Genomic DNA, 273,219 nt, shown 5'->3' on the forward strand with positions numbered 1-273,219 from the left:
ATAAATGTCCTCTTCCTACAGCCCTGTTCCTCATCACTGCTCTGCAGAGAGAGTAAGTAACTAAATTAGGCAGAAGAACCTTTAGGAGGAATATGACGGGAAGCGAAATCCTGACAGCAAGGTCTGTTAGGCTCCCAAATGTCCCTCAAGGGAAGCAGAGGATGCTTGAGTCATTTGAACAATAGACTGGACCAAGTGCTGGAAAATGGGCAGGAGGGAATAAATCTGCATTAGCAGAGGGACGTCTCAGATGACCTCATAAGTTGTTTCCACCCATAAATCTGGGATTCTGTGACAAGACCTGAGCCAGAAGAGGGCTGAGGCAACATCACAAATGGAAACACGCTTATCCATGTACGTGGGAGCTTTGGGTGACCACACTGACCTACGTGTTACATGAATGACAGTTCGTATTCTAGTGTGGAAACTGCTTTCCATCACCCATGGATTTGGGATCTGACTTGTGGATGCACCTCACCACCCAGCCCACGTCCTATTTACAGGGTGAGGAAGAAACCTGAGACATCTGTGTGTGCCATTTAGTTGTTCTTCATAGCTAAAATGCTTTGTCTAAACTAGGCTCAGTGGCTTCTGGGGCCTTCCAGATTCCCTTTTTTCTGCTTCTAGTGTTTGAGTTTTGGGGACCTCCATCTGGGAATTTTTGTGGGAAGGAAGGGCCCACAAGTCTATTGATTTTAATCCAAGATCAACAAAATGTAGGCCTTTCTCCCAGCACCACAAATTAAAAAAAAATCACAGTACAGAAGAGGTGAAATAAACAACAAAGATTAAATGATTACAAAAACTGGGATAATTTTGATTTATAATAATGCACACAATCCACCTGCTAGATTTTAATACTCTTAGTGTCAACTTTACCCCTTCAAGGACTTCAATTCTCAAAGAAACCTTCCTCTTCTCACATGAGTAAAATATCAGCATGAGAAAGCAGGGACCTGTTTCCCAGGATGTGGGAGAGCAAGCATGAGACATTCTCCTCCTTATTGCCTGAAAAATGAAGTTCTCATTCATACCCATGCATGCACATCACTTCTGGTGGGTCAGCCAAAAGCTGGGGTTCAAAACCACCACCAACTTTTCTAAGCTCCCATTCCCACCCTTCTTCAACTCTCCAAGGAAGAGGGATGGAATGCCCCACTTCAAGCCTTTCTGTGCTCTGTGTCACCACAATTCAGCACCACTCCTACCCTTCACCCATCTGAGAGCATCAGGAACCCCTGGGTGCCAACAGCTGCCCATCACACTCCAGCAAAGGGCATCCATCCATCCATCCATCCATCCATCCATCCATCCATCCATCCATCCATCCATCCATCCATCCATCCATCCATCCATCCATCCAGCCTCTGGTTCCCCCTCCCATCACTCACCCAGGAAAAGTTTCCCTCATTGTTAGTGAGTCTTGCAAAGCCTTTTTAGCCCCTCATTACCTGGCAGGACTGACAATAATCAATAATCAATAAGTACTTCAGGCAAAGAAAGAGCTCCCGAGAGTGCCATTATTAATTCTGGGAATATAATTTTGTGTGGTACTGAGAAATAGCACTGATTCAGGCTCTGAACACAACCCAGGGAGTTCAAAGCACTCCATGGATCTGTGTGTTTGGGCACACAGGCGTGGATGGACATGTGCATTCCCACTCCTGGCGATGCCTATCAGCCAGGGGAGAGGAGGTGAGTTATTCTGTACTGCTCTGGCTGGACTGGGCACATCTGCAGCCAGAGTCACACCTGATCCCTCACCTTGCCCTGCCTGACACCAGCTCTGAGCAGCATCCTGCAGTGACAGCTCTCTTATTCCCCTGCCACAGCCCCCTCCTGCCACCAGGACACAAACACCCCTTTGCTCAGGCATCAAAAACTCAGCCTTTCCCTTCTCTGCACTCGAGGGAGCAGCAAAGCTTCCTGCAAGTATTTAAAAAACAGTTCAGGAGCCCCTTGGAATTGCACCCCTAACCTGCCTGGGTTAGCTCACTCCAAAATTCCCATCTGTCTGCAATTTTAAGAGCTCAAATTCTTTCAGAAGGCAGTTCCTTGTAGACCAGGCATGTACTTGGCCCTAGGGGTGAGATGTGGGAAGATGAGTTTGGGGAGCCCTCCCTGGCTCCTGCTCCAGCACAGCCCCTGCTGCTGGCACATGAGGAGAAACACAACTTATCTCTGCAAAGAGAAGGAAGGCTCCTCTCTGACAATGGAGCCAAGTCCTATTTTGATGATGCAACTGGGCTTGAGCAGGCAAGGGAGTGACTGGGATGGTCTGGACACGCAAGGTCTTCTGCAGAGAGCAATTAGGAACTGCTGTGATTTCCTCATCAGCTCTGGTAAGGGCTGGCCTGACAGGGGAAAAAACTGGTAACACTGGAAGCTTTTATCCTTTTAGCTCCTCCAGCAAACAACATGCACCTGAAAGTATGATCTCAGAGATCACAAACTCAGGTGAAAGCAAGCCCAGTACACAGGCAAAGCTTGGTGGTGGCATTAGAAACCATGTGCTGCCTCATCAGTTTCCCTGCAATCAGCTCCAAAGCAGCCTAAGCCCTGGACAAATATGCTGGACACCAGGAAAAACCCAAATACTAACATACAGCAGGCAAATAAAACCCCCAGCTTGTGGTCTGCCCATGTGACTGTGACATGCAGTGCAGGCATCCACGGCAGCTGGAATCCAGCAGCCAGCTAAACCAGTGGGAGAGGTGCTGCTGGGATGCCTGGCTCTTGCTCTGCTGAGTGAAGAATTGAGGTGTAAGGGCACATCCTGCCCTGAGGAACTGGTTAATCCTGCTGGCTCGAGGGCTGAGTGCAGCCAGCGACTTGATTGCATTTACAGTGTTAAGCCAGTTATTGAATCCAATTAGTAGGGTCCTGCATGCACAGAAGTGGATCCACCTGGAGACCAGGAGGGTGGTTATGGGCTTGTGAAACAGAATCTGTGCTGAAGAACAACCAGGCATTGCTGCACCCGTGTCTGCTACCTAGAGCTGGGAGAAAGTGGATTTCACAGTGTATGACTGACCCCAAAATGTGCTAAGGTGGGCCTCTGTGCAGCAACCTGATTCACTTCCTTTTGAGGACAATGTCCCCCCCCCATTCCCACAGGTCCAGCAGCATGAACAAACTTGTACCCTGGTTGCACCAACACCTCTATCACAGGACCCCCCTCCTGCTGCCTGGGGCATCCCAGATCTCCCACCTCTTGTGCCACTGATGGCAAGTGGCCAGGGATAGAAGGGACACCAGTACTGAATGCACCAAAGCTGCCCAGAGAGCCTCCTTCCACAAACAAGAGGCACGAGGGGGTAACCAGGATTCCTGTTTCCCTCCTGCCACTCTGATGTTCATCTTCCCAGGCTGAAACATGGCATCTCCCTGCTTTTCTCTGGAGAGCACAGCTCCCACCACACATTGGACTGCTGAATGGGATCTCCTTCCCAACAGCAGACAGTGAACAAGGTGGGCTGAGTGGCCTGAAGCCATTTGTCCTGTCAGATCTCCTGTGGGAACACAACCCACAGGGCCACATCCTCTGGATGCCTGCGACTCATCGTGTCTGACTTTGGAGATTTGCAACAGAGATCTGAGTAATTAAGAACCAAAGCTACATTTCTGTGTCAAAGTTGTTATGAAGACATTGCTGTAGCCTTTTAAAACCCTCTTACCTCAACTAATCCATAGGGAAGATTTTCCTCCCTCTAGGACAGAGAGACACCCTTTCACTCCCAAAATTCACAGTGCACAGAGAGTTTTTAACCTCCCTAGCCCAAAATTAAGACAAATACCCCAGTTTTTCTCAGGCATACCAGTAAAGGGAAAGCAGCAATGTTCATGTAAATAACTGATCTGTCCAGTATTGCAGTCAGTTTGGTGGCTCTGTGTCCTCATCCTTGTTGTGCCCACTTTTCATGAGCAGAAAGCAGAAATGTTCATGGAAAATGGATTTCAGAGGCGAGCACATAACTGTTCCTGGAAATCTAATTTTACATGTTCAATAAAATCATCTGCTACCAAACAAGAGTTGAACAGGAAAAACCCATGAAGACACTTAGCTGACCACTGCACAATTACCTTCACTGGGTCCAAAGAGCAGAAAGTGTGAATGTATCCCAGCAAATGTACGAGTAATATTGTTAGGCAACCAGGAAAAAGCAGCTAAAATCAAATGATTAATGACTCCTCTTTTTTTCTTTTTTTGTTTTTTCTTTTTTAATGTGGTATGAACAGGAAGGTTTAAAGCTCAGTTTTTGCAAGATGTTTCTTGCAGGAGCAGATCTATTTGGAAATCCAGCAGATGCCTGGAGATAATGGCTGTGAGAAGCCTGAAATACCCATCTACCTATCAAGTGTGTAGATTGTGTAGACAAGCTCACAAAATGATAACATCTTGTTACCTTACCAGGAAATGGGGAAGAAATGATCAGCAAGATCAGGGGAAAAAAAAGGTACTTAGCTAGTATTTCTGAAATCCCTTCTAGCTCTTGACTAAGATATTTTTCTTGTCGCAGAATAAACCAAGGGCTGTTAAAAAAACACAGTTGCCCAGGGTAGCGGAAAGGGATGTAAGACAGAAGAACTAAAAAAGCACCCCGGCATGGTACAGGAAAAGCTCCATCAAAAATAATGAATCTAAATTCACTGCCTCAGTGGCTGAAGAAACAAAGGATGAGAGTGTCTGGCTCTGGACATTGGAGCCTTAATGTGCTGCTAATAATGTTTATATCATAAAGCAGCGTCGCTGCATTAGCTTTGATTTAGCAACACCAGTTTACATCAGCTGAGGAAGCCATCTGTAAATTCAGCTCCACAAATGTAAATACAGTGAAGGAAGAAAGGCTTGGTCATCCCTGGAAGACATAAGAAGGGGACTGCTGGACTGACCTGGGCACTCCCCAGTGCCCACCCTGCTGTCACAGCTTTGTTACCTGTCTGAGGTGCAAAAGGGACATGTGGCCTGTGTAGCTCAGCCTCTGGCTGTGCAGACTATCCATCCAGTCCTGGCAGTTCTGCTTGACTTCACTCCAGCTGTGCCCCACTCCAGCTGCACAGGGGACAAGCCTCAGAAACTCTCCAAAACTCCAAGTAGAAGAGCTGTTCGGATAAAACTATAAAAGTGATATTAACAGATTGCTGGGACCAGACGGTTTCACTCAAGAGCTCTGAGGGAACTCAGACTTGAAATTGCTGACCTATTCAGTACAATACCACAGCAGCTGTTGAAATGGCGAGGCACCACAGGAATGGAAGGTGGCAAATGTTACATTCATTCTTAAAAAGGGCCTTTAGAGGTCATCCAGAAACCTGTGGGCTGGGAAGCTGGGCAAGGCGAATTGACAGAAAGCATAACAAAAAGCAGGATAGCTAAAAGTGTGATGGAATGGGAAAGAGCAAAGTTTGTTGAGTGAGAGCTCAGGCATTGCAAATCCATTCGTGTCAAGACCTGGGCAATTTGATGTATTTGTAAAAGATCCAGCTGCAACCAGGTGGAGAGTAGTCTCAGAAAACTGAATGGCAGGTTGATGAAATAACCTATGAAACTTACCAACAGCAAATAAAAAGTGAGGACTGTGAGAAACACCAACACAAGACATACTCAGACCATCAGGGGCACTAAATTAACATCAGGCAGGAAGGAAACCTCAGTCAGTGTTTGCTGAAAATTCCAGCTTACTCCTCAACAGGTGCTAACAATACAAAAAAAAGAGCCTTAGGAATGACTACAGAATTAAAAGAGAATGAGAATGTCTCCTTCTAGGACTCCTGCCTCAAACACAGAGTGTCCACCAAGGAGGATATAGAACAATCCAGGGAGACACAAAAGAGATGAGAACTACAGCAGAGTCCTTCTTCTTGGCCACCTCAGCTGAGAAGGGATATGAGAAAGAACCTGACAAGTCAACATGGAAATGTGACCAAGAGACCATTATTTGTGCCCATTGTCACAAGGGAAAGGCAGCAAAACCCAATCTATTGGGCTGGAGGTCAAACATGAAGAAAAGGAAGTACTTCTTTCACACAATGCAAAATTGAATTATGACACTTGTCACAGGATGCTGTGAAGACCAGAATTATAAAAGAATTCCAAAGAGGGTTAGCCAAATTCTTGGAGGCTTGACCCATCTGCAGCTGTTAAACACAATGACTCAAATGCCAGTCAAAAATTCCCTTAACCACAGTCTGCTCTCTACTGAGCTGGTAATATCACAAAGGAATTGTGCTATGCTTGCCCTGTCCTTACACCCTTTGCCTCACAGTCTGCTGCTGGAATGAGCTGCCCAATTAGTTGGACCTTTGCTCAGAGTCACTATCACTGCATAAGACATATTACACATGACATAAGATGTTTATTAAGAAATTAGTATTTATTGCAGGTGATGGTCAAGTTTGTTCACTTCACATGAAAATTTTATTTTTGGCAGGTGCTAATATCTGATATTTCTGTCCTAAAAATCTATCATGCCCCTGGCAGTCTGTACCAGAGACCAGCTCCTTCCTGATCTCCCACAGATGCTCTGCTAAATCCATAAACCATGACAGTGGATTACCTTTATCATTGATTTAACTGTCACCACTAAAAGTAGTTAGCAGTCATGAAATAAGCCAGCAAGCACATTTGAAGCAATGTCCTCCCAAGGCACATATTTCCTTTTATCAGTCTTAAATTAATTCTCCTTCATTGTGTGACGTGTGGCTTATTCTCACTTTGCAGGATGAGTAAAAAGGAAGCACAGATCACTTTCCATCTCCTGCACCATAATTCCGTTCGTTCAACTGCTCTCCCTTCTGCTGCTTCCCCCTTCCAGCTGACACAGGCCAGGATTACACAACCATGGCTTTTGCCATGAGGGATTCCTTTCCTCACCGAGGTGTGGCTGCTGTGCTGGGCACAGTGAAGGAGAAGGTCGTGGGGATGAGTTATGGACCACCTGCAGGAGGAGTGGGGCAGGGGAGAATCCCTCGCTGCCATGGCTGGACCACACTGGCACCAGGGTGCTCGGCTGGGTGTCTGTGCTCAGCCTGCTCAGAGCAAAAACAGCCTGTGTTTTTCACTGCTACCACTTTGGCATCTCCTGCCAGCTCTAGGCATTTCCTTTCTGAAGAAAAAAACAGCCAAGGTTTGATCATTCACTTCTGGGGTTGTGCTAAACTTGCCAGCATCTGTTCCATCTGAACGGCGGGGGAAAAACACCAGTCCTGGGCTGGGAGAGAAAGGGAAGGTATCAGCTGTAATGTGAGAAATGAAAGCAAGAAAAACAGCATCTTGAGAGATGTTAAAGACAAAAACAAATGCTGTGAACAGGAGCAGAGACAGATTTCAGAGGAAAGGAAGGAAGACAGTGACTAAAGCACCAAGAGTGAAAACAGTGTACACATGGAAACTGAGTCCAGACTCCCAGGGCTTCTTTGTACTTGTTTTTCCTACCATTTCACAGAAATCATAATGCTGGCGGGATCCCTCTATACCCAAGGGTCAGTGATGTCAATGAAAGTTGGTGGAGCTGCAGTGATTTTTATCCATCAAGAAGCAACTTTCTCAAATTTCCCAGAATTACTGGAGTTTAAAATAATGCCCTGAGAACCCAGCTGAAAACAACAGTTAGGATTATCCTTAAGTCAGGTCATACTAAAGCCTAATTAAAGATTATTTACAATGCATCCATTATTTTTTAAGAGTCTCAAAATTCCTAACTTTGGATGGTCACATTGAAAACACAACCCTGGAAAAACATGTACGTGACACTTTTCTACCAGTACAGGAGTCAGAGCACAAAGAGCTCTACAAATTCCAGCTCGGCAAACAACTACTTTAGAAAGCAAAATAAGTAAATATTATCTCTGTTTCCCCCCAGGCTTCTGTCTAACTTCTTGGATTTACCTTTCCATCACTCCCCCTTTCTTTCAAAATGTGATAAGGAGGATTTTAAAATAAAAACTTCAGGATAGAAAAAAAAAAAGGAGAAAAAAAATTATCCCTAATTTCTTTTTAAAAACCACCATTGTTTGTTGTTTGGTTTGGGGTTTGCTTCGTTTGAGGGTTTTTTTTGTGTGTTTGTTTCTTGTTTTTTTGGTTTTTTTTTTTTCTGAGTGTTTGTCAGGTCAAACTAAAGCTCATCAATATTTAGGGGTCCCGTTGCAGACAAAACCCCTCCTTGCTCTCACTGTGACTGCACGAGCTGAACACAAAGCCTTTTCAGTATTGTTTTAACTCTCAGGTTATATTTTACAAGCCACAATCCACTCCCCCCTGTGAATCCCTCCCTCCCCCTCCTTCCCTTTGCTCTCTTTCAGTAACTGCCCTAATCTGGCTGGGGCTGTCTCTGCTGAAGGTGACACGGAGGGAGGGAGGGAGGGAGTGCCCATCTGGTGACACTCCACCACTGCAGGGCTGTCCTCACTGCCCAGACCTCTGGTCCTGCTGCATTTTGTAACCCGATTACCACAGACTTGGGTTAAATTCAGACAGATTGCCTACCAGCAAAAGGCTCAATATCCCATTATCAGATTTGTGAGCCCGCCATCCCTCTTCATTTAGGATGTAATAGAAAGTGTCAGTAATGTCCTATGGACTTGGGCTTGAAAATGTGTCTTGACTATGCAAGTCATAAGTGCACTGGGTGAAGATACTCCACAGAATCACATGCAGGACAACAATTTTAAAACATTTTTTATTTAAATATTAAATAAAACACATCAACTAATCATTTTGGTGTACACCTCTCATTTTAACATAAGAAATAAAATGATTGTTCAGTCATGATAAAAAATAAACTATACATCTCAATTAAACCAGTCACGTAGTGTCTTTAAATACCCTATTGCATTGCAGTCTGCAGAACAGCACTGTCAAGATATCTACAAAAAAAAACCCCAGACTTTTAAAATGACCTCTTCTGCTCCAGCAATAATTCCAAAGAGGTTCTACAGCAATTGGAAAAGAAAAAAAAACAATACTATGAAAGTAAAGTGCTTGTCATTGCTCAGGACAGGAAACAAAAGAATCTGTGGCCTTTAGATCCATGGCATTAAACAAAACTCAAATTGAGGAGGAAGTTCTGTGGTTTAAGTACGTGTGCTACCCCTTACAAAACTGAAGGCCAAGTTGCTGCTTTGTGACAGGCTGGCTTCTTCTTGCCCTCCTCTCCAGCCATCGCCATGCAATCTCTTTTTTGGCTTGGGTTTTTTGGGGGGTTGTTTGTTTGTTTTCTTTTAAACCCACACTACAAATGAGCATGAGACTTTGGTGTTTTCTCTGCTGCAAGGCACCACTCATTAACAGGAGTTCAACTCGAGCAATTTTCTGTCACTTTGAAGCTTCCAGACCATGGAGCAGCAGTGGCAAAGCTGGAGATGCACCGATACAGACACACAGATACAACACACAGATAAAGAGGTTGTTTATGGAGAGCCACAGACAGCCATGTGACATCTTCAACTCTTCCTACTCCCACCAATTAACCTGATCAATCTTTGGCTTTTTTCTTTTTTTTTTTTTTCTTTAAAAAAAACCCCAAAAAACCAAACAAAAAACAACTAAAGAAACCAAACAGAAAAAAAAGAAAACTCAAAATAACCCAAAACAGGTCTCTATATTATTTGCAAATGTGTAATACTGCAGGTTGCATGAAGCCAAGGTAACTTGAAGGCACCCTGTGTCACACTAGGGAGATGGATCCTTTAAGCATTTAGACAGAATGCAGCTACTCTCTGACACTCAGATGGCAGCTCCCAGCCAAGCTGCCTCACTGTCTGCTCACCTGCTTCCAAAGTTTGCATGCACTCCCCAACTCATGTCTGTGGGAGCACAGCCTGTCCTCCCCTTTATACCTCAGCATAACCTCTATTGACACCAACAGAAGTCATGGTCTGCCTCGGGAAGGGAGTTGGGGTTTATACCAGAAACACAACAGAAGCATATTACAAAATATAAAAAATAACTAGTGTTATATAGTTTTCTGCTTCCTATTTATATACATATACAGCATTAAAAACCATACGAAAAAACACCTATCTAATGCAAAACCTCGTTTTGCTAATATGCCAAAAAACAAACCAACCGAAAACAAACACCCAAAGATTGTGCTGTTTTACTCACTTTTAATACAGTTTTGTTCAGAAAAAGCTGTACTCCATTAGAGTAGAATTCTGTTCTAGCCTATTCCTTTTGTCTTTGTCAGTATATAATTATAACCTCAATATTGCACATTTCCCCAAGAGTCAGTTCTGTTTGGACCCTGATAATGAAATGCATAAAAACATAATTAGCAGCGGAAATAATGTGCAGCACTAAGAAATACCCCTCAGGCAACTTTGTAGGCAACCTCCAGGAGGGCTTTTTAAAAAGAAAACCCTTCCCATTACCCCACAGGTGCTGCTGCTTCCCTCCTCAGTGCCTCCGCAAGAATATGAACAAACTTAAGAGTTTATAAAAAGATTCCTAAAGATTACCCAGACCTACAAAATACAGGCACGTGTGCACCTGTGTGTATGTACACACACACCACTCCCAAACAAACATCCCTGCAAAAGACCAGGCATTATGCAATTTGGATCCTGATTATCAAGGGATACATTTCCAAGAGTTACTGCTTCTGTACTAATTAGAAGGGCATGCTGAGCTTTTCCAGCTGATGTATCAAGCAAGAAGTTCACAGTTTTCATTTAAAGTATGTCTATCTGGGAGGTGTGGAATGGGGATGTTGGTTCCTTTAAATAAAATGAGCGTTAACAGGAGGGAAAAGGAAAAACAACAAATGGCAATGCTTCCATTTTTGTCTCCTATGAATGCATAATGCTGCATGCCACTGGTTTTCTGTTTATTTTTTTTTTTTAAAGAGGTAATCATCTTCACAAACCCATAAATGAATATTGTGAAAAAAGGGAGGCTCTGGTCCCTTCTTTGAAAAGCCTCTCCCTGCTGTGTCACCACTACTGACAGCTGCTAATCTTGCATAACAGCAGAGCTGTATTGGTCTGACTTGAGTACAGTACCGAAGAGTTCTTCCCCAACCACATCCCTCCCTGCCCCCACAAATGCCCCACCCATCTGCCCCATCATTATTTTTTCCTTTAGAAAAAAAAAATCAGTTTCTATTCATATTTGTTCAGTGCAAGAATAGTAGAAGCAAAAAGACATACATATTGCTTGTTTCAGTCCTATAAAGTTGCCAGCTTTCTGAGCCAGACAGCCTCTTCACATACTTCAAAATTTATTGCTTCTGAGAGTCACTCGTCCCAACGCCGCCAGCCAGCCACGGAACAGTGGTGAAAGTCCCCCGCAACGAGACCGGCCTGGAGCTCTCATTTGACCAGCACAAACTTCCCCAGCTGGCTGGAAGTCAGGTCCTCCATCTCGCAGTCCCCATGCTGCAGGGTGACAGTGTCATAGCCTGGGGATGGGGTGGGGAAGCTCTGCTGCTGCTGCTGCTGCTGCTGCTGGGAGAAGGCGGCGGCCAGCGGGGGCACGCGGCTGCTGCTGCTGCTGATGTACAGGTGAGTGTCCAGCAGGTGAGCAGCCGACGACACCGGGGACACGCTCACGCCGAAGAAATGAGGTTGGAGCAGTTGGCTGCTGCCAGCAAAGGCCAGCTCGAAGGAGTTCTCTCTTTGCAGCTCTGACAGCAGAATGGAGTTGGTGGAGGCTTTGCGGGTGCTCGGCCCATCAGAGGAGGGGATGCCGCTCGCCGTGGGTGTCTGGGGAGTCTGGGGACAAGCTGTTTGGAGTAGTTGGTGATGCTGGAACTGGAGCATTCTGAACAAAATCCGAGGAGGAAGAGGTTAATTGGCATTGCTAGGAAAATTTCATGTTCTATTCCTTCCTTTCTTGCCCCTAACCTTGACCATAACTTTCCCCTTTGCTTCCTTCTCTCCATCAAACCTCTCCTAATCAAACCCAGTACAATCCAAGCAATCCAAGCTCATGCCAGGCTTTGCCTCATTCTGTGGAGGGCAACTATCACAAGCAAGTTTATCTGGTCAGGATTTGGCCACCTAATAATAGATGTACTAGAGGCAATGTGTGCAGATAAACCGGAAGCTCAATTTTCCATCTTGCTTCTATGGGAATGAAGAGGTGCCACCACACATGACATTTGAGGCCACTGGAACTGTGCCTCCTTTGTGGGCTGTAACTTATCCAAATTACAAGGTCTCACTTCCTTGCCATGGGAAAATTACAGGAGGAGGCAGAGGAGGAAAGAAATCATTCCCAAAACTAACAAAGAAAAACACAGCTTGCACTAGGGAGAAGCAATGTTTTCCCCCACACTACCAAACTGCTTCTCAATTCAGCAACCTCCAAATATTTGAACATCGAGATTTTTGAGTGGAATTGCACGTCCTGTGTTACATGTGCCAGGGCAGGAAGCCACAAAGGAAGCCAAGCAGTTTACCCACTGCCACACAGCAAAGATGGAGGACAGGAACCCCCAGTGACCAAACCCCCAACCTCTTCTGCTGTGTTTACCCCTCCCTGCTTACCCTCAACCTAAAGCAAACCAAATGAAAAGACACCAAAGCTCCTCCCTCACCTCTGCTGCTGCAGCACCTCCTCCAGGAGGCTTCTCCCTTCTCTGCTGCTCCCGCTGTTGCTGTACATGCAGGTGTTGGGCTGTGTGTGCTGGAAAGGGCTCATGGCACTCCTTGCTGCCCGAGAGGAGGAGGACTGACACACCTGCCGAGCAAAGCCTTTGATTTTATTCAAGCCGAGAAACCCCTTGGCTCGAGCGTTCTTCCGCAGCTGCTGCCTAAAAGCCTTCAAGCCTGTGGGACACGAGGAAAAGAAATGCACTTTAATCCCTCCTCAGCCTGTTTGCCTACAGTACAGATCAGCCTTTCTGGGCACTGTCTTCCTGGGTGTGAGAACTGGGCTAGAAGAGACTCCAGTTCATGTTCACCCTCTGCCTAGTGGTCAGAGCAGGATTCAGGTAATGAAACAGAGACTGGGACAGCTGCACCCTTGTGCAGATGGACATGCATGGCAAAGGAAAAGCCAGAGAGGAACCATGACGTTGTGCACTCTGTATTTTAGGAGGAAGGTGGAGCCTGCCATCCCACTCATGGCAGCAGAAATATCTCCATGGGCAGGCTGAATCAGTGTCTGAGAACCTTTCCTCCAGGCACCTTCCCCAGGGCATCCCACCCTCTCTCAGGGCCCTCCCCAGAACACAAGAGGCAGAACATCCAGGTGTCCAGCCTCAGTGTAACATTAATGGGCAGCAAGTCTCCCTGCACAATTCCCTTTCCCAGTGGCTGTTGGAAGGGTGCAATTCCTCAACAACAAAGCCAGGAAGACATTACCTTGAGTTAATGAGGTATCAGATGCTCGCCTTCCTTCTTGGAAGCTGACAGGCAGGAGAGAAGCACCTCCCATGCAGCCCTGGGCTTGTAACACGGGAGCGTCAGACTGGGAAGCAAGGAAAGGCGACGTCATCCTCGCTGTGGCCGGGCTCCCCGTCATTACTTGACCTGCCAAACAGCTGCTCAGGGCCACTGAGCTGTCATTTGAAGATGAAGTAAGGCAGCTGTCTGAGCTAGTTCCCTCTGTGGGGCTGGCAGAGGAGGAAATGACTATACCTATGGAGGGGAAGGAAGGAGAGAGAGAACATTCCCAAGATGAGTACAGGAAGGAACAAACATGACATCAGAGCCTTCTGCCCACCTACAGTGGCACAAATAAACAGCCTCAAGCTGGAGAGGTGTCCAGCAATTCCTGTTGTCCCAGGGCTTGACTCCAGCAAGTGGTCATCAACAAATAACCTCAGTTTGGGCTCCTGTCCAGCTGACAGGACTCAGCCAGCAACGCCAGCATCACCAGGCTGTGCTGGATCAGGCATAAAGCATTTCTTTTAGCACAACCAGGCTGATTGTTTTGTGAACAGTTGTGCTTATTTGGTTGGTTCACAGGGTCTGGGTAAGTACCAAACACAATCAGTGAGGTGTTTTTTGTTAAATTCAGGCACTTTCTCCTCCCCCAGTATAACAGCAGAAGCAAGCAGACCACGTTTGTGTCCTGCTTGTGAGCATGGTCCCCTCCGAAGAGATTTAGGTGAAATACAACAGCACAACTTCTCTTCCCTAAGGGCCCTGCTTATCTGTAGGAAAACAGAACTGGGGAGGGCAGAGTACAAACCTCTTTTCTAGGCTTTCCTACCCCCGTCAAGGTAAAATCAGCACACTCTCCCTCAGCATTTGGACTCTATAGTACTCCTTCTCTGCTCTTTTCCTCTATCTACAGACACCCTTTATCCCAGACTTACTTACATGGAGGGACATGCTGATAGAAATGGGTAGTCACTTCAGCCAGGGTGTGCCTCCTGCTGGTGTTGCTAGGGATGCAGATGGGGTGGTCATATGCCTTGATTTCATCTTCCAGCTCCTTCTCTTGCCTCACTTCCTCACTGATGGTGGTCTCCAGCAGGCTGTTCGGGGAGATGGAGCGGTTCCTGAAGAGCCCATTGAAGTTGGTATCCACAGAGAAGAACACAGGCTGGAAAACATGCCAGATCACAGACTTCAGGGTCTTTTCCTTATTTCTGCGCTACCTTTTAATACCCTCCACAATTCTGTGGCATGTGTTCAGTAGGAATATTGTTTGAGAGGCTGTGTGACACCATGCCCATTGCCAAACAAAACACAGGAGGGAGAGAACAAAAGTCACAACCTCCATTGTTGTGGATTTGCAGAACAATGAAAAAAAAAGAATCAACACAGAGTTTAGCTGGGAACACCAACCTGTAGTGGATTGCTTATGTCAGAGTCCATTTCTGCCTGCAAGGATGGCTGAATCAGGCTCTGAGGTTGCTGGTAAAGCAGAGATGATCGCAGGGTTTCACTAGTGAGAGTGTCCTGAGGCATCTGGAGAGAGAGCGATGCACAGAAGCCATCACACACACTGCAGTTCCACGTGACTTTTCAGATACTGGAGAGTCACAGAATTTCAGAGCCACCTTCCCTGCAAGCTGTCTCCTCATGCTTTCTATGAAAATGAACAAAGCTAATCCATCAATGCCAACACAAACACAGAACTCCTCCTCCTAAGTTAGGCAATTTAACTGGAAGTGCAATTTGCAAAGGCACCCAAACCACACTTTAAAGGGGGGTGGGGGCGAAGAAAATAAAGAGATTGTCAGAAAAACACATTAAGTGACTCATGGAGTACTTCTGAGGAACCTACAGGATATGCAGCAAAGAAGCATAACCAAGCCATCCCTAAGAGGGCAGATTTCCACGAGAAGTCTAATCCTGTGGCTCATTATTGACCTGCACTGAAGGCAGACTATTCTTTGGACCATGACCCGCGGTCACTTCCTAGGAAACAGGACATTAATATTCACTCAGCCTCCTGCTGAAGAACAGCAGGCTGCGTCCTGTCAGAGGGCACCACTATCAGAACTGGTTTTCAGAAGCCTGGCAGTCACATGGAAAGGAGATTCAAAGGAGTCTCTCCTCACCTCAGTGTTGGTGATCTCGGAGCTCCTGGGCCGTGGCTGCCGGCCGGTTGCCGGCCGCGTGGACACCTGGCTGCTCCGGTACTCCTTGAGGCGCTCCAGGAGCAGGTAATAAATGGCAGCAAAATGGTTGTAGCTGCTGTTCTGCAGAGACTGGAAGACATTGGAAAGGCTTTTTGAGTTGCAGGTAACTTGGGAGGTAAGCAGCCAAAACTCATCACTAAGGGCTCAGGGTAGTACACTCAAAACAACCAAGCAAAATCCAGAAGGGCAGTGAAGATTTTATGCTGCGACACCAGATCAAGGCCAGTCACTGAATGACCCATGACTGCACCACTGACATTCTGGTGGTCACTGAAGATGCATCTAAAAGATAAGAACTCACCTCTACAGTCCTCTGCCTGTCGATGCCAAGGGTTTGCATGATCCCAAGGACCTGCTCGTTGTAGTCACCCAGGTTGGAGTTGTAGTTTTGCATGGAGAAGGACAAGGACTGCTGCTGCTGAAGGGAGGGGTCAGCCTGCATCCACTTGTGCTGCTTTATCTGGGAGATGGTTATCCGCTTGGTTGGGTCCACAACCAGCATCCGTCGGATTAGTGTTTCACAGTCTGGGTGACAAACACAAACTCATGAGCAAGGGGCAAAAAAATAACAGCCCAGCCCCAGGTCACTGCTAAGAGCACTTCCCAGCAACAGTGTAAGATGCCTATGAAAGCAGGAATTAAAAGGTTTGGGAGCAGCTGATGCCTGATCTGACTATCAGATATTCCAGAACGCACAAGAGATGTCCACATAGGTATCACAAAAACAACATCTCACTACAGGAAATGAAGCTGCACTGGATTCCAGGTGGCCTTGCACCTTGTACTAGAGCTGGTTTTGAGAGGATGCAGGTTTAATGGCATTACATCTATATAAAATAGGTCAGAACTTAGTACAGAACCCCATCACATACAACTTCCTGGTCCTGGTCCTATACTGCTTATTTACTTATAACCAGGAAATAAAACTGTTCATGGCTATAACTGATAAACTTCAGACCTCAGCAGATAATCTCCACGTGACAACAGAGGCACGTGCACTTGGTTTTCAAAATCATAGAGAGGTGATAACACTCTTCAGCTTCATGTTTCTCATTAGACTGTTGGAGTTTCCAGGAAACACTGCTAAGTCCCAATATTCCTGCTCTCCTTGGCAGCACAGCCACACGGGAATACACCCCTTCTGCATAGCTAAAATATCTCAGGAGAACTACACCTATGTCAGCATTGCAGGCAAGTCTCATTAAAAATCCTGTTTTCTCTCTTTTCTGAGCCATTATTTTTCCAGCAAGGGAGTCAAGTATTTTTGTAATCCATAGGGATATTCTAAGAAAGGAAACTACAGCCTTTCAGGTGCACCACAAAGCAGAGATCCCAGAAAAGAAAACATGTTCTGCCCTACAGAAACTACTGGATACATAAAAACAAAATAATTGCCAGCTGCAAACTGGACAGCTACTCCTTTATAGCACCTGTTCTAACATCAGGGATGTGAAAAAAAAAAGCACCTTCGGACATGAAGTATGGGATGCGGAACCGCCCCTCCAGCACTCTTTGCCTCAGAGTTGGTAAATTGGGTCCATCAAAAGGCAGAGAACCGCAGACAAGGACGTACAGAACCACCCCAAGGCTCTGCCAACAGAAAACAGCACAGCACATGAGTGGCTCCAGGAAAACCAAGGATTTTGAAGGCCTACAGACCTTCACAAAGTGTGAAATGCAGTTTCTGAGGAATTGTGAGCTCACCCATATATCAAGGTGAGGTCCTTCATATTCCTTGCCTTCAAAAACTTCTGGAGCTGCATAGGGTGGGCTTCCACACCAAGTGGAGAGGGGCTCTCCTGACTTGTAGAAGTTTCCAAAGCCAAAGTCTGAAATAAAGGTGAAAATCTGGGGTAAGACAACAACACCCAACCACATACTAATATTTCAGAAGTAGCAGAAAACAGAGAGAAAGGAACAGATGTGTTGCTTTGTTTTCTGCATATTCATTTAAGCTATTCCCTTCTGTTCACAAAATCTGTTCTGAGAAATATCTGTGACTATTATTTTATTTTCACTTACACAAACACAAAACCCATTTATAGGCTCATCCTAGGGAAGCCCAATGTCTAAACAATATGCTTGCTGTTCTTTATAAAGTGACCTCCTATTTCCTCTTACCTGCTAATTTGATGTTCATGTTGGCATCCAGCAGGAGGTTCTCTGTTTTGAGATCCCTGTGCACGATGTGGTGGCTGTGACAATATTCCACTGCTGAGAGAATCTGCCAGAACTTCTTCCGTGCTTCGCTCTCGCTCAAGTGCCCATTGGAGGTCAGGTGATCTGCCAGACAAAACCAGAGAGGATTTAGAAACACCCCGAGGAAATTTTTCATAATCCTGCAGGTGCTGCACTTGCTGTTTGACAGCTGACAACACAGGCTCTAGGTCTTTAATCAGAATATATCTGTTACTCAGGAATTACAAAACAAAGCCATGGTTTCTACATCTAAGGAACTGAGAGCTCTGTCAGTGAGGACTTACCAAACATCTCTCCATTCTTTGCAAACTCAGTAACAATGTACAGCATATCCTTTGTCTCCATAACCTGTGAAGACACAAGAGGACATGATTTAAAAAGAAAAAAAAAGGAAAAGCAGAGCTCTATAGTTTCATTTATTTTTCTATGTGAATTCTCAAACATATCCATTCAAATTTATATTTGCTGCAGCAGCTGGCAGTAAAAGCATCTAATTTTGCACCACAGAGTTCTTTCCAAGCAAACTGGTAATGAAAAAGATAACAAATCAAGGCTTATGTGCCTACATTATACAATGGCTTCCCAGGCCATTGTTCTTCTCACCATTACCAAGCTACCTAATCTCTGTAAGAGTGCAGATGAGTGTTTAGATTATTTCATACACTCCCCTTTTGTTAAAATACGCACGTATATATTTATGATTAATGTGACACATTTTGGACATGCAAAGAAACTTAAAAGTTTATCTAAAGTGGTCTTTGTTTCAAGGCCAGTGGGGGCTCAGAGCAGCAGAGGTGAGCTGCAAGGTGGACAAAGCAAGAAGTGCTATCAGATCCCCTGCTCCTGTCTGCAGTTGGCTGGGACATGGGGATCCTCCTGTGCAAGTGATAACAGGCTGCTGTTTGTGTAACAGCAGTGCTTGATGCACATCAACACCTGTCAATATATTGCCTATCAATCGAGTATCAACTTGCTTTGATATTTCACAATATTTTCCTTTAGAGGAGCATAAAAAAGAATAACTAAAATCCAAATGATGAATGAGAGATGCTGAGCAGTTTCCAAGTTCATCTTCAGTTGCCACTGCACACCTTTGAAATGTTGCATTTCAGATTTCAGAATGCAACATTTCCCTGGAAACATTTCCCTCTCAAGGAGCAGATACTTTGTTTTGGAAGCAGGAGGGTCAGAATAGGTTAACAATCCAAAAAAGCCTCAATTCAACTTCAAAGGCTGCAACTTCCAGGCTCCCAACATGTAACCTTTTTCAAAGGCTCTTGTCCTCCCCTCGCTACAAGTACACACAGACATGAAATGAAAATAAACAAACAAGGAGCAAAGGAAGAGAGGTTCCCAGTTTAAAAAACTGAAGGAAAGTGTTCTGGGAAAATTGCCAGCTGGATGAAATTAAGACGCGGTGCTGAAACTAAAACAATGATGAAATAATACATGGACACACACCCTACATTGGCATGTCATCTAATTCCATCCCTGCTTCTCAGCCTCCACCACACAGGTAAAGCATCAGTTACAACAACAAAGAAAAGAAAACTTCACTGAAAAGAAATGATGGTCCACTACCGACGTCATTTGCTGCATCAAGTGAAGTGGTTCAACCAGATGGAATTTAACCTGCTTTTCTAAATGCTCCGAAAGAGTATTTTCACCCACATCATTCCACTGAAATGAACTCAACCGGACTGTTAGAATGTTTCTGTATGTCCTATAGTGCCCCATGGGCAACCCTGACGTCAGCCCTTAACACAGAATCATTCTTGTTATGACGGGTAACACGATAAATACAAACACTTCATGTGTGTCAAGGTCTTTTAAAATAATGCCTTGCCTAAGCACCTGCCTTACTGGCTCTTCAGCCTCACGTGTTAATTAAACTTTTTTTTTTTTTTTTTTTTTTTTTTTAATTATTAAGCTAATAAACCCAGCAATAAGATCACAGCTGATAATAGTGTTTACTACTGCACATGGACTTTCAGACCTGCTGCTTCATCCATCTCCACCTTTCTCCTCTCTGCCCTTTTAGACAGGTCCAGAGAGACTGATACCTCTGCTCTGCTCATGGCATGGGCTTGCACCAGATGACCTTTAAAGGTCCCTTTCCAGCCCAAACTGTTCTGTCATTTTCTTCCTAAATCCACACAGCATTATTTAAAATTATTAAGAACAACTTACACCAAAGGCTACTTAGATCCAACATTTAGAATCTGCAAAGCAGTCCTTGCTCACAAGACAAATGTGTTCCTGCTTTCTGCATAACACATTAATTTGTTCCTACGGTTAAAAACATCCATCAGTGCAGAACCTGAACAAATCTAAACCAAAATTCACGTTGTGAAACTCTGCAGGGGAAAGATACTTAAAATTCACTTTCAAAACTACACAAACTGCAACAGAACAACCAAACAGGTAATTTTTTGACATATTCTAAGATACCAGCATTTACCACCTTTTTCCTTTTTCACTAATCCAATTCTTCCACTAAATTCTTCCATTAAATTTCCACTTAGGCTTTCTACTTAGATTAATTTGGTTTAATTGTTGGTGCCTTTAAATCCCTTCCGCGTAAGGCAAACTCAACTTCAGAGCTTCCTCCTCTACCACCCAACGTGAGTTTAAGTCTTCCTCTTATCTAAAGCACGTAAGAAGTTCCAGCCCTCTAAACTGGGAAAAGCAGAGGAGATAGGAAAGGCAAGTTAATCATAGAAGTTCAGATAACCCGTTCCTCAATCTGAAACAAACGTCAGCCTGGTTTCAACTGTGAATTTTACGGTGCATTTTGTCAGAAAGCTGTCTAATGTACCAGAATCTCGTTCAAAGAATGAAGAATGACTTTGAAGACACCCAGTTTATTTCAAACGTTTTTCAAAAAGTATTTCAGCATTTCAAAATGCATTCTGTCTGCAAATATCAGGTGCAAAAATTACGTGCAAGAGAAGACCACAAGCATGTTTTATCTACGTGCTGTGCCTCAAAGCTGGACTCTTACCTGATATAGCTTGATAATGTGAGGATGATTCAAAAGCTTCATTATCTGAACTTCTCTATAAATCTTCTCCAGATTGCTTGGATCTAACCTTGTTTTGTCTATTATTTTTATTGCAACCTGCAAATTTAAATAATAACAAAACCCCAGGTATTACAAAACACATACTCTCACTGTTAAGATATCTTAAAAAAAAAAAAAAAAAAAAAGACACACCCCCCTACAAACAGACCACTCACAAAATCCAAGTAAAGTAGCTTTTAAAGTAGCTTTCAAAGTAGCTTTTAAAGCACAGACTCGACAAAGCTGATTCTGTTTTTTCTGAACCGCACAGAATTCGCTGCACAGAAACGTTTTCGTTTTTCTTTTCTACGTCAAAGGATTACACAGAAGGTAGCGAACAGAACTGCAGAAATTAGCACTGGACAGGATTCCGTAAATCTTTTAATCCGTCCCATGCCAGTGAAAAACAGATTCTTGTAACAGACTATCTCCTGCTGCACTGACCGAGACGGTTTTGACATGCACCAGAAATATAAATACGGCTGCACGCCCAGGGGGGAAAAAAAAAATAAAATTCTGCAAATAAGACCTCGGGTTCTTTGTTCTTGAAGAACACTAAATAAAATAAAATTTAAAAAAAAAAAAAAAAAAAAAAAAAAAAAAAAAAAAAAAAAAAAAAGTCTGAAGTCTTCAAGACATCCTCAATTTGCCGGGCGTTTTGAGCAAACTGAGAGTAACTCAACGAAGCTACAGCAACACTCAGACCCGCGGGAGCCGCGGTGGGAATTTCTGCACGTATCCCTGCCGAGTTTTAATTCTGCACAGCGGGAAAACTCTCGGCGCCCGCGGAGCTCGGGCATCACCGCGGGTGAGCAAAGGCAGCAGCGCCCTCGGGGCTCCGCGGGGCCGCCCGCGCTCCTCTCCCCGCGCCCCGACGGCTCCGGCCCCTCGCACCCACCTGCGTCTTGGTCACCCTGTGCCGGGCCAGCTTCACCACGGCGAAGTTGCCTTTGCCCAGGGTCCTCTCGATGTCGTAGAAGCCGACTCGCAGGGGCCGCTGCTGGCCGTGCGGGGCCGCGGGCGCCGGGGCGAACTCGGACATGATCACCATGGCTCAGGCGTGGGGCGGGCAGCGCCTCGGGACGGGACCATCCGCGCCGCACCTGCACGGACACGGCGCTCCGTCAGCTCTCTCCGCTCCTCTCCGCTCCGCTCCGCTCCGCTCCGCCGGCCCTGCCCGCCCCGTCCCCGCTCCCTCCCGCGCTGAGCCCGGCGCGGAGCGGCCCGAGGGAGCCGCTGGTACCTGGCGGGAGGAGCGCGGTGTGCGCGCAGGGCCGTGCGGGCGGGCGGGCGGCCGCGCCTGTGAGTGCGGCGGGGGGCAGGCGGCACCACGCGGGATGTCCCGGCCCCCGGCCCTGCCCGCCCCTCGCCTCCATCCGCGCACCGCCCGCCCTTCCCCGCCCGCCTCTTCCCCCCGCCCACCGCCGAAAGCCGAGACGGGCCCATTGACGTCACTTTGACGCCAGCGAGACGCGCGCCCGGGCGCGGGGCTGAAGGGGAGCGGAGACACCGGGACGTTGCCAGGGAACGGGCGGCGCTGACGCGGGCGCTGATGGAGCCGTCGCCCGGGAGACCCGGGGGGGCGGTGACGTCAGGGCGGAGGGAGGCAGGGATGGAGGGGGGGGTCGGGGGGTCTCCTGCCCACCCCCCGACCCGGCCCGGCCCGCCCTCCCGGCGGGGTCGCTCCCCGGAGTGACGGGCGGGCGAGTGAGCGGCGGCGGCTCCCGACGGGGCGTCCCCGCGGAGCGAGGGGATGTCGCGACTGCGGCACCGCCCCGGCGACAGCACCTGGCGCTGGTGACCCCCCGGTGACCGCCGCTGCTGCCGGCGGGGGGTGCCGAGCCCCCGGTGTCCCCATCCGCCGAGTGATGGGGGAAGTCCCGCTGGCAGGAGGAAAAGTGCGGCTGCAGCCCTGCAGGGGAGCGTTTCTCCCTGATCCCGAGGCACGGGGGGCAGTGGATGCGCTGCAGCCTTTGCACTGGTGCCTGCAGCAGGAGACGGACCCTGAGCAAGGCTGGTTTCCCTGTCCCTGCTTTCCTGGGTGTGATGGAGGGGATGGTGCAGGGTATCCCCTCAAGGCTGGGGATACCCCGATCTGAGGACAGCAGCCCTCTGGGTCCACCAGCTGGGCAGCGACAGAAACAAATGTAATAATAAAGAGTGTCTATATATAAAATCACAGAATGGCTTGGGTTGGAAGGGACCTTAAAGACCATCCAGTTCTAACCCCTTGCCATGGGCAGGGACACTTTCCACTAGACCTGGTTGCTCAGAGCCTCATCCAGCCTCACCTTGAACAAGGGACAAGGCAGCCACAGCTTTCCTGGGCAGCCTGTGCCAGTGCCTCACTACCCTCACAGGAAAGAATTTCTTCCTAATATCTAAGCTCAGCATGCTCTCCATCAATTTTAAGCCATTGCCCCTTGACCTGTCACTCCAGGTCCTTGTAAATAGCGTTTCTCCATCTTTTTTTTTTTTTTTTTCCTCATCTTCTTCAGGTACTGGAAGGCTGCAATTAGGTCACCCAGAAGCTTCTCCTTTCCAGGCTGAACAATCCCAATTCTCTCAGCCTTTGCTCGTAGGAGAGGTGTTCCACCCCTCTGATCATCTTGGTGGCCTCCTCTGGACTCTCCAATAGGTCCATATCCCATATGTGTGAGCAGCCCTGGGATATCATTGCAGCTCTAACTCAGAATACACCTGCAGTGCCATTATCTCTGGTCAGTCTGGAAGTGAGGCTTGGGAAGGTTCCCTTTGGCACAGCAAGGTTTAAGGAGGTTGTTTAGGATTGAACCTCAGCCAAGAGACTCCTCTCAAGGTCAGATGTGAAACAGCAGATGCACAGGGTTCAAACAGGCAGATCTTCAGCCTCCCCACAGCAGGTGACCAGAATGTTTGTACATTTGGAGTCAAATTCCAACCTAGTCTCAAAAAACAAGTCTTGAATGATGCCTGCCACATCTGTTTTTCAGCTTTGTCTTCTCTATTGCAGTCAGTCTAAGCTCTTTTCAGACAGGTAGTTCTTCAGTCAGGAGATGGTTTTCTGACTGGAAAACTCTCCCTCTCAGTCTGAGCCTCTCCCCTGACTGTCACAGCCCATGGCACACTGGGAGGTGACCCTCCTCTTCCCTCCAGGGGCACCATGCAAATTGGATTTGCCAGACTGCTGGAAATAAGGTGGAAAAGTTACAGCTCTGCTTCACGCTGAAAATTTCAAAGCACTCAGTAAAAATCTCTTCAAAGAGAAGATGGAGAGGGGATCTAATCAATACATACAAATATCTCCAAGAGGAAGGTCCCAGACTCTTCAGTGGTGCCCAGCATCAGGATGAGGAGGAACAGGCATAAAATAAAACACAAGGAGTTCCACCTCAACAGGGGGAAGAATTTCTTTACATGGAGGTGGGAGAGCTCTGGAACAGCTGCCCAGGGAGGACACAGAATTCCCTCTCTGGAGACATTCCAGACCCACCTGGATGTGTTCTGTGTATTGCTTTGGGTGACCTTTCCTGGGCAGGGGGTTGGACTGGGGGATCTCCAGAGGTCCCTCCAACCCTGACAGTTCTGTGATTCTAAGATTGTTTTCACTCATTGTGGATGTTCTTCTTAAGGTCCTGAATAACATCTAGAGAGTCCAAGACGGACCTGCTAGGGGAGGAAAGCAAGATTTTTTTGTCAGCTTTTGTAAATTTAAAGGTGGGATGAGGTAGATGCAGTGCTCTGCAGAAATCAAATTACATGATCCATGAGCTGTGTATCACCAACGTGCTTGAGAGATCTGTCAGGATTTTTAGTGAAGTTTTAGTGTTTACACTGCAGGCTCTTTCTCTTAGAAAAATGGAGAAACAACACCTTAAATGCACTCCCGGACTTTGTTAATACAAACCCCACACTGTCCCAATGCTTGCTCTCAGTGAGCAGCCAGGCTGGCATTCTTCAGGGCTTGAATGGAGCTGGGAGAGGACAGAGCTGGTGGTCAGGAGCTGAAGGACAGGAGCTGCTTCCATGGTGTGACCCAAGTCATGGGACTGCTGTGGCATGTGCTGTAGAGAGGGGAACAGCACAGAGCCAGCCAGGGCTATCGTAGCATTCAATTAGTGCTTACACAGTGCCTTGAATAACTCACATGAAAAGCTGACTTGTTATTATTGTTATTATTAAGCTAACAGTATATTCTCTGTAGAGCTCATGGAGAGGAGGTGACGCACAAACAGCACATACAGTAGCAGCTGCATGTGAACAGTGCCCCAGGAGTTATAAAGAAAAAAATTACCTTCATAATGGTTCCTCTGCTGTGGTGGGATTTTCCTCCCTTTAATTATAGTTGCTGTTTTCATTTGAAATTGATTAAGTGTTTTAGGATGGCAAACTGAGCTGGTCTTTTTAGAAGGAGCACTCAAAGACATCCAGCCCCAGCTAGAGGTGGAACATTTTTATTTCTTTTTAAAGGACTCAGAATTTCTTTATCCCAAAATGGGAAGAAGATTTGGATTTGGTGTTCTCCAGAGATCTCAGGATTTTCCCATACCAAGGAGGGGTGGACATCTGTGCCATAGGACTTACTGGATAGAGAGTGTCAGATCTCATCAGAGGAGAATCCACCATCCTGATTTTGATTACCTGCTTTGGATGGAAGAGGCAAGAAGGACTGGCAAATGCTGCTCCCTGTGGAAGGTACTTATCCTGATCTCTGTTCCAGGGTATCCGCAATGAAGGAGGGAGCACCTCATTTCTAAAGCTAAAACGCTGTTGTATCATTTGTTGGGAATCAAAGACCCCCTTCCTCTATTATTCTCAGCAACCTTTTGGTGTTTCTCTTCCATTTTCATTCATCCAGGTAGAAACAGCTTCCAGCAGCCCTGCTCAGAATTAACCATTGCACAATTTTTGTTAGTGTCATAATGACATCGTTTTTCTGCCACTTTCACTCTGAATGCTGTGAAGGCATCACAGACCTCTTATGCAATCGGGTTTTATCAGCTCAGAGAGGTGCTGCTGCTGGGAAGGTTTGAGGCTTTTGCAGTTTCTGCTTTAACACTTCTGCTGCCCTCTGGTGTTTTAGATTTCCGGGACGAGGAGTCACCTTGGATGATTCCGTGATATCCGTGGTCGGGAGAGGTGTAATTACAGAGCTGCCTTGTTCATAATCGGGGAAGAAAAGCGAGGAAAGTGGAGAGGCACTTTTCAGAGCATATCCACGAGGATGTTCCTTTGACTCCTCTAGGAAGAGGGAGAAACTGGGAGGACACAACTGCTAAGTTTTTCCATTGCAGCAGCTCTGTGCTCCCTCCCCGAGGGCAGCCTGATCTGTGTATGGGAATACACAGGGAGACCGATGCCTTCCAGAACTCATCTCGCAGATATTTCCAGCAATTCAGCCCTTAGTCATTTCACTCAGCATTTTCTATCGGTTTCAAAACAAACTAACAACAATAGCAACTTTCTTCACTTGGCAAAAAAGAAAACAAACCAAGAAGTGGAGACATTCCTTTCTACCCATTTCACCTTTCATAGCTAAAGTTAGCCTGGCTTTCTGTGGCAGATTTGCTGGGGCACTACTTGCAGTACAGCTGTAGTTATTTGGTTTTGTTTCTTTTCTCTTTTTTTAAAAAAATTATTATTTTATTTTATTTTTTTGTTTGGTTTGGTTTGTTGCTTTTTGTTTGTTGGGGTTGTTTGTTTGGTTGGTTTTTCTTTTTCTAGAATGTACCAGGGAGATTATTCTAAAAATTAGATTTGTTTGACTATTTTACACAATTTAATTGAGTAAAACCTTGCTGAAGTCAATAGAGTTGTTTCTGGTCGCACCAAGTCAGACTCTGGCCCAAAAAGAAGTGAAATGGAAGGTGTCATATTACAAAAAGTATAGTGACATTCAAAGTAAAGAAGATGAGATAATAAACTAAAACATTTGTAAGCTTATTTCAAAGACAAAAGCATTATCCTGAAAAAAAAAAGGTGCATGACTGTTTCTAATATGACTTCAAAGTGTCTTTGAATTTGAAAAAATCCAGACTGCCACTGCAATTTTGGCAAAAAGTACTTTAAAGCTAGCATGCCCTTACTGAGGCACCACAATGGTATCCACAAATGCATTTCAGACCACTGGAATGTCTTTGGTCACAACGTTGCATCACGGTTACATAACTGCCATCACAACAATCATCTTTTGTCATTAAGGTTTATGACATTTCATAATTAATGAGGCGATGACATCTCACTGACATAATACATTGAGCTTGTCTTGCAGGATAAAGGGACACAGATCTTCTCCTCCTCATCATTCCTCCTTATCTAGGGATAGGAAATAGCTTCTGGAGGGGTCACCACCAGGTATGTTTGGGTTTCTTTACTCTCCTAAATATAATGGGGTACAAAACCTGCCTTCGTGCTGAGGCTCTGAGTGGTTTTGTTTGTATGAAGGGAAGTATAAACACAGAACAAATGAGGTGGTCTGTGCCCTTGGGAGAGTCTCTGTTTCATTGTAATCATTTCCCTTCCGTGTTTGTCACTCTTACAGTGCTCCACTCGTGAGCCTGACTGACAACTGGCAACAAATACATGAAAAAATATGCAGAAAAGGAGAAATGGGACAGGTTATTTCCATTGCTCAGGATAAAAAAAATGCAGAAGCTAAACAGCAAACATAGAACAATGGCTTTTGAATTAGGGTTTTTTCCAATTAAGCTTAATGACCAAAGGTGGTTGTAGTGGTAGTTAAGGTGAATACACATCCGTAATCTAACTGTGCCTGTTTAAATTTAGATGAAAGTCACTTTGTTTACAACTCTTAAAACATCCATCTTCAAGGTATCCTGCAAGGTAAAGCACTTGTTCTACCAAAATTTGACTGAAGAGGACCAAAATTGTCTGGGTCTGAGCACATCTGTGTTTAGCAACTGTTACTGCTGGCATCAGGATCAGCAGATCCTGAAGAAGGCAGGGACCTTCCTGGGGCAGAACCACCTGGACTTTAGATACCTACAGACCAACATTTGGAAATGCCACTTTCCCACCAAGACCATACAATCTTCACAGACAAAAGGCACAAAAGGTGTAACTTCCCTCACTTTACCTGCTTTACAGCTGGAAGGGCAAAAAGACAACAAGGAATGAAGTGTCTTGCCCATGGTGGTGATGAGGCAAGTCTGTGACACAGCTGGGAAATACCTTTGTGTGTCCTGAGCTCAGGCAAATTGCTTTAAGTCCATCCTTCAACACTGAAATTGGGTGATTAATGTTAATCTTACAGCTGGTATAAATACAGTTATGTACATACTGGGTTTAATACACTTTATGTGATTTTTCTATCAGGCTGGACTTACTGTAAGAGTAGCACTTGTAGTTCAATGTTATGCTCCCACTCCCAGGTAAAACGTGGACAGGGAGCAGGTCAAACAGAGGCAGCTGCTTTCTGGGACTCCCAAGCTTTGCCACTCTCTGCCAGCAGTTTCTGTTGAAAGTGTGTATTGCTTCTCACTGCTCCCTGAAACATCCCACACACTGTAGTAGCTCATGTGTTGCTTTGTTGTTTGGGGTTTTTTTTAGGCCACACTTTATCAGGGAAGTTTAGCAGTGTAAGATCAGTCGGAAGCTGCCAGCTTCCAAAGCAAAAAATAAATGCTTAGTAGACTTCAGATATGAGAGCAGAGGTGGGAGGGAGGCATGTCCATGATCCATCTTACAGGGGGTTTCATTCCTGTGAAATAATCCTTCCCCTTCTCCTTGTGTGGGATCTTTTCTCTTTGGGATCTGTACAAAAGAGTTGGGGAAATTCTGCCATCCTGATGCGAGTGGTGGGAAACCAGCCCCTGTCCAATGAGTTTGGGAACCTTCCCGTGAGCAGGCCAGGAAACTGAAGGCTGTTACCCTCATTCTTACAGCTGCTGGAGTCACCATGAGGTGTTCCCACCTAGGAAAGACCTGCCAGTTATCCTTTAGCCAGTGCAGAGACTGGATGTCTGCTCCCGTGCTGGGCTGGGGGAACAATCTGTGCGGGTAGGAAGGGAATTCAGCCTCTTTCCTTCTGGACTGGCTGTCCCAAGTGTCCTATTGCATTTTACAGGGGTGCCATAGGATGCAGGGTGGCCCCAGCCCTGCAGCTGGGCGCCATGGACACGTGCCCAACAGGAAGCATCCTGAGACAATGGAATTCACTGCACACGTATGTTCCCTGTTGGTGGCCGTGCTGGAAATGCTGACCTGAGCCAGGCAGTTTTGATGTCCCCTCACTGCAGCCTCCACTCCCCTCCCCTCACTCGGTGAGTGATTCATGCGGGAAGCTCCAAATCATTCCCCAGGGACAAAATTAATAAGGGCCCCCTCACCTTTCCTCTATATTCATGCATTAGAGTCTGAGATCCACCGTGCTCTTGCTGCAGTTTGAAATGGAAAGGCAATCTCATCCCCGGAGTCCCAGGTAATTGCTTCATCTGCTTGTGCCTGCCTGTACCTCTGCCAGGCAAGGGGATGTGCACAGGCTCCTTTGAAGAGGGTTTTAATGGCATTTGCCTACTGCATACCAGAAAATCAGGAGCTTCTCCCCTCCCCCTCCCCCTTCCCCTTCTCTACTTTGCTCACTCTGAAAGAAACCAGAAACAAAATTAAAAGTTGCATTTACAGCACGGTTGCTGGTGGTACAGTGATTCCACAGGGAAAACCTGATATATCCACCTATTGTCTGAGGCACCACCAAGAGCCCTTCGTCAGTGGGCGAGTTACGAAAACAGGTATCCTTCCTCGGAGATTGATGCGATATTTGCGTCGGATACTTCCTGCCATGCAGCACAGATTGTTTGTGCCGGTGCACCAGGGAGAAATGCGGCTTTTCCAGTGGGGGGAAGGACTCTTGCAACACACCTTTATTGTCGTCCTCTGGAACAGCATATTCCATTCGTTTTCCACCCATCCATGCCTGCAAGTGCGTTCCCTATAATTGCTGCTCTGTCAGATGCGCCGTAATCCGTCCCCTCCTACGTCAGCTGCATTGTTGTCACCCCCCTCCAGTGTCAGGAAAACTGTAATCCTGCTCCTACGTTATACTTGGGAGCTGCTCTCTGGCATTTCCAATTGCATTCACCCAGAGCCAGGCAGAGCCAGGACACAGAACAAAACCATCACTTTATGGACCACAAACGTAACGAGTCCTCTGGCATTTTGGGTGTGCACGTGGGTTGTTTGGAACCAAGTGCATTTTGCACACTGGGAGGGAGGTTGGCATTCTGCAGCCACACACCAGACAAAGGTTCCCATTGGAGCCGGGTGTGAGGAGCTCAGCAGAGTTTTTGGTGTGGCATTGAATCATGCATGATGCATTCTTGCACACTGGGTCTGCACGTGGGCTGTGATGGAGGGGAGGACAATCAATAACGTTTCAGAGGGCAAAAGGTTAGCAAAATTCCTGCTTTGTGTGTCCCAGCTGATGAAATGACTCCAGTGAAGCACAAGTGGGGGAGGTGGGTGGGCTCACAGTTTGTGAGTGGAACACCAAGACAATCTATTTTCAAATGTGCACACGTGTGTTACGCTCCAGTCCTGGGGCTGAGCAAGAACCTATGAACAATAACACATGGGAAATGTCTTATGTGCAATTCTTGGCACAAGCCAGCCCTGAGTTTCCAGGGAAGAAAAGTACAGGGCATATGGCATCTAAATATATGCCATCATGGATGACAAGAAACATGGAAGAACTTTTTGGATAGCGTTGTTTGTTGACATCCTGAAAATATCTTTCACAAGACAGATACTGACAAGACAACTCAAAACCAGATGGTTCTCCAGTGATGGTTTCACAAGAGCTTTTAAGTTTGGGGTGAAGTAAGCAGTTTGTGCTACTGGAGCAGATTGATTGTGACTCCTCAAATAGGGAACCAGATGTTCCTGCTTCAGCTAGAGCTGTGTCCCTTGTTATGCAGCTGATACAACCAGAGAGCACACGGCTTTGTCCTCACACTCAGCAGGACATGATGTCTTCAGGAAGTCTTCCTGTTGAACACTCTTGATAATTTTTCCAGTTGGCTCAAACTGCTTCCTCTCTGTCGATACCCGTCACCTCTCACAAGATCAGTGACACAGATTTCCCTTTCCCTGCTTAATTTATGCTTTTCAGTTGGGCAGATGGCTCCCCAGTCTTGTTGGATGTACCAGGAGCAAACCCTCACAATGAAATCTGCCATTGCTCATCTTGGTGGTGAATATAGGCAGGTGTCTTGGTCTAAAGAGATGCCTTTTTAGAAGGGCATCTAATTATGTGAGGGTGGCAAGATCATATTCTGTGGGTACTTATTTCAAAGAATAACACTTCTAAATGCATAAGAGGTAGAGAGTCAGATTAGGAAGAGACCTAGTTATGCAGAAATTCTCACTGCAAGCAAGGGTGAGAAAGTCAGGAACTGAACTCATCTGAAAATTTTGGTTAAATGCTTCCATAGGAGCTGAGATCTGCAACGTGAATTCCTCCAGTCAGCATGTTCCTACTTTGGTAAGTCATGTCACTCATGTCAGCAGCAGGGCGTTTTGGGCTGAAAACCTCTAAATTCTGTCATTTGTAATGGAAGGAAGAAGACTGTGAAGAAGAACAAAATGGGCATAGATTTACTGTGGGTTCCACTGCAAAACCTCTTTTGGTGGGTCTGTGTTTGGACACCCCATCCCGTAGCTGCAGACAGCACATCCCATGAAGGGGAATGATCTGGAGTTGAGGGAAGTGGTGGTAAAAAGGTGTATAGTCTGCAAGGCATCCAGATACATCTTTTTGCTTCACTGTGTGCCAATAAAAACTAACATGATGGCCAAACCTTTCCATAGACTCATTTGTTAATAACAGATACTAGATAAGAAAGTCAATATATTTTCATGTTCCTTCCTTTGACAGCATGAAATTATTCTGCTAGTTCGTAATATCAAAGGCAGTCTAACCTGGGATTTGAGGCTTTAGCCTGCTGGCAGTATTGATAAATATTTCTTCAGACAAAGAAGTTTTTCACCTTTGAAATCAAAGGGATAAGCCACAAAGAGATACGTACTTTCTCTGTTAGCAGAAGTACTTTTGGGAAAAGTGGAATGCTTGTGGGGAAGCAGAATAATCTGCCATACAAAACATGCATTGAATTGGATAAATACAAACTTGCAGTATAGGTGGGACAAAGTGAAGGAAGGAGCAATGCTCATCACCACAAGCAGGATGGGGCTGTGGTGAAAACATCTCTTACTGCATCTTCGCAAGACAGAAAGGTATTCAAAAACTCCTTTTTCTTCTCTTTTTTCTTTTCCTGTTTTTCGTGAGCAGGAGTCTTGTTAAATAACACTGCAGCCTCATGAGCATTCAGAGAGAATGTACTCATGCAGCAGCATTTATGGAAAGGAAATACTGGTTTGGGAATCAGAAAAAAATGCCAAGGCCAAACCTCATAGGAAATGAATAGCAAAGGCATTTTCAGAGTGGAGTTCACTGGGTGATCCAGTGCCAGCCACTGAAGCCATTCACCGAGAAATTTCCAGTGATGACAAGCTCTCTCTGCATCCAGCTTCATCAGTAGATAGAAAGACAACTTCTCTTGGTCACACTGTTAATGGTAAACTGTTTTCATGGCATTAAAAGAGAGCAGAGTGGAGTTTATGTGCACTGCTGTATCATCATGTCCTGACACAGAGGGAGCAATGTTCCTGCACTGCCCCAGCAAATATCACCAGGGAAACTTTGCAGAAGCATCACCAGCACAGGCTGCTGGACTTTACAGCCTCATCAGTGAATTGTTTTGCATAAAATCCATTAGTGAACACAATAAAAACACAGCGAGCCATAAACCTGTCATCCTAATAAACTAAGATGAAAAAGGCTGGATCCTGTCCTGGAGGAATGGCAGCAACTTTTCCTCACTGGGGTAGCATGAGAGAGCTGGAGACTTGTGCTGGATGCACAGTGTGTCTTGTTTGACAGGACCTGCACAGCCAGAGCTGGTGCACTGGCCATGAGTTTAACTCCAGACCCTGTCCCAGTGCAGTCCTGGTGTGAGGAAGATGCTGCACTGGTCAGCTCCTGCATCTGTCCCACTGCTGCAATTCTGCTCAAGGTGTCCTTGAGAGGACATTTCACCACTTTCCTATCTGGCTCCAGCAGGGAATTCCTACCCACGACATGGATGCTTTCTTGGAATGGCAGACCTGCCCCAAAAACATAGAAAGAAGAGGGGGAAAAAAAGCTTTGAAAGCAGGAAAATCATCAGTGACCCCTGCTGGACGCAGAGACAGGTATTCCTCTTGGGCTTCCTGCTCGCTCTATGCCAGTGGAATGCGTGCCTGGCTGAAGCCCTTGGGGGAGGAATAGCAACTGTCAGACTAGTAGCAGAAAAAAAAGAAAAGAAAAAAAAAGGAAAAAAAAAAAAAAAAAAGAAAAAAAAGAAATAAAGAAAAAAAAAAAGGCGGAAGAAAGTTAAAATTTAAAAGTTAAAATTGTAGCGTTTACCCTGTTTCTGTGTGTTTCAGAGCTCTATGGAATCTCACATTTTCCCCTCCACTCCAGTCGTTGCTGCCATTTGCCAGCAAGCCCAGTGTTCCCAGCATCAGGGACCTACTCCAGAGGATCCTTTTCCTGGCAGCCTGGACCCTTCCCTCACTGCCTGCTGCCTCTGTGGGCTCCACTGACTCCTGCCAAGGCCCAGCATGGGAAGCCCTGTGTACCTTGCCAGCTGCTTCTCCAAGAAAAAGTCCTTGCCCTTGTCTCCAGTATCTCCTCACAGCAGGGCTCTTTGCTTAGGCAGGCAGGTTGCTGGAAGGGATCCTGAGCTTTCCTTCACATTTTTTAAAGCCAGCTCTGGATGTCCAGGCAGAAGCAAACCAGCTGGCCATTGTCCCTTCCTCCATCCTTCCTGACCCTGGGGGCAGTCTGAGGGGAAGTGTTTCCCCCAGAGTTCCCAAATGGCTCCTTCCAAAATTCCCAAATGGCTCATCTATGTCTCCCAGTGTTCCCTGGCCGGTGCAGTTGATTATCCTTGAAAGCCCTCACAGCTGTCAAGTTTTTCATTTGCTCTGGAGCCAGGAGAGTTGGTGTGCTCCAGGTCCAAAATAGTTTGGGACAACTGCATCCTGTTCACCTAAAATTGCCCAGCAGGTTCTCATGGATGGCCCCCAGCAGCTGCTGAGTGTTTCCATGTGCTGTGCAACAGCTGGATTTCCAAAGGGGAAAAGGGACTCTGGTAACGTGCACAGTTGTTTCAACTGCCTTGGAAAGGAACAACACACTCTCTGTCCTGGCTTGACTCAAAATGCCCTCAGCCAGTGCTAACCGTGCCAAAACCATAATTACCTCATCATCCTTCTTCTCCTGCAATCACTGAGAGCTGGTTTTTATAGGTGATAATAGCAGTGCAGCTGCTTCTGATGTCTCCATTCCTCGAACCCAAGGAAATCCCCTTACCTGCTCTGGAATGCTAACTGCTGGGCACACAGACAGTGTATTCTGCCTGATCTGAGGCCACTGGGCTTCTGGCTCCAGCATCACCCTGTGCTCAGAGGTAATGGAAGAAGGTGGACATCACCACCAGAGAACAGATTGTGGTGGTGTGATCTTCAGTTTCCAGAACTGCAACGCCTTTCTGCGTAAGCAGCCCCACGCAGGCAGCTGAGCGGTGTATCCTCATTATTCACCCTGCTGAAAAGATGGAATGCCTGCAAAATCTGGCAAAGTGTGTGCACAGGTTTTGGACTGTTAGGTTCTGCTAGGGCTCTGGGGACCCTCACAGAGTGGGCGTGGTGAACCTGGAGAGGGTTGCCTGCCCACCCACTGGGTCAGATGTTCCGCTCAGTGGCCAGCGTTAGGTTTTGACTTCAATTAATCTATGCACAAAAAGAAAACAAACAAACCAACAATGACTTTGCATCATGGGCACTTTTTGCCTCTCTGACCACTGTGATCCAGCATTCTCCTCCCTTCTCTCCCAGCTCCTGAGGAAAGAGGCTTTATATCAAGCAGTCATGTCATCACAAAAAGGTGTTTGCCCGGTCAGTAAACAGTAATGATGTAGGAATCTGCAAACAGGCTGAATTTCTGCTTTAATGACTAGAGAGTTTGAACAAATACAGGTGAGGAGCAGTATGAGCCCTCTGCTTCCACCTCAACCCCAACATTGAAGGCTCTGCTGGCTCAAGGGACTGACAGAGATGTCTTGGGGAGGAACATCCTTTTTTTGCCTCTACTCCACAAAAGAGTAAGTCATGAAGAAGACTGATTCATGAATCAGGCTTTCCTGACACACAGTCTATGCAGAAGGAATGAGTGTCTCAGTCCTAGGTTGTGTGGAGGAGCCCAGTGCAGTAAATGAGCCCCAGATGGGCACTCACAGGTCACCTGCATTAATAGGTGAAGAAGGGCAGACAGACCTGCCAATCCATGCTGCAGGCTCTCACTGTGGGTCTGTTCTGGACTGCTCCAGCTGGGTGTCTCCAACCCAGGTCTGCTTGAAAGGGACCTAATTCTGCACAGTGGAAAAACAAGTGAGCAAGTCCTCCATAAAATCAGTTTGTGGCTTTTTATTGGGTTTATGGTGGTTTTTTCAGTGTTTCTTTGTTGTTGTTGGGGTTTTTTTCATCTTTTTGGGGTGGGGTTTTTTTTTTTTTGTGTATTGTTTTGTTTGTTTGTTTTGTGTTGTTTGTTTGGGGTTTTTTTGTCTGTCAGGATGAATGCCACAGGGGCTCAGGTGCTTTCACTAGCTGAAAGCAGTGAGCAACTACCCAGTTTATTCAGGGTCTGGCCCCTGGGGTGTGATGCACATCCCAGAGAACGTCCTTACTGACTCAGCAGACCCAGCACTGAGTGCCGATTTCTCCTCCCCTGCACACGAGGCGTGTTTAATGTCTGTTTTGTGTTAAACAGAGAAAATGAACATTTCCCTGATAATTGCTCTCGGGAAGGAGTAACATTATAGTCAAGGCATCCTGCAGGAGCACCATGAGTCAAAGGAGAGGTAATTCCAAGACAATCTTGCTGTTAGCTGGGGTCCAAGCTGTGAAGATCTTGCACGGCTCTGAGCAGACAGAACCCAGTAGGGCTGTAATTTTGAGTCTGTCATCCTTTATTTTCCCTTTTTTGTACAAAGTTGTGCCTGGTCTGAACCCCTGGCCAGGCTTATTGCTTTGCCTGTGTTTTCAAGGGTAGAAGTACCCTTTGGATACACAGCTTGAATCATTAGTCACAGACTTTGATCCTTCTGCTCCCATTTCCTCCATGGCAAGAGCCCAACCTCTTTCTTTGTAACACCACTCTACAGGGCTCAGTCCTTTCACCACCACACTGAAGAGCATTGCAATGTTTTCAATAGCTCCTCAGGAACCCAGTGAACCCAGTGCAGATGGAGATGCCCAAAATATTCCTGTATGGGTGTGTTAATAACATCCAAACTTGGTTGGGCAATAAAATGCACCATGGCTGGCGCAATACTCCTGGAGGACTGGCCCATGAAATGGGCAGACCTCTGCACCATCATGCAAGCTTCCCTAATGGGTTAGACATGTCAGGTAGGTGGGCTGGGCACAAAGCCTCATGAATTTAATCTTTCTTCCAAATCAGAAACTTCCTGTGCCAAGGGTTGTGTCTCATAGGCAAAAAGTGAAGCTTGTCTTGGTTCTTTGCAAATACCACATTGACAGCTGGCATTTTCAGTGGCCAGAATTTCAAAAGCACAAGCCAAGGAGTTGTAGTCCTTTGGCAAGGGGACAGAGGGTTCATAGAGGAGGTGCACAGGGACAGGAAGAGAGGCAACACAAATGGGTTGCAAGAGGGAAATTCTGATTAGGTCCTAGAAAAAGTTCTCTCCCTGTGAGGATGGTCACACACTGCACCAGCCTGACCGGAGATGCTGAGTAATCTGCAGCCTTAGAGATACTCAGGGCTCAGCTGGACAAGTCCATGAGATGTTTGAACTATGCTGGCCATGCTTTGAGCAGGGACTGGGACCAGATGTCATCCAAAGATGCCAGACACACTCAAGTCAATGGTTTTATGATGCTGTGGCCAACGCCAGCCAAGTCACAGTGACTCAAGAAGGCACCCTGAGGATTGAGGTTGAGCTAAACTCTCCTCTGCTTTATAAGTCTTAAATGAGACAGGGCAGAAATCCTCTCACTCACCTTGGTGACTGCAGGGAGCTTCTCTGCATCAGGGATTCTCAAGGCTGTATCTGCTCTTGCTTGTCTCTAAGCTACAACTTCATTAAAACTGGGTTTCTGTTAGAATTCTGGAAACTGAGAATTTGGGGTTTTAGTATATAGTAATACATGTAAGTTAAGATGGAAGATTTTGAGCACTGTCTAAGTCCTTCTTCTTCCTTCTTCTTCACCTTCTTCTTCCTTCTTCTTCACCTTCTTCTTCCTTCTTCTTCACCTTCTTCTTCCTTCTTCTTCATGGGTTTGGGTGGTTTTCTGTAATTGGGTGAAAAAGGTCCACATGGCGGGCCTTGGGTGGTCATTATTGGGTCAGAAATATAAACAATATAGGTGTCACCTGGTTATTGGGTAATTGGTGCTTAAATAACCTTGGAAAGGGTTAGAGGTACTCCATTTTATCTCATTTCTCTAACTTGCTGATAGAGCTTGTGAGTCTGTGAATAGATAAGAAATAAAAAACATCAGAGTAAGAACTCAAAATCTGCATCTCCTGTATTTCAATCTCAGCTTTAGCAGTGGCTGAAAAGAAACCAAAAACCATCACAGGTTTGTCTTCTGGCTGAGAGCTCATCCACAAGAAACACAGTTCCAGTCAGCCATGGAACATGCAGGTCCTGTTGAGACATTTCTGACATTTCAGGGGGAAGTCACCAAGCCACTGGGACCCAGCAGCACTTTGTGGCCAGGGCACAGAGCTGTGGGAAACCTGCCTGCCTCTCTCAGACTAAGAGGTGGAAACAACACGTCCCACCACTCAAGGAAGCCTCTCAACCCTCAGGTCATCCCCTCTGCCTGGGGAGGTGGTGGATTCACCAACTCTGGATGTGTTTAAGAAAAGACTGGATGTGGCACTTGGTGCCATGGTTTAGTTGAGGTTAGGGTTGGGCTTGATGATATCAGAGGTCTCTTCCAACCTAATGATTCTGATTCTCTTGCTCCTGGCTATTTAAAGAGCCTGTGGAAAGTGGAACTCCTCCAGCACAAGGGACTGGGAGTAAGCCTAAGACACAGACACACAGTCAGGACACTGCAGAGGAGGCTGGAGATGTGAGTTTCCCTGGAGAGGTGAAACCGTGGGATCTGCATCTCCCACATCCTGTGCCAAGCCCTCACCTCCTGCCCCATGTCCTGCCACATCTGCAACAGGAGGGGGACAGACACCTGGGAGTTTGCTGAGGAGCTCACAAGGGGCTCCATCCCATGCCAAACCTACTGGTCTCTTTTACTGCCAGGAGAACAAACCAGTGGGTACCTCCAGAGGGAAGGAAATGGGGGCACAGTAGTGCCTGGCACACCTTAAGCAGAGAGCAAACAAGAGAGAGGGAGGAGAGCAGGATTTATGGCCATGACCTTGAGGCTTTCAGCACGTCTTGCTTTATATAGGGGGCAGTTTTCTTTGACAGAGTTGCAACACTGCAATAACCTCCTGCACTCAGTAACAGAGGGAGGGGCATGCCTGTGTGCTTCGAAATAAAAATCAAGCATTAAACTAGTGAGAATGATCTATTAAAAACAAAACAAAACAAGAAAAAAACAAACTAAAACCCCAAACAACTAAACAAAAGAGGTAGTTGGAAAGCAGTAACATAAGAACACATTTTCACAGGAATTGCCTGTTCTTAGGTCAGTATATTTACGCAGCACAGAAACAACATTGCTCACACAACTCACGAGGAAATCTGACCAGCAGCACAGGCTGCCTGGCTGGGGAGATATTTTTGTCCAAAGGCCCAAAAGAGGAACAAACAATACTGTGCAGGGAGCATGGGTGAAAGGCAAGCTGAAGAAAGACAGCTTTGGGGCAGTGTGGGGAAGATGGGCCAGCTGCTTGATAGGTGAAAACAAGACCAGAGGGAGCAGCCTGGAGAGATGGGGAGTGGGAGGCAGGAGCAGGATCCAGGGATGAAGAAAATGGCAGAAGAGATGAGGCTGTGGTGCTACCATGAGGAGAGGAAGAGCAGGAGGAAATAGATAAGCTGAGCAGACACATGAGTAGAGGCTGCTCAGCCCAGAGTTTTAAATGTCAGGATGAAGAGCTTGACCAAACGTGGAAGGGAAATGAGTGGGATGGCAATGGAGGGAAGGGCAGCCCTGCAGGCAGGGAGGGCACTGGCACTGCTGGCTGTTCCAGGGGACCTGCTGTGCCCAGAACAGGGTGAGGACAGATGGGGAAGGGAGGTGCCAATGCAGGGCCTCCAGGATGATGGGAGACATCCTGACATCCCTGAGAGGAGCTGGGCCCTGTGATGGTGGGAACAAACAGCCCTCTCAGGGACCTTGCAGTAAACAGGAAGGAGAAGATAAAGCTGCAGCCAGAGAGGCCACTTATTTTCAAGGGAGATTTCCTCTGTCTTTGAGACACCAGGGCATGCTTGCAGCTAAGCAGCCAGTCCTGAGGGAAGCATAGCCCATGGATGGAGGGAAGATCCTACTGGGATCCTGTGCCAGGTAGCACCATGTAGAGTGATGTGGAGGAGCCTGGGTGCAGCTCCCCACTCTGTCTGTCACACTGGCACTTCATGCTCAGGTCCTATGGCCACAAGCCTCCCTCATCTCAAACCTCCAGGAGGACAACCCCCCTCAGCATTTTGAGATCAGCTTCACACACACCCCAGACACTCAAGGAGATTTTCCTGTGATTTTCCAGGGAGCTACCATCCCACTGCGGTGGCAGTGCCACTCATGTCTTGGGATGGTTTCCTCTGCTTGCACCATTCTCATCCCATCCCTCCCATCCCATCCCACTTTATCTGATCCCACTCTCGGGATGGGGACAGCAGCCATGGAAAGAGTTATTTGTATACAAGCATCAGCAATACAGAGTGTCAGAGTCCAGGGCATCCCTCTGGGTACCCTGGAGGGTCAGAGACCTTGGCAGAGATGCCTGGGACCTAAGCAGGAGGGTTTGAGATCTGTACAGGGGGATCTGGGGTCTGTGCAGGGGGGTTGTAGTAGACCCTGGCACAGAGCCCAGGAAGACACAGTTTGACTTCAGTCCATGGGAGAGGCTTCCAACATTGAGAGAAGAATTACAAGCCACAGAGGTATGAGAAACAGTAGTGTAGCTTAGCACAGGGTGGAAAATTTTGTGGTTTTGAGGTTCTTAGAATGGAGGTGAATGGGGGACAATATGGAGGATTTAGGGCAGTACCCTGGGTTCTTCTTGTTCTCCCTTGGCCTCCATCTTCTGCAGTGATGGTGGCACAAAGTAGTTCAAGGAGATTGGGTCAGAGTAGAGATGACCCTTTTAGTATAGGTGATAGGCATTGGCATGGAATTGTAAATAACAGACACATAGCTATCTGTATAAAAGTAAAACAACACCCCATCAGTGGACAGTCACCTCGTGTCCCAGCCACTGTTCAGATCTCAGCTGGGCATGGAGAAAATTGTGAGATATGAAGTAATAAACAACACGAGAAACCTTGAGAAACAAGACCTTGAAGACTCCACTTCTTTCTTGTGACGTGGCTCAGGGCGTTCAGAGGCAAAAGACTCCTCTTAACCACCTGAATCTTGGGTGAAGAACCAAGCCCGAGAACAGAGGAGATAACAGAAGACACAAATTGAAGGTGCACCATGAAAGTCTGAACAGATTGGGGTGAAGCTGCCTGACCCCAGGAGGAACATCTCCCTTGGGTCCCCCTCTGCACCCCATGTCCCAGTGCATGAGGTGTGGTAAACGATGCCCAGGGGAAATCACACTTGAAATGCTTTTGAAGAGCAGTCACACAGGGCCTTTCTTTGAGATCCCCCCCAGGTTTGCTCTCTGATGCTGACAATGAGGGCTGCTGTCAGCACCCTGTCCTGGGCTGCACTGGCAGGGAGGGAGGGCTGCGGGTGCCTCCCTTACCCCGCAGGGTAACCCGAGCCGGTGTGGGCAGGAGAAGTCCTTGTCTGGCTGTGCTGCTCTCACCCCCGCTGGCAGCAGGCACAGATAGCAGAGGGGAAGTGTTGGTTTTCCAGCACGGATTATTTTTGTAAGGATTCCTATCCCTTGTGAGTCACTGGAGGTTTTTCCGCTGACTGCGAGGGATGAAATCCGTATCACTGAGATATTCAAAAAATGTGTGTGCAGTGGTCAGGAATGCCGCTTTATCAGCTTTTAGGACATCATTTGACATATGAGATAACTTTGATTGGAGTGAAGATGCTAATTGCAATTTAAAGGCCACCTCTTCAAGTAAAACACAACAGCTTTCTCTGTCTGAAAAATCAATAATATCCCAAAACAAACTGCTAATTTGGTATATGTTCATCCTTCTGGGGCTTAATTAGATCCTTTTGTCCAGGAGAAGAATTTGAATCTTGGGTTTCAGTGCTGGATGGCCAGGATCCCAGTCTGGGTTCTGGACAGGGGAGCTTTGCCCTTTCCCAGAGCTCACAGTGGGATAACATCAGCCACAGCACCATGGGCAGCACAGTTTGAGGGGACAGAGTCCCTTCTTCCCAGCTTCCCAGATGTCAGCAGTGGAGCACTTCCATCCCACACTGCCAGAATGGCAGGTCAAGATATTCTCAAACAAATAGACACCAAGTCAAAGCAAAGTTAAGGGTTTTACAGACCAGCAGTGTGTGTGCAGCTGAAGGAATTCTCTGGGTGGTTATTGCACAGCTTTAAAATAGGCAGTCTTGGGGAAAGGATTGCATTTACCTACAAATACCCATTTTCCTGCAAAGAGAGTGCTTTTTTGGGGCTTTCCTGGAAAGAGCCCTCCAGCTGGCTCATCCCAACCATCACATGGGAAGGATTTTCAAAACACACTAATGGTGCAGCAAGATGGAGACAATAAGTGCTGGTTTAGACATTCTGGAGAAGGTCAAAACCCTGTTAAACTTCCATTAATGTCACTCCAGTCCCTTTTTGATAGTACTGAATAGCAAAGAGAAACAGAGAAGGATGAAAACAATCTTAAAAGCTTTTCAAAAATACCACATTCCTAAAGAAGATGACATTTGCTTTAGACTGGCTTTAACGGGAAAGAAAGCATGAAAGAACAAAGATTTCTTCTCTGATTCCCAAATAACAGGGTGAACCTGGGGATGACTGGGATGTGATTCAGTGCTTGTTGGACACTGATACCAAGTGCCCTCAGCACTGCTGATGTGGGGAGAAGAGATGGTCAGGGGTGGGTGGGAGATGTCCCTTGTTCCTTCTGCACTCCAGCACAGGGGAAGCAGACAGAAAACCATGATATTGCACAGCAAATCAAAATCTTGGAGACAAAGGCCATGAGATTCTGTCCAGAAGGAAGAGAAGCAGCAGCCACAAGCTCAGGGAGACCACAAGTGCTTTCTGCAATGCTTAAATGTCACACGGCGCTTAAAATACTTGATCAGCCTTGTCCAGCCAGCCCGGCTCTGGCAGTAAACACACTGTTCTGCTTTTTAATGTGTTTCCCTCAAACGATGCTCTAGCAACCAACTGTGTTCAAAAAAGCCCAGCAGTTGCAGTTCGAGATTTATTTTAACTTTGCAGAAAAACAAAACCTTGGAATCAAAACAAAAAAGAGCCAGAAGGGACTGTGGGAAACTTTTTTTCCTAGATAAACGTGATGTTAGATTATTTTGTTCTTTCCATCCTGCCTGGGCTTTCGAGATGCCACCAGGAGAGGATGAAGGATGTGTGGTCTAATGACTAACAGGGCCAGAGGAGTCTGAGCCCAGACATTACCAACAAGCAGAAGCACCTCAGGCAAATTGCTAATTGCCTGTGACTTATTCCCATTTATCCGGGGGGCAGCAGCTCACTCCCGGGAATGCGGTGAACATTTAATCAATTAGGGCTTGATTGCTGCTTTGAAATCCTGCCTTCCAAAACACGCGGGGTAATTGCAGAAAGTCCTTTATTACTCCCAGCAGCAGGGACCACGCCGTGTTTGCACACATGGATCAGACCTTCCCCGAGCCTGGCTGGTCCCCTCTGCCCATCTGGGTTAACCTGCTGAGGTGGTGGATCATGGCTGGGACAGATGGCTGTGCTGCCCATCACTGTCTGGAGCTGGCTTTGGACCCCCCCCCCCCCCAGATGGAGCTGTGAGAGGTGGATCACAGGCAAACTGAGCACAGGCAGCCAGAGAACTGTGGCAGTCATTACCCTGACAGGAGAGGATAGGCAGTTTGTAGCTCCATCCCTGAAGAGTGGCACTGGGAGGAAGCTGGGGACATGGCTGTGCTGCTGGGAGGAAGGAAGGGGCTTGCCTTGGAAATGGAGAGAGATGGAGATGATAGAGATTGAGATGGAGATGATGGAGATGGAGATGATAGAGATGGAGATGGAGATGAAATGATGAGGATGAGATGATGAGGATGAGATGAGATGAGATGAGATGAGATGAGATGAGATGAGATGAGATGAGATGTGATGATGAAATGAGATGAAGCAGGCTGCCTATGACCAATGGAAATGTCAGTGCCCTTTAACTAAAGCCTGTCTCCACTCTGCAGACAGTTACTGCCAGAACTCCTCCAGATGAAGAGCCAGAGGCAGACAGGGATCTGCCCTGTGCCCCTGGCAGCACCCATGCCCTCAGCTCCCTGCTGGGGGAAGCAGGACCACCCTCAGGGGCCCTGGCTGCTATCCCAGGCCCCAGAGGAGTGACACCATGCCCCCTGCACGGCGCCTGTGACGGACACAGTGCAGCCAGCACTGGGCTGGAATGGGGTCGTCCCTCAGCTGTGTGGAAGGAAGCCAAGGGAAATTTTTTTAGGCCTCCCAGACAAGAAGGAGGTTAACTTTCTTTACTAGATAAGGCATTTTTCATCTAAATAGGACATTTCAAAATGTCCCATCCCCAAACAGGCCTTTCTAGGAGGCCTGAGCAAAACATGTCAGAAGTCATTGGTTTGAGCCCCTCTTGCCTCTGTTTTGACCCCTCCTGGCCCTACTTCTCTGTCTGCCTTTTTTTTCAAGGAAGAAAGAAAAAATGTTGAAATTGGAAGGCTGCCAGCAGGACTGAAATGTCATTTTCCAGCAGCCTTGATGGCCACACCAAACCCTGCAAGGCCCTAGTGCAGGAGAGGGTGTGATCCATGGGGACAGTCCTGTGGCACCAGAGAGGTTGGTGGGGACTGAGGGGCTCTTGGAGGGACACCAAGTGGAGTGACTTTTCTAACTCACAGAGCCAGGGGTGTTGGAGAGACTGGGAGTTCAATGGGGCCACCCTCCTCTTCCATTAGAGGCTGATCATTCTTGAGGTGCTGGAAGGGTCTCCAGATCCTGTTTCCCCTCTAGTTTTGTGCCATTTGCTGTTGAAATCCATGACCTTGCCCTATGGTTCCCCTTCTTCTGTGTGACTGTCACCCACCTCCAGAGCTGGCACCCAAGTGCCTGATCTGGCCAGGGCAGTGTCATTTTGGGAAGTGCCCAAGGAGGAGGACCTCTCTATGTACTACGTGATGTCCTACGTGACATTTTGCCATGGCCCACAGTGTCCAGATGACACAGCCAGGTTCAGAGTCTATGCTGGTGACTCAGACACACAATCACTGTGGCTGAAGCTATCACTGTGCTCTGCACTGAAGTGAGGAGCTGGTGACAGAAGGTGACAGAAGGTGACAGAAGGTGACAGAAGTCTCCAGGCCTGACAGCATCCACGTTTCACCACACATGGCTGGAGTTGGTGTAAATCCACATTCTCCAGGAAGCTGTTGAGCCAGGAGAAGTTGTGCCTCCTGAGAGCAGGGATAAAGCCTGGCTCCTTGCAGAGGAGGGGTGGTAGAGCTCTGGTGAAGCTAACACCTTGAGTAGCTGGAGGTTTTGTGGCAATGACAGCTCTTAGGCTGACAGGAGGTGCCAAAACTCTGTGTCCCTTTGAAATGCCATAAATGCCATTCTCCACCTTTGCTGGGCAAGATGCATGAGCACAACTTCCTCTGCTGCAGTGCTGTGTTTGTGTTAGCCCTTGCTCCTGCTGACATTTGCCAAAAGCCCTGTGAGACAACCTTGGGGCTCAGCCATGGCAGGGCCAGTCCTTGGTGGCTCCATCACCTCAGCCCTCAGCCTGTGCCAGTGCAGGAGCAGGGAGAAGATGTTCCAGGTCTTGTGAAGAGCTGCAGCAGCTCTCTGGGAAGCACAGAGCATGGAAACACCACTGATTCATGTTTCCTAATGAATGGCATTGCCACATGACTGAAAAAAGGGGAAGTGGAACCATGTAGAGGCTGTCTCAATACCTTCTCCCCACCTTTCCTCTTCCCCCACTTGCTCGAGCTCATCCTGGGATCTGTCTGTGAGGATTCACTTATTTCTCCCTCCTGCCAGCCTGTTTGTCATGGTGGGTGTTTTAGGATGGGTTTCACTCCCTGTTAGCTTTAGCAGTGATTCCCCAAGGCTCAGAGGTGCTTTCTCCAGCATCACTCTTTACTCTGAACCTCTCAATCCAGGACCCCTTCACAGTCAGGATCAGCACCAGGACCTGTCAGAGAGAATCCCTGCTGGGACCATTTGGTGCCATTCCCTCTCCTTCAAGAGACCCTTGTCTTGCCCAGTATCCTGCCCTTGGGGTGCCTGGGGGATACCTGTGCTGCGCTGTCCAGGGGAGAGGCACAGCTCTTGAGTGTGAGGAGGATCTGGATTGCCTGGAAAACAGCTGAGGGTTGGAATGAAGCCATAGGAGTTCCCTCATCCCTCTCCCCTCAGAGGTCTGCACAGGCCACCCTGTGCAGGGTCCCACAGCTTTGTGTCCATGCTTGTGCACTTTGGGATGTTCACAAGGCTACAGTGAGACTGAACTGAAACAACTTTAAAAGCCTCTGAGGGGTGTCACCCCACAGCATAATCACAGTCTGTGGGGTGAGGGAGCCCAAGGCCAGTCCTTTTCATCCTCCTGTGTACAGAGCAGGCAGCAGAGATTTGAAGAAGTGGTGATGACAAACTGCAAGGCAGTGAACAATGTTAATTTTTCCATCAGGAAAGGTGCTGCCAGCCTGCTAACCAGGGGAAGAACATTTGTCACCCACAGTACCACCCATGGGGCTGCCACCCCATACTGCAGGTGTCCTCTCCCAGCTGGCACTGAAAACCATGTCCTGACCCCTTGGATAACCCTCCAGGGATGGGCCAAGCTCCAGTGTGATCCCACCTGGAGATACTGAGAGGAGGAGCCCACTGCCTCCCTGGGAAGAGATTGTGTTCCCACAGTGCCAGAGGCAGCAGTATAAAGCCACTCCTCAGGGAACATTAATAATTTAGGAATAAACTGGAGACTCTATTGTGTTCTGAGCAGGCTGTTGTGTTCCCTTATCATGACAATGTCTGAGCCCCTTCCGGCAATGCACTCTCCTGCCTGATGGATGTTTGGCACGTTCCCTTGCCCTGTCCCCAAAAAGAGGAGAGACAGCCTGCAAAACTGCTTGGGCAGCAGGAGACACTCACTTGGGAGCTGGATACCCATCTCAGATAATGAGATAGTCATTAAACAGGCCTTCAGATTAAGGTCAAAACCCAAAGTGGTCATGAACAGCAGACACTCATGGTCCACTGAAGGCTTAGAAACATAAACCTGTGAACAAAGAAGGATTGTCAATTAATTTGGAATCTCTGCAATCTGAGATTTGTTGAATCCGCTGGGACCAATTTGTCCTCTTCATTTTTCCTCAGTGATTCCTGGAACTGGTCTGGGATAGCTTTTCCTGGACAGGCCTGTGTGCCAGCACCCCTGTCCCAGAGTGTGACTCAATTCTTCAGTTTTGGTTGGGGTACCCAGGAGCAGACACTGTGCTCCAAGTTCACTGCTGTCACTAACACCAGACAGATTTTTTGTGAAAACCAAGATTGTGATGAAAATGCTGATAGCCATCTCAGGTAATAACACACAGCACAGTTCAGGAGCAAGACCCAAGCTGTGAACACATGAACACACAGGGATTAAAAAGGAGATATCCTTACCTCACTGTCAGCTAAATTTGAGGGGCTGCAACTCCTACAGGAAGTGTTTAAGAAGGAAGGAAAGAGTGACTGAAATCCAATTCAGCCTTCATTCAGCACCTTCCATGAAACCAGCACATTGAGAGATCCCTTCTGAGAAGGCTTGAGATGGGATGACCCGAAGCTGGCTGGTTTACAGGAATACACAGCATGTGGCACAGTCTCTCCATTAGCTGGATGAGGGGAACAGCTTAGTCACTGTGAGGGGAACCATTCACAGGGGAGATGAAACCTTTACCTCCTGTTGCAACAGAGGAGTTGTTGTTTCTAACTTGCCCACCACTTATGTCACCGCTTGTGCGTGGCAGGCAGCTCTCCCCCACTTCCCAGCAAACTCTCAGTGTCACTGAGTCACTCCGTGGATGTCCCTGCGGGGAGGTGCCCAAAAATGAGTATCTCACAGGGAATGTGGCAAATACCTTGGCTGAGCAGCCTCTGCAGGGCAAGGGGGAACACATTCGTGGGGGATGATAGATGGGGAGTGCTGCAGCCTCTTACTGAAACTGCAGCTTCAGAAAAAGTCCTCCAGAGGCTTGGCTCAGTGGCTGTGAGGCAAATGCCTTTCATCAGAAGGCATCTGAAAATGTTCCCAAGATCAAAGAAGAATCACTCTGATCCCAGTGGGGTTTTATTATTCAGGGATTAGGGGTCTGGGGTTAGGTTTGCAGAGGGGTTAAGATGTTCCTTCCGTGCAGGAGCTAAGAGTGGTGCACCCTGTCAGAGTCTTGCTGGCAGCAGCACCCTCACATTAATTTCATAATTTTGAGAATAATTCTTTTTCCGTATAATTTTGAGAATTAAATCCTGAGAATGAAGGGATTTAAACCATCATTTGCCACCCCGTGTGACTAGGCCACGGCACATGGCATGTCTAGAGAGATGATCTCACTCCCTCCTGCTGGAGCTGTTCCACTTGACACAGATAAATTAAGTATTGATGCAAGTATTGATTACTCTTGTGCCACGTATTGGAAAACTTAACCTCATCCTTTCGTGGGCGTTTTTCCATCTCACTATAATTAGGTGCCCGGGAGGATACTCTTCCCATTGAGGAGGTGAGGGTGGGTTTTCACTGTGCCCTGTGGGTCTGGCCCAGAGCTGGTGGGCAAGGCAGGAGGAGAAGGTCCCACTGCCTCAGTGAGCAGAGGGACAGCACTGCAGGACAAGCTGTGGCTGGCAGTGACAGCAGTGCCACCAGCAGAGCCCACACCTGAGGGCTGCAGCTGCTGACTTGGGTTTAGGGGCTCTGTTTGAAGAAAGCAGTGAGTGGCTGGGACTGGGAAAGCCTCAAGGAGGATGTTTCCAAGGAGAAGATGTGGTCTGCAAGCACCTTTTGAAAACACCTTAATGCTTTTACATTTTTGGAAACTGTTCATGGGCAGGATGCAAACAAAGTAGGGCCAAAGAGTCCTACAGATACTAATATTCCAAAACCAGAGGGCAAAATCATTCTGTGTTCCCATTCTGTGGTTTGATCTATGCAATTTTCAGATTTTGCACCAAATCACAAGGGTAATACAGATCTTACAGCAGAGAGACATTTTCAGTAGAAAAGTAGCAGTCTCAGTTAAAGTAATGTACAAATATGATGGTTTCATGTCTATGAGGCAAAGTTAAAAGCAAAAGTATTTTCAGTAGAAATAGCTGATGGCTCATGTAAGCAGAAGTAGATTTTCCAATGAGATTTCTGTCAAGGTACCCCTGTGTTGGAGGTGAATCTGCCTGGGCAGACAAAGCATAACAACAACCTGCCCTGTGCTTCTGACCTGGGGCCACTGATAATCTCTGTGCTTTTTGAGATAAGTCATGGGGCTGTGTCCCAGTGCTATTCACTGGCTTAGGGTGCATTGCTTCAGAAATAGGAAGGGAAGAGTACGTCAGACAAGAATCATCACATGGTATTCACAAACAGAGAAAACAAAACTTAAATAGGACAGGTTTTTGTAACATCAAGTAAGCTAAAGCTCATCTGTCTGTCAATAAAGTCATCCCAGAGTAATTGCTGGCACCAAGGGAGCCAGACCAAACATTTTATGGTTTATCAGCCTCTCTATTGGGTGAATATTTGCACATGGTAGAGCTTTTTTCTTCCTTTTTTTTTAACCTTTCCCGAAATCAACTGAGAAGTGCATGATTTCTCACTGAAAACGTCACTGGTTTCTGCAACTGTGCCAGAATCAATAGATTCCAGCAAGGCCTTTGATGTGGAGATGTATTAGTGAAGCAAACTCACCGCAGTCTGGTTTTAATGCTTTCGGTGTGTGCGCTCTCACAGGAGAAGAGCGGAGAGAGGGAGATGAAACAGGAACACAAAATGCATTTTACATGACACCTTATCCCACCCAGAAGCAGAGAAGCACTTAAAGCTCACAGCTCCTCTCTGGATGGTGCTCCTGTCAACAGCTTAAAGCAACATTGCCTAAAGTGGTATTTATCTTTGGGGCTCTCTATCAGATTCCTTCCTGATTTTGCTACAAGCATGTTCCTTCCTGTTTATGCCATACATGGTTAAAGAGAATCTTTGGTGCTTCTCCACAGGCTACAGCAAGGTCAGCACTGAGCTCTGTACATCCTTTTGTGTCCTAAATATTGGGCACTTAATCCCAAAGACTCTGTCCCAGAGGTGGAAATGCACCTACAAGGATAACTTCTCTCCAGTCTGCCTGTCAGGTTACCTCCGGGCACAAAACCCAGCAGCCACATGGCATGTGAGAGTTTCTTCCTGCTTCAGGTTTAGGTTCAAAGCTTGGTGAGAAGGGATTTATCCTTGTGCTGACTTATCCCAGGGAGTTCTGAGACACACTAAACAATCAGACTCTAGGGTGACCAGGGTGGTGGTCCCAGCGGCCACACAAGGTGCCATTGTCAACTCACAGCCAATGCAGCTCGAATTCCCTGAGCTGTACAGGTTTGTCTTCTTTTGCTGGACATTTTGAGAGCAATCCCACAGTCCTTACACAAGATTAATATGCAGTGCATTAAAATCAGAAGGCAAATCTCTGCTGCCTTTAGGCTCATCACTTGGTGAGTGTTGGCTTACCTTAGGTGGCAGAGGGAGGTGTTGTGATTTAGGTGTTCAGTAATTTCTTTGCTCCTGCACATCAGACAAAAATTAGGGCCTTGGTGAGCACTATCAACCATTTCATTACAGGTTTCCTTCAGGTTGCTCCAAGCCCCTTCCAACCTGACCTTAAACACTTCCAGGGATGGGGCACCCTCAAATTCTCTGAGCAACCTGTTCCTCACCATCCTCACAGTAAGAATTTCTTCCCAATATCTCATCTAACACTACTCTCTTTTAGTTTAAAGTCATTGTTTCTTGGTCCTATCACTACAAGCCCTTTGGAGTTCCTCTCCAACTCCCTTGTAGCTCCTTTAAGGACTGCAAGGCTGCAACTAGGGCACTCCAAAGTCTTTCATTTTCCTGGCTTAACTACCCCAGCTCTCTCAGCCTTTCCTCACAGGAGAGCTCCTCCATCCCTCTGATCATCATCATGTTCCTATTCTGGGCTTGCTCCAACAGGTCACTGTCCTTCTTGTGCTCAGGACTCCAGAGCTGCATGCAGGTGGGGACTCATGAAAGTAGAAATGCAGAAATTGGAGTTATGATCCTCCAGTGGAGGAGACAGAGGAATAACCTGTGTGGAAAATGACCTGAAGAATGACCTGAAGAAAGAAAATAAGAGAAAAGCATGATCAAAAGCCTGCTTGTTCCTCAGCTCTCAGCTTCTCCATCTCCTTGAGGGACCATGAGAGCTTGATTGATTCCTCCAACTGCAGGTGAGGAGGTAACCAAGGAAAATTGTAAATACCCCTGACTCCAGCTGGTGAGCAGTCGTGGTTTGTACCTCATGAAGTTCAGGAGTCTGACAAACAGAGGCTCCTTTGCTGTTTATGGCACACAAACAGCTGTTTGAGAAAAGAAACGTGTCTGCAGGAGTCTGTCATAAAAGTCATACCTAAATTTTCTGGAATTTCTGTTGGTAGAATCCCTTCTGTTCCACAGCTGTCTGAGCCAGGCTGAGTGCAAACTTACACCCCTCTGTTCCATAGAGATGCCCATAAATCTGATAGAGAAAGCAAAATTAACGCCAGGATAACTGAATTAACTTCAATCAAGCCACTTCTTATTTTCACCTGTGCACCCAGGAGAAAAATCAAGACCTGTACTATCTATTTTATCATGTCATGGTTTTGTAACACTGGAGAAGATGAATGTGCAGTAAAGCAGGGACAAATCCTGTGAACAACCTTGTGGATAAATGGTTACATTGTGGGCTGATTATAGTGGTGTAAGTCAGGAGAGGCAGCATTACCATTGGTGGCACATCTCCAGTGCTGATCTGACACACATTTTGTGTTCACTCCAAGGCAAGAATGAGCAAAAAGTGGCTGGAACCATTGGCCAAGCAGCAAATGAGGTCAGACATCCCTGCTCCAAGCCCAGTTGCAGAGATAACATTTCCAAAAATCCCAGTTATTCACCCCTGTGCAGTAGGCTCCAAAATAGAACAGAATCATTAAGGTTGGAAAAGACCTCTGAGATCATTGAGCCCAACCTTTGATCAATCAGCAACTTGTCAACTCAGCCATAGCACTGAGTGCCACATCAGTCGTTTCTTGAACACTTCCAGGGATAAATCTTGTAAGAGCTATCGAAACCTGCCAGTGGGTAGTTAACAGGTACTAACAAAATGGGATTATTTATTTTGCATTTAACAATTAGCTATTAATCCACACATGTCTTGGGGAGGAATAGCAGCCTTTCTGCTATGTGAGCCACCTCACAGGGGTTTTCTCAGCCCTTTGTATCTCTGTGCACGTTGGTGGGTGTTTAATTTTGCAGAGTGGGACACACAGTGAGACACGTCTCCACTGAACACAGGGTCACTTCTGAAGGGGCTGCCTTTTTTTTAATAATTCCCTGACCACAGAAGACATTTAAGGGCTGTGAGAACTTCCTCTGCTACTCGTGTGCCTAGTAAGGACACCCTTCTGAAATAACAACTGCAGGGGAGAATTGTGCCCACCAACAGCCTTATGCCACCAACACTCCTTCTTCCTGCCCCACTGGGGCTTTTTTTGGTTACTGATTTTGCTACTTCAACCTCCAGCAAAGCCAAGGCAGTGTTTTAATGCAAAACCCTGTGGGTGCACAAGCTAAAGTTCTTTTGTGGTGGGTTTTTTTTTTGTTTTGTTTTGTTTTGTTTTGTTTTTTTGTTTTTTTTTTTTCTGGTGGGAACTCAGACTAGGATGGATGCAAACGCTGCTCATCCACAAGCCTCAGCTCGGGGCTTGTAAGGAAGAAGAGCGATGGGAATGAGCAAAGAGAACAGAGGGATGAAGGCACTGTCCACTCTCCCTGGAAATCTCCTGGCTGACAGGACAGTCTGCCTAGGGAAGAGTTAAAAGCAGAGCTCTGGAAAGTTTGGCCAGATGACTTCCTGATGGAGTTTATACAAGTATAGTGTGCACAAGGACGTGTGTGCCTACGTGCCACTTCTCCCGGAGCAGCCTGAGCTGAGCAGAGGGAGGAAAAAAATAATAAAAACATCACAGATGGGTCCAGGCTGAAAACAACCATCTGATGAATGTGCAGGGTCATCACACTCCTCTCATTACAAACCTGCCAGACAAATCTGTATGATGCCTTCTGTGCTGTGTATCCCCCTTGCCACAGAACAAGAGGGCAGGGGCAGGGGTGAGGCAGGGCAGGGAGGAGACAAAAGAGGACATGAGCAGGAGGAATTCACAGTACCCCCAAGCAGCTGCCACTCGTTCAGCTCTCAGGACATTCCCAGCAGCCAGGGAAATAATGCAGTCCTGTGCAGTCACTGGAATGGCAGGGTGATGCAGGGGTGAGGCAGAGCTGACGCCAGGGAGATTCCAGGGAGGCAGTGGCACCATGCCAGGGTGATGTTTGCAGGCAGGAGGTGTGATGGAATGCAGCTCCAGACCTACTCATACGCTGCTCTCATAAGACCTATCCTGGATGGAGACATCAGTGAAATAAATACTAACACAAGCCTGTTGGCATGGATTGTACAAACCTGGGGAGGACTTTGGTACTCAAACCATCCCCTGTCCCTGTGCTGTCCACGTGGAAAACCCTCAGGGTTACCTCAATACACTCACATGAATGTCCTGCTGTGGAGCTGTGACAGCCAGAGCTGCTAATCCTGAGGGGAATGGGCTTGCTTAGGTGCAGGAGCAGCTTCATTCCCACAGCTCCCAAAAGAGAGGAGTGGGGAGAAATTAAGGATTGTACAGAGCGGCCTGCTTGATCTTCTGCAGGCAGATCAGTGAGAAGGCAAACTCCACATTGCTCTCATTTAGCAGTAAATCAAACTTCCTCTCAATTACAGGGCACATTTGCCTCCTCCTGCTCCCTCAGAGCAGGGTGACAGGGCACCATGTACGAAAGGATTAAGCAGCAGTCCTTTTAGGGATGCTTAGTCAGTGAACCCGTGCTTCTCATTACATACCTCCAACCTGCTGTCATTTGATAATCTTGTGGAAGGGTTTGCAAGTTTGTGCTGCCTCAGAAATTCCCTGCTTGTTCACTGCAGCTGCACTCAGAGGGGATTCTCTGAGCACAGCAAGACCACAGCTAATTGCATGGGGAGGTCAGGAGGAAGGTCTGCTAAGCTGCTCCTGGTGCAAACCCCACCTGCATTCTCAGAGCCCAGGCAGGTTGCTTACCGAGCCATCATTGGGGCTGAAAATTAAAAAGCTGCAGAGAGAATTTGCACAAGGGAGAGCAGCAATATATTAAAAAAATAAATAAATAAATAAATAAATAAATAAAAAAAAATAAAAAAAAGCTTTCTTCCCAATACCTGAGCTGACTTTGGAAAGCAAGACTTATAAATATTAGAAATTTTCCATATATATATATATAATAAGTATTTTATTCATTGATTTCTTTTAGGTCAAAATACTAACACTGAATACTATCATTTGATCTCACAGATTCCAAAAGTCATGTTATTTTATTTAGCTGGTTCCTTTTTGTTTTATTTTTATTAAGTCCAAAATCTTACCTTTGACTTGAGCAGCAACAGGTCCTAAACTCTTGAGTGCAGTTCTCTGGAAGGTAATTTTAAATTTTGACTTACTCTGTTGGTTTTGTGGGTATTCTCATCTTTACATTTCTATCAAAGATCTCTGTCATTTCCATCTTATTTCTCTAATGCCCAAAGCAAAAGAAACCTGTTGTGTGACAATGCACAAGTCAGGTAGGGGAATAAGGAGGAATATATCTTACATTTTGCAGCCTTCCAGTACCCAAAGGGAGCCTTCAGATAAAGGGATAGTTTTGACAAGGACAGGGGTGAATGGCTTCAATCTGAGACTATGTTTAGATTCAATATTAGGGAGAAATTCTTTGCTGTGAGGGTGGTGAGGCACTGGGAAAAGTTGCCCTGGAGGTTGTGGGTGCCCCATCCCTGGAAGACTAGGCTGGACAGGGCTTGGAGCAGCCTGGGATAGTGGGAGGTGTCCCTGTTCTGTGATTTTGTGATACTTCTCTGCTTCTTTGCACTGGTAGCAAGAAACCTGCAAAAGATGAGATCAGGGAGGGCAGTGGCAGATTCAGAACTTTATTTTCTACCTCTTTGCATTTCACCCCCTCTACAGATTAGCACGGGCTCAAACTTGGCTGAGTAGCATCAGGATGAAGCCAGATAGTGGAAAAGAAGTGATTTCATCTCAGTGCAAGCATTTCACACTGGATTGTCTCTCACCTGAGCTGACGTGCTAAACAGAGCTGTTTACCAGCCTGTGGTAAATTCCATTTACCCTGGGTACACAGCCTGCATTGCTCTGCAGCCAGGAGTGTCCCTGCTCCTGGGTGGCTGCCTGAACCCAACCTGAGAGCACAGAGCAGGGTTCACACTCCCTACCTGAACATCTGATGCCAGCCACTACAGAAGTGCCCCTGTTTGGGTGAGAAGGACAGGCAGCATGAAACCATATGGGGATTCATTCCAGGTTTATTCCAAAACCAAAGAATCAAACCTGTCTTTCGTGAGAAACAAGCTCCCTTCTCAAAAAACCAAAAGAGTAATTTAAGGTCAAATACTTTCACCCTAAGCAACATTAAGTGAAGAATGGCAAAATGTGGTTGGCATCCTGTGTGGTTTACCAGCAGTGCCTGGATTTGGATTTGGGGGAGGACTGCAACGTCACAAGGCTGCCTGGCAGCTGAGTGACATCAGGTCACACTACGTGGGAGAATGCCACTCAGAAAAGGTCATTCCTTGGCCTCCAACCCAGCCTGTCCTACTTGGAAAGAGGGTTCTGTCCTGGGCACTGGTTTGTTCTGGAAAATGCCTTCTCAGGCTCAGCTTCTGTCACCCGAGTCCCCAGCAGTGGCTGCTGCCAGGCAGGGAAGCTCTGGGCATGCACAGGTGGTAGGGAAAAACAGAGATGTCTAAAGGAAGGGGTCATTTCTTAGAAAGAGAAGAGGAACAGGTCATTCTGGGGCTGGCCAGCCAGTACAGGGTGTTTCACAAACACATGAACTGAAGTGGCTGCTGAGAGTAGCCCAGAAATGAGCTCAGTCCTCTTAGCACAGCCACAGCCTCTCTTTGCAGGACAACTTCTCCCTCTCCTTCTTCTTTTTGGAGTGTTTCCTGAGCTGCTTCAAACTAAACACAGATCCTCAGGGGCTGGCAGATTCCATCAGTGTCTAGCATTGCCCCCATGGATGTGACCTGTCATATTTGTGTCCTCCCACCAGTATAAACTGCTGTGGTTGCCATGTAATAAAACAGCTGCCAGCTCTCCATGAGACAGCTCTGTGTCCCTTGCCCATCCCTGATCCCCTTGGTATCAACAGCAGTGAAGCTGCTTTCTGCCCAGCCCCACAAAGCCCTGGGGAATGGTGCCAGTGTGGTCCCCAGTGTGTGGCAGTGGGGCATGTGCCAGCATTGTCAACCCAGAGCAGTCTCACCCAGCCTTGAAGTGAAAACCAACCTCCTCAGCAGGGACTCTACTTGATTTTCCAGGAGATATCCAGGAGCCCTCTGACAGCACAGTCACCGGGAGCAGAGCTGGTGCTCCTTGGTGGTGCTGCACTGTGCCTTGCTCTCCCTTCCATCCAACCATTGGTACCCAGAAGAGTGTGTTTCCAGTCTCAGAGGAATTCTACTCTGCCTAATTTGTTATTTTTGTGCAACCAGAGTCTTACTAAGGGATTGCATCCAAGCTGGGCCCTGGCTTATCTCCACTCAGTGAAATGCCTACCAGTTTGGAAGCTTGTAGACCTGATGGTCTCACTGTTGTGGCAGGTTGAAAAGGAAAGCACATCCTAAATTCCCCTAGTTCTGAGGCATAACTGGGTTTGTGTGGCCAGCAGTGAGGTCTGGTACATGCAGGAGTGGTGTGGTTCAGCCCTCAAGCTGTAACATTCAAAGCCTGGCTTAGGGCAGGTTAAGGAAATGCAGCCACCAAACCTCTGGCACTGCCCATCTTTGAAAATGCCCCAGGACTTGCTCCCCACACAAGGTGCAGGACAGGCACCTGTTAGTGAGGCAGAGAGGGAGGGCACTTGGGCTTCTCACAAGGATGCATTTCTCACCCCTTTGGCGCCCATGAAAAGGGTGATGTCCTCTCAGGGTGCCAGGCTCAGTGACCAGGCCATCAGGAAAACACACTGTCAAGTGCTGGGACCCTAAAATGAGGCATCAGCTCTATATGGGCCATGCAGCCTTTCACCTGCTTTCCCACATAGACACCTTCCATGTCCCCTTCCATCCCTGCTCATGCAGCCACTGTGGCCAGCACAGCACCTTCATCCCAGCATCCCAAATATGCCTTCCTTCCCCACACATTCCTTTTGGGATACCTGGCTCAAAGTTTAGGCTGCTCAAGCTGGGCTGCAGGCAAAGTCCCACCTCCACTGAATTCCAAAAGTGGCAGCTTTACCTTTGATTTCACTGGGGATGTAATTTTGCCCTGCATGGTGGTAATTTGTTGCTTGGCTGTGACCTTGCAGAACACCAGGCAGAGCCCACCTCCATTCTCATCCCCATCCTGCTCTGACAGGCAGTTGTTCTCATGCCTCAGTTTCCCCTCTCTGTATCTAAAAGGAAACCCAAGTTGAAAATGCACCTTCCCCTTCCTTATTAAGTTCTTTGATACAGAGATCTAAAATACAACACAAGAGCCAACACTGACCTTCACTTTCCTTTACTGTGTCAGACCCATTTAGTGGCTATTTATGGCAATCTGGTCATTAGCACTACAAGAACAAATTTGGCACAAAGAAAGCTTTAAACCACAGATTTGGGGTGTGCCAGGCTGTCAGAACACCATTGTACACTACTTTCCTCCTTGTCCTATCAAAAGACAAAAGCTGCATTTGATGATTGAAGACACAGAAACCAGAATAGCGACAGGAGCTCCTCCTGCAAAAAAAGGAATTCCGCATTTCCTAAACCCCACATCCCTCCTTTCCTCCACACTACTTGGTCTCCTTAGAGCTCTTCACAAAGAGATCAGAGCATGACTTCTGCCCCAGCTTTCTGTTCACCTCTTGCAGCCCCTCAAGCCAGATCTGGGCTAAGCTACTCCAGCAGTGTCAGAAGAGCTTCTGATGTGCACTTTTTTTTTTTTTCTGCTTTGTTTTCAGATAAACAAGGGAGCAGGCAGATGATATGAGATGTGGACAGCCTCTTTGTCAGGCAGGGAGCTGCTGCCACTTGCTGGCATCCCACTAAGTACAAGTGAAAAGGTTTCTCCTTCTCTGTTTCTTCCCATGGAAGATTTCAAGGGTGAAAACTCATTGGAAGAAGGTGATGCATCTCCTCCTGAATCATGAGAGATTTTTCATTTATGATTTCAGGTTCCCTCACAACTCTCTTAACACCCATGGGCCTTAGTATTGCACATTTCCCTTTCTCTCTCCCTGCAGCAGAGCTGCTCAGTTCTGACTCCAGAGCCAGGGGAGAGCAGATGCCTTTGCCTCACTGGAACTCACAGACAGAGAGAACATGTGGGGGTGCTGGAATAGTATCATAAGTTTCTTAGTTGTAGGTTTGATGTGAATTGGACTTTAACCCTAGCCAGGTAAAGTTACTGTCTTGGAATGTGCTTATCAGAGGTTGATAAGAGTTGCCAAGACAACTCTAATCCTCTGCCCTGGGTTTCGATCGTCCTATTGTGTTTTCCCCCATCCCATTGTACTTCTCCCCCACATGTCCACCATCCCCCAGACCCCAGACCTTCAGGAGAGGTGTCTGACAGGGATTGGTGAGTCTCCCAGGGCCACATCCCAAATCCACCTGATTTGTTAATGTTGTGTATTGCATTTTGACCTTACCCACCTGGCTTTGTGTGATTGGTCTCTGTAACTTGTGTCCACCCCTGAGATTTTGGGGGAACAAAAACCCCCTGTAACCGAGGCCCGGGGTCACTCCCCAGAGGCACAGGCCTGGAACCAGGGGCTGCCCCCTGAGTTACCCGAATAAAACCTTTTCTCCCTGAGCCTCCGGAGTGTCCCCTCTTTCTAACCACGGCCGAGACAGCTAAGGCAAAGGGGCTGCGGAGCCAAAAACCCACGCGAGGGTACTGTTGGGCGTATCACAGCTAGCAGGTGGCTCAGCTGACGCTGAGCTGACCTGAGAGACAGATATGCGAAGCAACAAGAACACCTGAGCTAACCATATTATTCTTGACTTTCCTTCTGAACTAAAATCAGGCTGGAATAGGATATTTATGTTCAGATGTGGACAACAGTGAGATTGTCTCAGAGACAAAAAGAACCTAAGAATCCTGTTGAAAAACCCGCTCAGGCATCCACTAACATATATATAATTATATAATATATAATTAATATAATATATAATTAATAGTCACTGCCTCATTTCTTGTCTTTCATTCCATTTTAGTTCAAAATGCCCATCTGGCCTATGTTGCCAACCAACAGCAAACCAACTTCAGTCTTGATCAGTCCTGGGGATGTACTCACAACTCTAAGACATGGGTTTAGTAATATTTTCCAGCTTGGATATGATGAAAGTGGGCATCCATACCTTCCTCAAAGAGGCAGCATGTTGAGCAAGTAGATGCAGCAACAAGGGAAATATCAAACTGCAGAATAAGACCAGATCTTACACACTGAGCACTTTATGGGGTGTCACACCCTGTGATGCTTGGAGGATGAGGTGCAGTCCAAAAGGAACTCATTTGCCCCGCATATTTCCTGGAACAAGAGGCTTAGAGATATTTTATGGTTGACTTAGATAAGCTGTAAGGAGGGGATTCATTCCTCCCAGAAAGTGCACCACACAATGACTGGGGAAGTGTTCTGCCCAAGAGGTGGAAATGTGCTGTGCATCACGTAAATGCAAGGCAATGCCATCCTGAGAAAGCTCTGTTTGTTTGTTGACTGTCAGTTTAGCTGGAGATTAGATAAAGCTTAATTAATGCAGTGTAGTTATGCTTTCGAGGTTAAATTCTGAACACACAGATAAAAGTTTTTACTGAAAGTCACAGGCTGACTCCAGCAGAAGCCAAGGGAAGAGGGAGCATTTTAACCACTGACTCAAAGGAGCCTTTTTTTACAAAACAAACCACATTAGTGAGTTGCTATCAGCTCCATGCTCACAGCCTCCATTGCTTGGCAGACCAGTATCACCCTGGGAAAAGCCCCAGAAGCAATCTCTCAGACATGCTCTTTTATGACCCCAGATATCTATTTTCTACATTCATTTGCAAGTACCCTGCAACATGTAGTCAGAAAGAGATCAGATGCATGGACTCAATGATCTTAAAGGTCTTTTCCAACCCAAATGATTCTATAATTCTATGATTCTATATTGGAGCTGGCCTTTTATCATTGGGAAAATGCCAACTCATTTACATGAATGTTCACGGGGTAACAGTGGCTTTGCAAACATCTCACCAGAAACCTTCAGGGTTACAGTCATCTATAAATAGGTATCAACAGTAGCCTCAATTTTACCAAAAAATTTACTAAAACCTGTATATCTTCCAAGCAGATTCTGGTCAAACAAGTTAATGCATCACAATTAGTGCTTTTGGCCTTTCACACTATTTACAATCATAATGCCATCCTCTGGGTGACAGCAAATATTCTATTCTTATTATTCCACTGATCAACTGAATTCCCAATAAACCCAATTCTTTCCAAATCCTTTTTAGGAGTCAAATTCATGCCTGGTTATACCACTACACCTGCCAAAACCTTTGGATGGTTAAGTGGCAGCCAAATGAAAAAGAAATGGACTGAAACAGGGATAGTGGCTGAGGGTGAGAATAATTCTCAGCAGGAGGGGTGACTACCTCAAGCTCCTCAAAATACCTCTAGAAACACGACTAAATAAAAAAAGGGTACCCTGAAGTCTGAAAGCAAGTATATGAACCAAAGTAACAACATGAGGGAGAAGAAGGGAGGTGGAGTAACTGCAGGCAGTAACTCCAGTTTTTGGAGCCCTTTCCCAAATGAAAGCAAAGCCCAGGGCTGAGGACAGAATGGAGGTGAGCAGGAGGAGAGGCTGTGGCCAGCTGATGTCCAGACCTACAGCCACAACGTCAGCAGGAGTGAGGCCAAAAAGACACTGAATCTGCAGAGGCATCATCAAAATAGCATCCCACGACAGCAATGCCGCGAGCCTGAGGGTCAGCTCTGGGTCAGCTCCTGCAGCCCCGTCAGGCGCTTCCCAGGGGACGTGATCCAGCTCATCCAGCTGACCCAGCCTTGGCTCTGGCCCTGGATATCACACCAGTGTCCAACCCTCCAGCAGCACCTTTTAGAGGGACTGGGACATCACTGGAAGGGCAGAACTGGAGCACTGTGAGCCAGGACCCATGAGGTGGTACCGGACAAGATGCCCTGTTGGCAGCACACATTTTAAACCCCCAGCCAGTGTTTTTGTGTAAGGAAAGGGGTTTAAATTTATTTCTAGACATTTTAGGAAGTTTACTTAGAACTTTTCATACTTTTCTGACAGTGGTTGGCTCAGTGCTAAGAGAGAAGTATTTGTTGGACTTTGTTACAGTCCCTCAAAGCTTGTACCTCTTTCTATTAGCAAATTGCCAATGGAACTGTCCTCAATTGTTAAGTAGAAAAGAGAGAGAACAAAGAAGCTCCACGGTTTTCGAGGTGTTGTAGCAAGTATGAGACCTGTCTCTATACTGCGTTTGGCTTTGCCTTTGTATTTATATTGGGTTTTTTTCTTATTAAAACCTTTTTGCTTTTTCAAGATACCCTCAATCATGCCATCTCACTAATTGATTTTAGCCTCTTCTCTGCAAGGACTGGACCCTCAGAGGTATTCAGAATACCAATACTGCCCCTCTTCTAACCTGGCTGCATTTGTAGATGAGGAGCTGAGTGTGTGTCCCACCGGGCAGTGAGGATGGGTTTCCCAAGGAGAAGAAGGGTCTGGGAAGAGGAAGGTATTCCAAACAACCCAAGGAGCCTGTCCATGCTGACTGTGGAGCTGGCCAAGGGAGCGGAAATGGTGGATGGGAAGAGAAAATGATCAGTTAAAACATTTGTATTACATGTTAATACGAATAACAGATAGGAGATAAGTTACAGCGTGCTAAGTAAGATTGCAAATAGTCATTTCCATTTTCCTCTGTGACACACACATTATCCCCTTCTGCATGTTTTCCTGTGGAAACAGAGAACTTTTCACCCTTCCCCCTGACTTTAATAATTTTTGAATTTATTGGTCAATTTTGACTGAATTTATTAAGAGGCAATGATATCAAAGATATCATCCCTGTAAGAGTTTGTCAGGCCAGGCAAAGAAGAGAATTTTTCCTATTTGAGACACCAGTACAATAGAGAATCCGTGGGTGCACAAACCTCTGAAGGGGTGAGGAAGAAAAAGGGCAAGAGAGGTATCCAAACACCAGAAACAGCTCTGGCCAAACTCTCTTGATTGAGGCCAGTCAAGCACCAGACACAGTATGGAGCTGGTAAATTCTTTGGAAGACATTCTACTTGAAATGGCAAAAACCAAGTTCCCTTTTCCTTGCATGTGCACCACAGATTTCAATGCCAGGGCAAATATGGCAATGAAATTGTCTGATATCTTTCCTTCTCCCTTTTTCTCCTGCCTCCAAAGCACAAGTGATTGGGAGGCCATTTGGCATGGCTGCTCTCCTGCTTTTTGGCTGTACATAGGCACTGCTAAAAACCAACCTGCACAAACCACCAGGATAGGAATGCAAAGCTAACAGAATGATCATACTCCTTGGTAGGAGGCCAAATGCTTACAGTGCAGAAGCCTGTATGGGTTTGTTAACCTACTAAAATAACATAACTCTTGCCCCACCAGCACATTCATTTGTGGCTTCTGCCACAACAGGTCAGAAAAGATTTATTTAGCAGGCCTGCAGCCCAAAATGTTGGCTGGGCCCTGCTGTGAGTCTGCAGATAAATGCAGTAAACAGCAGCAAACTCTTTGGTGCTTCTCCTTTTGCTGAAAGCAAAGCCTCCAATGGTAGCTATAAATCTTTTGCTGCCACTTGCAGAAGGTATTTACTAATTACAGCACCAGCACATCTTGTGCCAGTTGTAGGTCACCGGGATAGCCTAGAAAAGGAGCAGAAATAGTTTTGCAATGAAGGCAGGCTCAAAGAACCAATGTCTCAGCAATGATCTCTCCACTGCTCTGGCAGCAGCAGTAGGAAACTAAGGATCACAATGCAGAGAACAAGGATGTTAATTCTGCCTAAATAACAGACCGCGTTTCCTCTACCCGGCTGTTCTGAGGACCTAATTACACAGATTCCTGAATCAAAGAAATATAAAACAGTCTGCAAATGATTGCAATGTTGATGTGTTGGCAGTCCAAACCATGACATATGGTCCTTCAGTTTGCCATCCTAGAGAACAGGCTCACGAGCAACCCTCGTTACGCAAAATTATGTCGTAAATAACAGAAAGAGGCTGACTCTGGAAATGAGCTTGAGGTGACCTCCCTCCTCAGCCCCACGAGAGACAGTCAGTGTTCCACAGAGCTGCTGCCAACCTGGTCACAGGTCCCCAAATGTACCTCCCTTGAAGGGGAAGGAAGGTGAATCATATCCAGGCACAATCCCGGCTCAGTCAATACCCACATACAAACTTTGCAAAGCCAAGATTTCGGCACCAACACCGGCCAGACACGCCTGTGCCACCAGCCCTGCTGCAGGAGCCTCCCTGAGCCACTCAGCAGCAGGATCCAGAGCTTCAGGTTCATTACTGGAGCCCCATTGTGGAGCTGGTGGAGTGAGGGATCCCTGCACACGCCAGGAGAGGAGAGGGATGAGACAGGAGCTCACCAAGGAATTCCACACACCTTCACCCATGGCAGCCGGAGCCTGTTCATCACTCCGGCCCCAGCCAAGGAGGTGAGCATTGCTCCCTGTGCCTCAGGGCTTGGGCATTCCCAAAAGGGAGACCCTTCCCTCTCCCCTCTCCTTCTCTTTCTTGCTGCCCTTGTGTCAGAGGCTGGAGAGATTGATGCCTCGAGATGTTTTGGGATGCAGGAGTGTGGGGCAGGGGCAGGTGGGGCTGTGCCCTGCTTGTCACACCCCACCCCACTGGAGCCTGTATCCCAGCCCTGCAGCGGTGCCAGTCATGGGCACAGCAGAGGCAACACTCCACACCTGCCCCTGGAGCCCCTGACACAGCTCCTGAGTGGCAAAGTGACCAGAAGTCCCACCTGGGAGAAGGCCAAGGGGCATTTAAGGCTGAACACGAGGCCATCATGGTTGTCAAGACCCTGCCTCTCCTCTATCAGCGCTGGAACCCAGGAATTGGTAGCTATATGTGTGCTTTTCCATACCTTTTCTGTCTCTCTCTTTCTCCATCTTTTTCTAATTCCTTCTTCTTGGAATATTTTGAGTAACTTAACATCAAATGGGCTTAAAGTTTGCTAAGTTGAATGGGCCAAGTTAATGCTGTGAGAAGTGTTTTATGTTGATTGAATGCTGTACCAAACCTTTTGTTTTGACCCCCTGAGAATATCTCATTGGTATTTCTCCTGTGCATCCAACTCAGAGTACATGAACCACTGTTAAGCCCTTTTAAAAGGCTTATCAAGGTGGTTGATTGGGGCCTTTCACCTTGCCTGAGCATTTCCTCTTCCTCCACTCCAGCAGTGCCTCACTTCCCACATCTGCAACCTGACCCAATGTCACCATCCCCACCTCAGGCCCTGCTCAACTGCCCAGGTCACTCTCTATCCCCCATGGACACCCAGTCCAGCAGAACCCCTGAGACCACTGCTCCTCCCTGGCAAGCAGAGAAGTGATTTTCCCTGTGCAAAGATTAAGGACAGAGCTGATTTATTTTCTCTTTGCCCTCGGAGATACAAAGTTCAGTTGCACAGAACAGCATCCCTGCATTGAGCAGCTCAGAGCACTGAGATCAATATTTTGGCCCAGAAGACAGGTAACCCTGGCTCCCCTGCCTGCATCTTCAATCCACCCTCTTCCTGCCCCATCAGGACTGCAGGGCAAGAGGAAGAGGCAAGGAAAAGCGTGATCTCCACTGCTCCTCTCTTAAGGTCATCGTTTTGAGCTTGTTGTAGCTCAGAATTGATAGTTTTTATGTGCTCAGCATCTGCTCTGGACCCTGTGGACTTCATTAATCCAGAAAGGGCTAAATGGGCACAGTACCTTTGCACTTGCCTGCCTGACTGCACACTGAAATCCCAAATTCTGGTGTGCTGAGGGGCTGTGGGTTGCCTTGCTCTCATACTGCCTGTGCTTGGCCTTCAAATGGGCAAATGTAACTCTGTAAATGGAGCAGAGGAAAGCTCAGAGAGGCCACAGGAGCATTGTGCCTCTGTGGAAGGAGACAGCAGATAAACAGGATTAAGGAATTTTGCAGAGTTCAACCTGCCAGTTTCTGTGAAGTAGGAAATGCAGGCAGTGCCTGCAGCCCTGATTCAGAGGAGAAGCCTTTGAAATGCCTGCCAGGCAAAACGTGTTAAGATACAAGCTGCTTTTCCTCTGTAGCAGGGTGCAGTACAGGGAACAGCCCTCCCCACACCAGGCACAGTCTGTGGTGCTGTGACAGATTTCAAGAGCCCTGGGAGCCAAGCAAAGCAGTCCTGATTCTGAATCACAGGCTGGTGCTGGTGCTGGAATTCATACAGGGAGATCCCCTGCAAGATGTTCTGTTCTGGACCAGACTGAAAAATTTCACCAAGGATTGGTTTTTCAGGAAGACATTAATTTTTTTCACCTTTTTTGTTTTGTTTTGTTTTGGTTTTTTTGTTGTTTTTGACAAGTGCCAAAACCAAAAATATTTAGAATGGGGCTGGTTGTATTTGAGGTGTTCTTTAGGGGAAGGGGCTGGATTCGGAGTTATATCTAGAGGAAGTGTTTGGATTTTCAGGTGAAACTGGCTTGTTCTGACTCCTGGTCTCACAGCAGCAGGTGCATCCTGCAGTGGTTTGGGCTGTGGGAATGCAGTATTAGACTCTGCCCCTCTGCCCTCAGCAGTCTTTCCCCTCAGGAGGAGAGGATATGCCTGTAACTCCCCATTGCTCTGGGACAAGAGAAGCTGCCTGTGTCCCTCCCCAAAACCAGAGCCCTTCATATCCTCTCCTCACTGCTGGTTATGGCACCAAAGGGTGAACACTGATTTTTGTGAGTTCTCTGTAAGCCAGCATACAGTGAAGCCTGTGAGGGCTCTGCTTATTAAACCCAAGGGAAAAGAAAGGACAGGAGCACTGCAAAAAGAAGTTACTGCTGTGTGATCAGTTCCATGGAGTGCCATCCCAGCCTGCACAGTGTCACTGGCCTCCCATGTCCTTTCCCATTGGTGGCTCTGCCTTTTTGCCCCTCAGGTTTGGATGGAGATGCAGCACAGAGCCAGGTGTGCCCACTTCAGTGGAGCTGGGGAAAGAGGGAAGAAGAAAATCAAGGCAGAAACCAGCACACCTTACGCATTCCCTGTGGCACAGCAACACCCATCATCACACACTGGGGTGGGACTGAAGCAACCAATGCAAGGGCAGGGTAGTGTAAGGTTTTGGAGATTTCCTGAGTGCCCAAGGTGCACATAGAGAATCTGGCTGTCTCTACAAGCAAAGGGAGAGGGGCAGCCCTTGAGCAGTTGCCAGAGATGGAAAGTGAGGCTTCTGAACCTCAATGTGAACTCCAGGTTTGGTAACCCACTCCGATCTTTGCAAGAAGTCTGTACCTCTGGAGTATTAAATTTCTAACCAACTCCATCTAAAATGAAGGAAAAAAATCTAAGAATTTAATATTTCTTTTTTTGAAATTTATTTTTAGGGTTTGTTTAATTATTTATTTGCAGGTAGTAATTCAGAAAAGTTTCTTCAAAGTTTGTCTGGACAATGTTCTGTTAAAGCTCCCACACAAAGGGCATCCACCACTAGTGAATTATAAAGAACTGAGTGAGGAGTCATGTCTGGTTTTTCTGCATCTAATTGGAATTTTCTCTCTTTCACATCATATCATACTTGTTCTACCCCTCAGGGTACTCCTGTCCTTGGATGAGGCTTTAGTGTGGCTGTTAAATCCTGTTTGGATGGACTTCCAGCCAGCCTAGACAGCTGAAAGCTTGGCTGCATAGAATGCAGGATAGGACTGTTGGGATGTGGAGCAGGCCTGGGGAGAAGCTGCTTCTCCAGATGAGGTCTCAGCTGTGCTGTGCAGGTTTCCAGAGCAGCCCACCCGTTCCCTGCCCTGCTGGGCTTGGGGGGCTCTGGGAGATCTGCTTTGCTGCCCCATTCCACAGAGAGCCCTGTGTCCAACTTCACGAGCTGCTGGCTCTGAGGAGCTGCAAGAGCAATGCCAAATTGGCCAGAGAAGATGTAAGCGTGGAAGATTTGTCAAAGAAAACATTTTAAAAATATCATATATCCCACAGCAGTCCAAAGTAATAGCTCAGCTGCTAAAAAGGTGGAATTAAATAGGTCAGGCTGTAGAGCTGTGCCACTCTCTGCCAGCTAAAGGAACTAACTTCTCATCTGTTAGACTGTTTCATCTTTTGCTGTTCCAAGAATCCATCTCTCTGCTAGTAATGATGTCAAATAAATCTTCACTAAAATGTAAAAATGTTTATGATTATACTTACTGACCCGTTCCTTTATTAAATGAGGACAATAGGATGATGCCTTGATATTTACTAATGGGTTACTCCCATCTAACCTTTTCTTGTTCATCCAGATCATCTGTTTTCATTTCACCATTCAATGGCTGCCAATAAAATTAAGTCAATTAAATTAAAGGTCTATTATGTTCTTTCAAATCAGGCTGAGGCCCTTTTTCTTTCCTCAGTCAATGCCCTGAGAAGATTTTTGATAGGGCAGCTGGGAAATCTGGAGCAGATTCTCCTCTGCTGGAAATTGGTTTAGCTTTTCAGAAATCAATAGAGAGGCATCAGCTTACCCTCAGGCATCAGCTGAGGGCCTGAACCCTGCTGTGTAGGAATAAGCCTCAAGCCTGTCTTTGGGCCAAGATTTAGCTCTGGAATCACTCCCTCATGCAAGCTCAAAGACCTTGTCTACTTATCAAAGTGTTAGAAGTAACTTATAATATATATGGTGCATTAACACCATCATCTCTTCCCTATGGAAATACCCCTAGCCCAGTATAAAAATGACCTTTTATATTTAAGTTTAAATGTGAGCTATTGCCAAGAGGCATAAGTGAAATTGATAAAAGACTCCAATGTGGTATTGTAGAGTCTGCATGAAGCTGTTTGATTTGGTTCTCTGATATTAAAACAGTTTATTGTTGTTTTTTTTTTTCCAGTGTAGATAAAACCTTAACATCTCATTCCATGATTATTAAATAAAAAAACAAACCAAGGAGTAATGTTCCACATCCTAACAAAATCCTAAAGATTGCAGATCCTTTCTGCAAAATTCTTCCAGGGCTAGTGAAAATGGCAAGAATAAATCTAACCAAGGCACCACCAGCTTGCTCAGGTGACAATCCGGAATGCTTTTTTCAACTTCTAAGTGGTGAGCCTCCCTTAATGCTCTGAATGCTTTGTCAGAAGTCATCTGTAAACTCTTAACTCATCATCTCAGTGCTGCCATTGTGTTTGAAGCCCCAGCCCTCTGTCAGCAATCATCTCAAGGGGCTGGTGCACAAGAAGAAAGTGTTTTGTATTCCTGCAGACTTGGTGGCAAAGTTAGCACAATCCCCACCAAGCCTAGACAAACTCTGCTGTGAAAGGAAGGCAAATAAAGACCTGCAAGAGCTCCTTCACAGGGGCTGAGAGACAATTGTTTACCCAAAAACCGTAAAGCAAACTCGGGAATCAAGGCTGAACAGCTTTGTGTGTGTTTCCAAGTGAGAGACTTTGTAAGCAAAGCTTTATTTAACTCTCTGCTGTCACGAATTCAAACAGTGAAATGGCTCCTAACCCTAATTAACTCAAAATGTTTGACATCTTAGGAAAGCTTTGAAGCACAGAAGGGCTTCCTATCAGCCAAACCTACAGTGCAGACCAAAAGTTTCCCTATTCAAACGTCAAAGTTTTTCAATTTGCACCAGGCATCATATAAACTACAAGCAACCTCACACAAGAGCCAGCAACCTTGTTGGCTCCTAGAGTGCATTTTTCCAGGGTAAAAGCTTCAAAGTGATCTACAGACTTCTAACTGCAAGCAGAAAATCACAAGGAACATCTTCTCAGACCCAAGGGCTGTGAAAATGGGTTCTAGTGATATGGTCACACTGTGAAAAGGCAAAGCACAGATGTCCTTTGCATGGTGTTGCAAGAGGGGTTGGATAAGAAACAAGGTCAGACCTTCCTCTGAGCTGATCTCTCTGCCACTGGGCACAGGATGGGTCAGAGAGAACCCAAAATTTTTACTACGACTCAGGCTACTGACTGCCTAAGGATAGGAAGTTTAACCCACTCTTTCCTCTAAGGATCTTGTCATTCATTTGTGCAGTTCCAGCTCTAAATGGTCTCTGAAACGATACAAACAAGATCTGGTTGCTCATTGCCTGTGAATGGCCCTGCTGCTGTGCAGCTCCATCAGCTCTGTCTAGAGCTCATTTTTGCTGAACAATCACAGCTCAGCGGCTGGAAACCCAGGGATCATCAATTTCAAGGACAGCAAAAGGTGAGTTTCCTTCCTCCCGGGAGAGCCACATCCCTCCTGCAAATGTCAAATTAGTGGAGCCGTTTTGGGGTAAAAGTGGTGGAAATGAGGAGAACACTTATTTGGCAATTCCTGTGCTGTATCAGGAAAATGTTATCACCTCTGAAATATCAGGCAGATTCTGTGTTTACTGACACCTTTGCAACACAGCAATGATTTTGGTGAAATCTTTGGGTAATGATTACATCAGGAGAGTTACACCACTGAGAAAAAAATTAGAGCATTTTCCATGTGTGCTGCACAGTAGATACCAGTGCTGATGACTTCCATGGGGTTATCCTGGTGTAGAAGAGAAGCAGGAAAGCTCAGATTTCTGTGTTTCATCAGGTGAAGATGGGAGCCACAGCCAGGAGAGCTTGGTGTTAGTGAGAGAAAGGGAAAGGGATGCTTATACCTGATATGCTCTCAGAAGGAGCAGGGTTTGACCAACAGAAGCAGCAGGAAAATGACTTCTCCACCTCCAGACATGCATCATGTCTATAACTCACTGACAATGGTGGGTTTTAACAGGAAGGAGTAGAATAAAAGCAAGAATAAACACTCTCAACAAGATAATCTTGAGTTTGTATACAGCAACCTTTGCAATAGAACTACTTTTTCCTTAAAGAAAGATCTTTCTTTAGATCAAGGTGGCCCCCATGAGAGCTAATGCTCCCTTTGACCAAATCTGAAGCGTTGCTGTGATAAGGATTAGCCTTATCAGCCTGGGGACTGTGGGAGAAAGTGCACCAGGCTCAGGGTAGTGGAGGGTGCTGGAAGGGTTTGCAAACATCTGGGACATCCGGGCTGCTGAGTCACATGTGCAGAGAGCCTGTGCTGCAGGCAATGGCCAGATGGCAAAGGAACACAAGAAAAGCTGTGTCCCATGTGTGTCCCATCTCATACAGGCCATGGGATTGGAGAGTGTAGTACAGGAAATGTGTTGAAAGGGGTGGCTTAGCCCTGGCTGATGGGGAAGGGATGTCCATGGCTAGAAACAGCAGAGGAGTGTGGTTCCCATGCAGGATGAGGCAGAAGCAGTGGATCCCACCCACATCACTGGGGCATCCCTGAGAGGACCTGTCCACCCCCCAGGCAGCACCCCACATTTGCTGAGGAGGGATCCTGCATGGATCTGTTCTCTCCACTGTTCTCTCTTCAGGCCATTGCTGCCAAGGAATCAGAGCTGTGCCTTGGCTGCTCTCCTCGGGCTCAGCCAGGGCCCTGCTGCATCTGGCTCCAGCAGCTCAGTGTAGGGAAGGCATCACTCTCCCTTCAAGCTTTCCCCTGGAAGGGCTGAAAACCACAAGCAGCTCTCAGCAGGACAGAAAATTGTAAGAAAAGAGAGTGATGAGATGATGTGGCTGGTGATGTGCAGCAATGAGAGAGAGGAGCAGTCATTTGTTAGTCTGATTTATTGAGCAGGGATTATTTGCACTATCCATGGTGCAGTGATGGAGCTCTCATGGGGCTGAGGTGTCTGAGCCCAGTTCTGACAGCCTGGGAGTTCCTGTGTCATGAGTCCTGCCTTTCCTTCCCTGCCAGGTAGACTGCACACCTGGAGTGCTTTTCTTTCCCCTCCTCTTGTTTGCCAGTGGAAAGTGGAATTTCACTGCGTGAATCCAGGAGCAAAAGCCACGAGAACAAAAAGCAAATATTGCAAGGCTGACAAAATGACAAGAGCTGGCAGCACTGCCTGGATTTGTCTGTTCAATACTCATTCTAAAATAATTAGAGGAGACTTAACTGGCCCGCTGGCATAGACAGGGACACACAGTGCCTTGTAAAACTCAAGGCAGAGAACAAAATGAAAAAGTAGTGCAGCCCAGCTTGTGCAGACACAGAATTTCAGTGTGAGAGTCTTGTGGATGTAGTCTCTCTCTGGTCACAGCCCATATTCCCTGCTGTGTTCCCACATCCCTGCAGATTTCAGCACAAACAGGTACTCCTTGAGCCTTCTACCAAACTGTAGGGTGAACAGAGGGCATATGACAAGAGCCTGAATTAAGGAAAAGAGCTGATTAACTCCAGGCATTAGCCAAGTCAATGTGTCTAGACTGCATCCAGTCAATGCTGCAGACCAGCTTTGATTCCCACTGCTTCTGGCATTCCAGTGGTGAGAAGCATTTTGTGGTGTAAACTTGTCCTTACTTCACTCACAGTCCTCTGTAGTTCTCCTGGGAGTTGTTTAATATAACATGATCATCCCAGTGTCACCACAGTAAGGACCTGTGAGCCACATCCTGTGCTCCTCAGACACTTGCTACTTTCAGGGCTACAGGAACAACCACTCCAAGGCTGACAAACAAAATGTTAAAGATGCCCTTTCAGACAAATAGCATGGTTAGACTTTGAATCTTCTCTCAGGTCCAAACTTCAAAGCCAGTCCCCCTATGGCTTCAAGGAGAGCATCATTTTGCATTTTCCCTCTAGGCAGCAATATATTAAAAATGCCAAGACAATCAGCTTTCCAGAGAATCCCATTTCTGCCTGGTGGAGGACAGCTCTATTAACCAGCCACCATTCAGACCAAGCCCAACATCCTGCAGCTTCTGCCTGGGTCTCCTCTTTCACTCCAGTCTGGGTTAGAAAGCATGAGAAATGGCTTTACTGATGGAAAACTGTAGGAAACAAGGTATTCTCAAGCACAGTGGTTATGGTAATATGTACCCTTGCAGGACAGAAACAAGGCAATTTCTTATTACAAGAACCAGTAACAACAGCACCACCAGCCCTGGGAAAGGGGAGTGAGACCCATCTGACAGAGTTGGGTGAACACTCCATCAGCCAAGACAACCTCAAGAAGGTGATGGATAAACAGGACAGCTTTTTATCTGTCTGTACATACACACAGACATCTGTATGTGCAGATGCACATGTGCCATTATGTGTACTCAGGTGTAGAAGCATTATTCAGAGGGAGGTCAATTCCAAGTTGATGATGCCCATTAGTGCAAGGCATAACCAGCAATTTGGAAGCATTCAAAAGTGTTTTTTTCTGTGGGTATAGAGCACCTGGATTGGATTGTAGAGGCAGCAATGGCTCTCCCTCAGGGATCCTCATAAGGCAGGCTGGTGCCTCTACTTCTCCACATACCTTTCATCACAAGTCAGAGTTAGGCTGTAAGGAGGATTTGCTGCCTTATCACCTCCTCCTGCCCCTTGCACTGGCATTTACATCAGCCTGAATCTGGCCTGGCTCATTTTTAAAAAGCCATTAAAAAAATCCCTATCTTTTCCTAATCTCAAACGGATTTATAGAGCCCAGTGCAGCAAAAGACAAAGTAAAACTCACTTGCCTGACAGGCACAATCTCCCTGATGGAAACCAAAAGACCCGTGCCAAAGGAAACCTTAACAGTCACCTGGAAAAAACATTAACTTGAGTTACATCTATTTTCTAATGGCATATTGTGTACGTAACAAACCACCCACAAATAATTTTGGGACCAGGGATGTTCCCCCTTCCAATTGTTTTCATCATGGGGGCCGACGGGGCTCTTACGTGCGCTTTCGACTGCCGTGGTGAAAAATGTGTTCCCTGTTTGTTCTTGTTCTGCCTCTGCAGGAAATCAGAGACTCTGGCTTCCTGTAGGCCACAGATGCTTTATTCTTTGTATTCCCCAAATAGGAAGTCCTGGGGTCACTGGCCAAATATATGGAAACTTAATTTCATTTCAACACAGGATTAATCACTAGGAAGTGTCAGGACATTGATGGGCTGATAACAAGACAGTTGCAGCAGAAACCTTTTATGGGCACCAGGGTCACAGCACTTGGCAGCAGACAAGGAGCTCTGAGTCTCCCCTCGAGTGGGGAAGGAAGGCTACCTGATGAGAATTAACACCGGCAATTGTAATAGCAGTGTTTGTTTAATGCCCTGTAAACCTCACCAAACTTTTAAGCCTTTTCATATTTCGAGAGGAAGGTAAACTGTTTTTGATGACTAACCCCTGTTTTTGATGACTAAGCTCTGTGTTTTTACTCTACAAATCAAAACAGTCTGCAGTAAACATCCTCTCCTTACCACAGCCTGGCAATGGCACAACTCCACTCAGTTCAAGGAGAGGCTTCTGATTTGCACGCTTGGAATCAGAGGATCATTAAGGTTGAAAAACACCTTTAAAATCATCAAGTCCAACCATCAACCCGGTGCTGCCAAGTCCACTACTAAATCCCTAAGCACCACATGTTTTAACACTTCCAGGATTAGTGATTCCATCACTTCCCTGGACAGTCTGTTCCAATGTCTGGCCACCCTTCCACTGTAAAGGATTTTTTCCTCATATCCAATCTACATTCCTCTGGTGCAACTTCAGGCCATTCCCTTTGACCCTGTCCCTTGCTACCTGGAAGTCACAGATCAGTCCCCTGCTGCCACTGCATGTCAGAGGGTATCCAGGCTAATGGATAGAAAGGGAACACTGGAAAACCCAAATTCCAATCCAGGAGCAATTAAATGGAGTTCCACCAAGTGTGCTCAGACTTTCTGTTTAAACACAGCCAATACCACACTTCTGTGAGGTCAACAACTATTATTATTCCCATTATAAAGGTGGGAAAAGTGAGGTACAAAGACTGGGAGCTTGATCTGTGCCCACAGAGTTGTGGTCTTTGTCAGCACTCAGGGACTGACAGCACCAGCTGTAGACTTAAAGAATCATAGAATTGGTTTGGGTTGGAAAGAACCTTAAAATCATATAGTTCCAGGCCCCCTGCCATGGGCAGGGACATCTTCCACTATCCCAGGTTGCTCAGAGCCTCATTCAAATTGGTCTTGAACACTTCCAGGGATGGGGCATCCACAACATCTGGACAACAAGTGCCAGGGTTTTCATAAACATTATGTCATCTCCTGCAACAGAGGAAGGGATATGTCTAAATTATAGGAGTTTGTGAAGAAAACATGCTTCTAAAATCATCTTTAATTCAGCATTTTCTACAACAGTGAGGGAGGAATCTCCTTTACAGAAATGAAGATCCCCTTCACAGAGAGCAGCAGGCACATGGTGCCCTTCCCAATCTGCTCTTGTGCGGTGTACAAAGGGAGCTGTCACCTCCGCCCCTCTGAAAACACACTGCAGCAAGAGAGCATTTCAACTTCTGCCCTTATTGAGCTCGTGTGACACCTGCTATGGGAAAGCTGCCATGTCAGCCCATTGTGCTTTGTGTGCATCCTCCACTTCTACTGTCTGAAGCTGAAGATGAGAAGACCCAGGTGTGCAGAGGGATGGCCTCTGAATGCCACGTGAGACCACCCAGCTGCCATCTCCCTTCCCACACCAGCAGAGCTCAGAGGCTCACCAAGGTCCTCAGCCACATCACAGGCTCTTTCACCAGGCAGATCCAACACCATAAAAATATCTCTTGATGAGCAAGATTAAAGTATCAACACTGTACCCTGGGAATGAACTGTTGGATGCACAGCTGGTGGGGAGAGAAGCCTTGGGGTGGGAGTGCACCAGTTTTCTGTCTGAACCCAGCTCTGCAGAGCTCCTCTCTCTTCATTAATCCCTGCCTCATTCAGTGATGCAGAGTGGACATTCACCTAAACCCATTAATAAGCCAAGGGATTTGAGCATGAGTTTAATATCAAACTCACAGTTAAGTGTTCTGCTGAATGGAAATGGAGCCAGAAATTGGCTTATGTGCTTTGCTGAGTAGGAACAGCTTGCAGCAGTTCAGCATCAGTGGCAGAGGGAGATTACTCTGTGAGGATGATTCACTCCACTCAAGCCCAGACAACCCCAAGCTCCACCAGCCGCATCCCACCCTGCCTGCAAAGAGACTTGAGAACATGAGAGCCTTGAATTGAGCAATGATGCATATGATGAGTGCTGCCAGAAGACACCCAGGATGTGAGAACAACAAATTCAGAAATGTTCACTGCAGAGCATCTCTCCCTTGGGGATCTGCAAGAACCTGCAGAAAAGCTGCACGAGGGGGGCAGTGACCTTATCAGGGACCTGATGTGCAGCAACTGAGTCAAACCACCAGCACTGCAGCCAGCTCCACTTGGGAGCACTTGCCTACACTACAAAACCTTTACCAGCAGCTAAATTGGCTGATTTATGTCAGAAGACTCGGCTTACATTTAGAGGGGGGTGATTTGGAAGATTTATCTTAATGTTCTCCCTGAATAAAATAAAGCTGTGTTCTTCTGCTGGTCTAAATTCTGCTTACTCTGCTTACTTTCCTGATCTACCTAACCTGGTTTGGGAAATGATTGCTTTTGCCCAGAAAAATGTCAGCTTGGCTGAGGAGACTGATGCAGTGACAAACACACAAAGAGGTAAGTCTAGGAGAAATGAAAAAAAAAAAAAAAAAAAGAAAAAAAGATGACAAGAGGCAGAAAATTAGAGATAAAAAACAGGCAAGGAAAGGCTTCCCAATGGTAAATCATTTTTGTTACGGGCAAAACCCAAAGGAAAAAGAAGTAAACAACTTGTCACAGGAACAGTCATGCTAAAAGCCTGTCACAGACAGAGTTTACATTAATGGATAAATAAAAGACATCAAGAAAGGCATAAAATATTGCCTGAAGGATATGTCCTTTACAGAAACGGCCAGGCTCTGGAGGACAGAGACTGGGGATGAGAAGGAAATAGTGAGACCTAAATCATGGAATCATAGAAGAGTGTAGCCTGGAAAAGACCTCCAAGATCATCAAATCCAACCATTAACCCAGCAGTGCCAAGGCCATCAGTACCCATGTTCCCAAGCACCACATCTACATGTCCTTTAAAAACCTCCAGGGATGGTGACTCCATCACTTCCCTGGGAAGCCTGTTTCAATGCCTGACCACCAAGAAAATTTTCCTAATATCCAATCTAAACTTCCCCTGGCATAACGTGAGATCATTTCCTCTCCTCCTGTCACTTGTTACCTGGGAGAAGAGAGTGACCCCACCTGGCCACAACCTCCTGTCAGGGAGATGTGGAGAGTGAGAAGGTCCCACCTGAGCCTCCTTTTCTCCAGACTAAATACCCCCAGCTCCTTCAGCACTTCCTGATCAGATTTGTGCTCCAGACCCTTCCCCAGCTCCACTGCCCTTCTCTGGACATGCTCCAGCCCCTCAATGTCCTTCCTGCACTGCAGAGCACTCCTGCCCAGTTTAGAGTCATCTTCAGACTGACTGAGGGTGCCTCAAGTGCCTCATCCAGATAATTAATAAAGATATGGAACAGAACGGGCCCCAGTACTGACTCCTGAGGAAGTCCTGGTCACCAGCTGGATGTAATTCCATTCTCCACCACCCCTGGACCTGGCCATCCAGCCAGTTTTTAGCCCAGCAAAGAGGACACCTTCCCAAGCCATAAGCAGCCAGTTTCTCCTGGAGAATGCTGTGGGAAATGACATCAAAGTCTTCACTGAAGTCCAGTAAAGACAGCATCCACAGCCTTTCCCTCACCTGCTGAGCAGGTCACCTGGTCACAGAAGATCAGGTTTGTCCAGCAGGACCTGCCCTTCCCAAAGCCATGCCAGCTGGACCTGATCCCCTGGTTGTCCTGCATGTGCCACAGGATGGTACTTGGAGTGATTTGACTCTTGACCTTCACAGCACCCAGGCCAGGCTGGCAGACCTGTGGTTCCCAGGGTCCTCCTTCTGGTCGTCCTTTTAAGCTGGGCAGAACATTTACTGACTTCCAGTCAATGGTAACTTCCTCAGTCAACCAGGACTGCTGACAAATTATGGGAAATGACTTGGAAAGCTCCCTCAGCACCCTTGGATGAATCCTGTACAGACTTGTGTATGTCTGTATATCTCGTGGTAGGTTGTTGGTGATTTCCCCTTGGATTCGGGGTCTTCATGCTGCTCCCTGTCCCTGTACTCCAAATCAGGGTACCCAAAGAGCAACTGGTCTTAGTACTAAAGTCTGAACCAAAGAAGCCATTAAGTATTTCAGCCTTTGTCACTGTATTTCCCCCTCAAATCCAAGAAGGGATGGACAGTCTCCTTTAGCCCTCCTCTGACTGATCATGTATTTGTAGAAAAAACTGTTGTCCTTTCCAGCAGTAGACAGATTAACTTCTATTTGGGCTTTGGCTTTTCTGATTTTCTCCTTGCATGACCTCACAACATCCTTGTAGCCCTCCTGAGTTGCCTGCACCTTCTTCCAAAAGTCATAAATGCTCCTTTATTCACTGAGTTCCAGCCAAAGCTCTCTGCTCAGCCAGGCCAGCCCTTCTCCCCCTCTGGCTCATCATTTGGCACAGGGGGTGGATGCCCTGCTCCTGCTGTGCCTTTAGGATTTCCTGCTTAAGGATCTCTGTGTCTTCTTAGAACTCTTTGACCTTCAGGGCTGCCTCTCAAAGGACTCTGTCAACCAGACTCCTAAACAGACCAGAGCCTGTCCTCTGGAAATCCAAGGTGGCAGTTCTGCTGATCCCATTCCCTACTTCTCCAAGAACTGAAAACTTCACTATTTCATGGTTGTGATTAAAGGATCCTGCTGAAATTTGTTGAGCACCTTTTGCAGTATCTAAAGTCCTAACTGAAACAGCCCCCAGAAAGTGTGAGTGGGCTCCAGCCAACCTCTGAACCAGCCAGCTGGAGCCGTGGTGAGCAGGAATCTCCTGAGCACAGGAACTGGCACCAGTGAGTGGCCTTCAGGGCCAGACCAAGCCTTGGGGGAAAAGCTGTTCTTGCAACTTCACTGACCTCTTTGTGCAGCTGTGCAGGGCTGGGATCAGGGAAAGGGGCAAGGGGTCCATCCAGAAGGGGATATTCTGAGAATAAGATGACCAGGGAGCATAATTGCATTTCACAGAAAAAAGGAAAAAAATAAAGAATTTCAACACTTGTTCCCTACTCCAGCAGGAATTCAATTTTGGATAGCCCCAACATGAGGAGAGGAGGGAAGAGAAGGGAGTGGGGGAAAGGATGAGGGGGAAATATGGAGAAAGCTGGAAAGGAGTGCCTGAGGCAGCTTGGGCTGGGGCAAAGCCAGCATGCCTGAGGTCAGACATGGGGAGCACTTAATCCTCAGCAGGGCTGCTCACTTCCTCACTGTTTTAAAAAAATATATCTATTTACAGGACCTCTCAGGGAAGGGAAGTTCTGTGAATCAGTGTCTGACTATTAGTTGCTGACCCAGATGAAGGCATTAGCAACTTGGAGTGCCCCTTTCACGTCGGCTCCCCAGGCATCCTGTGAGCTGTGTGCCATTAGAGCCAACCTCACCTGACCTTGCATCACTGCCACGTTGACACAGCACTAGAAATGTCTCTTACAGACCTCAGGTGACCTCAGGGGCCTTCACTTCCTGCCTTGAAATTCTTCTTTCAAGGTCCTCACCTTTTTGTAGGGCAAAACCTTTCAGCTTCACCTTAGAAAACTCCTCAGAAGGAGGTATTTTCTATCTATGCCTCACTGTCCTTGGAGCTTCTCACAGCAATCGAGTTAGAATCATAAAATCATAGAATGGTTTGGGTTGGAAGGGACCACAAAGATCATCCAGTTCCAACCCTGCCGTGGGCAGGGACACTTTCTACTTGACCAGGTTGCTCCAAGCTCCATCCAGCCTGGCCTTGGATTCCAGGGATTGAGCAGCCACAGCTTCTCTGGACAACCTGTCCAGGGCCTCACCACCCTCACAGGGAAGAATTTCTTTCTAACATCTCATCTCTTTCAGTTTAGAGTTCCTACTCTCCTTCAGTTTGAAGTTCCTACCCCAAGGTCCCTTTCATCACATAATTGCTCTGTAGAACATCCCAAAATTCATCCTACCAGCTTCCAAGATCTAGAGATTGCTGAAAGAAACCTTGAGGATGCCCACCTCCTTATAGGTATAAAAGGGGCTCCTCCTTTTCCTCTTTGAGTTTCCCTGAGGCTCCAGAGTGCCTGTCCCAGGCTGAAGGGTCACATTTGGATCCAGGCTCTGCCAGTGGTGCCTTCCCTGTGCTCCACAGCCCTGACCCTGAGCCAGGGAAGAGTGAGGCTCAGTCAGGTGCAGCTTCCCGAGTTCCTCATCCCTTCCACCTGGAAAATCCTTGGAACTTGTGAATTGGAAGCCCTTGTGAATTTGAATTTGGCAATTCCTAAGTTTTCTTCATGGCATCTTCCAAAGTGCCAGCCAAAGGCATCCCTGAGGGATGGTTGGCCCAGCCCAAGGGAACATGGACCACAGGGGAAGGTGATGTCCAAGTCTGCGGAAACGATGGAGAACTTTAATAATTTGTGCAGTTTCTGGTGAGAATTCAGCACCAGGAGGCACATTTGTGAGGGCACCCAGAGGCGTTTTCAAAAGATCCCACTTTCCCAATGCATTTATTTCAGTGGAGGCTGGGGACCAAGGAGCTTCCCAAACCCCCATTGCCCTCCCCTGGCAGGACAGAGCTGTCACCCTCACACTGTTGCCTCTCCATTGCATAAGCCACAACCCATGGCCTAGTGTCTCTGCAGCTCTGCCCTGTCACCCTGGCCTTGTGCCACCTTCAGGAGGACACAGAGCCCCTGGTTTGCTTGAAAGCTGCTTTAATAACATTAACCCATCCAAAGCTGAGTTGTCTGGTGAATGAGATGCGGCAAAGGGATTCAAGCAGCAGCTCAGTGTCTTGTGCTCTGTGGTTGTAATGGATTTGGGTCAGTGCTAAGTGCCCTGAAAGTTGATTTATGATCTCATTGAGCCATGGCCTCAGCTACTTGGCAAATCTGAATAACGTTTTCAAACGTACCTAAGTGCTCCTGATATATTCTGCTGCCAAAATTCCATTTGTTTCATTTCCTCTTTTTCCTCCCACTTTCCCCCTTTATTCCCATTATTGTTTCAGGAGTAAAGAAATGTTGTCAGTGTCACAAATAGCTATGAAGTCATTTGTATACAGCTTTTTATGTTTTTTTTGGGGGGTTTTGTTTTGTTTTGTTTTTTACCTCAGTCCTCCCAAGGCCTTCACACAAAAATCACTTATCTCTACAGTCACTATGGATGCATCAGGAATGGGTTTGGAAAACTTATTTTGATAATTCTCCATGGGAAATAGATTTCCCTATTTTGTTTCTGCTTTTGATTTTCTGCTCTGGCCACTAGACACCTCCTCCTCTTTCTCCTTCTTCTTCTTCTCAGGGTTTTAATGGGAAAAGAGACCTAAATTTAAGGATGCTTAGGCAAACTAGAGGATATAATCCACATGACAGGGAAGCTGCTGACATGCTTCCATGGCACAGGCAATTGTCTTTCATGGGAAAAAACGAGATCTGAACTAAAGGGAGAACTTTGGGTTTTGCACCTTCATTTTCTGATTATAGAGTTTAGGAGTGCTTGGGGATTTACATTAATAATAAATATAGAGGGCCAAAATTCATGTCTGTGCATCTGAGAGAGACAGGGAATTTGGACACCCAGAAGTTATTCTGCTGTTGTGCCACATCTTGATTTGGTTGAAGTGAATTAAAATTTCCACAGGCTTCAGCCAGATGGTAATTTAGTTTTTTTTCTGAAAGAGGTTGTCCCTGTGGAAGGAGAACTATTGCACACTCAGGACTGACTGAGTCCTTTTTATAGCTGCTTCTTGTTTATAAGCAGAAGTACTTACATTAATGTTGCAAAAACAAATAGTCTAATGTTATTGCATTTTAAGGTCACCTTAACTTGACAGAGCAGCCAAGTTTGTTGACTAAAATGATTTACACAACTCTAAGGCCACTAAACAAGTATTTCTCAATGTCTCAGCAGCAGCTCAGGGGAGCAGAAGCTAAAAATGCCACAGCTCAACAAACAGTTCTGTGTTCTGCTGTTGATAAATACATCGTGCTTCTTTACAATTAAGACTTTCAGAGCTGTTTTAAAGAAAAAAAATCTAAACAACAAAACTCAACAAACGAGCTGCAATCAAATAAATAACATGAATGATTTCTAAGTGCACACTGTCCTCTTTCCCACCTCCCATTTCCCTCATATTACTCCATCACAACTGCCCAGAAAATCATCTGCAGCTTGCCCAGGATTCCCTGATTACCTTCAGACTGGTTCCTGGCTGTCCAGGAGGCAACCCCTGGGGTGGCCTGTTCAACACAGCAGCCCTTTGCCTGGTAGGGGCAGGTCACTGCAGCTGTGCCAGGAAACTCCTTTTGCACAAGCTGGCCACCCAAGGCTGCCTGAGGGACACAGAATGTCCTCCACCAGCAGGTATTTTGATGGGAGGTGAGTGTGTCCACACCACACAGACAAGGTAAGCCTCTCCCAGGGCCAGTCCTAAGAACACAGCCCTGCTCATGGCCATGGAGCCTTCTCTGGAGTTGTAGTCACAGAGACTCCCCCTGATCTGTCAAGTTGTGGTGAGAATAGGTCCCTGTCAAAGGTTGTCACCCATTAGAGCTCAGCCAGGATCTCTACCAGCTCCCCAGAGGGAAGTGTCCAGGTGTTGCATATTATCTTCTTTTCTGCCAGGGTCGGGATTAAATGCTCGAGATGGAATTTCGTGTTCAGACTCAAATGTTTATTAATTCTTATCTATGTTACAGTCTCACAGATCATGAGTTCTACAGCACTTTTAGCTAACTAAGTAAGAATGGCTTTCTACCTCTTTACAAGGCCTTTTAAGGTACATTGTCCAATTGTAAATTATTTTTACTTTTAACCTAATAACCAGCCACTCATGGTCTGCAATGTGGAATTTTCTATCCAGTTACAAAATACCACCCAGACCTATGAAGAAGAAGATGAAAAAGAAGGCTATCCTATGCCCTAAAACCTCCGTATTGCCATATGTATATACCACTTTATTATAAACACTTAAACTTTAAGTTTTCCACTCTGTGATATTACACACTTCTATTCAAACTACACACCCATAACCCCAGTGCTATCATTCCATTTTGGAAGCCTTTTCCACAACCTGAGGTCAAATGCAGTGTTTTCTTGGGGGTCAGTGCCTGTCAGCACAGAGAGTATAAAATTCTCAGTGCCCAGGGGTCCAACATCCGGGTGACTTGACAAGGGAGCCATACAAAGTGGAGATAGTTCCTTATCAAAGCAGGCAAAGGACTGCTAAAGGGAACAGTGATACTGAATTGAGGAAAACAGTGTTCTGGCAGACATCCAACACTGAGCACAGTCAGTCAAGGGACTCATTAACAAGGCCATTACTCGATTCCTTTACATCTGGCAAAACTTCCACAAAAGACACTGTTCAACCAAAAGCTCACTTGGCTTTTGGAACTGGAGCTTAAAATTCAAAGTCATACATACCATCGTACAAAGGTCAAGGAAGGTGATCTTACAATCATAGAATCATCACAGAATCATAGAATGGTTTGGGTTGGAAGAGACCTTAGAGATCATCCAGTTCCGACCCCCTGCCATGGGCAGGGACATCTTCCACTAGACCAAGTTGGTCAGAGCCCTGTCCAGCCTGGCCTTGGACACTTCCAAGGATGGAGCATCCACAACTTCTCTGGGCAACGTGTTCCAGTTGTGAAGGATTTAAATGCATTGAAGACTGTGAAAGCAATAATTTAAAATATTTGAAAAGCTTTTGTCTCTTCCAGAAGTGTTGGAGAGGGAGAATGGGAAAGTGTGCTCTGCAGCTGGACTGCAGGCAGGGAAAATATCAAGCAGCATTACACTGTGCTGTCTGTTTTGGTAATTTCTATGGCCATGGTTGCCAAACAACAGAGATCCTCACTGATGTGCTGACTTCCAGCAGGCCTGGTGCAGTGTGAACACAGCCAGATTTCACAGCTCCAGAAAGAGATGAGAACTAGTGGTTTATGTCATCCAGTCACATAAAACATAAATATGTCCTAATGGAGGCATGCAAAGTACTTGCCTTACTTCCTCTCCTAAGCCAGCTGAGAACGTGTTTTGCTGCTGCAGTGAAAACAGCCAAACCACTGCATGTCACATTTCAGGCACACATCCTCCATCATGCACAGCCTGTCTGCTCCCTTGGATTTCCTTATTTTGTCTGTAAAGTAGTAAGAAAGCCTCTCTGTAAGGAGATAGACATCTTGCAGACTTGATTCTCACTCGGGCCCTTCCCATGCATATTCATCACACACATCTCTCCTGCCATAAGAAGATGGCTGGTCTTTTGCCTGCGATGGGATCATTTGCCAGAAATCATTTTAAATAGAGCTGACAATGAGCCTGTTACTTAGAAATGTTTTCTGATAATTATGTCCTGTCATCCTGAGCCAAAGTGGTGTAACATCTGTGCTCAAACAGGTCCTACACTGCCTGAGCCCCATTTTCCCTGCAAACATTTGGTGAACAGTGAAAGACAGAGAAGGAAAACACCACTTGGAGTCACGTTGGCAGTATTTCCATGATGCAGGAAGAGGACCATGAGCTGAACTCTCTTTACATAAACACCAATAGGGGATAAGTCAGTACTCTTGAAATCGGGGTGTCACCTTATTTCAACATCAAACTAAAGCTTTATGTGAAAGTTCAGTCAGAGCTGAGTCCGGCTCCACAATTTATAGTATTTATCTAACTTAGGAGCCAGCATGATAGTAAAACGTCTCAGTTGTCTCTTTAATCTGGATAGTTTATATCTAAAATTGTGTTTAACAGTTGAAGAATGGGAAGGAGGGCAAGTCACAGTTTGAACCAGGTTTTATTGGTTGCAGAGGGAAGTGCCTCTGGGGAACTTCTTGGGGAACAACACCCAGAGAGAGGCTCCAGAGCAGGGATGAACTCTGGCCTTGCAGACCAGGGGAGAGGCAGGAGAGGAGTGGGAGGGAAAAAACATCTCCATACAGAAGGGCAAAGGCAGCTGGAATTTCCCAAAAAAATATATGCTACAGGGCAGGAGGCTCCAATGGGAAAGGCACAGGCCCAGATTGGCACAGATCAACCCACTGTGCTGCCCTGGGAGGAGACAGGAATTCATCCACAGGCAGCACACACTGCCTGCGCTGCCCAGCTTCCCCTGTGCTCCCCCTCTGTGATGAGGACACTGCATCCTCTGCAGGGGTACACTCCAAACCCCAGGGGCCAGGCTTCAAACTGTGGGAACACATTCCCTGCTGGAGGCTGTGAAATGGGATCCTGCCACTGCAGCTGGAAGGCTGATCCCTGCTTCCAGCGAGGCTGCTGAAGGGCCAGATGGGCATGGGGGAACTCCCCCAGGTGTTCAGCAACTGGCTACTGAGCCACACAGACCTCCCTCATGTAAAGGTTGCTGTTATTTGAGGTTCATTGATAACATTATCTCAGACTGGGCCACTTCACTATGGAATTATATCTGAGCCCTCTTCAGTTTGAGGATGCAGGGGCAGCAAGCAAAATCTCAACAAATTGCAAAATTCTTCACTGTGACACATAGCTATGCATTTGGATTTTTAAATCTCGTTTTGCATGCTATCTGGAATGGAAACATACATTTACACACATATGTGCATAAAACTCAAGAGACTTTTTGTAAAGACCTTGAAGTGCAACAGAAAGTTGTCCCATGTCCCTTCAGGCAGGGCTCTGAAATGCCTCTCTTGGCCAGATGGTATTCCCTGCCTTTCTCTGCTGATTTATGAGAAAGTGATGGAAATTTGTGCTTGCCCAAGAGCTGGACCCCTCAGGAATTACCAAGGAATTTGGGCTGCCCTTCTCACACTTGGCAGGGGATGGGCCTGCCATAGGCAAAACTGGGCGAGGCAAGGCCAGGTGACCCCAAAGCAGGATCACTGCTGTATTAGGTACAAAAATAGCCAGGCTGTTATCCCACAGGGTGCTGCAGGTGAAGCTTTTGGGTGCAGTATCAGGCCTGGCACATCCCAAACCAGCTACATGTCCCAACACAGTCGTGCTGTGGGTGGCACAGGCACAGTGGATGTGCTTGGACCAAAACCACGTCCACCTACAGCTGCTGTGGTGAACACTCTGCCTCCTTGGGATGCTGACAGGAGCTAATGAGGCTCTGCTTTATCCCTTTGCTTGGTTTTGGTTATCCAATGCCAAGATCTTCTCCAGGACACCGTGACAAATACCTTGTCTAATGGCTCCCCCTGAAAAGCCAGGATTTTCTGCGTCATCGCCAGACGGTCTCGGAGGCAGACCCGAGTGATTCAAGCAGCGAGCAAATGCCAGAAAGGGGATGATTTCACTGCATTATTGAACACATATTGGGCAGATAAGCCTAGCAACAGGGCCCCTGTCTGCAGGCTAACTCCCAACAATCAGCCACTGCTGTGGCTCCCTGTCATTCAACCGCATGAATAAATAAATGAACACCTATAGCTTTTTCTGCAATGAGCAGAATGTTGGCAGTGGCTCCCAAGATGGCCTTTCTCAAAGGAAGCAGCATTTATGCTGGAGAAATCGATCTAAAAATAAATGATTATCACTCATGTATACATAGAAATACCAAGGGCAAGATATGACTTTCTATAATGTGGAATGACTCATTTTCCCCCTGAAGTTTCGGTGAGTGTTGAAGATACTGCTAAGAGTGAATCACTCCAAATGGCCACTGGGTGATTGGCTGAGTTTGAACTAATCCCGGGGAGGAGAGCTGACGCAAGGGCCAGGGGCCTGGGACTTGGAATGCCTCGGCTATTTGCAGGGCAAGGATGGCAGACATTAGCACTCAGTTGTCACCAGCAAATCTCAGATTGCTCTGACAGGTGGCAGATTTTGAGAGGTGAATGGCTACAGCTTCCAGGGCTACACTTCTGCTCATGGAAAGTGGGATGAGGCCAAGGGAACGGGCCTTATTTCTTCTTTGTGTGTATATACATGTGTCCATACTCTTGCATAAATAGCTGTAAAAAACCAGAGCACCTCTCCAGTGGATCAGCCAACTAACTTGAACTCTTCTTCATACTTGCTAGCTCATCCCCTAGGTAAGAGTTCAAGCTGGGAGTGAAGAATTTCTGGGAGTGTAGAATCTGGGAGCTGAATTTCCAGCCTCCAGAATGAGCCCAAAAACATTCTGGTGAGTTACCTTCAAACTGTGGCAGGATGAGGGAATTCAGCAATTCTGCAGGTATTCATGGGGGCGTGTGGAACCCCCATTCACAGTGCTCAAACCACTCCTGGTACAAACCAGTGACCACAGTATGATGCTTAAAGGATTTTTCCTTTTCAGTTACCTCAGTAAGGTTTGTTCTCTGTGTCATTCCCGGGTATCCAGGTCAGCGTGGATGCTGATCAGCTCCCCAGGGAATGGCTCAAGCCCTGGGAAGGGGAGGCATTCCCCCTCTTCCTGCATGCAGCCAGCCTGGACAGCACATTACTTGTGACAGCACCAGGGGAAGAGCTTTCCTCTCTCTTCCCAGAGGCAGAAATGGAAATTGAGGACGGCAGGACTGAGCAGGCACACGGCAAATTCCTGACTCACTCAAGGGGTGTCTCCCCCAGGGCACAAGCAGTACAGGCACAAATATCAGCTTCACACTGGAGACGTGTCCCGAGGAGGGAGGTGAAAGAGAAGCAAACCACGACTTTACAGATTAGTTCACAGCTTTTTGCAGTCTCCCTTTAAACTGTGATCAGATCAGCGTGATTTTTGGGAAGGGAACGATCCCCAGAAAACTCTGGCTTCCAGAGGCACCCAGCAGCCTCCAAAAGAAATGTAATAGCACATCCCAACCCAATGCAACATCACACATGTTGGAATGGGCTGAAACAGCAATGTATGGCTGCCTTGGAATTTGCTGCAGATGGAAATTCATGCTCTGCTAGATGGAAGTTCTGTCCCTCTGCTATGGACAATTCCCATCTCACAAGCCAGTGCCTGCACTCCACAAACTCAGTTGCTGAATCTGAGTCCCACACAGGCTTTACACCTTGCTGAGGGACTGGCTGTCTTTCATTTCCCATTCCCACAGCATGCAGTCAACATAGCTTGCCCTGTATTTCGTAGGGAACTTCGTGAAAAGTGGTTACTCTGGGGTAAAAGTTTTGTTGTGGGTTATAAGATGAAATAAAAATCAAACCAAACCAATTCAAGGAGAATTTGTTATGGACAAGCATTTCCTCAGATGACAGAGCAGTCAAACAAAAGGTCTTTCAGAGAACAGAGAAAAAACCCTTTTGACTAACACAGTCTGCCAGAAAGAATAAAATCCTGGAAGGATTTTGAAAATGAGTGGGAAATGTGGATATTTCCACTACAGACACAGAGATTTTTTGTGACTTTAGTATAACTAAAGTGATTTAACTCCCTCTTTGAACTCTCACTTCTCCCTCTCTGCAAAGTCGGAGAGATGACAGGAACACCTGCAGTTCCTCCCATTCCTAAGGGGCATCAGCAAGTCAAACACACAGGACAAGCAGGGATTTTAAGCACATGAATTATTTGCTAGAAACATTCATTTCCACTTGGCTAATTATCCTCAGACCTACTTGGATGACTATAAATTCGTTCATGATTATGAAACAAGAGAGGGATGCAGCTGTAGTTCATCCTGTATGCAAACCCTTTGCACAACCAGGATGGAGCCAGCCCTTGTCCCCACTGCAAGAGCTGTGCAGCTGCACAGCACAGCCAGCTGCTGCTAGGGCAGGGAAAAGGGTAGGGATTTCTTACCCAGCTTCACACAGGAGTTAAACAGGGCTGCAAGACACTCATTTTTTTGCTGCCGTGAAGTTATTCAGTTGCACTTCCCAGTCCAATGGCACCTGATGGTACAAAGCTACAAAGAACTGTCAAACTAATCATAGAAACTCTCCCAAATATTGATATATTTGCATTTTACCTGCTGAAGGACAGCCTGAAAAACCCCATACAAACTCCTCAAGTAGGCGGAGTCCTCAGTAGCTGGTAACTTACGTGTTTCCAATGAAATTAAGGTTTCTGGGTCCTTCTGGGACAAATTTAAACCATTCTGCTCTTAACGATGCAGCTTGTCTAGAGGGAAAGATAAAGTATAAAAAACCAGACGAGCTAACTGCAAATCCCACTGCACACCAGCTCTCTGTAATTTCAGAAAAACTGGGTTGAGTGTTAACTACAGTTCACATTTTCCACTAGAGGACATTTAAAGGACAATTTTATCAATGACTGAGAAGAGCTCATAAACCACACAGGTGAGATCTATAACCATTTGTAGGTGAGGCAGGAGACCATGAAATAAAATTCATATTTCACACAGTCACGTTTCCCTTTGTATAACAGGTCATAGTTGAATCCTGAAGAATAGATTCTTGCCTGAAGAATTTTGTTAAGTACATCCCATTTTCAATGGCTGAGATTCTCCTTTGGAGAATAATTAAGTATGCAATATATGGTCTAAAACAGCCAGGAAAGAGATTGAAAATACAGAAAATTGAAAGGAAATTATTTCAAACTGGAGTGCTCTGGAAACTAAGTTATAAATGCTTTTGAGAACCTGCATTTATTACTTGCAATAAATAACTTTTCTTCCAAACACGCCTTTGTGTGAGAGATTAGCAGTGCAAGTGGAGCATATTTCTGCTGTGCAGAAGTTACTTATTTTAGAATAATGGACGTCACAAATTGGCCCTGCATAGCAACACTCATTGGAAAAAGATCACAGCTCCACTTAACACAAAAGTGCAATCTTGAAGCCCATTGAAACTGAAGTCTCTTCACAGGGCAGACACTGAAGTAGCTCCTCATTTGCGTAAAGCCGGACAATTGTTCCACTTCCATACACAAAAAATTGCTTAGATATCTGCTATGCATGGGCAAAGGCTCATTAATCACATTACAGCAAGTGAACATCCCAAGGTTAAATCCCACTGCTGTGGAGCACTCCAGTGGTTTATAAAAGTCATCTAAATGGGATTTATATCTGCAAATCTTCACGGTGTGGTGAAGATTTGGAGCTTACCTTTAAACTCGAGGCGCTTTTTTCTTTTTCCCTGTAAGAAAAGCACAGCTCTGAAAAACAAATCTAGATACATAAGGTTTAATTCTTCACTACATTAAGCCTGTTTCACAGCTGTGTCATGGCAGTGAAAATCAGTGGAGTAGCACTGGTGAAAAAAACCCCAACATAATGAGGATGAGAACTAGCCCAGGCTCTTTCAAAGGCTGTTCATGCAGCCATTCCCTCTGGTTTTCTTCAAGTCCCTTTGGATAGCTGCTGTGTGGCAGGAGGATGTAGGAAAAAAAACAACAACAACAAATAACTGTGAGATGGCAAATCTTTTTCCACCCTTATTTGCTTGTTTTATTGCATTCCTCTCTTGCTGCCTCTGCATCACCACTCTGCTTTCCTTCAAGGAAAAGAAAACAGTGAGACCTAGATTTATCCTCACTAAGCAAGCTGCCTTTCCTAACAGTTTTGGAGGTTTTTTTGTGTGAGAAGCAATTACACCTGAATTTGTTCCAGTGCTGCTCACTGCCTGGGATGATGGCTGGGAGCATGGGCTGGGAGCCAGAGTAGCTCTGATGGGACCAAGGGGAAGGTGCTGATTTACATCCACAGGGGATCTGACTTGGGAGCTCTGCTTTCGGGCATGTCATTTCACTTCTGGAGTCTCCACTGGCAGACACTTTAAGTTTCTTCTCAGAAATCAGACAAAGCTGCTCAAAATCCCACAGACCACTTCAAAGTCACCTTGAAATCGCCTGTGAACAAAAAGGAGCAGCTCCTCTGCCTGTGGCCAGTCACATGTATCCCTGCCAGTGCCCAGTGCCTCCCACATCAGCTCCCACCCACACTGCCCCAGGACATCCTGTGTGGGGCCGGATTCACTCTGTCCCCGACAGAGACAGCTGATAAAGCACATGTGCTGTGCTTTCTCCCCATTCATCACACCAAAAGCTGTTCTTTTGTGGTCGGGACCCAGACATGAGAAGCCTGAGTTGCTCTTTCAATTTGCCACGGGCTCCCTGCATGAGATTAGGAAATACAGTTGAGCCCTCTGGCTCTCAGTTGCCTGTTCCCAGTGCTGACACCACAGCTTGTCCTCTCATCCATCCTCTCTCCAGTGCATCCCCTTCTGGGAACACAAGGGTTTTTGCATGGCCTCCCTGGTGACCTACCCCATCCCAATTCATTGTGTGAAGCTCCATTTGGAGCTTTGACAGCAAAGGTGGTTTGCACCCCTGTGCCTACATTTGGGTAGAGACACCAGAATGTGTCCCAGAGTTTGGATATAATGAGACCAAGTGGCAGCAGAGCCAAGTTTTGGGCTGCAGAGGAAGCTGGCACAAAACAGTTGGAAGCAAGGAATTACCTGAGTCAGAGGAGCACCAGAGTGGAAGAAGATGTGTATGAGCACAAACCTGCTTAAAGAATGTGGGCCACACCTGCAGCCATGGCTCTGGAGAGCTGAGAAGGAAAAGGAGACCGGATGACTGGGCAAAATCCTGGGGAAGAGTCAAGAGCCCTGAAGGGACAGAGCAGTGCAAACACCAGCTTGAATTTTTCACACCTCTCTGAGTGAGCCAAGAAATGTTATTTCTGTGAAGCGCTCTGTGTCACAGGGCTGCAGTGCTCTTTCACCCAGGACAGAGAGCTCTAAACCCAGATTTGCCACCCCCCCAACCCATGGCCCCTCAGCTGAGGCTGTGCCCATGTTGGACACAGCCCTGGGAAGGGGTCCCTGCACTGAAGGAGGGTCTCTGATGACACCTCCAGCAGGCACTGCTGCAGTTGTGATGTGTGTGTGTGGCTGGCACAGCTCAATCACCCTCTCTTAGATTAACAACCTCTGCAAAGGCCACTCTGCAGCTGTCACATCACCCGGCCCAGTCCTGGGTCAGACTCTTAATTTTAGCAGCCCCACATACCTTTGGGGCTACTTACAAGGTTAGAAACAGGGGATTTCCAAGTGAAAACTGTGGGTAGCCAGACCCACCCTGAGTTTCTTCATTCCAGAGGTGACATGGCTATAACTGGACCCTGGCAATGGGAAGACAGAGAGAGCTCCAGGAGGCATCTAGGAGGCCATGGGCTTGGGGTTTCTGATTTGGTCTCCCTTCATCTGGAGGTAAAAATGAAGTGCCAGGACTCCCAGAAAATGACAAAGCAGGAAGATGAACTGCAGGGATTCAGCCAGTGACAAGGTAATGAATGAGGTAGGGAGGATACTCTCCCTGGAGGACTCTTCTGTTCATCTGCAGCTGGATGAATTATGACTCCCAATAACCCACTGGCAACAGGGTGGGCTCGAGATTTTCTGCAGTGTCCAACAAAGTACAATATTCAGCACTCATCTGTGGGGTCATGAGGCCAGGTAGAAAGGAATGAGGTGAATAAATTACATATCAGGAATAAAACAAGCTAAAAAGTTAGCTTTGTCAGTGGTCAGAAGGCCAGAAGGAAACACAGGTAAGCACTGTTTAGCCATTTCCAATGCAGATAATTCCTTCCCTGGTGCATGAGGGAGCAGACAGACAAGTGAGTTTACCCAGCTCCTTCCATATCAGCTCCCACCAAGCTACACTGTATTACCCTGAGTTGAACAGCCAGCTCCAGCACTGACCTTTAAAGCACCATAAAATCTTTTCCAACCACTCTGTAAACAAAAAAGCCTTCTATCCTAAGGACAAGCAGCTGGAGACACCCAGACCATGTCCAGAACTGTGTCTCAGACATGCCCAGGTCTGTCCTCTGGCACCAAGGCCAGCCAGCATGAGATGCTTCCAGTCTACTGAACTTCCTTATCATCCAGAATAAGGCAGTTTCATCTCAAATGTCTACCAAGAATGGTCTGCAGGCTCTTCTGGCTTCCAAGCCTTGCCTGGGAAACATCTGAAGGACCACAGATGTGCTTTGGACAGTATAGATGACTTAGTCTTAATGTCTGGGAATGTGCCCTGGCATAATTTAATTAAGTAGCACAGAAGTAGCTTGAGGTGCTGAGGTGCTGAAGTGCTGCAGCTCCAGCCAAAGCCAGGGACAGTTTCAGGCAGCCCCTGGCAGCCAGCCCTTCAGTGGCTGGAGCATCCCAGAGAACAAAGCAGCTTTCTAAAACTGTGTCAACATTACTGCCCCACAGCATGTCTTGGAGGTCTCTTATCTCCTACTAGAGAATGATGTGGGAGTGAAACATCCTTTCTCACATCCCCATTGCACCCTGGTTCCCACACAGAGGAAATCTGAGTGCACAGGCTGAGCTAGACCCATGTCACAGCCTGTAGAAAATGCAGCTGCAGCTGCAGTGATCCAGATGAACTGGGAAATACCCTCCTAGGAACCCTACCTCTCCACACACTCTCACAAGAGCTCTATCTCACCCTGCCTTTTGCCCCAACTTTCTGGCCAGTCACCTTCTGTGGCTGGGTCATGGAATTAACCCTGATCTTAATTGCACAGATGACAGCATGTCACTAATAAATGACAGCCATGTCAGCCTCCCAGCAGGGAGCTGCACACATGCCGTGCATTTTTAACGTCACTCAGTAAACAGTGGTGATGAAACATGATAAAAAATGCCAAATGTTTAGCACTGATATGATGCCCAGACAGGTCTGAGTGCCTTTTGCAGACAAGGGAGAGGGTGAGCTCCTTTTCTTTGCCATCACAATAACCCAGCAGCCTCACTAGAATAGTATCTGCAAGATCTCAGAACTAAGCAGGATGTCCTGTTCATAAATCAAATCCCAGCAGACCTCTCCCTCGACAGGCTTTTCCCTTCCTGGACTGGACTTTCTGGAAACTTAACATTTAAGATTCTAATCCTGCAAACATTTGTACGTGTGTTTTCCTACCTAGAGGCCCCATCACTGAAGGCAGATCAATGCACAAATGTTGACCAGGAGCAGATTCTGTAATGTTTCTTTTCAGTGCAATACCTATTTCTAAACAAGTTATCTGTATTTTTCCACATGACCTCATAACTCTGGGGCAAAAAGAGAACTGCATACGCCCACTGAGTGACTTTACAATCACTTGTCTGGGCTGCCTTGCCCTGTACCAGATTTGGGATGTGCCCTGTGGAGTACCTCAGATATAGCTCAAGCCGGCTGCACTTCCCTCCCTATTATTTAAGCAATAATAGCTGATGGGGAGGGTATTTCCTGAGAGTCATCTGGAGAAAATGAGGTCTCTGCCTCAGGCCCATAATTCAGTGAGGAATGTACTGCCAGGATGTCAGTCCCACCCTGTCCCCCTACGCTGGGCCCACCACTGTTACAGCCAGTGGCTGCTTGGTTTGAGGTTTTCAGGTGCAACAAACACCTCAGACCTACATCTGTGTTGTCCTCAGCGAAACCTGTCCTCTCAGGTTTCCAGAGTGAGAGGTCATTTTGGAAGCACAGAAAGCTGCCCCACTTCCAGAGGGAAGTTTTGCCCTAAAGGGTCAATGCATCACAGGGTGTCAGGCAGCAGAAGAGGAGATGCAGGCAGGGTACAACAGACAAGAGACACAACCCATGCAGGATTGCTCCCACACATCGATTGCTGTGGTCTCCACAGGACACACAGGAAGATCTGTGAGCAGCAGGGGCTGCACTCAGCACTTGAAAAACCTCTGCATTTTATGGGAATGAATTTGCCAATCCAGCTACACATTCAGAGTGACTGTTCTGAGCCATAAACTGCCATCCATAGGCTGAGTTTCTGGCTATATTGAATTCCCAGAAAGCTGCACAGCAATCAGAGCTCATAGAAGAATCTCTGCAACTGTTTTATACCAGCATTTCTTTCTGCTGGATCCATTTCCAACAACACTGATGTGTTGTTCTTTGCTTTTCACAGAACCAATTTCTTGTTAAAATTGTTACAATGGCAGCACTTATTCTTCTCAGCAGTTATATATAAACATATTTTCACATGCTTATACATATGTAGAAATATATTTTCTACTTTCTTTTTTTTCCTAACAGAGAAATTAAATTTTTAAAAACCCTCAGGCATTCTAAAATCCTTGGATTCAAATATGGAAAAATGGCAGTTTTTAAGCTTTATTCATGAGAATAATAAGAGAGAAAGAATGAAAAAAAAGAAAATATTTTTTTCAGATCTGTACCTGTAGGACTACAAATGATGCAGCACAGCTCTGGCAGCCTGCAGAGCTCATTGCCACAGGACAGTAACCTGTTCTCAGGTTAGGTGGGATTGATGTGGAGTTTTTGGCGCTATGGGATATTCTCTAAAATCACTGCTTGCTGCTGCAAAGTATAACTCTTCTAACTTTATCAGACAGCTGTTACCACCAGTAGAGGTTTCATCTGCAAAGGTTCCTGTGGACAGAGGGGGCACCACGATTTACAGGCTGTGGTTCCACAACACCAGGCCATCAGCATCAATTCTAGCTCAGACAACTGACACTGCCCTCCCTTCTTGTCCCCTGTGTCACCCCCTCACACCACCAAGCACTGCTGTCTGTTTGGGACTGGTTTAGGAAATGGATCCAGCAGAAAAGCCAGTAGGGAAATTGTGCAGAATATCCACAGCAAAGGATCCTTGGGATCTGACCCAGCTCAGGCATCTTGGCAGCACAGGACAAAAGAAAATGGGCAGCACAGGAGGAGGCAGAGGTGAGAGCTGAGGGCATCCACCACTGGCTGTGCTGCCAAAGATGCCACAGTGCAAAAGCACAGCCTGGCTGAGCTCCCCTGGCCCACCAAGAACAGGGCAGGTGTACTTGGTGCCTTTCCTGAATGCCCTTTTGGCCCAAAAACACACCTGTGTCCCAGCTTTCCTGAGCCACCTGCAACGTCCATAACCCTTCTGGCAATGCTCAGTGGATTTTCCTCCACAAACTTGTTTAAGCTCCTCCTGGATCCACACAAACTTCCTCAGCACCTACAACACCTCCCTAAGGGAGAGAGCTGCTCCATGGCAGAGTCATGGGATGGGTGGTGCCTTGGGAAAGCTGACCTGGAACAGAGATTGGACAGAACTGGAGAATAAAGTAGATATTTATTTAAAGGCCTTTAAGGGTACACCTTGGGCAGGACAAGAGCCTGACCAGAGCTACACCCAAGGTGGACCCAAAATGGTCACAAAATGGACGACGAGGTCTCACACTTTTATAAGTTTTGATCTATTTGCATATTGGGGTTTAATCGTCCAATTACAGCTTCAGGTTGTGAATTCCCATCCTTCTTGTTTTCTCTCTTCAGTCCACCGGTGCTTGTGCTTTTGGGCCTGAAACTTGTAACTGTTGTCCTTGGTCTTCAGCAGGAAAAGGATTTGTTTTGTCTCCCTACTCTGTGAAGAGAGCTTACTAACACCTTAATATGAGGCTCAGAACTAGGCAGCACAGAATCTGAAATACATGAAAGCTAAAACTTAAGGCATCATGGGAACAGCCAGAGTGGGTCCAGGCAGGGAGCAGAGACTCCTGTTCCTCCTGGCAGGGCTCCAAAAAGCCCTGCTGAGGGTTGTATGGCACAGGCCAGGGGCAGGCTGGCCCCTCGTGATGCCTTACGACTTTAGCTTTTATATTTTTCATATGTTTGTAATCCTGCAATTCTTCAGTGTATAACTCTAAACTCTAAACAGAGTGTGAGCTACTGCTTTCCCATTTTGGTCAGAGAACACAATTCCTCTCCAGGCCTGGGAATCAAGGACACCTCACTGTCTCACGCCCTGAGAAATGTAAACAAAACTAAGTTGGGGAGGAGCAAACTTGGGGTAAATGACTTCATTACCTGAAGCTGTAATGGGAAGATTAACCCCAAATGTGCAAATGGAACAAACTTACAAAAGTATGAAAATCCATGACCCGTCATCTATTTTGGGTGTAGCCCCTGGGGGTGCTTTGTCTGCCATAAATGTAACTGAAGACCCTTCAATAAATATAACTTACTGGAACCCTGGAAGGTGAGAATTTTAGGCTTTCTGTCCTAAAAGGCACTGACTCTCAAGCAAGCACTACATTTGACCTGAGGCCTTGGAACAGGCTTCCAAAATGGAATGACAGCACTGGGATTGTGGGTGTGTAGTTTGAATAGAAGTGTGTAATATCATAGGGTGGAAAACTTAGATTTTAAAGGCTTAGTATATAGTAATATATATAAAGCAAGATGGAGGATTTAGGGCATAGGCTAGTCCTTTTTCACCTTCTTTTTTATGGGTTTGGGTGGTATTTTGTAATTGGATGAAAAAATCCACATTGCAGGCCATGGGTGTTTGGTTATTGGGTTAAAAGTAAAAATAATATAGCTGTCATCTCATAATTCAACAATTAGTGCTTAAAAGACCTTGGAAAGAGTTAGAGACAGAGTGATTTTTCACCTTGTTAGCTAGTGTGATAAATGTGGCATTGGAGTAAAAATTCATGATAAAAGAATATAGAAATATATGTTAGATTGGTGTTAATATAAAAAATGTGAAAAGGTACAGTCTGTAGAAAATTCCCTCCAAGCCAGGCTGCTGCTGTCCCCCAGCCCCGGGACAAAGAACAGGATAGGAGCCATCAGGATGAACAAAGACACTGGCCAACCCAGATAAGAACCAGCATCATACCCAGACAGAGAAATTCCTCCCTGAATGAAAGAGAATTCTCCGCCAAGGAATACACATTGAAATAACCATGGACCAGCAAGCCCCATCCACATGTGAAAGGAACCTTCCCGGAATACTATTTGCAAAGTTCGACAAATCCGACAAATCCGGGAAACCCATCCGAAAATTATTTGGACTATTTGCCGGACTATTCCATGCACCTGTTTCACCTCGGGACATGAAAAGCCCTATAAAACCCCGGGCTGCGATCCGCTCTGTGTGGATTTGGGAAATCTGTACCTTAGAGTATGGACCCCTTGTCCACCCAGCGCTGCGCTGCACGTCCTATTTGTGGTTTCTCTCTTTGTCGGTGATTGGGATTGTTTTATTAATAAATTGTTTCTTTATTAATCTGATTTTTGCCGTTGCATTTATAACACTAGGGCTCACAACTTGTGAGACTGTAACATAGATAAGAATTAATTAAACATTGAGTTGGAACACGAACAGTGTGTCTCCCGAGTATTAACCCTGGCTTTAACAACAGAAAAAAAAAGAAAAGAAACCCACATATAACCACTTTTTACTCCTTTTTGTCTGGCCTCTATTTTTAGGTAGCCCAAAAAGGCATCACTCTCACTGGGGTGATGGTGGGGGTTGTTTTGACAGGAATCTGGCTTATGGGTTGTGATTCCACCTGGTACAGCTGTGCCTGTCTGCACAATCCCACCACATGGAAACAACCTGCCCGTGGAAGAGAATGCTCTTGCTGTTGTCCCAGTGCAGATGGACTGCACATTTTGGGTGGGAATGTCTGTGTTGCTGCTGAGGTGATTTATGGCAGAGTGGTCAGGTCGTTCAGCATCCAGAAGGTTTTGACTTCTTGCACCTGATGCTGGAACAGCCAGTCCTGGCATTTCACACTTCCACCGGACAGAACTTCAAGCCTTTTGCAGGAGCTAAATTTTCAAAGAGGCCTAATCCCCTGCCATGAGGAAACCAACAGCATTCCTACATTCACTTCAGTTTGTGTCTCTTTATATGAAATTGCATCTACACCCTGGAGTGGCTGAAACTCTGGATGTACAAATCAATTGAAACTGAGTCACTGGGCTTGATAAAAGCAAACAGATGTCATCATAACGGGAGTGAAGCCCTGCTTCAAGCCTCAACCACCCTGCTGAGTTACAAGATTAATTAAAGGAATGTATGAAACTGAAATGAATAAAGCAACCATTAAATATGTTGCTAATATTTAAAGAAACTTGGCCAAGAAAAGAATAACTAGCTAGTGGACTAATGTTTACATTGTAAAATGTAAATTTACAGTGTTAACTTACTCCAGAATGAACAAACAAATATTTTAAGCAGGCAAGAAAAATGCACATACTTTCAGCAAACACTGACACCTTCTTACACTGGGGAAATTCTTGTCATGCTTAACCCAAGTGTGACACAATGCCTTGTAATAATTATTCATTACTGAAGCTTATCTGGCCTTGCTGATAGCCTAGTGTTCCTGTAGGACATAAAGCAGTGCATATTTCACCCCATTTATCTTGGACACCACTGTATTTAATAAATAACTAATAATTTATTTACGAGGCCCAAGTGTATAAACCAAGAAACACTTGGGTGCTTCGAATTACTCACTTGGGACTAAAGTCAGCCTTTGTAGAGCTGAAAAGTACATCAAGTCAGATGGCTAAAGCAAGGCAGGGTGAGTATTTACTAAATATTCATCTAAGGAGCTGAGGGTTTGATCACTTTCTTCCAGTCTCACCAATGGGAAAGTCAGTGTAAGTGACTTCCCACAGATACTCCAAAAATTACCCAGATAAAAAGTCAGGGTTTCTTTTAAATCAGTATATTTGTGGTGTCTCCCAGGCAGATGCTCCAGTACTGCTGGGAAGTGAATTCTGTGCTGAGAAGGGGAGAGAGGAAGGATAGATGGTGACAGAGAGAACAAAGCCTCTCATCCAGGGAATCATAACACAATATAGAAAGTAGAGTTATTGATGGCACAGGCTTGATTCAGTTGATAAAAGTCTCACCTGTTTCTGCCTTTTTTTTTTTTTTTTTTTTTTTTCTTATTTTCCCAGAGAGCATTTACATCAGGTTAGATCAGTGAACCTCTCTTTTATACTGATGTGGAGAAGGGGAAACACTTTGCACTCACTACATTTCTTTTTATTGGGAATAGCAGTAAGAAAGTAGTATTCATCCTCCAAGCAGGAAAAAACCCCGAAAAAACAAACCCCAAAAAAACCCAAAAAGCCCCCCACCCAAACCTGTTATAAAATCTCAGCAGCAGAACCTGAAGGTCTTTATTTATCCCTTGAGCCCTGATCTACAGTCCAAGAATCTAAGAATATTGTTGAACAAGTCAAACAACAGATGCATGGGGAACAATGAGGAGATAGGGAAGAGAGTAGTGAAGACAAACAGCCATGTAATATATACTCCTCCCTCTTTCAACAGATCCGCATTTTCAAGCCACAGAATGCAATTTTCATGCTGTCTCTAGACATAAGGATAACTGCTCTTCAGGAGCTACTTTGTGTGTTAAACAAATATGACATTTACAGATTGTTTTCTCTCAGTACTTATTTGTTATGTCCTGAGCTAATGACCTTAAAAATTGCTCTCTCTGATGGCGTTAGTGTGAGACGATTTCCAAAAAGCATGAAATTGCAATAAACTGTCAAGTTTGCACAGGTGCTCTGGAGATTAAGAGATCAGCCACGGAGCCATTAAGATCTATGGCAAAACGCCCAATGGGACCAAGATCAAACCCTCAGAGTGTTTTTTAAAAATGTCATCATTAGGAGAGAGATGCCTTCCCAGGAGCTTCACATAATGCTGGATTTTAACCATACCCTTCTGCAGTGCTCCTCTGAGATGGCAGCTGCTGGAATTTCCAATTCATCTCTAAATAGATGAAGCAAATATTAATTCTGCTGGAGCAAGGATCAGTGGCACATCCTCACTGAGATACACTACAAAAGACTTCAAATTTTTCCTCACTTGCAGGGAGAGGCACCTTAGAGGTGCAAGAAGCCCATTTGCAATCATTGCACAGGGATATAATTTTACCTACTATGAAAAACGCTAAGGAGCCAGGTTTTGGGGGGAAATTGCCCATCAAAATGTGGATTTCTTACCAGTAACTGTCTTCTATGAAGACACACAAGTTTTATTCTTACCTCACTACCTTCCCCCCTACAAGGACTCTGGCTCAGGGAAATTCCACTAGCTGGTTTGGTCAAGGGCAACAGTGATGCCCTGAGCTGCTGGTCTGCACAAAGAAGGTGTAGAAAGAAATCAGTTTCCAAAACCTCCCACTGTTTTCCTTGATACTTTTCCTGGACAGGCAAGTTTCCTTTTAACTGCCTGGGAGTGAACTCCAGAGCATCCCAGCCCCAAGAGCCAAGAGATGCACTCCAGGGTGCACAGGCAAATGCAGAACCCTTGGTACAGCAGGAGCACTGGCAGAGATTTGCTTTGCAGTGCTCACACACGGGCTTGGCTTTGCCTAAGTGATAGGTGAGGAGCAGAGTGTTTGTAATGGCTTGTGTTTGGAGTGCCTTTCAGTGCTTCTCATCTGGAAAATGACATCATCAATGCTGAGGTTACATTTTGCTTCATTTCACTGTTGGCAAAGCCCCACTTCTGTCCTTCTGTGCTGTTGGCTTTGCTCTGTATCATGTCTTACACCGCAAATGAGAAAAAAGAGGAAGAGCAAAAACCTAATCCAACTTCTTTTTCCCAAGACATTCCACTCTGGTTTTCTAATGAGAAAACCTGGGTTGTTCACAGAAACCCATGCCCTGTGTCATGCTGTTGAGCACATACTTTGAGTTGGTTCTTCAAATATTTTTGTAAGATAAAGAAGTCAAGCAGGAGGTGGGAAATGACCAGATCTGAGGGTACACATGCTCAGCAAGCTGAGTCACCCCTGAACCCAGCCAGCTGCCTGCACACAGCTCCCCTGCTGCTCAGCTGCAGATTAATTCTGGTTTTGGGCAGAAATTCTTTTAAACAGGACATAATAGGTGCTACTTCTGCAGCATTTCATGGTTGATGTTGTCCTGGCCCCCTGTGGCACAGGCTCCTGAAGCTCTTGGTAACTGGCAGGGCATGATGCTGAAGGTGCTTTCTGCAAGCTCATCACACAACTCCAAATCAGACCAGTGTCAGGGGCTGCTGACAAGAGCCAACACAGCACTTCTCAGCCTTTTCCAATACAAAGGCTCATATACATCTTCTAGTGCTTAATGGCTATGGGAGAAAAGAGAGCAGAACAAAGGAAGATGCTTGTCTTTATGGAAAGGAGTAAAAAAGGACAAGAAATGCAAAAATATTCTCATCACCAGACAACTTTAAGATCTTCTTCCCTGTCCCTGTTGTTGTAACCTTGGCCTTGGCTACTATTCTGAATTCAAGGACAGGGAGATTTTCAAGGTAAAAAAAACAAAGCATCCCCTGCAGGGCAGAGGAAGGAAGGGAACCACAGTGAGCCTTGGGAGAGGATCTGGATAAACAGAAGCTCACAGCATTCACCTGTCTCCCCCTTCCTCTCCTCAGTCTGTGGCCATGGGGCAGGCAGAAGGCACCCTGCCACAGCAGGGTGAGCCCTACTGCTCAAGACAGGCCAGATAACTTTAGGCAGCACTCAGAGTGTGCTTCCCTTCTTCCCCTGTGGCAATCCATGCTCATGGCTGATGCAGAGAAGCTGAAGTATCAGCCTGGTTGGTTAAGACAGACTTTGCAGCCCCTCAGGGGTGGCATCACTGCAGCTTCCCTGCTGCCAGTTGATCAGACACAGCCCAAAGGAACCAGCGGTTCAGAAGGATGGGGAGGTTACTCCTGGTGAAAGGAAGGAAGGAATGTTTTGAGACCTGACAGGGGGATGATGTGTAGGAGCAGCACTAACACAGGCTGTGCCTGCCTGAAGGCCTGGGAGGTGCTGATCAACAGGAAGAACAATCCTGTGAGCTCAAGCAGCCTCTCCAGGCTCCCATTAGAATCAGAAACAAAACACACAGGACATTTTCCAGTTTCTGAGACACACTCCAAATCTTAGGTTGGTTGCCTGCTCCTTGACTATACTTTTTGTTTTCCAGGGAAGCTGAGCTCTTCAAGAATGAACAGATTCAGTATTCCATAAGCATCCCCCCAGGGGAGGGAAGGGAAGGGAGCCAGCTCTGCCTGTGCTGCAGCAGGAATGAGAGCACAGCACTCAGAGGTCTCCTCAAAGCCTGGCCCACAGGCAGTGCAGCCACGGACAGAGCTTTCTGCTCCTGGGAGAACTCCCCAGGGAACAGGCCACCTCTCTGCCCTGTCCCCAAGGACAATCTTTCCTTGGCTAACTGCTTATCCCTCCCCCACCCTCATTTCCTTTCTCACTTCCTCAGTAAACAGAATCTCCTTCTTTCTACGTCACTGTGCTTAAGGGCTGAGTCCTTGGAAGCAAGCTTCTTTTTTCTCTTCCTCTCAGTTCCAGAATGCCCTTTGTCCTTTTCCCTCCAGTTCTCCAGGAGGAATTGTTTCATTCTCATTTAGGATTTTAGCATATAATTTAGAGTCTCATTTAGGATCTTAGCAGTCTCCCATCTGGAGAGGCAGAGGAACACAGGCCTGGAGAAATTCTCCTCCCATAATTTATGGTGGTGAGAGCAGGAGCACTCTGGGCAATAGGGGAGCTGCTGCTTTTGGCTTCTTCCATGTTAAGCTTTCATAGCATGAGCTAAAGAGAATTCACACAAATTGAGACTGCTGAGAGCAAGCTGGGCTGCAGATAGGCAGGAGCTGAAAGCCCAGGGCCTCTTTCTCCACAGGGTTCTTGGTAATCTGCCAGGAGCAACATCTCCTAGACTGGAAAGGACATGTAGGACTTAAGATGGGTCCATTTAGCAGCTTGCAGGGGTCTCACTCATTGCCACAGGAAGACTATCAGGACAGCAGAGGCCATGTCACAGCTACACAACTGGCTGGGAGCAGGACTGGGTATCCTCAACACCTCAGGCTCCTTCTTCTCCTTCCCTCAGCCACTCATTACTTGGACTGCAGTATCATCCTCCTCGTGCCTGCCAGACACTTTACTTACTTACCCCAAAGACTTGCAATCCAAGTAAAAGTGATCAGGCCAAGGCAGAAAGGAGGGGAGTTACATGAAAAGAGAACCAAAGCAGAAAACTGATCTGGAGGACTGAACACTCCAGCATACTCCCTCTGAAATCAGGAATGCTCAAACAGAAGCTCAGCCCCTCAGCAAATTTGCTCCACGTGGTTTACCTGTGTACACAGGAGGTCTGTGACTGCACAGGGAACTGAATTCACATCCCCAGAATCCAAGATAAGTCCAGCAGCTTATCTCAGGCCCCAGGGCTGCATCTCCTGCTCCAACAGGGGGCCATGGAGACAACATCTCCTGGCTACCAGTGGAGCACAAGCTGTACAATCTTCTTGTGCCCACAGCAACTGGAATGCAGGTCTAAATAACTGAAATTTAATAGCAGCGGGGCACTTCAGAGGAAATGCTTAGTTTGTGTAGTAATGTTTCTTTTTTTTTTTTTTTTTTTTTTTTTTTTTTTTTTTTTTTTTTTTTTTTGTGGTGTTATAGCAGTGCCTTAGTAGCACTTTCCTGCCCTTCCCTCTGTTCTCCTCTTGTGACAGCTCTCTCAGGGAGAAGGTTGCCCGTGGGTCAACCCCTGATGCAGACAGCCTGTGCAGTAGAAGCTCCCTATCACTACAGAACACTCCATTATAATTAAAAATTAATGGCAAATGCACTCTCTCCCTCTCTCAATCCTGACAAATGTGTTTCATTCCGGGGACAAAAGCTTGTGGGATACCAAACGCCCTCCACTGAGGCTCCGTGCACAGCTCTGTGGCAGTTCCCTCATCAGTGTCACTGTGCTCTTATGCCTGTAATCTGCCCTTGAAACCTCGCCTCTCCCTCTGCCACTGACAGCAGCACTATTGTTTTTAGCAGCTCAGCTTTTCAGCTGACTTCAGGATCCCCAGAGGCCATCCTTTTTTTTTTCTGACTGTGCTCCAGATTGCCATCAGTGCTCATGAAACGACTCCAGCACCGTTTGGTCCCTTGCCATTTACAGCCAAGAGGGCACCTCCTTTCTTTCCCTTGGCTTCCTTACCCAGGATCTGTCTGCTGCTGGCTGAGCTGCCTGGGCACTGGAGACTCTGGCTGTGCCTGACAAGCAGTCTGGGAAGGTTTCCGGGGCAGTGTTACAATCTATCAGCATTGTTAGAGCCGAGCAGGGCTGCACAGGATCATTGCTAGAGAGGCTTCCTGAAGGGGCTTCCTTACTGGAATGTGGGTGACTCACCACACTCAGCCTCTCCTGTCTCCAAGAGATCACGCTCCTGCTGCACCAGGGCAGGGATGATGCTTGTGAAAATCCCTAGGAAGAAACAGTTGCTGCAACATTAAGAGGAGAGAGGATGTTTGGGAAGAGCAGGCGTTGTCGGTAGCTTCTTGCTGCTCGACCATTTCCGAGTGCATGGAGAGCTCTGCATCCCTTTGCTCTGTGTCAGCCACGGGATGATGCACCCACTGCATTTTCCAAACTGCAGCTGCACCCAGCCAGGCCGTGGAGTGCAGAACACAGTGATGAGAGCATGTGTGTTTCTGTGTGTGCCTGCTGGGGAGCTTGCAAGCCCTCTGTAGAGTCTGCACGTGTGAAGCAGAGGTAACCACCTGCCCACCCAGGCTATGGGTCCATTATGTGTTACAGATCCCGAGGAATCCCATTTTCCCTGGAAGCAGCTCTGCCCACACACCTCCAGAATCAGCAAGGTCTGCCAGGGGACCCATGGGGAGGCCAGCAGGAGAGCCTGTGCTTGAGTTTTCAGTGGCTGGCTGCTCTTCAGGTTGGCCACCCTGTCCTTTGGTCCAGGTTTGTTCTTTGGAAAAGACATCACACAAAATGCCAGCACCATTTTGTGGCATAAGCAAGGCCCTGGTGCTTTTGGTCACCTCTCTGGAGTCAGGCTGTCACTCAGGACTGAGTATCCCAGTGCCCCCCAGCCTGAGCACAAACATGCTGCCCCATTGCTGGGGGAAGAGCCTGGAGCATTGCTGAAACCCTGGGCATGTCTGCCCCAGTCTCTCAGCCCTGCCTCCAGCAGCCTCAGAGACCTCACTCCCCCTAAGGGATGACTCCCAGGCCAGTCTCAGGCAGCAGGCCCCAGTCTGACAAGGGAGAAGCTGGAAAAGGACTCTTTGTCAGAAACTGTAGTGACAGGACAAGAGGGGATCGGTACAAATTGAAAGAGTGGAAATTTAGGTTAGATATTAGGAATAAATTCTTTATTGTGAGGGTGGGGAAGCCCCATCCCTGGTAGTGCTCAAGGCCAGGTTGAAAAAGACCTTGAGCAACCTGGTCGAGTGGAAGGTGTCCACTAGAATGGTTGGAATGAGACGATCTTTACGGCCCCTTCCTACCCAAGCTATTTGGGATTCTATAAAATTGATTCTGGACACCACAGATCCTGCTCAGGAAGGAGGAAAGTGTGCAGATCCAAGAACTGGGCTTTTTCTTCCTACATTCTCCATTTTCTGTTTTGTGCTGGTACAGGGTGACTGCTGCACTTTATTTGACCCTGATGGCAATACAGCTACAGAAGCAAGAAAGGATTTATCTCTGCAGAGAGCTTCAAGCAGCTCACCTGCTCTTCTAACACCCAACCCAATCCCCTGCCTTAAAGCAAGACTCAAAAGTTCAAACCTTTCATACAACTTCAAAGCAAGACTCAGGTGGCACAAAAGCCACTTAAGGCAGCTCAGTCAGGGCTGACCTTCTCCATCCAGCCCAGGTCACACAACCCCTGCCCATGCCAGCCTTGCCCTTGGTGGTTTCTTGCCTCTCTCACCTGCAGACCAACAGCACAGACAGACAAACACGTGCATTGGGAAGGACCTGGCATTTGAGGTGCTTTCACTGCAGTCACACCCACAGTAAAAATTACAGTTCTCATAAATGACATGTGCAACTATAATTTGGTCAAAGTCTTTCCAAGGTTTCCGACTGAGCAAGTTACAGGTTGTAAAGGTCATCATAAAGCATTGGAGAAGTTTAAATCTCTATGACCTCAAGAGCCCTCTAATGACTTTTTATCAGCTGTGACTTGGAACTCACATATTCAGGCAGCAACCAGCAGCAGTTGCAAAAGTTCCTGCATAGAAACCAGGAAAATTCCAAACAACACAGACAGGGCCAGATGCAGCTGCAAATGAAATGCTATGAAGAGAAATGAAGGGGCACTCGTGCTTTGCATAACTCATAATTTGTAGTACAAGCACTGGACAGGGACAATGGAGCAAAGAAGAGGTTCCTTATTCCCCAGGAAAACTCCTTTCTCCTCACCTCCAGCATCCTTGCAGGACTGGAGGCGTCAGAGGAGATGAATCATACAATATTTGCAAGACTGGTAAAATCTTATCAATTGTGAAAGCCAATTTGTGCTAATCAGCACGTATCGTGAGTGCAAATGATAACTCAAAGGAGCAGCTAAATGACTGGTGCAACCAGCTGAAATTGAATCATCTCAAAGTTCACTTGTGGCCACGAGACCAAATTGTCACATCTTCCATTCTTCCTCCAATTCTTCCTTAAAAGGGACTTATTTCCCTCTCTTAAGTAACCATAACAGGATGATGTTCCTTGAACTCCAGTTCACTGCCTTCCTCATGAGTGCTGGGAATGGGCCAGTGTCCTCATGTAACCAAACACCTCCTCCCCTCAGGACAGCTGGTTGCTGTTCCCACTCAAGCTCTCACAGTGCCCTTCAGAGATGCCAGGCCCCTCTTGCTGCCATGCCCTGTTCCTCAGCAACAGGGTACAGAGCCACCAGGTTGCTTTCTTCTGCTGAGGTTTGCCAGTTTCTTTCCAGCCAGATCATGGTCCAGCCTGAACACCAGCCTGAGATACCACACAAAAAACTGGTGGGGCAGTACATTCCACAGCTAAACTTCTTCAGCTGTAGGAAGTTTAGGGGGGGCTCATTAATTTTTCCTTTGCATCTAATTTACCACCAGCTCTCCACTATGAAGAGCCAGTACTCCTCTGGAGCACCAGCAAACAGGCATCATTCCAGGGCTCTGTATGGTGTCAACAGACTGAGAGGAGCCAAGTTCACTTTTCATTGTGCAGCTGATATTGTGAACTTTCTTCTACAAGTTGTTAAAACAAATTTTTTAATCTTTTGAGAGAGCTTAGCCTAAAAATCAGATTTTACTTTCAGTTACATGGGTTTAAGTCTGGAGTAACTGATTATCTCAAAGCAACACCAAAGTAATGTCTTCTCCACTGAAACGCTGAGATTGTGCAACAGAGGAAATGGCAAAGCTGGAGTAACTCTGGACTTTGAACACAGCTACTGAAACTCATGCTTTGATTGTGTGAACCCCCTATACTCCTGTAAGCTAGCAATCCAGTTAATCAAGTAATGCAGTTAATCAATTAAGTACTTCAGTTAATCAATTACTACACAGAAGAATCCAAATTTTTCAAAAGGATCCAAAAAAAGCAATACTACAAAGCTGGTGTTTTTTACAGTCCAGGCTGAACTCTTGATTTTAAACCAATAAAGCTTCCTAATGGTCCTGAGTTTCAGAATTAAGCAAATCTGAAGCAAAATAAAAGCTGACATTTACAATGCATCAGTCTTTAATTGCAGCAGCCCCTTGTGTCATACTGTGTCCTGTGTGCCACCCATTGCTCAACTTCATACAAAAAGCTTTGGCACACTCGAGTTTTCAGAGCCTCTGCTATTCAGAGACTTTCTTTTATTCATAACCTGTCAAAAAAAGATGTCTTTCATGAGAAAGGGAGACTCAAAGGAGATCCACAGTCACTTAATAGCCTAATTTCTTTCACTAACCACATGAAGACAAATTAGGCCTTCAGACACTCTTCCAACAGGGATCTCTCAAGCTTATCAACACACAAGATTATAAAATGCTGTTTGCAAACAGTAGGGCAATCTGAAAACTTGCTCTTATCTGTAATTGCAAAATATACCTACAAAAGGGTAGAGTGCACCTCACCTAATTTTAGCCATCTAAATAGGTGACATCTCAACAAGTCCCTGCAGCTTCCTCTACAGCCAATGGCAGCAGATTTCCTCCTATTGTAGGATGGAAAAAGGAATAACAAAGAAGGCATTGATGCTGCTGGTGGGGGAGAACAGATCAATAGTTTATGACAGATGCCAAGGGGAGAGTCTGGGAGAATCCCAGCATGACTTGTCCAAGAGTATGCACAGGGTGTAACAAACTCCTGTGGGGAAAGCTGCAGGCTTCACTCCACAGTGAAAAGGTTCAACTAATTGTTCACAGCCCTGGATCTGTGGAGGAGCAGGAGGAGCTCCAACAAATGGGGTTTAGGGAAGGAAGGAACCTGAAAAACAGCAGAATGATCTAACAGCTCGTCATGCAATCTGCAACTACTAATGTCCATTTCATTTCACTAAAGCATTTAAGTATGAGACACTTTGAGCACTTCAAATACTCTGGAATGTTAAAGGGTCAGGCTTATCCCTGGCTTTTATCCACTCACCTTGTTTCAGCATCATTTGACTCCAGTGACACTTTCTCTTCCAACCAAAAAAGTATTATGAATTTGCTTCCCTGTGATAAGTTTCCCTCAAATGCTGTCTTTTTATTTTCCATAAACTCATTTAATTGTGAACATCTAGAAAAAGCAAGCTTAGGGAAAACACACAGACCTTCCTAGAGAACTGTTTGACACAGGTTCTTCTCTGATGTTTCTGATATTTTTCCTCTCTAGTATTTTTAAATATACACTGCATTTCACAGATGAGGTAACTCTTTCATATTTTTCAGTCTTGCATAATGAAACACTTTGTACAGAAAAAAAGACTTTCTCGAGGTTGGGGGGTCATTGATGATTTGGCTCTGAAGAAACATCCTGGCAAACTACACCTGAAAATAAAGTCAATTGGGAGACACTGAAAGAACTTACCATCAGATCTGAGCAGCTTGCTGGGGAAAACTGAATCTCAAATCACCACTTTCAGCATGGCTGACCATGCCAGTGGACACACAATTAAGATGAACAGTCCTGGTTGCTTTGTTTCCTGATTTCACATGGAAATGAGGTGCAGATGCACTGCCAGTCCCTCTCATAAGGGAATTTGGCCTTTCACCACAGTTTACTGACCTGGCTGTGAGCACCTGTATCACCTCCAGCTTGTGCACACCACAGACCCTTGGAAGGTCTTGATTTCAGGTTGGGAAGGGCAGGGAAATTTTCAAGAAATATCTCAAATCCACAGGACATGAGGCTCTATCAGCTTTTCTGCTTGCAGAACTACTGTTTTCTTTTTTTATTTACTGGCTTCCAAAGTTTGATGAAAGGTCTTCCTGAGCAGATAATTCAATGCAAAGTGGATGATGCCCTTCAGTGTTTCTTAAACACTTTCATGAGTTGATATTCCAGGAAACTACCAATTATCATTTTGATCCCTTTAGGATTAAACTCGAGGAGGATTAACTAGGATAGCAAGATAAGAAAACAAATCCAAAGAAAGCACACTTTACAGAAGATTTAAAGCCTTCCACAAATCTGCACTTGGCAAATTCAATGTAAAGCTGAACCAGACATGGCAGAACCCTGTGCAACCCACCTGTATATGTGAGATCTCCATCTTAATCTTCATTTTAAGCCCCAAGCCAGACTGTTACCATCTGCAGCATCTGAGCCAAGTAATTTCAAGCTGAATTATTACATTTCTAACTCTGAACATCCATCATTCTGCAAGCAGCCTAAAGGGAGATACCCTGTACCTTAACTTACACATTTTACAGTGGTCTCCCTCTAAAGCTGTCTGCCAATCATAATATTTAAATTCTATGAAGTTTTCTTCATGTTTTCTGTAATTTGAAGTCTGCATTGTGTTTTGTTAACACACTGGGTTCCCAGATGAGCTGCAATAACTTTAGTATGGAAAAAGGTGCTGCCACAGCACTGCACTTCTCATTTGCTGTTCCCTTGAGTAACCTCACATAACTGGCTCTGTTTCTGACATCACAGAAATGAATGCTATTATTTTCTAAAACCATTACAAATTCTACCAATATCCAGCACCAAGTGTTTGTATTCACCCCTGAGGTAAGCAAGCTGTACTCTGAAACTCCAACAAACTCCAGGGTTGTGAGGGGATGTGATGCTGCTCACAACAGAGAGGCAGCTCATTTTAGCCTATTCAGCACACAACTGGGTACCACAGACAACAGCAATTTATTTCCCTTCTCAGGGCTTTTCTAAAAACAACAGCTCAGTTTCTAGCATGCCTGGCAGCCACAGACCAGCTTGACTTGCAGTTAAGAGTGAATCTGAATACAAATTTTGAAAGCAGAATCCGTTACATGCTACAGAATTTCAGTTTTCTTTTATTACAATAGAGAGATGAGAAATAACAACAATAAAACTGAAACTTGGGGTGCATTCTGACACAGAAGAGTTATGAATGGCATAAAAGTTTTCCTCACAGTACAGTCATTCTTAAGGATGGACCAAAAGGATTATTTACTGAATAATGAATTGTTATCAAGGAATCAGAGTACTTTACCCCATCTAGACAGCAAATAGACAACATACCCACAGACCATTTTGGAACCCGTTATCATTCTGCTCAAAGAAATTAAGGCTGTCATCTCTGCCAGATCACCCAAGGTGTTATTTGGGCATCTAAAACCCAACAGGTTTTCCCAAGTATGGGTTAATTGTTTACCACTCAAGGTGTTATTTGGGCATCTAAAACCCAACAGGTTTTCCCAAGCACAGGTTAATTCAAATCCCCAAAAAGGATTTTATCAGAGGAACTTCAGCAGCGCGTTTTCTTTTTTTCAGTCAAGCCTGTCTCCCAACAACTCCTGCAGCACAAAAACCCAGTGAAGACGTACGCACGTGGTGTCGCAGAACTCTCCTACGCCTCGTACTCAAACATTTTGAGGTCCTCGAGGAGCTCTTTGGCCAGGGCCTGGAGCTCTGCGTGGCGGCTCTGGGACAGGGCCACGATGCGCTGGAAGGGCAGAGTGTCGCGCACCTCGGCGCCTGCCCGCGCCAGCACCTCGGGCTCCAGCAGCACCGACTGCAGCAGCCGCAGCGCGTGCAGGCAAACCTCCGTGTCCGGGTCTGAAAGCAAGGGGGAAAGAAAAGCATCTGGGTGTTTGTTAGGAGAGAGGCTGAAAGGGATGCACTGGGCAGGCAGGGAATAATGGAAATAATGGTCAGATGTGGTAATGCAATCCCTGCACCTCTATCAGGTGCCTTCCGAATAGGGAAAGAGTCTCTCACTTTACCTTTTGGCATGTTAAGAAGTTAGCTGGAAAGTTCTGTGGATACAGTCCTGTAACTGGCTTGGAGCCAGTCCAGAAGTGTGGATGGGACTCTGAGAACTCAAAGGCTGTTGTTACACTCATTGGGCCAAGGGCCAAAAAGCCCACCTAAGCTAGTAAGTACTAAAGAGAGAGAACAAAGCAACTCCACGCTTTTCGAGGTGCTGTAGCAAGCAAGGAGTTTGTCTCTGTGCTGTGCTCGGCTTTGTTGTTTTGTTTTTTGTATTATTTTCCTTCGTTATTAAAAAAAAAACTTTTGATTTTTCAAGGCACTCTCAATCAGCTATCTCACTCATTAGTATAGTCACATTTCTGCCAGGCTGGACCCTCAGAAGTGTGGGTAAAACCTATAGCCAGAGCCACTTGCTGCTGGCTGGGTGGCTCTAGGAGGTGCCTGATGTCATGGGTTCAGTGTAATGTATTGAAACTGGTTGGGGAGGTGTTTTCTCTCATGGCTCTGGCATGAGGAAGAGGCAGGTGTCTTCTGTTAATTAGTCAGGTGGGGCAGTGTTCTTTATCTCTTCCACCACCCACCCTCCCTCAGGGGATCTCTGCTGTCCATGGGCCATTCAGGCTCACTGCAGGGCTGATACAATCCCATCATCCCATGGGGAGATGCTCCACCCAGGGGGAGGAGCCCAGCATTGCTACCTGGATAAAACCTGAGATTCAGAACACCAGCACAGCCTGTTTGTACTGGATTCCCAGAGGAAGACTGGACCCATCTCACCACTGGACCCTTCTATAGGATCATCTCTGCTCCAACAGAGCCACATCTGTCCCTCCAGGAGGACTTAACTGGACTGCTACCAACACCCTGACCAACAGGGTGTCAGGTCATGTTCTGACTCTGTGGTTTTTTGTCTTTTTTTGCTCATTTGCTTTTTTCTACTACTACATTTTTAATATTCCTAGTAAAGAACTGTTATTCCTATTCCCATATCTTTGCCTGAGAGCCCCTTGATTTCAAAATTATATTAATTCAGAAGGAGAGAGTTTACATTCTCCATTCCAAGGGAAGCTCCAGCTCTTCCCTGGCAGACACCTGTCTTTCTAAACCAAGACCTGAAAACCATATTTTTATCCTCCCTCAGCAGCTTCTGCCCAGCAGTGTTTGCAAGGGAGAGAGAGCCAGGAATCTTTCTCTTGCTTTCCAGATGTTGAAACCACTGTAAAGCAGGGAATTTATCAACCTGAATTTATCCAGTCAGTCAGTACCCAGGATGTACTGTTGGATGCAATCCAATTTAAGAGCAGTCCAAACTGTATCCCATGATTATTCAGACTTAAAAACCAAACAGACTAACAAATCAAATCTGCAGTAAATCATCAGGCCCTTCTTTAATTTCTTTTTATTTGAGGCTTTGCACTTCCTCAAAGCTCAGTAAAATACTAATTTTTATAAAACTTTCTAGCAACCACCTATCAACCTTCCAAGTGTTTAATTCATTCTGCACAAAATTGAAATGGGCATTGAAGCACTGCTGCTCAGGAATGTGCCAGGGAAATGCAGCAAAGACCTTTGACTGACTTAAGCCAGGAAGACATGTAATAACTCCAGTGCTAAGAACACAGGATGCATTTTTAATTACTGAAACATTAGGAGTGTTACATTTTAATCATTTGCAATGGCCCATTTGCATTTAGTGGTTTACAGCTTTATCAAAAGCATGTGGTAGAAAGACTTCCCCATTCTGCATATTCCAAATGAAAACATCTAATATATTTTTACAGCTGAAGCAGTTATTTGTCCCACGTGCCATGCATTTTTAATGTGTGTTTTCATTAGCATACCTAGTCTTCAGCAAGCTTTTGATAAAGGGTTGTGCAGAAAGGTTGAGAAAATTAATTCAGATCACTTTGAGCACAAAATCACCAGAGAGACCAAAATCTCACTGAAGGAGCATAAAACCAGTGCAGTGATGAGCCAGAGTGCACTGAGTTTGGAGGAGGTATTTGGTGGGGCTGAGGCAAGTTCTTTCCTTTTCCTGGCTTATTTCACACATAACATGGTGACCTGAAAAAGGACTGAGGAGAATTATTCATTAAAGCATAAGGGTTGAAAGCACCCAGGGGGGCAGAGAACAGGATGTGATGGACACTGAAGAAGTCTACAGATTTCAGCATGAAACTCACTGCTGAGATAGGGATTTTTAAGTAATTCCCAACTACACAAGGCTGAAGAACAATATTAAAGATTGTGACATCTGAACTACACCCAAAAGCCAAGCACGCTCTCTCTCTCCTCCTATTTTCCATCATAAATGGAAATAATCAAGTGTTAACCTCTTAAGAAAGGAGTTCTACTTTCTCCTGGAAAACCAGCAGAGTGGAGTATAATCTGAGGACACAAGTACTGCCCAAACCCAATAAACAAAGTGCATTTTCTCCTTTTCTGTGCAATAAAAATCCCAGCTCATTGGGCCTGCTGGACAATTTTAAACATGTCAAATCAATAAAAGCCCTGTGATTAGTGCTGCACATCCATGGCACAGCCACTCTTATTGCTGACACCCAGGCTGAAGGCTCTGAGGAGTCTCTTTCCATCATTTCCAGCAGTACCTGCAGGTGCAACTTTCTGAGTGATGAGCAGTCAGAACTCTTGGGGAAATGCTGCAGCTCAGCCTCACAGACAGCAAGACCTTATGTCCAATTTCCTGGCCAGCAACACTTCAGAATCCTTTTGAAAAAACACCTGGGTACAAGTTTTGGTTTTCAGACTTATTTTGACCTAACCAAAATATAACTAAAAGCCTTGAATTTGTCCTTCCTTGCATTCCTTTTTTGCCTCCATGCCTTCCACATTGTGTATTTTTTAACGTTTTTGGTTTTTTTTTTTTGCCTGATATTATGTTCAAACTCTGCACACATCACTTCCCCCTTTTCCTGTTCTTAGGATTATTCTACATTTATTCACAGGAAATAGCAGCCACAAACTACAGCTCAAATAGGTAAGAAGAAAGAAGCTATGGGGAGTGAAATCTATGTAGTTCATTTACAATTTCCTCTGTGTGACATTATTCCTCTACGAAATAAAGCCACTAATACTTTTAATGGCTTGCAGTACTGCTGGGAAGCTTCATATATGTAAAGATGAAAAGAGCTTTGTTACTAATACTGTTACAGGAATCAATATTAGTATTATTTGCAAGTGTTTAAAGGCTGCAGAAATTAAAGAATCGATCAGGGGAGAAGCCTCAGCAGGGGAGCCAAGAAAATGAGGATCTGTGGGAGATCAGGAAATTATTTCCAGCTTGATGAACAAGAATGTTTTCCAGTAAGAGCAGAGAGGTTCTAGGAAGAATCTCCAGCAGCAGCCAGGGAAGCTCAACAGCTTGAGTCACTCAAATGAAGAACAGATTAGGCACGTGGGCATCCAGCAAAGGAAGGAAATGATCCTGCACCAGAAGATGACTTAATACACATTTAACCTCAGATTGCCATTGTTTTGAATGTATTCTGAGATGTTCTGAGTTAAATAAATATATATGCCTTAAAATATACTCCCTGAGGATTACATGTGGTTTTGAGAATACTACTTATTGAAGATAATCATGTTTCCTAAGAGGATTTAAAAAAAAATACCAGAGAAATCTTTCTCTTGTCTCCAATATCATTAGGGACGTTTTCTAAAAGCCCTGTCTGCAAAGCACTCAGAGAAATGTAAGGAATCTTCATTATTCAGCATTATATTTATGTCAACAGCTTCCAGATTTAGTCATTTCTACACTAGCTGAGTAACATTTTGTTTGTACAAGATCAAAAAAAAAATCCTTTAGCTGTAATCAAATCAGTGCATCACATCCTCCCAACCACCAGCACACACATCTCCAGCTACAATTTCAAAACTATCACCATTATTTCTGGAGAAGAGGGGGAGAAATCAAGCTGCTTGCCTCAGCCAGGATCACAGGCGTAGCACAAACCTCGCACCATCATAAGGTGCTGATGTAATTTCAGCAAGGTGTTGAAACTGCTGGAGTTTGCTGACGTCCTGCAAGCTGCCAGCTCAGTTTGATGTCACTGGCTTTCAGTCACTGACAAAAGGCAGCTGATAACGTGGAAGGATTTTAGTCACATCTGTCATTAGCACCAGGCTCTCAGATGAACTGTCCCCTACAGCAGCGTTTAAGTAATTGAATTACATCAGGGCTGAACAGCTTATCCACAATTGGCTCGGAGTTGTGTGAACTCAATTTACACGTGGCCACACCATCCCCTGGCCACCTGAATGCAAGATTTATTGCCAGCACACTGTTTACAGCTGTGCCTGTGTACAAGAGCACAGAAGTTCACAAGGCCAAGTGCAAGGTCCTGCACATGGGTCGGGGCAATTCCAACAAGTACAGACTGGGGGATTGAGAGCAGCCCTGAGGAGAAGGACTCAGGGCTGTTGGTGGATGAGAGGCTGGATATCAGCTGGCCATGTGCATTGATAGCACAGAAAGCCAAAAGTGTCCTGGGCTGCATCCAAAGCACTGTGGGCAGCAGGGGAGGGGGGATTCTGCCTCTCTGCCCTGCCCAGTTGAGACCCCACCTGCAGAGCTGCCTCCAGCCCAAGCTCACAATATAAGGATCATGGATCTGTTGGAGTGAGTCCAGAGAGGGACATAAGGATGGTCAGAGGGCTGGGACACCTCTGCTATGGAGACAGGCTGGGAGAGTTGGGGTTGTTCAGCCTGAAGAAGAGAAGGCTTTGGAAAGACTTTAGAGCCTCCTCCAGTGCCTAAAGGAGCTCCAAGAGAGCTGGAGAGTGACTTTGTACAAGGGAATGTAGTGACAGGACAAGGGGCAATGGCTTTAAGCGGGAAGAGAGGAGGGTTAGATTAAATATTAGGAAGAAATTCCTCACTATATGTGTAATAAGGCACTGGCACAGGTTGGCCAGAGCAGCTGTGGATACCTCATCCCTGGAAGTGCTTAAATTCAGGTTGGATGGAGTCCGACTATCTTCTGAGCAACTTGGTCTAGTGGAAGGATGTCCCTGCCCACAGCAGTGGGGCTGGAACAAGATGCTCTTTAAGGTCCCTTCCAATTTAAACCATTCTATGACTTTCAAAAAGCTTCCCACCACTGCTGTAGATATTATTCTATTAAATTCCTGTCTGATTCCAGCAGGAAGGAGAGATCTGCCTCTCAGCCTTTCCTTGTAATGAGCCTGTCAGACTATCTGTGTTCACAGCATATCCAACAGAGACAGCCACAGCCACGGCTTCCCCAGTGTAAGATCCTTTTGCATTGCAAGTGCTGGCAGCAACTGCAGCAGCAGAGTTTTCCAGACATTTCTATACTGTTGATAGGTCTGAGGAGACAAGAAATGTTCTGGTAAAGATGCTCTGAGGGGAAGGAGCAGGGAGAACACGAGGCTTTGCTGCTGCAATTCTTACAGACACAAATGCACTTTCTGTCTGCAAAATTTTTGCCCCAGCTCCTGTGTTACAGCTGGGTTTCTATCAGTCTCCTCCCTGGCTGCACTCACATGGAGTTCAGCTAAGGAGAATTCCCCACTCTCCTACAGACACATGTTTGTCATGCTTTTATCAGGGAAATCCTTGAGAGAGACTCCCAGGATCCAAACTGAAGCAGCAATTGAGTCTCTATGTGCCTGGCCTCCACTCAGTGAACACGGGGATGAGAGAGGAGTTTCCACAGAGCTCTGTAGCTGGTGGGTAACACTGCTCCTCACAGAACATCCATTTGCATGAGTTGTTAGGCAGGGCAAGGACCTTGTCAAGAAGCTCCTGCTCAGATGGCAAGGACAGCCCAGAGTTCCATCCAGGCAAGCAGCTGAGTATGGAAAAGTATGAGCATGGAAAAGGGCAAACATTCCATGAGACTTGCCCTGGCCTCTCTTCCAGCCTCCCAGATAACTGAGGCTCAGGGAACTCTGCGTCAGAGCTGACATCCCTGCAATTACCCTCATGGATGTGCTCTTAAAGGGCAATCCTCTCCTTAAGATTAATTTAATCAGCTGAAGAACAGCATGGAGATGAGTCAGGAGAGGTTTAGGCTGGATATCAGAAGGTTTTGCAGCCAGAGGGTGGCTGGGCACTAGATTAAGCTCCACAGGGAAGTTGTCACAGCCCCAAGCCTGCCAGAGTTCAAGGAGCATTTGGACAACATTCTCAGGCACATGGTGGGATTCTTGAGATGTTCTGTGCGGTCAGGAGTTGGGACTCAGTGATCCTGATGAGTCCCTTCCAACTCAACAAATTCTATGGTTCTGTGAGAAGAGGATGAAATTTTTGAAAGACTGGTTTTGATTTAGGAACCAAAATTTGTTTTAATACAGACATCAGTTTATAAATATGACGCTTCTGTTTGTCCAGATGTTTTTTAAATAACATGCTGCCATGCAAATAACCTGAAATTTCAAAACCTCTCACAGCCATAACGAATTCAGACAGAAGAGCAAAGCATTAGAGACCTTCAGAGTTAGTCATGAAAAGCAAATATTGAGGGTGCAGGCAGCAAAGTGAGAATGTGCTTCATACAAGCATTTCTAATAGAGACCAGCATTCGCAAAGAATTTGGATAAACAAGGTTGGATTTCCACATGGAACTGTGGTGGAGGAAACTGAAGGGCAAGATCTAAAATTAGTCCAATGTCTCTTTTTGTGTTTTGTTTAATGAAGCACCTGGAGCAATTTCCCAGCTATGGACAAGAAATGTCACTGACAAAATGTCTTTGAATTCCATGCTTTCTCAAGTATCCAAAGAGACAAAATTTTTAAACTGCATTTAAAGAAAAGGAAAGTGGGAAAAAACCAAAATAAAGACACATGATGTTAAAAACCCCCAACCAACCAAAAAACCTCAACCAAACAGACAAAGTAGAGAAGACCCTACAGTCCTTTTCTCCAGCACTCGTCTGTTGGCAGATTCTGCATGATCAAAAATTAAAAACATTAAATTTAGTCTTTATTATTAATACCTAAGGTGATTGTTACTTTTTATTCTTCAAGAGATCCTTGGCAGAATAATGTTCCACTTCTTTGGGAGTTACAGAATGGAGGCCTTATTGCATCTTTAGATGAAAAACACCAGAAAAAAAGTATTGACAAATCTCAAGTGGACTTCTACCCAATATGATATAAGCTTCTTTTTTTGTGGCTGAGGACAGAGCTTCTTTAAATCTGAAAGTTATGTGAAACCCTCAGCCAGGACACCAACACAGGGACAGCAGCTGATGGAGGAAACTAAAGCTGCCTATTTTGTCCAAGATGGGAACAGCTGCTCTGCTAACAAATGGTGCTCCACAAGAGGAGAACTCTATTGATCCCACAAGCTGCTCCACAGACAGAAATCTGAGTCATCATTCATGTGCTTTATGCTGGCACCAGGCTGGGAAGGTGTAGGCAGGCACAGCTGATACCTACACAGAGGATTCAGTGATCAGTGTTGGTTATTAAAGGGTGTCCATCTTCTAGAAAGTTTTAAAAAGGCAGAAAAAAAAAAAAAAGAAAGAAAAAGACAGCCACCTCATGAAATGTTAAAACTACAGAGACCTGCATTATCTTCAAAAATTATGTCAAACATTTAGTTTTCTCCTATCATCAGTACAGCCTTCAGCAGAAAGAGCTATTAAGAATTCTTGTTAGTGAACATGAAATCACACCAGCTCATCCAATTTCTCAAAGACAGTAGGAGAGTTTGCTGTTAACATTCTTACTCCTTACTCAGGCACTCGGGAACCTTTATTAGATTTTTTTCCCTTCTTTCTTTGAATCAGGGTATTCAACGTCAAGGCACATTTCTGTCTCTTCAAAAATGCTGTGAGACAACTTGAATCAAATCCCTCTTTGCTTCAGATACAACAAAGGGAAATAAAGACAGTTGAGTCAATTATTTTCTCTCTTCATTTAATGGAAAGGACATTCTTCTTCAGGGAACAAGGATGGGCAGAGACTGAGAACTCAGAGAAGGAATTTGAGGGATTTATCAGGGGCATACAAGGCAGTGGGAAAAAGATGAACCTGATGTACAGGCTGAGGTGGTGGACACTTGTCGAATGACAATGGAAAAGCAAACAGGATGATTCTCTGAAAATAAAAAAAAATTCAAAAAAATAATCAGAGGATGATTTCTGAGGCCTCTCTTAGTGGGAATAGTGATAAAAGCATACAGAACTGGAAAGCTGAGTCATGTCATAAGCCTTCATTAAAACAGGCTTTGAAGAAGCTTCCTGCAGACAGGCAGGCAGCAGGTCCAGGATACTCTGCCAGCACAGGGTAGTGCTCTACTCTCCTGTATAGAAAAAACAAGACCTTGTACTGTAGCAGTTCCAGGTGTTTAGGAGCTGAATCCTGGCTAGCAGAACCTGAAGATGCTGGTCAGGGAAATAGGAGAGGAGCAGGAGTGGGAGGAAGCTGCTGAAATTTCCAAGTAGAGACATTTAGGAATAGATTAAATATTGGAAAACTACAGAGATCTCACACAAAATGATGGGAACAAGATCAGGTATTGGATCTGACCCCTGACCTGATATCCAAACCAGTCAGCTCCCTCTTGACAGTAAGCAGACTTCCTCCAAAGTCAGGAATCTGAACCTGCAGAACTGCTTTATCTGAGAATCTTCCTCCTTTGCTGTAACTGGACAAGTTTATTATCAAAAAGTCAAGGAATTAGCCATGATCATCCTTCTTTCTACAACCCAGCCATAAACAATTAGCACTTCCAAACTGCAGAGTAGCCTACTTCTTATTTCCATTAGTAGCTGCAAATTAATTGTAAATGCTTCCCATTTCATCTTCTTACTTGACCTAGGAGCCTTTTTCAGACAACAGACTGCATCAAATTATTATATTTTGTTTTATCACAACAATTGTGATAAAACAACTGGAAGGGCATATTTGGGAACTCACAGGATTCTTTGAGGGTGTTTGGGGTTGGTATTTTTTGCTAGAACAGCTTATGTATGTATTAGCCAACATAAATTAAAAGGAAAGCCCAGACTAAGACATGTAAAATTTCAAAAGCACAGCTGAACAAAAGACCATGTATTTGATGTTCTCTGAGGAACTATTTTTATCAAAATATATTAAAAAACCCTATAGAAATGGTGTTTTCCCCTACAAGGATTACTTAATTTCCTGAGACCTTGGAAGAGAGAGCCTGTGGCATTCCACAGCAGGAAATTATTTGATGAAAAGCTTGAGCAGCTACATTTTCTGTAAAATAATTAAGGGAGCCATGAGCTACACAAATAGCTTTCAGTTTACCAACCCCAACCAAAAAAACTCAGCATCAAAATAACGTCTGTAAAAAGCAGATGGAATCTCTCTCATTTCAGCTGCTCCAGGTATTTACCAGTCGTGCTTTAGCAAGGTTTTAGCAGCACAGAAGGGATAATTAACCTCCCCAGCCCTATCTGCACACCAAATCTCCTCATAAATCTTGAGACAGGCCAGGCAGGGCAGTGTCAAAGCTCTGTCCCCCTGCAGCTGCCAGCCCAGTCCAACGCACACTGCCAACGTCAATCCCTCCTGGCTCCTGCACAGGGATTTGAAGCCTCCCAAAGAGCAGAGCCTTGATGTCACTCATGTACCTGACAGTGACAACACAAGTCCTTGATGTCCTTGGAGTCCTGCACTGGCCAAAGGCATAGCTGGGAATAGCTCTCCAGCCCTGGAGCCCCAAATCCTATTAGAGCACAAGAATCCTCTTCAGCAAGAGACACTTTTGCAATGGGTCAGTAAAGTTACACAGTAGGCTTCTTCCCCCAAAATGTACACATTTTCCTTTGTTAATGGTAGTGAACTGATATGCATACTCCCCTTAAAGTTTATTTTAAAGTTGGCATGTGAAGACATAAGTGGCTTTTTATTAAACCACTTAATCAAATTTCTCCATTCCTTATTCTTAAATCCACCTTTAAATTTCACATTAATGGAATATTGCACACAGTGCCAAAAATTTTGTGGGAAATACACATCTTCTCCCTCCAGCTATTTGTCCTTTCTGTTTACTTTTATTCTGTCAAAAGCTAATCAGGTTACAGATATAAATTTCTGGCTTGTTATTTGCAACACCTATTGCAAATCTACAAAATCCTGCAAGTCACAGTTTACAAGGTTCTTAGAGCAACTTACCATTCAACAGCCACCACAGCAGGGGAATAAAACCTGGACTTTCACTGATGTACTTCAAGCCTTTCAAGTTGATACTCACATTGTAAAGTGACATTAGCATTAGCCTAGAATTGAAAGAAAGAAGATGTGAGGGCCTCTGATTTCTTTATATGCTTCAGCATCTTTTGCCATTTTTTGCCAAGTATGTACCAATGCAGAAGCCTGTGCTAATACTTTGTATTTTGGTAACAGAGATAATGCTCAAATTATGTACAAGCAATGTTGTGTGAACCTCTGTTTCTACTGTTAAATCACATATTCCAAACACATGGAAAAGAGTAAGAAGGTCTCAGGGAGGGGCTGGAATGTTCTCTGTTCTGGAGCCAGTTTGGCTACTGCTCCTTCTCATGCCTGAGATAAACCTGTGTCACTGCACTGCCACCACATCCAAACAAAAGGGAAATGATAATTCCAAATGGACTTCACACCTCACATCCAATTCTCAAACACGGACTCATGGCTTAAGCTCCTATGCCACCAGCAGATTTTTGGACACTGGACACCCTCAGAAAGCAGAAAAGGCAGTGACCCATTTCAGGCTAAACTGAGTTTTAAGAGCTGTCATTTATGTGCTCTGAGTTTGATCACCTCGGTTATTAAGGAGAAGAAAGAAGGAAGAGCAGATTTATTAAATCTACTGCACCAGTGGCCACTGCCAAGCAGGGAGAGGTGCTCTGGGTCTGAAATTGCAGCTGGTAAAGCCCATACATTGCTTTTCACCCAGTCCCTGCAGCTCTGGGCTTCCAGAACAAGCCCTGACAAAAGAGCACAGCACTCCCTATAATCAGCCAGAATGGAAATGATCAATAAACCATCATCTTATAATGGCAATGTTAACATTTCTTGAGAACGTCTTTCACCCTTAATCTGTTTGACATTTGCAGTTAGAAATAAAATGACGTAAAAAGGCACTGCTGTGTTTGTGTTTTTATTTCACTTGTTTGCTTTGTGCAGACAAAAGGGACTGGTGGTGGTGATCCAGGGAAGTGCTGAGGTTTTTGGAGTGCTGGAACATCCCACAAGCCAATGCAGGGGCATATTAATATGTTACAGCATATTTAATTAAACACACTCACCTAGGCACAACAGAGGAGCATTTTTAGGTCCTTTATAATCACCTTCACCTCCAGTATCAGCACATTTTAGGAAGTATTTTTTGCAGTAATAATTGCAAAAGTGCTTACTGAAGCAAACCTGACACAAATGATTGCTGGATAAACAATACTTTCTGGTGTTTTCTTCTGAAATGTGGAGTCTTAATTATTCATTTCATAATCTTCCTACTTAGACAAGCCAAATTTAATTAACATCTTGTACTACTGTATCTGTCAATACTTTCTTTAAAATCTAGAAGTAAAGGAACAGCTAAAGCCCCGTCTTGCTTTGTTAATACATGGGATTAGTATATAAAATGTATTATTATGTTTAAATATGTCTCTTTACTGACTGCTTTCAACTGCCACAGAAGCAAAGTTGAATATTCTTAACCATTTAATTATAGCTACAAACAATTATGTAAATGTTTATTGACTGTGTAACAATTACAAACACTGAGCAAACCCTACACCAATGAGAAGAAAACCTGAAATCTTTCACATCTGCTATTTCAGACAGGCAAGGACACCCCTGAGACTCAGGTTGATGCCTGGCATATATTTATTCCATACTCAGACTACAGTGGATATTACTTTTGGAGTAAGTGACAGGTTCTCCCTGTAATTTTTTTTTTGTTTATATATTAACCCAAATAGAACACAGGATTGCTAGAACTAGAAAAGAGATCTCCTCTTTTAATCAGCTTACTTCGATACTGCTGTGTGTAGAATTGGACTCACAGTTTCCCCTGATCCGTCACACATCAATGAAAAATATTTTTGAAAATAAAAGCTAGAAAAATAATTGTAAAACCTCAGAACTAAGCAAAAGACAACCACAGCATTTAAATTAAAAGCCAATTTTTTTCTTCAACTGATCGGATTATAAATTGATTTCTCCCATGTAACACCATGGTGATGCTTTAAGAAAAATACATTGCATTTCCAGCATAATGGAGAGACATTTTCATCTGTGAGGAGTAGTTTTAAAAATGTATTTATATAAATATATATATATATATATATATATATATATATATAAAATGTATGTATAAATATTATTTACGATGACTCCAGAGCCCATCTTCAACTAAGTTTAAAATTACACTAGAATTCATGGCAAACTTGTCTTACAGTTGTCTTTCATTTTGTTCTGGCTTATGTTCCCTCTGGGAGGAGAAAAGGGAGTTCTTCTGACACATCTGCTTGTGAAAATGCTGATTAAGGTTAACCAGCAGCTAAATAACCTTACATGCAAAGAACAATTTAAAAACAAATCAACCAACCCCCAAAACCCTTCTTTTCTGGGCTGGGAAACTGTAAAACTCCCCAAAATGATAAGAAAAAGATGTAGTGTTAGTAGTAACACGTTTTTTGAACTGAACAGTGACATGATACACACAGATCTAATTTAAAAAAAAAAAAAAAAAGAACTTTTTTTTTATTATGGACATAAAAGACAAACACAGGGAAACATTTTGCACTAAAACATTTGAGCAAATCAGGCTCCCTCATTCTCTGACAAGGCCACAAAGAAATGTCCTTTCTGACATTTGCTCTAATGTCAGAATACAACATTTTTTTTAATCCAACAGCAAGTTCAGAGTAAAGAAAAAAAAAAAGTTGGTTCTGTGGGGTATCAGAAAATATCATCACTGCACTGCATTCAAGCTATGGTAACATAGGCTTAATATTTCCCACTTATCAACCACCTTGAGCAACCTCTTATCCAAGTTTCCCTCCATTTGTTAGCCTACAAAGCTGGCCTCTGTTGAATTCCTTGCCACCTCACAGGGTTGTTCTATGTATATTTTACCAGCAGGGCTGTATTGGCAGCCAAGTTTACAACATCATGGGTAATTCTGCAAAGCAGGTAGATTTTGAAGTATAATAATAAGGAACCCAAGATACAAACTCAAAAGAAAGGTCCTCAAATCCAACTACATTAATACAATATGAAATGATGAAAAATAGTTTATCTGGACCCATAGACACATATCCACCTGAAATTCAGAGTGTGTGTGTAGGAACACTTTTGCTCCTCCTCTCAAAGTACTCTTTTATTTTTATCCCATTTACAGATTCTGAAACAGTTATGGATCCTCTTCAGGGTTGTTTTTTGGTTTTGTTTGTTTGGTTTGTTTTATACACATGAAGGCATAAATTACCTTTTCTTTCATAAATTAAGATTCTCATACAATTCTTTCCATTGGGATGTTATCAAAAAAAACCCTACCACTCACCTTCAAGCCCAGTGCTTGGGTAACAGAGTAAATAACTGATCTCAAATCATCAAGCCACCATCTACTGCACAGACTGTTCAGCTTTCCCCTCACCACCCAGCAGGGAAAGGCAAACACCTTCAGAGGGCAACTCACTCCCCCTCACATGAGCAACCACCTGACAGCACCATCTCCTCCCAGGGACTGTGGGAAGGAGCCCAGTTCAGTCAGCAAATGCTTGACATCCCCCTCTCTGACAGCTGAGGTTGGGCAAGATAAGACCTCTCCGAAGTGAGACTGAGCCTGATTTTATGACTATCACATCCAACCTGCCTAAATGTGTGCCTGGATGTGGTCAAGTTACTGTAGCTGACAGGGCTGCTGTTTGTCAGCTGAGCTGGAACAGCTGCCTGAGCTATGAATTGTTTGTGTATTTATGAAAAAAACCACCACAGTGGCTCAAATCACCTTCATGAACAAATGAATCAGGTGTGCAGGACCAGTGCCCACAGTTCAGCAGAGAAGCCACTTGTTAAGCCACAGTAATTTGTTCAGTCAAGTCCATATATCCTCAGCTTGTAAGGTCTTGGGGAAAAAGACAAAGACAATTGTTTATTTCATCTCTCCATCAGCTGAAAAGCACTTTTGCAGTAGCTGAACTGTGAAACAGGGCCTTGCCTTTAAAGCTGTATTGCAAGGTCACTTTACAGGCATTGCCTCTTACAAACTGGAGTGTGTGGTGAATCTGGCTGCTAAAGAGCCTAAAATGATTTAATTTTTGCTCTTAGCAGATCCATAACTCACATTCTTCACTAAGGACATGTGACATTTTATACTTCATATTACAAAGGAACAAAAATGAGTTCACCTTTCCCACATCTTCTCTGTTGCAGAACTTGACCTCACACCTTCCTGCTTTCACACCAAACTCATGACCCCTCCCAAGCTAGAAAAGGGCACCCCCGCTCACTTTACAATATTATGGTGCTTAAGAGACTTCCCAAGAGACACAAAACCTGGATAAAGCTTTGTAGTCAACCCCAGTACATCTGCAAGGAATGCTACTGGGAAAAGAGCTTCCAAAAATTATGTTTCCTCTCCAGGAAAGGAATAATGGGAGAGTGTGAAAACTGCTGTCATCACTTGAGCTGCACTGCAAGATAATGCATTTCATTTGAAATGGGCAAAAAAAAGTCAACATACACTTTAAATTTGTTACAGAGTCCTGGCTTCATGTCTCCCAGCAGATGCATCATCGTGTCCAGTAATTCCCGGCTGGAACTGACCAGGAACTCACGGCCACACGCCAGTGCGGCCACGTCTGTGGGAAAGCACAAAACATCAACAAAAATCATTTTTCAAAGAAAAGTTTATACTAATTATCACTGAAAAGACAGGCCAGCTGTGAAGAATGAACTACGGTTGTGGTTTAAACTTTGGAGTACATTCACCTATATAGCAAATACTGAAAAACAAACACTGGTCAAGCTCCTTCAAAATTCCACATTTGTAACCAAAACATTTGTTCAGAATGCCCCAGTGTCCCAACAGTAATGCAGCAAATTGTGAAACAAAAGGCTGTACAGGTTCATGCACAGGTAATGTGTGACTGAAACAAAGCTGATCATTACAGGTTCTACTTTAAAGGAACAGGACTGCAGAGTTTTACAACCACTCAATTCAATATACCTGGCACATCACACAACCAAAACTCTTATGAGCATATTTTACTCTAAAGTTTATTTCCTACCTCTCTGCAAGTGTGGCATTATTCAAGCACAGACCAAAAGACGAAATTATTTCCAAAAGCTACTGTTCCAAAGCAGACTTTCCTACATTATTTTCCCTTATACCTGCCTCCTATTCAGTATAGTGGCATAATGCATCACATAATAATTTTATTATTTTATCTCTATTGACATCCCAATAGCTAAAAATCTCACATTCAGAAAAGCTGTTCAGTCAAGATTCACTTATATACACCAATGTGCATGGTTTTGTCTCTCTTGCATCATGTCTTTAGTGTAATTTTGACAGTTAGAGTTTCACAGAAATTCAGATGATGTATCAACCTTATGCCCCACAGCCTCCTAAACCAAGCAGTCATTCCACAACAGACATGTGGCTTTTTACTTATTTTCTGGCCCTAAAAAAACCCCAAACCTTAGTATGGAAGTCAGGTTTACAACCTTCTACTTCTCTTACACAGTGAAAGTGCAGCATATCTGACAGCAACAAAATTTTTAAGCACTTTCAAAATCCTTAGTCCATGCCTTAAGCTGGGGCTGATCTACTTGCAGCATTGGCAATTTGTCATCTTGTAGATGTTGGCATCACTGGTGATTCACAAGGTGAATTGCTCAACGTGTACAAGACTGGTACAATAGTCCTTGTTTCATTCCACACTGAGGGATGCAATAGGGAATTTCAGAACTCAATGGCTCTTACCTGTCTAATCCTTAACGATGGCAGCACAGAAGTGCCTGTAACAGAAGTGTCAGTAACATAATCTGCTAGAACTTCAGAAAACCAGAACATCACCCAAGATGTCACCATTGACAACTTAAGGTTGAAAAGCTGTATTTTCTGCAGCTTCTGTGAGGAAATACACATTCCCAGTAGGTGTGGAACTCTATTCTGAGACACAACACTAACTTACTTGTTACAATCCCTGCCAAAGCCAATACAAACTGATTTTCCTCAGAATCCAAATCCTGCTGTTTCATGTCTTCACTTAATGACTTCACAAAGCTCTCCATGGTCTGGGCAGTGATTGTGAAAAACTTTACTGCTTTACTCTGCAAATAAGGAAGAGGAGAAAGATTACACACACTACAGCAACTGTAATTATTAGAATTATTAGATGCCACAGTAGAACTGGTCAATCTTCCAAATTATTAAAACATCCAGTTACTTCAAATAAACAACAGAAAATACCAGGTATTCACTGAGTGATGTTTGACCCCCTAATATTTGAAACCACTATCTTAGAAGAAAACAGGAAACTACTCAATGCTACATTTATTCATAAAACTGAACTACTTCGTATCTACCTCTTAAGCACACAAGAATATATAATCAACCATCAGAATTAAGGCTTATTAGGTGTTTCACATTTACCTGGCCTACTACAGTAGCTTTTGTCAAAATCAGCTGAAGACTGGAGACTTAACACGAAATTCCTAAGAAAACAGTGAAGTCCGCAGAAAAAAAGGGCAGAATCTAAATGGATCCTAATAGGACTCATTAATTGCTCGTTACAGCATGGAGAATAACAGGCTATGCAGAAGTTTTCTAGAAAAGGAAATGGAGGTCTCAGGTTGAACTGAAGTCAACATGAGAAAAAATAATCCCCACAGCAGAGCACAGGCTGTAATTATGGGACAGCCTTTTCCCCTCAGCTGCAAGCCTGCTCCATTTGGAGGAATCTCAGCTGAGGGAGCACCACCTGGTAAAAAGCTCGCGGCAGGACAAAGAGCCTGGCCTGAGGTACAGAGTCCACAAAGAAGGACAGAGACCTGTTTCTGTTTATTGGTAATTCTGACTAGTAAAACATTGCTGGAACTCTGTTTCACACAGAGGATGAAGGCTTTCATAACCAAAATACTGTGGCAGAGAGCCCATAATGCTGGGTTTCTCAGTGTTTTTAATAATTTTTCCAATTGTTTCATGAAGAAGCTGAAACTTTTAGTCATCACCAGCAGTGACCCAGTGGGAGAGTTCAAGAAATGCCTAAACTTTTATTCATTTTGTAAAGTGACTGAAAAACCTTAATGCTTTTTCAAAATTACTGCTTTCACAGTATGTGCAAAGCTAGTGGTAACATTTATTTATTCCTCCATTGTTGCACATTCACCAGATTAAAGATGCACTGTTCCTGCAGGGTGACTTCAGCAAGAGAGGACAAAAAGGAGGCTCAGTCAACACAGTATCTTCACAAATGATGCTGTGGTCCCAGAACAACAGGAATGAAGGGATAATGGAGAAAGAGGAGGAAGATAAGTGCAATTCTGCATGTGCTGGATGTAGTTTTTACATGGACACCACTCCTCAAAGATAGCAATTTTAACACAAGCACTGACTATAGCTCAAGAAGCAAGAGGGCTTGAGAGAAAATGAAGAGCCCAACAAGGGCTTATGAAAATACATATTCACATGGGAACATGAGTGCACTAAGCACCCTGAGCAGTTGGTATGTTGCACAGAAAACAACAGAAATCTTCCACACTCTCGAGGTTTCACTGGTGTCCTCTCTGCTGATCCTCCCTTCCAGACAGCCACTGCTTAACTAGTGCTGAGCTGCAGCAGACACCCATCAGGTTTATAAATAGTAAATACTGCACACTCTGCACAGTCTCTTATTAACTTGACGGCATTTTCATGGGGCTGAAGAATGTCTCACCACTACACGCTGAGATAAGGACAGCTCTGAAAGCAGCCACTGAGGTGCTTGAGCTCAGATGGTGCAATGAACCCTCTGCTGCCTGTGGAACTCCTGTGTGAAAGCTCCAGGTAACATGAAAAATCACTGCCACAAAATATAAAGTCGTTTGTCACCATATAAGACAACTGAAGCAGCAAAACACCTTGTAGGATCCAAAACTTCTCATGTTGAAGCAAGCCTTGATGCTGTTCTGAAATCAAACCTCCAGGTTGTATTTCCATGTGAGAAGCCTGTCATATCTGGCTGAAGCTTTTTGAAAGACATCCAAAACAATCTCATGGGAATTAATTTTACTTCTTTTTTTTTTTTTTTTTTTTTTTTGATACATGCAGGTAGGAAACCTTGAAAACTCTCTCATGGTGCTTCTCTGGATGTATCTTCAAATTCTCTTTAGGAATATGAGTAAAACAGCAGGCATCTCTCCCCCACTGCCTTGAGACTACTTGTGTCACATTTCAAATCTGCTGCTCAAGTTCTGATTTTCACAATCCTTACGGACACAAAACATATATTGGTCACTAACACCATTTTCACTCCATTTGCATTACAGTACTGGAAGAAAGACCTGTAATGCTTCAAAGACTGCAAAAAGCTTGGGCATTGTTCTATAAAGCGTGACATGATTCTGAATTGATGCCACCTCCCCCATGTGCTTAAATATCAGCAACAGTTTCAAAGCACCCTTGATGTTCTCCCACATTTCCGTGGTTCATAGCACCTTCTCAGGGGAGGAGGGAAGAAGCTACAAGCTGTACAACTTGTCCCAAAATAACCCAAACCAATTATGTTGTATGACAAATCTCCATCATCTTTTAATGACCTGACTCACTGCCAGTTGCAATCTGTGGTTGACACAATGCCACACAATCCATTTATGCTTTTCCTAGGAGTCTTGTTGCAAGCCCAGGCACGTTTCTTACAGTGTTATTTGCTCCCCAAGAAAACGATGCCCCCAAATGTTGCTCTGATCTTCACCAGAAGTACAGCAGTTCAACAGGCTTTAATGATTGCTGGAAATCAACTAGGAGAAGTATTTTGCATTTCAAACCAACCTAACCCCCAAAGTATTGCATCTTCATGGTTGGGGTTTTTTTACCTTCAAACAAATCTTCAGGCAACAGTTATGTTTTTAACTAATTCAACTGAATATTAATACTCAAGACTGCTTTCAACAACCAGCCCTGTTCTAAAAATTTTCACTGTTTTATACAGTGTTTTACAGTGTTTTTCCTAGTAACTGCTGGTGCTTGCATTTGGAATCATCAGAAGTTATCATTAATAAGGCATCACTGTACAGCTTTCTAATATCCAATATCAAGTTGTAATTGTATTTTGGAACACCCAACCAGAACAACTGTTACAAACACATTGGTTTCTCACTTACAATAATGAGCTAATCCTATTCACTCAGCTGTTCATCATGCTGCTGAAAAATCAAGCCAAAAGAAACTGTGGCATCAGTTCACTCAGATTAAAAACAGCAATTCCTTCTCATGATGGCTGTGTCAAGAAGGAAAATCATATTTTTTATCAGGCCTGTTGCCCTAGTCCCTCCTAATTCCATCAGCTGCACTTGGCAGTGAAATTGTGATAGTTGCAATATTACCATTGTCATTAACTGTTGTTGTTTTGGTTTTGTGGTTTGTTAGTTTTTTTCAAATAGTCTACTTGCCCATGTTTAACATTGATGATTTAACATGATCCACAAGCAGTGAGGGTCTCTAAATTTCCAAAAGTGATTCACATATTAAGGCTGCAGAAAGATTTAAAGAAGTTGAGAATCAATGGATCTGTCTTTTCTCCATGGAAATATCTCCTCCAAGCTCTCCACAGGCATGGAAACTCCTGCATGTGCCCAGGAACTATTCTCTCCTTCTGTTACCTTGTGAAGATATTTACTTTGTGCTAACTGTAGCCTTGCTTCCAGTTCAGCTCTGTGTGGTGGAAAACAGATAACCCTCATTTGGTAACAAAAGAAATAATTACTGCATTTATTCATAACACTTCACAGCTCCAACCCTTCTTAAACGAGAATGGATGGTTCCCAAAGAACATGCTAACCAGAAAACACTTGCTGTCCAGACAATTTCTCAAGTACATCCTTGAAGTGTGTTCCACAGCAAAGTCTTTATTTTAGAGGTCTGAGAACATTCCCAGGTATTCACCTGCCATACTTACTCCTCCTAGGATGGATTTGACAGCCTCCTCATTGCTGGATACCCCCCAGAGCAGGGTGCACACTGCTGCTCCCATCTCTGTGCAATACTCTGCCTGCTGCAGGAGCTGCTGCTTGGCCTCGTTCAGCTGCTGCCGCAGGTCCAGCTTCTCCTGGAACAGCGTAAGGAAATTTTGGTTGCACTTCACGTCTCCCACACCAAGTTTCTAGGCTAAGGGACAGAACAAGAAACACAGTCATGGCCATCTCTGAAAGGGAGGGTGACCCAGAGCAGCTGCAGACACGTTCCTTCTCTCCTGAGCTGCCTCTAAGTAGTGCAGGCTGACAGGAACCAGAAACTGCACACGAGGTCAAGCCAAGTGACCCACCGAGACTGAGTGGCACCTAAAAAAACCTGACAGGAGACATCTCCCCCTGAGCAAACAGCTCCATGTCTCCTCAAGAGAGAGGGGATTTCAGCATCAGGGGCCAGCCTTCCCTGACACCTTCCAAAAGATACAAGAAACATCTTACAGGAGGGGAAGATTGTTTCCTTTTCCAAAACAGGCTCCTGCTCTAGCCATGAAACAGTTGCTGGATATCTAGGATAAATACTGTTGTCTCTTGAAACTCTCTTCTGTTGACATAATCCTGAGCAGCAGTGGCAAAACAAGACAGAGTCCCCAAAAAACACACCTAAGGTTTGAAGTTTGGAGGACCTTCCATTGCAAGAAAGCCAAGGCACTGCTGTGCATCCATGAGGTTCTGAGCAACCTGACCTAGTGAAAGTTGTCCACAGCAATGGGGTTGGAATGAGGTAACACAACTCCAAAATCCCTTCCAACCAAACTATTCTGTGACACAATGATTCTATGACGACTTAAGCGAGCTGCTAAGTGGTTCTTGCCACAAAGCATAAAGAGGGAACAGATCAACCCTACAGAACCAGAGCACAACTTCCATTTGGGAGTACTTTTTTTCCAATCCCATGGCAAGCTGGCTGGGAGAATATCATGGAATTGGGCAGGATTCTAGGTTTCACTGGCTTCCTATCAGCTCCTTCCACAGGAGTAGCAAAGCTGCTGCACTTCTCAGTTTAGAGGCAGCACAGACAGTGAGATCAAGGCAGGGATTCTGTAGTCTGTGTCCCAGGGTGGGTGGGAGATCCCAGCTAACTCCAGGTAGGGTGGTATTAGACAGTGCTACAGAGAAAAGACCAAGGCCAGTCCAGAAAAATTATGCTAATTCAAGTATTAAAAGAGAATCACAGATTGCACAATGTCAAAAAACAGAAGGATCTTACTCTGCCCATTTTACAGACACTATATTTTCATATTCACTGCAGAAAACTCCTCAGCTCAGCCTTCCCAGTGTGTTTGGCTGTCAGGATGAAGCAGGGGAAATCAGAAGGAATCTTTTCTATGTCAATTTTGAAAGCAACTAAACAGAAGACTTTCAACCATGTATTGTCATCAAGACTTTAAGTATCTTGTTGCTTTTGGGGTTCACCTCAATGCTTCATGTTGAGGGTTCGTAAAGAATAGAAATGTAAACTCATCTGAAAATTTACATAATATGGTATCAACCAGTACAGAGCTGTGTGTGCTCTGTCACCAACTGCCTACTGAGCCTCCTGATCACACCCACCAGCCTGATTTCCACTGCTGCTGATGGAACATGCAGGTGAGGATTTGTAAAGTTCGAGTTTAATTTCTCAAGTAGTCTCCTGTGTACATTTACTCTCTGGAGTCTCTCTCGCCTATATATGCAAAAGACTGACACTTGCTGCTGATTCCACAGGCAGAATATCCCAGGAAAAGTCTCTTATTTCTTAATACTTTGATCGTTTTTAAGCAAATTAGCCAAATTCCATCTTTTACATGACTCACTGTCAGGTCTATCAGCTTTTCTGCCACCGTGTGCATCCACAAAATGCCCTCAGGCATCTCCCTGCCTAATCCCTATATCCTCCCTGCCTTTTCCACACTGTCCTGATCTTAGGGAAATGTATCTTTAATTCATTTTATTTGCATTTGGATGCTAACACTGAGTAAGACATAAAACCCAGTAACACCAAATCTAGATCCCCCCAACAAGCATGCAAAGCCAGCAGAAAAAAAAAAAGCCAGGATTTTTAATAGATCAAAAGCAACATCAGAACAAAGACGTGAGGCAAGGAAAACAAAATAGTACATGCAAGAGCCAGGAAAATAAACGGAGCTTGCAAAAGCAAATAACCTGGCTGGAAGCAATACTCCTAAGAGCTCACATCACCCAGCAATCCCTGTGCTATGCAACACCACCATCTTCAGGAAAAGGTCAAGGCACAAGAGCACAGCAGTGCCCAAGTATGGAACTGCAAACAGACAGACAAAGGAGACATCAGCCAAGAATAACATGTGCACTTCAAGTTTTGCTCAGGTTCAGAGAGCACAGGAATTCCCTCATCAGGGACACAGCTCTGCAGAGAGAATCTGGAATGCAAAATGTTGATTTATGACGGCCTCAGAAAAGGACACTGCTCAACCAGAAATTCATTTATTCCATGTTGGTTTCAGTGAATAATTGTATTCTCCTTCAGAAGATAAATATGTAGAAAATAATTCAGAAACTCTACACAAGGATGCCTAGAGCAGAACAACAACCAAATGAAAAACACCTGGAAAGTGATTAACAGGAACAAAATTCACTCATATACACAAACCATCTTGTTGTATCCTGAAGAGCTAAAGGACTTCACAACATCACAAGCACAAACCACTGAAATACACCTTCCTGGCATTTAACAGAACCCAGTCAGACAACTGCCACACACTGCACAACAGCAAAGACATGAAGAGAAGAGCTTTGAGCAGAAACACCAAAACAACTGCTCCTAGTAAACTATCCATGATTCAAGTAAAACTCATCCAAAAGAAATCATAAACCCAAACCACCTGCCCTTTCTTTTGTAGTATTAACAAGAATCATGGGTGAAACTCACTTTATTAATATCTAAACCAACAGCATTAAATTTTACAGGGATTTTATCCTGGAAGTGAAGACCTCAGTGCAAAGCAAAATGAACTCTGTACCTACTGCTGAACTGCAATATCTATCCCAGAAGATATTTATTTGAAATAAGGAATATCCAGATTGACAACCACTCCATCATACCAAACTTCATTCGAGAGTGTCTCATCTAGGCGGATGTGCACTGAAAGTGCATTTCTGAGCTCTTTATTATTCCTTTTTCAAAAATGAAGTAAGTTTTGTGGTTCATCTGTCTTTGTGCAATCCCAAGGCTGGCAAATGCCAGCTGTACAACCCCAGCTGCTGATGGCTCCAAGGAAATGAACTTTTGCAGCAAACAATCACCACTGATTCTCACAGAGACTCATTTGAACCCAAATGGCTTCACAGTCTGAGAAGTCAGTGTCTTTGCTATCCCTTAATTGTTAAGAATCTCCCCTCTCATAATCACTAAATACAATATTGACAGAGCAAGAGGAGCCCTGAAATTGCTCTTTGATTCTCAGCTGTACATGGCAATTGGATCAATAGGTGCTCTGAGAAAGACTATTAACACTAAACAAAGGTACACAGCTCACAGCAAACCAAGAGAGGCTGCTTTCCTTCTGTACACTGCACTGCTCAAACTATCTTCAACTGTCCTCTTTGCAAATATGTTACAGCAATGTTAAATTCACCAAAACTGATTCTGTGAAGGACCTTTTGATACCAGCTATGCCACAATCTCCTCAAATACCCCATGTTTTACTCCAACATGTTAATAGGGATATGGATGATGCTTTGGATAGAAATCCCAAATTGGTTTTTAGACTGAGGATTCGTTTTGTGGCACGAAAATGATAATTTTATCATTACTGCTTTTGTTATTAAAACTCAAACACACAGATATCAATATCCTGGCAGCAAATCTACCTTCTTCTCTCTCATGCAATCTGCCTGGGCCGTTTCCAGACGGGCTCTGAAGTGCTCACAATCCATTCTCAGCTGCTCTATTTCCTCCTCCTTTTTCTCCAGGTCTGTGGCAGGATAAACCAGAGAAAAGAAAGAAGGAACACGTTAAGGTCATCGGGCCTGCATTAGAGCAAAGAGAATCCAATCCACCAAGAGCAACTTTACGGAGGTGCCTCAGCCCTTTGCTTGTGCGAGATCACCTCCCTGTGGCTAAACGGGAATCTCACAATTTGCTGTGTGGCAACAGCTCTGAGAAAGCAAAATGACACACCTGATTTAAAAGAATCACATCTAGCTGTTAAATACTGAGGGTTGAGAAGATTTTTTAAAAATTTACTCTGTTTTCTACTTTGTTTTCATGTCGGTTTCCATGAAAACTCTGTCAATGAAATTTCACCCAAGTCAGTGACTATATTAAAAACGTGAGAAAAATGCCAACAGTAGTCCAAAGTGAGTGTTTCAATCCACAATTTACAACTTACATGGATAGCAGGTATGAAAAGCAAGTATTCCAAATATTTTAAAATAATATTTATAATGGAAAGCAACTATTCCGAATATTTTAATATTTATAAAGTAGTATAAGCAACCTGGGATAGTGAAAGTTGTCCCTGCCCATGGCAATGGGGTTAGAACTGGATGATCTTGAAGATCCCTTCCAACCCAACACATTCTGTGATTCTATGATTATAAACTATTCAAAAATTATGTCAGCTACATTAAAAAGCAAATTTTATGATTCCCTTGTAAAATTAATTTCTGATGTTACTGAATTTCTGATGCTATCAGAAATTCATTCTAATTTAGACACTATTTTAGTGAACAGAAATCAAGTTAAAAGTGTTCCATTTCACCAGCATGATGCCTGTTTTAAAAAAATTCTCTTTGAAGGACAGTTTGAATAATAGCTGTGTATTGTATTTTATTTTGATAAACCACAGTGTTGGATGCTTAGTATTTATACTGAAAAAAAGGAAACATGTTTAAGTAGTTCCAAAAAGTAAAATCCAAACAGCATCTGCTGTAACCTTGGTTAGTTAAAAAAAATAAATTACACCCCACTTCAAACACCATACCCTTGAACACGACAGTTTGATCTATGGCTCAACACACTTGAAATATTTCCCCCAACATGCGACAGTATTTTTAAATGTAATTACTAAAAATCATATCAAATTCTATCATAAAAAAACAACATCATTAAAAATTATCCAAATACGTTCTTATTCAACAAAGGACTTGGCTTCTGGCATTCTATTTAGTAATTCTACATGATTTGAAAAGAAATATTTCTGTTTTGGTCCTAATTGACAAGTTTATCATCTTAAATATACACATATTGCTTTGAGTAGCTTGTATAAAAGGACAAAAGCTGTCTGTGGCTGATTTATCAGAAGAGATAAAACATATTTTCACTCTGCCCTTATGTGATTCCAAGCCAGCAACACTTTTTAGCAAAAAGCAAAGAGGCAAGGCAAGGGCTCACTGCTGAGAAACATCTCTGTGCCAGGAGATGCTCTGTCAGCAACCCACTTCTTTTCAACCTGCTGTCCAAAGGAAAAGAATAAAGGGAGGAATTGGATTTTTGAGGATAACTCTGGTCAGTGGGAAGAAGCTTTCCTTCTGTCAAGTGAAGAAAATTCAGTCTCATTCACTTCTGACTACGTGGGTGTGAGTCCTAGATGTCTTGAGCAGGAGTAGAACATGCTCTGCTTATCCACCTGTTCAGCCTCGCCAGGTAAATCCATCCAGTGAAAATCTCTGTCCCTGCAAGAAAACAAGCTCTCCAGAAAGAGAAGAGTCACTCCCAGCCTTTGAGAGGATGGATCCAACCTGAATCCAGCCAGCAGACACACAAAGATGCCACATCCTTCACCAGCAAACTTCAAAGGTGCTGGAACCAAACCTGAGCCAGGAGAATAATACTGACTACTGAGTATTAACACAATGCACCCTGGACTTTTAAAAGGGCTTCAGATAAAAGAAGGATGTGTTGACATCCTAAAGGTATCACAATGTTTTATGTAGAAGGGCAAAAAAAAAGGACAATAGTGGAAGCTGCTGAAAAGAGACTTCTTTCTAGTTGCTCCTCATTTGTGGAAACCCCCCTGCTATGCCCAGTCAGCCCTCCCAGTTGTGCCTTTGCTCTGAAGAGAAAGAAGCAGCTTTCACTACCAACTTGAGTGGAAAAAAAAAAAAAAAAAAAAAAAAAAAAAGAAATTGAAATGGCACCTTCACACAAAGAAGAAATATGTAACTTCACTGCAGTGGCAAATCAGACTCTGGGAACAAGTAGCACTTGCTCCCAAGACAGAGAATCAAAAGCAGAATAAGACACTGAGCACAGGAAAGAAGAGAAGGCCCCCATTTCAGATGTGAGGTAGAATTCTCATCCACAGAAAGTTACAGGTCATACCAGGGGATTTTCTGGACCAGAGATCTAATCTCGAAGCTCTGGGAGGTGGAGAACTGAGTACAACAGGGATGAATGCCAACAAGTGATGGAATTCCCATTCTATTGAACCAAAAGCTAGATCAATGTCAAATGCTATTTTTAACACTTCCCAAGTGGAGTGAGTTCCACTAAACATAACCATAATAATACAGAAAAACTGCTGGAGCTGTTTTTTTAAGACTCTTGGAGCCAAGCACTCTTCCTAAGAAGAACAAGTAGTAAGAACAAAACAGAACCCTCTTTTCAAAATGAACAATTACCCTGGCAAAAATCTTACTGAAGACCCTGACAGCAGCCTGAAAAGCAGATGTTGCTGCACTGAGCATTGCCAGCTCAGATCTCAGACATCACCTCAGAAAAGCCACAGGAAATGGGTGGTTACACACACCAGTGCAGATCTCAAAGCTGTTCAAGACTCCATCCATCTCACAACTGAATGGGCCAGGGGTGTTGAAAGTCCCTGACTGTAATCTGCACTTCTTGAGGAGCAGGAGACTCTGCAGCTCAAGCACACTTCAACAGCACCCAGAAAATTGCAGCAGCTGATGGAAATCTAGGGAAATCTAGAGATGTACAAATCACACATCAGGCTTCTGTAAGAACAACATGAAAAAAACCTCTCTAGGAGCTGCCAGGGCTCCTGTGAGCTTCACAGGCCACCCCCAGAGGCTGTATGCAGCAAACAGCACCATTCTGAGACTGAGGGCTGCTTGTGTCCCTGGGATGCCCAACCTGTATTAATTTGTATGCTCCAAAGCCTCCTTATTTCAGTCTACCTTACTTCATGCTGCAGAGGTAGCAGAAGACTGAATCAGCAAAAATCTCCAGTTGATTTGTCCAGCTGCAGGGGCACACAATGCCCAGAGCCTGAAAAAATATTCAAATGACCTGATCACCTGCAAGAGAAACCTCCACTGTGGAGAAAGACTCAAGAGAATTCAAAGTCTGACTGAGCCTCAGGTCCTGTCCTACAGAATCCAGAGAATGCTGGGCAGCCAGCAGAACATTTTGAGGAGTCTTAAAATCTCCATGTTGATGCCATGAGCTTGCTCTGGATGGCCCCAGCAGTGTCTCCTCGATGCCTGGCACAAGGAATGTAAGAAGGATCAGTGACAGGAATCTCAAGACATGTAGGTGAAAACTAATTGAGGAACCTGAACACTTAATGCAATGGAAACAGTCCCTGATGCCCTGCAAGAGCATGAAGAGAACACTTCCAGATCCTACCCACTGCCTGTGACATGGAAGAAAACTGGGAACAGTCCCTGATGCCTTGCAAGAGCACAAAGAGAACACTTGCAGATCCTACCCACTGCCTGTGACATAGAAGAATCTTCCCAAGGAGTGGATCACTGAGGCAGCTGGAAGCTCTGCCCCAATATATTATATTCTCACACACAGGCCTTGAGGCTCTCTCTTGCTCTTCCTTAGCTGTTGCAAATTAATTTCCCATTTATCACTCGATATTCTAGAACAGACACACTCTCTGCAGTCTGTCTCAGTGCTTGTTCCATGTCTTTTCAGGCCAACCCAGATCCAGGTAAATTGTACAGCTGCAGGTGAGCTCCAGGCTAGGGATGGAGCTGACTCCTGTGTGGCCCTGATGGCATATTGGGAGTGGGGTAATTTTGGAAAAAAATAATGCACAGAGAAGCCCAACATTGAAAACTGGACTTTGGGGATAGCAATAAAAGGACTTTTCTTATAGAATATTTTTTTTATTAGTAAAGCACACAAGCTAAAAAAATAAGACATGCCAAATACAGGATTAATTCACTCCAATTTTTACCCACTGCTATGTACCATTATTTTGTTGGGTTTTTTTTTCTTTTGTGCCACGTGACCTTTTGAAAAACAAAATGCTTTTGCCTTTTCTCAAAGGGCAAACACCTTTTTTTTCCCTCATACAGCTTCCCTTACTGCCTGAACTATTTATGTTTTTATCCACACTAAAATTTTTTTAAAGATTAATTTGACATGTCTGATTATTCTTAAGGCAGCCTGTAATTTTCTTCACTACAAACACAATAATTTACTGAAGCTGTCACTGAACAACACAGTTGAATCTGGAATAGCTCCACAAACTCCACAACTATTTCTGGGGCACAACAGTTTGTTCTAAGCAGTTCTGGCAGAAACTGCAAGAGCTTGTAAGATGGTGCTACTCACTTGATTCAATAGCATCCAGCTTCTGGAATGTCCCCAAGATATCTCCATTTACTATTTTGGGTAAGAAATCCCGCAGTTGCATAACTTCAGTTGTCAGCCTTTCCAAATCCCTCCTCCTAACTTTTACGAATTCCTCTTTGGTCTCAGCCTTCTGAAATAAAACAACAAAGCAAGACAAAAACAAACAAACCCACAATCAATCAAAGACACTGTTGCAGCCCAGTAGCACTATTCTGCTTCAATTTCTTTTCTTGGAGAAAAATATTCCTCTCTATGATATCATTTCAGAATTTTTTAAGAGAATTATCCAGCAAACAAACCCAAAAGGTTTGCTTGAGGTTGACCCTTTGACTGTAATCTTAATTTTTGCCTCTGTGGCCTTTCTTCATGTGTTTCTTCACCCAAGATGCATCTGAGAATGCTGCAAAAATTAACACTCACACTTTAAAATGTGAGCAGCACACACCAAGCTGTTGTTTCATGACTGTCGTAAAGGATACGATTACTCAGCTTCTTAATTAATTCAAACATTTGCAAGATCCTCAGGCCTAAATTACAACAACTCTTTTGGAGGAAACTGCACAGTTTTCAAACCAATTTATCTTTTGTGAAGAGCAGAAGTTATTTGCAGCCATCTGCAACCTAATTCTGAGGTAAGAGAGAAACGTTTGCTACCTTCCTCTCCTGCCAAACGACAACAGCTATAGAATAGCTTTTCTTCAATATTCCAGTAGAATGTGTGTTAATTTTAAAATTACAGAGCAATTTCTGTACAAAAAAACCCCATAAAGTCCAATTTCTGATGCACACACACGTGCACTCTTCTGGATGTTAAAAAGGCTGATACACACACACCAACAAAAAGAAAGTTTTATCATGTTTTGACTAAAACATCAATCACTTAATATGCTTCCAGAAAGCAAAATTATATCTTAGTACTGCTTTGCACTGCACTGAGAGCAGTGCTGACAAAGTGAGATTTTTTTATGTATCACATCTTATTCTAGAGGGAAGAGGATAACAAATCAAAACTTCATCTCCTACAGGTTCAAAATGTGCCATCCCCACAGTCCTCTCAAGAGCAGACACACAAGACAAATGGAAGTCATCCTCTCCAACCATTCTCTCCAATCCTTTCTGCTTCCCTCCTTCCTCAGATTAAACATTTCCTTTCAGCTTTGCTTCCCACTCTATTTCTTCCCCAGCTGTCTTTCAAATCCAGAGAGTTTTGGGACAGGTCAGTCCCAGCTCTGCAGGTTCACAGCTGTAATGAAGGCATGGAAGAAATATTTTTGTTTTAATTTGAACTGTAAGCTCTAAGTTCCATCTAGGAAGTGCTTATGGCAAGGTTCATAAGGCCAAGTAGCACCACATGACGTGACTCCAGAATAAATTCCACTCGTCTAAGTCTCAAGAAAGCACGGAACAAACACATGGGAAAAGAAGTCCTTAGAGGAATGCCATGTGTGTGTGTCAGCAACCATGAATGACAGAGGGAATTCAGTATTGCCCAGACTTACAGAGCAAAATCTGGTACATAAAAATAGCTCTGTTCACCAGTAGAAGATGAATTCAAATAAAACAGGCTGTGAATCACTGGTGTTGAGACATGAAATACGCAGTAAGGAGAAAATTCTCATTTGTAGTTCCCACTGTAAGCACAGGTCTTTGCAGTGCTGCAGTACAGTAGACAACTTCTATTTTTTCTGTTTAAGCAGCTTCTCCACACCTCTCTGTTCTACAAGAGTATGTTAAAGGCAAATGCAGACAGGGGAGAACAGGAGTTTTCTGCCCAGTCCTTATAGTAACAGCAGTGGGAAGTAGGAAATTTGACTTCACAGAGTTCTTTCACAGGGGTCAAGTCCCTCAGTAATGCACCTGAGCTCATGTCCTGCCTGGTGTGAGCCCAGTGAAGGGAATTCCCCTTCCCTGCCAGTCGTGGGGAGTCAAACAGGGCTGGTGATGGACCCCGAGCACGGAATCACTGCCTGCCCTTTCCCCACTCACTCCTCACCAGCTCAGGGTGCCTCTGGCACCGCCCTACAGCCCCCACCACGCTCCTCTCCTCCTGCGGCCCCGCCATTGCCCCCTCAGGGCCCGGCAAGGCCCAGGACCACCACACAACCCCCGCTCCTTCTGCTCCTGGGGGCACCCACGCCCACATGGCCCCCCGGGCCGGGCCCGACCTCAGAGCCGGCCCCGGGCCGCTGGCGATACCTGCGCGTCGCCAGCGAGGCCGGAGCCGCGCCACATCGCGACAGCGGCGTCGTGCGGGAGGAGGGAAGGGCGTGAGGGCGGGAGAGAACACGCTGTGGCCACGCCCCTGTTTGTGGCCACGCCCCTGTTTGTGGCCACGCCTATTCCAATTGGGAGACTGCGCTCGGGGCGTGGTCTGGGCGTGGTCTGTGTGGTCAGGCTCCGCCCCCAGGCCCGCCCAGAGCGGTCCCAGGGGAACTCCGCCACAACGGCGGGATAGCCCTGGGATAACGCCGGGACAATACCGGGATAACGCCGTGACAACACCGAGAGAACACCGTGACAATGCCAGGACAATACCGGACTGCCCGGGACGGCCAGAGCAAGGCAGGGTTGTGGGGAGCTGCAGCCCGGCCCTGCTGTGGTGCGGCTGGGGCTGGAGGCTCCAGGGAATGGCACAGTTGGGAGGCAGTTTGGATGTGCTGGAGGGCAGGGAGGCTCTGCAGGGGGGATGGAAGGACCGAGGCCAGTGGTGTGAGGTTCAGCAAGGCCAAGGGCCGGGTCCTGCTGCACTTGGGGTACAACAATCCCCTGCGGCTCCAGGCTGGGGAAGGAGAAGGGGAAGGAGAGTCTGCAAAGCTGCCCGGAGGAAAAGGACCTGGGGTCGTGGTCAACAGAGGCTGGACATGAGCCAGGTGAGCCCACGTGGGCAGGAAGGCCAATGGCACCTGGCTTGAGTCAGCAATAGCGCGGCCAGCAGGACCAGGACACTGATTACGCCGCTGTGCTGGGCACAGGTGAGGCCACACCTCAGGCCCCTCGATTCACTCAGTGCCATGGGCTGGTTGACAAGGTGGTGGATCCCTCACAGACCGGACTGATCATCTCAGACCTTCATTTCCAGCCTTTATGCGTCTGTGATCTGTGGGGTGCCGGGGCCAGTGCCTCCCCTGGGCGAGCCCGCCCCGCCGGTGCCGCTGAGCCCCGAGCTCCGCGATGTTCCCTCAGCCCTCACGGCCCCGCCCCGCCTCCCGCGGTGACGACACAGCCCCGCGCCCGTGACGGCATCAGGCGGGGCCCGGCGGGGCAGGACGGGCCGGGAGCGGGGCAGGAACGGGACGGGCACAGGGCCAGGCCGGGCCATGGCTCCTGCCGCCGTGCAGCCGCCTGAGGTGCAGTTCGCTCAGCGCTTGGCCGCCAACGAGAAGCGCATCCGAGACCGCGCCCTCAAAAAGCTGCGGGGTTACATCGGCGTGCGGACCCAGAGTCCCGACGGTACGGACTGGGGCGGGCCGGGGGCCGGGGGGATGGACAGGGAGCGGGGTAGGGACGGGGACAGGGACGGGGACAGGTCCCGGCGGCCTGGCGGGGGGAGGAGCAGCGGGCCCGGCGGACGGACGGACGGACGGATGGGCGGCGTGGCGAGGGAAGGAGAGGAAGGAAGCACCACGTGTGCGCCCTGAGCCCGGCACGCCTCCTCGGGGCTTCTTCTCGGGGTTTGGTAGTTTGGGTTGTTGTTTTTTGTTTTTTTTTTTTTGTTTTTTTTTTTTCTGTTTTTTTTTTTTTTTCTGTCTTTTTTTTATTTTGGTTTGTTTTTTTTGTTTGGGTTTGGGGTTTTTTATGTTTTTTGGTGGCTTTTTGGGGTTTTTTTTGTTGTTGGGGTTTTTTTGGGTTTTTTGGGGGTTTTTTGGGTATTTTTTGTGTTTTTTGTTGTTGTTTTCTTTTTTGTTTATTAGTTTCTTTTTCTTTTTTTCTTCTTTTTTCTTCTTTTTTTTTTCTTTTTCTTTTTTTTCCCTTCCCCCCCTTTTTTTCTTATTTCCTTTCACTTTACTTTTTTGCCTTTTTTATTATTATTATTATTATTATTGTTATTGTATTTTTACTGTTACGCACATATTTCACCATGTACACACGCACGTGTTGCCCCGGTGCTGCCGCAAGCGCAGCCCCAGCCCCCAGGACCCGAGGGACTCGGGGATCACCGCTCGGGAAAGTGTCTCCGGGCACTGGAGGGGCTGCGGAAAGATCAGTTTGCATTGAGGGAGGGTTTTGTTGGCAGCATTAATAAATCCGGGATGGGAGCAGGATGGCTCGGGTGCTCTCATTCCCAAGGAACAGGGCACTGAACGGATCCAGGCTGGAAACATCCCCATATGTGCAGGATAAAGTTTTATTTTGTGTTGTTTGTGAGGTGATGTCTGTTTCCGTGACTGATATTGGAGGGAATCAAGAAAAGCTAAGTTATGTTTCAGCACTCGTGTCATTGCAGCTGATTCTGTGTAACCCGTTTAGGTTACCTGTTACCTCCACTTCATGGAGGTAAAAACATTTTTTCCTACATTTTTCCAAAAATTCTACTTGGAGCCTTATATCAGCACCTTAGAACTAAGAGTTCAGTGGTGTCCCTGGAGTCAGTTTGAGGCTGGCAAGGCCAGGCTGAGGCTTCCTGCACCTGCAAGTGCCTCATGTGCACAGTTTCCACATGACAGTGTGTTATCGCTATACCTTATATTATATATAATATATATAATGTAATCTACAATCTATATTTTATGTTTCATTTATATAAAACATACATTTTATAAGCTGCTTTATATGTTATTACCATGTATTTTAATTATATACTATTGCATATTACATCTATGTTTAATATATCAGTATATATTACATATAGTATATATATAATCAGTATATATTATATATAGTATATATATAGTATATATGGCTTTGGGAAACCAGCCTAGAGCTGACCCCAAGAGCTAAACTCCAGCTGGAGTGCTGGACCTCAGTGAATTCCTTGGAAAGACTGTGGAATGAATATTTTTTCTTTCCTTTCCAAGTAGTGTTTGACCTGTTAGCCACTTCTGACAGAGAGAAGGACACCTAGAACAGCCTTACAGGGTCAGGCCAGGGAGCCAAACAGTCATTATCCCATTCCTGACAATTAACATAGACCTAGGGATTGCCTGGGGACTAGGACAGTGTACATCATGTACCTCCCAAATACTTTCTATTTTGTTTTTTTTTTAGCTCTGGAGACTTTCTAAGGGTGACTCTGTGTTCAGTAGGGCTCTGTGCATCTCGCTGCGAAGTGCAGATTCCTTGAAGTTTGTGAAAGCAGCCACAAGAGCCCATAACTGAGAGAAAAAGGCTGCAGGGTCAGGCACTGCTTTAAGACATCATGAAACCATCACAGGGAAATCAAGCTCAGTTGAGCTGTGAACTTTTGCATGTTAAAATCAGCACACTGTGGAATGCAAATGAGTAGGAAACAAAGCTGACTAATTTCCAGAGCTCTTAGATTTACTTGCTGTTAGGTACTCTCCAAACTGGCAGTATTGAAACAAAGATTAAGTTTTTTGGGCTTGGAGAAGAAGCATGTTCAGGAGAGAGGAGGTTATTTTAAGTTATTTATTAATTACCAGCCTTATACCCATCCAGTGCTCTGAGAGGGATGAGGCTCACACATCAGGCAACCCAGGTAAGATGCCCTAACCTGAGGAGTTGAGAATGTATTCACTTTGGGAAGAAGTTCCGGAGTTCAGCTGATGTTCAGGTGTTTTATAGGGTTTTTTTAATAGTTTATATAGCAGGACTGCTCTGTGTTGTCTGTGCTAAGGCTGAGCTTCTTCAGAGAGCCAGAGCTCTTAATTTTCAGGAAGAAGTTAAACTCTGTGGAAGGCTTTGAACTGCCAAATGAATTGATGAAAGAATAATAAACAGAAATAACTTCTAGTAAAAGAGGGAAGCTTGCTGGAGAGTTTCCTGTCTGACAGAGCTGCACTTACTTGTGCCTGGATCTGTAAAGGATTTATGTTATTTCCAGTGAAATGTGCCTGTGTGCATCTGGTCCATTGCAATTATCTAGAATAGGAAAATTTTTAACAAATTCAATGATAGCAGTGTCAAAGTAGCCTAACTCCCAAACAGAAATGCTGACAAGCCTTGCATTAAAGTAGCTGTGAGTGGTTGTAAAGTGTTAATCCCAGCTCCTACAATAAATAGAATAGAGTTACTGTGCATAGGGACAGTTATAATTCAAGCCCTAAAGCCAAAATCTTTCTCAGAATAGATTTAATGTATAAAAAGCCTTCAGTTCTGGGCACTGTGGTTGCTAATACAATGTATTCAAGTTTTAAAATAATCTTGCTTTAATGGTTATTATTTGACAGCTATGGCTGGGGACAGCACATAAAGTTGAAAAACAGAGAACACTCTTTAAACTACTCTTTTGAGCCACTAGGATAAGAAAATTGCTCTAATTTTTGGTCAGAGTCTTATGTCAAATGGACACTTATGCCTAGGGCACTTTAAAGAGCCCTATGTGTATGAAAAGCAACCCCATGACAGTCTGTGTTTTCTTCCCTCAGAGCACAGGAACAGGTGGAGTCGATGTCCCTGGAGGGATTTAAAAGATGTAGATGTGGCACTTGGGGACATGGTTTAGTGGTGGCCTTGGCAGTGATTATCTGAGAGGTCTTTTCCAACCTGAATAATTCTGTGATTCAATTCTGTGAACTCCTGAGCCACATTTATAGGTGATGCCTCTGTCTGATGCCTCTGTAGGGTTAATGCTGAGTGTGAGGTTAAAACTGCTTCTTACCACTCAGTATTTCACGTATAATTCCCTTAAGAAATGTTATTAATTTTAATATTTCAATTAACTTTAAATCAGTGAATCAAATTGTTTCGTATTTTATCGTAACAGCACTATCAAATCTAAGTCAAATTTATAATTAATGCTTAATATTTCTGGATACATTGCTTCCTACATAGGATTTTGCATATTTCCTCATTTGCTTTCTTTTCAAGCAAGCAGTACTAACATGTTGCAGTGTTTTTGTCTCAGTGATAATTGCTTTCAAATGACTTGGTCCAAGGAGAAGGTGCACAATTTAGATCTTGCACTGGGTCTCAGGCTTTTTGACTGGCAGACCCCTGGGACAGTGATCTTTTTGGAACAGATTTGAGCTTACTGAAGATGATGACCTTTTCAAAGTGATGTTTCATGAGATTGCTTGGGAGTATTTAATAGGCCATAGTTTGAAAATAGCTGTAGTAGGTCATTGTAGCTGCCTTGTAACAATGTGCTGTTACAATTTTACTTCAGAGAAATTTAGCTGATATAATGAAAAATCCCGTTCTTGAGCAGGTCTTAGTGACTTTCCATGTAGTACTTTACTTCTAGAATGTGAAAATATGTTTTTGCTGTTAAAATTCAGGTGTTACTACATCCCAAGACTAACTATATCAGAAATACTTTCATTATAGTTGCTCAGGCTCTTTGACTATGAAGTTTAATGTAGAAATAAATGTGGTAGAAGTTTATTCTATCAAAACAAACCCCTAGTAAGGAGTAAAACTATGGGAAAAGTGAGACTTTGTTAAAAGCAACAAAACAAAAAACATCATGGCTCTTGTAAAACGATTTCTGATGCTCTCATTAAAAATTTCTTTCAGACTTGGTGATGCAAATATGCCAGAGACGTTTATCAGAATTATCTTGGTTTTCATCTTACCTGTGATTGCTTTGAAATCTTTGTTCAGTACAAAGTAGAAGCTTACAGTCACTGAATCACTGTTCTATGCCAAATTGCCTTTGATGTGCTTACAGTAGGAACCCAGAGAAAATAACAAAAACAAAGCAGAAAACAGGGAGCAGGGGGAACTGCATGAAAATATTTTGGTGGAAATGTGTGGTTTTTTTCCTTTCATTCAGACTTATTCTCTACCGTAGGTGGCTTCAGTCAGGAAGAGCTGCTGAAAATATGGAAGGGCCTTTTCTATTGTATGTGGATGCAGGATAAACCTCTGCTTCAGGTATAGTAACTGGGTTTGTATTTGCTTGAGAGGGGACCCTCCAAAATACTTTTACTTTAGGGACATAGTAATTTAGAATGGGGAAAATTAGTTTAGTTTGGGGTTGGTTTTTTTGGGGTTTTTTTTGGAGTGGGGAGTGGTTTGGGGGTGTTTCTTTTGGTTTGTTTTGCTTGTGGGTTTTTGTTCATTTTGTTTTGGTTTTGGGTTTTTTGGGGGGGGGAGGTTTTGTTATGTTTGGTTTTGTTTGTTTTGTGTTTTGTTTTTTTTTTTCTCCTGCCGCCCTTCTGTGGTACCTGCAGGAGAAGAGGTGACTGTAACACTGTAACTTGGTGATCTGAACATGAACAGATCATCTTTGGAGTCTCCTTCTGAGGGGCAGCTGTAGCTGTTAACCTTTCAGAAGGAGAGCTAGAATAGATGCCTCTTGAAATGTTGATTTTGCGTAACTAAAGCAGCAACAGCAGGTTGCCCTTAACTGCAGCTACAACATTTTGTGCAGATTTTAGTATGAAAGTTCCACACTTCCTTTCCCTTTGTTAGTTCAGTAGCACTTCCTCTACTACCAACTTAGTCCCTACTGCATATTTTCATCAGCTTCTACTAGTTTGTCTCCCCACTTTCCAAAGATACTGATTTTGGAGTCACGGCTCTCAGTAACCTCAATTTTCAAATCCCTTGTCTGCATTAACAAGGTTTATGTCACACACAGCTCACACCCCTCTGCAGAGACCTATATGAGAGCAGTGCCCCATGAGTTTTGCATCATTTAATTATTCAAATACATGGGGTTCTTCTCCCCCTAATTTAATTTTGTCTGCTGTCAGAAAGATGATTAGTGCAGAGATCTACTAAAATGAACAGATTTTGATACAGTTGAAACTTCTTTTCCAGCTGACCTAGTCCCAGTGCAAAGATAACTGCAGCACTAAAGCAGATGTTGAGAGAATGTTTTTCATTTTGAGACATGTTTCATGAAATTCATGCTTCTTGTTGTTTGCTGTTAATGTGTTTAGTGAGAAGACCAAACTCTAAAACATCCTACACTAATTATATTTATTTACTTTTAGGAGGAACTTGCAGCCAATATCTCACAGCTTATCCACGTGTTTCAGAATACAGAAGCTCGTAAGTCCTATTTAATTGCCTAATGTTTTGTAAGGTACTTCCATCTTTAGTGATTCCACTATCACAGTGCCTGAATAAAGACAGACAGATAGAGGAGCTGGGCTGTTTTGGTGGGTTTTTCTTTCCTTTCTGTCCATCTAGTTTGTGTGATTGCATTAAGGGAGGCAGGAGCTGCAGGTTCTTTCTGACTGGTGCAGGAGAACAGTTATGTCTTCAGTGTGATGCAGGTGAGGGTTTTCAGGATAGGTGGCAAAACAAACTTGTCCCCTTACTTCTTCTTTCTGCAGAGACTGTTCTGTGTATTTCCTGCTCAAAACCAACCTTGTTTCATCAGCTGTTAAGCCCATGGTATTCAAAATGCTTATGAAGTGGAGTATTCAGTCAGTGCCAAAAATGCATGGGTAGAAATGGGTGCAGAATAGATATTTTGCTCAAACTTGTGTGTATATAACACAGAATAGATACAAATCTGTCCCTGTAATTAAACTTGGTTTTAAAAGGAGCTGTGTGCCTTTTCTTGTATTGTTCTCAAGTTCAGTAGATTCTCGTCCCAATGTCAAGCCTGTCTTCATACAGCTCTGTCCCTGTCACTAGGAGAGTCCTAGGGAACTGCATCCCTTTCTGGAGATTCTTTCAGATCTGCAGAACAGCCCACTGTGTCAGACATGCAGGTGTTTTTCCTTCCCCCTTGCAGGACACCTGTTCATCCAGGCATTTTGGCAGACAATGAACCGGGAATGGAACGGGATTGACAATCTGCGCCTGGACAAGTATTACATGGTAATTATCCCTCTCTGGGTGGTGTTTTCTCCTGGAAAATGGGTGTGCTGGTGTGCTGGAAGGCCACTCTGCACATGGATTGGTGTCTATTGTAAGAGAAGACAATGTATCATCTTCTTGACACATTGCAAGAGATGTTTATTTTAAAGCCTTTCACTCACCCCTGCATGAATCTTAAAAGCCAGTACAGTTTATATCGTGGTCAAAGGCTTTCCCTTCTAACATAGGGATTTTTCTCATTGATTTCTATACTGGAATATAAATACTGTCTCAACAGACACTGTATCAACAGCAGTTCACACAGAACACAGATTTCACACAGAATGACTAGGTTGAAGTGACCTTCAAGATCATTGAGTCCAACCCAGCCCTCACACCTCAACTAAACCATGGCACCAAGTGCCACATCCAATCTTTGTTTAAATACATCCAGGGATGGTGACTCCAGCACCTCCTTGGGCAGACAATTCCAGTACTTTATTATTCTTTCAGTGACAAACTTTTTCCTAATATCCAGCCCCTATTTCCCTTGGCACAGCTTGAGGCTGTGTCCTCTTGTTCTGTCAGTTGCTGCCTGGTGAGTTGTTTAGATCAGACTGCTTCAAGACTCTTTTGTGACTTTGCACTAGAAGCCCAACTTTCCACCAGTAAAGTTTCCACTGTACTACATTCAGTAGTCAGAATTCTTTCTATAGGAAACAGAATATTAAAACAGGAACTAAAATCTTAGAAAGCATACCTCTGTAAAGAACAAAATCCCATTATCTTCTTCTTTGAAAGAAGTTAATTGCAGGCACATTCACTGGAGGTTTTTCTTTCCCAATATTAGCAGATATAAGTTACTTCAATAAGTGAAGTGTTTTGAGCCAGCTGAATGTGGTTGTTTTACGTGTGACTGTTTCTTAGTGAAATTTTCAAGTAAATTAAATTACTATTGCTACCATCTGTCCCATATTGTTGTGTCCAGTTTAAGCTGTGTCTTTTCTTAGCTTAAGGGTAAGAATGAAGAAATTAAGATTTCTTAATGAAGAAATCAGGGCTGTGAATCAAGAGAAAGCTGTATAGTAGAAATGATCATGGATTTTTTTGTGCTTAGCATATGAAAATAGTTTGTTGTCTTTTTTGCTTCACAGCACCCTTGCTTTACATGATAGACAATCTGTCAAAACGTTCATTTGAAGCAGCTTCCACTTTGTGCTATAGAGGATTACCAAGAAATCTGTTCATATTACAGTCACAGTGGCTCCTTTACCTGTTCTCATAAACAGCATGTTTAATAACAGATTTTGTGCTTTGCAGCTAATGCGTCTGATTTTGAGGCAATCCTTTGAAGTGCTGAAAAGAAGTGAATGGGATGAGGGGTAAGCAGATTTCTCGATGTTGTTGCATCATAAACAAGTCACCCAATATACCTGTATTCAAATATATTTTCATTTAATATATTCTTTTTTTTCCATAGATGCCACTGTCATGAAGTCTTAACATTAAGACTTATTCATTCTTCATATCACTTTGTTTAGTAACATAGTAAAGTGTTACATGTCATTAAATTAAATACAGTATTTAATGTATTTAATTTTCTGTTGTAGCCAGAAGAGCTATCAATGAAATATCACCTACAGTGAGACTGTAGACAGGGAACCTGCATCCCAGAAAATACAGAAAAGGAATTTTTTTGCTTGTTTATAGTTTTCTGATTGGCTCTGACTCTTTTTTTTTAAGTATTTATTTTACTGTGGTTAATCATGGTGACTTTTCTTCTGATAAGACAGAACCCTTTAATTGTAAATTAGCCTCCTGTTTGTTGTAAACATCAGTGGGTTTGGTTGTATTTCTTCTATATTCTATTAAAAGGCAAATAATTGCAGTCATTTTCTCTGTCTAGAGCCCTTGTGCCACTTCTAAGCTTGTTGTCTTTAAATTAGTGAAGAGATTAAAATCTTTCAATTAAAAGTGCTCGATAACCCAGTGTTAGGTTATCCTTTCTCTCTCTGTCACCCTCTGAAATGTGGAATGCACTCAGGTGTGTTTTTGTGGAAACAGAAGGGAATTTTGCACTGGGTAAATGCCCTCAGGTTGAGGAGATGAAAATGTTCCTTGACAGGAGCAGAAGGTGTGGGAGGAGGTTTGATAAAGCTGAAGCCCTTCTTCCCACACTCATGGTCACCCAAACTGATCTCTGACAAGATTTCCTATGGCTTTGGCCTCCATCTTTCCCTGGAAGGAGGCAGTGTGGGAAGAGAGGATCACGACTCCTTGCTTTGCAGAGTGAGGGAGCTCAAGAACTGCCTTTCCCTCCTGAGTGGAGCTGAGAAGCTGCCCAGCATGAATTTCTTCCCTCTTGTCTTTTAAATGCTTTTGAAGAAAGGTGTATTAAAGTAAAACTGAAAGAATGTTTATGGGTTTTCAGTGTTTTGAATTCTCTTTGGGGCTGGAAATGTTTGTTCTGGGCAAAACTGCCGCAGGGCCCAAAGAATGCCAGGGGAGAAAGCTTGGAATATACAAAACTTCACTATCCTGAGGGATAGCAATGATAGGCCTCAGGGTGAAAAAAGAAGGAAGAAAGTTCAAATTGGATAGTTGTCCATAATTGTAAAGAAGTGGAGTTTGTTTTCAAGACAAGAGTTTGTTTTCAAGGCAAATAAGACATGAGCAATTGAATATGAATATATTGTTCTTTTTTCCCCTCATTATTTTTTTTCCAGTCTAGTTGAACCATTGCTGCAGCTGTTAATGAAGGAAATTATGGACCCAGACAGCAATTCTCCCACTGGGATAAAGTTCCATTTCATTGATATCTATCTGGATGAATTGGCTAAAGTTGGTGCAAAGGAGGTGAGAAAATACTTTGTCATTTTATTCCTGATTGATGTTAACTGTTTCATGAAGCATCTTAAAAGAAATGTAATGTTTAAATTACGTAATTTTTAATGGTTTTAAATAGAACAACACTGAGTGAGCATGAAGAAAGTTACTTACTACAAGTTATGCTTTTATTCATGTCTTTGACAGTGGGAATATGGTAGTTTCTCTCAAGTTCCTGAGTACTGCTATGCTGCTTCAAATTGAGGTTGGAAAAATAGTAATAGAAAAGTTAGACTATTCTCATTTGTTTGTTTCAGAGGGGACTCCCTGTAATTTCCCTTGTGTGAACATGTTTTCCAGTGTTTGCTTTTGCAAAGGCTCATATAAAGCCTGCTCTTGGCTCATTGTGTAACACCTAAATAGAGGAGGAAAGTGAGCTTTCACAGTTGTCTAATATTTGCTTATTGTTGTTTGTGCATTGTGCAGTTTACCCTCCACATCCAGATGCTTGTTTTGCTGGTAACATCTGTCTTGCTCTGTTGTGTGTTGCTGTGACAGTTGATTTATGGCCCTTAATTTTGGCTGCTGTTCCAGTGGTGCAGAGTTTTGCAGCAGCAAAGCCAAGGAGCATCTCTCCTGTCCCTCCACCTTTCCTGCTTCCCCATGTTCTTCCCAGGCCACTGATACTTCTCCTTGCAATGGACAAAGCTGTCAGCAGTTTTCCATTCCTATTCCTTACAGTCAGTATTCAAACCAATCCTGCCTGCAGGTTTTGAGGTTCTGGGTTTTGGATCAAGTGGAGGAAGAAGTCTGCACCAGAGAAGTGTGAGCACTTGGAGCCCCAATAATTTCTGCAGCTCTATAGTCACACAGCTGTTGTTAAGCCACTCACTGAAAGCCTGGAGAGAGGAGCAAGCCCCCCAAACTATTTGAAATCACAGATGATGCTCATGAATTGGATTTTGAAGGGAAGGGTCTTTATCTTTAGCTCTACTGTAGCTGAGAGGGTTTTGGTGCAAGCAGCCCAGTTAGGAGAAACTCAAATCTTATTCTTTTCTGCTACAGACCTTTGGGAAAGTAAACAAAATGCTTTAAGCTTTCTCTGCCTCCTTATCTAAAGTAAGAAGCTTTGTTGCATTTCTGCACTCAGCAGAATAAAATCTGCAAGGCAGTCAGTGTTTTGATAATACTTCTAGGGAATATCTGGAAGTTAGTGGTAGCAGTGGTAAAAAAAAGGCCCTGGATACCTCTGCCAGTTGGAATTAGATAATATGCTGGAAGACTGTTAAAGAAGATCCCCTAACACCAATTCCTGTACAAACACCAATATTCAAAGAATTTCAGTGTACCCATACAGCATTATCTGTACTCATTATTTTTCTTTCTAATCAAACAGCTCACAGCAGACCAGAATCTCAAGTTCATCGAACCTTTCTGCAAAATTGCTGCCAAATCAAAGGAGTAAGTTGAATGAAAGGACAAATATTTTTTAAGAATTAAGAAACTCTGAATATAGTAATAAATGGATCAAAGGATCATAATTTCGGAATTTAGAGAAAAAGGGTATTTTACCAGCAATGTGCACACTCATTTGAAGATAATTTGTATTTATCTAAGCTATAGATAGTCTCCATGGATTTGTAAGAACTATATCAACTGTTGTTGGTTAATTTGTCCAGTTAATTTTTTAATGCATAGAGCAGCTGAGCTGCTTCTTTGCAGTATAATATAGTTCAGCATATAAAGAGTGAAATTTAAGAGTGGCACATTAGCAGGACACTGCTTGGATTAAAGGACTTCTCTTTAAGGAGTAACAGGTTCACTTTCATCATCTGAAGATTTTGGTGTTCTTCCACTTTCTTTCTCATCCGTTTTCCCTCAAATTCCCACATTTTTAACATGAGAGGGGAAGGTGTTGGTGGTCTGCCTTGTGCTCACCCTGCTCTCCTGTGACACAGCCGCCGTGTGCTCCATGCTGTGGCCACCGGGGTCTTTGAGATGATCGTGGATCAGTCACCCTTCGCCATCGAGGACCTGATGAAGGAGCTGGGGACCAACAGTGATGAGGAGACTGCTTCTGAAGAAGGCAAACAGGAAAATGAAGATGTGCTTAAAACCAAAGGTAAGGAGGAAACTCTAAATTGCTCTGGGAAGAGTTGCTAGGATGGAAGAACCTGTTTCCTGAAAATACATTTCTGCTCTGAACATGTTTAGGGTGTTGTAAGGATAGTTGTGTTTTCCATTTCCTCCCTTCAGATGTGCTTAAAAAAGCTTGTTCTTTTGGAGTCGCTATCTCAGACAAAGCATTAATATTCAGTCTTTTTTCTATAATAGCAGACAGATGTTTGTCAAGAAAGTCAGCACAGAACTCTGAAGAAACAGAGGATATCCATGAAAATGCTGATGATGGGATCGGGGCTGTTCTTCAGGTTTGTGGCTCTTCTGCTCTGTTACTGATATTTCTGCTGTCTTTTTTCCCCATCCCTTTCAAGAGGTGCAGAAGTAAAGAGTGTTAATGGATGAACGTGTTACACAGTTTTAATCTCCTTTGATTTATTGTAAGGTTATATTTATGTAATGTGTATTCTGTGAGTGGTAGTAAAATAAATTCATGTCTAAGTTCCTCTTTCCTCTCTCCCATACTTTGTTTTCTGCTCCTCCCTTCCTGTTTCAAGAGTTAAAAAATATGTGTGCTAAAAGCCAAGTCAGTGAGGATGGGGAAGCAACCAGCCTAATTTTCATTGAACATGGATGATGGGATATATAGGGAGAGAGATTAATATGTTAGAATTTGGGTTTTCCAGACCCAGGCCAGTGCAGTGTAGTGATTCTGACAGATCCTCCCATCAAACACGCAGGTGGATACACTTCATGCATCTGTGGCTTTGAAGCAAGAATTAGGCCATGGCACACTTTAAATCTGATATTCAGCTAAATATTTATGGGAGTTTTGAAGTGGGTTGGCTTCTCTCTTGAGTAAGAATTAAGGTTAGGCACATTGGAGAAAGTGATACCGAGTTCAGCTGTTCTGTTAATGAGGCAGCCATCTGTACAAGTCCCTGTGTGAAGGGGGTGTAAATTTCAACAGAGGAAAACATTTGGGGTTTAGGGGAAGTGTCTGTTTCAAGATGTGTATCTTTACAATTTACCTATTGAACTTAATACTTGATATATTTGTAACACGAGTTGCCCTGGGTTGTCTTGCATGGATAAACTAAGAACAGCTGTGTTGTACTTCCCTCCAACAGTTTGATTACAAGGCTGTTGCTGACAAAATATTCGAGTTCGCAAGTAAGAAAAATATACCTTCCCTGAACAGAAAGAGGCTGTACAAGCTGGTCAAAAAGTGAGTTCTGCTGAAATACACCTTATCCTAAGCTACTTTGATTTTCTTTCTGCCCAGCCTCTCTTGTCCTGGTGACATGATGATGCTGTTGCTCATTGTTACCAGACAACTGCTGCCAGGTGGGCTTATTTGCACAGTATGGGTTTGAACTGCAGCATGTGATACCAGGTTGGGCGTGATGCAAGGAATAGATGCAGGAAAAGTGTAAAATGGCTGTTTTCTCAATAGTTTCAGTGATTTGGTTTGAGTTTGGGGGTCTCTGAGGCACTCTTCTGGTTTTTGTAACTTCCTATGCACAAATATGTTGTTCCTATTTTGACAAAACCATAATAAGTACAGTGATGCTGTTCTGCTAGTGTTATTATTGGTACTGAATGAATAATAATGTTTTGGTTTTTATTTTCTCCCTTCTTCTCACCTGCAGGTTCCAGGACTTAGCAGAAGGTAAGGACTGAGCAGCAAACAGAGACAGTAGTTATTTTCCATTAAATGAAATATAATGTTCCCATACAATGTGTATTGGAATAAATTTTTTCCCTCTTTTTTAATGTGTATTTCAAGAATATTGTATTGGGGGTTTTGTGGGTTTTTGAAGTCTCATTAAGACACGTTACACATTTTTTCTGAGATGGCCAAATTCCTTTCACAATTTGAGCAACCCTGTACTTTGTCCTTAAATGAAAGATTATTGTTCTTAAACAAATAGGAATCAGTTGTATGCTTTTCTTTAAGGTTGGCTGGGGAAAAAGGAGTTGATTTTCTTTCTGTGGGAGTTATGCTCTATATGAACAGTATAACTGTTCATAGAAGCAGGACTCTCAGTTTTCTGATGCCTTATCCTTCCTCAACAGGAATCTTCCCCCAAGATATTCCTGAAGATGTTTCTTCAGATGAAGATGACGATGAATCCGGTAGGCGAAAGCGAAAGAAAAAAGCTGTCAAGCCTTGGCAGCAAAACGAGCTGGAAAAAGTAAAAGGTAAGGCAAGATCAATATTTGGGAGAGAGACAATGTGCAGTGACTTGTGCAGTTTGGCAAGGTGTCAGATAGAAGCTGTTCTGAGGAAAGCAACACTGTTGTTCAGGATGTGCTGATGTGTGTCCTGTTGCGATGAAGGTTAAATGTGAAATTAAGTTCTCTTTGAAAGTGAAGGGAGTTCTCTTCCGAATTCTGAGGCAAGCCTCTCCTCAAAAATTTCAGTCAGAAGTAGAACTGGAAGCAGCTGTTTGCATTGCTTCTTTGAGCAGGTGCATTTACTGTAGAAAAGCAGAAACATGTCAGTCTCAAAACAAGATGAGTGCTAGAATGTAAGAATTTGGGGATGTTGGAATACTGAATCCCTGAGCTGCCCTTCTGATGGGCTTTACAGGTGGGTAGTAACTCTTTTTAGGGATGTTGCTATGAAGAATAGGGTTGCCACAGGGAATGTTTTAGATCTTACCTGTGACAAGGCAAAATTAGCAAAGTATTAATTAGGCCAGACATCATCAGACTGCAGTGTCCTGAGCAGCTGTAACAGTGAAACTGTTGTGCAGGCTGATAACGGGAAAATGGTGCGCCTGTTTTAAAAGAAAAGAACAAAAATAGAATAGAATTCAGTTTTTTTAAGTACATTTGTGTTTCACATGTATGTTATGACATTCTTTTTGGGATGGATTTAGAGGATAAAGAAGAGCTGTCAAGTGTGAAGGTGTCATCAGCTCCCCAGAGGAAAAGGAAAAAAAGGAAGAAGAGGGACAGCCCAAGTGCTGATTCTGGAACAGCTGATGGAAATTGTGAGGAGGGAAAAGCTGAAACATCTGGATCCAATGCTTCTAGCCAGGAAAAGGTGCCAGAAAATAATAAGGAAAGGAAAAGAAAGAAATTGCTAGTAAATGAGGCCAGTGAGACCACAAATGTAGCAACTGACACCAGAGAAAATCACAGTGTCTGTGTGCAGAACAGTCTGACTGACGCAGAACAGAGTAAAAAGAGTCAGTTGAAGAAAATGAATCCAAAAGTACAGAATGTTCCTGCAAAACCAGCGTGTCAGAATGGACCAGGCACTGCTGGTGCAGCAGAGGATGTCAGCCCATCTGCCACACTGTTACCTCCTAAGGCTGTGAAAAAGAAGCAGAAGGCAGGGGCTGTCCTGGTGAATGGGGATCCCCCTGTGCAGCAAACTGACCTGAAACCCAGCAAGGAAAGCTTGCTGGGGACCCTGCCAAGAAAGGCAGGGGCTGAATCTGCACCCTCCAGAAAGGTCACAATGAAGACAAAGACAAAGTTAGTTGGTTTGGAAGGGATGAAAGTCTCCAGTCAAAATTCAGCAACTCTGAAAAAGAAGAGAAAAGTGAACGAGGTGCTAATCCCTGTTGAAGCCAACGGAGTTCTGGAGACTGTATGCAAGAAAAGCAGGAAGGTGGTATGTACATCTCATCCTTTTCTCTGCCTGCTTCAGGAACTGCCAGGTTCATTTTCAAATTTGGCTTTAGCTTTCTGAGCATGGGGCTGACTGGGCTGCTTGCTGATGTCATTGTGCATTGTCACCAAAAAAGAACTTGATTCCCCAGAAATCCACACACTGCTACATTGCCACACCCTCCTGCACAATGACACTAAATCCTGTGCCAACCCCTCAGCTGGAAGAACCCATCTAGCTGAAAAATGAGATGTTAGGGGCAAGATAGTGTTGTCTTTTTTGTCTGTTTTTCCTTTGGTCCTTGGGTTAATTAATTATTGTTTTGCATTGGGTCCCTGGTTGAGATTTACAGCATGCTCACAAAGGGCATCATATTTTGGCAAAACAATGAAAAATGGGAAAATGGAACATCCCTTCTGCTGCAGCAGCACACAAGATTAAGATCAGCTCCTTGTGAAACTGCCCACAGCAATTACAGGAGTGGCTTCTTTTGCTCACTCACTGCTCCATCTTAAAAAAAAAATGATAGCGCTGTCTGGGGAAAGTATTTGAGGAGAGAGAATAGACATTGGAACACTGGAATAGAGAATATGACACTGTGATCTTTAATCTCATCAGTGACAGTGTGACCACATTTATGAATGGTCCAGTTTTTTATAAAGACAGTACTGTATTTGTTCACTAGGAAGGTCTGATGTCTTCTTCTTCAAAAATATATGCCTTGCAGTTTGGGAGCAACCTATTTTTTTTACCTCTCTACCTTGCCACCCGCATTTTCTTCTTTGTAATAGTAGAATAGGATTGATTTTTGTCAGTGATTTGAGAGTCAAAAAGCATTTTGCACTGTATAGTTTTGATAGTGTGGCTAAGAAAGAGTGCAGGTGTTCTTTCCTCTCCTGCTACTGAAATTCTTTTTAACTGCTCATTTCCCATGTGCATATTCACCCTAACACATTCAGGGGTTTAGTTGCATTCTTGGAAGTCTTGCTGACAGTCTCACTTTGGTGGAAAAAAAAAATCATAAAGCACAGATGAGATTATGAGTACAAAAAAGTTAAAACTGCATGTTATGAGCCTATGAGCTCACTTTTGTTTGACTTAAGTTGAAAACTGTAGGATTAGTTAAGTACTGCTGCCTTGTATATGGAGGTGACTACTCAGTCCTTCACAAGAGAAAAAATCATACTGAAACTTTGCTTAAATAGAAATAAAATAACTGACATTTTCTATTTTTTGATGATGAAATGTTGAGAGGGAAGAGCCAAAAGGTTTCCTCTCTCCCTACTATTCAAATAGCATTTCTCTCACTGTGAGAAAATAGGAACCATTGGCTTTGTCTCCTGTTTCCTCAGTATTCCATGTTTCACACCTGTTTTTTCTTCATCTATAAAAGTTTAATTCCTAAGCAAATATGATTATAGCACCCCCATCTCTTTCTGTAAGATTTTGCTGCAGATGACCAACAGGTTCCCAGACCTGTGACAGATTCAAGATAAAAAATTCCTGCAGACTTCATGGAAAGCAGTTATGGCACAACTTAGTGTAGGCAGTGAGGGAAGGGCAGCAGCACAACCCCAGCACGGGGCTCTTGGCTGTCAGGGCAAGGGCTACTGGGTCACTTTTCATGTGGAATTCCAAAGAAATTACAGCATTTGCTTTTTCCTGCTCAGTCCACGTAGTTGTGTGAGTGTGTGTGTTAAAAGGGAGGAGAGGGATGGAGACAATAAAGATATTCGAAAGTTGAGTCAGGAGGAGGGAGAATACTGATGGAAGAAAGAAGAGGGCAGGGGAAAGCTAAAAAGCACAAATGAGGAGGAAATTAAGCTTTGCTAATTTTGTTTTCGTTGCTTGAAAAGTAATGTTGTTTTATTTCCTGATTTTAGTTATGTAATCCTGGCCTTGTGCCCAGAAATGAGGGGCATGTTTTGATTCTTGATTTCAAGGGCAGCACACACCTCCAGAGAATTAGCTTCTAATATTCAGAGGAAAGAGAAGAAGGGAAAAAAAACCCAGCATTATTTCAGAGTTGTCTCCACAATTCAGAAAACTAAAAGACTTGTGGTTTTTCATTTTATTTGAAGCAGGCCTTTTATAGCCTCTTTTGATTTCAAAATAGCCTCTTTTGGTTTTCAAATCAAACGAGGCCATATCAGCTGTACATTTTCCACAGTTTGTCAGTGAATGCCTTTGGAATTCCATGTCTGTTAGGTTGATGAGAAGCATAACTGCACTTGCCCTCACCACACTTCACAAACAGCAGGTTAGAAAGCTCTGCCAGTGCAAGTCCTAAGAACTGCCTTGAAGAACTGGAGACAAGAATTGCTTTAAATGCCATAAAAGTATGAATTTTAGGCAGCAAACCAGTAGCACTACACAATAGCTGAATTTTTGAACATATAGTCAGATTTCATACTCCATTTTTTCCTTCAATGTCTCCATCTTAGCCCAAAGCTGTGTTTGTTCATTAGTTATTTATCTTATTCATCCAGAGGTACCACAGAAGAGTTTTTGCTTACGGTGAAGGAAAAAAAATTATCACTTTTGTGCAGGAGAGCTGGATCAATTGCAAAGTATCCTCATGCACATGGAGAAAATGTGTTTGTTGGCACTCTGCTGGGCTTGGCAAATCTATTACAAATTCTTCCTTTTGTGCTTTGCAATGACTTTCCTACTTCTGCACAGAGTTTGCCTTAAACTTCTGCTTTCAGACATGCTAATTGCAAAATTACCTGCTGGGAGCTAAACATGATGATTAACTGATGTGTGTGGTCAGCCCTGCACTGGGTTTTAGTTAACTACAATACTTTGTACTGAAGGATTTTTCTCTTTCCCACCTTCACAGGAAGGCAGCGCTCCTCTGTCACCATTAAAGAAAAAGAAAGTGAAACCAGGAAGTGATTTTGTAAAATTTGAAAAATCAACTGTACCAAAGGCAGTGTTCTTCAGGAAAGCCAGAAGCACCATCTCTTCCACCAGGACACCCATGCAGGTGAGGTGATCTCACAAAGGGCAGCTGAGTGTGGGGACAAATGTCTTCCCAAGCAAGTTCCTCAGCAAAGGGAGCTGCTGTCACTCCTGCTGTCTTCCACTCCCTGTTGGTCTCTTAACATGAGCAGATATAACTGGGAATGCTACACATGGCTACAGAGTTTTGGAAAATGAGCTATAGAAATCTCTTTTTCCTTCCCTTCTGCTTTCAGCCTTCTTGTTGAACACACACTATTCTGAATCTGCTCACTTGTCAAGAAAGCAAAAACTTGAACTAATTTCAGTTTTTCAAAGGGACTTTGAGCCTCCATTTCTTCTCATTTGTGGAGTGGCAACAGTGCAGGGCTTTAAAAGTCTGCCCTCTTCTCTAGACCTTTTTAACATTTAAAGCTTTTCAAGTTCTCTATAGCAGTTTGAAGACCGAGTTCAGTGGGGCCAATCTGTTTAACACACAAATGTCTTCTTGTTTGTTGTTGAATTATGTAATGACATTAAGGAGAATATGTGATTTCTGCACAAATGGAATGTTTGCTTTTGGCTAGGAAAACAGTGCTTCTTAGCAGCAGTCAGTGCCAGAGGATTGGGACAATTCTAAGGCAAATGAAGGAAGAAATAGGCTACTTTACATCAGTGGGGTGCAGGTGAAATTTCTCAAAGCATTGCCTCAGAAATCTTATTTCATTTCATGTCTTTATTTTGCTTTATAGCTGAACAAACTGCAGACACCCAGCTCCAAAAAAGTCACGTTTGGCTTGAATAAAAACATGACTGCAGGTGAGTCTGATACGTGTGTGTGTGTGTGTGTGTGTGTCTCCACAGTCTGTGGTAGCTGAGGAATGGGGAAGCTCTACACATTTACATACCTGTGGAACACCTCTAAAACAGGATGGTTCTGTTCCTTTTTTTGTCTCAATATTTGTATTTAGTTTACAAACCCTCCTCAAGCTCCTTTCCAGAGGAGATGATAAAGTTTAGGACTTGAGCAATTCCAGGGTGTTGCATTAGTGACCTGCACATGGATGGGAAGCTGCAGCAGGGTGATGAATTTACCTTCCTGAGCTGCCTGTTTGCAGGGCTCCTCTGGAAACACGTGCACTTCACAGTCTTCATTGCTCACTTCTGTTTCCCATGGCAAAAGTGCTGACATGCTGATAAAATCAGACTTTGTAGTAGCAAAGTTTGCTTTTTATCTTGGCTGCTTGTGGTTTAATGGTCATGAAGAGATAAAGGTCAATTCCCTTCTGTAAGCAGGTGGTGTTTTCCCTGTTAAATAAATGTCTTGCTCTGTAGCAAGGAATTATATTCAATGTATTCATTTAGCTACATTTTAACTCTCTGAGGTGTGCAGTAGGTCAAGTTCAAGTTGAGAACATTGTACTTAGGTAAATGTCTTCATGTTAATATAACACATCTGAACACAATGAAAAAACCACATCTGAACCAAATGAAAAAGAAATGCCTCCCTGCTGGCTGAAGGGATGGCCAAGAGTCTCTAGAGCTGTTCAGCAGACAGAGTACAGACACTGCTTACCCATTGTCATCTCATAAAGTCCAGTGTGGCGTTTTTCAGGATAGCTGGAACATTTGAGGAAAAGGCCCAGAGTCTCTGGTGGTCTGTGGAACCATGAAGAGGGTTCACAGTGGGTTGCAGCAGATCCTGTTCCCCAGGGGACTCTGCTGAGAGATGTGCTGCACCACCATCTCTTTTCTCTGCCAACTCTTAGGCTTCTGATCCTTGCTGGGCTGGAGGGTCTAACTCAGGCTTCTAGGGCTGGGAAATTCTACAGTTGATTGACAGGCTCAGTTATTCCTGGGGTTTTCTTTTTAACTTGTTGGCTTGTTTTTCAACAGAATTTAAAAAGACTGACAAAAGTATATTAGTGAGCCCAGAAGGACCCTCCCGTGTGGCTTTCAATCCTGAACAGAAACCTCGTCATGGGGTGCTGAAGTCACCCTCAGTGACCCCAGCAAAAGAGCCCCAAATGAAGAGACCATTTACTATGTCAGCTAAGAAGAGACCAACTGCTGTGGACTTCTTTTAAACCAACAAATGTGGCCTACTTTTGTACAGGACATTTTGCTAACCTAAAATGTTCTCTGGAGGTATTTTGAACTTCTTTATTTTTTTAAGTTAATACAAATTGTATATACAAAATTCTGATTATGACCCGGGTCATTGCTATTTTGAAACCACTTCAGCTCTACCTTGAAATACATGTTTTGTCTTTTTACAGAAAAGAAACAAAATCCAATCTCTGCTCAGGTTTGGTCTACAAAAAGTATGGTCTCTGCCCATGTCATTCCCAAAAGACTTGTCCATTTAATTAAGGAATGTTCAGGGTTTGATTGTTCCAGTGATTTTTTTTTTTTTTTTTGAGCCAGTGTGAGACAACTTGCATGCTGTTAAATTGTCTTTCATTAGACAGAGTTTAAATTGGAAAAATGCAATGTAAATTTTAAGCCTTACTTGATCATGTATTTTAAAATTCTACTCTCTCATTTTTCATGTGTCACCCCTGGCATCCTGTTAATTCTTCTGGAAATAATGATTACCTCGTGTCTCTGTTTAATAACAGCGGGACTTGGGCAGCTTTGCAGCTAGCAAGTGAACTTTCCCTGGGATAAGAAACTCTTAGCTGTTGCTCAAGTGGTCACTGGTGCAAGTAAAGCTTCACAGCTGGTTGCCTGCTGAGTTAGGGACAAGTCACATTATTTTCAGTAATGCAAGTGCCAAAGCTGGCTTGAGCCTGTCACAGTGTGAGCTGGCTCCTTCTCTTCACTGAACTGAAACTCATGATCTTGCGCAGGAGAAATCTTTGATATTTCCAGGTCTTTCCCCAGCCCTCTCTGCTGCCTTTCCTGAAGGCCTGACAAGACTCCTGGTTTTCTGCTTTAGCAGCTGATATCACCACATTGTGCCAGAACTCAGCCCTCATTCAGTGTATGAACCTCTGCCTGGACTGAAGGGAGCTAGATGTGTGTCGTGCATCTTTGGGTAGGACACATCTCTCTGAAAGTTTTGGTGCCTCTAAGTACAGGTGAAACTACAGCCCATGCAGCTTGGTTTTGGTTTTGATGTAGACTCAGATGTCCACTTGGCATTTCTTGGAGTGTTTTTATTTGGATATTTTATTGCTACTATGCGTGTTTTATTTTTAATTTACTGAGGTGCATTTCTGCTAGAGATCATTTATGAAATCTGAATGGGAACAGTGAGGAGAGGGAGAGTAAATTAAAAACTTTTTTTATGCAATTGGAAGATTTGAAATCTTTCTTTGGAAATTTTCCTTATGTGAATGAGGCAAAGGCTTTACAGCAGCTCTCTACAATAGAGCTCAGCTTGGAAGCACAGCCTGGTGCCAGAGCAAAGCTGTTCATGAAGCTTCACACCAGTTATTCCTTTGATCCTGTAAAAGAGAGGATGAACCTGCTTCATTACCTTGTCTTAGGATAACTGGATTATCAGTTAAATAAACTGATGTTTATTTAGCTACTTCAGCCAGCAGAATTACATCTTGTGATGTATTTGCATACTTCAGTGCGGTTTTTTACCACTCCTTTACGTTGTCTGTCCTCTGCCAGATTACTCCTCATAAGCAACTGTATTTTCCTCATAAGAAAATGGTTTATTTGTAGCTCATCTACAATTGCTTCAAAATACTGGGGGTACTTCCAGATGGCTGGTTGGCCTCAGCTGCTCAATTCTAATCCGTCCCAGTTCTCTCACTAAGTTTGTGACAGTCCATGGTTTATGGTACTGCCAGAAATTAATTTTGCTCTTGTCTTTTCTCATTTACAGTGAAGGACTGAATTTCATTTGGTTTTGGTATTGGGTTAGGCTGTGTCGGTTTCTGTGATCAATAAAAAACTCTGGAGAATACATTGATACATTAATGATACTTGTTTATGCAAGTATTGTTCATTTATGTGTTTAAAAGGTCATTGTATATTAGCATAATGGATTTTGTTGACAAGATGATGATAAGTAGGGTGTAACAGCCTGTTCAGTATGTTGTACTGTTACTTTGTCCTGTGGGTGAAAAGTCTCCTGTGGAATATGCATAAAACCATTTGTATGTGCGTGGTTGTGAGTGCCTCAGGTTGGAGATGCCACATTCCTCCAAGGACAGAGATGCAAAAAATCACTCGGTGGATCTGGTGTGCACAGAAAAATCCAGACACACTGGGGTTTGGTTTTAATACATATAACTTATTATGGAAATGTATCGGTTGTCTGGGTCTTTTTCTCTTGATTGTAGATCCACTGAACCTGTTGCTTGTCCAACAATTTTGTTGCCCGCAGTGTTAAATGGAGAGGGCAGAAATGGCAGTCAGGTTTTTATCTAAAATTTTAGTGGTGTGATTGCTCATTGCGATGCATCCATAATCCATCTGTGCCACAAAACTGGTGCAATGTTTTGTAAATGTACCTGTGAGGTGGGTATTGTCTTCAGTGTGTCTGGAATTTCATTCAGGACAACTTTACAAACAAAACCTGACCACTGTCAGTGCAGTTTATTCAGCATTGTTGGGTTACATTTGAATACATTACCCAAATTATTTGGATAGTGACAATGCCAATAAAAATTAAAGACAAAAAAAAAAAAAAAAAAAAAAAAAAAAAAAAAAAAAAAAAAAAATTTAACTCGCAGTATCCACTGCACAGACACAACAGTACTCTGAGGAGAGATGTATTGGTAAGAAAAGAGAAAGGAAAACTCATCTGACCTGTTTAATGTCACTTCATGGGTTTTTTTTCAGTGTTACTCCAGCTCCCTTGCTGCCAGCCATGCTCTGAGTCAAAAATAATGTGGCCTAACTTGTGAAGGACAGTGTTTTTTAATGAGTCTCTGTATTTTTGTTACAAATCTGATCAACTTTGTCAAGCTCTAGTAGTTTATAACTCTTCATAGCTTCAAGAGAACTCAAAAGCACAGAATTAATTCAGCAAGGCAAAAAGTTGAAATTCTATTTCAATTATTGGATATGCAAGATGTCTTACAGTCTGTCAAAACTGTGTGACTTGGAAAGTGTCCAGTGCCCTTTGTCAGGAATTACCTGCACTGAGATTTCTTCAGAGGCAGGAAAAAAAGTATCATTTTATGTTTCTCTGCAAGAGCATTGTTAATACAAATACAATGTCTAAGCATTGCATCATTTAATCCAGTCCAATAAACCATATTTTTTGTGGACATTGTATTTTGGGTAAATCTGTGAATTTGGGAGGTTTGGAGAGGGTAACATCTCGGCGAGGGGGGACACTTGAAAACACAAAGGAAATTGTTCTTGCTGGTGTGCACCTGCTGTCTTTTCCTTTTATTTGATAGTATAAAGAGCCCAAACTGCTGAAGACTCAGACACCTTTGGAGTAGGCTTGGGGACAGGACGTGGCTGTTCATACACCTTGAACTTTTTACCTTTGTAACTGGGTCAGAGATAGCACCTAAAAGATTGCTCAGGAGAAATTAGCAGATCACACGCTGTCACTGCTTGGTGATGAAAATTGATAACCCAAGTGCTCACGTGGCAAGATGTGCACTGCAGAGTGCCAGGATAGGTGAGAGATGGACACTTGGAAAGCTGTTGGCCTGCTTGTTACCAGAGCACATCTAAAAGAGTTTGTGTACAGAGAAACCCTGCACAGGGTGCTGTGACCCAACCTCGGGTAGTGGCAGGCTCTGCACCTACTCAGGATCAATTAAAATTAAACACAGTGTTTTGACAGGCACATAATTTTCAGGAATGCAAAAGTAATTATTCAAATAAAGAAAACTGATCTATCCCTATGGGTGTCACTAGTAAAGTTAAACCATGAATCCTCTGGTAAAAGAGGAACAGAGTTCCTTCATTGAAAAGTTGTGTAAAAGAGGCTGGTGCAGAGCCTGTGCAGCATCCTGAGGGAGTGACACAGGGTGGCTTCAGTATGGAGACATTATTAAATGATGCTGCTTTTCCAACTGTGCTCACCTGTGCGTGGTCCATTGTGGGAGCCAGACAGGGCCAGGGAAAGCAGCAGAGATCTGAAATTCTGAAACTGAAACAGCTGCAGTCTGTGGCCAGGTCTGTGTCGTTGGGGAAGCCATGAAGAGCCCTGGGGGACATCCCTCATCCCTGTCCTGCAGCTGGACATGGAGCCAGCACACAACTCCCTGGCTGTGTCCATCTGGCCAGTGGCTCAGGGCTGTTGTGTGGGACTATGTCTCTCAGGTTTTTGTTTTCTTTTGCCTGAGAGTCAGGCTAGTGGTTCTGGTGGGTCTTTTTTTTTTTTTTTTTTCCTTGGTGACCTCCAAAGGCTTTAGGTCTGTGCTCAGCATGAGAATGGAGTGTCAAGGTCTTGGTCTTCTTGGTTTCTCGTGTTGTTTATTAATTCTTATCTTACAAGTTCTTTGTGTCTGGCCAAGGTGTTCACAGCAGCTCGGACACGATGCAACTTCCACCCATGATGGGAGGTCGCTCTGCTTTTATACAGATAACTATGTGTCTCTTATTTACAATTCTGTGCCAATGCCTGACACCTATACAAGAAGGGTCATTTCTACTTTGACCCAATCCTAGCAAACTACCTTGTGCCCACGTCACTGCAGAAAATGGATGGCAAGGGAGAAGGACTCAGGGCAACACCCTAATTCCTCCATCTTATCCCCCAGTCAGCTCCATCCTAAAAACCCAAAACTACAAAACTTTCTACCTGGTGATAAATTACACTGCTGTTTGTTACACATTTGTGACTTGTAATTCCTCTCTGTGTTGGATGTTTTCCACATGGACCGAAATCAAAGCCTGTGTCTTCCTGGGCTCTGTGCCAGGCAAACCCCCCTGCACAGACCCCAGATCCTCTTTCTCAGGTCCCAGACCTCTCTACTGAGGTCTGTGACCTTCCAGGGTGCCCAGAGGAATGCCCTGGACTCCAACATATGTCCAAAGCCTCACAGGGCTCTGGGCACATCAGGGGCTACAAATACCCAAGTCTGGGGCTGCTCTGTGCCCGTTCCAATGGGGTCGGCTGTCAAAGGGATGTCGGGTGTGGCCTTTGTGACACAGGTCCGTTGTGTCAGGGCCCGTGGTGACACAGAGAGGCCTTTGTGACATGGCAGAGCCCTGCCCTGCCAGAGGGGTATCCAAGGGGCACAGAGCCCTGGAGTGCCCAGTCCCAGGAGAGACGCTCTGTCAGGAGGAAGCAGCTCCCCGAGAGCCTCAGCAGCAGAGCACGATGGAGATGCTCAAGGAGGAGGCAAACCCCAACTCCCCCCCTGCCATGGAGCAGCTGGGCCTGTGTGTGAGGCCCCAGGGGACAGCCAGCCCCAGAGGGGGCTGGGATGGGGCTGGAGGCAGCAGCCTGGAGGCCAAGGTTGTGCCAAGGCAGTCGCCTCATTCCCCCACAGCCAGGGCACAGACCCAGGGCTCTGCCCTGCACAGCCCCTGCTGCTCCCCCAGCTCCTGGTCCTCCTCCAGCCCCTGCTGCTCCCCCAGCTCCTGCCCTGCATGGCTGGAACCCCTCGGGGAGCAGTGGGAAGGGGCAGCAGGAGGGACAGAGCTGCCAGGGACACAGACCGTGGAGTGGGACTTGGCCAGGGAGGAGAGAAAACTCTGCTTGGGCCAGGAACTGCCCCTATGGGGAAATGAGAGGGTACAAGAGCTGTCCCAATGGGAAGATGAGAAATACCGAGATCTGTCTCAAGTGGAATTTGAGAGAGACCAAGAGCTGTCCCATGGGGAAGTTGTGAGATGCCAGGAGCCTTCCCAAAAGCAAGATGTGAATGTCCAAGAGCTGTACAAATGGGATGACAAAAGAGACCAAGACCTGTCAGAAGGTGAGACAGACCCAGAGCTGTACCACTGGGAATCTGAGACACACCAAATGGTATCCAAGTGGCTGGACATGAGAATGCAAGAGCTGGCCCAAGAAAAAAACAGCGACAAAATGTTTCCTCAATGGGAACATGCCATTGACCAAGAGCTGTCCGAAGGAGAAGTCAGACATTACCCAGCGTCATACCAAGAGAGAGATGACAGTGACAAAGGGGAGTCACAGAAGAACTGGGAATGCATCACCATCCACACCATTTGGGTCAACCCCAAGTACCCACAGCTCCTGCAGGACACTGATGCCACTTCCCAGGACTCAGCCAAAGCAGCAGCTTCTCCAGCCTTGGTTGAGCAAACAGCCTCAATCAGTGACACTGAGCAGGTGGAGGCAGCAGGGGAACAGAGCCAGGGCCCTGCCCCACCCAGCCCCTGCTGCCCCCCAGACCCCTCAGGCCCCCAGGCAGGAGCCCAGGCCCTGGGGGAGCAGGCGGCTCCCCCCAGGAAACGCCCGTCCCGCTTCAGGCGGGCGCTGCGGTGGCTGTTCTGCTCCTGCCTGAGGCCACAGCCGGACAATCAGGGCTCGCTGCCAGAGCCAGGCCAGGGGGCAGATGGCCCAGAGCCTGCCCAGGGCCTGCCGGGGGTCACACGGGCTGCCTCTGGTGTCCGGGTGTCAGGGACAGCAGCTCCTTGTCGGGACAGTGGCCTGGCTGAGGGTTGGCCTTGAGAGGCACCAGTGGTGTTGGAGCCAAGGGCAGGTGCACAAAGCCTGGGGAGAAGGAGCTCCTGCTCAGAGGAGACACCAGGGATGTGAGTGACAGCCACAAGGACATTTGGCAGAACTTTCCAGATCAGGACAAAACTCATAAAGCCAACTCAGCAGCTGAAATTGGCTCCAGCTGGGGAAAAGGTACTTCTGGCACAGGGAGACGGTGACCACCAACTCCTGGCCCAGTGACCCCAGAAACCCAGAGAGAAAAGAGGAACCTCTTCAAAAGAAAAGAAAAACTGAGCATAGAGAAAGATTGGTTAGGATAAGAAGAAAAGTAATCTTATATCAAATAGAAGAAACTATTAAGATATTCACATTAGCTAATTATAAATTGCAGTAATATTAGCTAATAATAACAGAAACTATTACATTAATATTTAATAAGTAGCAAAAGCATACTACTACTATAACATACAAATTAAATATTCCATATTATCTAATATTTTTATCTATACACAATATTTATTATTAATAATAAATATTTATTATAAATTATTAATAAACATTTATTAATAATTATCATTATCTTTTGAATATAATAAAATATATCATATATATTATATAGAGCATTATATATTGCATATATATGAATGTAATATTTAAGTATTTAGATATGATATGATATTATAAAAATATGAAAATAATTTTAAAAGGAAATAATATGTGAAATTAGTAAGAGAACCATATAACTGGTAGCCAATGAACATGAATGCCTTTGTTTGCTAAAACAAATAATTAGTGAAAGATTTGATAGTCACTGTGCTGGCTTTGTGGATTTGCCACCCAGCACCTCCTTCTGTGCAGAACTGTAAATAAAGGAAATACCTGAACTCTGTGTGAGGATTGGCTTCTTGCACATGGGGTGGAAGAATCCATTTTGGGACTTTGCCATGGACACCCTGATAAAAGATGCTGCTTTTCCAGCCGTGCTCACCTGTGCCTGGCCCATCCCGGGGGCCGGACGGGCACGGCCAAAGCAGCCGAGATCGGAGACAATCCCAGGGCAGCCCCGAGAGCCTCTCTGGGAACAGCAACAAAACAGAGGGCTCCTCTCCCAGCCGGCTCCCCAAGTCCCTGCACAGAGAAGTTGTCACCCAGGTGTTTGGGGAATCTCCTGGGGCTGTTTGGACCAGCTGTGTGGTGTTCCCAGTGCACGCCCGGCAAGGTGAATTCCCGCACAGGGACAAGGGGGGCTGATTTGGAGGTGTCCCTTGGTTCCTTAAAGAACCATTTGTTAATGTCATTGTCCTGGTGGGTGGCCAAGAGCATCCTCCCACAGTGACACCCTCTCCTTTGGTTTGCCCCTCAATCCCTCCCCAGAGGCTTTCAGGTGGCCTTGTCAACTGCAACTCTGGATATTCCAGCCCCTCCAGTACATCCAAATCTCAGGGCAGTGCCCTGCACACTCCCAGAGTGCCCTGCACACCCCTACATTTCAGTGCTACTTCAGCTGTCTGCAAAAGGGCCTTGCTTGTTTTGTACACTCATCATGGTGCTCTGTTAGCACACCCCCTGTGTGCTAACACTCCTGCACAAGTATGCCTCACACTCCTGCTCTGCACACACCCCCTGATTGCATTCTCACTCTTGTGCCCAGCACACCCATCTCGCACACACATCCCTGTAGGCCCCCACCTCTGTGTCTGGCCATCTGGATGGATGTGGCACTTTGGGATTTGCATTAGGGGTGGTGATGGTGGTGCTGGGATGATGATGGAACTGGATGGTTTTGCTGGTCTCTTCCAACCTTGATGATTCTGTGAATCAGGGACTGCCCTGACCCAGGTGCAGCACCCTACACTTGGCCTTGTTGAACCTCATGAGGTTCTTGTGGTTTCACTTCCCAAGCTTGCTCAGGTCCCTCTGCATGGCCCTGTCCTTCCATAGTGTCACCTGCCCTGCTCAGCTTCCCATCCCCTGTAAATGTGCTGAGGGTGAGCTGGATCCACTGTCTGTGTCATTGGGGAAGCCATGCAAGAGCCCTGGGACATCCCTCAATCCTGTCCTGCAGCTGGACATGGAGCCACTGCACAATCCTGAGTCCATCCAGCCAATTCCTCATCCCTGGAACAGCTCACCCTCCAAACCCACAGCTCTCCTGTGAGCAGAGCAGCACAAAAACTTGCATATTTGGTCAGTGAGATAAAGAATTAAACTGAACAGAAAAAGGTTGAAATAATTGTTCAAGATCTTCTTAATGACAAAAAAAGGCCAGACTTCTCTAAGTCCAGTAAGATTTGTGACTGTCTTCATTCATTCCTTAGAATTTCCTTCTGCTGTTGAATGCTTTCAATCAATGAAGGTTTGGTCAGGTTCCAGCCCAGACCCTTTTCAGTGATCTTACTCAGAGGAGGATACAATACTATAATAGCTCTCTGTGAGGCAATTCTGCTCTTTAGTAAGGAATGGGGATGGGGAGAGAGTCCCTGACTAAATCCTACCTCACTGAGACAAGTTTGTGAAAAAACTTACAAGTGCCAAGAGTTAGGCCCTTCAGGGAAACAAATTCCAGTCTCAGTTTAGGGAGCAGATCTCCTTCCAGTGCTGACCCATGTTTCCATAGGCTTTACCACTATGTTAAACATCTTGGAGACATCTACTATAAAATGAAGGGTAAAACTGTAAACACTTGTCTAATACCAATAATGTGTACTTGCCTTTGCAGAATATTGTCATGGAAATTTTTTATTTCTGAAAATAAAGCCCTCAACTCTTTAATGAACCCCTTTGAAAAGGAGGATAGGAATCATTCACAAGGTCTGCACTGCATTCCAGTAGAGCATCAGAGAGCAGAGTGTGCTGGCTCTTTCTCCCTTGGAAATCCACTCGGGAACCTGTTCTGGCAAGAGGGCAAGAAATTGCTTTGTTGTTCACGAGCTGCAAAATTGGCCACTGAGGGCCTGAGCTGTACAGAGTTGCTTGCCAAGAGTAGGAAGTATTGTACTGCAATTGTAATGCCAGGCACAGGAATTTGCAGTTGGCCACTGGCATGTTCAGGGTTTGCACACACATTTTTGCTGATTATCTCTAACTGGCTGTGGACTGTGATGTTATCTGCCCAAGGAACTTGCCACTGCTGCTGATAACGTTAGACTGCTCAAATATCTGCCAGAACCAGATGACAAACTCTTCGTTTTTGCCCATTTATCTTGTGCAATTTTCATATATTTTTTATCAGTTTAGCTTATTTAATTGTAGAGGTTGTTAGTTGTCCTGGAGAAAAAACCATTGAGAATGTAAGTTTCAAAGTTTGGTATGAAATCCTGGTGCTACTAATGTCTGCTGATTTCATTCTACCATTTTATTTTTGTACTAAGGAGAAAAACGAGGAAACTTTCAGAACTACATAGGTTAGACTTTGCTACTAATTAGAATGGCCAAAATGACAGGAGTGGGGAGAGTTGTCCCTTAATAACACAGACAAAAACAAGAGCAAATTAGAAGGAATTTCCAGCCTGGGACAGAACTAGCATCTCTGAGACTCCTGAAATCTGTCCTCCATTACTGCTATTTTGCTAATTAGTGAAATTACAACAGCTGTAAAAATTTTGTAGCTCATGTCTGAACTCACTGTATTTCATTCAGATTTTTAAAGGTTAATTTAAAGTAGGAAATCTCTTTGTAACCACTGAAGGAAAAGAACAAAATGAAATCACCATTACCCAGGTAACAGGACTAGAAATAGATGTGGTATTAGTCAACTTAGCATGTACACCCTGCAGCTTGAACTCAAATGCAAATCTGTTCTGTTTCCAGCACAGCAGTGGCCTGGCTTCCCACTGCTTTGTGTGCAGATTTCCCCAGGGAATAAGCTGTGCAGCTTTGCCAAGCCGATATTCCTGAGCAGTGGGAGCTGAAGCAAGTGACTCATGACTGCAAGACGACAGCATGTGATGCAAGACACACACAGGACAAACTGCTGAGAGATGCACTTCATGACTGAGAGGTTTATTCCCATTGCCAGGAAAGGCCTTGCTCTTTACCAGCTGTTGTCACGTTTCATAAAGCAAATAATGCAGTGTGTGCAGAATTTCTGACCCAAAATCTAAGTCAAACAGTTTTCAAGGTTAAATATCAAAAAACAGGTACAGAAGTGTCTGTGAAATCAAAGAATTAAAGGCAATGAGATATCACCAATATCTTCACGTTTCCCCCAAAAGTGCCTTAAAAATGAAGCTAAACAAAGACATTTGTATGCATTTCTCTAAAGCTGGTGTCCTGACCACATGTTGTATTGTGTCACCCCATAAATGCTTGCATCTCCTATTTCTTTGCTTTCCTGAGCAGGGTTCTGCTCTGCTGCTGAAATACATTTGTTGACAAAGGGGTATTTCCACTTATTCAGCTACCCCTTAAATTATTCTATGAATTATAATTATTAAAAATCAAGGTCAAAAAGAGATAACTGGAATTAAACTCCTGACAATGAGTTATTTTTCCCCAGTATTAGGTAGTGGGTACTAAGTGCAATAGAACTGGCTCCTGAGGGTGCAAGCATGAGCATTCAGGACAAAACTGCAAACTAATAAAAAGCACTTTATCTCCCTTAGCCAAGCAAAGTCTTCCTGGTTTTCATCAACTTTGACTATTTTATTAAATGGACACTAGAATCAATATGTGCAGGCATCAGCATCAGCCAAAATATTTGTTATGGGGAGTTATGGGGAGTTGTACCAGCACAAAGAGTGCTTCAGCTTGGAATTGCTCAGCATAGTGATCTTGCACGTTATAAAAAGCTGTATTTTTAGTTTCTGAAGGAGATGAGGATCAAGAATGCCCTGCTATACAGTGCTGTTCAGCTGTGGCAAGTTGTGACAGTAATGCAGCATTTTAAACAAAACTTTGTTATCACTGGCCCATCTCTCAGCTTGACACCTATCCCCTTGGATGCTATCCCAGAAGCAGTTCCATTTACCTCAGTAAAACAATGGATGAGAGGATTGCAAGACTGGGCCTGACATTTGGAGTCAAGAATGCTCAGAATACATGGAGCTTTGGCAAGTCAGTGACAGAGAATAGGTTTGAGTCAAAGTGTAAGTGAATACACAGCCCACTTGATCTTCTGATTGCGTCATCCCTTAATATTGACAGTTCCTGACAAAGTTAATCACTTTAATGAGGCCAAGTGAAAATTTGGCTTGAAACAAGGATAACGGTGCCCTCCTACGTCAAATGTTGCTAATACTTTATGGCAATTATCACAATCATAAATTGGTACTTTACAATCTGTCTTAGCAAACATTCAACTGAAAAGCAAAAATTAGTATCTTAAATCCAGATGGTTTTCTGACTGAGGAATGCACAATTAGATGTTGTCTAGACATGAGCAAAGCCTTTGACACCATTTCCCATGGAATTCTTCTGGAAAAAACCTGGCTGCTTGTGGCTTGGACTGGTATACTCTTCACTGGAGCTGGGAAAGGGTCTGGAACATGAGGCCTAGGAGAAGCAGCTGGGGAACCTGGGGGTGGTTAGCCTGAAGAAAAGGAAGCTCAGAGGTGACCTTATCATTCTCTACAACAACCTAAAAGGAAATTGTAGGTGGGTTTGGTCTCTTCTCCCAAGTAACCAGCAACAGGACAGTAGAAAAAGGCCTCAAGTTGCAACAGGGGAGGTTTAGATTGGATACTAGGAAAAAATTTCTTTTCACTGGAAGGGTTGTTAAGCACTGAAACTGGCTGCTTGTGGCTTAGTCACCACTCCTGGAGGTATTTAAGAGATGTGATGTGGTGCTTAGGGACATGATTTAGTGGTGGACTTGACAGTTAGACTCTATGATCTTAATGTTTTTTTCCATTTTCATCAGATTCTATGATTCTAATTATTACTCTCTGATGGTCCAATTCTGCCACCCTCGAGACTTATTGAGAAAAGGAGTGGGTATTGATACTGTTTTCACATAACTATGACCTTTTTATTTTCTGTCACATCTATGATTATTTATAGAATCCATATACATTGCTCAAAATCTGATTTAAAGCCCTCTCTCTCTGCATCTTCTATCAAGGTCAGTGTATCATACTCTTGGCAGCCCCACATCTTTCCCATTGTGCTTATATCAAAAATCTGGGTTTCAGGAGACCTTGGTAAGTAAAGTCTGTCCCCTGTTCCAAAACAAATCACACAAATAGCTACCAATATTTATAAAATATTTCTTCCAGTAGTTATGAAAAACAAACAAAATGAAAATTAAACCTCTTCAGTCTTTTAAAGCAATCTCTTCCTGTGTGTCTCATAATCCCTTTCATAATGGCAGCAACCACTCCATTATGGAAATTGGTTTATTCCCTTCTGCTCCCTCACAGCTCTGTGTCATATGTATTTGTAGGCTGTCGTTAGAGTTGAGCTTTCATTAAGCTAAAGAAACCATTTCCTCCTAGGCTGTGTGTCCTGAGCCTTGGACCCTTCTTACAGCCTCCTGCTTTGTGCCACTGTTCCCTTTTGAATAAAATACCACGAGTTCCAAAAACCTGGCAGTACTTTCCCAGAGACCCAACCAGTGCTGAGTATGACTGGAGGAGTCCAGGATGGTTTCCTATATCTGGCAGACTCTGCTGTTGTTTATGCAATCCAAAAGGTGATTACTTTTATTGCAATATTGTGACATTGTTGACCCATGTTAAGCTTGTTATTCGCTCTAATCTCACCATTTCTTCATGCACAGTGAGCTGGAATTCCAAAGGGTAACAACACAGATATAGGGAGGCAGCAGCCTGTGCAACAACTGGCCCAGAAGGATGTTTGTCCTGTCTGCCCAGGAGCAAGGAAGGCAGGGAAAGATGTGCATCTTCCAGAACTGCTGGCTGGACAATTCTCATGTGTATTCTTGCCTCAGGTTTGCCATGGGGTGTGTTTGCGGTGCACTCCCAGGCTGAGCAGAGAGTGAGGAAGATGTGAGAAACATTTAGTTGAGTTGTAGTAGAAGGTAGGAGGAACATTTGTGGAAGAAAGATTGCCAGTTGTTGATAAACTGTGGTCTTTTTGACTCTTTCTTGATCAAACTCTGATAAACTGTACCTCAATTTCATTATTTCCAACAAATGTTCTGCTCTGATCAAGCAGATCTGGTTTGAGAGATCAGGTTACCTTAAAGAACCGTAGAACTCCATGCACAGATCACTGAGAGGCCAGGAGCTTGAGGAGGTATCATCCAAGCAGCTCTATAGCAGCGGCTGTAGTGGGAAGCTGAGAGCAGCTGCTTTGTTGCTGACATCTTGATCTAACTTGCCTGGCGTTTTACTTTTTTTTTCTTAATGAATATTTCTAGCATCCACTGAATGGTTATTTGCTCCTCAAACAGTCTTAGTAATCCCCAAATTTGGGGGAATACCTGGGAGTTATTTTTTTGAGAAGAACGGCACAGTAGGCAACATGATCACTATGAAATTGAAGCTTAGCTTCACTTTTTTTCTGAGACACATAGTCCTCTTTATGAGGGAGAGGCCTGACTTCTTAAAGAATAAATATGGCAAAGTCTGTAAAAAAACACTGCTCAGAAATTGTGTACCCACCTTCAGATGAGCTGCTCTCTAGAAGGGAAGGAGAATTATTTTCTGGCCTTTGTTTTGCTTAAGGCAACTTCTTTAGTGTATGGACATATAGATTCCTCCACACCTTGAAAAACATTAGGGCTGGATACTGTTGAGTCACACACGTTCTGTGTATGCAGGTTCTACTTCTTAATCCATTAAAGACCATCAAGAGAGGCTTAAGATATTCCTCTGGGAAAAGCATAAAATTTTCTAGGAACTGGATTTTGTTTGACATTTCAGAGTATTAGGAAGAAAATAGCAGCCCACACAGAACTGGTGTGTGTGTATCTTTGCTTACAAGGTCAAAGTGGTGCAATAAGCACTAAGGCTGAGCAAAGGATGAAAACCAGGCAAAAGGAGGAAAAATCTGTATTCCAACAATTGTCCTCTCAGCTAGAGGAGCGGAAGCATACATGTCACAGATAATTCATTGCTCTGGCCCACCATGCAGACACACTGATTTCTGCAATTCAAAAAAAAAAATGTATTGAAGGGCTGAAACAACAGTTCGTAGTAAGGCCAGGTTAGAATAAGCCTTAAGTTTTTTAACACAAGTGACAACTGAAGAGAGAACAGTATGTTCCCTCATTTTCCAACAGATTACTCATGATGAGGAAAATACTCTTTCACCTTAAGAAATAATCACGCAGTTTCAAGAGTCGATTCAAAGCTATCCACAAAGAAGAACAAGAGGCATCAGGTGTGATTTCTTGTGAGCTGTGATTGAACCTGTGACGGTCAATAATGACAAATGACCAGAGGAAGATGAAATTCCCAAGCACATTACCAAGTCCTATTTCAGCAGAGTCTTGATGTATCGTAGCACTTGCCAGCCAATGCATACATCTTCTTTTACTCTTTGGCAGCTCTCCGAAGGGTTTTTTTTTTCTTCTGGGTCAATAACACACAATTGCACTCACTTCAGAAGCCAGCTGTGAGGGTGGTGCTCTGTCAGGGCACCCACAGCTTGGGCCAGCGTGCCACCTCCAGGCACTGCTGCCTGTGGGGCTGCCTGTGCCCTCTGTGACTCTACAGGGCTTTCTGAACACTTGAGGAAGGGAAGCTGTCGCACAGGTGGAATGTTTGTGCCTGTCCTGGCTTTCCAGAGGGATGTGGGCAACTGTGGGACATGAGCATGGCACAGGGGAGGATGCTTTGCCCACTCCACTGTACCACTGTAACCCCATAACCACTAAACCACACCACCCAGTGTCAGACCCAGACATCTCTTAAACACCTGCAGGAATGGTAACTCCATTGCTTCCTTGGGGCAACTTATTCCAACATCTGAGCACCCTAAAACTGCGAAAAAATCTGAATCACCTCTGCCTCAGCTTAAGGCCATTTCCTCTAGTCCTCCCACTGTAAGCATGGGGCGGTGAGACTGGCCCCCATCCCCACTACAATCTCTTTTCAGGTAGACAATGCTGCTTTACTTCGTCCAGTCCTGGGCTCCTCAGGGCACAGGAGACAGGGAGCTCCTGGAGCAGGTCCTAAAACTGCAAAAAAATCTGAATCACCTCTGCCTCAGCTTAAGGCCATTTCCTCTAGTCCTCCCACTGTAGGCATGGGGAGATGAGACTGGCCCCCATCCCCACTACAATCTCTTTTCAGATAGAAAATGCTCCTTTACTGTGTCCAGTCCTGGGCTCCTCAGGGCACAGGAGACACGGAGCTCCCGGAGCAGGACCAGCAGAGGGCAATGAGGATGAGCGGGGGAATGAAGCATCTCTCTTATGAGGAAAGGCTGAGGCCTGTTCAGGTTTGAGAAGAGACGACAGAGAGGAATCTCATTAATGGGTATAAATATCTACAAGGGGGCTGTCAGAGGACGGGCCAGGCTCTGCTTGGTGGTGCCGGGCACAGGGGCAGGAGGCAAGGAGCAGAAACTGATGGTCCCAAGTTCCACCCGAGCATGAGGAAGAACTTCACCGTGCAGTGACCGAGCAGCGGGACAGACATCCCGGAGAGGGTACGGAATGTCCTCCACTGGACACATCCCAGAGCCAAACGGACACACAACCCTGTGCCGTGTGCTCTGGGCTGGGCGGCAGAACCCGGTGACCCGCTGGGTCCCTCCCAGCCGGAGCCAGCCCTCGATACCCGCAGTGTCGGGGGCTCCGGGGCTCCGGGGCGGGCCCGGTGCCGTTGGCGGCCGCGTGACGCCGCTGGGTGTTGTGAGGCCGCGCTGGGGCTGCCCGCGGCTCGGTGCGAGCCCTGTCCCCTCCGTCCCGCACATATCCGCGAGCACCGAGCTGGGCGGCCATTCGGAGCCGGCCCGTGCCCGCCTCCCTCCCTCAGCGCCGCTGGGGGGGTGTGTGTGTGTGTGTGACAGGCGGGCAGGGCCAGCGCGTCACACGCCGCCCGCGCTCCGCCCCCCGCTCCTGCTCCCGGCGCCGCCACCTCGGCCCGGCCCGGCCCGGCGCGGGCAGGCGCGCGCGGCGCAGCCATGGAGCCCGAGTGCCGGGTGCTCTCCATCCAGAGCCACGTCGTCCGCGGCTACGTGGGCAACAAGGCGGCCACCTTCCCCCTGCAGGTGAGCGGGCGCGGACCTGCTCCTCCTCCTCCACCTCCTCCCCCTTCGCCAGCTCCTCTCCCTCCGCCGCTGTTCCGCGCCGGGCGGGCGGTGTGACGGCAGCGCTGCCCGCCGAGCTCCGGGCGGCTCCTGCCGAGCCGGGGTAAGGTCAGGGCGCTGTGGGGAGATGCCCGCACTCGGCGCGCTCCCCGCCCGCCCCGGTGCCGGCGGCAGTGCCCGTCCCTGCGCCTCCCGCCGGCTCCGCGCCGCTCCCGTGAACGCGGCTCCTCCCGGGGCTGTGAGCGGGCTGGGCAGGGGAGGGCGAGCCGGGGGTGCTGCCGGCTCCGGTGGGTTCGCTCGGCTCCGCGCTCGCTGCCTGCGGCGGCTCCGGGGTGAGGGCGGCCCCGCTGCCGCCGGCAGGCGCATCCAGCCCCTCAGGGCAGGGTCACCGCGGTGTCCCCAGTGCCGGGGACTCGGGGCAGCGCTGCCCTTGTGCCGGCACCCAGATAAACCCCGCCTGCCCTGGGGTGATCCCCCACCCCGGAGGGTCTGGGGAAGCTCTGGTGGGGTGTAAAGGACACTTAAGGCGTGTGCGAGAGGCAGGGCCGGGGGAGCTGCCTGCCTGACATGGCCCGGGGCTGGAGGGTGTAATTGGATCTCGGCCTTCACGGCTGTCATGTGCTGCCCTCGGGGTTGTTTGCTTGGATCCCGCCGGTGCTGGGGAAACAGTGGGCGAACCTTTGCACATCTCAGTGTTGGTTCTTGTGAAGGGTCTATGTCCTGAAGGGATAATTCGGGCCTTCCCGTGGAGAGGTCCTTGTGCCTTGACAGACGCGTGTCTGTGAGGAGCTGTCTAAGAACCCCAGTACCAGAACACGCCGTGTTGTGACATTGGTTATCTCGGGTTTTGTCTTTGGTCTTATCTTGGTTTTTATCTTTGGTGTTTACCAAACGATGGTGTAACTCATTTGACTAGACAGCAGAGGTGATACTCAGATAAATGATGCAAGTGAGATCAGGCCTGTGACAAGCCAGTGTCACACCCCCGGCTCACCATCCAGTTATAATGTAACCAAGTCTCTTGAAAATTAATGTGTGGTGAAGGGTGATGTACCTGTGTAATCCGAGTATTGTGGAAAAATACGAGTGTGTAGAGCTCCAGCCCAAAAGATCGTCATGAACTGCAGGCCAGCTATCCTTCCTTTCCTAGCAGAATGATCTCAAAATTGTACTTCCCCTTTCAATTCCTATATAGCAGAAGAGCACACAGTAGTACTTATTCCAGAAATCTCCAGTCTCTTAAACTGTTCTCTCTCTCCATTCTAATTCTTTGTCAAAGGTTCTCTTTAATTTTCTGTAGCTTAACCTTTCTGTGACATGTGAGCTGCTGTGTAACTTGGCAAATGGGTTCCTGGAAAGTGTCTTTAGTTCCATGGCTATGATGGTATAAAATACTACTTGAGTTAAAAAACCCCTGTTGATGGTGTAGCTGGGTTTTGTTCAGAATCTGTCGCACTCATGCTGTGTAATATTCCTCAGTGTATATTGTAACAAGAAGTTTCTGGAGTGGGAGGAAAAGAAATTTCCTTGGGGAGCAGTCAAACTCCTGCCACTACTGACTGCACTTGCACATCCTATGTAGGCAGCCCTTAGTGGAGTTGTGCTTGCTGGAAAGTTACCTAAACCCTTGTTTTGCTAGAACATCAGATGGAGCAAGGTGCCCCAAAGTGAAACTTTGCTTTTCTTATGAAGAGAACTAAAATCCTGAGTCTTTCTCTTATATTGTTTTTATATAGCCATGAAAATGATGGCCTGTATCTATTCTTGAGGATGGGTGCAAGTTTGGCATGCTTTTATTTCCCTTTCTCTTTTTTTTTTTTACTTCAGTTTTCTGAACCAGTTAAGTGAGGCTCCCTTTGGAGCTCATTAGTATCGAATTTGCAAGGCAGGATGTGTGTAGATAAGTGTGTCTGTGTGCTTGTGAGCTGTGATGAGCTGAAATCCTGACACAACAGTTCAGGAATCTGCATTTGGACAGCAGCATCCAAACAGAAAACTTGACATGATTTCACCTGCTCTTTGCGGACTAATCCAAAAAACATTACTTGTTTTTGCATGACCCGATCTTTGGTCAAAATCTATGACATTATTATCAATAGCCAGCAATCTGCACAGAAGAGAATTCTTTAAGATCTTTTTTTAATCAGTTAGTTGCATTTTGTCAGGCTCCCACTAGAGAAAAAGCAAAAGTATTTAAAATGTAGGTGTGTGGAATGACTTCCTCTGTGGAGTGTGTTGTACATGCTTTCTATATGGAAAACACGGTGAAACAGAGTTAGGCCATATATTAGAGCAGTTATAATAATGGAAGTAATAGAGCTAAGTGAGAGATGTTAGAACTCTTTACATCACTTCAGGTTAAAATACATGTCAGTAATTAGACAATCTAGATTAACTAATAGGTCGTAGAGGAAACGTGCACCTGGATTTGCCAGAGAGTGAACTGCCCTCAGCACTGCTTTCAATTTCTTGTCAAGAGTTTAAATAGTTTTTACTTGCATGGTCTTACTGTCTCTTTAAAAAGTTCTGAAGGTAATTCTGAATTACTTTTAAAATAGTCTTAGGTTATTCCACAGCTGTGTACTCTGAGCTTTTAGTATCAAGAAGTGGTTCAGGATGGTCCGGCATTTAAGACAGGAAGAGCAGTAGGGTGTACATTAACTTGTGGAGTTAGTGTCACAGTGCCACTGTGAGTCAGATAAATTATTTAAAACATGAAAAAAGTTTCTAAGTTTCTAAATGTTTCTAATCTTGACTAAGATTTGTCATAGTTTTTATGATGTATATTGTCACCATGGCATTCAACTTGACTCTTATCATACGTGGTTTTGTTCCTTAGAGACATCTCTTAGCTGTTAATTTTAAATATAATTTTAGCTTGCCCTTCCTGCCCCACCTTTTAGGCAGTAAGTAAAGGAAGCAGAACTGGCAAGAAGAGAATTACTGTCCTTGTCAAACCACAGATAATCCAGAAGAACAAGGTGATGTCTGCAGAGGTACCTCATTCTGACCAACAGGGAAACTTTGGTAGGCAGAGGAATTTAAGATTTATACATTGCACCCATCAAAAGATCAACTCTTGGGAATCAGTGTGTATGTTCAGTTCTTGGGGCCTCCATGAGCTTCCAGGAAGGAGTTTTGAAAGTATAAGGAAGGGACATGGGAAAATCCCCACCAGTTTTGTTTGGGCACTGGACGTTTGCATTTACATTTGATTGCCACTGGAATTGTTTGTTCCCTTGTCTGCAAACCAGAGAATGTTGATCTCTGCTTATGTCTCAGTAACAGCAATGGTTTGGGTGGGTTTGTTTGTTTGTTTGTTTTGTCTGCCCTAGACAGAATAGAATCTGCCCTCATAGAATTTGAGAAAACTGTGCCTCTGTTTTGAGTATATAATCTGATATCCTTTTATATCTGTTTACCTTGAAGATGGAGCCAAAATCTGAGACAAACACCATTAATTATTTGGATCTGGAAAATGGAATTGTCTGTTCTGAACTGTAGAACCATAGACAGTTTCTACAAAACAATACAAAATGGCCTTTTGAAATTTATTCAATTATTTTACTTTTTTAAAAACTTTTTTCCCCAATACTAAATGGAGATAGTTGTCCAGGTATTAAATAGGACTGTTGATTCTCAGAGTAGTTCTCAGTAATTCTCCTCTGGAAATAAAATGGTAGGTCTACATTTTTAGCTCCTTCTTAATTGTAGAATAGATGGGAAAACAACTTTGGTCAGCACAGGTGGTAATTTCTTTGATATTTATTGATTATGCCTAGTCCAGTATATAATGAGACCAAAACCAATATCAGTAGATCTGTGCTAATTATCTACAGCTTTAGTTAAAAAAAAATAGATTTTTCTCTTTATTTCATTAAAAAGTGTATTCAAATGGCTTAAGGATTGTGTAGGGAAAAAAGTACATCTCTTATTTAAGATGACTCTTTTTCTTTTTCAAACCCTGCTATTGTGTTAATAGTATGAGTCAGAAAAAGGATGAATCAATGAAAAGTCTTTACAGAGTAACAATAAGAAATGTTCTTACTGTGTAGTTCTTATTTCTGTTATAGATCAAAGGCTGAAAAAACCTAAACCTTAAAAAAAAATAAATGCAAAGACGAAAAAATGCATTTGGTCTTTATAATATCCAAAGATTGTCCTAAATTGCATATCTGAAACAACAATTATTGCTCTAGAGTCATACTTCAAATGAAGCTTGTGGAACTATGCGATTTTCCCCCTGACTTTGTTCTTTTAAGAAAGATAGATAAGGGGTGAAGGAATTAAAAAAAACAACCCAAGACATTAAAAAATTCACAACCCCTCTTGGAAGGCTTGTTCAAAGCTGTGTAAAGAGAATTTGTTTCTTGTGTGGATGTCAGTGCATGTACCTGCAAAAGTCTGGTGAACACCTTGCACAAGGTGAGGCCCCGAGAAAGGCTTGTAATCCAAAAAGTCCAAACAAGGTGGCTCCCCCCACCTGGCAGTGTGGATTTCTGGGGAAAGGCTTTACCAGACATTTGCAGAAGTTCTTGTCCAGATGAACCCAGCTCAGGTGCACTCAGAGAACTTTGAGCCTCTCAGAAGATTGTAGGAGAGGGACTTTCCACCTGCACAGTGAGCTGGGAGAGAAGGTGAGTGGGACAGGACTGGGAGGGGATAAAAAAGCAGATTATTACTCAAAAGACAACAACAACAAGGGGTGTCTGTGTCACTTTCAGCTCCCGACATTGCTTTGAGACAGACTAGACTAGACTGAGGCTACTGGGGTCTCACTTCTACCCAACAATAGGAGTTTCTGTTTGTGCACAGCTCTAAACAAAGAGACCTCAATTTTCTCTTCGAACTCCTAATGGAACCTTTTCAGCTACTAATGCAAAATAATCAGCTTGAAAAATTAGAGTCATTTCAACCTGCCTAAAAGAAGTGCAGCTGGGGCTGCAGATTGTGCTGTGGACTCTGAAAAGCTGGGCAGAGCCTCTGCTGAACAGAAAGTGGGACTGACTGAACCATCCTCATCCAAGGTCAGGGCTGTGTTTCTGTGGGGTTTCTGGCTGTTCCTGAGAGTGGTGGCAGCTTGTTAAATAAGCCTTTGTCATGAAAACACAGAAATGCCCAGGGATGTTCACACAGGCTGATTGTATAACACAGTTTTAAAGCTCCAAAAAGCATTTTAAGATTCATTAAAAGTTGTTGTGCAGTGTGTGTACGGGGCAAGTTGACCAGTTGGCTTTTTAAACTTTTCAAAAAGATGGTGGTCAGTATTTACAATGATTGATGATTCTCATAATTTGCTGACTTTTTCACAGTAACTTGTGAAAGTTTGAACCATGCAGATGCATATGCTGGTGTTTGACACAATAGTTACACTGGAGTGTGTGTAGCGATGTGTAGTGAACAAATAGTTTTTGGCAGAAATGTAATATTTTCATCTGCCTCAACACAGCAAAGGGAGAAGATGAAGGAGGATCCCATTTGGTGTCTACAAGTACATGCAAATATTTGACTTGAGAGGAAGCAAAAATACTTTACCCTGATTCACCCACTGTCTTTGGAAAAAAAAATTGAGCTGTCAAGAAATTGCAAATCTTATTAAAAGACTGGAAAACGTTGCCTAGAGGTGGATTTGCACTGTTTGTGTGGGGATATAATGTACTCAGAGACTCAGTAGCAAGTGTTTACTTGCCTAAGGCACTTTTATATTAGGAATGGCCTTATTTTCTGTCTTTAAGTCTTAGAGATTTTTTTAATTTTTCCAGTATTTGATGTCTTATTTCTGCTCCAAGTGAAATCTCCAGATGAGAGAATATTTTTTTGTGTATAAATAAACAGGGACAGATAACAGTGAAGAGTGATCAGATTTCTGGGGAAAGAAAAAAAGCTTCAAGTTAAAGTTAATTTCATGTTAAAATGTATTAAAAACAAAAGTATAGTTTGAAATAATAAAATGAATCTTTAATTTTATATATATATATATGCAAATTGTACAAAGGTACACTTAAGAAAAACTGAGGACAACATTACTGATAACTCTCTAGAATCTTCCTTTAAGTAAACTGTTGTCTTTTACTATTCACTTTTTCTATTTATATCCGAAAAGTGAAGAAAAGCATATTAAGCCATTTTAGATAAGGGATACAGCATTATCCATGGCTGACTGAACACATACCAGGCAGGTATTTTTAGCTTCTTTAGGCTGAACGGATGCAAGGGGAAGTTCCACTTCAGTTGCTCGTGTTGTATGGAAAACAGGCTGGAATTGGTGAGGCAGGGTTAATGTGAGGAGCTGGACATTAGTCTTGGGACATAAAATGTCCATTCTCCTGAAATTACTATATGCAGTAGAGTGTTCAGCTGCAGTAGTAATGTGTACAGAGGAGAAAAAAAATATATATGTGATGAGCATAATGTTTGAAACATGCTGGGGAGGTCTGTGCTGATAGATAATATGAGCCCCAGGAGAAGCCAGACTAGTTCATCATCTTGTGGCCTGGCAGCCATGGGGTGACTTATCATAGCTAAAAAAATATTACTGTGCTGAACTACCTGAAATTTTTCAAGCCTTTGTTGAGGACTCGTATTCGTTCATGTTAATTCATCCGTGACACCTCCAAGCTCCAGTTCCCTTAACACCTGGAACAATTATCCATAGAGCAAGAGGGAGAACTGAGATACTAAAACCTCTTCTGTCATTCATTTAAAAGCAAAACAAACTTCTCTTGACCCTCTGTCATCCTTTGTAAATTTTAAGCATATGGAGTAGTTTGGGCTGAGTAGAAATCCTTGCATGGTGATTTAACTTTGCCGTCTTGGGAATGCAAAGCACCTCTTGCCAGCTGGATGTATGGGATTGAGGAGGTGCTAGAGCACACACTGGAAAATGGAAAGTCTTTCCCCTGTGGCAAAACAAAAGCTGGAGGGCTGCTTTTTAATCTGTGGATACAGTCACTCCCAAAACCAGCAGTAAATGGTTTTCTTGACCTGCAGAACTCTTCCAGTCTGGCCACAACCCTTCCCTTTCTCCCCAGTGTGGGGTCCACTCGTGTTTTACCTCTCAGAAAAGGATCTGTGTCGAAATCTCCAGCAAGGATGGCACAGCTATCAATGACATTAATAAGCTGAAGGGAGGAACCTATGACAGTCTTCAAGAACATTTGAAACATCCAAAGAAGTGCAAACATCCAAAGTGTGGTCTGTCCCACAGTATCAGAATACAGGAGCATTTTTTCTCTTACTTCATTTGGCAGGTTGCTACCCAATATCTTTCATACTCCCCTTATTTTTAATGCTAAGTAATCAGGGATTTTTCCTGAATTTTACCATGTTCCTTTATAGCTACTCAACATGGTAATTCTGTCTCTCATCTTCTCTAAGGGAAAAGAAAAAGAAAATTAATTACAGCAGAAAAATTGTTGGCTAAATTCTCAAAATTTAATACTGTTGTGCAGAATTGCACACTGGAGCTTATGGTAATGTATTTAGTAAAGTCTGGCCTAGATCTAGAAAAACTATCTGTATAGTTTTTATATATATACACAAATCTGTGTATTTTATGACTCTTTTTTTGGTTGGTGAGTACTACTGCTCAAGGTTACACTGAAGGAAAACTCTTTTCCCATCCACCTTCACTGTGGTTACTCTCATTTTTCTGGCAGGATAAAGCCCCTGGCTCACAGGAGTCAGCACCACGCTACCTGTGAGAAACAAGTCTGAGCATTTAACAAAAATGAAAACATAAGCTTTTAAAGAAACTAGCTATTTTGTTCTCACTGTAGTTAATGGAAGTAGCATTGTGCCTTTGCCCATTCATACAACAACCAAACAGATGCATGGAAAGCTAGTGTTTAAATTTGAGAAGTTTTATATTGTCACCTGTCCTCTAGGGTACTGAAATCTGCTGGTTTCAGTAGAGAAGCCAGATTGAGAAAAGCTTGCTCTGGCCTTGCTGCTGCCAGCTGGTCCTTCCACCTGCACTATTTTGTGTCCACTTCACTGCTCCAAGGAAAGTCATTTTGTGAGGCCATGTGGTAAACTGCTCTGAGAAGCCATCCAGGTTATAAATGACTTGGCAAAAATGGAAAAGAAGAAAGTGAGTGTTTATTTTGTGAGCCAATTTCCTGATGCTGTTCCCTAACACAGCCCCACAGACAGCTCTTTTGGCATAGCTGAGGTGCCAGGGCAGGAGCAAGCCCCAGGCTCCTGCACCTGGTGTCTGCTGAAGGAAACTGTGCTCTAAGACATCTGAAGGAAGTGGCGAGACATCCACTCTCTATTAGCTTCCTTCTTCCTGTGCATGGCCTTGGTCTCATCTTCACATAGTGTGGCACCTCCTTCAGGGAGATGTTTCCTGTTCTGTTTCTTCAAGTATCTCTTACCATGCAATATAATGTCTAAACCTTTGGTAGGAGAGTGGGATCCATTCGTAGTCTGCCTAAGAAGTCCAGATAAAACATGTGCTGAATAAAACAAATCTCTCTGGTAGGAAAACTCCATCTTAGATGTACAAAATGTGCTTGCCCACACCTTGCTAATGGACTTGTGGTTAGGGACCTGGCTACCCAAAATATGAACAGCAGGGCTGAAAATAAAAATCAGAGGAAAAGAATGTGCTGTGGGATCCTCCTCCACCATTTCATTCACGAAAATAAAAGAGATAATTTCCACGCCTGTTGAACCTATTGCTGCTGTCTGTGTCTGCCTCTCCTTATCAGTGTTTGCAAACTTCCTCATGTAGCACTGCAGGATTCCAGCTGGCAGGAGTTTGCAGTGACAGTATGGTGTTTTTGTCAAATTATATCCAAGTGTAGAAGGAAGCAGCATGAAGATGATGAATCTGAAATCTGCAGTGAACCTACTTCTCCATCTGAAATCAGCATCTGAAGTTAGTGTTACCTAACAGTAAAGAGTCTCAGGTGGAATGTGTTTCTTGGGTGGAAGGCAGGCAGAGACTCCCAGCACCACCTCATTCTGCTATTTTTATGTTTGTCCTTTAGTGGGAAGAATGAAGGGGGAAACAGCAGCAGAAACAAGTTTTTCCTTGTCTTTCAGTGGCCTTAACCTTTATAAATGGGTGTCTTGCAGATCCATCACTTAATACCACTCCAGATGGTAGGAAAGGCCTCCTGCCCCTAGAAAGGTCGATAGAGCAGCTCTACCAGAAATCTTTTGACCCTGCAGTTATCTCAATGCCAAATTAGAACTGTTGTGATGCAGGGAGTAGTGCTGAGGAGGGTGTGTATCTTGCAGGCACAAGAGGCTGTTTGTTTCAGTAGCCTATGGAAATGGTCATGATGCAGAACAAGGAATTTCTTAGTGCTGAATAAAATGGCTGAGGGGAATTTTGATAAAAGGATCTATTTTTTGTCATCTGAGTATGTTGCATTGAACAGTTAGTAGTAGTGCATGCCAATTAGTCTGTCCAGGTGCAAAGAAAAATTAGTGACATTGTGGTATTTGCTCTGAAGTATCCCTGCGTCTCCAAGACTTCTTTGGAAAAGCATCCTTAAAGCATTACTGGATAATCTTGAATTTGGCCTAATTACAATTCAGATAAGTACTTGCATTGCCAGCCTTTTCAGAAAAATCAAGAAATTATTTGAGAACAGATTCACTGCAGTCTCAGGCTGTTCTAGTCTTTTCAGTTGGTCATGATATTACAGCTACATCAGCCCATCAACAAATTCTCAGTGAGTACCAATTTTGCCAGAGCACTGTGACAAAAATTGTAGTCTGCTCTGGCAGAAGAGAGGGGATTTGTTTTCTGCTCCAGTCTTTACAATGTCCTGTGTGATGTCCAGTGCTGAAGTCAGCTTATAAATCCTGAAAATGGGTATGCAGTCAATGACAGGTAAAAAACCAATGTCACTGAAGAAACAAGTCCTGTTCCAGTGTCCAGTCACCCTCTGGGGGAAGAATCCTTTCCTAATATCCAACCTAAACCTCCCTTGACACAGCTTCAGGCCCTTCCCTTGTGTCCTGTCAGTGTCACCACAGAGATCAGTGCCTGCCCCTCTTCCCCTCACTGCAGTGAGGTCTCCCCTCCATCTCCTCCAGCCTGAACAACCCCACTCCCTTCAGATGCTCCTCACAAGGCTTCCCCTGCAGACCCTTCACCATCTTTGTAGCCCTCCCTTGGATGCTCTCTAATAGCTTAATATCCTTCTCCCATTATGATGCCTTTTTCTCAAGGTCATCTGCTGTATATTTTTCCTGTCTGTTTTGTAATTGTCTATTTCTAACCTCAGAATTTGAAGTGGTCCTTTCATACATCATTAATAATGTGTCCAGCATCCCTGTCCCCAGTTTATTTGCTCTAGTATTTTTATCCTGGCACAATGTCTCCAATATCCTAGTGATTTTTTCTTTGCAGTGCCTTGTCAAATGTTGCACTAAAATACAAGTATATTATAAGTACAGAGTTCTCTTTAGATATTTGGTGTGCCTTATTAAAAGCTCAGAGAAAAAAGAGATTGGTTAGTCAATAGCAGTTTCAGTTCAGTTTATCAGCCCACGCCAGCAATTATTCCTGCTTCACTAATTGTCAGGGCATGCCTTTTCTTTTTCCCAAGTTCCTATTTCTCACACTGAATTAGTGTTTTTACTCTTCTGCACCCAGTACAAGGTATGTTTTTTGATTCAGCAGCAAATGGAGATGCAATAAGGTGAAAGAGCAGGGACACAGTGAGAGGCACAAGCTGCAACTGGGAAATTTTTCTTTCTCCCATTCCAAATTAGTTTGATTACAGAAATTCAGCCTTTTAAAACATGTTTCTATGCCATCTCCAGAGGAATACAGTGGAGTTATGGTGTTCACTGGTGCTGCAGTCGTGGCTGTGTGAGATGAAGTTCCAAACTGTAGGACATTAATGCAAACAGATTGTAATACAATGGATACATAGAGCAATTTATGGCCTAACACAGAGACTTTCTTATTGGAAAGTATTGCTGCCATTACTTGGCAAAAAACACCCCAAACCTCAATTACCTTGATTGACAGGGTAATTTTAATGGTGGTAGAAAAGTTAATTCTGTTAATATCTTTCAATTAAGATTGGGTTTAACATATATTAAAGTGTTGGAAGAAATAGAATGGATTTGGTTTATGTGATACAACAATTATTTTTTTTTACATAAGTACAGACATTCCTGGCTAATTCAGTTTGTGAACTGTACACATGCTCTGCTGAAAGTCAGCAATTTGGAGTCTTACCACAAGATTTCTTGAAAATTCTTCATACATTGTGTCTAGTTAAGTCTTGGTGACCCCCTCGGTTTATGTACATCTTTGTGCTATAAAAATTTGTCCTCTGATGCCACAGTTACGATAAACCTCACAGGGTGTTAAGAATTAACAATTGGGGTCGAGGGAAAGATTTTTATTTTGTATATTTGTATATATTTGAGATGTAGGATTTGCTCTTAAATATTCATTTGTTTTTTAAAATGCTGTTGTGTGCTTTAAATAATATAAATCAAGGTACTCCCCAGTGCTTAGAAAGTTTGACTGGCTTTTGAAGCTAAGGACTTTTTTCTTTCTGTAGAACCCCATGGCTTGTCATGTGCTACCATTAATTTGTGAAAATGAGAGGCAAATTCACAGTGTGATGATTAGAGGACTGGATCATCTCTCTTCCAAGGACAGACTGAGAGAGCTGGGCGGTTTGGGTTCATTTGATGATGTCTGTTATGTTTCTTCTTGCTTTTTTTAGGATTTACTCCTACTTTGCTCAAACTCATCAGTCTGTTACCATTTGTTGGCACAAAGGATGGGACATGCCTGGCATGGATGTTTGATCATTTGAATATTGATTAGAGGAAGAGTCATCCTTTTTCCACAGAAATTTTACTTGCAAAAATGTATTTTGCTACAAAGGAGAAGAGTTGAGGTGCAAGGAATTTAGGTGTTAAAATACAAGGCTGCATTTATTTTGGGGAAAAATGGATGCATGAAAGTCAAATCCTTCATTTAGAAGTGGAGTCTCAAAGGTTCTCCTGATTAACAGAACCAGGTTCCTCCTTACCTTTTAACCATTTTTCTGTGCCCTTTTCCTGTCAAACTGTGTTTCCCATAGAGTTAAACTCATCTTTGTGAGATTTTTTACCTGTGTCACATTTGTAGCTCAGATCATAAAAAAACCCAAGATGCCTTGTATTCACAATAAAAGAATTTGTATGAATGACTGGCTGAGCTTGATCAACAATTTCAACTACTGATAATTTCCCTGGATTTGAGGTTTACAAACCATTTTGTTTGAGGACTTATATGAGAAAATTGGTTTTGATGTGTTCTGGTATAGTAAAGTTAACGTTTTCCAAAATTAAGAACTTTGAAGGAACTGAAGAGTTTGGATGGAGGTTTTGCCTTTATTCTATGAAATGTAGATAGCAACCTATGAACATGTATCAGGAACATAAATAATATGGAAGAAACATGCATGCAGGTCTAAACAGTGTGGCTTTAAACAAATTTCAGGTTTTTTCTTTTCTTACACTGTTCTGTTTTTTTTTTTCCTCATTCCAGTTTTTTCCTCTAACTTGAGCTGCATTACTGCTTTGTGGTTTTAATTTCAGACCTTTAAAATGAAATGCCACTGGAGGCACAAAGCCAGTGCCCTAAGAGGGCAATATATACTGGTCATGTTGCAGAATAGAGAGGTGGTTTTAATTGAATTTCATTCTTGCAGAACTAGGTCATTGTTCTCTAAGGTTGTTTAAATTAAGTACAAAGTAAAGCATTCTAGTTAATTGGCCCACTGGTCATTTAACAGCAAAGGATGTTATTATCTTTACTGTCAAAGCTGGCATAGTTAATAGTATAAACATAGAGTACCCTGGGCTTTATCCTTAGAACCAGAACTTTAGGCTGGGGAGCTGGTGGTGGTATTTTGTGTGATTTTACACAAATGGAGTTCTACAACTGATTTTTTTGTAGGTGATTGTGTCACTGGATGCTGGAGTGACCCAGGCTGGAAGGGACCTCAGGAGCTTCTGGCTCAAAGCTTGGGCAGCACTAAGTTCATCCCAGGCTACTCAGGGGTTTATCCTCCTTGGATCTTGAAAACCTCCAATGACAGCAATTCCCAGAGCATCTCAGCCCCCTTTAACCCCCTTTCTCTGAATATGTACATATAATGCATTGGAAATTGGGACTTTTTGTTTGTTTGTTTTTTCTAATGTTTAGTACCCTGGAAACCACTAAAACTTAGTTCAGTTCAGACATTTCTGTAATTCAAATGAGTTTTTCTCACATACTTGGGAGAGGTAAGATATTTCTCTATTAAAAAAAAAAAAACAACCCATAATATTTTCTTCCTCCCCAAACTGCATACAAACAGCAAAAAAAGCAGAATTCCAAGTGTGTGACACATATGGAAATAGACCTTTTTCCCCTGCAGGAGCATAGTAAAGCTGCAATACAAACTTAAACAGAAGCAGTTCAATAAAAGCTTTTCATATTTCTCAGAGTAAATAAAATTATTAAATGAGAAATTATATTAATATTTACTCTGAGGCAGAGCTAATCTTTGAAGTTAACAGTTTTCTGACTCAAGTGGTGTTAATAATCAGATACTAAATAAGATTAGGAGTTAAAAATTAGTACCTTTATTTGTCTCCAGACCATTGGTACATAATGTAGATTACACAAATATAAACATAAAGGCAGTCATTAAAACTGAATTTCAGATGTTGCATTTCCTTCAATATCTTCCTGCTCATTTCTCTGTTGCTACATTCACAATTTTCCATACTGTAAAATGTTTTTCTTGTTTTTCAGCCTCCTCTTCATAACAACTGAGACTCTCCTCTGGGATGTATGTTTGTAATATTTGATTTCTAACAATCTTAGGCAATGGTTTGTCGTGGTGATGAAGTAACACATTTTAGTGTGGTTGAAATGTTTTCTGGAAGGAATGGGAAGAGAGACTGTAAATTTTAAACAAAGCTGTAATTAACACAGTGGCAAAGTCCAAAGGGTTGCGTGATGGGAGGTGAACCATAACTGAGATCCAGCTGTTTATGTAACTTAACCAATTCAAGGCATTTTCTGCCCATTTTCTTGGGCCTTTAGGTTGCTCTACTGGTGAAACAACTGCTATCTCTTGTAAAATTTTAATCCTGAAGGAGACCCATTTCTTGGCTTTTTATTTAGGGCATAAATGGCTGGATATAAGTTTAAATTACTTCTGTGCTTTTAGGAAAACTAGTCTGTCTATCCTCTTTTCCAAAAGAGCCAACACCTTTAGCTGTTGTCCATGTATTTTAAAGTCTCTTCCTTTTTTATGTGTTGATTTTTCTCTGGAGTATTTGCTATTTGAGGTGAATTTGGAGAGTTCTCTAGACCACATCCCTGTCCTGGTGCCACTTTCTCTTTGCAAGGCTGGGAAAGCACTTGGGAGAAGAACTGGATGACATTTGTTCCTTTCCTTCAGAGTTACCTGTGATGAAGAGCTCAGCTGAATTTGATGTCATGCATTATGTGCTTCATGCTGATTGTTTCTTCTAATGTGTTCTGCTCTGGTGTGTCTACTTGGATTTAGGCTTGCAAATATTTTTGTGATATGTGTCACTCAGATCTGCCAGCCATGCCTTCCAAGCACAGAACTCCTCCAGTTTTAATGTTTTGTGATTTAATTTTAGAAGTATAACAATTCTGCCTCTTTTATTTGATGATACTTGAAAAATACATTGAATTTGCCCATTTTCCTTTAAGATTTCATTTGCAAATATCACTGTATGATGTGATTCAGGTAACTCTGGTGTGGGTCTTAGGGTTTGGGTCTTACAAAGAACAACATTTGACATCTGCTTAGACTGCAGACTGAGAGATTTAGGATGGACTCAGTCATCTTTTTCCTTGGGAGAGCGTTTATCATCCTTACCCACACTGGCCTGGGTTTAGATCTGCCCAAAGTTTCCAGTTCTGTGGGGAAATGATACTTACACAGGGTGACAGCAGAGTGTGGAAACTTGGAGTTGTTGTTGTCTCCTGGAGGGCCTGTAGGAGGTCAGATCACCCAGATCAGGGGATGGTGGCAGCACAGGGGATGTGTGTCCCTGGCAGCTGGAGCCCTTGGACACTTGCAGAGTGTCTGATGTCACCTACATTTCTCAAATCAGGGGCAGCAATCTCACCACAGGAGCTCTAAGGAGCAGGGGGTTAGCACAGGTATGGACTAAAGCTGTGGTAGTGAAGCAAAAATTTTAAAAGTTCATTTCTTTGTAAGTGCAGTCCTGATGCTGATCAAATATGACTCATTCTGCCACGGGCAAAATCCAGGTGGGGTGAATCCTTCAGTTTATTTACACAGAGGTGCAAGAAACATGTGTGTGTTAACACAAGCAAGAAATTTTATATATTGAGTTTAGTCCTGTTTTGAATTTTTACTTTCCGGTAGTTTTCTGAAGAAAATGTTGTTTCTTGCTTGTTTAGTACAGTAGGAAAATTGTTATATCCTACTGAATGCATATTTTCAGGTCATAGTTGCTACTTTCATGTGCAAATATGAGATTGACTCTTTCTTTTAGTATGATTTGTCTCATTCAATTAATTTGCTCTAATCTCAATTTTCTTGGTCTGTACATACAAAAGTAATGTATTTTTAATTAGTTAACTTTCACATAATATTTATTTAACCTCTAGTTTAAGTAGAAATTTTTAATTAATTTAAAAAAAAACCTTCAAAAACAGTGGCTTTAGTTAACGTTGCCCAAGGAATTAAAATTATGAGTATGTATTAAAAAGGTTTAACAAGACATCTTTTCAACAAAATTCCCTTTGTAAGCAAGGAAAGTGTCCATCATTCAGTGCCTCAGAAGTTGTCTCTGATGTCCTTAAGGTGTGAAGAATGACAGTCACTAACACTGGTTTTTAATTGTTGGTTGGAGGAAGAAAACACCACTTCCTTATCCACTAGAAATGATCAAGTTGTTAAAATGAATTATGCCAGCCAAAATAAAGACAGTTTTTTCTCTAGTCCTAGAAGAGGTGGTTGCTGTGAAAAGCTGCTTTTGTCACCTCAGTCCTGTTTTCAGGTTTTCTTCTGGTGACTCAATTCTATGGGACTTTTCAATGCAGTTTGCCTTAAACACAGCCTGGCTTAACATGGCTTCAACATTCTTTTTGATTATTCTGCTACTAATGCTAAGTCACCTTGGTAAGCACCTTTATAAAAGGAAATGCTTTGGAGTAACTGCAAGTTATTTTGAGGGTTGAATCAGGTTTCAAAATTAGGTGTGTTAGATTTCAGTCATACTGGTTTATTCAAAACAAAACTTTGAAGGAAATTGGAAGCTGTGACAGAGTGGACTAACACCCGTAAGTGATTTTTATGGAGACCTTTAAAGGCTTTTTTTAGCCTGTTTTGGACTGATGAGAAAAGTGAGAATATCAAGGCCCCTTGCAGAATTTGAGCTGTCTGTGGCTTTTCATCCACTTTATTTACTGTTTTACCAAGTGTACAGCCAAGCCAACCTGGCACCTGTCTATCTCCAGGAGAGGTGACCTCCCTTGTACTTTTCCGTCTTTTGGTTGAAGCAGATAAACAAACCAAAAATCCCTAATCCTGTGGAAAACCTGGTTGAGAAATCAAATGATAACTAGTGCTGGGGAAGACACAGAAGCAGGACTGCTCATTTTGGTGGCCACCATCTGGGACAGGGCTGACCAGTGTTGCAGAACTGCCCTGCCTGCAGCAGTTGTGCCTGCTCTGCTTCCCTAAAGCACTGAGTGTAAACCTGATCAGTCAGTAAATCACAGTAATTGTGTTCTGTAGTCTCAGGGGTTAAGTAGTTGGAGAGACGTGACCTGAGTATTGCAGAGAAATTGATTAATTCACAGTTATTGCCAAGCTACTTTAAGGAAGTAACAACTTAGGTCTGTTCATTACAGGGAAGGGAATTAATTATGAGGCGACAGTCTGGTTAGAGGCCATATTCCCATTTATTTCCTTCAAGAGCACGTCCAGACATCAAGGTTAAGGTCATAACAGTGTTGTCGTGTTCCCAAACCATTCAGTTCCTGGGACTTTAAAATAAAATCCACCAAGGTGAAACAAGAACCAGAGGGGAGTGTAGGTGCTGAGCTTAATTTGAACCTGGTCAGGTTCAGGTAACGCACCATTCTGTGTCCCATTAATCCGAAATGACTTTGCTTTCTGATGAGGAAGGAACAGAAACCTTTATTAAATATCGAAATAGGAGGTTTATTCTATGAAGACCTGTGTGGACGTGAGCTGTGAAACAACAGAAGAGTAGCACCTGCAGGCAGAAGGAACGACCTGTCACAGCAGGTAGCTTCATCTTGTAGCCAGATATTGGCATAAAGGGCTTGGCACAGGGAAAGTAGAGGCACAGGGAAAGCCTGATGTCTGGCACCAGACACCCAAAAGGGTTTTGATCCATGCGAAGGAGTCGCCTCCACGACAGAAAAGGGAAAAGCGTGAGTCTGGCTGGGAAACGTGACTGGAAAAGCTTTGTTCACTCACTCCCTCCTCCCAGCAAATTGCCTGCAAGAGCATCACACACAGTGGTGCATCATTCCTCTTATCTCCCAGTATGACTCACTGAGCCATACATAGCAGCACTTCTTTGGAGGAGATTTCTTACTCAGAGCAAGCTGGATGTGGAAACAAAGACTCGGCGTCAGACTGTTAATGTCACTTTTGCATTAGAATTCCTTGCGTGACACATAAAAATGTCTAAAAACGGCTTGAGTAGCAGTGCCTGTCTGTATTAAACAGGTATTGTCAGGGTAAAAATCCTCATTAGTTTTCTCCTGATTGGATGCCCTTATTTTCATATTATTTATGGATTTTTGGGAAACAAGAGTATCTGTTGATTGCACTATGAAATTATTGGGTATTTCAGTATTTGGATTGCTGGTAATGCAATGTAGCAGGTGGCTTTCAGAGCATGCTTTATGGGTTTTTTTATTCTGTGTTTTTTTTCTCCCCTTTATTGCCCAATCATACCCCAAATTAATTCTCTGTGACTTCTTTCTATTCTCTTTTAGTTTTAAAGGAACTGATTGTGACATCCAAGTATGGCTTGTAATATTGATCCCCTGTAAGATCCTTTCAGAAAACTTCCAGAAAAATTGATTTTGTGGAATGCCAACAGCACCATCCCTCCATATTGTGCATTAATTTAGTACCTTGTACTTCTTTTTTTGCCAAGAAAGGCCAGCCAAGGCTTTCTTCAAGGTTTCAGTGCTTGCTGCTGGACCAGCCTCTGTCCTTATCCCCAGATGAACTCCAGCCTGAGGATCCTGAGCTGTGTTTTTCTGCTGCTGTTGCCAGTGGCAGTTCTGTTCCCTCTTTGTTCCTGTAGTAGAGCACTGTGCTGTTCGTTTATGTTGCATGTTTGTTGACTCAGCTCCCAAGGTTTTTAAGTAGGCACTGGAAAGCAAGGAAGTTCTTCCCCGTGTTTTGTAATGTGGGTAATGTATTAACAAAATCTTGTCAGTAAAGGAAATATTCCTGTGTTCTGTTACAGGTTTTGGGATTTGAAGTTGATACGGTGAACTCTGTCCAGTTTTCAAACCACACAGGTAAAATTTTACAGATACTACTCCACAATCACTGAACTCACTCAGCATGGGGCTCACCTCATCCCATGATAGTCCAGAGGACATTTGTCTTATGTTTGCACTCACATTTTCATGGTATAGGATGGAAATGTAGTTTTCATGTTTTGATTCAAATCTCTCAGAAGCCTGAACATGGCAGTAGGGCATTGATATGATGGATGTGGTAATGCCTCCTTCTGCCCTTCAGAGTGTGAGTTTCTTTTGTTAGGCAGTAATCTAATTAAGTCAGATAGTGAAATAACACAAACACAGCCATTTACACAGCCAGGTATGTGAATAAGGGACTCTTCAAAATGGTTTTATGTCAAGTATGGCTCTATGAGAGTCATAGTCACATTACCAACTCAAACATCAGAAAAATACTGAGGTAGATGCAATGTTTCCTCACTATGTGCCCATCCAGGTACTGCCAAGTGTCCCAAAATCTCATTTTGGTGGGAAGAAGGATGTTAATACATTTGGGTGTGGTTTTATTTAAGCTCTAAGCCTGAATGCAATGCACTCACCTAATACATTGAGACTTCCTAGTACTAATTAGGAGTTTATTTTTTTAAAAGAAATCTGAAATTTATATTTATTTTAACGATACCTTTCACCCATAAAGGAGCTCCAAGTGACTTGCTATTTTTGGATCACTGGAGACACTCCATGCTGTCTTGGTGGTGGCAGGTTCTTTGAGAGGAGAGTTACTCTAGACAGAGGAAATATTTTGGTGTCTTCAGAAAATAACCTGGGAGCCAATTCTGGCTTTAACATCTTGGAAAAGAACAAAAGTTGTTTCTGACAAAGAAAAAAGAAGTTGAGATACTTTTCTAGTATCTCTACAGGTACAGCTCTGTTAATTAACTATTAACTTTTGGAACAGAGATCAGACTCTTACTCTGTTGAACTTCATGCAGCATTCAAAAGATTGTAGGATGCCTATCATGGAGGGAATTTAGTGTCACTTTGAGAAGAAAAAATTAATGTTTTCAAAGGTGGCTTGAAAGTTTGTTGAGGAACGGCACAAAAAGAGGTAATAATTAAACAAGGGAATGAGGCCTTTCCTGGCATAGGCAAAAATCTGCTTATTTTGGTTGTACCCTTTGGCACAGTACAAAGGTTCTCTTGTGTTTTTCAAAGATACTTAGGTGTGACTTCTGTTTATTTAAAGAATGTACTTCATTTTGGAGTTTGGGATTTTCTGTTGTTTAGTTTCAGTAGCTGGGTAAAACTGTTGTAATCTTCCAGAAATTAAGCAATTTTTTCATGTCAGATTATTCGGTGCTTGAAATGCATGAGCACATGTTGTTTTTTGGCTTTTTATTTCAAGATTAAATCAGCTTTATAGGGCACTGAGAGAACTTAATAGAGGTTTTATTGACCATAAACTGAATATATCTAAAGGTGGGAAAATTACATTACCAGTAGGGTGAGCAGGTTCTTAAAACAAAAAAAGAGAGAAGATTTTGAATTTGTTTTTAATAGTATCACAGCCAAGGGAAGGTTGCCAGTGTTTCATTCAAGGTTTAGTGATTCCTCCTCCCACAAGAAGACCAAAATGAGCATCCCAAACCCAAAAATATCTCAAATATCACAAGTCTTTAAAATACTGGAACTACTCCTGATGTTTAGGAGTCATATTTTTTGGAGGTTTGTTGTGTTTTTTGGGGTTTTGTTTTGGTTTTTTTTACTAAATCTGTTAAAAAATCCCAAAGTTTGCCACACAACCTCATGGTTTTGGGAAGCAGAGCTTGTGTCCAGCACTGTCCTGCAATACACAGGCCTTGTGTGCTGGGTGAATGGGTGAAGGTAACTTGATTTTCCTATAAAAACAAAACTTTACAAGAACCATTTCTGTCATCGTCATTAAAGCTGGAGGACAAACTCCTCCTTCAAAATCTAGCTGTGAACTTTAGTTTCTGAAAGAATGCCAGAGGAGCACAGGTGAAAGAATGTGTGGGGTTTTGGACATGGTATACTTTCTTTCCTTCTTTCCCTGTTTTTAAATTTGTAGTTAGCAGCAAATAAAATGCAGAGAGAATTTATGACTAACAGACTTCGGTGAATCATTATTGCTCTTTTTTTTTGCCCTGTCCACAAATTAGTAAGATACCACAGGCTTTTTTCTGCTGACTTCTGCTCAGAAAATTCAGCTTTCTTTAGTCTCTGATAACCCTGAAATTTGGAAAATGTGCTTTGAATCAGAGCCCCTGGGAGAACAGTTTGTCATGTTGCTTCGTGAGGAACTTTAGTGATTAGAGTGACTCACACTTGAGTGGCATCATGCTTCACATACAAATGAAAGAAGCTGTCGTGCAGCCTATTAAGTGTGCTCTTTATCCTATATTAATATACTCTTTGCAGAAGCATCTCCTCATATGATGTGCAAAAGCAGAAATCTGGATTTATTTTTAATTATGTAGTTGATTTTTTTGGGGGTTGTCTTTAATTCTTCAGTGATTTCCAGTTTTGTTTCTCATTGCTAGGTTAATTTTAATCAATAATATCCTTACTCTGCCACCCAAATCCTACCTTTGAAACAGCTCTGGAACAAATAGCCTGGGGCTTTTTTCCTGTTACTTTTGCTTTTATTCTTGAGCATGTTTGACTTCCACTTAGTGGGTGTGTAGTAGGTGGTTGGGTTGGCTGGTAGGTCTGACACACGAGAAATGACAATTATGTCTTGATGTGATTGTGCACAGTCTGCCCACCCAGGTGATTCATTCACCCCTGTATGTGCAGGGCACAAAGAAAAGATCTCCACTTGTACCTGACACCAGTAGCATTTTACTCCTACTCTGTGGCCAGCTGTAAAATAAATCCAGTGGGGAATTTGGTGCTTAATTTCTGGTCTTGTTGAATTCAGGCCTCCTGGCAGATACAGATGAGTCATGTATTCAGAGCAGGTTGTCTGCTGGAGTTTGAAATGTGAATTTTGTGACACAGCTGGGCCCAGATTGCCTGTCTGTCATGAGCCTTAAACAGCACAACTTCCTTCCTTTTTCCCACGTGAAATTCTTTGTTACTGGAGCCACTTGGAATAGTTTTCCAGGGAGCACCACAGGAGGAACTCAAACCTCAGAACAGAATGTTCTGGGTTGGAAAATAAAAGAATCTTACACTATTTGCTTTGCTAAAATGGTAGCTTGTTTTTTTTGCTGTGTCGGTCAGTTGGGTTTTATTTTTCCTTCTGATATGCCTGGTACTTTGATTTTCTTTCATCCTTGTTTTTGAAAGTAATTAAGAGGATTATAAATACATTCCAAAGGAAAAAAAAAAAAAAAAAAAAAAAAAAAAGCAGAGGAAGGCAAATATGTAAATTCATCTTGGGTGAAGCATTAGCTGTCTCTCTTGGTTGTGGGGGGTTTTTTTTAATTTTATTTATTTTTCATATGAATTAACGAAGACATTTCCTTTGAGACTGATGAATATGTTCATCATTTTAGTGACATGAGGCATTGTATCTTAGTTGTTTATCATTGCTAAAAGCAAATAGATAACAGGTAATTGCAATAATGACCATACAACAGGCAGGCAGAAGGGGTATAATGTTGTTCAAGTGTTTATGTTCATCTGTGTGTTTAAAATTATTACAGATGTAGGAGACTAATGCAGTCTGAGCCAAGTGGAGTTCTGAAGAGCTGTGCCATGATTTTCAGTGTTCTCTCTGCTCTCTCAGACCAGCACTGAGGGGAATTATTTGGTGGTTTTCCAAAACAAGGAAGACTCAGTTTTCTTCCTTTTTGCCTTTCCCATTTCAAGATAGTCACTCTTTCTGGGACCCCATCCTCCGGTTTGTGAAACTTTTTTGAACATGAGTAACTGACTTTTTCTTCTGTCTTTCTGCTTTTTGGTGTTATATTCTGCCAGGAAGGTTAGGATAAATGCAGGATCATGGGATTTGCCCCTCTTGTTTGTCATGTTACATGAATTTACCCTGGGGAAAGGGCATAGTGGGGTCCCATCTTGCTGCCAGTTTTGATTTGGCTTGATTATTATGTGAGCATAATTCAGTTCCTAGTGACATCACAGTTCTCTGCAGCTCCAGTGAAGGTATTCCCTTTTTTTTAAATCTCTCAATAGCTGGGGTGTCCCTGAGAGCTTCCCTAGGGCTTTGTTCTCAACTCTGGCGATGGTGTACTTAGACTTTAGGTTGTGTTACATGTCACCAGTTAATTAAAAGCATCCTCAAGTTACCTGTGGAAGTCATGGCTGCAGAGTTCAGACAATGTCCCTACCCCATGTGGGTGACACCAACTCCAGAGATAGGCTGGGCTGCTGCCTAAAGTTGAGTTTTTGTATTTATTTCTCTCTCTCTGTGGAGGATCAGTGTAACATGAACCCTGTGCACTGACCATTTAAGACAGCTTGACATGGGAAGGTGAACTTTTGGTTAAGTAGTGAATTTACAGGGCCTGTGTAGAAATGGCTCCTGAAAAGTATCCAGGTTGCTGGGCAATCTGTCATAGTTATTTTTATGGCCACCTGTAAGATAAATGTCAGCATTTTTTGCCTTGATTTGGGGTGAAAAAGAGTTTCCTTGGTGGCCACAATGGAAGGACTCTGTTGTGTCCCTTTACTGCCTTTTCAGTGCTACAGAGGCTGGGGGAGAGGAGAAGGCAGATTCTCTCTCTGTGATGCTGCAGATGTGACAGAACAAATATCTGCATTTGTGTTAACTAAACCAAATATTGGATTTATGTGCACTCAGGGGTTCTTCATACACTTGGGGCTGTGCCAAGGTGGGGTGAAACTACAGAAATTCCCTTTCTTCGTCCCTTTCCTCACAGGGACTTTGTGAAAAGCATTTTCCTGGGAGGGAGTGGTGGTGGCTGATGTGAGTCAGGCCCCCAGCCAGCTGGCAGCAAATTGTGTTTTAGAGGCTTGGCCTTTGTGAGCTGAGGAGAGCAAAATGATCCATCTGCTCACCATACCGTGGGTGTATTTGCATTCATAAGAAGGAAAACTGAAAAATGTGCTTATCCCAGGCTCTAGGCACCTTTTGGCAGTCACTCTAATAAGTCAGTTTAGAGTGATAATCAAAGCCAACAGTTTTCATCACAGAATTTTCTAACTGCAAGAGCAGAATTTAAAACAAACAGAATACCATTGTCTTTACACAGGGGAGGTTTGGGAGAAGATACTTCACTTAACCTTTTCCTAATTCCACTTAATAAAAAGATAAGCTTTTTAACAAACTCTGAGTTTATGGAGATTGACAGAGTTAAATTGTGGATGCTTCATCTAATATCCTGGAGGAAGCCCCGTTCTTACATACAAAGGAGTGATGGGTGCCATCTAGATGGGCAGGCTTGGATGACAAGGTGCAAGGTGCATTTACATTTTTCAACAAATGTTTAAATTGTGTTAAGGGAGATACATTTCTTTTATTTTTTTTTTTTCTTTGAAATTGGCTGCTATGGACTTTGGTCTACTGTTTGCTGAAATCAGTTGAGTTTATCCCAAGTAACTTCCACCTTCCATCTGCTTCTCTCAGCTGAGCACATTTGCTTGTAATTCTTAGAGCTCATCCAAGGATGAGAGTATATGGATGTTATTTATCTGTTTGTAGTGACTTTCTGCTACTCATTTCCTCCTCCAGGATCCTCAGCACTGAAGCTGTGCTATTTTTGGAGGAAAGTCTGTCAGGTGACACTGTACATTTAAAGAGCATCCATGGCAGTGTTCTGCTGTGGTCACTCTGTTTGTGGCATGCAGGTTCCAGTGGTTGCTGTATCTGTGTCCAGGCAGATCTATAAGCCTCTTACGATTGTCATCTTACTGTCAATATTTCCTTTTTAAAATATATATAGTATAAAATAACAAAAATAGATTATAGTGACACCCTCCTCCAGTAAAAACATGTTTTTCCTCCTCCACACGGGAAAGGAATAGTTGCAAAAGCTCCATGGGAAATCTTGCTGAAGCCTGTGTGTGCTCAGCTTGCAAATAGACACTCTCAGACTGCAGTGTAGTCACTCCAGCTCCTTTGGGAGGCAGAGGTGCTAAGGAGAAGTTGAGCACATAAACTGTTCTGCTGACAGCAGCTTTCATTCTGCAACAACATTTCACAGGAGGGGAGGTGAAAATGCTTCCTGGTGCTGATATTTGATGTGGTCCCTCCATGTGCATCATCTCTGTGATCTGAAACAGAGAATCCATCTCCTGAGAAATGACCTGGTGTTTGCTTTGCAGGCTATGCCCACTGGAAGGGTCAGGTGTTAAATTCAGACGAGCTTCATGAACTTTATGAAGGACTGAAGCTGAACAAGGTCAACCGGTACGATTATGTGCTCACAGGTAAGAAGAGCTCCTTCCCTGGAGTTCCCAGGAGAGGTAAACAGGGGTCAAGAAACATGGCCCTCCTTGTTGCAAACCAAGCAATTACAATGTCACCTGGATATTATAGTCTGAACTGGCTCCTGTTGTTTAATTTGGAACAGCCAGAGTTCTCCAGCTGGGAGGTTGTAACTGGGTAGGTAAATTGATCCCTTGTATTTTATGATTTACAGACTTGTACAGGCCAGTCATGTACAGGCACACTTCGTATTTTGGGAGTGCCTCTACTGGAAGAATGGATGAGGAATGTCAGAGTATTATTTGAGTTCAACCGTTTCTCCTAAGTCTGCAGTACTAGCACTCTGTGGTACTGCAGTATGATTTTATTAACAGTTGTCTGTCCTTGATATTTTTTTTACTTGATCTTTAAGGCTTAGTGCTTTGGGCAGTGAGCAAAGTATGAGTAGAGTTGGGTTTTGGTTTTTACTGTCATATATCTTGATTTTTTGCTCTTGTCACTGTGTAGATCATCTGAGTGAATACAGTTTTGCAGTGTTTTCCTGTGCTTGCACTATGTAGTAAGTGTCTATAAATAAACACAAAGAGAACTTCTTGTACAATACTTCAGAGAAAGGAGAGATTCTGCAAGAAGTTTTTTATTAAAAATTTCTTCTCACCCAATTCCTGCTTCTCAGAAGTAGGTTACTGATCAGATTTCACCTCAGTAAGAGCTGTGCATCTGGTTTGGATAACAGTATCAAATTCTTACAGCAGTGAACAGGGACTTTTTTAAAGTAAGCAGAAATACATCAGCAGATTTGGCTGATTTCATGGCTTCCACACGTAGGAAAGTTCTTTATACACAAGGAAAACTGGAAATTTAAAGTCCATGGGTTATAACTCCAAAGCAGTTGTTCTGGCTTAAAGGATGTGGTATGTCCAAAGGGTTATTGTCAGGGTTTTTTCAAAATAAAGGAGACTGAATAGTAAATAGATCGAACTAAAGTTAAGAAATTAATTTTGGCATAAATGGGTTCTTTGTTACTGAGAAATACATAAATACCCTTTTTTTCCTGGAAGGAACTTACACAGAGGATATTTCCAGGAAAAGCACACTGTGTTGTAGGAATTTTCAGGAGATGTTAGTGTGCAAAATTTATAAATAATATTTGAGTATTCTTTTAGCTGAAATGTTCCTTTTTTATTTCACTTCCAACTCTTGGAAAAAACCTCTACTGCTTTCCTATCACTAAAAAATGATATAAGAGGTTAAAAATAGTAGAAGGAAAATAGAAATCTTCAGCAAAAAGGAATTTCAGAGAAAAAGGGAATATTTATTAATAGAAGTCTTCTAAAATAGGATTTTTTTGTGTGTTGTTCAGGTCAGTTTTAAAATCTCATTTGCTGCAGCCATTTTCAGTATGAACAAAAAGAAGGCATGGGTAGAAAGAGCAGTAATTTCTGAACATCCAATAACACTTTGTCTGTTTTAGTCTTCAGCTGTGGCTGAACTTGCAACCCACTTTTGTTTTCATTCAGGGCCAAAAGTCAGATTTTTCTCTTCAAACAGGCATTCACTGTAGTGCACAACTACCTTGTGCCTCAGTCAACCTGGATATGATTATTTAAACACTGAAAAGCAATTTATCAGCAGGTGGGATTTGATTGCTAATTTTCTGATGACTGTAGATAGCTGAGATTAAAATTACTATCTTTAGGCCAGTTATACAAAGTAACACTCCATGGATTTTTGTAAATATTCTTATATTTATATTTGTAGTTATTTGTAGATCTACTTGTATTTGTTTCATTTACAGTAAGACACTCAAGGTAAGAGATAAATTGCAGTTCATTGTAGCTGTTTTAAACACCTCTGTCAATGATGTTAATCACACTCAGTATTATTTTCCAGTCAGTCTGCTATCACAGGTCATTAAAAAAAAGATCTTTGCTTGACTCTTTTGATTGTTTATCAGCATTTCATGGATAAAATCCAGCATTTGGGCAAAAAATCTTTTCGATTTCTTTGCAGCACCCAAGAAGTGATCAATTTTTCAAGTTAAAAAAAAAAAAAATCTCCAAAATCTACTTTTTAAATGTACTTTAAAATATTTTATTAGCGTGGACATTTCCAAGGACATTGAAAGATGTTATCTTGCTAAAAATAATAGTATTAAATCACAGAATCACAAAATCTGCTGAGTTGGAAGGGACCCACAGATATCCAGTCCAGCTCCTGGCCCTGCACATCTCCATCCCCAAGAAATGAACTGCAATAAATTAAAATTGAATTGTAATTCATGAGTGTTGTAATTAAAGTTAATACATAAATATATAAATTAAGGAACATCTATAAAATTTAAAAATTATTAAATAGGAATATTGTGGTGCTTGTGATTGGGGCCTTGAAATACAAAAAAACTTATTTGCAGCTTATTTCACTGCTAAGCCTGAAAAATAGGAACTTTATTGGTATTTTGGAAATTGCTCTAAAATTATCAAGGTTAAGTCTCTTTTGAATTAATGTGTTGGACTCTATCAGCATAAACACTGTTAATAAAAAATTGCTTCAAGACAGAGTATGAGGAAAGCATATGAAATAAAAAAAAATCCTATTTACTGCACGAAAAATAATACTGACCAAAATACTGTTTTTATTAAAAGGAATGTTTTTTCCTTCTAGCCTGACCTTTGTTTATATATGTTGAAGTATTTTGAAGTTATATGAGCCTTTCATATATAGCATTCTTAGTAAATGGATTTTTAAGGTTATACTTGTAGTTCTGCAAGCACTGTCTGAATTTGTATTCCAACCTATTATTCCTGAGTCAACTGCTGAAATGCCTTTGTTCTAAAAATCCATTTATCCAAAGAAGGAGAAGTATGCAGCATTCCTGCCCAAAACTTAAAAACAGCAAAAGTGTTCATGAAATTGGACTTCAAAGGTGTCTTTTTTTTTTTTTTTTTTTTCCGAAAGGGTATACAAGAGACACATCATTTCTTGCAATGGTGGTGGATATTGTCCAGGAGTTGAAGCAACAGAATCCTAACCTTGTGTATGGTAAGGATGTGCATTATAATCCTTTCTGCTTCCTCACTGAGTGTGCTGATCATTTTCACATTTTAGGATGGAAACACTGTTCTGATGTTATGCAACATTTCTGGTCTGTCTGGAGCCAGCTGGGCCTCCAGTGATGTTTCATTTCAGTTTTAGGTGTTGAGGGAGTTGGGTTTCAGCTTGCTATTTTCTCCCTTTCAGTGTGTTTCTTGCATTATGCCATCCAAAGGAGAGTGTGCCTTGAGGACTGCTTGTCTGTATTCAGGAAAGAATAAAAATCCCAGCCAGCTGCTGCTGCTGGTAGTTCAGAGGCCGTGTGTGCTGACAGGTGAAGCCTCACCTTGATTTCCAAGTCAGCCAAAGCAGGACAGGCTGTCCCATGTGCCCTTCCATGGTTCCATGTAACATCCCAGAAATGTCCTAAGTCTTCATGGTTTACCTTGAACTCCAGGGCTTTTTTAGCTCTGGTGCTTTCTAATATTCCCCAGGACTATCCAGGGAGCAAGAGGCTCCAGCAGCTGTTGTCATTGGTAAGTCACATCAGGCTTCAGCCTGTGAGAAAAGATTCCTTCTCTTCCCTTCCTTCCTCTCCCGAGTGTTTCCAGAATTTTGAACATCAACCAGAATGGGCTTGAATTGAGCAAAGCTTTCAGAGTGACAGGGCAAAGTCAGTGAGGATTTAGTGTGATAAAAAGCTGGGAATGATGGTTTGAGCTGTCATCTTCACACCCAGTAAACAGGAAACATCTAGAATGATTGGCAGGATTCACAGGGTGTTGTACTGAGCAGAGATACCTGACTTAAAATTAACAAAGCATAGGTCTTAACTAGCAAAATATAGCAGAGAAATCTTGCCTGGGTTTTGTTGCTTTTTAGCCTTTATTTACACTATTGGATTTTCAAGTTCTTCATAGCCTTGTGTGAAAGCTAAAGACTCTTCTGGAATATGAACAAAAAGAGACATCTCACTGTGTAGAACAGGAAGGAAGGGGTCAGATGGTGAGATCACAGCAAGGCTTCTAAGATCCTTTATATTTAATAAATAGATTATAACATAAAGAAAATATTTTTAAAATGTAAAACAAATTGCACTGTTTTTACTCATAGAAACTTCCTGAAACACAGACATTGATTTGGTACGTTTGGAATTGTGTTTCTTTTTGATCTTGCTTAAAGATCTTTTAATACAATGAACAATGTTCCTTTTTGAAGTGCAGTGCTAGGCTGTTTCCATCCTCACTGAGGACACTTGGAATGTGTTGTTGATAATGCTGGTGATCCAGAAGCTGTGCCAAACATGTGTTAATATCGTTACAACAAGTACTTTGGCAGGAATTTTCTTATTGTTTCATTATAATACTTTCTTTATTTAAGATACACACAGCATTTTGGTGTGAACATTTGGCATGTATTTTTTTTACACTTAAGTAAAAATAGGACTCCTCAGAGCTGTTATCTTCTCTCATGTTTCTCCCCTCCATACTACCATTCCAGACAACTTTTTAAGACACATGGCCTACTCTTTCAAAATTGGCAGCCACCAGATACAAATTTCAGAGTGCTACTAGAGCTTTGAGAGCTCTTGTGTAAGCTTTGAGGTGCTCAGTGCTGTTCTGTAACCACTACTGTTACCTAAAATTCTTCCCTCCCACCATGGTCTTTATAACTGTACCCTATTTCTAAACCTAAGTTTTTTTTCCAGTGTGTGATCCAGTGATGGGTGACAAGTGGAATGGAGAAGGCTCTATGGTGAGTACTCTTCTGTTTGGATTTGTTATATAAAGTTGTGTAAAGATTTATTCTTTTTTAAACAATAAAACAAAGGTGCTTTACCTAAGCGTGGCTCTGGATCCCAGCATCAGATAAGTTTGTACTTAAATTTCTTGGTTTTGAATGAAATTGGTATCTGGAAAGAATGGCAGCTGCCCAGCCCTGGGATTGTTTATGGCCCTCTCCTGAAATAATAGAGGGTAGATAGACCCTGTCCACAGAAAAATATCCCCCTGCTCCTCATCCTTGTCTCTCTGGAGTTCTCTCATCATCTGTCAAGAGCTGTGTTCTGGCTGGTAGCCTGGCTGCCATTGTCAGTCATCTTGGAATTGACACAGCCCTGGGATGTAAATGAAGATGATTCATTCCATGTGGGATCTGACAGCTGTTGGGCACTGGGCTGTGATCAGTGACAGAAAGGTCCTGTGTGCCAATACCAGGCTGCACACTGACAAAAAAAACATTCATTCTTGAACAAAATAGTTTGGTTTGGAGGTAAGGACATGAGTGAGCTGGGACACTGTATTTCCTCATGCTGCTGTGTCACCTTGGGGGGAGAGAACTTGAAAGTTCTTCACCCAGCCATCTTTTCCTTTTGATGCTGCCAGTTTAGGTCCATCTACTTAAAAATGGTGCTTCCCATCACCTCCAGGGAAGAAAGGGCTGTTGGTGACAGTGTCCCCAGCTGGAGGACACTCTGCCACTGCAGTTGCAGAGCTTGGAGCTGTCAGGTCACTCTGGCAGCAGGGGTGGTGGTTGAGGGAAGGAGAGTTGCCATCCTACATCTCAGACACTGCTGACAACTTCTGACACTGTTTTTTCTCCCCAGTATGTCCCCAAGGATCTCTTGCCGGTCTACAGGGACAAAGTTGTACCTGTTGCAGATATAATCACTCCTAACCAGTTTGAAGCTGAGTAAGTGCTTATTTCCTTTTCTAGCCAAATAAACTTATGGGGAAAAAAGCAGGGAAGATTAAATGATACCCCTTAATTTTATTTGTCTCAATATAGTGCCTTATTGTATGCTTGTGTTGGGTTTTGGGCTTTAGCTGTTAGTTTCAAGTGATGTTTTTCAGATAACCTTACTGTGCATGTTGAAACCAATAAAAAACCCCAGGAAATTCTGAGGAAATTCTGAGGAAATATGTGAGGAAAAGATTCTTCTTGTTTCCTCCAGCGTCTCATTTTCATGATTATTCCTTTTTATAACCAGAGGCCTGTTTCTAGTACAGGTTAAAAAAGTACCTTCCCCATCCTTACCCATCACTATGAAAATTTTTATTATGTGACAGAATATCAGAACTGAAATACTTTGGTTCAACCTCCCTCCATCCCCAAAATTAGATTCAGAAATACCACCATGGCAACATCTCATAGAAGCTGAGAATTTAAATGTCTTCTGCCTGTCCTGTCTACACTGTTGTGACTCTTTGGTCAGGAGATAATCTGTGGTGGTGCAGCACAGGCTGTCCCCTTGAGGGGAAGGAGCAGCTACATAGGAGGGGGAGAAAACACACTTGCGAGGGAATTTTTGTGATGCAGGGATCTGTGGAGGAGCCAGGGTAGGACTGGTGTGAGTGCACTCCAGCAGCACTGTGTGTCTGTGCACGTAGCCTTTAAACACAGAGCTCTGCTCCAGCAGACCGTGGAGCTACAGATGGGTTTGGCCTGTTTGGTGCAGTCCCAGCTTTCCTCCTTTGAAAGGACAAATAGTCACTACCTGGAGAACTTTTGCTCTTTTTAAGGTTTCTGTTTCATTCTCAGGTTGCTCACAGGCAGGAAGATTTACACAGAAAAAGATGCACTGGAGGTAAGTGGGCAGAGGGTGGGATGTGTGACTTCTCTTCCTGCAGTGCTGCAGTTTGCCTTCAACCTTGGAGTCGCTTTGGCCTCTGTCTTTTCTATGTGTTTATCATTAAAGCTTGTACACTTCAGGCACAAAAGATTTCCTGTTTTAGTGTCAGAATTTGGAAGGAACTTCCCAAAGAAGCTCCAGATAAAGGGATTACAGTGGTAATGAGTACATCTCTCTGAACTTGCTTTCTGCAGTGAAGGAGGAGTGGCAGCAGCACATATGGCAAATACCCAGACACTGCCAGCTCTGTGGATATTATTTAATTGGGGTGAAAACCCCAGGGGATCCTGGGTGTTAGGAACCTGTTTGAGGCTCTGCTGTCCACATTCAGCAATGCTGAGTGTGAGAACAGCTTTTCCTCCTTCTCCCAGATAAATCCACAGCATTGACAGCTGCTGTCATTGCCACATAGAGCTGATAGATGGCCTGCAAATATATTGCATCAAGGTGTAAAGATTTGCCCTTTCACACAAAGTGAAGAAAATAAAAAGGTGTAGGACTTGGTGGTGGAGGACAAAATAGAAATACGGTTTTCTTGATGTCTTGAGAAGGGCTGAGCTCTTTGTTTTGTTAGCTAGTCAAATGCTTTCATAATGGACTGATGTTATTCCCTCCAGTTTGGCTTTGAACTTCAAAAGAGCACAAAATCTTTAAACAAGCAGCAGCTGCAGTGGCACCCTGGAGAGTAGCTGGGGGTCTGTCAGCCCAAATGTTTGTTGTTTTTTTTGCTGTAGCAACGTCAAACAACATAAGTTGGTCACTCCCATGACCAACATCACAGCAGGAAGCAGCTACAGAGATCTCATCTCTGAATTTCCACTGCCCCCAGTTTTACATAATCCCACTGTGTTAGGCGAGATGTGCTCCATGCCAGTGACTGCAATCTGCAGCTCAGTTCTTCTGTTCTCACACTCACCACTGGAACCAGTCTTGAGCTGACCATAATTATGCTGAGCAGCCATTAGTTTTAAATTTGCATATTTCAGCTGCAAACATGAGTTGCATGGGCTATTTAGTCTTTAGTTTTGCCATTTAGGCTTCTGATTGATTCATGTCATAGCTCTGATTGATGGGCTTAAAAAAAATCTCTGCCAAAGAGAAGGAATTATACATAGAAATAGAAACATTTTTAAACAAGTTGTTTGCAGAATATTATATTTTAATCTGTCTTTCCAGCTGCATGTCATACATGGGTCGGAGTAATAATCCATGCTGGAATTTGTCCCCTTTAAAGGTGGCAGGAATTCTGGCATTGATTTCCATGGTTTCATGTTTGCTTTCCTTTCCTTAACAAGACCTGTGATGACAGCAGTGTCTTCTAACATAAAATTAAATACAATGTAATATGAACATAGAAAGGACTAAGTCCTACAACTAGAAACAGTGGGGAGGTTAGGATCCTGGTAAATTGTGACTGAGAAATGAAGTTTAGTTTAATATGTGTATGCTGGTGGATTTACTGCTTCTTCAAAACCCAGCTGATGTATGTGCAAAGAGGTCTGACAGCTGAGGAAACTTGGAGGCTTAGACAAGAAAAAAAAGCAATAAAGTATTAAAAAATAGCAGAAATAAATCCTTATCATTCAGCTGCTCATGAGTCATAGCTAGCCTGAGAGGGGTTTTAGTTCAACTATTCTGGGAGAATTAATATTTTATCCATGTTTTATACTAAACTCATTATTGAAGTCATTCTTTTTTCTGTGAAATCAAAATCACTTTTGTCTGTAACAACCAATTGTGATGTCAGAAACAGAGTATTAATGAGTTGAAGTGAGGAACACACAGAGTGGAAATATATCTGCAGAGGTATATAATTTACAGCTGTAGTTTAGGGGTTGAAACAGAATGAAGAAAGAAGATTGAGGTAGACACACTTGTGCCTCTGATTTAGTTTTTTTATTTTTTGGTAACTCTAGAAGTAGTAGCTAAATAAGATTTCATAACCTGGAGTTGTTTGCTTTCTAGTAAATGCTTCAAGATGCCAGCTCAGGTACACATGTCTGTATATTTATTCTTTTGATAATATATTCTGGAGACATGATGCAGGCAAAAATTCTGATCACAGCTGAAACAGTATTCTTTCCAGAGGAGCATCCAAAGAACACAAACAGAAATGCTTCTATATTTTAACAAGTGTGTTCATTTAAATGTGGATATTTTGATTCCTCTGTTTCAAAGTAATGCCCCTAATTCAAGTGGATTATTTTAATAGAGACTGTTTTTTCCTCTTTACAAAAGATACCAAAATAAGGTGTTTGTTAAAAATCTTCAGTACCATGAATGAATGCAAGTTTAATCAACACATATTGGCAGTCACTGATTCCTGCCTTTTTGCACACTGAAAGGTAATGGATATGCTCCATGCCATGGGACCAGAGACTGTGGTGATCACAAGCTCAGATCTGCAAGCACCTCTAGGAAACGACTACCTGATTGCTCTGGGAAGCCACAGAAAAAGTAAGTCAGGAGCTCCTTCCTTACCTGTACTCTCTTTTAAGCTGTCTGTGCTTGCAGTTACTCCTTGAAGAAGTAGTTTCATCAGGCCCATCTGTAGTGCATGGCAGGAGCACAGATTTCCTAAGTGAGCACCTTGTCCACAGTAATATCAGGAGTGATGAGACTGGGGCTGCTCCATGAGGGAGGACTAAAGTTGAATGTGATCACAGCACAGGCAGGACTCTGTCCCCACCCACTGGGCACAGACCCACCGGACTTGAATCAGGTGAGCAGGACAGGGGAGTGGTGGCAGACAGGTCCCAGTGACAGCCCAGAGTTAGGGAGACAAGGCAGGTCTGAGATTAATCTGGAAAATTCAGTAAGTACATCAGGAGAGCAGGGCTGTACACAGGAATATCTGGACCATATCCCAGGCAGAGATGCTTGTGCCCAGGCCTGAGCTTCTGTGCAGCTCCTGGGCAGAGGAGGAGGATGTCCTAGGCAAGGTTTATTGGGACTCTTACAGCCCCTGGCAGTGACCCTGGTAGTAAGGATATAAAAAAGGAGTTTGGCAGGTTTAAATGCTTTTTTGAAGAGTCACACTGTCCTGTTAGCAGATGGTTCCTCCCTTGACAGGTTATAAAATATCCTTCTGCTTCTTCTCTAGATCCCCTTTTGTACTGTCACCAGGATTCACTGTGTGTTCAGACTGTCACATAATGTTTCCACCTGAGAAGGGCACAGTTATGAGGGATGAAAAATGAAGGTGGTAGCTCCCTCCTCCCTCTTAAAAGAAGTATCTACAGCATTGAAGTTGTAAATGCTATCCCAAGCTGGCCAAGATTTGGAAGTCTGTGCTTTTTAAAAGAGCTGGTACAAAGTTTACAATACTCCTTTATGTTCCAAACAGCAAAGGAATTCAAATCTGATTATGGCTTTTAAAAGGATTTCTTTTTAAATTCTAGTCATTGCTATTGTATTAGTTGCTGGGTCTGTCACTTAACTGTGGATCTGTGTTGTAGCTAAAGCAGACGGTACCAGGATAACACAAAGAATCCGAGTGGAATCTCCTAAAGTGGATGCAGTCTTTGTTGGAACAGGAGACTTGTTTGCTGCTATGCTTCTGGCATGGACACACAAGCACCCAAACAATTTGAAGGTAGGGGAAAAGTTACTCATCTCTCTGCAAATTTTGGACCTTGTTTCTCTTGAGTTTTTTTTAAAACTTCTAATCCATGACATTACTTCAATACTCTCTTCTGTTCTGGCTTTTTTTTCCTCACCTCAGAGAAAAAGCCACAGAATTTCCCTTTAGCCAAAAGGGGCATTAAACAGTCATATTTCAGTTAGGCTGATTTTGTAATTTTGCCAAATAAGATGTTGTTTCTAGAGAGACAGACAGCATGCATGTTTCTAATTACATTTTTTATCCTCACTTCATAATAACCACTAAAAATAATTTCTCAAATCCATTTTTCTGTTTCTTTCCCTTAAGGACATAGAGTCCTTGATACAGTTATGATTACTAATACCTGTTTGGGGAGAATTAAGTAAAAAAAAACAAATTCCCAAACTCAGCATTGCATAGTTGTCATCATGTTTATTTTGTCAGTCATGTTTTCCTCTTAATAGCAGTGTTTTTGAAATAATATTAATTAATATTAAGTAATACTTAGGTAGCTGAAGTTACACTAAACCCTGAATATGTTGTGTTGATGCAGGTGGCATGTGAAAAGACAGTGTCAGCCATGCAGCATGTTCTGCAAAGGACCATTAAGAGTGCAAAAGGTAATTCATCCAGACCTCTGCCTGGATTGGCATCAGAAGAAATTTTCAAGGAGCTTTCTGGGTTTTCCTAACTATCCTAGCATCCCCTCACTGCAGAAGCAGGCAGAGAATTTACAGAATGAGAGCCTGGTAGTTCTGTCTGCATGTTCCTACTGTGTCCTGCAGGCCCATTTTTGAGGAGAGTCGACTGCAGGTGTCACTGTTTAGCTTGTGGTGGGTGACAGTCGTGCTGACTGTGCCTGACTCAGCTCTGCAAAACCAGCACAACGTGAGGAGATGCTGAGTTTGGTGTGCCAAAGAGCTCCTCCTTCAGCGTGGCTCACTCACTGTCCCTCTGAGTGTGTGTTTAGCACTGAGAGGGGTTTATCAACCAATAATACTTTCTTTGCTGTGTTGGCCCATGTGAGGAGCAATTTTTTTCAGCTTCTCTCTCCTTAGTGTTCCCGTCTTTCAGTTCTTAAGGAAGTCAGTGGGTGCTCTGAGCATGTCTGTGTGACTTCCTAATTAACAGCAGAGCTATGTTTCTTTCCTGGAGAGAAGTGTGGGACAGTGGTGATAAGAAATCACAGTGCTGACCTGGATTTTCCACCTTGGCAGCTTTTAGCAGGGAGCAGTAAGGGAAAATGGGGAAGGGAGGAAGGTGGAGAAAATCCTGGGGTAACAGAATGATGTAACTTGTTTCTTTTTATGCTGCTGTTTTTAATGACATTCTGATGTCATCTTTTTAGTGCAAGCTGGAGAAGGAAACAAACCAAACTCAGCCCACCTGGAACTGAGAATGGTCCAAAGCAAAAAGGACATAGAAAACCCAGAGATCATAGTGAAAGCCACCGTGTTATAAAGGCTCCACGTCTCCAATAACGCACAATGTATCGATGTCCTCATTTCTTTCCTGTAAATTGTAATATTTGCCTTAGATCTGTGACAGAAACCTGACTTTCATGAAATAGTGCCCAGCATAGGCAGATATCCACTCTCAAACATATGTGCTGGCCTTGCTCAGTTTTAAAAACAGAACAGTTAGTGTGCATTGAAGCATATTCCCAGGTATCCCAATGTCTGTCAGATTCACTTAGTCTGTGTGATTACCCAGGGCAAGAGAGCAATGTTCCTGCCTTGCCAAAGACTGTAGATGTGAATTTGCTAACGCAATGCTTGACTGGAAAATGTATTTCAAGATGGCATCTAGTGCCAATGGAGCTGGCTCCATGCTCCCTTTTCCTGGAGGTACCTGGTTACCTACTCTGGTATTCAGTATCTCAGCTGCTATGAAACTAAGCAGGGTTAAAGCTACACACACAGTTCTGGTTGTGTGTAGGAGTACTTTGAAGATGTTTGGCATGTTCAGTACTCTGAAGTGACCTTGAGGTGTCATTCATGTTGCTGATCTCTGCTCCTGTCTCTTACCCATGAACAGCTGCACAGTTTCAGTTGTCACAGGTTCTGGCTGCTGACCTCTTGTGTCCATGGGTGCCCACATGATTTTCCTCCAAAAGCTGCTCCAGAAACATCTTCACTAACAAGATCATGCCTTTATTCAGTAGCACTGGTTGGAAGTGTGGCCTCTGAGGCCAGGTCGGTTCTCTTTTAACTAAAGGCAAAAGAGAAAGCTCTTACCCTGGAATCTGGCTGCCTTGGTTTGCTCATTGTGGGTGGATGTAGTTACAAACTACATGGGTACTTCACTTAACATCAGTGAGCACTGCTGGCAGCCTTAGCAGTGAAGCAATGTGGGAAAAGTAATATTTTTGGTTTAGTAAGATCTGGTCAGTTATATGTGTTTACCAAATGCAATGAAACAGAAAAATTGACTTGTTCATAATGTCTCTGCGAACAACACCAATTAGAGATTACAGAAATACATTATATTATTAATGGACAATTCTGCTTGATAAGGCTTCAGAATGGGAATTTTAATAATTTCAGTGTCCTATGGATCACAGGCACATACTAAAGCAGCAGGGCAGGTCTGCTGACAGGTATTGACCACTCACACCTCCATAGGATTTCTGTATGGGATCCATGTTCTTGCTTGTCCCAAGATAAAGTCTAGTGTGGTGTTAAATCCAGATCCAGTTGATGAGCTTTACTTGTCTCAGACTGCATAAGAGGATGGAAATTGCATTTCTGATTGATTTCCTCTCCTGCGTTTGGCATTGAAAGTGAAAAAAAAAATCATGTTACTTGAGAATTCCAGGGAAAGAAAATCAGGAATTTATCTACAAAATGTGACTCAACTGCCACAGTTTTTAGTAATCACTGTCATGAAGTAACTTTCTGGGAATAATATTTTTGATGGTGTGAACAGTTGCTAAAATTAGCAGTCAGTAGCAGAGAGATGAGCTCATGGCTGATACCCAACCTGGAAAAAGATGTGAACTACCTTGACAGTGTGTACAGGTGTCTGATGAGAAGCAGTGAAGAGGGAACCAGGCTCTTCTCAGTGGTGCCCAAGGAAGTGATAAACAGAAACACAGGAAAATCCATTTAAACATAAGAAAACTATAATTCACTGTGAAGGTGATCAAACCCTGGCACAGGTTGCCCAGAGAGGTTGTGGAGTCTCTTTTCTTGGAGATACTCAGATGCTGACTGAACATGGCCCTGAGCAACCTGCTGTACTTGGCCCTGCTTGCTCAGAGGTTGGACCAGAGGATCTCCAGAGGTCCCTTATCTGAACTTCCCTGCCTGTACAGACAGTGGTCAATGCCCTTTTTGTGAGACAGCACATTTTTATTTTGCCATTAGAGTAAACAGACTTCACAAGAGGATTGAGAGAAATGCAAGGGCTGTTTTCTCTGAAATAAAGAAGCTTGGAATTTGGGAAGCTTGGAGCTACCTTGCAAACAAGGTTTTAACTGTAAACCATGATGAGCCATGATCTTGACATAAAAGACAAAGTGATATGTCTGCTGGAGCAGTTAATACCTGTCAGGTGTAATCTTTTCCCACTTCTTCAGAGAATGGATCTGTTCAGTAATTCACACCTTCCTTAGAATCTGTGACATACCCATGTTAAAAAAAAAAAAATCATACTAATGTGCTCAATTTGCAAAAGTTCCTATTTCACAGTAGCTGGATCCTGTAGCAATGGGCTGCTGGCTTCATTTGCTTGAGTCCCTGAGGGTTGCTCATGTCATACCTGTTTTAAACTCCCACTGACCTGATCTAAATTAGGTCAGGTTTATGTCTTCAGTGAAGAATTTGGCTTAACATCTCTTGCCAGGAACAAACATCAGAAATGATCTGTAAATATATTCTGTAGCTAATGTTTTGTAGCCACAGCAGGCTGACAGGTATTTTTGAATGTCAAGGTACACATTTTTATTTGTTTAGAGTTACACAAAGCTCACGTGCAGAACAAAATTCAAAGACTCAGCACAGTCCTGTCTAATATTTCATTCCCTCCTCTCCTCCTGCATATTATGCCTGTATCTTTTCCTGAGTTCCTGCTGTCTGTCTGATGCAGCTGGAAAGTGTCTCAGTGTCAGACATGGCCCTCTATTTATTTAGGGGCTTGGAGGAAACTGACCAGCGTTGTCTGATTCACTTGCACACCTTTAGTTAAAGATAAAAGGGTTAATAATCTAAACTAGATTAGGTCCTGATTGATGACAGGAGAACAAGCACTTTAGCCCAGAGAGTGGAGTCTGTAATAAGGGATGATCTTCCCTGGCCATCCTGAGAGCATGGGAGGTGTAACCCAGCAGTCCAGCACTCACCAGCTGGGGACTGGTGGCTTCACTGCCACATGTGTCATGTTAGAGGGTTCTCATGCTGCAGCACATGGAGGCATGGGAGAGGTGAATGCTTTGTGTTTGTGTCCACTCGACTTCCCTCGCATTCTTTCTCCATTCTGGAATTAATTTGTGTCGGATCCCCTTTTCCCGGAGTGATTTTGTAGTGCCTGTGGCCACTGCTGAAGTCCGTTCACTCGTTTTTGGAGCCACCTGTGCAGGAGAGACCAAAAGTTCTTTACAAACCTTCTACTCTGGGCCTGGATTAGTCTCTGTGTGCTGAGAATTGAGATGTGCATAAAGACATTGCGCTAAAATCAGTGCTATTCACACTCAATAGAAACACTTCAGAAACCTGCAGTATGAATTGTTCATGTTTTTGTGCTGATTTTTATCTCAAGTGGGGAGAAATCTATAATCCATGTGTTACACAAAAGGATTGGAGGACCAAGGTTTCCAGCTACTCATACTGCCTTTTGAGTATCTTAACTGTGTCTTGATTGGATGGTGTTAATTTTTTTTGTCTGAGATTGTTATGGTGATTGTATTGATTAATTTTATTTTAAAATATGTGGCAAGGAAGATTGTAATAAAAGCATCTACATTTATTATACTGTGCACACACAAATTGTTAGATCCTATTTTTAAATATGTTAATCATTTCAGAATTAAACAGCACAAGAATGGTTTGATAGTCTTGCTGAATAAAGTGGATGTAATTAAATGTTTCCTTAGTTATGTCCTAGGATAGAGAAAGGATAGTTATTAATAGAAGAGAGCACATTTGTGCCCTGTAATCATCTTACTGTAAGATATGGATGTGGAAGTGAGTAACGTCCTTCTTGTCTTAATTTTTATTGTTTTTAAGATATTTTATGGGAAGAAAATTGCTGGCATTCTGCACCACTCCCTTGCATTCCTCTTACTTGTATGTGCAGGACCTCATTGTGTTGTGCTCTTTTTTCCTGCAGACAAGGTGAGAAGAGGGGCTTGGAATTAGAACCATAACTCGTTTTGAGATCTCTTTCTTGTGCAGCCCTTAACTGCCCTCCACTCACTGAATTTTTACCTTCACTGTGTAGGGTAGAGCACACAGGGCTGTAGAGGGGGAAACAAATGTTCCTCCTGTGGGAGCAGGAGCTTCTGCCAGCACTCAGCAGTGTCCCTGCCAGCCTGGTGGTTTGCAGGAGGAGGAGAGCAGGGATCCAGGTTAAGGAAGCAGAAAGTGCTGTGTCATTACACTTGTGTCCACTGGAGAGGTTTGGTTTATATTTATACTAAGGAAAAGCACCTCTCCCAAGTAAAGGTCTTTGCCCAGTTAAAGAAGGCTTTTAAAAGCTGAGACATGTTATGTATTTTGGTCAGTCAGGTACTAAAATACTTCTTCATAAAGGGAAACATCCCTTTTACATCCCCTTGCTGGCTTACTGACTGTAGTCATTCCACTCCAGTTTAGAATCCCAGGATTAGATATCCAGAGAGCTGTTCTTCCTGAAAGCAACATGTTCTTCATGTTCCTGGTAAGTGAGAGCCTGCTGAGCAGTTCTGTAGCTTTCTAAAACACGTCCATTAAAGACATTTGTCAGCCATGGAAACCGAGCTTCGAGATGTTCAATCACAGCCTAAAAATAGTTCTTTCAAATAAATGAAAACTCTTGAAAGTGCATTATGGTCAATAAATGAGTAAACCAGTGAGTTCATACATGCATGCAGGAGCAGATTTCAGGTAAATCCCTGAGGTTCAGAGGAGTCTGCCCTGAGCAAAGGGCCGCTGCTGTCAGGGCACTGCTTCAGGAGAGACCCATTTCCCAGAGGGGAGGAATGTGGTATGGCATTCAACAGCCAAGGAAAACTCCCATCTGCTTCACCAGGAAACCAATGCCAGGTGACAGCCCCAGTGCCACCAGTTTGGTGCTTTTACTGCTCTGGTAGCAGAGGACCTCGAGGCAGATGGGATGATCCTAAATGTGGGTGCATCCCTGACTCAGTGCCCCCACTGTGCAAATAATGGTAATAAATCCCCCAAGGTGCAGAGCAGTGAATAAGGCAGCACATTATTCAGAGAGAGAAAACCAGCAATATGAGAAGGCTGTGCCATATGTTACCACTGAAATCACACTTACCTATTGCCCTCGTGGTTGCATTGCTGTTTAGAAAAAAAAATCTGTGTGTAGAAGAGTGTAATTTATGTACTCTGTGTGTGTGTGTGTGTGTATGTTGAAGCTTTATTTGCAATGTGGTAGGGGTGGGAAATGGAATTTGGGGGGCTGGCTGAGTAGGCCTTCAGGATGTGAGCAGAAGGTCTTAAAGAATTATATTTTTATAGATTGTGCTGAAGCTTTGGGTCCCAGCCACATAAAGCCTTTTCTTCCAGAGAAGTGAAATGGTTTGGAAAGAGTCAGGTGGCTGTAATATAGTAGGGATAGTACAACCCCACCAGCCCTGGACAAACTGAATAACTTAATAAAAGATGCCTTTTTAAGTAATATTTTTTTAGTGCTGAATTGTTAAACAAAGAAATATTTATGAGCAAAATTTCTATGTACTTAAAGTTTGTGTGGTGCTTTGTACTGACTAGGTGGACCTGTTATCTGTTTACACATCTTAAATGATTGTCCTTGAGGTGTGTGTAGTAATTCAACGACTTCTATGCCAGAAAAACAATGAAGTTCTGTGTAATAGCAAATTATTTTAATTTCTGATGAAACTGTAGGCTTTCTAGTGTTTGTGTATTTTTCTGGTTGGCCATTACAAGTTGTATCCTTCCTGCAGTAAGGCTTGTACGCTTGATTGTAGAGAGAGGCAATAGGATGGTAGATAACCATTGTCTAAAAAGAAAACCCTAAATATTGCTACCTTATCCATTTTCAAACCAGGTAAGCTTTGTGGCATAAGCCTGAAATTTTGCACTGGAAAGAAGTTTCAAATACGTCTAGGTTAGGTTAAAGATTGGGGATGAGTTTGTTTATTTAATTAAATAAGACAGGGAGATGTTAAAAGTGTTTAATAGCAACATATACATAGACAAGCCAAGAGATGGAACAGAAATGGTTTGTTCCCATTGTAGGACCTGACCAAGCTGATTCATAGCTAGTGCTAAGCCTGTGCCCAGACAGGTGAAAAGACAAATGGGGAAAGTAAAGATTTTTTTTTCCTTGTAGTTTGTCAGCTGTAATAGTATGAAGAATTTTAGTTGCTTGTTATGAATTCAAATTCATTATTACCTTTCAGGAGAGCAGAGTTACTGATAACATCCCATTCAGTCAAAAGGCAAAGCCTGTTCACAGAGTTCAAAACCAAAGCAGGATTTTTTTCATCTTGCAAAACGTACTGGGTCTTTGTTTCTTGTGGCTGGGAGACCAGGACTAAAGCACAACTGTCCAGATTAATTTTTGTTGTTGTTGAACTTCAGGGTATCTGTAAAAAGCACAAGAGTCAGCATCATAAAGGAGTTTTTGGAGCATTGTCCTATGATAAATGTCATTACCTACCAGAGCAGTTGGTGATTTGGCAAAACTGAGCATCACCTGTTATGTCCCTTTTAACTGACATGACAGCATCCTCACCACTCTTGTGAATAAATCACCACTGCAAAAAGTAGAGGAGTTTTTTTCATGAGATTTTCTTCCCAGAGTTCCCCTTTTCTGGATGTGTTAAAAAAGCAGCACTTCTGCTTTGCTAAGTTAGCAGGAGAAATGTCACTGAGATGAATAATGTATTGCTGAGGAGGGAGGCTGGCAGGGAACAGCAGTTCTGGGGATATGTTGTGCCTGGCTTTCCTTCCCCTGGGAATCTGTGGGTGCAGAGTCCCCGTGGTGGTGGCAGAGTGACTGTTTTGCCTGCATCCTCCTGTGGGGGAAATGTGGGGGAGTTACTCTGAGCAAGTGGGAGCTGAGGTGGGTGGGGAGCTGTTGGGTTTGTTGGGCAGTGCTGGATCAAGGCTGGGGTTCAGCACAACTCTTTAGTGCACCCAAAAGCTCCTGGTGAACAGCCCCCTGCTTTCCTGGCCACAGTGTAATTAATTCCCTTAGATTTCTTCTGCAGGCTATGGAGAACCAAGAGACTCTGGAAGTATATTATTCAGGTGATTCAGGCTTGGCCTTTATGCTTTTGAAAAGTAAGAGAATTATCAGCTGCTGTGGTAGATCTAACTTGTCCATCTCAGCTACACCATAAAACTGTGCCCTAATCTTCCTCTCCCATCATCTCTGCTGTCCCTGGTTTGCCTGTCCCCATAATAAGGGACATGAAGGAGCTAAAATCAGTGGGGAATTCATCCAGTCAAAACCTCTGAAGTTTTAATCTTTATTTCCCTTAACCTCCTCATCCTGGGAACAGATAAGTGCTCGTGCTGCTGCTAGAGAGGGTCTAGGACAATGCAGCTGCTCAAAATGAGGGAGAGTTGAGTTGCCTCTCTCCCTGGCAGCCAGCTGCTGGGTGAGCAGGACCTATCTGCACAGTTAATGGGAAAGAAAAGGAATCTTTGTGAGCAAAGAAAGAAGTGAAAGAAGTGCTGTCGATTCAGTAGAGTTTGGTGTTCTCAATCCATCCTGTCCCCTGTGTTGCAAAAATACTATAGTACTAAAAAATTTGGTGTGGCTGTTCTTAATGATCTGTGTGATGCTTGTGCCTAGCAGAGCAGAAAATAGCATTGAATAAATCAGTGCTCTAAATAGGGAGTATAACAGGGAGATCCAGGTGGAGAAAATGTCAAGTTTGTTTTCACAGCACTTGCATGATGTCAGAGTTGTCCAGGTCTGGCTCTTTTCCTTCTCGCTCCCTTTAAGCAAGGAAAAAATGACATCAATAAATCAATCAATAAATAAGGGCAGTTACCTGGGAATTTATGTGGAATTAGTATTCATTTTCATCGACAGATTGATAAGACTTTCCACACCAGAGGTCTCTAGTTCACAAGGGGTTTTCAGAGGTGTGACAGAGCACAGTCCTTGGGACACAGCTGTGACAGATGGCATTGTGATGCCACCTGCAGGCACTCCTGTCCCTGATTTGGTACAGCACATGCCTGATATGTGCTAGATGTGAGTACATACCTTGGTAGGGAGGGAACTTGGGCTTGTTGCTAGAGCTGCAGTGATGGGAGGAAACCCAGGAGAATTCAGCACCATCCAATGATCCTGCCATGTGCTGTCAGTGTTTGTCAGTACAATGCATCCCCTTTCAGTGTTGTTTTCTTTCTGGGACATGGGAGATTAATAACCCATACACTGCTTTAACACACTTTTATCTGGCTGAATGTGAAAAACGAACCAAGATTGTAAAAAATGGAGGGGACGGATAGCTATGAATCTGCCTAGGACTTACATGAGTAGAGAAACTATGAGATTTGTCTCTAATTCAGAAATAATTCAGTATTGACCAAATGAGTGCCATGTCTTTAATGGGCAGTAGCACCTGGAAGAGGCCAATATTTAGGGTTTTTGCCCAAAGCACATTTAGCCCTGCTCTACTGTTTAGTGAAAATGCCCAGTGCAGATGCCACCAGAGCCTCATCTCGTGGAGTAATGCTGTAATAAAGAATGTGGTTTTCTTGTGCAAGTCTTGACCTCTTCTTATGAAAATAACACACAACTCAGTATTTTCATGGTGTATAAGTGAAATGTAACTTTTTTTTTTTTTCAATAAAATACATTTCCTTTCCTAAACGTGGGTCTCTGTTTTCTCTCTTGATGTTTCTCTTTCAACTCTAATGGAGCTTTGGCTTTTTGTGTCTTCTCCCTACATATGTGAGCCACAGCTCTGTGCTCTTCCTGTGAAGCCTGACCTTGCTTCCAGAGATTGCATAATTTGTTTTTCCTCTTGAGCTCCGTGAGGAGTTCCCTGTTAGGCCAAGCTGGCCTTCTGCTCCACATTGACCCAAACCAAGGTGGAATCATCTGCCCCAGTGGTTCTAAAAGGTGGTTCCTGAAGTCTGACCTACACTTGTGGGCTCCCTAAACCCTCAGAAGCAGATTCTGAGTGTACTCCAGTAAAACAGCTCCCTGCATATCCCAGAATTTTCTCTCCTGCAATCCAGGATAGCAACTCTGCTGTCCTTTTTTCTCATTACACTGAAAGTTTTATGCTCTGCCATTTCACAATTACAGTGGCCAAGGCAGCCACAAACCACCACATCCCACAAAAGTCCTTTGCTGTCCACAAGGAGCAAGCCTAGGAGGGCATCTTTGTGAGTTGTCTCACTGAGTGTCTGTGATGAGAAGTTATCTCCTAACAAAAGTCAGGAATTTCTGAAATCTGCTCATCTTAGCAGAATGATATTCCCAGCTGGTGTCTGGGAAGTTGAAATCTTCCACAGGCCTAGAGATTTCTCCTAAGAGCCTATAGGATAACTCATTGATGCTGGGCCATCAGTAATGCACTGCCACATGGAATTTCAGGAAATTCCATCTGCCCCAGTCCTGACTCCAAGGCTCTGAACCACATCATCACTGCAAGGGCTGTACAATCCAAGCTCTCCTTTAGACCTCACCAGCCTCTCCTGAGCCTGTACCCTCCATCCCAGCACTCCCAATGTGGGACACATTCCAAGTCTCACCAAAACCAGATGATCAGAGCTCTGGGAGCTGCCCAATGCTTCCCCTTCACCTGTTTGTTTCTCCCATTTCTTATACAAACAAGCACCAGCTGGGGAAGGATCTGAAAAGATTTGAATATTTTAGGGGAAAGTGCTGGAGCTGCTCCCTCTTCCCAGCCCCGTGAGAATGAGCAGTTAAACCACTCAAAGAACCACTGCCAAAGGTGTTGGCAAGAAGTGGGTTTTAATATGAATTTATGAGAGTGCGACTTTTATTAGAGCACAGTCACAAAGGTGACTCTATTACTTAGGACATGGATGAAGCACACATAAGAAAATCAGATTAGAGTCAATTTAGGATGATTTACACAGAGACCAGAGATGCAGAAGGGTAAGGGGGTAAAGGACACAAAAAGATAAAGGTGCAGAAGAGGCTAGAAACTCCTAATCATCAACTAATTTAACATTTAAAAAGTGACTCAATAGAATTAGCTACAATTATAACAGTGACTTAATTACTGTTATCAATGTTATCATGATAACATTGATACCATAATCAATTCACATGGGTGCACACAGACAAAGGGATGCACACATCAGTGTTTATACAGAGATGTGTACAGAGCTCTATCCAGCTCCATCCATCTGTTTGTGATGCTCAGGGCTCCATCCAGTCTGGAAGCGTTCAAGGCCAGGCTGGATGTGGCTCTGAGCAACCTGGTCTAGTGAAAGATGTCCCTGCCCATGGCAGGGGGTTGAAACTGGATGATCTTTGTGGTCCCTTCCAACCCAAACCATTCTATGATTCTATGTTATCTATCTATATCTGTATTTATCTACATACCCCAGGAGATCTGAGACACTTGGCAGTTACCTGTCCTAAAAAAAAAAGTGTCTCCTGAAAAAAAGGTCATTGGGGCAGCCAGGTCTTTCCCTGAGTCAGCCAGGAGGGCTGAGAATCAGGAACTGGGTGAAAAACTCTGCTCTTTCTGGCCCCTTGTGCCAGGTTTGAATGCTGCTGTGGTGGTGCAGGGACCAGCCAGCCAGGGGGAACAAAATGTAAGGAGGAAAATATTTAGGAGTTGGGTGTATGACTCTGGGGAGAATTTCTGGATGTAACTCCGCTTCTGAACAGGGGACTTTACCTGCTACAGAAAGACCACGTTCTGCCTTTGAGCTCTGCATGCCCTGTTCATGCCCCAGGAGTGCTGCTAAGGATAAAGGAGCTGGAGTCCTTACATTCCTGTCCCAGCCGTGGGCTGTGACTGCCCAAAGCCCAGCCCTCTCCATGCAGCAGGCTGGTTACCCCCTGGTGGGCTGTTTTTCACCCCTGTTTTCCTTTGATAAATAAGTTCAGCTGCAAATACAACAGAGGATCATTACAGGCCACATAACCAAGAGGAATTTTAGTCAAATAATAAAAGCTGCTACCACCTCCCTATCCCACTGGCCCCCTTTAATTCCAAAGACTGGCCTGAATAATGAAGTATGAACAGAATGGTAATACACAAGGTTGGCAGCCTTTTGATTTGAGCTGAATCATGAGTCAGGTCCCACAAATGGCTTCAGGAGGGCTGGAAAGCCACAGCATTATTCATGATGCTCATTAGCTGCCTGCTAGGACAAAGGCAGTTAAATCTGCTGTCAGCGGTTCCTCAGCTGCAGGGAAAGCAGGGAGGGATTTAACACCTCCCTTCACTGGTACCAGCATCCTGCATTTCACAGCTGGGTGCTGGGTGATGATGCAGCATCAACATATTCAGGTGCCTTCTTCAGCCTGGGCTCCTCTAGCTGGAGGTTTTGGGCTGTGCTGTTGACCAACAAAGCTGTTTGAGTGGAAAAAAACCCCAATTTTATTAATGTTAGTAAAGGTTGAACTTTGTGTTTAATATTTAAAACATTTAGTTTTCTCAATCACTACTACATAAAAACCCAGGTGCCCTTGTCAGTAAGAGCAAACATATTCAAATAATCTAAGGCACACTTTTAGAGGTCACTGTGTTATTCCCTGGATCTGAATAATTCTTCAGTGTTCTTGAGGCTTTTTTACCCCCTTGACACAATTCAGGGTCTTATAGCAGACAGTTAAGCAGCACTGGCTGCAACAGAGATGCCTTAGATGGGTCAGGTGACAGGGGCAGGGAGGGATGAGGTTTTCAGGTGTCTGGTGAAATTTCCACATGCTGCTGGCTAAATACACAGGGTTCAGAGCAGCTGAGGGGGTGGATTCAGTGCAGGGCACTCCAGAGTTCTCCCTTCAGCTGCCAGGGAAGCCCATGGTGAGCTGTTTAAAGGAGCTGATCCTGCTGGAAACCACAGCTAGACAAAAATGGGATTGCTTTTCACCTGGATCAGTTCCCTGAGCCACGAGGGTGCCAGGAATAGTGCAGGGGCAAAGGGCTGGAAGGAGGGGACAGGTAGTTAAGAAATTGCTTGGGACCTTGTAAAGACATAGTGAGATCCTCACTCCACACAGACAGATGAATGAGATTAAGGAGTGGCTTATTCCTGCCTTTCTCTTGGGACCAGGGATGTGGTGATTTTGGAATGTTTCTGGAGGAGGGAGGTGATTTGTCCCACAGGCCCTGCCTTTGGGGAATATTCTGAGAAAGTCTGGGTGGAGCTGACTTACCCCACCACACTCCACAGGGACTACTTTATTGCCTGCAGAGCAGAGGAAGGCATGAAGTAATAATGATGCAATAGCTGGGAAATAGAGCAGCTGCTGATTTATTAGATCAGTAGGAAATGTTGGACTTCACCTTTGCCCTGCTGAAGTGCTCTGATAGTGGCCAAACCTGGGCTAACCAGCCCAGGTAGGTGAATGGATTCCCTGTTTTGGTCCCAGTGCTCCAGGGAGAGGGAATTTCTCCTTCTCTGTTTCCCCTTTCCCAGGAGCCCCCAGGAACTCCCCAAATACTGGGCTGCTCTTCCCCTCTCTGAGGTGAGGGGTGTTCCTTACTGCCTGAGATGGATGATCTGGATAACCCCAAGAGGTGCCTACTTGGAAACTCAGAATTATTGAAGGCGAGTGGGAAAAACCTTTTGAAACAAGGGCATTGTGCACTAGAAATTAGCCAGAAAATATCCACGGTATTAACTGAAGAAAAATGCAAAGAGAAAAAAAAAGGCAGTTTTAAATGGAAAGGAAAGTCTGAGTTTTGTTTCTGAATATTCAATATAAAATTACCTTTATTGTGGTGTATTTAATAGCTGTAGAAAATATAGCAGGGGAGTTATTTGCATTTTCCTGGTCTGTCATTGTAGGGCTGCCTCATACCTGGGCTCAGAGCTGCCATCACTCCCTCCAGGCACCCCAGCTGGGCAACTCTCCCAAAGCAAAGCAGGACCGTGGAGTTTGTCCCTCCTTGCTAAAAATTGTGTGTCCGGGCCATCCCCACCTACCCCTTCTCTCCCTTCCTCCCAAAGTCTCTCACAAACATTTGAACTGAAGCTGGTGAGTTTTCCCCTGAGAAGTGAATGACTCTTCCCAGCCATAAGAGGAAATTTCCCCAGACTAAACAAAATTAATCTCAAAATGGCCAATTGTCACTATAATAGAGATGCAGAAATGCAGGACAAATCAGAATAAAGTAAAAGGCTCCTCTCCTTTTGAGAAAGCTCCCTCCAGTCTGTCTATCAAATATGACCTTGCTGTGCAAAGCTTGCACAAAGTTGTCTAAAGCTTCAGCCCCCATGGGAAATCCCAATTCCTGGATGGTGCTGCTGTGGCAGGCTGGGAATGCACTGGAATCTCTCCCAAGTGTGCTGGGTAGTCAAGAATTTCAGGCTGTGCTTCAGCATTTAATGGGCCTTACCCTAAAGTGCTGATTTTGAGGACCCAGGACAGTCCTGGGTGCTGCCCTGAGCACAGGAGCTGCAGCACAGAATGAGAGTTCTGGGGAGGAAGAGAGCAGCTGGCTCTAGGAAATTTTTGCATCCCTAAGTGACATTTTCAATTAGCTCCTATACTGCCTGTGGGGGCTTGCAAAAGGCCAGGGAAAGGCTGAGAGAAAAGATCTGCAAAGTGTTTCCCATTCTGAAATTAGGAGACTCAATCCAAAGCATTAACTCATTGCCTCAATGATTATAAATTGATTTTGGTCTTGATTTATTATTAAATGACTGAGGTTTTCATCATTTCTCTTGAAGGCCCTTACCCCACCTCAGAACTGTGAGGTCAGCCTGGGGAAATCTTTTATAAGCCCTGGGGAGGGAAGATGGAGCAGCCAGAACTCATCCCAATTTACATCGTCTTGCCAAGAGTTTCTTCACAGATCCTTGTTGTTACTTTGGTCATGAAATCCCCCAGACCTTAACCCTGAAACTAACCCTGACAAGCTTCCATAAACAAAGCCAAAGGGAGATGAAGATTGGATATCTGGGATCTTAAATTTATGACCCTTCAGGAATGTTGGAGCAACCAGAAGATAGAGAGGAGATAAAGGCCTGGAAAGCTGGGAACTCCCTGTTTGAAAGATGATAAAAGGACTAAAGAATGTGGGCCAGATTAGCATGAAGAGCAAGAGATCAGGACACCTCTTGGAGTTCTCCAACCCTCAGATTTTCCATACTCAGAGGCTGTTCATCAAAATCTGACAAGGCCTGGAATGAAATTCCTCACTTCTCAAGGCTCCACCCTTGCCCATTGGGAAATACTGAGAATTTTGAAGTATTTCACTGAACTCAAGGGGAATTTTTAACAGGAATACCTTAATATATTTAATCCTTCATCCGTATATTTCTCTTTATTTTTTCCTCTCTGTATGTGTGCATGTGTTAATTGATTTAAATCCAGATAGCAAATATAGTATAAACATTGGGATATTAGATCTATAATTAAATCATGATTGTGACTGTAGTAAATCCTATTGATTCACTCCATGAATGTTTAGTCAATGATTAAGTGCTGCTAAATAAAAAATTTTAGATAAAAACTCTTGATGAAGTCTGAGACTAAGGCTGGATGTAGCTCACCTAAGCTTTATCGGGGGTTTAGAAAGCAAGAGGGTTCTCTCTGATCAATGGGATGATTGCCCTTAACCTTCTGCATCTTCACTCTGTGTGTAAATCATTCTAAATCAATTTCAACTCAATTTTCCTTTGTGTGCTTCATCAGTGCAGTAAGTAATAGAGTGACCCTTGGCATCGAATTTTGTTAAGTCCCACTTCTACAAATTCATATTTAACCCACCTCTGCTAATACCTTTCATGATGAAACTTTGAGCAACCTGAAACCACTAATGCATAACAAATCAGCAGAGTGGGCAGGATGGCAGGTGATATCCCTGATTCCTTACTAAAGTAGGGAAAGAATCCAAGCCCTGAACCCTCAGAAGAGTGAGCTTGTGATGGCTGGAAAAGCTGTGGAAGAATACCCAAAGGTGGCCAGGGATCACATACAGGAGGGGAATGGAATTATTTGTAAAATGTTAGGCAGCCACCCAAGAGCTGCTTGTCAGTTCCTGAAGAATGATAATAAAAGGGAACGGGACCTAAAGGAGGACACAGAGGCAGGAAAGCAGCTGAGTTATCACTGTCTTTGAAAATTGGGCAGCTGCAGAAACAGGAAGAAAAGGACAAAACCCAAAAAGTTGCAAGGAAAGTTTTGAGGTGATGAACATGCTGTGTCCTGACCCCCCAGACACTGCAGAAATTAGAGAAATAACATCCCCTGAAGAGTGGATGGAAACACACAGGGTGACCCTGACAACAATAAAATGGGGGAAGACCGAATAGGAAGCCAAACTCTGTATAAAACCAGAAGAAACTACAGAACTTTGGGGTGGAGTGGGAGGATTGTACCCCAAGCCCCACCCCAATCAGTCTGATAACAAGCAGGGTGACATCCTGGGCTGGTGGAACAGATAAACTGGAGAGGAGAGAGCCTCTGTCCATGCACATTAAATCCTTGAGTGAGCTCTCCACAGCTGGTACAAACGCTGCCTGTATCCAGGCTGTGCATGATATTCCCTCTTGATATTCCCATTTCAGCAAATGTGGATCATGACATGCTGAAGGAATTAATTAACAGCCCCTGCTGTACTCAAACCTTAACTCAGGGGCCTGTGTTTGCTTCTTTCTCATCCTCTGTGGGATACTTGGCAGCAAAAAACTCCAATCCATTGTTCAGCACAGCCTTTCCCTCATTCCTGAAATTCCCTGGGTTTGTTACCTTCTCCAGTAAGAGCCCCCAGTGATATAATAACATTTCAGAGGGGTCCCAAGAGTATTAGAGAGTTATAGAAATGGGAAAAAAATTCTAAGTCATGTTCCCTGAGTTTTGCTTTTATCTGTCGATAGAGAGCAGTGTTAATGCTGTTCTTTGTCCTTGTAATGTTGATATATTCTGAATTTTAATCTGAATTTTTATATTCCTGCTCTCCCATGGCCACCCTCCAGCTTTACCAGGGCAAGTGCGTGTATTTTGGGGCAGGGATTTGAAACCCTGCTGCCAAGCAGGTGCCCTGATGTGTATTGCAGCTTCTCCAGCCTCAGAGGAGTCCCTGACTTCTCTCTTTGTGCAATCACCTTTGCCTGTCGAGGATGGATTTCTTGTCAGGCACTGGTAATTCCTATAAGGAGCATTTAGATCTTGTTCTCCTTGAGTCACCACCATCCAATTTACTGTAGTTCTTTAATATATTCCTGAAATTTCTTATTTGATCTTCTCCACATACTCCTCTCTGTGTCCCAGTACTCATCACTTTACTTCTAATTCAGTGACATTTATTCGCCTTCCCTCCTTCCCCTGCTTTGGACCCACAGTGAAAACAGAGGAGTAAAGGCTCTGTGAGATGCTGTATTTTTCTCCCATTGTCATTTTGAGTTAAAAAATAGCCACAGGGCAAAGAAATGGAGATTTCTAATTTAGTGGTAATTTGCTAAGGAAAAAAAAATAGTAATTGGTGCTGTTAAATGTTAAATTTGTTATCTGTTTAATTACTGTTAGCTGGGCTTCTTGAGGACCTCATTATCTAAACATCTGGTTTTAGAGATGCAATTCTTAAGGTCTCAGATGCTTCCTGCAATTATCTAGCCATGACTGAGAACTCATTAGCATATCCCAATAATGAGTGCAAGGCAAGTCAATTCCTTCTGTTCTGTAAAGCCTGAATGGTTAATCTGTTATCTGGGTAAAGGACCACAGGATGGGAGCACTCCCTGCCTGCCATGGGACAGGCATTGCTGTTTGCTCCTTCCTCAATATAACACTGGGCTGCAACTCAGGCAGGCTCCTAGAATCTATCCTGCAATGTAAAATTAGCTACTTTCATTAAATCTCTGAAAATCTAGGTGTTTTAATCACCTTTCCCTCAGATCTCAAACATGCATGATGGATGAGCTTAATTTCTGCAGTCTTTACCCACTCATCACTTTATATCTGGAGGAGATGGGGCAGTGTTGGCTGTATTGGGGGATGAAAAGTCAGTTTTAGTTCCTGCTTTTCCATCATTTCACCAGGTTTTCTTGCAAGAAAAAGGCCCTTTCTCAGCCACATCCCTTGACATACTGAGAGCCCTGTGGCTGCAGACTGTGTCAGGTCTGCAGCTCGTTACCATTTCAAGGCTCTTATTTTGCATTGCTGTGGTCAACCCAAGGGGTGGTGAGTGCTGTGAGCCCAAATCAGCTCTGGGAGGCTTCTGGCACCCTGAGTGTTACTGACAGGCTTTGAAGCAAGAAGCCCGTGGTGACCTGAGCAGACACAGCCCAGCTGTCAGTGCTGGCTCACCTTCTGCTGGTGAGAGTGTTTGTGTGCTGCCCTCCCTGCTTCATCCTCACAAGTGGAGCTGCTAATTACCTCCTGCCACTTGTTATCCTGTAAATCCTGACACCTTTCTCACTCATCTCCTGGAAGTGTAGTTTTAGGGGGTACAGTGAGAGACCATTCTGACATCCCAGGGACAATTTGACCCTAAATTAATTAAAAGCACTTTCAACTCTACCCCCATTTTAGCAGATTTCCAATAAACTTTAATGACCTACACCCTCCAACAGTCATTCCACTTGAGATTTAATTTACTAGAGGAACTTCCTTCAGAATGCTAATATGGACAGAAGAGAAGAGAACAGCTTTTAATCTGTTCATTAGCAGCAGTTGGTGTGGCAGGTAGCACTGCTCTGCCTTTTGATGCATTTGCTCATTAACAGGGGAGAGCTTAGACCTCTCATATTCAGTGTTGTTACAGTCCTGATGGCTTCCTGACTTGGAATTCAAACCACCCTGTTATCCAGGCTTTACTGGCCAAACTGGGCTTGGTCCTCTTGATGGACTTCATTAAGGTAAATGTTGAGGATTCTAACCTGCTTCGCGCAGACCTTTTTTTTAGCTGAGTATTTTTTGGGGGTAGGAGTGCGTAAGTGTATGTTCATGAAGATGTGAAAAGGGGTTGAACGAGCTTTTGTGACCCAAAGAAGAGACCTCCTGAGAGGGGCAGGAATGCCAGCTAGAGGATATTTAACATAGATAGCAGGAAAACTTGATGATTTCTCCATCAAGGCAGGACTTTGTGTGGTTTTGTTAACAAATAAATTGGTATCAAAGTTATCTGATGCTGGTCTGCCTCTCTCCTCACACCTAGAATAATATGGAATAAGATGGAAAAAAACCTGGAGTGTTGGATATCCAGGAGCCTAACAGCAGTCTGCTTTACTCAGTGATGAAACTCCAAGCCTCTCTCATGATATCAGTCAGAGAAACAATGCAGAGGCAATGACACACTCACATCCAGGAGGGGCTCCTCAGCCAGCTGAGGATGGTGACTACCACTAACTGATTCAGGGTTCAGCTGATGGAAAGGCTGCCCTTTACAAAAAAATTATCATTTCCAACTGAAGATTGCCTCCTCCCCCACAAGTCTGCAGAAGATATTTTTTTTACATGTGCTCTAAACTCTTACAGAGAGCACAGACCGGGCACCGTGTGCCTGCAGGGAAACAAAGGGAATCCAGTGTCACTGGAAATTTTCTTACCTTATAAGAAATTAACTGGACTTAAATACCCAATGAAGCTGCCATGAAATCTGACACATTTATCAGAATTTAGAAGAGCTCATTCTTTTTATACCCCAGGCACTTTGAAATGAGGAGATTAAAGTAAAAGGTTTTGTTACATAAAATGAAGACTCCTTTCATAACTGATTTCAAGGTACATCAGCTACTTTGGAAGAGCCATGTTGGAGTTCTCTCTTTTTATTTTTGCCTCTTAAGAACCCCTGATGGCCTTGCCCTGGCTCCATGGAGAGGGGATGTCTCACCCTGCTCCTGCTGGCATCCCTGGGAGCAGCTCTCCCTCACCACAGGGTGACCTGCAGCTCGTCTGAACACACAGACCTGTGACTTCAGCTGATCCAAAATCATCCTTTTTTTCACATCCCCTGCTTCCACAGTCTCCATAGAGGCCTGCCAACTACCAGAACTTTGTTTACCTTCCAGAAACCTCCTGTCACTGCCAAGTTGCCCACAATGAGCTTCGGAGGCTCAGCCTGCCAGTGGTGCCTCGGGCACAGTCGCTGCAAAAACCTGGCAGCTTTTACAACAGGACAGCCTGGGCAGCTTCAAAATGCCTTTTTCTGTGACCTCTGGTATGTTTAATAACTGGTCTTCTCTTCACTGCGCCCAAATATGGGGGGTTTTCCTGTTTTATTTCTTTTTCTTTATAAGCCCATCCCGTGTGTTTGCTCTCAGAGCATAAAGATGTAGAAACCCACGGATTGTTGCTCACTAGGAAATGCAAAGGGTTAATCCAAACTGCTTCTACCTCTGCTCCCATCTCCTCCCCAACCCACTCTTCTCCCCTTCTGTGCCCCAGTGGCTACTGAGGCTGCCAAAGCTGCAATGCTCAAGGCTGTGCCCAGACCTGCTCTGAATAACTCCCAAAGACTGGCATTTCCAAAAACTTCCCCAGGAGCCTCCACTGCTCTTCACTGCATCTCACCTGGTTGTGATTATCCAACATCATTCTGTCCTCGGGGAGTGAAATTCCCTTCCCTCACTGCCAGGCCATGCCTTAAACACCTGTGGGGTTTTACATCTCTGCTTGGCCAGGCCAGAGACCTAGGAGAGGTTTTGTTTCTCCTCATCAACCCCTGCCTACTCCTCTGACCTTTCTTTGCTCATTTCTGCATTTTCATGCTGTCTGCCTTCCTAATGATGTTGTGCATCTGAAGAAGGAGATGTCATCATCAGGCCAGTCCTACAGGGACACACTCCCCTCCCCTTTTCCCAGGGAATGCCCCTGCAGAGCATCTCCAGTGGATGTGAATGAGCAGAGTTTATGGCAGTTCAACCCCAGCCTCAGACACAACAGGCTTTGTTCATCACTTTGCCATGTGGCATAAACCTGATGCACTAGTATTTACTTTTTAAATTTCTTTTTCCTTTTTTTCCTTTTTCCCCCTTCCCATCTTCTGGGTCCCTAAAAGCATCTGATTTAAAACAGAGGTCCTTTTAGCTTGCTAAAAGGCTGGCTGGATTTATTTTTTTCCTACCTGAAGATGAAATATTGATGCTATTATAATCTGGCGTGGAAATCTGCCATTGGATTCAGTGGGGCCAGAATGTATTTTAATATGGTTGAGGTATTTCAATGTACAAAATTATTTTTCTTTTGGAGGAGAGCTAGCTAAGTGAAACAAAACAAATCATGCACTTTAAAAAGTGAAGGGATCCTGTGTGCATATGTGGTGCATATCAGATGGCTTTGGTCTTTTAAATGTACTGTAACTATAAGCTGATTTTATATACTATTATAAATTCACCTTTGGCTCTCCTGAGGGATAACCAGAACAAAAGGTAACTGTTCTCCTAAGATTAAAAATGTGTCTCTCAGGAGAGGTTTTTGCAATACATTGAAAAGAAGAAAAAAATAGAATGTCAAAACAAAATGAAAAATCAAATTACCATTTCAAAAACATTTCCTAATTTCTGATTCAAAAGTAGCACTTTCTCGTTTTCTGAAGGAGAGGATTTCTCTCTCTCCTGACTTGTTCAGGAAACTCTGCATGAGTGTCTGTAGCCACAACTGCACAAAACTGACTTGTTTCAATGGATGCTTGCCTAAACAATGAAAGATCAAAACTGACTGATCATGTACAGGAATCTTTGCATAATTAACTGAGAAAAACTACAAGTTATCAGAATTAGCTATTTTCTGATACTCCTTTCCATTACTACAATATTTAGCAAGGTGAATGGAAGCAATTTGCATTTCAAGTGAATTCCAGAAAATTCCTGTGCTGCTGTTGGAAAAAAACCATGAAGGTTCCCTGACGGCCAAAAGCAAAGCCAGGGCCTGACTCCCTGGAGCAAACAGCAAACTCCAGCAGCTGAGCTGAGCACGCAGCCATCAGCAAACAAGGCCTGAGAAAATAACCTGTTTGCCTGACTTTCTCTGAGATTGTTCTTTTTTATCTCAGGTAGGAAGTCAAGGAATATGTGAGCAGGGGCAGTGAGTCCCCCTCATTGACACTGGTGGTTCTCATCCATCCTTTGGGGTACTCATTGATCCTGCACTGGGGGAAAGGCTACACAACTGCTGCTCTCCAATTTTCTGGAGCTATTCCTCTGACACCTTTCCCCAGCACTGAAATCAATGGAGCAGCTGCAGATAAAGATGCCTGAAGAAATTCAAAAGGCAGGACTAAAGAAGAGGGTTGCATAATAATTTAAAGAAGCTATTTTTTGCTATTAAACCTCGAGGTCAGGGAAACAATTATTTGCTACCCTGTGTTTCCTTGCTGTGCTCCTTGGTGGGCAGCATGCAAGAGGAACAAGGTTGTTTTCCCACCAGCATAGAGCTCTGCAAGTTATTTTTCACACAGATCCTTTCTCCAGTCTTGGACCCACACTGGCTTCCTATAAATGGATTAATTATTCCCTCTGTCCTGCGCTGTCGCTTTTTATCTTCTTTTTGCCAGGGTTGGGATTAAATGCTCAAGACGGTATTTCTTGTTTGGACTCAGATGTTTATTAATTCTTATCTACATTACATTCTCACAAAGTGTGAGTTCTACAGCACTTCTAGCTAACAAACTAAAAATGGCCTCCCATCTACCTCTCTACAGGGCCTTTAAAGCACAAACTGTCCAATTAAGAAATGACACCTAAATTATTTTACTTTTAACCCAAGAACCAACCACCTGTGGCCCACAACATGGACTTTTCTATCCAATTACAAGATACCACCCAAACCCATTCAGCCTACACCTTAAAACCTCCATCTTGCTTTATACGTATTACTATATTCTAAACCATTAAACTCAAAGTTTTCCACCCTGTGATATCACACACTTCTATTCAAACTCCACACCCACAATCCCAGTGCTGTCACTCAATTTTGGAAGCCTTTTCCATGGCCTCAGGTCAAATGCAGTGTTTTCTTGGGGGTCAGTGTCTGTCAGCAGAGAAAGTCTAAAATTCTCAGTGCCCAGGGTTCCAACACCACACCAGGCTGTGCACAGGAGTCAGGCCATGCAGACCTTTTATCATCTGTCACTGCCAGGCTTTGTCCTGCTTCCTTGGGAAACGATATCTCATTGTACCAACGATACATTTCCTGTGACTGTGCTGCTTTGGGCTGGGGTAGAGTTAATTTTCTCCACAGTGGCTGGTGTGGGGCTGTGTTTGAGGGTTTGTCCTGGAAGCAGTGCCCAAAGCACAGGGGTGTTGTCCTGGGGTGACTTTTTGATGCTTGTACCCCCAGCTGTCTGTTCTGTTTATGCTGTATGTTAAGTTCTGTATCTCTAAGAGAAAGTAACCCCTGATAACTAACAGTTGTGTTAATTAACCAATACAGCCTTGCCCCTGATGAGTAACAGCTACAAAGATGTGAATATCCAATAAGGATGAGTGAGATAAAAGAGGGGGTTGGCTGGTAAGGGGAGGATTATCTTGGGGGACCAACCTTGAGGAGCACGAAGCAGAGACTCATGAAGCAGGATCCTGGAGAGGGACAATCATTGCTGTGAGGCTGGTTCTGAGGGTGAAGTGGGAGAAAGAAGAGGTGTGTAGTTTGTTTTGCAAACAGCATTCACTCCTCTGCATTCCTGCTCCTGGACTGTGCTCATCTGAGGCATGAACGAGCAGCAGCATGGAGACCTGCTTTGTTCTAAGTTAGTTTTAGCTAGCTGAGGCAGAAAAGCTCTCTGGACTGTATTTTTTTTTTTCTTGGGACTATTTAAACCTACTCTGGACTGAAATACCCAGAGGAGCACCAGGAGTTGGCCCCTGCAGCCCACCAGGGCCTGGACCTCTGGAGGGACTGATAAGAGACTGAGTGAGCTGAGCTACCCACACCAAAGACTTTCTGAATTTAATGTCACTTCAGAACAATGAAAGGCTTTGTTGTTTCATATTATTTATTCTTTATGCTAATGGGCACTTTGTTTGTTTAAATAAATAGTTTTTTCCACTTTTTTTCTGAAGAAGTTCTTTTCCTGGACTGGTTGAGGAGAGGAGCCACTTGGGTTTGCTTCCCAGAGGGACCCAATTCAGGGGTTTTCTCACAAATTTGCCCTGAACCAGGACAGGTGTTTTAGCTGTGGCTGAGCAGCTCTCACACAGGAGGCTGAGGAGGCACAAGGAGAGGGGAGAGGACACAGCCAGGCCCCCAGGGATGTCCCACACCACATGGGGCTGTGCTCAGCACAGAGAACTGGGGGTAAAACAAGGAGAAAGGGGGAGATGTTTGGAGTGCTTAATTTGTCTTCCCAAGTCAGTGTTACCTGTGATGAAACCCTGCTGGCCTGGAGGTGGCTGAACTCCTGCCTGCCATGACAAGTGGGGAGCGAATTTTGTGTTTGGCTTTGTTTTCATGAGCAGCTTTTCCTGTTGGACTGTCTTTATCTCAACCCAGGAGTTTTCTCATTGTTACCCTTCTGATTTTTTCCCTCATCCCAGCTCATGGGGAGTGAGCAGGTGCCTGTTTTGGGGCTGCAACAGACTCCACAACTCCTCCTCACTGTGACTTTTGTCCTTGGTAAGGCACAATGAGGCCACCCTTGACATTTAAATCCCAGCAGCAGGGAATACCTGGCACACTGCAAGCTCTTACAGTGTAGCTCAGGCTCTATTTTAAATTACTGAATGTTGACTACAACACTTAAAAATAGGAAGGAAAACATGGGAGTATCATATTTTGTGTCCTTACAGTGCCTAGTAGTTTTTGCCCTAATGGTACTCACCGCTTTTACCTATCCAAATTTTGAGGCATTGAGGCAGGGTTCCCACCATGACCAACTTTTAACAGGTGTGTTCCTAAAGAGCAACATCTTATCTGCATTTCCCTCTTCTCCCCCAGGTAGCAGTCACTGGTAAATTCAAAATCATTGTTTTTTTCTTTTCATTCTGCCCTCTTTTCTACCTCCTAATGCAGCACAGGGGGCCTGGGACAGGGACCAGCCACAATTCAGTCTCCATCCCCTGCTGTTCATATCTTGCACTTGTAACAAGAGGGAAAGGAAAGGAATTTATCCCGTTGGTGAAAATAAAGGAACAAGACAAATAAGGGAAGCACAGACTGGAGCTTTGACTGTCCTGGTTTCTGGGCATCCAGGAATGTCCTTTCAGAGGAAAGCTGTTTCTGGAAGGGGGAAACTGTACAGGTGTGTAGGAGTAACTGCCTCCAGAAGCAATACTGATTTGATAAACCTTTTAATTTTTGGAGTTTTGGGAGGGAGGAGGAGATGTGTTGATAGGATGGTTTTCAATATCTGCACTGTATGATTTTCAACAGGTGAGGACAGCATTGTGGTCATGGTATGTAAACCAGGCACTCAGGGACTGACCAAGAAAGATTCCTGCTGCAGATGCTGGACATGTCTGCTTGCATTCCTTGGAGGATCACAGTTCCTTCGTGGCAGTCCTCCAGTCAGAGTTGGACAATGTCAGTAACATACTGTTAAAAATCACTTGTTCTCTAGTAAAAAGTATTTTCTTGGCTCTTTGTCTTTCTGGGACGTTCTCTCTCCTTCATTTTATCTCATTTTTTTCCCCCTAGATTGGCTGATTTGCCAATTTTTTGTTAAAGAAAAGAGGGAGAATGAAACAAAACAGCTTTTGCTTTCAACTTCTGAGTCAGTTAACTGGACAAAAAATTGTTTGTCCCTATTCTTTACCAAGGTTGAATACAATATTCAAAGAATTGAGTGAGGAGGGCATTAAGTGAGGTATGTGAAGGTGATGGGTAAAATGGTTTCTCACTTATTTTTCTTTTTAAATGCTAAAATGCACCTGGAATACAAATACCCCAAAGGGATGTCTCAGGAAATGACCTTGGGAAATTTGAGATGGGCACAGGTAGATTCAATAACAAATGAAAATGCATATTCCTATTGGTGCTCTTTCTTGGGAATTGAGATGGGAAGGCATCTGTAGGAATAGCTGGAATACAGATAATGCTGATAACTTATTTAACCAAATTAATGCAGGCATGGAATAAAGAAGGCATTGGGTTTCAAAATTTTATGGTTGAAATCATCACATCTTTGCATATGTTTTGTATCCCCTGAGTCACTCCTGTTTTTCAAACACACTATGAAATAAAAAATCCTCCAAATTTGTGCAAAGTCTGCTTCAATCTGGGGAATATGCAGGGAAGAAGGGGAATGAGGAAGGGAGAAGAAAAGGCCTGGGATAACATCCAGAACTATTTGGCTACAGGATTCTCCATCTGCAAAAAGAAGAAAAATGTCTTTCCAAAGTGAATAGCACACAAAATGCTGAATGAACTGAGCATAAGAGGCTCTCTCAAATTAACAATTATTTGGTGAAAGGAGTCAGATTTTTTTTGGGCTGGAGTGAGCTGGAATGCTAAAAAAGCCTGTTGCCAAACATTACATCTGCAGGAGAACTGCTGCTGCCTATTTTGTGGTGATCTTTACTAAGGTTCCATGGCAAGCTGCCTCCTGGTGTGGAGACTGTGGAATGCTGCCCCAAAAACTGACTAAAAAAAAGATGAATACCAGTGCTCACAGTCTGGTTTTGGGGTGCTCTGGCCACTGAAAGTAGGAGAAAAACAATAGTTGCCCTCATAGTCAAGACATGGCTGTATTTTATCCTCCAGGATGTGCTGGACATAGTGCTGCTGAGCAACTGGTTTTCACAGGTCTGCACACTGGGGGTACTTATGTGCACATTTCCCACCCTAGAAAATATTAACACTGAAAAAAAAAAAAAAAAAAAAAAAAAAAGGTAAATATACCCTAAATCACAGAGTCTACAGCAAAGCTCATTGCCTTTGAGATAGAGGTCAGTTCTATAGATGAAAAAGTCAGATGTAGCAAGTTCTGTTTCTCCTTGGGAAATGTTATTGTCCCAAGTGAGTATCTGCTGCTTTTCTCTGAGGTACAAGATGCTCATAAGATGAAGCTGTCCACCAGGCTTTTATTCATAAAGTTCTGCACTGCTTTCAGTTGTGTCTCAAGATGCTTTCCAACTTCTGGCCCCGAGGTATGGATAGGAAAGAATTCCTGCCTTTCTCAGAACTCTCTTTAGTTTTATTTTAACAATGAAGCTTCAAGCAGAGCCACAGCAGCTGCCCTGGCCCCGTGCACCATCTCTAGGGCTGTGCAAGGAAGTGAAGAGGGAAAAGGGGAGTAAAATGAGATTTCTGGAGCAGCTGCCTTGGCCTGGCTCCCCATCAGCTGCTCTTGGCAGCCTTCAGATGGGTTCAACCATGGAGAGCAAGAACAGGAGAGCAGAGTCTGAGCCAAAACCAAGGGGGTCAGGTCTCCTCCTTTGCATTGCAGGCTTTGGACAAAGCATCCTTTATCTCAGGAAAGCGTTGGGATGAAATATGTCCCCCACTAAAGGGGCCAGGCAGAGCAAAGACTACAGGATTGGTGAGGCTGTGCCTTGGCCAGCTTCCCCTCCCAGCTCCGCTGAAACTCTGAGGCTGTGGCAGAACTGCTGTAATTGGTGCACTCTTGAAAATGGAGAGGCTATAAATAGCCAAACAGAGCTTGAAGTGGAGGCCATGTCAGAGTTGGGTTTGTTGTTTTATTTTTTTTTTTTTTCAGTGCTCCTTGTGATGAGTAGAATACTAATTAGTCTGGAAAAACAACATTGTTTGGTCAGAGAGTTCAACAATTGCAGAGTACTGCCTTACTTTTATTTACCTCCATCTAAAATCTTTCTCCCCCTTTTCTCTGGTTTCCTGATCTGTTGGTATGGATCAGCTGTCTATTCTGGGTGGAGGAAGTGTCTATTTTAATTGCCTCAGGTTTGTCTTCTGTGCCTCTTCCTTTGTTGCTGCTCTGACTCTGTGTCACCTGGGGTGATTTCAAGGGTTTATGCTCCCCTCACAACCACAGCTATGATGCAAAGCTGTGAGACTTATATATATATATACATTTTGGTGTGTGCACTTATTTAATCAGCCCTCTGATTTTTATTTCCTCAAAGAGTTGTAAGAATTTTTTTTCCAGGCTTTTATCATTCATTTCAAATTGATGGTTTGGCCAGTCCCTGGATTCTCTCTTTCCCTTTTTTTTTACCAATCATGATGCCTCCCACTTCTCATTGATGGATTCTCAGAAGTGCAGGATAAGAGCCATGAGGTGCCTCAAACAACTCCCTTGGTGGCCCCAGAACTGCTTTGTCTCCACCTAGCCTGGCTTCTCTTTCCTCTGCCAGCACATTCATCCCGCCACCCACCAATCCCAGTTAATCTTTTTACTCCTGTATTAGAGTAATACAATGAAAGGGCAAAGAAAAATCAATGAGAAGGTCTTCACAACCCATCAGTAAATCAGATGAGAGTCTCAGCAAGGCAGTGAGTAAAGCATTTAACAGACTGTATGAGCTGCTTCTCCTGAATTAAAAGCTAATGAGAAATAATAACTGGAAGACTCTAAATTGTCTGTACTTACATCTGGCCATAAAAATGAAGATGTGAAGCAGTGTCTTTACAAGGCACTTGGGAGGATGATGGTTTGGGGAGGGAAGTTAAACATCTTCCTACAATTAAACAACCCCCTCAGCACCCGAGCTGGGATAAGCCCCTCTCTGGGGTTGAAATTTCACTGCAGGGATGAGAGCAGCTCAAAAGCCTGGAGCAAATCCTGCTTGTTGTGGTCTCCAGGAGGTCTCTTAGCAGGTTCATTCTGTGCTGACAGAGTCCCTCCCCACCCAAAGCCATGGCTGGGCTGTGGGGAACACACATCCACCGAGTTCTGAGCTGGAATCCTCCCAGGGAGTGGTTGTTCTTCACAGAGATATTTCTGTTATAGGATGGGTGGGATGACAAAAGGTCAGCTCCTTTAATTCTCCCCCTTCTTCCCTCTTTCTTCCCTGTCTTTTTTTACTCTATAAAAGTCATTAATTTCACAAGCTGTGGAGGTAACACAAGTGTCTGGACCTGAAGGAGGAATCATTTCATTATTGGAGGGTGAAAAAAGTGTTAAGGTGCAGGTTCAGCTTCTCTGTCTCCATAGAAAACTCTCTTATTGCCAACTTTGAGATTTTTAATGAAATTTTATGAGTCATGGTAGTTGCTGGTAGACATGACCTAATCTCAGTAGTTTATAAACACACATCCCTCCATGTTTTTTTTTCCCAGAACTCTCCTGACAATAAGGAAACACACACAAATGCATTCTGTGTTTTTGCAAAGACTGTTTAGCCAAAAATAGACTGGACAACGAGCAGATAACTGGACTTAAGGGACTATTGTCAGATGTGTTTGGTGGCCTTCTCTTATCCTGTGTGTGACCATGGAGAACCATCTGCCTGGAGGGACGTTGTGCGTTATGACCACAGCAGCGCCAGCTCTGAGCTGCTGTTTCTGCTCCTCCTGAGCAGAACAACCACATCACTCGTGTAGTTCAAACACCCTGAGCTCTTGCTGAGTTTCTCAGGGCCTTCTGCACCCCAAGCTGAGTTTGGTCAAGGCCAGCTAAGAAGCTGCATAATTTAAAGTGCGTTCTGTGTTGCAGAACACTGACATGTAAAAAAGGCCTGAATCCTTCACAGTTTGCAAACTCGGCTGGGGGAGGAGAAGGGGGAGGCTGTCATTATAATTTTGTGTTTATTCAGCCCCCATTGTGGAGGGCTTTGGGTCAGAGGGAGGGTCACTGCTGTGGTGGTGACACAGAAGGTGAATAATTGGTAACGCCATGAGCAGGCTGAGAGGTGACAGATGGTGCACAAAACAAGTTCCTGCTGCTGGAGAGAGAGGAATCTGTTAAAATCTGTAGGGTTTGTCGTCTAAGGGTAAATATTATGTTTTTACCTTGGGGCAATGAGATCTGGCAGGGTAGCAAGTGCCCTGTGATCATGTCTCTGGTGCTAAGTGGGGTTCCTTGGACGTTTAATCCTTTTTATTTTCCAGTGACCCAACTCCAGAGAGATTTTCTGACTGAGCAAGCACTCTGACTCCTGTTCAGGATGATGACCTGTCAAACCATCAGCTCTCCAGCTCTGCTCATGTCCCTGTCATGCATCTGCCAGCTCTCCAAGGCTCTGCTGCTGGGAGCAGAGGCCTCGGGGGTACAGCTCTACTTTGTGAGCAACTTTTCATTAGCAGCCCATTTTAAGGCTAAAGCATGAGCTGTATCCTTGCTTTGCTTGGTTTGCTTCTTGACGTGACTGATTTTGCCCAGTTCTGTGCTACTAATTAATAAATAACAGCACAAAAGTGTCACAGCTCACACTGCAGGAGCCAGGCACTGGCAGAATGCTCCCCAGCTTTATTTTAGACATCCATGACCAAACATCCTGTAGCTCTCTCGATTTACTTGAAGATCTTTCCTGACCATATACACTGCTCAATAACATCCTATTTTCAAAAAAAAAAAACAAAAAAAAACAAACAAACAAACAAACAAAAAAAAACCCAAACAAAAAAAACCCCAAACAAACAAAAACCCCAGCAGCAACTAAAAAAGATGGAGCTGAAGCTGATTAATTTAATGAGAGCCAGAGCAAAGAGCAGTCATGAATTAAAAAAAAAACCCAAATCTTGATTATCCAAGCCGAGAACAGATAAGTGCTGGCTTTTTTATAAAGCTGGAAGTGCAAAATTTAAATGGCTAGAGGCTCAAAATTAAAATGGGTGGACTTTTAAATTAAATTATTGATGCAATGGACATACCAGAAACTTAGAAAACAAGCTGAGCCATGGGACAGCACAGTTCAAGTTGTAACTGATAAAGAAATTGCAGATTACATTGTGCTACTCTGTGTTAAAAAAAAAGCTTGGCATCAAACCAGGTAAATAAGTCATCAGTGGCACAGGTAATGGAGAATGCCTGTGGTTTGAAACACTGTGCCTAAGAGGGAGGACAGAGGGATGGTCTCAGCCACCTCACCAGGCTGGTGACCTTGACTGAGAAATGGCAAGGGCAAAGAGAAAGTGGGAAATGGCAGAAAACAAAGGAGATTGGAGGTTTCAGTGATGCCCTGCACAGTGGGTGACGGTTAAGGAAAAGGATGAGGCAGAGATCATGTTGGCAGATGCCATAAAAAAGTGCTTTTTGCAGCACCTGAACAGGGAACACAGCTGAGAAAAACCAGTGCCTAGTTCTGACTCAGCCATGAGCAGAGAGTTGCTGTGGACAAGTGTCACCCAAATATCTTAGCAGGGTGACCACAGCACACTCAAATGCAGCAGGTCCACAAGAAACAAAAAGCCCCACAAAGACTGCAGTGCAGAGCTTCAGAAATGACAAAAAAAAAAAAGTGCAAATGAGAAAACATTTAGAGATCAACAGCACAGTTAAGAAAGGTTAAATGAATGCAGGTGTCATAGACACACTTACTGACATTGGAAGTTCAGAGTAAGGATGTATTTTGTGTTCAAAAAATACTTTCAAAGTTAGGACACATAAAAAGCGAAGCAAAAGAAACCACAATAAATGAGTTACTTTACAAAATAGAGGGGAAGGTACAAATGGCTAAAATAGAAGAGAATACACCTTCTGGGAAAGGAAATATAAAACCTTAAAAAAGCCATGGATAATGAAAAGGTTCTTGCTAGCAGCACACTAAATGCATATAAGTAATAATAAGAAAATTTTCAAACATGTCAGAAACAGAAGGTCACAGTCAGAAACTCAGTGTAGCTGTTAAATGATCAAAGTGTAAAAGGAAGGCAAAGCAATAGCAGGAATGCCAAATGGATAATTTGTCCTGGTGTTTGTTCCCATTTAGGAGGTCAATGGAGTTGCCACACCGAAAACTTTAATTGGGCAAGTCTGATGAAAGGTCTCAAACTGAAGTGACATTAAAAGCCTTTTTAAAACAAACCACTAAAACAGATAACAACAGATCAACAGGACCAGATGGCACTCACACAGGAGCTTCAGAGCAGCTCTGATATGAAATTGCCAAACTATTAACTGTGGTGAATAACCTACTGCTGAAATTGGCTTGGCTTAAATTAGCCTCAAGGTCAGAGGAAGTGGGACACGTCATGCCCACTCCTGAAAAGGTCCCCAGAAGAACCTAAACAACTCCATCCACATAACCTTGGTTTTAATTTTAGAGGGATTTGCGAGGAGAATTATGAAAATGAAAATTAGTGGGCATATGGAGAAATACAAAATAATGGAGAAGAGTCAGCACAGCCTGGAAACCACAGCTCATAAATCTGTTGTTAAGGGGTTTTTTTGAGAATCAGCATGCACGTAGATGAAGTTGACCCAGTAAACTCCATGTACTTGGATTCTTCAAAGCTTCTGGTGAAGTCTCTTCCTAAAATAAACCAAATTTTCATTAGGATAAAGGTTGTCTTGTGGACTAGCAACTAGTTTAAAGACAAGAAACTAAGGGCAGGAAGACCTGTCAGCCTGGACAACAGGACAAGGTCACATCCCAGTGTCTCTCAGGGATGTGTGGTGGCCACATGGCAGCTCCATGTACTCCTAAGTGACCTGAAAAATTATTGGAGGTGACAAAACTTGCCCAAAACTTTCAGTGACTGGGAGTAATCAAAATGAAAAAACTAATTGTAAAGAGTTACAGAAAGATCTCACAGTGCTGAATAGCTCGAGAATAAAATAATGGATGACAGTGTTACCAAGTGCAGAGGAGTACACTTAATTTAGTGCACACAACTCCACATGCACAGTGGTGAGCCCTGAAGAATTGCCACTGAAGGAAACTACCTTGGTGTCCAAGAAAGTCTCAGCTAAACCCACAGCAGCTGCCAAAAAGGTAAATGGATAATCAAAAACCAGCTGGAAAGAAATTAGGGAATAAAGAGGGATGTTTTGCCATCCTGTAGGCCCACGATGCACTATCATTTTGAAAGGTTCACGTTGGGCTGCTCATGGCACTACAGGAGAACCAGAAAAACCAGAGAAAAAAGGGGCAAAGGTGGTGAGAGCTTTGAAGCAATTGCTGCATGACTAGAAATGACAAAGACAGGAAGAGTTCAGTGTGATAGAGACAGCTGGAGAGAGAAGGTGTGACAGGGGTCGTGAAATCAAACACAGCACAGAGGAAATGATAAGAAGTGATTACTTGCTCTACCTGTCCTTGGCAGCTGAATCATTCAGTGCTGCTGCCCCTTGCCTGAGGTGTGGGTGAGTTTGCCAGCCCTTTGCCCTGAAGCTGATGCCTTAAGTTTTAGCTTTCATGTTTGTAGATTCTGTGCTGCCCAGGGGTGCAGTTCTGAGCCTCATATTAAGTGTCACTCAGCTCTCTTCAGAGAGTAGGGAGACAAAACAAATCCTTTTCCTGCTGAGAACCAAGGACAACTTTCTGCCCAGAAGCACAAACAACAGTGGACTGAAGGGAGAAAACAAGAAGGATGGGACCTCACAACCTGAAGCTGTAACTGGACAATTAAACCCCAATATGCAAAAGGACCAAAATTTATTAAAATATAACATCTCATGACTGGTCAGCCATTTTTTGTGACTATTCATAGGGGACCCTGGGTGCAGCCTTGGTCAGGCTCCTGTCCTGCCCAGGGTGGATCCTGAAGGCCTTCTAATAAATATCTACTTTATTCTCTAGGTCTGCCCAGTCTGTGTTTCAGCTCAGCCTTCCAAGGCATCAGTTTCTGGTGACTCAGATGGGACTATGAGGCATCAGAGCCACTCCTGTCCCTACACTCAGAGCATCCCACCCTGACAAATTGATATCATCATTCCCAGCAGCACCACAAAGGTCATATTTTTTTTCCTCTCTTCTTTTTTTCTCTCTTCTTGCAATTCAGTGATGCTTTCACTGAGGCTGTTGAGTTGTGAAGGGCACTGTGACCACCACAAAGTTGTGGTTCACAGGGTCACCACCGATTTTCCTGCATATTTTCAGTGTGATTTCTGCTCAGTGAGGAGAGAAAACATTTTCTAAGGAAAAGATTTCAACTGCTCAAAGTATTTCCATCACAATATTTGCTGCAGGTTGTCTCCAGAATAGATATTTTTGTTTATTCTGTTAAGGTTCAGTGGTTTATGACTCCTATTAAGCAAGAACAGTAATCTGAAATCCTGTTTAAGCAGAGTGTCTGATGGCATTTGTGGTCATTTAGATGATATCTTGTGTAGTCTTGAAATCAATGTTTCCTTTTTGACAGTTTGAGGGGGTTTTTTTTCATGCTGCTTTGCTTTTTCCATTCAGTAACATTTTATTCGTGCTGCTTCAACCTCCTGAAATCAGATGAAGATTTCCATAGCTGGAAGGGGTGAAGCATTGTTGTGTGAACAAAACAGAGGTTTGAGCAACCTGGTCTAGTGGAAGGTGTCCCTGCCCCTGGCAGGGGCGTTGGAACGAGATCATTTTTAAGGTCCTTTCTGACCTAAATCATCCCCTCTCTGCCCCTATTTCCCTTTATTCTGAAAAGTGCCTTACTCATTCAGAGCTCTCTTCAGATCAGCACGACTCTGTGGGGGTTGAGACTCAGTTCAGCTCAAGGAAAGGCAGATTTGTGCCACTCAGGAGTCATGTCCAGGTCCAAACTCAGATTTTCAGGCAGTGAGTGATGCTCACACTTTCTGATTGAGGCTGATCTCGGGCACACAGAGTGCTGTGTGCATGATGAGAGGACTGAAGAGCAGCCAGAAACAGATGGGTTCCCAAGACACACTGCAGGTTATCGTTTTAACCAAGCTGGGTTTGAATTCTCAAATTTCAGTGCTGCCTCTTAAGGGCTCTGTGACTTCAGATGTATCCAGGGTTAAAACTGTGGGATGCCCAGAATCAAAAATAAATCTGACAAAGAGATTTTCCTCCAATTATTGTGTGAGTGTTTGTAGCCACACCGATTTTTGCTGTTTGTTTGATTTCCTCTCAGAGAAGTTATAGATCTAATGCATTAATATGATAAGAAATAGAACTAGGGGTCCTTAAATCTAATATATAAAAGATAGAGAACTCTCAATAAAAAGTAGTTGTAGAGAAAAGGGGGAAACTATTCCATTTCAGATTAAACCATATCACCCTAGGGATGCAGGGAAGTCTTAGAATAACTTCTGGGGCTTTGGTAGAGAAGTTCCAAGGCATAAATATCATCAGGTTCAAACCTGGATGGTGGCAATTGACTCTCTAGCACTGTATGGATTAATATTACTAAGAACTGTTACTAATCTGACAGATTAAGGTACATGGTGGTGATTATGGTAGGATCCAGATATACTGGGAAGTTAAAATCAATCTATTATTTCTCACACAACTACTGAACAAATTATGTGAATACATTGAATTTTTGATACGTGAATATTTGGTAAAAAATAAGAATACTATAATATATTCATTTTAGAAATTAACTTTGAATCGAGTGATTTTTTTTCAAACTAAATGAAAGGAATAACAGGCTTATCAACAATGCTTTTGATATTAAAAGGCAAACCTTTGTGAAGTTGGCTGTTGTGGTGTTGGCTTAAAAGCTCAGCTGAAGAGTGGGATTTGAAAGTTTTTGCGTCTTGGCAATGGGGAGTTTGGATCTGAGTAAAGGGGGAAGGGAAAACGCAAAGGTCAGCAGGAGAGAATAACAGCTAAATGGCCAAGAACCAAGCTGAGATAGATGTTGCAAAGGATATTAATAGAAATAGTAAAAAAACAACCAACAAAACCCACCAAACCAACCAAACAAAACCCAGAAAAACCCTCAATATTAAATACTTTGATCATCAGGAAAGTGAAGAAGTTGGTCTGTCACATGGTGAGGGCAGGATGGAAATAATTACAGTCACTTTGTCACCAAAATGATACAAATATTTTGCTTTTGTTCTCAGAAGAACAAAAGAGGGTGAAGAAGAGAAGAATAAAGGCAAGGTGACTGGTGGAAATGGGAGTAGAAGACTCATTTCTCAGATGAAAGCCAATTAGAAGTTGCTCAGCTTATTTCCAGGAAATGTTGGGAAGTGTGGTGTCCAAGGTAGGTGAAGAAATTACACAAACTCTGAACATCCCACTCAAAGGCAAAGCAAAAAGAAATTATCTGACCTTACAGTGCACAGGATTTGAGGTGGTTCAATCCAGCAATGGGCTGAAGGGGGAACTGGGATGCTTTTAGAAGTGATTTTAGAAGGCTGGAAGAATTTCTTCCAAGAGCAATAGGTTTTGAGAGCACAGTGCTCCAGGAATCCTCTATCCAAGTTTATAAAAACTTGGCAGAAGTATTTTACCATTCCTTCACTTTTTTTTTTTTTTTTTTTTTTTTTTCTCACCAGTTAGAGACAGCTCTGGAAAATAAATAGCTGTCAGAACAGGAGCCACACCACAGGGGTCACCACCAAACCCTGAGAGCATTTTCAGCATGAGGCTTCATGGTTTGCATTCACATGTTGGCAAATGTGATAACAGAGCTTTTTCCTTCTCCAGAAGGGAGGAAAGCAGTGCCAGTGTTTTGCTCAGCTGACTGTATCAGGCTGATCCTGCTGGGTCTCAAGGTCCCTGCCTGGTGTCTCTCTTACCCAGCTCAGCAGGATCTTGAAGTGGTTCTGCTTTTCCATAATATGCAGCAATGTCATACATGATTTGCCTCTGCTCTGTTGTTTGGGGTTTCTTTAAAATATAAATGATAAGGCTAATCCCTCTGCCCCATGCCAAAGATGTTCATTTTCTAGGTTTTAATTAATTCCTGATGCATTTTAAAGAAGATAAAATTATCTGTAATGGAGAAAATGCTCTTAGGTTATGTAATGAGTCTCTCTTAATTTTCCTTTACCTGAAAAAAAAAACAAACCTTATCTTCTCTACAGAGGATATAATTTTTGCAAAAAATAATGACTTTTCTGAGGTGCCAGTTTGACTGATCACAGATGAAACCCAGCTGGTAAAAGGGAAAGTTTTCTGTGATGGTGATGGGAGCTGGAGCAGCCAAGTACTCATTTTCTTTGGAGAACTGTGTGTAGCTTGCACAGATTCATTCTCAGAAATATTCTGATATTCTCAGTGTTCCAACTGTGAAATGGCCAAATTGTATAAATCAGTGGTTTCAGACCAGGTCACTGGTGGGTGTTAAAAGGTGCTGAGATTGAATGGGTTTGGTTTATTTAAAGTAAAATAAAACATGCACACACCAATGTCTTTCAGTATGTGGACAAAATCAGTGGGGAAAAGAGAAATCGGTGCATTTTAGTTTTGCTGGAAATGAAGGATCCTGCCCCAGGTGCTTGTTTGCTTCTTTGTTGTTTGGTTGGGTTTTTTCTTCCCAGAAGTTGAAGAAGTCTTTTAATTAAAAAATATTGAGCTACACCTGTGTGAATCTCCAGTGAGAGAAAACTGATTTGGGTTGCAAATTAATGTGGGCTATTCTGTTGCTCTGTGTAGCTCATGGAGAGGCAGAGCATGTCTGTGTTCTGGATTTTTGATGTCACTGACCCTCTGCCATCCAGATTTTCCTGCAGATCACCTGTGGTTTCTACAATTGCAAAGCCACCAACAACTCAGCTGCAGAAAACATTCTGTAAAGATGTCTCCCATTTAGCACATATAAATGTTGCTTGGCAGTTAAAAAAAAAAAAAAAAAAAAAGAAAAGAAAGAAAGAAAGAAACAAAAAAACCCCAACCCTTCAGACACAGAAGATGTCTCTCATTGTATCAGCAAGCCCACATTGTGTCCCTGATATTTTGAACAAGCAGCTTCCTCTTGTGTGGGATTGCTAACACATGGTGTAAAACAGTTGTAAGAAATAAAATATCAGTGCTATTATTTCAGAAATGTGAGTGCTGAAAGGATGATTCTCTCTTTTGTGGTTCGGAGGAGTTCTCACCTTCTAAAAATTATGGGAGAAATATAAAGATTTTTATTTTTTTCCCTTTCCTTCAACATGGATAATATGTGAAGGAAAAAGATCTCAGCCAGAAGCATAAGAGCTACCACAGACAAGTGCCTGGTCCAGAGTGATAATAGGGATGATGAGAACTCAGTAACTCTATTGTGTAGCTGAACTATTCCATAATTTACACAGCTTCAGATAAAAGGATGTAGAAGTGCCTTCAGTTTGCTGAGGCAAAGTTGAGCTCTGGCTCAATACCCTGGATTTATAATATTTATCAACCTTTTCTTCTGAAGTGATGTATTATCACACACACATATAAATATTTGAGATGAAACATGAAAGTTACCATTTTTTTCAGGAACATCTCTCATCATTGTGATAAAAATTCTCCTCTTCTTCTGAGCAGAGACAGGAATTTTCAAGGCCACAACTTGTTTCTACAAAGCCCCTGGCAAGTAAAGCCATAAACCATTTCTTGCTGACTACTGTGAACCATAAGTTTGCACTTACAGAACCTTTCCCTTAAACCAGGCTGCTCACATTTCTGCAAGCTCATGCTGCTTGCAGACCAAAAAGCAGCTGAATTATCTGTCTCCTCTTACCAAAGGGGTGAGAGATGGGTGTGATTCTACACAGTCACAAAGTAAATCTGGGGAAAAGTTGGGGTCAAATAAGGAGCTTTTCACCCTGTTCCTAGTATTTATATTTTAATGAAGCTGCAGCACAGATATAAAGCTTAACATCCCCCAGCAGGCACACAAAGGAGGACTTGCATTTTTCTGTCTGGACTTTGGGTCCTCTCCTCACTGTTGTACTCCACTGGGCAGCAAGAGGAACCCTCAGCTCAAGTTTACAGGTAGGGCAGGAAACTGCAAGGTCCCAAATTACTCATGGAAGTCTTCAAGAGGATGGGGAGGGATGGGGAGATGGCACAGTTCCAGCAAAAAGAGGAGAAAGATGGTTAATTCTGGATCATCCAAAGGCAGGAGGGAAGAGGAAAAGAGCCATGAAGAGCCCAGGGAGCTGCGGGTCACTCTGATGAGCAGCAGGGCACAGCACAGTGGATTTTGACAGTTCTGAGCTCTGTTAAATACCTTTGCCCTGCTCCAGCTATGCCATGACTATGCTTTAATTCCTCCATTGTAAAAGCCCTTTCATGCCTTGCATTAAAATATGGGAAGATGCCCAGCAAGGTGGCAGTTGTGTCTCTAATGGCTCTGAATTTCAACTTCCTGAAGAACAGAGAAGAGCCCCTGAATCTGTGATTACTCTGTGCCTATTAAGTGGAGAAAAAAGACCAATAACCAAATAAATGGGATTCATGTCTTATTTGAATGGGATATTGGAAATGACATTAAGCATTAATGAGTCAGGTCAAAACAGAGAAGGCACTGAACAAAACAAGGGACTCTGCAGAAGTGCTTGTTTTGAAGACAATAAGAGAAGGTTTCAGAGGCATTGGACAGGTCACAGCCTGATGCTTCAGTCATCTTGATGGAATTCTGGCTTCTTGATGCTCCATTTTTTGCTGCTGTCAGCAGATGAAGGCAAGAATGGGAAGTTCTTAGGAGAGAAGGATCAGTAACCTCATTGCTGTGACACTTCCCAAACACAGTGGTCTGTAGCTGGGATCAGGGAGAAGCAGGAACAAGGGACACAGCTCACCCACTCCAGAAATGCAGTAGCAGGACGAGGAGGAAGAGAAGACCTGGAAGATGAGAGAGATGGATTTGGAAAGCTGCCAGCTGTTAAACCCTTTCCACCTGCTCAGCTACTTCAGATAAAGATAAGTGCTAATGAAAAAAATCAGCTGGTAAGTGCAATCCTTTCAGGAGCTCATAAAACCATGAGTGAGGAGGTGAACAGATCTGTGAACAGATCAGGTTTCAGAGCTGTGAACCTTTTTATTTGTTTGTCTCTACGTTTTCAGGTGCAGGAAACCAGATCAGCAGAGCTCAGGGTGATGTCTGAGGGAGCTCTAAGGGACTTTTACACTGCCGATTTGGCCCTCTACACTCACAGCCTGTTACAGTCACAGGGAGGCAGAGGTGTGAGCTCAAGCAGTTTGGTCAGGGACCACTCCTGTGTAATCTGGAGAATAACAGACACAGGCAGCTCCTCTTCATTGGTGATGGCCAGTTGGGTTTGGATGGGCCTTTAATTCCTTTTAGAAGCCAGCAATATTATGTCCAGTAATTATTTGCCTCAGAATCTTGCTCATTTCATCTGTCATGATTGTTAGCAAAACTTGCTGTGCTCTGTCTGTGCTTCCCTATTTTGGGATTCTTAGAGGTACCTGGAATCTTGTTGCCCTTCTCCTGTGGATTCTGATATTGGGGAACCATCCCAGCTCTGCTTTTATCTGAGCACAGACCTTCTGGTCTTGGCATAAACACCTTCATTAGTGTATCATAGCTGTCTGTCTGACCTTGGCTACTGGCAGATTGGCAGATGCTGCTCTTTTAACCTTTTTTTTTTTTTTTTTTTTTTTTTTTTTTTTTTTTTTTTTTTCTTTTCCTGGTGATTTCAGAAACACATTTCCATTCATGCTTCATTCCAACCAGGCTTATTCTGCTACAAATCTCCACGTAGGAATAACTTCTCCTCGGTGGCAGGCATGCTGTGTACACTTGGTTTCCCTTCCACTTCCCAGCAGTTGTATTAAGATGTCCCTGAGCTTCTTGTATTTTTTGTGGAGTTTTGGTTTTGTTTTTTAGTTTGTTCATTTAGGCTGTTGGTTGATTGATTTTTTTTTCCCTGGTCAAGGGTTATCACCTCAGTTTCAAGCAGTGATTGCAGTGGCCTCTACCCTAAATTCAGGATGTATCACACAAATACTGCTTCTTCCTAGAAGCAGTGCTGGTTTAAGCATAAGTGCCATGACCTCTAATCCCTACCCCCCATTTTTGCCCTTTTTCTTGCCTTTTTTTTTTTTCTTTTCTTGCAGTCAGGTCAGCTTCCAGTTTCTGTCTCTCAAAAGACTGTGAGGACACTTGAGTCAGCCCTGCCTGAGGGGCTGTTACAAAAGGACAGACATCACATCAAGGGCAGCTTGCACAGCCACAGCCTCAGAGCTTGGGGAGTTTTGGTATGGACACTGCAGCTTTTTAGGCAAGAGGAGAGCAAGAGAGGCAAAAGAAAGCCAGAGAGATTGACTCCATGATGTCCCACAGCCTTGGCCTTGGTGTTGCCCAGTTGTACCACCATAGCAACAAAAACCCTATAACCCTCCACAGATCTCCCAAAGACCATGAGATCACACTTTTCTGCCAATTGCCCACCCAAAACCAACCAGTTTCACCCAGATTTGAGAGGTGAGTTGAAGACACAGAGAGAGTGAAGTTCCCATGCGTGTCCTCCTGTGGCAAAGACTGCAGCCTGCACTGGCAGTCACTGGGTCTGTTTGACCTGAGAGAAGGTCTGCCTGTGGTCATGTCTCAGTTTGGAAAGAGAGGGTCTGCCAGGGAAAAGCTGGAGCTCCCCTTGGAGTGGAGGATGTAAACCTCCTCCCTCCAAATTATTATAATTTTGAAATTAAGGGGCTTTCAGGAAAAGATATGGGAATAGGAATAACAGTTCTTTACTAGGAATATTAAAAATGTAGTAGTGCAAAAAAAGCAAACAAACAGAAAAGAAAAACTCTGACAGAGTCAGAACACAACCTGACACCCTGTTGGTCAGGGTGTTGGTAACAGTCCAATAAAGTCCTTCTGGAGGGACAGATGTGGTTCTGCTGGAGCAGAGATGATCCTGTAGAAGGGTCCAGTGGTGAGATGGGTCTGGTCTTCCTCTGGGAATCCAGTGCAAACAGGCTGTGCTGCTGTTCTGAATCTCAGGTTTTATCCAGATAGGAATGCTGGGCTCCTCCCCCTGGGTGGAGCATCTCCCCATGGGATGATGGAATTGTATCAGCCCTGCAGTGAGCCTGGATGGCCCATGAAGAGCAGAGATCCCCTGGAGGGAGGATGGGTCCTGGGAGAGATAAAGAACCCTGCCCCACCTGGTTTTAACATCTGGCCCATGAACAGAAGACACCCCTGCCCCCTCCCCCCTGGAGTTATGAAGGATGGGTCATAGAAGAGACGAAGAAAAAAACAAAACAAAACAAAAACAAAAACAAAAACAAAACAAAACAAAACAAAACAAAAAAAAAAAACAAACAAACAAACAAAAAAAAAAAACACACCCCAACTGGTTTCAACAGATGGGGCATAGAATACATTTTGCATTGCATGGAACCCAAGACAGGTCAGATGTCCAAACAATCAGCACATCTGTGGCCTGGGACTGGCCGCAGCAGAAACTGCCCCTGAACTAGTACATGGGAAGAGGTTGGAGGCAGGATGAGCACATCCATGGGATGCAGTGATGAGGAGATGTGAGGGATGCTGGAGAAATCAGAGAAAAAGGGTGAATTGCAGGAGACAAAGGATGGTGGAAGGGGATACTGTGTGAAGAGTAGAGAGAAAAGATATAGGATGCAGGACCATAGAAAACTGAGCTTCTTCAGTTCTGCTTCCCTCAGAGCAGTGTTTATTTTCCTTGATGTCAGCTCAGGGAACTGCAACCACACAGCCTGTGCCTCATCAAGGAATGATGACTTAGAGGCACATTAAAATGAAGGTGTTTTGGTCTCTAACATCACCAAGGTTTGTCTACATGTGTGTGGAGGCACCATTCCAGCTCTTGGAGAGGAGTGCTTCTCTTGCTTGCAGTAGGATGGCAGGTTTGTTTCCTGCAATTTCACAAGTTCCTGCATTTTCACCTTTCCTAAGACACTTTTCCACATTAGGAAAAAGAGACTGACTTGTCAGGGCTTGTGCAGGACAGTGTGGGTCTAGAACTACCACTGACACACCTTCACAAAAAAGGGAGTGATGAGATTCTGCTGTCTGTTGAACAGCACAAATTATATGAAGGAGGGCAGCCTCAGAGCCTTCCAAGAAAGCTGGAGAGCGATTTTTCATAAGAGCATGGAGTGATAGGATAAGTGGGAACGGCATGAAGATGAAAGAGGGAAATTTAGATCAGGTATTAGGGAAAAATTCTTTGCTGTGAGCTTGGTGAGGCCCTGGCACAGGTTGCCCAGAGAGGTTCTGGACAGGTCATTTTTGCAAAGATTGTGAGTGTCACTGTGGGCTGTTACCCAGCCTCCACTCAAGCATTTCCACTGTTGACAGTTGTTTTCTTCCATGAAGTATTGTTTCACTCTTAGCAGCACAAATTAAGGCTGCAGTTTTGGAAATAAGTGACCTGCTGAGAGTTAGAGTCAAGTTTTCTGCCGTTTAAAGTTTCTTGCTGCCAACAGGATGCACAGAGAGAAATATTACAAATATATAGAACGTGATACATTGCCTGCACAGATTAACTGGTCTCCAGGTATCAAAAATATTTACATTTCTTATTGCCACTGCTGTGTTTTTATGACATCCTGCTCAATCTTTATAGCCTTACAGCAATTACTTTCACTGCTTTAGAGCTGAAGCCTATTAAATTCTTGTGGTGGCCTCCACCACATATAACTCACCACAAAATTAAGCTGGACATTTTTGGAGTTATATGATCAGTGCTGTAAATAAGCAGAAATTGGAGTGTGCATGGGTATTTTGTCAAACTAGGTGAATTAACTCATTAGAGAAAGAAAAAAGAAAGCAGTTAACTAGAGAAATTAATGCAAAATTATTTTGATGCAAAACAGGCAAAGTGTAGAAATATAATCTTACTAATTACAGCTGCAGTCCTTGCAGTTCAGGGTGGTTTTCTAGTTTGTTACTCAAATTTGGGAATATCTGCCACCAGAAAGTCATCATCACAGGTAAGCAAAAGATGAACCTGTATCATCCTGACATCCATCAGTTTTGCAGTTTGATAACTTTGGTGCTCTCTGGAGTCCTCTGATTTCAACAGTCCTTCAGTATCTCTTGGCACGAGGATAAACTACACCTTGTTGGAGAATTTTATTTATAGCCCCAGTGCAAGAACTTCTTTTTGGATTAACAAACTTGTGGATGGTTTTTACTCTCAATATATGACAAAACCTCCCTCTCAACCCAGCAGTGTGATAGTAGGGGGGAAGCTTGTTTCCTGGACATCAGAGATAAGACACCAGATGTACTTGTGGGAAGAGTCCACTGTTTTTAGAAGCAGGTCCATGTGCAGCCTAAACAAAACTGAGACTTGTGACCTTCAAGCATAAAACCAAAACTCAAGCCAAGGTTTGTTTAGATTTGGGTTGAGCAGTATCTCTGGAAAAGAGGACACCAACAGTATCTCACCATTGGATTGTTTTCTCTTCATTCAGTCCCACAAAGGCAGTGGAGAGATATTATTGACTTCTGTAAGGCTGTGGTTACACCTGGAAAATGTATCCAAGTTATAAGCTCGCAGCAGTAAATAGTAATACTAAATAAAAATAAACGTTCCCTGCCCCTTTTAGCCTGTGTATTTCAAAGCTACTTTGCAAAGGAGGAAAATAATATGCAGCTATAGCAAAATGAAAGAAAAAAAAAAATCCCACAACAGTGAAAATTTTCAGATATATTTTTCCTTTCCTCTTGTGGCTGCATTTGAAAAACAAAGCAGAGAAATTCTCTGAAGGGCCTTGAATAAAAGCCAGTTTTAAAGCAGAACCCTCCATATGGATCTACTGAGTTGTAGGCAGTGAAACCCATATTACCCTCAGCAGAAATGTCAGAGTAACCTGTTCACAGCTATTTAGCCCTCCCAATTACACCCTCTGCAAGACTATGCATGAGCAACCTTATGCCAGGCATGTTGAACACTGATGTGTGACTCTGCAATCCAACAACAGGCTTACATGAGTATTATGAAATGACTATTTACACTGCAGTAATTCCCAGGTACTCCAGTCAAGAGCAGAGCCCCCATAGTGCTGCTCAATTGTAGGCTGAAGTTCAATTTAAGCCCTGGAGGGCAGCTTTCTAAAGCTACAAAGAGAGTCCCTGCTGCTGTACAGAAGGAAGTTTAATTGCCTCCTGCTTGGGTGTGCTGCACTGTCCCTGCTGAGGGCACAGCCCAGAGGAGCTGGGACAGAGGAAGGATAAATTCCAAGGGCTTGGGCTGCTTCTGGGCACAAGCCATCTGCATTTCCCCATCCTTTTTAATATACCTTTTAATATACAGCAATCTCATCCCATATCAGCCACCCATTCCTCTGTGTCCTCCTTGAACCTCTCTCATGGGGGCTCCCACTGGTTGACCTTCAAAGATCCATTCCAACCCAAATTTCTCTGTGATTCTGCAGCTGCCCCTTGTGTGTTCACCTGCCCTCTCCTTATCCATCAGCTCCCAAATGCAAGCTTGTAGTAATGCACTCCTACACCCAAGCTGATGTTTTAATATAAGGAAAAGAGTTTACCTTTGAACTTAAAAGGAAAATAGACTAGAATCTTCTGTGGTACACTCACTGTGGTTGGTCCAGTGCCAGCACAGGGGCACTGGTTGGATCTTTAAGATGTTTCCCAAAACCTGTAGCTGTTTCTATTGCCACTTTGCCAATAGAACCGTCCTGGATCATTCCACACTTAAGGACGAGCACAGAGTGCTTTGGGCTTTTCTGAGGTGTATCAGCAAGGTGTCAGGGGCTTCTCTGACACCTGTGCTTGGCTTTTTCTTTTGTTTCTGTATCGTTTGTTATTTTGTCTTTATTAAACCTTTTGCTTTACAAAACATCCCTGAAAGAGCCCTCTCGCAATTATTTTAAGCCATTCTGAGAAGTGCAGGACACCTTCAAATGTTGATACATTTACATGGGTCTCATAACACTCTCACCACATGTTAAAAGTGTATCAAACTCTCCTACAAGAGGTGCCTGTGCCTTTCCCACAGTGGGAACCCTCTCCAGCCCATCCCTTTCCCACCAGAGCTCCTTCCAGCTGGGACAGAAATTCCCATATCCCTGAGAAAGAATGGCTCATGCCCTAACAGCAGCGCGCTCTAAGGGCTCAGCATCCAAGAGACAGAGATGGTGCCTGGGAAAAGATTTGGGGCAGGGAGCAGGGGGGAACTTGCCTCATCAGCACAGATTGCTGATAAAAGGTTAATTACCTCTTAATTGTGCTGAATGAAAAGCAAATTGCAATGAATACAATGCAAGTACAATGAAGGTATTGCCCAACAGGCTCTTACCCTGGGAATCACAGCATTTTTAATTGAGACAGGAAAAGGGGAGTTTAACTTCACCTTTTTCCCCCCCACCTCAAATTCCAGAGAGCTCAGATATGATTTCTTACACAAGGAGTAACCCCAGTGTTTAAATGACAAGTTAAAGCTCCAGGGTTCAGCAGTCAAGGGCTGCTTAGAAGTACCACAGTGCCTGATTCTGATTCGTGTGAGCTTTGCAAATGGAGCTGGCAGAAATGTCTTATTCCCTCTCCTCTCCTTGGCTGATGTATAATGCTGTGAGCTGGCTGGTTTGATGCAACTCTGGGAGATGAGGAAAAAAGATATGTTGGAAAATGCCCCCAAATACCTCAGAGTATACTGGGGTAGAAAATGAGCTTCACTCTGATACAAAGTTCCTTCTTAAAATCTGACTGCCATCACATTTTTATCTGAATTTGTGAAAAATGCATCATTTTTATCCTCCTAGGTGACACAATAGCAGTTTCACTACTGTCCCAGCAACCCTGCAAAATCCTAGCCATGCTTTTGGCACTGCTGCTGCTTGCTGAGGCTCACAGGCGAGCTGTTCCACCCGAGTTCTTCACTATCAAAGTTAAAAATAATTCTCTCGAAAGAGAAAAAGATGTCACATAGGAAGAGATTTTATTAAGCAATGGGGATTTATTTTGTTTTGTTGTTTTGTTTCTTTTTTGTTTGTTGGTTTGGTGATTTTTTTTGTTTTTAATTTAGATTTGCTTGGAGAAACATCTTTTGTACACAGTTTTCCTGGGGGCAAATTACTGCATTTAATTTGATTTTAAACCTTGCTACACAATCAATAATGCCTCAAACCTGGAAGCAAATCTCATAGAAAGTGACTTTAATCTGAGGTTTCAGATCAGTTTCCCTAAAATTCAGATGTGAAACCCTTCTCTCCCCCCACCCCCAAAAAAACCCAAAAAAACCAAAAACCCCCAACAAAAACCCTGAATAAAAGGAGTTTGCCTAAACCATGTTAAGAAGAAGGCTATTTATGTTAGTCAAAAGTGGCTAAACTCTGCTGCTGTTCTGAAAAGCTGCAAAAATAAGGTGTGGAAATAACCCAAGGAATTCTCACCATGTCTTGGTAGTCTACTTTTACATATGGATATACAATTCACATCCCAGTGATGGTTACTCGTGTTTGCCCAAACCCTTGGGCTCCAGATTTTGTACCAAAGTTCTGCTACCTGCCTTGGATGGAGAGGGAGAGTAGGAGCAGAAATATTCTTTTATTGGATCTCTGTCCTGATTTTTTAAAAATTAAGGCAGATCCCAGATGGGTTGGTTCACACTTTGACTGGGCAGTGCCATTGGTCCATACCAGTGTGTGACTGTGTCATCCACAGGAGACCAAGGATGTGTTCACCAGGACTGGATCAAGCTACTCTCTGCTGAAACTCTCCTTGTTCTAAACCACCAGATGTGGAGCTTTTAGAATTCTCTTCACCCTTTGTCCAATTTAATCAAAATTCTCTTAGCACTCACATTATGGTCTGTTTAGCCCAGACTGTCAATTCGTGACTGGTGGAAATCTGGAAGCAATTCTTGCTTAGTGTAAAGTGCCAGGCTTAAATCCAACATTTGATGGATGTGACAGTTAATTTCAACTGCAGATATTTCCCTTTGTCATGTGAATCACTTCAGTTTTTTTCTGTTCAGATATACTTGAGAAAAATCTCTCCAGAACATTGTCATTGTACTGGTGCTGCTCTGCACAGCTCTGGGTCTTTTTCTCACACACGTTTGTGATTGCAAAGTGATGATTCCATGAGGATGTTATGCTGAGGGGTTACCAATGATTTGACAAACAGTTCCCACCAAAATTTACTCCTTTAACTTGTGATACACCCTCCTAAGCACCTTGAAAAGATGAGTTTGCACCAAAAAAAAAAAAAAAAAAAAAAAAAGGGGGATTTACAGATTGTAAATAACATGGAGTTTTGATTATGTAGGGTGATCATCTCTGCAACACAACCCACATTCCCAAAAATCTTGTTAAAACCAGGTATTTTGGGGGAAAATCCACTTTAAAAACCCCAACAAAACAACAAAGAAACATAACCTTTGTTTTTTTAGTTTTAAGATTATGAGAACTAGGAAATCCACTATTCCATTGCTTCAGCTTTCTAATGGATTCAAGAAATGGGAATTCAGCAGCAGTACAGCTTGGTAATTGTTACGTATCCTCACATTTCAGACTTTGCACATCGTTTTTAGTTTGAGTATACAGCTTCATCTAGACAACTGGACTTTTTTTTGTTTGATAGGTGGAAGAGCCCTCACTAATCAGATTTCTGCTCCCCTGTAGGTAGATATTTACAACCTATCATAGAATTATCACTGTCTCCTTATTAAGCTAAACAGGCTGAGCTACTTATGAAATCCCAAATCTCATTTATTACCCAGTCATCAAGCGCTGATTTATAGAAAATGAGACATTGTTCCTGTCATGTCCTTGGTGCCTTGATTAAATTTCTCTTCAGACACGAATTTATGCTAAACAAATGCTTATTTGGTGGTTCTTCTTTGCCATTAGTTGATACCATGTTGCCCTCCTGAACAATTCAGTCAGGTTTTGGGCACAAGTTCTCCTTCAGCTGCAACAAAGCCACTCTGCACAGGTTTTGTCTGCATGGAAGATGGAGCATCAAAACTGAATCCCTCACTTGCTAGGTGTGCATGGCTTCCAGAGCTTGTGACTGTCTGCACTGCTGTTCCTGATCCAGAAATTAATTTAATTCAGTAGCCTCCAAATTCCTCAAGAGCCCTGAAATTTTGTACATGTCACCTATGACTACTGTTGGTGTGTACCCATGCAATTTGGAAGGCTGTATGGAAGACTCACACCACAGGCTCAGCCCCAGCAGAGGGAAAGCAAGACTTCTGTGATCCCTGTGTGTTGGAATTCTGGAAACTTAAATTTTGGGATTTTAGTATGTAGTAATACATGTGAGTAAAGATGGAGGACTTTGGGCATTGTCTGAGTCCTTCTTCACCTCCTTCTTCCTTCATCTTCATGGGTTTGGGTGGTTTTCTGTAACTGGTTGATGGAGTCCGCATTGCAGACTTCAAGTAGTTAGTTATTGGGTTTAAAGTAAAAATAATTTAGGTGGCATTTCATAATTGGACAGGTTGTCCTTGAAAAGACCTGGTAGAGATAGAGAAGCTCCCTATTTTACCTCATTTCTCTCACTTGCTAGTTAGAGCTCACAGCTTGTGAGTCTGTAAATAGATAAGAAACAATAAACATCCAAGTCCAAACACGAATTTTAACTCCCACAAATTAATCCCGACCTTGGCAGAGAAAAAGAATCCAGAATCATCACACCTGTGTTAGTCTTGGGAAGGAAATTGGTTTCTTTATTCATAGAGAGAACTCTGCAACACCAATCACCTCTTTTGAGTGGTCAGATTGTTGTTTTCAATGGAGCTGTGACTGTCTCAAGGTTTCCCCTGAGCAATCAAAAAATCAATATTTTATCCCCATACTCCCCTCCCCTCTTTTTGATCAAATGTATCATCAGTTATTATTTGCTTCCTAATAATGACTTCTGGCTGTGCAGAATTCCCCAGACCACTCAGAACATGGGCCTCTGGTCACCCCCACGACACAAAACACCACCTTGTCCCCTTGGCTGCCAAGGCCACCTCCCTTCCCTCCTCTCTTTGTGATTCATTCCTCTGCACCTTGAATTTGGGAGGACATTGGTGCTTAGAAAGCATCCTCTGCCCTTCCATTTAATGGGGACTTTATCTTGATTTTAACTAGTGGGTGAATTTAGGGAAATACCAACAAAACTGCCATTTACTTTGTATATTTACTGTAAATATTTCTTCATATTTTCTGATTAAAGTGCTTAATGTGAGCAAAATGGAGAAGAAGGGAAGACAGAAGGGGGAATATTTTCTGTGGAGAGAGTTATACTGGAGAGCTCCTTGGAGCTGCCTCCTGCACAGCCTGTGCTGTGTCATGGCAAGGCAGAGATTAGAGCTGCCACTGCCTGACACAGCTGCACAACCACAGCCAAACGGGAGCCCTGATTGCATCAGTTTCACTTAATTCCATTTCTTGATTTAGGGGAAGAGGAAGCAGCATGAACATGACATTCCCTTCCTCTCTCTGACAAGGCAATTACACTGAATTAAGCTTTCTTGAGACCTGTCTTAATCGTTTTCTGGCTGTATTGCTGGTTGTTTTTTTTTTCTGGAGAGAAGCTGCCCTTAAACCTTTGACTTAATAAATTCAGACTACTTTGAACAGGAGATTTTACAAGCAGCAGCTGTAAAATTTAATGCTGCAAAGGCAATAGTTAAGTGTGTCTATCTATTATGACCATAAATGCTTATGATCTCAAGACAGTGAATGTAAAAAAAAAAAACACTAATTCAGGTTTGCAGGAATTATCCCTTATCTTGGTGACATTTTAAAGCATAACTTAAGGAAAACTCCTCTCCTCTGTGTCATCTGATGGTGATAGCCAGAAACTCCCGACACAGGTGCAGCACTTGAGAGTCCAACATTGCTGCTGAAGTTTTGAAAACCTATCAAAAACCCAAAGCCAAGCCACCCAAGCCTGCTGCACCTTCTAATCAATGCCAAGGAGCAAGTCTGAGTAAAAAGCAGCTAAAGGAAGGTAAAGGAAGGTAAAAAATAAACAACTTTTCCATGCAGACATCCATGGTTAGAGTGTCTTTATCCCACCCACCTTCCCAGTAAACAAGGGCTGTCTGCAGGGACTGGAGGCACTGCTGGGTGAGACAAACCAGCTGGCAGCAGCTAGAAATGAAGGGCAGGAGGGGTTGAGCACACTGAACATCCTTGAGTGAATTTAGGATTGCCTTTCCATTTGACTAGTGAGGCTGTCCCACCAGGGAGATGTGGGAGGATTTACTCAGAAGCCACTCCAAAGGCACAGGAGGCATTTTTTTCAGGCACAGATGCCTCACTGTGCTTCATAATCCAATAATTAACACCCACTAAAACCTAGAAAGACTGTTTGCCTTCCTCTAACCAAGTTCAGAGGTAGGTAAATAAACATTGGGAGGTTGGTGTGCATCAGTCACTGATTTACAGGCTGCTACCAGAGCAGAACCCCAGAGTCCTGAGCAATCAAAACCAAGGAAAAATTACAGAAAGCAGAGCAGATTTATTTTTGAAGTCTCCAAGGAGCAACAGAAAACAGCCCCTTTGTTAAATATGTCTTAAATTTAAAGCAAAGCAAATAATCCATGCTTATAACAGCCTACCTTGGGATCTTTTTTGCCTTCTTCTTTCTCCCTCTTGGCATAATTTGAGCTGATCTCATGCCTTCTAATGAGCTGTCTCCCAGTTGGAAATGGCAACTTTTATAGTTTTTTTCTTCCCAAAACTCCATGTTCAGACTGTCTTATGAAACACTCTAATCATCAGTACTTGTTCTGTAAGCTGTGTGGTGGATGGAATATATTGTAGGGAGGTAATATCTTGTTGATTGGAAAAAAAGGAAAAAGCAAGATGTTAATTTCTGCTGTCTTCCTTTCTCATACTTTCAGTCAGTCCTATGACTGGAAAGCTGGTCTGTACACTCAGGCAACAAATGCATGCTGAGCTATGACATCAGGGGTGTGGGGTTTTTTCTGTTTCAGGTTCCAAAGCAGAAAGATTTGTTTCTCCTTTGTATTTTGTTGCCACTTAAATGCATTTTTTTCTTCTCTTGAACAGTAATTGGGCAGCTGTGAGTCAGGCATAATGTACCTGCATATTTTCAGGGCTGTGTGTGTGCCTGCATCCTATCTTTACATTTCAACAGATAGAGAGCTTTTAAAAGCTCTGCTGTGAGGAACATTCCCATTACAATTTCTCTGTGAGGAAAAAAAACAAACAACCCTTTCTTACAGGCAAAAGATTTTCATGGATTAGAAATTGTAGTACCCAAGAATTTTGATTTTGAATCCATAGTCACTTCAATACTCATTTAAGTGGTTGGATATTCACTAATTTATATACTCAATCTTAATCTCTTTTTTTTGGCCCTTCATCCTTTTGCTATTTCCATTTGGAGAAGTTGGTTATTATTGCATTAAAGCCATTAAAACAGGTTGCTTTGCAATCATACATAATTTTACACTGTCAGACCTTTTTCTTGCAAACAAGAACTGTGTATATACTTACTAAATTAATTACCTGCTCTAACACACATTTATCCAAATGCCTAAATTTTGCATTCCTAATGTGCTGAATGATATAAAGAAAGTAAAAAAAAAAAAGGAATTCATTTTGATATGAATTCATGCCAGGCACTTTTGATAAAGAACGAAACTGAAAAATATGTGGGAAGTCAATATTTCACATCTGTGATTTATTTGCCTGGAACCTTCTGTGGTACCTGTCTGCATTTAAATTATTAGACAAACAAATGATTACTCACTCCTTTCCTCTAACTGAAAAGCTTCAGCAAGTATTTTTCAGATATTCTTATTACTCAAGTAATTGAACTTCTTTGTATTTTTAGAATTTGCCAAGGCTTTATTCAGTCACTGGGTAAGAAAATCCTTCAACTACACTTATTCTAGTACTGAACAGCTGCTGATTTTAATATTTTGCACTTTTTTTTTTTTACCTGCTTCATGTTCTGATGATATAGAATTCTGTTGAAATGACAATACAATTGCAGCAAAGCCAGAGCACAGTGTTTCTTTCTCTCTTTAAGGGTCATGCAACCAATGAGACAAGTTTGGAGATATCAGCTCTTGGTATGACTGAAAGCAGCAAATTCTAAAGATGCTTTGTTGGAGACATCTATATATTTTTAGGCTTGTTTTAGATATAACCACCTTCTCTTTGTAGCAGTCTATCAGTTAGTAATAAATGTATTTATGGCAACCTCCTCCCATCGTCGACAAATGTATTTGGTACAAAAATGCTTGAACTCCCCATAGTTATAGTTAGAATATAATGTTTCAATACAGGTACCAATATTCATTGCTTAAATGCACCACTTTACAAACAAATGGAATATTACTTTTTCTTGATGAATGCCCATAATGTCCACTGCAGGACACTGCTATGATACAGGATGCATAATTCCAGTGATATTGTTGTTTTTCTTCTCCTCCAAACATTATCTGAAAATAAATAGTGCACACACAATGCAGATGTCTCCAGATTCTCACTTCCAAGCACCCATTCCAGGCACACTGGTGACTGCTGTGTGGCAATAAGTGTCTGGAGTTAATCCGTGTCTCCTGGTTTGTCTTGGTTTAGAAAGACAGGTCTCTGCCAGAGAAAGCTGGAGCTTCCCTTGGAATGGAGAATGTAAACCCTCTCCCTCCAAATTATTATAATTTTGCAATTAAGGGGCTTTCAGGAAAAGATATGGGAATAGGGAGAGCAGTTCTTTACTAGGGATATTAAAAAATAAAAATGTAGTACAAAAAAAAAAAAACCAACAAAAAACCAACCAAACAAAAAAATCCTAGAAACACTGATGGAGTCAGAACACAACCTGACACCTTGTTGATCAGGGTGTTGGGAGCAGTCCAAATAAATCCTCCTGGAGGGACAGATGTGGTTCTGTTGGAGCAGAGATGATCCTGTAGAAGGGTGTAGTTTTCCTCTGAAGGTCCAGTGCTGGTGAGATGGGTCTGGTCTTCCTCTGGGAATCCAGTGCAAACAGGCTGTGCTGCTGTTCTGAATCTCAGGTTTTATCCAGGTAGGAATGCTGGGCTCCTCCCCCTGGGTGGAGCATCTCCCCATGGGATGATGGAATTGTATCAGCCCTGCAGTGAGCCTGGATGGCCCATGAAGAGCAGATACCCCCTGGAGGGAGGATGGGTGGTGGAAGAGATAAAGAACACTGCCCCACCTGGTTTAACAGCTGCCCATTAACAGAAGGCACCTGCCCCCTCTCACCCAGAATTATGAGGAATGGGTCATACAAGAGATAAAGAAAAACACCTCCCCAACCAGTTTCAACAGATGCAAATAGAATACACACTTTTGGTTACATGTTGCAACCCAAGACATGGCTTTACCTGCACCCACTTTTGACACAGAGTCTTGCAGTGCCCAGAGGCACCAACCACTGCACTTTGCACTGCGAAGTGGGAATGCCACAGCCCCTAGCGGGAACTCCCCTGATATCCAAGCCTGTCAGTAGCAGGGCTTCCAAGGCTCTGCTGACTGCAGAAACATACACAAGCTGTGCCTTATCCCAAAAGCCACTCATCAGGGAATGTGTATTATTGTTGTTGTTATTATTGTTGTCAGCAAGTCTTGCCCAAGATGGTGTTTCAGAAAAACAAGAAGACAGAAAGCAGCAGCAGTTTCCCAATATTCCAGTGCAGCACTGCATTGCTGAATCCAAGGCTTCTGTGTCTTTAGTGAGGGTTGATTTTGTGCCTCATCCTGGAGAACGTGGGAAGCAGCACATCTGTGTGTGTCTCCTGTGCTGATTTCAGCAGCTCAGTTTCCTCTCAGAGGTTTTTGAGGTTGATTGAGGCTGATTAAGGTTCCATGTCTGGGCCAGTGATCTTTGCCATGCAGCTTCTCACTAGAATCTTCTCTATTCTCAAGTGATAATTTGATGATTCCTGGATTGTAAACAGGGCTATGCAGGAAAGGTCTCTGCTCTTAGACCGTGTGTCTTGCGGGTGTGTTGTGGGAAGAGGAATTTCCTTTGCTTCTTGCAGTGCCTTTATTGGTACCTCCTGGCAGATATCAAATGCCATGTGAAATCTACCACTTCCCTTCTGGAGTGCTAATACACTTCTGGAAGGTCTGCACACATCCACTCATCCTTTTGATTTGATTCAGTTTGTACTGCACAGCGATTTCCTGGGATGGTTTCAGCTGGCCTCCTGTTCTCTCCTGCCTGTCCTTTTCCTCACAGTGATTCACAGGGTGTTACTAGAGAAGCCAGCTCTTTGCCATGATGCTGCTCTGCTCAAAATCTATTGCCTCTGTGTTGCTTTGTGTCTGCTTGGTTTGAGCTCTGAAATGTCAGCTATGTTTTTACCAACAGATTATCCCTAGCAAACATTTTCCAGACAAGTTACCTGAAAGTAACTTTTTTTTGTCTTAACAAGGGTGTTTGGTAGTTCCTCAAATCCATTCTCTCATTTACAATGGGAAGTCTTTCTTCCATGAATCCTCTAAATACTGACTTATATCTATGATTTCACAGTACAAGTCAGCCACAGTTCTTGTACTTGGATTAATGGATATCCTTTTCCTGACCAGAAAATATTTGCATTAAGGGGCATATTCTAATCTAGACTCCAGACTAACAGTCCCACTCTTAGCTTGCTTTAATGACCTCTTCATTCTCAGTGTATACATGGGAACCAGCACAATCATAACAGGCTTTCACAGCCCCAATCTCTCACAGGAAACTTGGGAAGCACCAATTGCTCATTTCCTATCCAGCAGATTCCTTTACTTGGGCATTTGGTCACTGTGCATTGCACTCACCAGCACTTGAAGAATCCCTGGTTCTTTCAAATATAGTTGCTTTGGGGTTTTGATTTGGGTTTTTTTCATCTGAAAGGAGACAGTCTGCTTCATGTGATGATGTACTTGGATGTGCCTCAGAGACTCCCTATCAGTGATTGCTGCTTTTCTCTTCTCACACAAATACACCCAAACATTTCTTCCCAGCTGTAGATGTGCTGAAGCACTGCTGATGACACCAAATCTGCCATTCCCTGCTACCATTCCCAGCTCTGGCAAGTCCAGGTTGTAACATGACTGTGGAACTGCCATTTCTCCAAACTTGCATTTTGTGAATGTAGACTTTGAAGCAGCAATACATCAGCCATGGGATTTCTAAGGCTGTGTGAATTACAAATGCCTTTTTCATGCTCTTGCAGGGAGGGATGTCCACTGGCTCCTTTCCCCTCTCCACTCAGCCTCAGAAATGTGACAATGACACTGAAATCTGCAATAAATTATGTATGTACTCTAAACTGCAGAATAATTCACCATTCTGCAAAACAGAGCACCAGTAACAGATGTACAGACTAAACAGATAGTGTGACATTCAATTTTCATCTCATTGTGTGGGGAAAATTACTCATGCCAGAGATTACCACATAGAGAAAACCATACAAATGAGTCTGACTAAGAGAAATGTTGCCACAACCTGGTTACTAGTTCCCGCCTGAGCTTGGGGGCTTATCTAATATCTGTACCTACATTAACTGATGGTAGAAATAGGGGCTGGTTTTCCTCTTGGGTGCATTGTCACAACGCCAGTCTGACTCCACTAAAGCATCAATAAAACCACACCTGAGAAAAGAAAGAGTCAGGCCCATAAATCAGGGATTGCAAACAATGATGGCAGATAATATTGGACAATCATCTCTGGCCTCATTCATTCATTAATAAATCAAGGGAGATTTATGGTGCAGACTGCAGCACCACTAAGTCTTTGCCCTTTTAAAACCATGTTTATTGAGTTTCAGGCTGGCAAAGCAATCGATTACTCCAGAAAAAGCGTTTTGAAGTAAATGAAAACCATGATGGGAAAGCACATCCCCTTTCATGTAACAGCAGCTCACTGAACTGCAAATGCTTCCAAAACCAGGGAAAAAAAAGGAACTTCTCCCTCATAGAGGTAAGAAATCAAGTTTTCATCTATATTAGGGATCTGGCACGCTGCAGTCTTTTATCTTTTTGTGGTTTACATGTTTATACATAACAGGGCAGCCTGCCAGCAGCTCTGGCCAAAACCAGAAGAGACAGCTTAGCTCTGAGTGATGAAGTTTTTACTGGAGCAGTGCATGAAAGAGGTGTGCTGGTTTCTCAAGACTCAGCTGCAGATCTGGGGGCACTGCCTGCAGTGCTGACCACCACAGAGCAAAATCGAGCAGTGTGTGAGTGCCTCTAGAGACCAAGGTACTGTGGTTGGCAGGGAACCTCTCCTGATGCATTCCCAAAGCCCAGGGACCTAATTTGCATTCACATTTTGGCCCAGGTCCACCACTCCGGCAATGAGAAGGGAAATCAATTGACTAAGCTTCCAGAATTACTTTAGAGACTCAAACAGTGTCAAACCAATTTCCTGTGTCTGTGGCAAACACCAGGAAATTCAGAATTAAGAATCCCCAGTGAACTCCACTCTGTTTCCTTGACCACATGTGTTTAGTAGGGTTTTCATTACCCCATCCTACTTCTCTGTGTAGATATTTTCTATAGATTAACTCTTTTTCACTCTGTGATCTGGGGGGTGTGCACAGCTCATAAATCTGTCAGAAGGTGGGTGATGGAACAGGACACTAAAACTCAGGACCAAACCTACATGCATGCAAGCAAGAAAATCAGTTCATTAAAGGAAACCAAAGAAAAAGTCACTCAAAGCTGAACCCAAGGCTTTCTATTGGTAAATTAAAAACTTCATGGGTGCATTTCAGGACCCCTTGATTTTATCTGAAGTGGTTATGCAGCACTTGGACCAGATAAGTGAGCTCTGGGCTATGTGATTTCCAGGGTCCCTTCCAGATCCACACTTCTGCAGCCACACAACACAACATGTGCTGGACTCATTTCCCACTCAGCATCTAAAGTACAGATGTTTACAGTCCCTGGGCTGCCTGTGTTATCAGTGGGAAACAGGCCTGGCTGGGACAGTCAGCCTTGCTCAGGCTCCTGAGGCTGAAAATAAACTGCAAAGAGAGGGGGTGAATAAATACTGCTAAGACGGGTTAAACCAAAATAGTGTTTTTCCAGTGTTTCCTCAGATTCAATTATGTGTAGGACTGTGATTCTGCTTCCTTTGTACAGAAAAGCTCCCACTAATATTAATGGGTAGGTTTTTTTCCCTAAAAAGATGTACAAAGCACAGTCCTTAGACTACGGCCAAAAATATGCAATTTCAGTATAAATCATGAGTGTTTGGTTCAGCTTCAAGTGCCACGTGAGAAGAACAGAACTAAAATTCACCTCAGGGCATCCAAAGACAACAAATTAAATTTGGAGAGAAAGTGCAGGGATTGTAGTTACAGCAAAATGTGTATCGTATGTTTGTATTGTACAAGGTTTTGTTCTTTGCTGAGCAGCACGACCTATTTCCCAGCACCACGTGATTTTTGTATTGGAAGACTCTTCTGCAAAGAAGTAGAATTAATTTTCCAGTGGAAAAGAGACAATATTGATTTCCCTTACTTCTGCCCAATGAAACAGTTTAACATTACATTACTTCTTATTTGTCTTTTTAAATGTCATCACTCTTTTAAAAGACACAGACAAGTAAAGCATATGCCCATGGTTATCTGTTGCTGGCAATATGTAGTTTTGGTAAGATTTCATTCAAGGAAATGTACAAGGCATCAGGATTTAATATGATTTAAAGTCCATTTCCAACCACAACAGCAGCTGAGCACTTAGGTGTTTAAAGTGCACAAAAGGAATTTAAGCTGCCTTCCACACCTCCCATCTCACAGAGGTGCCTG

The 273,219-nt window shown here is 43.8% G+C and overlaps 4 protein-coding genes across 10 annotated transcripts; 2 read left to right on the forward strand and 2 right to left on the reverse strand.

Moving 5' to 3' along the window:
• Positions 1 to 10,786: 10,786 nt before the first annotated feature.
• On the reverse strand, positions 10,787 to 21,949 carry SIK1 (salt inducible kinase 1). The gene is made up of 13 exons (XM_083855699.1): positions 21,704 to 21,949; positions 20,746 to 20,862; positions 18,026 to 18,089; positions 17,664 to 17,825; positions 17,247 to 17,371; positions 17,009 to 17,132; positions 15,844 to 16,067; positions 15,462 to 15,611; positions 14,743 to 14,865; positions 14,272 to 14,497; positions 13,309 to 13,584; positions 12,540 to 12,771; positions 10,787 to 11,761 (listed from the first exon to the last, which is right to left on the reverse strand). Exons 1-13 carry the CDS (start codon positions 21,854 to 21,856, stop codon positions 11,311 to 11,313), a joined length of 2,427 nt encoding a protein of 808 aa, XP_083711825.1. The 5' UTR covers positions 21,857 to 21,949; the 3' UTR covers positions 10,787 to 11,310.
• An 88,115-nt stretch (positions 21,950 to 110,064) lies between these two features.
• HSF2BP (heat shock transcription factor 2 binding protein) lies at positions 110,065 to 141,575 on the reverse strand. 5 transcript variants are annotated; one of them, XM_083855822.1, is made up of 9 exons: positions 141,498 to 141,575; positions 139,281 to 139,431; positions 134,618 to 134,721; positions 130,717 to 130,866; positions 126,754 to 126,892; positions 125,298 to 125,415; positions 120,740 to 120,843; positions 120,196 to 120,290; positions 118,507 to 118,690 (listed from the first exon to the last, which is right to left on the reverse strand). In XM_083855822.1, exons 1-9 carry the CDS (start codon positions 141,531 to 141,533, stop codon positions 118,565 to 118,567), a joined length of 1,023 nt encoding a protein of 340 aa, XP_083711948.1. In that variant the 5' UTR covers positions 141,534 to 141,575; the 3' UTR covers positions 118,507 to 118,564. The 5 variants fall into 5 exon arrangements, with proteins under 5 accessions (XP_083711951.1, XP_083711950.1, XP_083711948.1 ...); XM_083855823.1 differs by having other exon boundaries at positions 139,281 to 139,428; positions 141,498 to 141,545; XM_083855825.1 differs by lacking the exons at positions 118,507 to 118,690; positions 120,196 to 120,290 and adding an exon at positions 110,065 to 110,445 and having other exon boundaries at positions 139,281 to 139,428; positions 141,498 to 141,545.
• Positions 141,576 to 142,574: 999 nt separating this feature from the next.
• On the forward strand, positions 142,575 to 173,297 carry RRP1B (ribosomal RNA processing 1B). 3 transcript variants are annotated; one of them, XM_083854865.1, is made up of 17 exons: positions 142,575 to 142,751; positions 147,214 to 147,296; positions 148,364 to 148,421; positions 149,116 to 149,201; positions 150,501 to 150,562; positions 151,907 to 152,036; positions 153,403 to 153,467; positions 153,965 to 154,128; positions 154,341 to 154,435; positions 155,255 to 155,352; positions 155,777 to 155,796; positions 156,204 to 156,329; positions 157,013 to 157,755; positions 160,595 to 160,741; positions 161,448 to 161,514; positions 162,592 to 163,778; positions 173,072 to 173,297. In XM_083854865.1, exons 1-16 carry the CDS (start codon positions 142,619 to 142,621, stop codon positions 162,780 to 162,782), a joined length of 2,268 nt encoding a protein of 755 aa, XP_083710991.1. In that variant the 5' UTR covers positions 142,575 to 142,618; the 3' UTR covers positions 162,783 to 163,778; positions 173,072 to 173,297. The 3 variants fall into 3 exon arrangements, with proteins under 3 accessions (XP_083710991.1, XP_083710992.1, XP_083710993.1); XM_083854866.1 differs by having other exon boundaries at positions 162,592 to 163,735; XM_083854867.1 differs by lacking the exon at positions 142,575 to 142,751 and adding an exon at positions 144,797 to 144,957.
• A 5,954-nt stretch (positions 173,298 to 179,251) lies between these two features.
• PDXK (pyridoxal kinase) lies at positions 179,252 to 220,024 on the forward strand. The gene is made up of 11 exons (XM_083854868.1): positions 179,252 to 179,383; positions 197,918 to 197,972; positions 204,189 to 204,293; positions 207,250 to 207,333; positions 209,033 to 209,079; positions 209,930 to 210,015; positions 210,865 to 210,910; positions 213,301 to 213,412; positions 214,414 to 214,550; positions 215,113 to 215,179; positions 215,908 to 220,024. Exons 1-11 carry the CDS (start codon positions 179,297 to 179,299, stop codon positions 216,018 to 216,020), a joined length of 939 nt encoding a protein of 312 aa, XP_083710994.1. The 5' UTR covers positions 179,252 to 179,296; the 3' UTR covers positions 216,021 to 220,024.
• Positions 220,025 to 273,219: the final 53,195 nt, after the last annotated feature.

Source organism: Zosterops lateralis, assembly GCF_965231275.1.
Source record: "Zosterops lateralis genome assembly, chromosome: 2".
NCBI classification, from domain to species: domain Eukaryota; kingdom Metazoa; phylum Chordata; class Aves; order Passeriformes; family Zosteropidae; genus Zosterops; species Zosterops lateralis.

What these genes read in the sequence shown, in the direction of transcription:
- PDXK (XM_083854868.1), top strand. Translation starts at nt 179,297, where the DNA reads ATGGAGCCCGAGTGCCGGGTGCTCTCCATCCAGAGCCACGTCGTCCGC. An exon ending in CCAGTTTTCAAACCACACAG is followed by an intron (nt 197,973 to 204,188) that starts GTAAAATTTTAC and finishes TTTGCTTTGCAG; the next exon opens with GCTATGCCCACTGGAAGGGT. An exon ending in CCTAACCAGTTTGAAGCTGA is followed by an intron (nt 210,016 to 210,864) that starts GTAAGTGCTTAT and finishes TTTCATTCTCAG; the next exon opens with GTTGCTCACAGGCAGGAAGA.
- SIK1 (XM_083855699.1), bottom strand. Translation starts at nt 21,856, where the DNA reads ATGGTGATCATGTCCGAGTTCGCCCCGGCGCCCGCGGCCCCGCACGGC. An exon ending in CATGAACATCAAATTAGCAG is followed by an intron (nt 17,372 to 17,663) that starts GTAAGAGGAAAT and finishes CCTTTATTTCAG; the next exon opens with ACTTTGGCTTTGGAAACTTC. An exon ending in CTATCAGCATGTCCCTCCAT is followed by an intron (nt 13,585 to 14,271) that starts GTAAGTAAGTCT and finishes TCCCCTCCATAG; the next exon opens with GTATAGTCATTTCCTCCTCT.
- HSF2BP (XM_083855822.1), bottom strand. Translation starts at nt 141,533, where the DNA reads ATGTGGCGCGGCTCCGGCCTCGCTGGCGACGCGCAG. An exon ending in TCAAATCCATCCTAGGAGGA is followed by an intron (nt 126,893 to 130,716) that starts GTAAGTATGGCA and finishes CCTTATTTGCAG; the next exon opens with AGTAAAGCAGTAAAGTTTTT. An exon ending in TTTGGCAGGGATTGTAACAA is followed by an intron (nt 125,416 to 126,753) that starts GTAAGTTAGTGT and finishes GCTTTCCCACAG; the next exon opens with ACGTGGCCGCACTGGCGTGT.
- RRP1B (XM_083854865.1), top strand. Translation starts at nt 142,619, where the DNA reads ATGGCTCCTGCCGCCGTGCAGCCGCCTGAGGTGCAGTTCGCTCAGCGC. An exon ending in AGAAGTGAATGGGATGAGGG is followed by an intron (nt 150,563 to 151,906) that starts GTAAGCAGATTT and finishes TTTTTTTTCCAG; the next exon opens with TCTAGTTGAACCATTGCTGC. An exon ending in GAATAAAAACATGACTGCAG is followed by an intron (nt 161,515 to 162,591) that starts GTGAGTCTGATA and finishes GTTTTTCAACAG; the next exon opens with AATTTAAAAAGACTGACAAA.